The sequence below is a fragment of the Scyliorhinus canicula genome, chromosome 6, assembly GCF_902713615.1.
Source record: "Scyliorhinus canicula chromosome 6, sScyCan1.1, whole genome shotgun sequence".
In the NCBI taxonomy this organism is placed as follows: domain Eukaryota; kingdom Metazoa; phylum Chordata; class Chondrichthyes; order Carcharhiniformes; family Scyliorhinidae; genus Scyliorhinus; species Scyliorhinus canicula.
Genome location: NC_052151.1, coordinates 189776400 through 190012731, shown reverse-complemented (window position 1 = coordinate 190012731; position 236332 = coordinate 189776400). Strand labels below are relative to the sequence as shown.

The 236332-nt window shown below is 43.3% G+C and overlaps 1 protein-coding gene across 9 annotated transcripts; it reads left to right on the top strand.

Moving 5' to 3' along the window:
* Positions 1 to 7812: 7812 nt before the first annotated feature.
* fam135a (family with sequence similarity 135 member A) lies at positions 7813 to 236051 on the top strand. 9 transcript variants are annotated; one of them, XM_038800679.1, is made up of 23 exons: positions 7813 to 7896; positions 19922 to 20017; positions 20101 to 20226; positions 46507 to 46635; positions 84044 to 84123; positions 99731 to 99870; positions 118214 to 118284; positions 128998 to 129171; positions 130396 to 130522; positions 132735 to 132888; positions 150888 to 150965; positions 151229 to 151278; positions 152517 to 152675; positions 153982 to 154055; positions 167815 to 167969; positions 172314 to 174543; positions 183509 to 183669; positions 207516 to 207607; positions 222584 to 222681; positions 224645 to 224796; positions 230887 to 230997; positions 233870 to 233983; positions 234276 to 234481. In XM_038800679.1, the coding sequence occupies exons 4-23, from the start codon at positions 46607 to 46609 to the stop codon at positions 234479 to 234481; spliced, it is 4455 nt and encodes a 1484-aa protein (XP_038656607.1). In that variant the 5' UTR covers positions 7813 to 7896; positions 19922 to 20017; positions 20101 to 20226; positions 46507 to 46606. The 9 variants fall into 9 exon arrangements, 6 of the variants coding, with proteins under 6 accessions (XP_038656607.1, XP_038656605.1, XP_038656606.1 ...); XM_038800677.1 differs by lacking the exon at positions 46507 to 46635; XM_038800678.1 differs by lacking the exons at positions 7813 to 7896; positions 46507 to 46635 and adding an exon at positions 16112 to 16208 and having other exon boundaries at positions 234276 to 236051.
* Positions 236052 to 236332: the final 281 nt, after the last annotated feature.

Here is a 236332-nt window from a genome sequence, read left to right as displayed (position 1 = left end):
GAGACCGAGAACCCCCCTCTTCCCCGAGAACCCCCCCTCTTCCCCGAGAACCCCCCCCCCCCTCCTTGAGAATCCAGACACCCCAGCCCTGATGATTGACTGCCTTGATCACTGACCCCATGTTCCCCGTATCTCTTCACCTGTAGCTGGGTAACAATGTCAGTAAGCCTGGAAAACAGTTTGATTGAAAGAAGTAATGCATATGAATATTAATTAGAAATTGCATTTTTCATATGTCCAAATCACTGTCAACAGACCAACTTTTAATTATAAAAATGTACTAGATTTACAATATCTTTGCTTTTACTGATCATACCATATTTGTACTCATCCGTTTTACCCTGAGAAGGTTTAGCAACTATAGCTCTTCTGATGTCGTTCATCATTACTGTTAGGTGGAGAGTTACAGGACTTTTATACAGGAACTGAGGTTATACGTCAAAGTTAGAATGATTTTGAGGTGATATTGTTCCTACAGTGTTTCTGCTGTCGTCCTTAGAGGCTCGTTGGTCGAGTGGTATGATTCTCGCTTTGGGTGTTTTGGTCTCGGAATTTTTATGGACGGCACGGTAGCACAGTGATTAGCACTATTGTTTTACTGCACCATGAACCCGGGTTTGATTCCAGGCTTGGGTGACTGTCTGTGCAGAGTCTGCACGTTCTCCCACGTCTGCATGGGTTTCCTCCGGGTGCTCCGGTTTCGTACCACAAGTGCCGAAAGGTGAATTGGACATTCTGAATTATCCCTTGGTGGACCTGAACAGGCGCTGGAGTGTGGCATCTAGGGGATTTTCACAATAACTTAATTGCCTACTTGTGACACTAAAAAAGCTTATTATTACTTATTATTAGTGGTAAAGATAATAACATAAGAGCTAGGAGCAGAAGTAGGCCATCTGGCCCTTCGAGCCTGTTCCACCATTCAATGAGATCATGGCTGATCTTTTGTGGACTCTGCTCCACTTTTCCGTCCGAACACCATAACCCTTTATTCTTCAGAAAACTATATTTCTTTATCTTGAAAACATTTAATGAAGGAGCCTTAACTGCTTCACTGGGCAGGGAATTCCATAGATTCACAACACTTTGGGTGAAGAAGTTCCTCCTGAGCTCAGTCCTAAATCTACTTCCCTTATTTTGAAGCTATGCCCCCTAGTTCTGCTTTCACCCGCCAGTGGAAACAACCTGCCCACATCTATCCTATCTATTCCCTTCGTAATTTTCCATGTTTCTATAAGATCCCATCCCCCCCCCCCCCCCCGCCCCCGCATCTTTCTAAATTCCAACGAGTACAGTCTCAGTCAATTCAACCTCTCGTCGTAATCCAACCCCTTCAGCTTTGGGATGTACCTAGTGAATCTCCTCCGCACACCCTCCAGCGCCAGTATGTCCTTTCTCAGGCAAACTGAGAACACACTACTGCAGGTAAACTGAGAAAACTGAACACAATACTCCTGGTGTGGCCTCACTAACACCTTATACAGTTGCAGCATAATCTCCCTAGTCTTAAACTCGATCCCTCTAGCAATGAAGGACAAAACTCCATTCGCCTTCTTAATCACCTCTTGCACCTGTAAACCAACTTTTTGCGACTCGTGCACTAGGACACCTAGGTCCCTCTGCACAGCAGCATGTTTTAATATTTTATCATTTAAATATTAATCCCGTTTGCTGTTATTATCAAAATGGATAACTTCACATTTGTCAACATTGTATTCCATCTGCCAGACCCTAGCCCATTTACTTAACCTATCCAAATCCCTCTGCAGATTTCCAGTATCCTCTGCACTTTTTGCTTTACCACTCATCTTAGTGTCGTCTGCAAACTTGAACACATTACACTTGGTCCCCAACTCCAAATCATTTATGTAAATTGTGAATAATTGTCGGCCCAACACTGATCCCTGAGGGACACCACTAGCTACTGATTGCCAACCAGAGAAACACCCATTAATCCCCAATCTTTGCTTTCTATTAATTAACCAATCCTCCATCCATGCTACTACTTTATCCTTAATGCCATGCATCATTATCTTATGCAGCAACCTTTTGTGTGGCACCTTGTCAGAAGCTTTCTGGAAATCCAGATATACCACATCCATTGGCTCCCCGTTGCCTACCACACTGGTAATGTCCTCAAAAAGGTCCACTAAATTAGTTAGGCACGACCTGCCCTTTCTGAACCCATGCTGCATTTGTCCAATAGGACAATTTCCATCCAGATGCCTCGCTATTTCTTCCTTGATGATAGATTCCAGCATCTACCCTACTAGCGAAGTTAAGCTAACTGACCCACTTTCTGCCTACCTCCTTTTTTAAACAGTGGTGTCACGTTTGCTAATTTCCAATTCGTTGGGACCACCCCAGAGTTGAGTGAATTTTGGCAAATTATCACGAGTGCATTTGCAATTTCCCTAGCCATCTCTTTTTGTTTTAGTACCCTGGATGCATTCCATCAGGACCAGGAGACCTGTCTACCTGATAATAACATCTAAAAGCTTCTGCTTTCAAAGAAAATACTGCTATGATTTTATGTGCTGAATCTGTTACAGAATGCAAATTATTAGTGTCGCTAACTTGAACTTGTATTGTAATTAACGACACAAGTTTTTAAACTGGAAGTGTAGCTTTGTCCTTTGTTTGCCCTCATTACAATGTATTATAATCCAGCATAACTGTTCAATTCTGGTTCCTCATGGCAGGGCCATTTGAATTATTTTTTAAAAAGTATATTTGTTAAGGTTTTGCAGAATTTTTCATAATAAAACAGTAGTAACCATAATAACAAAACAAACTAGAGTGAACATTAACATAGTGCAAAAAGAGAATATACAATAACAATTAAATAGACATTACCCCACACGACCCAGTCTTCCCACACCACCCCAATGAAGCACTCACCCTCACTGATTGCTGCTGCTGCTGACATTTTAATTGTCCCCCAGAAAGTCGACAAACGGCTGCCACCTCCGAGAGAACCCTAGCGTAGACCCCCTCAAGGCAAACTTTATTTTCTTGAGGCTGAGAAAGCCAGCCATGCCGGTAACCCAACTCTGTACACTTGGGGGCTTCGAGTCCCTCCACATTAATAAAATCCATCCCCGGGCTACTAGGAGGCAAAGGCCAAAACGTCAGCCTCTTTCGCCCCTGAACTCCCGGGTCTTCTGATGCTCCAAAGATCGCTATCTCTGGACTCGGCACCACCTGTGTGTTGAGCACCTTGGACATTGCCCTCGTGAACCCTTGCCAGAACTCGCTAAGCTCTGGGCATGCCCATAACATGTGGACATGGTTTGCAGGGCTGCCCTTGCACCTCATACAACTGTCTTCTACCCCAAAAAACTTGCTCATTCTCGCTGCCGTCATGTGTGCCTGGTGGACCACCTTAAATTGAATTAAACAGCCTGGTACATGAGGATTTAACCCTGCCCAGGATCTCTGCCCACAGACCCGCATCCAACTCCTCACCTAGCTCCTCCTCCCACTCGCCCTTGAGCTCCTCCACCGGGGTTTTCTCCGCCTCCTGTAGTTCCTGGTAGATATCCGACACCCTCCCCTCCCCCACCCAGGTGCCGGAGACCACCCTGTCCTGTATCCTCTGTGGCAGCAGCATCAGAAAGGCCACTACCTGTTATTTCAGGAAGGCTCGTACTTGCAGATATTTAAAGACGTTTCTGGCGGCAGATTAAATTTGTCCTCTAGTGCCTTCAAACTGGGGAAGCTTATGAACAGATCTCCCATCCTTCTGATGCCTGCCCTCTGCCAGCTCTGGAACCCACCATCCATCCTACCCGGGACAAACCTGTGATTGTTGCATATCGGGGTCCAGACAGACACTCCCTCCACCCTCTTGTACCTCCTCCACTGTCCCCAGATCCACAGTGTCGCCACCACCATTGGACTTGTGGAGTACGCCCACTTCCTAGTCATAGCTATATTGGCCACCCGGTAGTAGTTGCGAAAGTTCGGCAGTGCCAAACCCCGACCTTACTCGCGGCGTCTTATTCGTCCAAGCAAAGCCTGTAATGATCCTACTCACCCGCTTTTAAAAAGTGTAAGGGTGACGATGGGGAGACACTGAAAGACAAACAAAAATCTGGGGAGGACAGTCATTTTCACAGTCTGCACCCTCCCTGCCAGTGACAGCGGGAGCATGTCCCACCTTTTAAAGTCCCCTTCCATTTGCTCCACCAACCGGGTCAGGTTGAGCCTGTGCAGGCATCCCATTTCCTGGCCACCTGTATACCCAGGTAACGAAAACTTTTCTCTGCCATCCTGAGCGGCAGCTCTTTCAGTCTCTCCTCCTGCCCCTTGGCCTGGATCACAAACAACTCGCTCTTTCCCATGTTCAGTTGTACCCTGAAAACTACCAAAATCCCTCTGGATCCGCAGAACCTCCCCCATCCCCTCCACAGGGTCCGAAATGTACAGGAGCAAATCATCCGCGTACAGCGAGACCCGACGTTCCACCACCCCACCAAACCAGTCCCCGCCAGTTCCCCGAGGCTCTCCGTGCCTTAGCTAGTATTTCTATAGCTAGGGCAAATAGTAATGGGGAGAGGAGAAGCTCAAAGTACCCGACCTCAGCCGGTTTGTACATACACTTGCTACAGGCGCCTGGTACAGCAATTTCATCCAGCCAATAAAGCCCTCACCAAACCCGAACCTTCGCAGCGTTTCCCAGAGGTACTCCCACTCTACCCGGTCAAAGGCTTTCTCTGCATCCATCGCTGTTACCACCTCTGCCTCCCCTCCCTCTGAGGGCATCATAATAATATTCAAAAGTCTCCGAAGATTGGTATTGAGTTGTCTGCCTTTAACAAAACCAGTCTGGTCTTCCTCTATCACCCCTGGGATGCAATCCTCAATTCTTGTGGCCAGAATCTTAGCTAGCAATTTGGCATCCACGTTTAAAAGCGAAATCGGCCTGTATGACCCGCAATGTTCCGGGTCCTTCCCTCGTTTAAGAATGAGTGAGATAAAAGCCTGTGACATTGTTGGGGGGAGGGTTCCTTTCTCTCTAGCCTCATTGAAGTCCTCATCAGGAGTGGGCTCAATATTTCCGAAAACTTCTTATAGAATTTTACCTGGTAACCGTCCGGCCCCAGGGCTTTACCCAATTGCATGCCCTCTATACTCTTGACAACCTCCTCCAATTCAATTGGGACCCCCAGCCCCTCCACCAGGTCCTCTTCCACCGTTGGAAACCTCAGCTGGTCCAAAAATCGCCTCATCTCTTCCACTCCCGTCGGGGGCTCCGACTCGTATAGTTTACTATAGAATTCCTTAAAGACTCTGTTCATTCCCCCCCTGGATCCAAAACCGTGTTACCCTCCTTATTCTTTACTTTCCCGATTTCCTTGGCTGCCTCCCTCTTTTGCAGTTGGTGTGCTAGCATTCTACTCACTTTCTCCCTGTACTCATAGACTGCTCCCCTTGCCTTCTTCAGTTGTGCTACCGCTTTCCCTGTGGTCAGCAGTTCAAACTCCGCCTGCAGACTCCGCCGCTTCCTCAGCAGCCCCGGCTAGGGGGCCTCCGCGTATCTCCTGTCCACTCGGAGTATCTCCTCCACCAGTCTCTCCCTCTCCGCTCTTTCTCTCTTTTCCCTACGGGATCGAATTGAGATGAGTTCCCCTCTGACAACTGCCTTCAGAGCCTCCCAGACCGTTGCCGCTGCTACCTCACCCTTATCGTTTGTTTCCAGGTAATCCTGGATGTTCCTGCTAATCTTCCCGCAAACCTCTTGGTCCGCCAGCAGCCCCACATCCAGTCTCCAGAGTGGGTGCTGCCCTCTCTCCTCACTGAGCCGCAGGTCCACCCATTGTGGGGCATGGTCCGAGACTGTGATTGCTGAGTTTTCTGTCCCCGCCACCTTTGGGATTAATGCCCTGCTCAAGACAAAAAAGTCTCTGCGGGAATAAATCTTATGAACGTGAGAAAAAAAAGAGATCTTGGCCATTTAAATTCTTAATACACGAAACTCAGGTTGGGTTAGATTTCTAGTTCAATGTAAACTTTGTGTTTCAATCTACATAGATCATCATAGAATTTACAGTGCAGAAGGAGGCCAATCGGCCCATCGAGTCTGCACCGGCTCTTGGAAAGAGCACCCTACGCCCTACCCAAGGTCAACACCTCCACCCTATCCCCATAACCCAGTAACCCCACCCAACACTAAGGGCAATTTTGGACACTAAGGGCAATTTATCATGGCCAATCCACCTAACCCGCACATCTTTGGACTGTGGGAGGAAACCGGAGCACCCGGAGGAAACCCACGCACACACGGGGAGGATGTGCAGACTCCGCACAGACAGTGACCCAAGCCGGAATCGAACCTGGGACCCTGGAGCTGTGAAGCGATTGTGCTATCCACAATGCTACCGTGCTGCCCCTTAGCACCCTTACATGGAGCCCTTAACCTATAAAAATAAATTGAAACTTCCAGTTGATAGCTGAAAGGAGTACGCAACAAGGTTTTAAGACTTAGTGCAAGAAACAGACTAAAATTGACCAGACACTATTTTTATACACAACTTATACTTTAAACTACAGAACAGAACTATCTCGTTCTACTTTTAACACAACTGAGAAACCCACTTCATAATATAGTGTACACTGCCCCTTGGAAGCATTGTGACCTGTGAGACGAATAATGTTAAACTTTGAAATGACATAAACAGGTTGTGGAATGGGCAGACAAGTGTCAGATGAAATTTAATGCAGAAAAAGGTGTGATTTGTTTGGGTAGGAAAAATGAGGAGAGGCAATATAAAATAAAAGCTCTAATTTAAAGGGGTGTCTAAATTTTAAAGGCTGCTCTTTCACTGTTGCTGTGTCAAAATCCTACAACTTCCTTCCTGTGGGTGTACCCTACACCATCCAAGAAGATGGCTGGCCTAGCAAGCAACTCTCACATCCCAGGAACAAAAAGCAGATGGACTTGGGGGGTATTTCTGCACAAATCATTGAAAGTGGCCGGACAAGTTGAGAGAGCAGTCTTACAGGTGATTGGCAAAATAAGTGATTATGACATGAGGAAAAACATTTTATGCAGCGAATGGTCAGACCTAGAATGCACTACCCGAGTGTGGTGGAGGCAGATTCAGTCGCAGCTTTCACAATGGAATTGGATCATTATCTGAAAAGGAAAGTCAAATGCAGGACTATCGGGGTGGGGGTGTGGGGGGGGGTTGGGGGGGGGGGGGTGTGGGGGGGGGTATGGGGGGGGGGTGTGGGGGGGAGGGTGTGGGGGGGGGGTGTGGGGGGGGGGTGTGGGGGGGGGGTGTGGGGGGGTGTGGGGGGGTGGGGGGTGGGGGGGGGGGTGTGGGGGGGGGGTGTGGGGGGGGGGGTGTGGGGGGGGGGTGTGGGGGGGGGGTGGGGGGGGGGGGGGGGGAGCAGCAGGTTCCACTTGCACCAGGTTAGGTCTTGCAGAGAGCCAGCACAGACGCGACAGGCAGAATGCCCTCCTTCAGTGCTGAATCCATTTTGTGATTTTGTTAATAATGAGCACCTGTATTTAATGCGTTTTATTTATATGATGTTGGTAGGCAGTGTATTATTGGGTCACAAAAACCTTTGTATAAATGCTTGGCAGAGGAACAAAGAAAAATGGAAATACTTCTATTTAAAATGCAGTTTTACACTAATTTTAATCGTCTCAAAATTCCAGAAGGGATATTGTGGGATTAGCTGGATGCCCTTGCTAAAATGTTTAGTCATTCATTGGTAGGCTGATTCTTTGAGCAGCAAGATTAAGAAATATTCTGTTTCAAGTTGTTTAAATGTAAAAAGACTAATGCATTGGTGTCATAGCTCCCTCTCTGTTCTGATTAGTTTATCAAGCAATTGAGTTCCATCATTCTGTATGATTGTTCTGGTTTCTATTGCATAAAGGTAATACTATTTTAAATTAACTTATTGTTTAAAAGGGAAAGAGGTCTGGGATAGTACTGTTTATTAAAATTTAATGTATCCTTATTTCTAATACTATCCAGAGATCGGGGAACTCCTGTGATTTCCGCTATCGAAGCTGAGGCAGCAGGGTAGCATGGTGGTTAGGGGCAGCAGGGTAGCATGGTGGTTAGCATAAATGCTTCACAGCTCCAGGGTCCCAGGTTCGATTCCCGGCTGGGTCACTGTCTGTGTGGAGTCTGCACGTCCTCCCCCTGTGTGCGTGGGTTTCCTCCGGGTGCTCCGGTTTCCTCCCACAGTCCAAAGATGTGCGGGTTAGGTGGATTGGCCATGCTAAATTGCCCGTAGTGTCCTAATAAAAGTAAGGTTAAGGGGGGGGTTGTTGGGTTACGGGTATAGGGTGGATACGTGGGTTTGAGTAGGGTGATCATGGCTCGGCACAACATTGAGGGCCGAAGGGCCTGTTCTGTGCTGTACTGTTCTATGTTCTATGTTCTATGAATCAAGGAGCGTATCGACTAATTGAATAGGTGCGGGTTGGATTTCTTTCTTTGGAACACAACGGAAGTAAAATCAAATAGTTTGTGTCAGTGGCAATTTTCTTATTTCAAATGATTTGTCTAGGAAGTGTGAGCAAGAGTGAGAAGTGAAATTTCTTATTATAATTTTCATTAGAACATTGGGGACCAATTTAAAATCTTCTCCTTTCTCCGATCCTGTGTGTTCTAGGGTTTTCAGAGTGTGGCTGTTGTTCAACTGTAGTGAACACAACTATTGGTGCAGTTTGTGAACCATTATTCCTTACCAGCATAAATAAATTTTAATAACAGCGCTATGCTTTTGTTTCTTTGGGACTACTTTGGTAGACTTTTAAACCAAATATTTGGGAATTGCAAAATTAGTGCATTGTCTGCAGTGTTCTGAGCAAATGTTTTTAGCTGTTTAATGAAGACTAAAGGAATGCATTTTAGTTAAACTCAGTTATCAGATTATGGTAGCCACTGTTGAAAAGGCGAATTTGTTAGCTCTAATTGTGAGAGCCAAAATAACCTTCTGTTGCAGTCACAAAAATGATGAATATAGTTATTGTTTGATGCAGGTTAAGGATATCTCCTAGAACCTTTATTCAGAAGGCATGGATGCAATAGGAAGCAGGTATAGGATGAGTAATTTAGGCAATTTACATTCATTTTTCAAATTATCTGGTAGATTCTGAATAGAACTCTGATTTCTGACGTGTTTTTCTCTCTATTCTTGAGGCAAGGGAGAGGTCTTTCAGGTTCCCCGTGTGTACGTAGTTTTCCTCCCACAGTCCAAAGATGTGCAGGTTAGGTGGTTTGGCCATGATAAATTGCCCTTAGTGTTGGGTGGGGTTACTGGGTTATGGGGGCAGGGTAGAGGTGTTGACCTCGGTTAGGGTGCTCTTTCCAAGAGCCGGTGCAGACTCGATGGGCTGAATGGCCTCCTTCTGCACTCTAAATTCTATGATAATCTATGAATTTTGGGAAGTGTATCCTATAATTTGCAGAATTGTCTGAAAAGTTCCATGTGAATAATGAGCAACTCTGGATCAGTGAAGAATGCAGGAGAGCATGCCAAGAGCATCACCAGGCATACCTGAAATGGGATGCCAATTGATGCAGCTGCAATACAGGATGTCAGGAACTTGTTAAATCCTTGTGGCTGTTTCATGTTTCTCCTTTTAATCCCTCTCCTGCGCAACATTACAGACTTTTGGATTTGAGCTGAAACTCCCCAACTACAAGCTGCTATGTGACTGATCCGGCAGACCCGTTTGTTTCCGTATGCACTGTAGCATACCCCATAATGCCATTTTGATGGACTTGGCTAGCAACTAATTAGCTCCATTGCAATCCTGGGGCTAAGCAGTTCCTCTACGCGGGTTGACGTTTTTTCCCAAAATGCCCTGCTGGCTGATTCTCTATGTTTGGTCTCAGTTTGCTTTGGAGTTGCAGGGCTAAGCAGAATCCCTTTTGAATCACTCTCCCAGAAGAGGGGAATTCTCTTTCAAATCTCAGCTGGAACACTCTTCAGGTAAACAGAGTTAGTGAGTACACAAAGCCTGAAGACAGCTGGGGAATGGGAATTTTACGGATTTCTCTCCCTTTAAACTTACCCGACCACTCGAAGGCTTTGCGAAAATTACTGCTCTGATATTTTGTTTAACTGAGACAAGCTGTTAGTGAGTCTGCTGAAGACACCCACATATCACAAACTGAGCAGAGCTGAAGTGCTGCTTCCGTGGGTGAGGCTCAGCCCAACACAATTTAAAGTGTGTCCCCAGAGGGGATCCCACAGCCTGAGAATCTGCCCTGAGTAGCCCTGCTTGAAGATCCAAACCAACTGACTGTCCAATACATCACATTCTGAAGACATCATTGCCTACAAAGACCTCAACCCCAGCAACGAAGATCCTCAAATCTCTCGTACCCTATTAATCCCTGTTATTTTTAATCCTTTCTCTATCCCCCTACCATATGTTTATCTTGTGTGTGTGTCTGGGTGGAGGGTAGGATGGGGTTTTGGGAATAGTTAGACTAGTGGACCATTATTCCATTATTTCCATTGTATGTTCATCTTTTACTCTTGCTTGAAATAAACAGTTTGTTAATGTTTTATTTATATATTTGGTGCCTCTAACTCATTGGAGCAGTCAAGGGTTAAAGACGGAAGGAAAATACACAAATTATTGGTTAATTCACTTATGTTGAGACTCCGGTGAATGTGGGGCTGGAACTGACTGCACACTCACCCAGTTTGTCATAGCAAGGACTACATGAATGTTAAATAGTAGAAGCAGCATGCAATAGACAGAGTTAAGCAATCTCTCAACCAACTTTGTTCTGTCTTCACAGAGGAAGACACAAATAACTTCCCAGATATACTTGGGAACCAAGGGTCTAGTGAGAAGGAGGAACTGAAGGAAATTACTTGAAAAATAGTGAGGGAGAAATTAATGGGGCTGAAAGCCGATAAATCCTCAGGGGATCTGCATCCCAGGCCACTAAAGGAGGTGGCCATGGATATAGTGGATGCGTTGGTTGTCATCTTCAAAATTTTTGTAGATTCTGGAACAGTCCTGGCAGATTGGAGGGTGGAAAATATAAAACCCACTATTTAACAAAGGGGGAGGGAGAAAATTGACTTGTCCGGTTAGTGTAGCATCAGTAGAAGGGACAATACTAGAGTGTATTATAAAGGATGTGATAACAGGAGACTTAGAAAATGCCAGTGGGATTCGACAAAATCAACATGGACTTTTGATAGGGAAATTATGTTTGAGTTTATTTTGAGTCTGCAACTAGTAGAATAGATGAGGGTGAACCAGTGGATGTGGTGTCTTTGAATTTTCAGAAAGCTTTTGATAAAATCCCACATAAGAGGTTATTGTGCAAAATTATTAAAGCACATGGGGCTTAGGGTAATATATTAGCACAGATTGAGAGTTGGTTAGCAGCCAGAAAACAGTAGGAATAAATGAGTCTTTTTCAAAGTGGCAGTGACTAGTGGAGTCCAGCTGGATCAGTGTTTGGGACTCAGCTATTCACAATGTACATAAATGATTTGGATGAGGGAACCAAATACAATATTTCCAAGTTTACATTTGACATGAAATATGAGTGGTGAGGAGGATGCACAGAGATTTCAAAGCAATTTAAACAAGTTGTGTAAGATGGAAAATACATGGCAGATGCAGTATAACATAAATAAATGTGAAGTTATTCCCTTTGGATGGAGAAACAGAATGGCAAAATGTTATTTAAATGATGATAGATTGGGAAATGTTGACGCGCAAAGGGACCTGGGTGTCCTTGTATGGCAGTCACTGAATGAAAGCATGCAGGTACAGCAAGTATATAGTTAAGGAAGGCAAATGGTATATTGGTCTTCAGTGCAAGAGGACTTGAGTACAGGAGCATGGATGTCTAGCTGTACAGAACCTTGGTGAGACCACACCTGGGGTAATGTGTGCAGTTTGGTCTCCTTTTCAAAGAAAATATATACTTGCCATAGAGGGTGTGCATTGAATGTAAACCAGACTGATTCCTGAGATGGCAGGATTGTCATCCGAGGAAATATTGGGTTGACTGGGCCAGTATTCACTGGAGTTTAGAAGAATGAGAAGGGGGTCTCATTGAGATGTATAAAGTTATGACAAGGCTGGACAGACTGGATGCAGGGATGTTGTTTCCTGTGGGGTGGGGGGGTCGAGAACTAGGGATTACAGACTCCGGATACAAGGTAGGCCATTTAAAACTGAGGTGAAGACCAACCTCTTCACTTAGAGGGTAGTGAAACTGTGGAATTCTCTACCACAGAAGGTTTTGGAGACCTAGTCCCTAAATATATTTAAGAAGGATAGATTTCTAGACTAAGCAGCTGAGGGTTATGGGAAGAGAGCAGAAGTATGGCATTGAGGTAGAAGATCAACTGTGATCAAGTTGAATGATGGAACAGGCTCAAAGAGCCAAATTGCATGCTCCTATTTTCAATGTTTCAACAGATCAGATCACTGGTGGCGGTAAATGGAAAAGGCTCTACGAGTATTCCCAACCTCTGTGATGGAGCCCAGCATGTCAATACAGAAGACAGGCCATTCACAACCATCTTCAGCCAGAAGTGGATGATCCAGCTCCACCTCCTTCTGAGGTCCCCAACATCGCAAATGCCAATTTGATTCACTCCACATGATATCAAGAAATAGAACATAGAACAGTACAGCACAGAACAGGCCCTTCGGCCCTCAATGTTGTGCCGAGCCATGATCACCCTACTCAAACCCACGTATCCACCCTATACCCGTAACCCAACAACCACCCCCCCCCCCCCCCCCCGCCTTAACCTTACTTTTTAGGACACTACAGGCAATTTAGCATGGCCAATCCACCTAACCCGCACATCTTTGGACTGTGGGAGGAAACCGGAGCACCCGGAGGAAACCCACGCACACACGGGGAGGACGTGCAGACTCCGCACAGACAGTGACCCAGCCGGGAATCGAACCTGGGACCCTGGAGCAGTGAAGCATTTATGCTAACCACCATGCTACCGTGCTGCCCGGAAATGGCTTAAAGCACTAAATACTGCAAAGATTATGGGCCCTTACAACATCTTGGCAATAGTACTGAAGACTTGTGTTCCAGGAGTAGGTGTGCCTGTAGCCAAGCTGTTCCAGTAAGGCTACAACATAGGCATCTACCCAGCAAAGTGGAAAATTGTGCCAGTATGTCTTGTGCACAACAAGCAGATCAAATCCAGTCTGGCTAATTACCACTTGATAAGCCTCTTCTCGTTCTTCAGCAAAGAGATGGAAGGTGTTGTCAACAGTGCTATCAAGTTGCACTATCAAGCACTCAGACAACAATAACGTGCTCATTGATGCTCAGTTCTGCCAGTGTGCTCTGCCCCTGACCTCATTACACTTGGTCCCAACATGCCCAAAGGAGTTGAACTTGAGGTGAGAGTGACTGACCTTGAATGACCTTTCCTGATCAAAAGGTCAGAAGTCTGTGCAATCATCAGCAAGCATCCAATGCTCAGTAGCATTCACAACTCCTTACATGTTAAAGTAGTTCATCCCAATATGAGGAAAGATCTGGACAACATTCAGGCAAGGTCTGATAAGTGGCAAGTAACATTGATACCACATGAGCACCAACCAATGACCACCTCCAACAAGAGAGAATCTAATTATCTCTTCTTGACATTCAGTGGAATTCCCCCTCTACTAACATAATGGTAACTGTTGACCAAGAACTGAACTGGACCAGCTGTATAGATACTGTGACTGCCAGAGCGAGATAAAGGTGGGTAAACCATCTTCTCACTCTCAAGTTCTGTCCACAAGACAGGATACACTCCACTTGCCTGGATGAGTGTTGTTGCAACAAATGCCAGGAAGCTTGAAACCATCCAGGGCAAAGCAACGTCTTGATCACCACATCTACCACCACTGCACAGCAGCAGTGTGTACCATCTACAAGTTGCACTGCAGCAACATATCATGTCTCCTACAACAGCACCTTCCAAACCTGTGACCACCTTAACCTAGAAGGACCATGCCAGCAGATGTAAGGAGACACCACCACCTACAGATTGGCCTCCAAGACACACACCATCCTGATTTGGAACGATATTGTCATTCCTTCACTGTTGCTGGGTCAAAATCCGCACATTCCTTTCGTAACAGCATTGTGGCTGTACCAACACCATATGGACTACAGTAGTTCAAGAAGACAGCTCACCACCACCTTGGGGAATTAGGGAAGGGACAACAAATGATGTCTGGCCAGCAATACGCACACCCTATGAAGTAATTTAAAAGGTCATAACCAAGTTAGCCTCCAAAAGTAATTATATAACATTTATCCAATTTTGCTGTCATTTATCGGAGATCATTCATTGTTTAAGTGTTTGGAATGCTTTACTTTTTACATTGCTTGTCAAAAGTTCCTTGGGTCATGCAGAAGTGAAGAGTGGGAGAAATGGATGGGAGTTGCAAGCCATGTGGTAGTGTCCACTGGGATGCATCCAGCAGTTAGTGAATAGGTGAATGCGCTTATTACAGGAGTACCCTTGTTCAAGACAGTTCTGAAACATGAGGCTTGTTTGCCTCTTTCTGGGCTGGACTCAGCAACCAGAACAGATCCTGAGAGTGTATGAATGTTCCCATTTTCACTTATAGGGATGGTATTGCAGCTGCTGGCTATTGGTAGCCTGGTTTTAGTATGGCAGCTTGATAGCTGTCTCTGGAAATATTCCTTGGTGGCGTCCATGTTGAAAAGCAGTTTCTGTTTCAGGCTGTCTTCCTCATTATGTTAAAGATGATTTTGCACACACAAATGGCTGTCTGAATCTGAAGTCCCCTGATCAACTACCGTGTTCAAAATGGGCCAAGGCTTTCACGCCTTTCAAGGGAAGCCATTGTTTGTTTGAAGTATGTCTGCTTGTAACCCACTTGGAGCCCTCTGGAAACTTGGCAACATTACAGTCGAAGAAAATGTTTGATGATGTTTGGCAGCTATCTTGAAGGATTCTTGTGTCCATTTGAAAAAGGAAGATTTATTTTAAACAAAATCGATAATATCACAACCACGCGTTTACAATTCCTATGTAGGAGCCATTATATGCAAGTTTAGAAGACACAAAAGTTAGAAAAATGAGATCAGCAGGACCACAAGTGCAAGAGGAAATGCTACCTTAGATGTGGGCTGGTTTAGCTCAGTGGGCTAGAGAGCTGGTTTGTAATGCAGAACAAGGCCAGCAGCGTGGGTTCAATTCCCGTACTAACTGAGAATTCTGAATTCTCCCTCTGTGTCCAGGTGCCGGAATGTGGCGACGAGGGGCTTTTCACAGTAACTTCATTGCAGTGTTAATGCAAGTCTACTTGTTACAATAAAAAGATTATCATTATTATATTAAAGAACATGCAGAAAATGATGGCAAAACTCAGGAGGCTTGACAGCACCAGAGGGAAGCAGACTGAATGTTTCAAGTCTGTATGACTTCAGAGATTGATAGAAATTGACTTTTCTAGTCAGCTGTAACCATGAGAGAAGATGATAGAGGTAAAAGGGTTAAATGAGAACTCATTAAGAATAATTAACTATAATCATATTAAGTATTATTTGAGTGCAACAATGGCTGGGAATCCACTTTAATTTCTTTCTTAAACTTAGGTTTCATATCTGCAAGTTGCTCGAGACTGCAAGGTCAGTGACATCAACTAGCTAAAAGGCCCCATTGTATTGTAAGAACTGGTGCTGCTGTCGCAGTATGGATAGTCCCGTTTCTATGGTAACAGTCAGTTTAGGGTGATAATGTCTTAACGAAAACGGTGTTTTTCGAATTAATGTTAGATGCAGATGTGGCTAATTTGGTCAATTGGCAAGCGATGGAATGGGAAATTTGCACCAATACATTTAATACAAATATCTCTGAAATTGATGGACAAACATTTTGGCCGAATTGAGTAAATTATAAATTAGTTAAAGCCAATCAGAGGTAAAAAGAAGGCTAGACCTGAAGATAATAATCTCCTTAAGAATCACTTACTGGGATGGAAAAACTCATCCCAGGATTACCACATCTATATTTCTGAAACCTATTTCCTTTGCTGCTTGCTTTTGCTAATCATCATCTTTCTTTTGTTTAAATTACTTAGTTATTTTATCCTGTGTATTGGGATTTGAAGAATTACTACGATCTGGAATTGAATGAAACTCAACTGCTGTATTCGCGAAAGATAATCAATCTGACTAGCTTGCTGCAGGGTTAGTTGAAAGCTTTTAAATTTTGTATTGAAAATAAGTTTACCAGTGGCACAGCTAACAAATAAAGGACAAGTGGACTTTGCCAAAAGCACAGACTTGGCCTCTGTTATTTGGGAACTGAGAAGGTATAACGGATATCCAGGGTTCTGAATAGAGACAGAAATCCATCCGATATGCAGCAGGCTTCAGTATATAAAGTAGATAAAACTTATGAAAAATACCCATATTACTCTGATCATATAAGATACAGAGGAATATCAGATGCTTTGAGTATAGATAGTGTAATTATATCGTCTTGGGCAGCTGTAGACATTCGAACATGAGGCAGTCCTTTGGAGAATTAAGTGTACATTTAATGTACAAAGCTTCAATTTTTGGTTTTGAGAACGGCAAGGTTCAAAAAGTTTCACTTTTTTTTTTGCCAGAATCAGAGCATTTTTCTCTCTAAATGTTTACAGTGAACCTGGGCTTAGTGGGAGTCACGACATTCTTTGAGAGAAGTGAGCTCCATAACCACAGAGGTGTTGTCCTGGGAACTGGAAAGTGATTCCTGTAATTTTTTCTGCAGGAAAAAGAGGGGTGCATGAATCATAGTTTCTCAACTGGTTGCTAACTAATACAATCTTGAGGAGCGTAGATCTGGAACAAGATCATCTCTCTCACACTCGCGCTCTCTCTCTCTCTCTCTCTCTCTCTCTCTCTCTCTCTCTCTCTCTCTCTCTCTCTCTCTTCCCCCCCCCCCCCCCCCCCCTCCCTAACAGCAGTGTGAGTGGAAGCGGTTCAAGAAGGTGCTTACCACCACCACCTCCAAGGTAATTAGGGATGAGCAATAATTGCTGACCCAGCCAGTGACGCCACATCCTGTAAAATGAGAGGGTTAAACTCAGTAATTTAGAAAATTTTACTGCTGGTTTAATATTTCATGCAATGTGAGAATTCTTCAGTAGAACATAGGCCACTATTGGTTCCCTTTATTTCACAATGGTTCTTCACTGAAATAGTATGCTTGAATTCTTTGAGGTTGGCCAGCCACCTAATGAGCAGAGTTTGGCATTGCAGTTGTTTGATTAGATTATAAATTAGAATCCATCGCGAGTGAAGCTATAAATAAAAATTGTACTCCATTTCCATTACAAGGATGCATTTAGAGGCATTAATGCTCGTGCCCATTGCAAAGTTGGGCGGCACAGTGGTTACTACTGTTGCCTCACAGCTCCAGGGACCTGGATTCAATTCCGGCCTCGGGTGACTGTGTGGAGTTTACACTTTCTTCCCGTGTATGCATGGGATTTCTCCAGATGTGCCGGTTTCCTCCCATAGTCCAAAGATGTGCAGGGATAAAGATTTGCCATGCTAAATTGTACCTTAGTGTCCAAAAGATTAGGTGAGGTTACTGGGTTCTGGGGATAGGTAGAGATGTGGGCTTAAGTAGGATATTCTTTCCAGTGCAGACTCGATGGGCAGAATGGCCTGCATTGTAAATTCTATAAAGTTCCAACACTGTCTTTCAGCATTTCAGCATCTCTCGGTTGACAGCTGGCCTTTGATGTGGGTGGCACTAAACTCCTGTGATCTTGCTCGTATGTTCAATTTTTTTCATATTTCTTCACTCACTCTACGCATACTCTCTTTGCTTGCACAGCCTACAGGCTAGACGCATTTATTCCTCACCGACACTTTAGAGAAATTAAAGGTTGTATCTTATAAACTGGGCAAATTTGAAACACAGGCTGGCTCATCATATCGAGGAATGACTTCTCCTGGAACCTGTTCTGCAAAATGGGGTTTCAAATTGATCTGGATAAATTAAGCAGCTTGGCTAAGAAATGATTGACTGAATAAGTGACTTATTAATGTTTGAAATATGGCTTGTGGAGAACTTAGTACACCATGATTTGTGCTCCTTCAAAGGTGTGCTGCTGCTTATTGTTAGTGTCTCTCTGTTGGTGACTGGTGTGTGGTGTGGTGGCACAAAACCTCTGTGATCGTGCTCATGTGTTCAAGTTTTTTAAATTCCCCCACACTCAGTCACTCTGCACATACCGTTAGGAAATTGGTATTAAATTAAAAGCAAAGAATTGGCTAAAAACAAAACTAATAAGTATTTTAACTGCACTGAGTATTTGAGATGCAGATTAGACTGGTGGCAGGGTGAAACATATACTTTCTTAAGCAAAGTGGTAACTAGTAGTCTAGGGACCAAGATCATAGCCACACTCAATTGCAAAGCAGAATCCTCTCAAAGAATCAAGCTGTTGTGCAGAAGAAAGCAACAGAAGTCTGTCTGTCAGGCACCATAAATTCTACTCTAAACTAGAAGAAAGGTTCCCAAAAGAAAGATACAGGTGCTGTGTGGTAAATTTTGCTTGCTTTGGCTCATAGTGTTAAAACCTAGGGGATGTTATTTTGCAGAAGGTGCATGTTCGGCATTTAGGAAAGTAGATAGATTAAGACTAAGGTGGGGTAATTTAGGGTAACTTAAGCATACTGTATGGGTAATCATTATAAGTTAATTTTAATAAACATTCTGTTATTTGAATAATTTACTGCAAGACTGACCCTTTTCCTCACCAAGTTTCATCTTTTTTCTTCAAATTGCAAAAAGAAATAGTTATGGGTGCATTCCACGTTTCCCCTCAGAATTTGGATGTACTCTTGTTGAACCAACGTCTTTGTTTGATGTGCTTTCACTTGTTCACTGCCTTGCACACATTTTTCCTTTTTGTTCATGCTTCCTGTCTTGCTCAAGGCTGCCCTCATCTTGCCCATTTATACTTGTGCACTTGTATGCAGCACCCTCATTCAAAAAGTCTCTCATTTGTGTCTTCTCTTGATGCCTGCTATTGTGGTACTTTCTGTTGTCGTGCTCAACTTGGATTGCTTTTGGTCTGTTTAGTCTCTGTCCTCGATTTTATGCGGTCAAAAAGCAATGTATTTAAGTTATGGCATCTTCAAATTAATTGATATTCCTCTTTGAATCGTCTTATGCATGAAGAATTGCAGCCTTTTATTTTGTTGCAGAGTACCAAATTTTATGCATCACACAAATCCGACAAATGCCATTTGTTGAGACTTAGAGTAGACAGTTTGCTGATGGAATTCTTTATAAATAACATTTTGCAGTCACTTAGTTTGCTCAGACACTAAGTCAATTTTACAGTCATTTTTCATTTTGGAATATTTCAGATTGAGAATAGCCACAATTAAGCATTTGGTGACCTTTGTATTTCAGTGGCAGTGTTCCATATTGTGATATCCAGGAATTAAGATGATTTATCTCACGATTTCCATGTTAGAAAAATTAAAATTGTTCAATTGGCCGTGGTAGACTTTGATTTCCTTCTTTAGAATGTGCAATCATTGGAAGATAGATAATTCCACTCAACTCCACCGGCCTACTACCAAATATTAATCAAACACATTTTTGTCAATTTAAAAAGTATTAAAATAAGATTCATATCTTTGCATGTATATATTTTATCCATTAACCTCAACTTCTACAGGGAGTGTTATGTTTTTAAGTTTATCACATTTGTTCATCTTTACAGCAAACAATTGAGAATAGAGTAAAAATCCCTCAATATGGAAAGTTTGAGTTCTTTTTACATATTCAAAAGTCAAAGAAATAAGTGAATTCATTTTTCTGATCTCTATAATGAACTAATTGAAAAGCATAAAATAAATCTTGCCATACAATTTTTTATCTTTTCTAGTTGTTTACAATGTGCTTATGACATCTAACACGGAGCAACAGAATGGGAAAAATTATTGATAATTAGCGTGATGCAGTGGAAAATGTCTAAACCGAGGTATGTACCATATTGGGACTGTTTTTCTGATTTTTAGAATTATTTAACTTTTGATCTAACCTAAAATATTTTTGTCTTTGTAGGTAATAATGGTGATGCCCTAAAAGTTTTGCATCTTTCTAAAGTAAGAAGATGACTGAAGTACAAGCAACGGTGGAATTCTCAGTGGAGTTACACAAGTTTTACAATGTGGACCTATTCCAGAGGGGGTAATTGCTCTTTAGACCATTCCTATTACCGGTTTTGTAAGTAATGAGCAGTGCAAACCGTTTGTGCTGTTAAATACTGTTGTGATTTAATTACTGTGGAAAACAAACATGCAATACATAGATGCATAATATAGTTCAGCTTTAGTCCATTGAGAGGATGCCAAGGGCACGAGGTCTCTGCAGAGTGCTGAAATCAAAGTGGAAATCGGAAAATTCGGACTGTAATTTTATTGTGTAAGGTAGGTTTTTTCCCAATAATGCATACTTTTGAACTTTCCTCCGGCCATTATTTTTGTCACTGTTTTACTCCCCTTTTATTATTTATTTATTTATTTAAATTTTAGAGTACCCAATTATTTTTTTCCAATTAAGGGGCAATTTTGCGTGTCCAATCCACCTACCATGCACATCTTTGGGTTGTGGGGGTGAATCCCATGCAGACACGGGGAGAATGTGTAAACTCCACACAGACCGTGACCCTCGGCCGGGATTCAAACCCAGGGCCGTAGGCAACAGTGCTAACCACCGTGCCACCCGACTCCCCTTTTAAATGCTCCATATATACTGCACTTTCCAGTTGGGGAAGATAGGATTGACACTTGAATTTCTTTTTTTTTCATATACCACAGTTAGAAGTTTATTGTTTAGACAGCAGCCTAGAAATCATGATGAAGAAAGCAAAATATGATGGATACTTGAAATTTGAAAGAAAAATAACACGAAGAAAAAATGCTTATAAAATTACTCAACAAATCAAATTACGCCTATAAAAGAGAGAGTCTAACGGGGTGTGATTTAACGGCTGTGTCACGCCTGATCAACAGCACAACGCGGCTGTTAGATCGAATGAGGGGCCAAAATAGAGAACCACGCCAGGTGATCAGTTTGCGATCTAAACGACTTGACCCCGTTGGAGACAATCGAAACCTGCCAGACCCTGGCGAGAAACAAATAATCACAATCACCAATTAAAGCCAATCTCCATACAATTAACAGGAACTACCCCCTAACTAACGGCCTCCCGTAATCAAACCACCTCCAGCAAGAGGCCACTCGGCACCGATTAGCGCATCTCTTTAAAAATGCAACGCTGGCAGAATGGGTGGGGGCCAGCAGATTGTCACCTCTCAGCTGCATGCCAACATCTATGTCGGTGACAGATCTGTCCTCGGCCACCCTCGTGACCTTGCAGAGCTCTGAGGCAAGATCTCTGACGTCCAGCACCCTTCTACCCATCTGGTGCACAGTATGGTGGTGGGAGGGGCCAGTGCCAGCTCACTCGTGTGGCCTGGGGGAGGTTGTTTATCTTCTTACGGCACTGGATGCCGGTCCTCCTGGTAACACCGCCCTGAGCTAACGACCACTGCTACTTCCTCCCAATGGCACTGGCTGCCCTATAACTGAATCTCCAAGACCCTCAGAAGAGGGCATCGTATCTGGACTCCACTGCGTCCAACATTCTGGCCAGTTAGGCATCCCCGAATCGTGGATCTGGTCTGTGCGGTGGCATGTCTATGTGCTGCCTGGGGTTTACTCTGCAGGATCGGTTTAAGTGCTGCTCCCCCTTGTTAGCGACGAGCTAGCGATGGACAATCATTTGCGGTGTGAAGCCCGTGGGGCTTCGTTAAGTGGCCCAATTAACATCGGATACTGATGACGTCCTCGCCGGGTCGACAATGAGGAAACTCACAGCAGTTCCTGCTTGCTACCACACTTAGAATCATTTCCATTTGCACCCAGAGTTAATTTTGACGATCTTTCATCAAAACTGGAAAATGTTAGAGATGATGCACAAGAATAAACATCAAAACATGAAGCATGAATAGTGTGCTAAATTGGAAATACAACTGCTGTCTCTGCTGGAAGGAGCATTAAAGAGGTAAAAGTACCTTCTATGTTTGTATGGAAAGGTGCCATGGAAAAGGCATTAGGAGGGTCATTGAGGCATAAATCATGATGCCATGGAGGGAAAAGTCCCTTTGGAATGGTGAATGGGGAGGGGTAGAATTGTTGGCAGTGGACGATCGGTTGAATGTGAAGGCTGCTGGAATGGAGGAGTAGAACAAGAGGAACCCTTGGTTCTGGAAGGGGTGAGATCAGAAATGTGGTCAACAGACACAGTCAGGGCTCTGCACAAGATTGGATGGGAATCTTTTGTTGAGGGAAAAGGACATCAGAAGCGCCGATATGGAATGTGGCTACACTTGAATTTCTAATCATGCTGTATAACTAACTAGTAGTTGGTGCATTCGATTTAAATGACTGTGCTACTTTTTTTCCTGCATAAGAGAATCGGTGTCTTCCTATTGGCATCTCAAGTAATGGATTACCTGAAACCAAAATTGGGGTATTATGAGTATGAACTTCTTTCACACACCGCCTGAGTAAAGATGTTATTTAGGGCAGTCATATTAATCTTCTGTCAACAAACATGTTCTCAAATATCACTTTTCAGTCAGGCAGGGAAAACTAATATTTTAAATTGTGCCTTAGATTTAGCCCAGTAAGGGGACTTCAGGTGATGGCGAGGGCAGGAGGCAGCCGCACATTGGAGGGCTCCCGTTCGGAAACGGAATTTTCGGGGTTTAACGCCCGGTCCCAGGGGCAACAGAAGCGGCAAAAGCAGGGAGAAGGCACAGTGAAGGGAAATGTTGAAAATAAGTAAAAAACAGCCGTGGAAAAAGGGGCTGAATGTCCGTCAGGGAGTGGAAAGGTCACCGTGGGGATGGCAAAAAAAGTGGAGGCTGGGGCACCAGGGGAGGCCGCATTGCCCACAGCTGAAGAAATGACTACGGTGATGGCCGTGGAACTTGAAAGGCAGTTCACAAAACACATGGAGGCGATGAGTAAGGAGATGGGGGCAGTATTGAAAGTGCTGGTGGAGGAGGCGATTGCCCTGGTGAGGGTGGTGGTATTGAGCGCAGTGGCGGTGCGGGAGCAAGGTGAGGCACTAAAGGAAGTGGAAGAGACATTATTGCAGCACAGTGATCAACTTACCTTGACGGGGAAGGAGATGCGGAAGGTGATAATGATCAACAAGGGTCTGCGAGCCAAAATGGACGACTTGGAAAACAGATCCAGGCGACAGAATCTGAGGATTGTGGGTCTGCCCAAGGAGTGGAAGGCCCGAGGCCGACTGAGTATTTTGCCACGATGTTGCCGAAGCTGTTGGGGGAGGGGGACGATCCCTCCCGATATGAACTGGATCGGGCTCGTCGGTTGTGGAGGCCTGTACCAAAGGAGAGTGAGCCGCCAAGAGTAGTGACTGTTTTTGTAGGTACAGTGTGAAGGAGAAGGTCCTGTGTTGGGCGAAGCAGAAGCGGGTGGTGCAGTGGTCTGGAGCTGGTATACGCATATATCAGGACTATACGGTGGAGCTGCCTTCAGCCGGGTGAAGAAGGCACAGTAAGGTGCGGTGCAGCATGATATACCCAGCTAAGTTGAGGGGGACCTACAAATCCAAGGACTTTTATTTCGGGACGGTGGAAGCAGCGGAGGAGTTTGTGAAGGCAGAAGGACTGTGGCTGAATTGAGAAATGGTCATGTACCGATGTAACCTCGTGTAACTGTATTTTTTCACTGCGTGCTGGGGTATGTGCTAAATGAGCCAACGTTGTATATATTTGGACAAGGAAGAGATAGACTTTCACTTGCAATGATGGTTCTTTGGGGCTTGGGTGTGTATGCGGGGTTTGTGTGCCAAAGGGGATTTTTTGGTTTTCCTGGGACCGGGCAAGGGGGAAAGGGACCCGGGAGGGGGCCTCCACGCTGGCTGGTTTAAGCCGGCCAGTGAGCGTGAGTGAGGTGGGGGGAGAGGCTGCGGCCATCGGAGCCTGGCAGAACAGGGTCCGAGGGGTCTAGCCGGGGTGGAAAGTTGGGGGGAAGGAACAGAGGTTGGGTGGAGGAGTTTTGTAAGAGGAAGTGGAGGGGAGGAGTCGGGGAGGGAGGGGGGGGGGCGTTTACAATTCATGGGTGTCATTTATGGTACTCTTTCGGGGATCGGATGGCATTGAATGTTGGGGGGGGGGGGGGGTAAATTCTATAGGTCAGTGGCGACCATAGACGATTCCTGTTTCTTTTTTTTCCTTTGTTTTTCCCACCATGGGAGGGTTTGTTTTATTTGATGCTTAGGGGCAGCAGGGTAGCATGGTGGTTAGCATAAATGCTTCACAGCTCCAGGGTCCCAGGTTCGATTCCCGGCTGGGTCACTGTCTGTGTGGAGTCTGCACGTCCTCCCCCTGTGTGCGTGGGTTTCCTCCGGGTGCTCCGGTTTCCTCCCACAGTCCAAAGATGTGCGGGTTAGGTGGATTGGCCATGCTAAATTGCCCGTAGCGTCCTAATGAAAGTAAGGTTAAGGGGGGTGTTGTTGGGTTACGGGTATAGGGTGGATACGTGGGTTTGAGTAGGGTGATCATGGCTCGGCACAACATTGAGGGCCGAAGGGCCTGTTCTGTGCTGTACTGTTCTATGTCTATGTTGTCAGGTGGGCCGTTGTTTGGGGTGGTGGGAGGATGGGATCATTGTTGATAAGGGAATTGACTTTGTATTTGTTACTGTTTACTGCTGGTTGGTGGAGTGTAAATTCTGAAGAAAATGTGAAAATGAAGAATAAAAATATTTTACAAAAGCAAGATTTAGCCCAATAAATATTTAATGGGCCGTGGTTTCTGGTCAGCAGTTAAATGGAGGCATAAGGGGTTGGGCATGAGCAGTGTCAAGGATGCAGTGGTGTTTTGACATTATTTCCAATTTAAGGTGATGCACTCCTCAGCAGGCCCTATACATGCTAGGAGTCGCCCTAAATAAATCAGTGCACATATAAGTGCAGATCCGTCAACCCAAGTTGTGGTGCCATTGTGGCTCTCAATAGCAGCATATATCTCACATTCACCACTGTTCGGACTGCAAGATTCAGGCCTATATTAATCAACTATAATTTAGAGTTTGCAAGTTTAGTTATCACGTGCATTTTTTGATCTCGACTAGAAATATTTAAATATATGCAAAACTGAAGTAGTAAACCACAAATTATTTTGGCAAATTGATATATTTCTTGGATCACCGCAGCTTTAAGGTTACCATTGAAAACTTTTATTTTTGGCTTGCAACATTGTATGAGAACTTTATTGCATGGGGGTACAGTGGTAACAAGTCAGTTTTACAATGTGGCTCTTTCAGCCTGGGTTGCACCTCCATAACCAATAAATTACAATATTCAGATGACCATAAGACATAGGAGCGGAAGTAAGGCCATTCGGCCCATCGAGTCCACTCCACCATTCAATCATGGTTGATTTCAACTCCATTTACCCGCTCTCTCCCCATAGCCCTTAATTCCTCGAGAAATCAAGAATTTATCAATTTCTGTCTTAAAGACACTCAATGTCCCGGCCTCCACCGCCCTCTGTGGCAATGAATTCCACAGACCTACCACTCTCTGGCTGAAGAAATTTCTCCTCATCTCTGTTCTAAAGTAACTCCCTTTTATTCTAAGGCTGTGCCCCCGCGTCCTAGTCTCCCCTGCTAATGGAAACAACTTCCCTACGTCCATCCTATCCAAGCCATTCATTATCTTGTACGTTTCTATTAGATCTCCCCTCAACCTCCTAAACTCCAATGAATATAATCCCACGATCCTCAGACGTTCATCGTATGTTAGGCCTACCATTCCTGGGATCATCCGTGTGAATCTCCGCTGGACCCGCTCCAGTGCCAGTATGTCCTTCCTGAGGTATGGGGCCCAAAATTGCTCACAGTATTCTAAATGGGGCCTAACTAGTGCTTTATAAAGCCTCAGAAGTACATCCCTGCTTTTATATTCCAAGCCTCTTGAGATAAATGACAACATTACATTTGCTTTCTTAATTACGGACTCAACCTGCAAGTTTACCTTTAGAGAATCCTGGACTAGGACTCCCAAGTCCCTTTGCACTTTAGCATTATGAATTTTGTCACCGTTTAGAAAATAGTCCATGCCTCTATTCTTTTTTCCAAAGTGCAAGACCTCGCACTTGCCCACGTTGAATTCCATCAGCCACTTTTTGGACCATTCTCCTAAACTGTCTAAATCTTTCTGCAGCCTCCCCACCTCCTCAATACTACCTGCCCCTCCACCTATCTTTGTATCATCGGCAAACTTGGCCAGAATGCCCCCAGTCCCCTCATCTAGATCGTTAATATATAAAGAGAACAGCTGTGGCCCCAACACTGAACCCTGCGGGACACCACTTGTCACCGGTTGCCATTCCGAAAAAGAACCTTTTATCCCAACTCTCTGCCTTCTGTCTGACAGCCAATCGTCAATCCATGTTAGTACCTTGCCTCGAATACCATGGGCCCTTATTTTACTCAGGAGTCTCCCGTGAGGCACCTTGTCAAAGGCCTTTTGGAAGTCAAGATAGATAACATCCATTGGCTCTCCTTGGTCTAACCTATTTGTTATCTCTTCAAAGAACTCTAACAGGTTTGTCAGGCACGACCTCCCCTTACTAAATCCATGCTGACTTGTCCTAATCCGACCCTGCACTTCCAAGAATTTAGAAATCTCATCCTTAACGATGGATTCTAGAATTTTGCCAACAACCGAGGTTAGGCTAATTGGCCTATAATTTTCCATCTTTTTTCTTGTTCCCTTCTTGAACAGGGGGGTTACAACAGCGATTTTCCAATCCTCTGGGACTTTCCCTGATTCCAGTGACTTTTGAAAGATCATAACTAACGCCTCCACTATTTCTTCAGCTATCTCCTTTAGAACTCTAGGATGTAGCCCATCTGGGCCCGGAGATTTATCAATTTTCAGACCTTTTAGTTTCTCTAGCACCTTCTCCTTTGTGATGGCAACCATATTCAACTCTTCCCCCTGACTTTCCTGAATTGTTGGGATATTACTCATGTCTTCTACTGTGAAGACTGACGCAAAGTACTTATTAAGTTCCTCAGCTATTTCCTTGTCTCCCATCACTAGATTACCAGCGTCATTTGGAGCGGCCCAATGTCTACTTTTGCCTCCCGTTTGTTTTTAATGTATTTAAAGAAACTTTTACTATCATTCCTAATGTTACTGGCTAGCCTACCTTCATATTTGATCCTCTCCTTCCTTATTTCTCTCTTTGTTATCCTCTGTTTGTTTTTGTAGCCTTCCCAATCTTCTGACTTCCCACTACTCTTTGCCACATTATAGGCTCTCTCTTTTGCCTTGATGCATTCCCTGACTTCCTTTGTCAGCCATGGCTGCCTAATCCTCCCTCTGATAACCTTTCTTTTCTTTGGGATGAACCTCTGCACTGTGTCCTCAATTACTCCCAGAAACTCCTGCCATTGCTGTTCTACTGTCTTTCCCACTAGGCTCTGCTTCCAGTCGATTTTCGTCAGTTCCTCCCTCATGCGCCTGTAATTACCTTTATTTAACTGTAAAACCTTTACATCTGATTCTACCTTCCTTCTTTCAAATTGCAGACTGAATTCTACCATATTATGATCACTGCTTCCTAAGTGTTCCCTTACTTTAAGATCTTTTATCAATGAGTTGTAGTTTTGGAAATTGCAAGAATGGTAATGTTGGTGCTAAACGTTTTAAGTTAGACCATTATGCACCCTGAACCTCTGTTGCTGAATTTGCACTGTAATTTACTGGGGAAACAAATATGCCACAGAAATCATAAATAGAGCAGAATGGGACTTCGGTGGCGGCCATGGAGTGAGTGGTCGCACATTTGGCAGCTCCTGTTCGAGGTGACCCTTTTAGGTCTTTTTCACTGTTTGCTGGGCGGATGTTTTGGTGAAAAAAGGTGTAGAGGTGACTGAAGAAAGTTAAACTCCGCTGTTGGTGCTGGTGGATGGATCCACGGACCACAACTGGGTTGAGAAGACTGGAGCAGTTGGCGCAAGAGAATCTTCGTGCGCCACAAAGAACAGTACAGCACATGAACAGGCCCTTCGGCCCTCCAAGCCTGTGCCAATCATGATGCCCTAACTAAAAAAAACCTTCTGCCCTAACCCCATATCCCTTTATTTCCTCCTGATTCATGCAGCTGTCCAGATTCCTCTTAAATGTTGCTAACATGCCTGCTTCCACCACATCCTCTGGCAGCACGTTCTGGGCACCCACCACATTCTCTGGAAAAAGTTATCCTGCACATCTCCCTTAAACTTTTCCCCTTCACCTGTAATTTGTACCTGCTTGTAATTTACACTTCCACCCTTTGAAAAAGCCTCTGACTATCCACCTGACTATGCCTCTCATAGACCTCTATCAGGTCTCCCCTCAGATTGTTTTTCCAGTGAAAACAATCCTAATTCATTTAACCTCCCCTCATAGCCAACACTCGAGACCAGGCAACATCCTGGTGAATCCTCTTTCCCAACTCCTGCACTCAAGCCCGAGCTGATGAAGGCAAGCATGCCATATGCCTCCTTAATCACCTGAGCTAATATTTTAATTGTTGAATTCAAACCACCTGTGTTGTCACTTTTAGGGAACTGTGGACCTACACACCCAAATCCCTCTGTATGTTAATGTTCCTAAGTGTTCTGCCATTTACAGTATAATTCACACCTAGATTTGATCAACCAACAAAATACATCACCTTGCATTTGTCCGGATTAAACTCCATCTGCCATTTCTTTTCCGAAGCCTCCAATCTATCTATATCTTGTTGTATCCTCTGACAATGCTCGGCACTATCAGCACTCCACCAATTTTCTTGTCTACCGAAACTTACTAATCAGACCAAGCACATTTTCCTCCAGATCATTTCCATATACTACAAACAACAGAGGTCCCAGCACTCGTACCAGAGGAACACCACTAGCTCCATTCTGAAAAACACCCTTCCACCGCTACCCTCTGTCTTCTATATCCAAGCCAGTTCTGTATTAATCTAGCCAGCCCTCCCCAAATCCCATGTGATTTTAGCTTTTGTATCAATCTGCCATGTGGGACCTTGTCAAATGCTTTACTGAAGTCTGGATAAACTACATCCACAGCCCTTCCCTCATCAATTTTCGTTGTCACCTCTTCAGAAAAAACTTAGGCAAGTTGGTGAGACATGACCGTCCCCGTACAAAACCATCTGCCTGTCACTAACTAGTCCATTTTCCTCCAAATGTGCCGATATCCTGTCCCTCAGTATCTTTTCCAAAAGTTTCCCACCACTGATGTCAGGCTCACCCGCCTATAATTTGCTGGATAATACAATATTTATTATTGTCACAAGTAGGCTTACATTAATACTGCAATGAAGTTACTGTGAAAAGCCCTTAGTCGCCACACTCCCGATGCCTGTTCGGGCACACAGAGGGAGAATTCAGAATGTCCAATTCCCCCAACAAGCATGACTTTCTGAAATTTTGGAGGAAGCCAAAAAACACGGAGGAAACCCACTCAGACATGGGGAGAATGTGCAGACCCCGCACAGACAGTAACCCAAGCAAGAATCGAACCAGTGCTAACCACTGTGCTACGTGCCATCTGCTTCCCTGCTTCCTTTCGTATACCTGCTTCCTTTCTTAAGCAAGGGCATAACAGTGGCGATTCTCCACTCTGGAAGCTTGCATGTGGTCAAAGAGGATGTAATGATGAAAGAAAATGTTGTTGGAATGGGGGGGGCCTCGCCAAACATAATGAATTATTATAGGGCAGCAAACATTACTATGGTGTGGAAGTGGGTAGTGGGAGAGGAGTCAGTGTGGAGGTGGATGGAGATGGCCTCTTTGCAGGGATGCATGTTTAGGGGCCATGTTGACAGCGCCTCTGCCATTCCTCCCGGCCAAGTACTGCATGAGCCCTGTGGTGGTGGCGGACATGCCGGTGTGGGGACAATGGCGACCGTATCTGAGATTGGAAGGTGCCTTGGTGTGGGCACCAATTTGCGACGATTTCAAATTTGTATCTGGGAGTTGGACATTAGGTTTCGGGGGTGGCGACGGGCAGGGATCGAGAGGTTTGGGGGCCTGTTTGTAGGGGACAGGTTTGCGAGTTTAGAGGACTTCGAGGAGGAATACGAGTTGCCCAGTGGGAACGGGTTCAGATATTTACAGGTCCGGCACTTTTTTGAGCGAGCAGGAGCCATTCTTTCCCGGTTTGTTGCCCTCTGGATTGCAGGATAAGGTGCTATTGAGGGAAGGAGTGGGTGAGGGCAAGGTGTTCAAGATTTATAAGGAGCTAATGGATTGGGAGGGAGCCCCGATAGAGGAAGTCAAATGGAATGGGACGGGCAGGGGGATGGGGGCAAGAGAGAAAGAGTGAAATGGAGGGAGGATTGTGGGAGGAGGCTGTGAGGAGGGTGAATGCATCCTTGTCGTGCGTGAGGCACCGCCTTATCCAGTTTAAGGTGGTTCATAAGGCGCACGTGATGGTGACTAAGATGAGCGGGTTCTTTGAAGGGGTAGAGGACAGGTTTGTGTGGTGTGCGGGTAGGCCCGCAAACCATGTTCATATGTTTTAGGCATGTCAGAAACTGAAGAGTTTCTGGCTGGGGTTCGCGGCATAATGTCTGAGGTGTTGAGGGTGAAGGTGGCCTCGAATCCCGAATGGCGATATTTGGAGTGTCGGAAGACCTGGGAATCCAGGGGAGAGAGGGGCCGATGTTCTGGCCTTTGCCTCCCTGGTAGCCTGCAGACGGATTTTGTGGGAGTGGAGGGACTCGGAACCACTGAATTCAGGGGTGTGGGTGAGTGACCTGGCAGAATTCCTAAGGTTGGAAAAAATAGAGTTTGTCTTAAGAGGTTTGCCCGGAAATGGAAGTCGTTCATCGACTTCTTCAAGGAGAATTGAGGTGTCAGTAGGAGGAGGTTGGGTGGGGTAAAGGGCCTAAAATGGGGAAGGCAGGATGAGAATGGCAGGGGGGTTGGGGTGTTGGTTAGTTATTTATTTATTACGAGGTTCCTGTTTGTTCTTGCTCTTGGGTTGGTTTGTATTTACTGTTCATATAAGTGCCTTACTAAAAGTATTAAAAATAATAGGTACAGAATGGTATGCCCAGAGTCTGACGCAGGTCAGTTATTTAATGCTTCCATAATTTGTGGGGAATTCTCTTTTTTATTTTCACTAGTTATTTTGAAAATTTATAATTCTACTTAACCTACAGTTAATATTTCAAGTCAGCAGATTTTTTTTTCATGTGTTCACCTGCTGACTATTAAGGGTTCAATTATTTACATTCTGCAATTCTAACAAGTTGAGTGTTACTTAAAAGTGCACACAAACAGGCCATTCAGCCTAACTGATCTATTATTTATGCTTCATATCGGCCTCCTCCCATCACTCTTCATCTAATCCTATCAGCATACCATTCTAATATTTCCTTTAAATGTATCTGTACGCTGTTCACCCAATCTGTATCATGTGGTAGCAGATTTCACTCTGGATAAAGAAGATTCTTCTGAATTCCTTTTGGGGCAGCACGGTAGCATGGTGGTTTGCATAAATGCTTCACAGCTCCAGGTTCCCAGGTTCGATTCCCGGCTGGGTCACTGTCTGTGTGGAGTCTGCACGTCCTCCCCCTGTGTGCGTGGGTTTCCTCCGCGTGCTCCGGTTTCCTCCCACAGTCCAAAGATGTGCGGGTTAGGTGAATTGGCCATGCTAAATTGCCCGTAGTGTCCTAAAAAGTAAGGTTAAGAAGGGGTTGTTGGGTTACGGGTATAGGGTAGATACGTGGGTTTGAGTAGGGTGATCATTGCTCGGCACAACATCGAGGGCCAAAGGGCCTGTTCTGTGCTGTACTATGTTCTAATTTCCATAGTTATTTCACAGGCTGTAGTAAAATCTCTCAAACCTGAGAATCACTTCAGATATCTTTCTGGTGTCTCAGCCTTCTTGGCTCGTTCTGACTTTACTGAACAGTGCACTGTTATAGTACCTCTTACCTCAGACTACTTGGAAACGTCACTTCATTTCTCTAGTTTCTTTCACCAACTGCCCTTCACTTATTTTCTTAACCATTACTTCATTATATGGTATTTCTTCTAGAAAGATGAGATGTTCCTTTTCTAGCCTCCTAAACCAACTGCTCCTAGCAGAGCTGTCTTCTCTCTCACTATCTATCTTCAAGTGCAATCAAATTAGCTAAACTAAACCTTGAAAGTTCCTATTTTACAAGGTACCAGTTATTAAACAACACCCACATGCTTATGTCTTTTATTTATCATTCACACCGTAACCCTTTCCTTTGTCTTTTTCAAATGTTTGTGAAACCTCCTTACATTAACTCCTTTTGTCTGCGCTGGTTCATGTTCCATCATTCAATTCAACAGTAATTCTCGTCTAGGCGGGTTCTTGCTGACTGGGTGAGAAAAGAGTCCTGGAGATGCTTTTTTAAGAAAATTTCATTCCGTTTGGCAAATTTGTTTATCTTTCCTTTCCTGATAATAAAATGGGCGGGTATAAAATGAGATCCCTTTACTGAGTAATATCAGGAAGACCTTGAGTTTGCTTTCTTGATTTACATTTTTCAACTTAATAAAATTCAGTGACATTTAAAATAATTGGTATGTTGCAAAATAGCAACATTTGAGTATAGCTCTCCCCATCATTTTAGACCCAGGCTCAGGGAGTTTTTATTAAGTTGGAAAAGTATGCTGATTGATTAATTTACTGATTTACTAATTTAACCCCTGCAAACCATCCAATAATGGTCCAAATGGGTGTGATAATGCATGTGACATTAAATTTATAATCAAACCTGTCATTATTTTTATTGAGGGGCAGAACTGTAGAATCACATTTCAGAACATTTGGACCGAGTGTTTCCTGTTACACGTGAAATTGTTTATTTCCTGTGATTCAGATAAACGTATTGTTTTATTTGACCCCAGTTGGTGATGAATCTTTTTGATGAAACCTGCCACAACGTTCAGAACTGACAGGGCTTGCATTTTGTTTTGAAAAGCACACAGTAAACGAGTATTTTGATGCATTGTGCATTTTTGTATCTTTTAAATTCCCAACAAATATGTGATTGCACAAGATCTGTGGAATAGCAGCAACTGATGAGGAGCTGCACTCTGAAAGCTAGTGATTCTAAATAAACCTGTTGGACTTTAACCTGGTGTTGTAAGACTTCTTACATGAATACAAACTTTGTGTTCATTCCTTAATATATTTTAAACATTTTACGGTATAACCACAAGCTGTGCTGGTTATGTTTATGATTGAGAAATAATTAGTAATAGATGTGATCTCAAGCATGTAGCACGTGATCTCAAGACTCAGATTCACAGACGCATGCATTTGTATTTTAACCTCTTGGCGCATTTACTGGTCAGATAAAAATCAGTGTGCAGGTGTTTTACTTGATGCTTATTGGTTATCTGATAAATGATACAAATGGTGAAATACTCCGGACTTTATTGGCATCGCAATACCTACAAAGTTGCATAGAAAGTGGGGCTCAAGCAATTGGAATGCCTCTCCATGCCACCGGAAGGCAAATTTAACTACCGTCTTCAAAACAGGGAGCGCAGAGATGAACCATCAAGTTATGAATTTTTAACTTTACTGCTAGAGTATTATATTGTCCCTCATAACAGTTTCTCCGGCAGTACAAGTAGTTGGGGGGTGTTTTTGGGGACATGTGCTGATCAGGAGCTATCAGCAGGCTTTAGAAGTTGAAAGTCATGCATGTGGAATAGATTTGCTGGATTTATTTGAAGAAAAAAACTGATTTCATAGATGGGGAAGTGATAGGGGAAATATGTGGTGGCTGTTGTCTTCCTGGATTTCTGAATGGCATTTAACACTTTTGCATAATATGCTATGACGTGGAGTTGGGACCTGGAAAACACAGTCTGCAAAAGTATTGAGGCAGAAACACACTCACTGCACTTAAAAAATATGTCGACTTGAAAAGCTGTAACCTGCAAGTCACATCCACACTGTCGACAACTACTTGTCACCTCCTCAAATTCCCAACAAAGTTAGTGAGACCTGACTACCCTTCAACAAATCCATGTTGACATCCCTCAATTCATTTCACGGGGGGTGAGTGCCGGAGCAATAGGTCAGGAGGTGAAAAATTTGAGGGAGAACTAGGAAATAGTGCCACTATGGCTCTGAGGAAGAGCAGACAGGGAGATGTTGCTGAAAACAGCGGGACTGGTGGCCTGGTGCATATGTTTTAATGCAAGTAGTGTAGCAAGTAAGGCAGATGAACTTGGAGCTTGGATTAGTACTTGGAACTATGATGTTGTTGCCATTACAGAGACCTGGTTGAGGGAAGGACCAGATTGACAGCTAAACATTCCAGGATTTAGATGTTTCAGGCAGGTAGAGGGGGATGTAAAAGGGGTGGAGGAGTTGCGCTATTGGTTCGGGAGAATATCACAGCTGGACTTCGGGAGGACACCTCTGAGGGCAGCGACGCTATATGGGTAGAGGTCAGGAATAAGAAGGATGCAGTCACAATGTTGGGGGTTAACTACAGGCCTCCCAACAGCCAGCGGGAGATAGAGGAGCAGATAGGTAGACAGATTTTGGAAAGGAGTAAAAGCAACAGGGGTGTTGTGATTGGAGACTTTAACTTCCCCAATATTGACTGGGACTCTCAGTTCTAGGGGCTTGGATGGGGCAGAGTTTGTAAGGAGCATCCAGGAGGGCTTCTTAAAACAATATGTAGACAGTCCAACTAGGGATGGGGCTGTACTGAACCTGGTATTGGGGAATGAGCCCGGCCAGGTGGTAGAAGTTTCAGAAGGGGAGCATTTCTGGAAAAGTGACCACAATTCAGTAAGTTTTAAAGTGCTCGTGGACAATGATAAGTGCGGTCCCAGGGTGAATGTGCTAAATTGAGGGATGGCTAATTATAACAATATTAGGCGGAACTGAAGAACATAGAGTGGGGGCGGATGTTTGAGGGTAAATCAACATCTGACATGTGGGAGGCTTTCAAATGTCAGTTGAAATGAATTAAGGACCGGCATGTTCCTGTGAGGAAGAAGGATAAATATGGCAAATTTTGGGAACCTTGGATAATGAGAGATATTGTAGGCCTCGGCAAAAAGAAAAAGGAGGCATTTGTCAGGGCTAGGTTTAAGGTGCGAGGGGCAAGGTTTAGAGGAGATGTATGAGGTACGTTTTTTTTACACAAGAGGGTAGTGGGTGCCTGCAACCCGCTGCAGGAGGACGTCGCAGGAATGATAGTGACGTTTAAGGAGCACCTTGACAAACAACATGAATAGGACGGGAATAGAGGGATACGGACCCCGGAGTGTGGAAGATTTTAATTTAGACGGGCAGCATGGTCGGCGCAGGCCTGGAGGGCCGAACGGCCTGTTCCTGTGTTGCACTTTTCTTTGTTCTTGTTAATCTGTGCTGTTGTAAATTAAGCTTTAATCTGGCACTCAGAATTGATTCCTATACTTTGCGCACAATCCAAGTTGAGGTAACTGGCCTACAACTACAAATGCTCAAATTATTCCTTTCATCCTTTCTGAGGTCTGTGAAGGTATTGGTCCTGTTGCTGTTGAGGTGCAATCTATCTGGCCTGTGCACATCCCTCTGCCCCAAAACCAGCCCAATGCGGCAAGAATCTAAAATCCTCCCTCCTGTACCATCTCTTCAGCCTGCATTCATATGCCTTATTCTATTTCTGTACTCGGGTGTAGCATTGGAATTAGCCCAGAGACTGCCACCTCTGAGGTCCTGCTTCTTTCCTAACTCCTTAAAATCTGCCAGCAGGACCTCAGCATTTTATTTTACCTGTGTCGTTGGTACCCTTATGAACCTTGGCCTCTTGACATTTACCTTCCCCTCCAGAACCTTTGCATCGGGTTATTTGTACAGACTAAGAGCAAAAAAAAAGCAAATGCTCATGAGGTTTAAGAAGGTATTAAGTATGTAGAATATATTATTGGCCTAAGTGGTGAAACATGAAACCTTAATGGGTTTCAGGGAGGAATTAAACAAACTCTTACCAACAGGTGGTGTTCAAGGTTATTAGAAATGCATTAAGAAAATATTTTGGGTAGATGGTTAGATGGACAAAGGTCCTCTGTTGTTAGTATGCCCAGCTTTTAAATGCTCCCCACTGTGGGACCTGGATTGGAGAAGGGGGCCAGTCATCCGTCTTGAGTGTAATAAAAACAAAATGTTCTGATTTTTATTCAGATTTCAGCATCCACGGTATTTTCCTTTTATTTAAATCTCTCCGATCATGCAGCCCATCTGCCGTGTCCTGAAAATAACCTGCTATTTTCAGTAGCCAGGAAAGGCCTAGTCCGCAATCTTAATTGAAGGCTTCTCCTATCAGGCTAATATAATGTAAGGGGGTCATAATTCAAAAGATTATTTTTACTTTTAAACCTCCTTGTACATCAACAGAGTTTCACTGGCCTTCACAAGGAGGTTTGGATGCTTCACTTTCTTGATCTCTGTCAAATACGTCTGCTGCCTCATGATCTCAGCCAAAGGCTACCTTCTTGACCAATGTTGCTCAGAGTCTTAGCAACTGTCCCCTGCCAATACCCATCTTGCCAGCTGGTTATGATAGACAATTTGGCTAGGTGTTATGCAGGAAGCTCTTCAGAGATTGATTCAGGTGAGGCCTCTTTTTTAAGGGCCTGTTCCCACCTGTGTCGAGTTTATCGCCTGTCACTGGAGTATCCTGTAGCTTTCCTGCCTCTTCTATTCGCATCTCCTGATAAAGTAAGTATGTGGCTAATGTTTCAGTATATCTTCATGAATCTTGTAGAAATGAAATCAAGGGTATTGTGAGAGACTACAGACCAAAAATGCTTCCCTGGGCTACACTGTTATACAGTTAAATACTGAGCTCACTCCAAAATACCGGATGCACATATTGTTTGCGGTTGTGATGAGCACTGCTAGCCCTGAAAAATTCTTTGTCGGCCCAAAAACAAGAAATATTCTTATAATCATCTCATAACTGTCTTATAAGAATATTTGGGAGTAACTTTTAAATATTTGACACTAGGATACAAAAATGCATGACTATTTAATTTGTGGATTTTGTGGTGAAAAACATGCAACTGTTTTTCAATTCATAGAATAGAATCCCTAAAGTGCAGAAGGAGACCATTCAGCCCATTGTGTCTGCACCGACCCTCTGAAAGAGAACCCCACCGATGCCTAATCCCCCACCCTATCCCCATAACCCCATAATAGTGGCAATTTAGCATGGACAATGCACCTTTGGACTGTGGGAGGAGAACATGGAGAAAACCCACCCAGACACAGCAAGAATGTGCAATCTCCACACTAGCGGCCACCTGAAGTTGGAATCGAACCCAGGTCCCTGGCAGCAGTGCTGCCGTGCCGGCTGTAATTTAGTGGATGTGGCATTTTTAAATTGCCAATTTTGGCCCAGTGCAGACTTCTATTTACTGGCGTGCTATGAATTCATGTATGTAAAATGAGTTCAAATTGCTGTGTACAGTGGGAGAAAATGTGGAAATCTCAGGATTGGGTTTTGAAAATCTTAATAGAGATTAAAATATTGGTTGTGAGATGGTGCTTGCTTTGTTTACAAGTGACCAGAAACAAGAACGACCTGTTGGGTTGGACGTGCATGGATTGCAGACCCATGTATTAGAAGTGTTACTACGGCAGATCTATTAAATTGAACAAATGGACTGTGAGGTTGTACAATGCAGATATTTTAAATGATTGCATGGTATAGGTTGGATAGAAACAACTATTTTTGGAATAGGGCCTTGGAAACAAGATTGTACCTGCAATTTTGAACAGACAACAGAAGAAACTTCTTTACAGAGGAAGTTGTGAAGCTTTCAGAATTAATTTCCAACATTAGTAGTTGAAGTTGAAACTATATAAACACTGAAGATTAGATTAGATCGGTGGATAAAAGAAAATGTTGATGAAGAGAAACTTTAAAAAAAATATTTTTATTGGTGTTTTTCAATTTTGCAGTGATACTTTTAACGGATGATGTGTCTGGTATTTACATGTTATACAGTTTCTTATTTACATACTTATTTCTTAATATACTCAATACCTCTCGCAATGAAAGCCAACATACCATTAGCCGCCTTTATCGCCTGCTGCACCTGCATGCTTACCATCAGCGACTGGTGCAGGACACCCAGGTCCTGCTGCACACTCCGCTCTCCCAATTTACAGCATTCAGGTAGTAATCTGCCTTCCTGTTTTTGCTTCCAAAGTGAATAACCTCACATTTATCCAAATTATACTGCATCTGCCATTGATTTTCCCACTCACCCAACCTGTCCAGATCATGCTGAAGGATCTCTGCATTCTCGTCACAGTTCACCCTCTCACCAAACTTGGTATCATCTGCAAACTTTGAGATGTTACATTTTGTTCCCTCATCCAAATCATTAATATATATTGTGAATAGTTGTGGTCCCAGCACAGAAGTGGTTAGCACTATGGCTTCACAGCACCACGGTCCCAGGTTCGAATCCCGGCTTGGGTCACTGTCTGTGCGGAGTCTGCACGTTCTCCCACTGTCTGCTTGGGTTCCCTCTGGGTGCTCCGGTTTCCTCCCGCAAGTCCAGAAAGATATGCTGTTAGGTAATTTGGACATTCTGAATCCCTCCCTCTGTGTATCCGAACAGGCGCTGGAATGTGATGACTAGGGGCTTTTCACAATAACTTCATTGCAGGGTTAATGTAAGCCTTCTTGTGACAATAAAGATTATTTTTAAAAATCCCTGTGGCACCCCACTAGTTACTGCCTGCCAATTTGAAAAGGACCTGTTAATTCCTGATCTTTGTTTCCTTTCTGCCAACCAGTTTTCTATCCATCTCAATACACTTACCCCATTCCCATGCGCTTTATTCTTGCACGATAATCTCTTATGCAGGACTTTGTCAAACTCTTTCTGAAAGTCCAAATATATAAAGAATTTCCCCCATTACCGACATTAGGCTTCCTGGGCTATAATTCCCTGTTTTCTCTCTACCTCCCTTTTTGAATATTGGAGTGACATTAGCTACTCTTCAATCTTCAGGGACTGCTCCAGAGTCTATCGAATCCATGAAGATGGTCATCAATGCACCCACTATTTCTAGAATCACTTCCTTAAGTACTCTGGGGGTGTAGATTATCAGGCCCAGGGGATTTATCAGCCTTCAATCCCACCAATTTCCCCAGCGCTATTTCTCTACTAATGTTAATCTCTCAATTCTTCCCCCTCTCTAAATCTTGCATTCTCCAACATTTAGGTATCTGATTTGTATGCTCTTGTGAAGACAGAACCAAAGTTCTGTTGCTTAGCTATTTATTTGTCCCTTATGCTTTCCCCATTTCTGTCTGTAGGGGATCTACATTCGTCTTCACCAATCTCTTTCTCTTCATTTACTTATAAAAACTCTTTGTGTCAGTCTTTATGTCCCCTGCAAGCTTACTTTCGTACTGTATTTCCTTGTTCTTAATCAATCCCTTGGCCCTTTTTTGCTAATTCTAATCTGCTCCCAATCCTCACCTCTATTGTTTTTCTTGGCCAATCCGTATGCTTCTTCCTTAGATCGGATACTATCACTAATTTCCTTTCTAAGCCATGGGTTGGCCCTCTTACTCATTTTGCTTTTGTGCCCGACAGGAAAAAACAGTTGTTCCAGTTCCTCCATGCGTTCCTTCAATGTTTGCCAATGCCTATCCACTGTCATCCCTTTAATTAACTCTCCCCAATCTATCAAGGCCAACTCACATCTCAATCTTCATAGTTTCCTTTATTACGATTCAGCACCCTAGTCTCCGAATTAACTACTTCACTCTCCATCTCGATAAATTCTATCATGTTATGGTCGTTCATCCCCAAAGGGTCTCGCACAGCTAGGTTGGTAATGATTCCCTTCTCATTACATAGTTCCCAGTCTAAGATGGCCTGCTCTCTAATTGACTCTTCCACATATTAGTCAAGAAAACCATCCTATACATAATCCAGGAATTCCTCCTGTACGTTACTGTGGCTAATTTGATTTGCCCAATCTTGTGCAGATTAAAATCACCCATGATCACAGATATTTCCTTATCATGCGTCTCTAATTTCCTGTTTAATGCCATTCCCAACATCTCAACTGAAGTTTGGGGGTCTATATATGATGACCATTAGTGATTTTTGCCCCATGGTATTTCTTAACACTACCCATACAGATTCCACGCTGTTGGAGCTAATATCCTTTCTCACTATTGTGTTAATTTCCTCCTTAACCAGCAATGCCACTTCACCACGTTTGCCTGACATTCCTAAATACTGAATACCCTGGGACATGCAGTTGGGTCACCCTGCAGCCATGTCTCTGTAATCCCAATTATATTGTACCCATTTAAATCTATCTGTGTGATTAGTTTATCCACTTTATTGCAAATGCTCCACGCATTATGGTACAATGCCTTTAAGCTTGTCTTTTAAACATTGTTTGTTTTGCTCCCAATATTTTTCCGCGATAGCCCTGTTTGAATTTTGTCCTTAGTTTCTCTGCCTATCACTTTTCTTATTTTCCTTTCCTTTTTGCCCTTGCTCCTGCCTTCTCTGACTCCTTACATAGGTTCCTATCCTCCTGGCATATTAGTTTTCACCAGGTCAAATTCCATTTTACTTTTTCTCTCTCTGCCAACAGTGCCATGGTTGGGGCTGTGGAGTATAGGCAATCCAATTCCAATATGTAGTCGACCAGCTGTTGCATAGCAGCCCTTACCTTCCTGTCTCTAAGAGCCCTGTAAGTAATTATTTCTCCCTGATCACCATTCAATGTCTCCCAGAATGTGGAGGGTGAGACCTCACCATTTTGGTTGCAGTTACATACCATTGATGGCTTGTGACATTTGTTTTCAGAATGTTGGCTTGTGACATGTGTTTTCAGAATGTTTTGTCAAAGTGAAGGGATGTTTCCAGCCTGGGCCTGGTCTGTCTCCAACCTCACATCCATGTAGCATGGAGTTTAGACTGAGATTACTATTGCAGAATATTCCTCCCCTCTGAATTCTTTCTGTGTACCCAAACAGGTGCTGTAGTGTGGCAATTAGGGGATTTTCACAGTAACTTCATTGCAGTGTTAATGTAAGCCTACTTGTGACAATAAAAATTATTATTATTACAATCCCTGGAAGCATTGTCTTGCCCACTATAACAAAGAGTCTATGCGGGAGTAGGATTTGCAGACGTGGAAGAAGAAGGAGAATTTCCGGGTGGTTGAACCTCCATGGCTCTCTTTCCCCCCCCCCCCCCCCCCCCCCCCCCCTTCACAACCAACCCAACCTGCTCCATGAAGGAGGTTAATTCTCTTTCCATTCCTTATTTGGCTTCCATTCTGGGGCAGGATTTGCCTGTTTTTTTTGGTCGTGCCATGATGAGTTGGTGGGAGTCTATTTCTGGGATTTCAGCCATAGTTTATTTAACGAATTAGGCGTTGTCCTGGTTTCGGGCCCATATATTTAAAAACACCATTTTCCAGGATCTCGCTAACCATCCCCCTGCTCGCTCATGCGGTGCTCCACCCCTCTCCCCCAGAAATACTTTTCCTTCTGTTTCCTACCTGTCTGATTTCCCCCCCCCTCCACGTCCACCAATATACTTGCCCTTTTCCCCCTTTGTTCGTGTGGGTCCACCTTGATCTCCCTCACTGCTTCTTTCCGACTCCGTTCTTTTGAACAAACTCATTTGGTGTATTGTTAAATGTGACTGTTAACTCTGTTAACTATTAGCAGGTACTCTTAATCAGTGTGGCTTTGACTCCATTAAATTCTGACCGGCGCTTAGCCAGGTCGGCTCCAATGTCCTGGTATATGCGGATTGTGCGACCTTCCCACTTAGACCATAAGACATAGGAGCAGAATTAGGCAACTCGGCCCATCGAGTCTGCTCCGCCATTCAATCATGGCTGATATTTTTCTCATCTCCATTCTCCTGCCTTCTCTCCATAACCCTTGATCCCCTTATTGAACAAAAACCTATCTGTCTCTGCCTTAAAGACACTCAGTGATTTGGCCTCCACAGCGTTCTGTGGCAAAGGGTTCCACAGATTCACCACTCTCTGGCTGAAGAAATTCCTCCTCATCTCTGTTTTAAAGGATCGTCCCTTTCGTCTGAGATTGTGTTCTCTGCTTCTATTTTTTCCTACAAGTGGAAACACCCTCTCCATGTCCACTCTATCCAGGCCTCGCAGTATCTTGTAAGTTTCAATAAGATCCCCTCTCATCCTTCTAAACTCCAAGTACAGACCCAGAGTCCTCAACCATTCCTCATACGACAAGCTCTTCATTCCAGGGATCATTCTTGTGAACCTCCTCTGGACCCTTTCCAAGGCCAGCACATCCTTCCTTAGACATGGGGCCCAAAACTGCTCTCAATACTCCAAATGGGGTCTGACCAGAGCCTTGTATAGCTTCAGAAGTAATTCCTGGTCTTGTATACTAGCCCTAGCGAAATGAATGCTGACATTGCATTTGCCTTCCTAACTGCCAACTGAACCTACACGTTAACCTTAAGAGAATCGGGAACAAGGACTCCCAAGTCCCTTTGTGCTTCTGATTTCCTAAGCATTTCCCCATTTAGAAAATAGTCTATGTCTCCATTTCTCCTTGCAAAGTGCATAACCTCACAATTTTCCACATTGTATTCCATCTGCCACTTCTTTGCCCTCTGTCCTCGCCTGTCCACGTCCTTCTGCAGCCTGCCTGTGTCCTCAATGCTACCTGTCCCTCTACAGATCTTTGTATCATCTGCAAACTTAGCAACAGTGCCTTCAGTTCCTTCCTCAAGATTATTAATGTATATTGTGAAAAGTTGTGGTCCCAGCACCGACCCCCGAGGTACACCACTAGTCACCGGCTGCCACCCTGAAAAAGACCCCTTTATTCCCACTCTCTTTCTTCTGCCAGTCAACCAATCCTCTATCCATGCCAGGATCTTACCCTTAACACCATGGGCTCTTAACTTATTTTACAGTCTCCTGTGCGGCACCTTGTCAAAGGTCTTCTGGAAATTTAAATCAATAATGTCCACTGGTTCTCCTTGCTTCCTCAAAGAACTCTAACAGATTTGTCACACGTGACCTCCCCTTGACGAAGCCATGCTGACTCAGTCCTATTTTTATCATGCACTTCCAAGTATTCTGCGATCTCATCTTTAATAATGGACTCTAAAATCTTACCAATGACCGAAGTCAGGCTAACCGGCCTATAATTTTCCGTCATCTGCCTTCCTCCCTTCTTAAACAGTGGTGTTACATTAGCCACTTTCCAGTCCTCTGGGACCCTTCCAGCCTCAGTGGGAAATATCATCACCAATGCCTCCACAATCTCCTGAGCTATCTCTTTTAGAACCCTGAGGTGTAGTCCATCAGTCCAGGTGATTTATTCACCTTCAGACCTTTCAGTTTCCCCAGAACCTTCTCCTTAGTGATGGCCACTGCACTCACCTCTGTCTCCTTATTCTCCTGGAGCTCTGGCATCCCACTGGTGTCTTCCACCATTAAGAATCATGCAAAGTAACTATTCAGTTCATCTGCCATTTCTTTGTTTCCTATTATTACTTCTCCGGTGGTCCAATTTCTATTTTTGCTTCTCTCTTGCCTTGTATATATATCGAAAAAGACTCTTCCTATCTTCCTTTATATTACTAGCTAGCATCATCTTCATCTTCAATCTTCATTCACTCGTACTTCATCTTCTTCCCCTTTATTGCTTTTTTAGTTGTCCTCTACTCGCTTTTAAAGGCTTCCCAATCCTATGGCTTCCCACTAATCCTCACTACCGTGTATGATTTTTCTTTAGCTTTTATGCTGTCCTTGACTTCCCTCGTAGCCATGGATGCCTTGTTCTCCCCTTAGCATGTTTCCTCCTTGTTGGGATAAATTTCTGCTGTGCCTCCCTAATGACCCCCAGAAACTCCTGCCATTGCTGTTCCACTGTCTTCCCTGTTAGGCTCCTTTTCCAATGAGCTCTGGCCAGCTCCTCCCTCATGCCTTTGTAGTTACCCTTATTTAATTGCAATACCGTTACATCTGAATGCAACTTCTCTCAATCTGCAGGGTAAATTCTATCATATTGTGGTCACTGCTCCCTAAGGGTTCCTTCACCTTAAGTTCCCTAATCAAGCCTGCCTCATTACACATCACCAAATCCAGTATTGCCTGTTCCCTAGTAGGCTCTGTCACAAGCTGTTCCAAAAAACCATCTCTTCGACATTCCACAAATTCCTTTTCTTGGGATCCACTCCCAACCTGATTTTCCCAGTTCACCTGCATATTGAAGTCGCCGATGATTATTGTGAAATTGCCTTTTTTACATGCCGTTTCGATCTCCTGATTTATTTTCTGCCCCACATCCTGACTACTGTTAGGGGACCTGTACATAACTCCCATCAGTGCCTTTTTACCTTTGCGATTCCTCACCTCTACCCACAGAGATTCTATTCCTTCTGATCCTATATCGCTCTTTGCTATCGATTTAACTTCATTCCTTACTAACAATGCAGCCCCGCCTCCTTTGTCCATCTGCCTGTCCTTTTGATAGGACACATATCCTTGTGTATTTAGATCCCAGCCCTGAACCCCTTGCAGCCAAGTCTCTGTGATGCCCACAACATCGTACCGGCCAATTTCAATGTGCACAACAAGCCCATTTACCTTGTTCCGTATGCTGCGTGCATTTAGGTACAACACTGTCAATGCTGCATTGACCACCTAACTTTTCACACTTGTCACCTTTTTTGCGCTGCCTGAGGGTGATGATATTATTTCATTTTGGTTCTCTATTTCCCCTTCAGTGTTTACACCTTCTAAGCTCACATTGTAGTTCTCACCCCCCTGTCATACTTGTTTCAATCTTCCCGAGTGAATCTAGCAAACCTCCCAGCCAGGATATCGGTACCTTTCCAGTTTAGATACAACCCGTTCTCCTTGTACAGGTCTCACCTGCCCCGGAGGAAATCCCAATGGTCCAAAAATCTGAAACCCTCCCTCCTACACCACCAGTTTAGCCACGTATATAGCTGCACTGTCCTCCTATTTCTAGCCTCACTGGCATGAACAGGTGCTCCTAGCCCAGTTCAGAACCCGTTCCTTAACTTGAAACTTGAAGTATCGCAATTATTGCCTGTGGTGGTTCTCCCGACTTGAGTTTTTGTCAGAGTTATCTGTGGGCCCGGTTTACTTCTGAAGGCTTGGTGAAGCCCTCCTCTCCGACCAGTTTCCCAAGAATCTTTGAGACAAATTCCATCAGGTTTTTTGGTAGTCCAGCGATCCCCATGTTCTGCCAGCGGCACCTGTTTTCTTGGTCGTCCACCTTCCCCTGTAGTGCCTTCTGAGTTGACCCCAACTGTGCCACATCTGCTTTCAGCGAGGTGATCTGCTCTTCTTGGTTGGTGGCTGCCTTCTCTGCCTCCGTTGCCTCTTGGGCCTCCAGTCTCCGCTCTGCTCTGTCCATTGCTCCCTTTATGGGAGCAGGCGCGGTCTCTATTGCTGACTTCATTGCTGAGTTGAGGTCGTCTTTCTCCGCTTCCCTATGTTTTTGTTTTAGTGGTTCAGTCGAAATGAACTCCATCAGCTTCTATGTGGATGATTGGGCTGGAGTTGGCAATCTTGTTGAGTCCTTCATGCTCAGTTCTGGGTCGCCGCGCGGGCCCCCCTCATTGTGCGGTGTAGGTTTTCCTTTCTCTGCTTTTGCTAGCCTTTTGGCTTGGCTACTGGCTCGCCGGTATCTCAGTTAGTTGAATGGTAGGTGGGAGTTAAGTTGGGGGAGACGTTTTGGTGCTTCCGGTGTCTTGACGGGTTAGCAAAGTCTAATAGAAAGTTTCAAGGAGAGAGCCACCTTTCTCGCGACCGCTCAGCTCATGGCCGCCATTGGAGGTCGCTACTCTACATTAATGACATAGATATGGGTGTAATTTATCAAAGTTTGTTAATGATACAAAGTTAGGTGGAAATGTAAGCGAGGAAACCGATGCAAAGAGGCTACAGAGGGATGTAAATAAGTTGAGCAAGTGAACAAGAGCATGGCAGGCGGAATGCAATGTGGAAAAGTATGAAGTTATCCACTTTGGTAGGAAAAGTTAAAGCAATATTTTTTTGAATGGTGAGAGGCTGGGAAATGTTTACTTCACAGGCAAGTGGATTTCTTGTACATGAATCACAAAGTTACCATGCAAGCAGTTAGGAAGGCAAATGGTATGTTTTATTTTGTTATAAAGCTATTGGAGTATGAGTACCTTAAGAATGTGGGCAATTCAAATTGTTTTCAGCTCAGATGTGGCTTTAATATTTAAGTGGTAACTGGGAAAAGAGTGGGAGTAGTGCTTTATTGATCATATAAATCTCAATCCATTTTTTGTGTAATTTAGATGGAAGCGGATGGCTTAAAATGGGTCTCAAATTTAAAAACTGGAGCTAACTTTGGCTTTTACCAATCCTGAGTAACCAGGAGGAAGGAAGAACAAGAATATGAGGCCTGCTTCTGCATTACCAGGCAGGTAAATGAGAATTAGTTTTAATTAAGTCTACAGCACCATTGAAGTAGTAATGGGATCAGGAGCTAAGTGAGATTTCCTGCATCTGTAAACTTTTCAGTAGTTTTGTGTGAAGCGTCAAAGTTATGTTGTTCAAGCTGTGCAATGCTGGTCTTGAGGACTGGTGGCTACACACCAACATACTTGGGGAGGAGCATTGTCTGGAAAACTGATTCCAGAAAACGGTTGCTCACATAGAATGAATTGAAGTGACAGGAGGGATGTGGATGTCTATCTCTAGGGAGAGGAAGTGGAATTAGTTTCAGGAAATTTTGTCAGTCTCGATTTGTCCAATGGCATGTAGTTCTATAATGAAGGCAATGGTGCAGCACAAAAAGAAGTTAACCAAGAGTAATACCACAGCAGCAGAGGGAATGAAACCCCCACCTGTGAGAATTGATGAGTGGTAGTTGTGTTGTGCGTTTGTCTCTACTACTTGGTCTTTTCTGTGGTTCTGTTCCAATTAGGGCAATCAATTTGCCTTCTTTCTATATTGTCAATGTCAGAATGCTTAGAGTTGCCAGGTACCGAATGATACCACCATAAGTTTCAACCGGTTATTGATCAAAGAGCCAATCACCAGTTAGCTAGTTCAAGGTCAAGGGTACTTTATTTACAGACAATCTCTCATGCAACATAAACACTACTAGTTAACTAAACCTATTACTAAGACAACCTGTACTTGACTTCGGGCACCTGGTTTAGGTCAGGAAATAGTGGCCGCTGTTCAATTCTGGATCTCTTGGGTTCGAAGGGGGCTCATCCTTCTGGTAGCGGGCGTTGAACTTGGACTCACTTCTGGTGTTGCTGCAGTTGACAATGGTCGTGACCGGGGTACCAAGGCCAAAAGAGAGAAAACATATGGCGAACTCTTCCTTTATACTTGGGGGGCTTTCGCGCTCTTTTGGACGATCCTTCGATTTGGGCCTTACTAATTGGGTGATCCCTGATCACTCCGTTCGATTCCTTAGCCAATAAGTGGGCGGGGATCTGGATGACTGGGTGTGTCTCAAGCGGTCATTGACCCCGTTGTTTGCGTTTCCCTTGGACAGGGCGTGGCCCCAAAATGTACCCGTTGCTGGAGTACCAGTCCTTTGCGTTGGTGGAGATGGGCCATCACCTGCTAATCGGCCTGATTAACATGCTAATGGGACGGAGTTTCGATACCGTCTGGATTTTGCTGGCAAATATGCATTTCAGGCTCTGTGCCTGCCTGACTCTTGGCTTGTCCATTTTACCCATCAGTCTTTGCGAGTTGCTCTGTACTTAGTTGGAAGTGGCCATCCCAGATGGCTACAGTTGTGGGAAGTCTGTAATTGGGGACATTTTTGTCCAGTATTCCAGGTGTGACTGGTATGTTGCTTTCTAGATGCTAAGGCCAGGAGTGTAACAAAATAGAAGAAGATTCATCCAACAATCATTATATACTTGGGATCCAATGGTAATAAGGTGCAAGACCTTATGCATTGTGATCTTAAAACTCCTTGTGCAATATGTAATTTAGAAAGCAGCAGTTTAAGTATCTCACTGCATTGCTAGAAAGTTGGTGTAGCAAGATGGGTTTACGATTCCTGGAACATTTGGACACGTTTGTAACCAGGCTAACCTGGATAGTACCAGTGCTAATATTCTTGTAAGGGAGGATAAATAAGGCAGAGGAGAGATAGACTTGAAGCAAAGGAAAAAAGGTACAGGAGCTGCAAACCTACAGGAGATGCTACAAAAAAGGGAGCTAGTATATGGCTCCAACAATACTTGCAAAACTTGGCACAAGCCATGACAAAATCGCCGCCTTGACTGGCACCCTATCCAACACCGTAAACATGTATTTCCTTCAACACCAATGCACAGTGTGTACCATCTGCAACTCATCAAGGCTCCTTTGACAGCACCTTCCAAATCTGCAACCTTCTACCACTTTAGAAGGGCAGCAGATTCTTGGGAACAACACCACTTGCCTCAAAGTCACAGACCATCCTGACGTAGCTCTGTCTCTGGGTTGAAATCCTGGAACTCCCTCCCTAACATATCTATGCCACATGGACTGCAGTGGTTCACCACCACACTTTTGTTTTGCAAATATTTTTATTGACAATTTTCATTTCTCACCAACATCAAACAGCCCAGAAAACGAATATTACATAGTACAATATAGGAAAAAAGAAAAATAAACAACCGATCATTTAAATCCCACCCAAAGAAAGACAAAAATAATCTACCCACAAGAATAATAACTGCCCACCCATATTAACAGCTGATGGTGGCTAACTCTTTAAAATAGGAAATGAATGGCTGCCACCTCAGGTGGAACTCCTCCACCGGCTCCCCCTTCTGGTGTACTTGACCAATTCCAGATATAAAAATTCCAGGAGGTCACCATATCAGGCCGAGGCACTGGGCAGAGCGGACAATCTCCATCACAGCAGAAACCACCACTGGGCTACCAACGAGACAAAGGAAAGAACATCTTCACCCCGGTCTGCAGCCTCGGTGAATCTGACAGCCTGAAAACGGGCACCAACTGACGAGGCTCCAGATCAAAGTTTAAAAAAATATTTATTCCAAGCACATTTTTAAAAATCCACATAACACCAACGAAGGATAGTGCATACAGTTTGTCCAATTTTCCCCCTTTTTATCCCCAACAGGGACAGAAACAACCTCCACCGTATGACAAACCACTCCTCCAACTCTTGAGGCAAACTTGATTTTCTCCAACCTGAGGAACTCAAATTAAGTCCCCAAACCCCGCACACCCACTGGTGGCCTAGCCGACCTCCAAATTATCAAAATCCGTCACCAGGCAATCAGAGAGTCGAAGGTCAAAACATCGGTCACTTCCCGTCCTACACACCTGGCACCTCCGACACCCAAATAATCGGCACCATAGAGCCTGGTGCCATCCTAATCCCCACAAGCCCTGACAGAGTCTCGAACAGTACCTCCCAGAAACTGTCTAACTTTGTACACCCCCAGTACATATGAACATGGTTTGCCGGCCCCTTCCCACACCTCTCACACACTATTCCTTGGAAGGTTAATGGGGGGGGGGGTTGTTGGGTTACTGGTATAGGGTGGATACGTTGACTTGAATAGGGTGATCATTGCTCGGCACAACATCGAGGGCCGAAGGGCCTGTTCTGTGCTGTACTGTTCTATGTTCTATGTAATCCACTCATCTGGGCCTGAGTCATATGGCCCCTAAGTTCTACCTTGAATTGTATAAGGCTCAGCCTTGTGCAGGAGGAGGTTGCGTTAACCAGATGCATTATCTCACCAAATTCCCCATCTCCATCCCGAACTCCTCCTTCCACTTGCGGCACAAACCTATGGTCCCCATAGAGTGGGGCCAGTGCCAACATGTGCCCTAATTTAAAGTGCCTTCTCAGCTGATTATCGATTTTAATTGACAGGCGATGCTCATATACTTCCCCGGGGAGAATGGCAACGGAGCCGTTGAATTTGCTGCCAAATAGTAATGCAGCAAATTCCTGTCTCCACCTTTGCAACAGAGTCCTGCTAACCCTCGGCGTCCTGCCTGCTCAGCCAAACTCCAAGATCATTTGTCCACCCTCTGGAATCCGCTTCCACTCCGTGGAAGCCCACCAAGCTATCGTCAAATGCTCAATCGCCAATGTGAACAGCAATGGTGAAAGCAGCCACCTTTGTCTTGTCCCCAAATGCAGGCCAAAATATTCTGAATTCATATTTGTCCTCTCACTTGCCATGGGGGCACATACAATAACTGCACCCACCTCACAAATTTCAGACCAAACACAAAACTCCCTAGAATCTCGAACAGGTATTGCCACTCTACTCGGTTAAAGCCCTTCTCTGCGACCGTTGACACAAACACCTCCGCCTCTTGCCCTTTGAGGCGGTCATCAACCTCCTGATATTTCTGGAGAGCTTCTTCCCCTTCACGAACACAGTCGGATTTTCAGAGACCACTTCTGGCACACGCTCCTCAAACAATCTCGCCAACAGCTCAGCAAAGACTTTAACGTACATATTCAGCATTGAGATGAGACGTCCCATTGGGTCCGTCCTTTTCTTTGGGATCAGCGAAATGGATGCCTGCACCAAAGTAACTGATAACTCCCACCTCTCCACACTTCATTAAACATGCTCAAAAGATGGGGAGCTAACTCTGCCGCAAACTGCTTAGAAAAATCTGATGCCTTCTGGCTGGATTATGCCAATGCAGTCCATTATCTCCTGCAACCCCAATGACTCCTTTAATGCCTACCGCTTCACTTCCTCCCATTCCGGCAACTCCAACTCAGTACCTGATCTATGCTGGCCTCCTCCCCTCCAGGCTGGACCTTTACAGCCCTCGATAGAAGGCCTCAAACAGCTCATGAATTCTCTCCGGATACGACACCACCTCTCTCATTGCCACACTCACCAGCACAATTTCCTTTGAGGCTGCCTGTTGCCGCGAATCCTCTCCAACTCGGGCCAGTGCTCTCACCGTCTTTAGCTGGGTCTGATATCCCATGGACTTTCCAGTCCGAGAGCGAACTAATCACCCTCCATTCTTCTCACAACTTTCCACCAAAGTTACCCAAAAATGGGGTAAAAAGATTTTAAAAAACCAACGCCTCCGGCAGGAGCCACCTTATGTGCGACCGATCACACCATGACCGCCACCAGATCAATGTTAAGAAACCCCTACACGGTGCTAAAAAAGGAGACCCAAATGCACACCATTCTTCGACATGACCAGAGCATGTGGGTGTGGTTAGCCAGCCAATGCAAGCACCGCTCGCATCTGCCCACCATTCCCATGAAGAACCCAATCATCCTAGCCGTAGTTGGGCGGCACAGTAGTACAATGGTTAGCACTGTTGTTTCACAGCTTCAGGATCCCTGGTTCGATTCCCGGTTTGGGTCACTGTCTGTGTAGAATCTGCACGTTCTCCCTGTGACTGCGTGGGTTTCCTCTGGGTGCTCCAGTTTCCTCCTACAAGTCCTGAAAGATGTGTTTTTAGGTGAATTGGACATTCTAAATTTTCCCTCTGTGTACCCGAACAGGCGCCGGAATGTGGCGACTAGGGGATTTTCACAGTAACTTCATTGCAGTGTTAATGTAAGCCTACTTATGACAATAAAGATTATTATATACCACCTTGAGCTGAATTAGGCTGAGTGGTGTGCAGGAGGAAGTGGCGTTCTCCCTACAAAGGGTCTCGCGCCACTTGTCCTCATCCAAAATAGGTCCCAGTTACCCCTCTCACTTTGCTCTCACCTGGTCCAGCGAGACAGCACCATTGACATGATCTGGCTGTAAATATTTGATATGTTCTCGCCCAGAGTCCTCGCCAGCAAAAGGATTTTCACCAGCAGGGAGGTTTCGAGCTAAAGGAAATGTAGGACAAGCCTCCCGGACCAAATTGCGTAACTAGAAGTAGTGGAACAAGTACGCCCCTGAAATTCCATCGAAAGTTCCTCCAAACCTGCAAACCGTCCCTCCATGAACAAAGCATCGTACTTGAGACCCTTTCCTTCCGACAACTTAAACCTTGCATCCAAACCCAATGATACAAACAAAATGGTTGCCAGAGATGGAGCCAACTATGACATGGGCTCAGCTTGTAATGCTGTCTAAACTGCTTCCATATCTTTAAAGTAGCGACCACCACCGGGTTTGAGGATTACCTCGTGGGAGAGAACGGGAGCAAAGCCATTACCAAAGCCCGTAAACTCGAGCCCTAACACAAACTCACCTCCACCTGCCCCCATATGGAATCTGGCTCGCCCAACCACCCCAGCATCTTCTCCGTATTGGCCACCCAATAATAAGCAAGCAAATTGTGGAACGCCAGGCCCCCAACTGTCGTTCCACTGAAGGAATACCTTACGAATTCTTGATAACTTGCCCGCTCAAATAAAAGAGGTGATTACCTTGTTAACATTGGCAAAGAAAGACTTAGCAAGGAAAAACAGGAACACATTGAAACAGAAATAAAAACTTGGGAGAAGTTAATCTTAGCAATCTGGACTCTGCCCGCCAATGACAGTGTAATGTTACCCCACTTCTGTAAATTGGACAATTGCATTTGAACAATCAAGATATGGCCACAAGAGATGACCTTACTTTAAGTAAATACTGTAAAATTGTTTCCACTGATAAGTGAATTGAGGAACAACGGGTTGGAGATTGGGGATTCTCACTATGCTGAGTATAAGTTCCCAAGGGCAGCACGGTAGCGCAAGAGTTTAGCACTGTGGCTTTACAGCGCCAGGGCCCCAGGTTCGATTCCCTGCTGGGTCACTGCCTGTGCGGAGTCTGCACGCTCTCCCTGTGTCTGCGTGGGTTTCCTCCGAGTCCTCCGGTTTCCTCCCATAGTCCAAAGATGTGCAGGTTAGGTGAATGGCCATGATAAATTGCCCTTAGTGACCATGAAAGGTCAGGAGGGGTTACGGGGATAGGGTGGAAGTGAGGGCTTAAGTGGGTCAGTGCAGACTCGCTGGGCCGAATGGCCTCTTACACTGTATGTTCTATGTTCTAATACATGGTGGAGATGCTCCTCTACACTCAACAGAAAAGGAAGTAAGTAAAATAACTTTTGGAATTATTTCTTCAGTGGCTTTCAGTGTTCCTTCTATACTTGTTTTGGGGAACTGTAGGATTGGAGAAATTAGGCTGAGCTTGTACAGCACATACTCCACCTAGCATTTCCACCAAGGATCCCAGAATAATGATGAATCAAGAGTGAAATCAGATCCTGGGTACAAGGGTACATTGTTACATGTAGCAATGTTTCAAGAAACCTGGAGTTGCTTCAACAGATCATGGGGCCCTGGGACCCTTTGACAATAGTGATAATAAGAACATAAGAACTAGGAGCAGGAGTAGGCCATCTGACCCCTCGAGTCTGCTCCGCCATTCAATGAGATCATGGCTGATCTTTTGTGGACTCAGCTCCACTTTCCGGCCCGAACACCATAACCCTTAATCCCTTTATTCTTCAAAAAACTATCTATCTTTACCTTAAAAACATGCAATGAAGGAGCCTCAACTGCTTCACTGGGCAAGGAATTCCATAGATTCACAACACTTTGGGTGAAGTAGTTCCTCCTAAACTCAGTCCTAAATCTACTTCCCCTTATTTTGAGGCTATGCCCACTAGTTCTGCTTTCACCCGCCAGTGGAAACAACCTGCCCGCATCTATCCTATCTATTCCCTTCATAATTTTAAATGTTTCTATAAGATCCCCCCTCATCCTTCTAAATTCCAACGAGTACAGTCCCAGTCTACTAAACCTCTCCTCGTAATCCAACCCCTTCAGCTCTGGGATTAACCTAGTGAATCTCCTCTGCACACCCTCCAGTGCCAGTATGTCCTTTCTCAAGTAAGGAGACCAAAACTGAACACACTACTCCAGGTGTGGCCTCACTAACACCTTATACAATTGCAACATAACCTCCCTAGTCTTAAACTCCATCCCTCTAGCAATGAAGGACAAAATTCCATTTGCATTCTTAATCACCTGTTGCACCTGTAAACCAACTTTCTGTGACTCGTGCACTAGCACACTCAGGTCTCTCTGCACAGCGGCATGCTTTAATATTTTATCGTTTAAATAATAATCCTGTTTGCTGTTATTCCTACCAAAATGGATAACCTCACATTTGTCAACATTGTATTCCATCTGCCAGACCCTAGCCCATTCACTTAACCTATCCAAATCCCTCTGCAGACTTCCAGTATCCTCTGCACTTTTCACTTTACCACTCATCTTAGTGTCATCTGCAAACTTGGACACATTGCCCTTGGCCCCCAACTCCAAATCATCTATATAAATATGACATAATAGTATTTTAAGGATTAATGAAAAAGAAAATGCTAAAACCGTTCAACCTCTTTGAGAAGCATATTTTAGAGAATCATATTTTGATGGGCCAATGAGCTAGACTAGAACAGCAACAACTTATATTTACAAAGTGTCTTTACATCTGTGATGTGTGCTAATTGTAAGGGGAATAATGAACACGGCCAAATAAGGAAATATTAGGAGGTCTGTTTAAAAGATTAGTCATGGTGTTATGCTTTAAGGAAAAAATTAAAATACAGAATTAAAGGCATTTTATCTGAATGTTGATGGCACAAAATGGAAGTAAATAGGTACGATCTAATTGCCACTATGGAAACATGGCTGCAGAGTGCGCAAGGTTGGGAACTGAAAGTTCAAATGTATTTGACATTTAAGGATAGGGAAAGGAGATGAGATTGTGATGTTAATAAGTAATGAGGTCAGTGCACTTCTGAGGAATAGATCTTAGAAAATCAGTTTGGGTGGACCTAAGAAAAGGCAAGAATCAGCGACTGTTGGTAAGAGTTGTTTATAGGCCATCAAACAGTAGTGGTAATGTAGGGTTTGGCGTAAATCAGGAAGTTAGAGACGCATGTTACAAAAGTAATACCGTAATCATGGGGCTTCAGTCCACATATAGACTGGGTAACCTAATTGGCACCAATGCTGTAGAGGAGAAATTCTTGGAATGTATACAATATGGTTTTCTAGTACAGTTGAAGAACTAAATAGAGAATAGGCGATTTTAAGTCTTGTACTGTGCAATGAGAAAGTGCTAATAAATAACCTTGTTGTAAAGCAGTCTCTAAGGAAAAGTGATATATTAGAGAAAATACAAAGGTGTAAAGGGTGAATTGGCTGTGGCCGATTGGGAAATTACATTAAAAAGTAAGATGGTAAACAGGAAATGGCTAGCAATTTTTTTAAAAGTACATAGTTTATAACAAATTTACATTCCTTCGAGACAAATACCCAGCAGAAAAGGTGATCCAATTGTTATTAACAGGAGAAATTAAATATTGTATTAGATCAAAGGAAGAGGCTTGTAAAGTTGTCAAGGAAGCACTAATCCTGAGATTTGACATTTTAAAATTCAGCAAAGGAGAACTAAAAAACTGATAAAGAAAATGTAATAATAACGAGCAATCAAAATGGACTGCAAAATGATCTTTATCAGTGTCACAAGTCGGCTTACATTAACATGCAGTGAAGTTCCTGTGAAAATCCCCTCGTCGCAGCACTACAGCACGTGTTCGGGTACATTGAAGGAGAATTCAGAATGTCCAATTCACCTAACAAGCACGTCTTTCGGGACTTGTGGAAGAAAACCGGAGCATCCGGAAGAAACCCACGCAGAAAAGAGGAGAATGTGCAGGCTCTGCATAGAAAGTGACCCAAGCCGGGAATCGAACCCAGGTCCCTGGCGCTGTGAAGCAACAGTGCTAGCCACTGTGTTACCATGCTGCCCTATAAACACCTATACTTATAGATTTTTTTAAAAAAAGAAAAATATTAGGAAAGACAAATATGAGGCTACTACAGGCAAAGACAGAAGAATTTATAATGTGGACTAAGGCAATGGCAGAGAAACTAAACAAATGCTTTGTAACTGTTATCACGGAGGAAAATACGAAAACTCTCCCAGGAATGCTGAGAGAACCAAGGCATGAGCGGGAATGAAGAAATGCAAGAAATTAGTATTCATGAAAAAGTGCTACTGGAGAAATTAATGGGAACTGAAAGATGATAAACCTCCTGGATTGGATGATCTACATGCCAGAATGTTGAACGAGGTGGCTCTAGCAATAGTGGATGGATTGGTGGTCCTCTTGCAAAATTCTAGAATGGTTCCTGCAAAATGAAAGGTCGCAACTGTAACCCCATTACTTAAGACAGGAGGGAGAGAGAAAACGGGGGAATTACAGATCTGTTAGCGTGACGTCAGTGGTAGAGAAAATACTAGAATCTATTTTCAAGGTGTGATAACTGGACACTTAGAAAATATAGTAGGTTTGGGCAGAATCAACACTGATTTATGAAAGGGAAATCATGTTTGATAAACCTATTGGAATTTTTTTTTGAAGGTTTATCTGGCAGAATAGATGAGGGGAAACCAGTGGATGTGATGTCCTTCGATTTTAAGAAGGCTTTCAGTTCAGGTACACTGAGGGAGAATTCACATTGTCCAATTCACCTAACAAGCACGTCTTTCGGGACTTGAGGTAGTAAACCGGAGCAGACATGGGGAAATCGTGCAGACTCTGCATAGACAGTGATAATAAGAGACCAGTTGGTAAGCAAAATTAGAGCTTATGGGATTGGGGGCAATGTACTGGCATGGATTGAGAATTGGTTAAAGCAGTGTTTGTCAAACATTTTTTCCGGGACCCATTTTTATCAACCAGCCAACCCTCGGGTTCCACGCCGGCCGACATTAAGGACTCACATCAGCCCGCCTTCGTGACCCACGCCAGAGGGCCTTCGCGCCCCATGCTGGCCGACCTTCATGACCCACCATTTCCTGTTACCTTGTTTGCTGCTGCCAAAATGGAGGAATCTCAATCATGCCCAAAGCACGTGACCGTGACGATCGGAGGGCGTGACCTCTCTGCCTCCCTTCACGCAGGGTGATTACATTGCATTTAAAAGAAAATCTTCTCCAGCTTCTCCGATTGCGCAAACCTACATTGGCTAATAAATGGAAAGGTTCCAGGTGCCATCTTAACTACCTTAGCAACCTGTCCTGCTACCTTCAGGGATCTGTGTACATACACTCCAAGGTCCCTCCCTACCTCTACACTTCTCGGTATCTTCCCATTTATTGTGTAATTCTTTGCCTTGTTTGACCACCCCAAATGCATCTCCTCACACTTCCCTAGGTTGTATTCCATTTGCTGCTTTTCTGACCACCTGGCCAGACCAGTAGCTGCTTCATATTTTGAAAGACATGAGGGATAAAGTATTTGCTCCTGTATCAGCTTGCAATTCATTAATTCCGAAGTGTGGGCTGGTTAGCTAGCCAGAATGTTTTTGTTTCTCCACTTGTTTTCTCTTCTGTATGAATAGTGCCCTGTGCTCAATTGTGTTCTGAATGAAGCAAAAATGTGGGCGTAAGCTGGTTGGCCTATTGTGGTGGTATATTCAATATAAGGATATGGGTACTTAGGTGCTGGTAGCTCAGTCGGTTTTGGAATCAGAAATAGAAAAGAAATTCATAACAGAATTAGAAAAAAAGAACCTTCATGTTTTGGGTGAAATCTTGCTTTTAAATGTTAGCTGATCAGTTTTCCTTCTTGGATCTTACAGAACCACGCGGTTCTGCGCCGGCGCACCTGCCTGCATTTTTTTATATGGTCGCGGCCGTCATTTTGAAGGCCGCTCGCAGCCAGCATTGTTAAAAGCCAGATGTTGCGCGCAAATTTGCGCTATCGGGAGCGCCGCGACAGACGGCTCCGCGATCCTCCCACCACCTGCCCACGACCCACCCGCGGGTCACGATCCCGACTTTGAAAATGCCTGGATTAAAGGTTAGAAAACCGCGTAGGAAACAAATAGGCCATTCTCAGGTTGGCAGGTTGTGACTAGTGGGATACCACAAATATTAGTGCTTGGGCCCCAGCCACTCTCAATACCAATGATTTGGATCTTGGGACCAAATGTAATATTTACAAGTTTGACGATGACACAATTAATTTGGAATGAGAGTTGTGGGAAGGGTGCAATGGGGCTTCAAGTTAATGGGCAAGCACATGGCAGATGGAATATAATGTTGGAAAATGTGAAGTTATCCACTTTTGATAGGAACACCGAAATGTAGAATTTTTCTTAAATGGTAGAGACAAGGACGATTTGATGTCCAAAGGGACTTGGCACCCTGGTTTTTAAGTTATTGAACGCTAACATGCATGTGCAACAAGCAATTAGGAACGCAAATTGTATGCTAGCGTTTATTGCAAGAGGATCTGAGTACCAGAGTAAAGATGTCGCTGCAACTGTATTGAGCTGTGTTGTGACCACAGAGTACTGTGTACAATTTTGGTCCCCTTTTCTAAGAAAGGATATACCTACCATAGAGGGCATGCAACAAAGGTTCAGCAGACTGATCACTTGCATAGTGGATTGTTCTATGAGGAGAGGCACGGTATCACAGTGGTTAGCACTGTTGTTTCACAGCACCAGGGACCAGGGTTCATTTTCTGGCTTGGGTCACTCTGGGCGGAGACAGCACGTTCTCCCGTGTCTGTGCTGGTTTGCTCTGGTTTCCACCCACAGTCTGAAGATGTGCGGGATAGGTGGACTGGTCACACTAAATTGCCCTTTTGTGTCCAAAGATTAGGTGGGGTTGCTGGGTTACGGGGATGGACCTTTGGTAGGGTGCTCTTTGAGGGGCTGGTGTCAAGTCGATGGGTCGAATGGCCTCCTTCTGCACTGCAAATTCTATGATTCTACTGAGATCGAGGCGTCTAGGCCTTTATTCTCTAGAGTTTAGAAGAATGAGAGTTGATCTTATTGAAGCATATCCTCTTGAGCCCTGTAGGAATTTTATAAGATACAGGAAGGATGTTTTCCCTGGGGACCTAGAACTGGGATACAGTCTCCGAATAGAGGCAGGCAATTTAGAACTGAGATAGGAAAAATCTCTTCCCTCAGATGGTGGTGAATCTTTGGAATTCTCTGTTCGAGAGTTGTGGAGGCTCATTCATTGAGTATACTCAAAAACAGAGCATGATAGATTTCTAGATATTAAAGATATCAGGGGGAATGGGAGAGTGCGGGAAAATGGTTTTGCGGTAGCAAATGCGATTTTACCTGGTTGAATATTGGAACAGGCCCGAGGAGCTGAATGTTTCCTATATTTATATATCCCCCACGCTACCATTTACCATCAAGCAAGGGGATCAACCCGAGCTCAATGAAGGTCTCGAAGGGCATGCTAGAATCTCCACCAGATATACCTAAAAATGAGAGGACAACTTGCATATCAAACAACCGAAGCAGCACATGAAGGGACAAAACTCAATATCACAACCAATGGTTCAGATCAAAGCTCTTAAAAGCTGCCATACCCAGTTATGAATGGCTGTGGGAAATTTGTGGAATAGGCTCCACAAACACAAGTCTGAAGAATTTTCTAATTTTCAAATCAAGAGGTGAGGTGAGAGTGAAGGATGTTCAGCACCACTTGTGACCCCTCCGTTCCAGGAGCAGTCCATTTCCATATATGGCAAGACTTGGACAACATTCAGGCTTGGGGTGATAAGTGGCAAAGTAAAATTCATGCCACAAAAGTGCCAGGCAATGATCTCCGGCAAGATAGAATTCCCTTGACATTCAGTAACGTGGCCTTCACTGAATACATCCTTGTGGTTGCCATTGAGCAGAAATGCTACAGGATCAGCCATGTAAATGCTGTTTGAACAAAGCAGGTGAGATTGGAAATTCTACAGGAAGTAACTGGCCTCCTGACTTCCCAAAAGTGTCCAGCATCAAAAAGGCACAAGTTAGCAGTATGATGAATTACTTTACTTGCCTGGGTGCAGCTCAAATTGCACTTAAGAAACCTAATACCATCCAGGGTAAAGCATACCACTTACTTGATTGGCAACTTATTCACCACCTTAAACATCCATTCCATCCATCACCGGCGCACAATGGCAGCAGTGTGTTACATCCACAAAATGAACTGCCACAATTCAGCGTTCCTTTGACAGCACCTTCCAAACCTGCAACCTCTGCCACCTAGAAAGCCAGGACTGGAGATATATGAGAAAACCGCACCTGCATGTTTCCCTCCAAGCCCCACATCATCCTGACTTGGAACCAATTCATTGTTCCTTCACCATAACTAGGTCAAAATCCTGGAACTTCTTCCTAACGGCACTGTGACTGTTCCGACAGCTCAGGAACTGCAGTCATTGACTACTTTTTCATGGGCAATGGGATGGGTAACAAGTGCTCGCTTTTCCAACAATGCTTATATAGAATAAAAGATTTTTAAAATCCTTACTCCTGGCCAGGTTTTTGAGTCTGCTATTTGCAGGTGATTTGTAACTTCCGGTGGCCTACTAGATGAACTCCATTGCCATTCTCGAAATTAAAGCTAACAAATTTAGTTTGTGAATAAATATGGTAAATGGACTCTTCTGACAGTACAATTGGGGAAGGTGCTTATTTTATTTATTTGTATATCATTTTGATCTTATACCTAAATGATCAGAATTTTGTTATTGGGTTACGTTGTGTCGAAGTTGTTCAATTTGTAAAACCCAGCAGTATTTTGGAAGGTTTTCGCGGCCAGAGAATGTTGTGCACTGAGCTTTGCAATTAGCCATTTTTGATACTCTGCAAGTAGTTTGCGTGATTCCTTTACTAAATAATTTTCAACTAGTTTCACAGGAATAATTAATCCTTAAACAATATAGTTCAAAGTGCATTTGCTGAAAAGTGACAGACCTGAATTGTTAACTCTGCTCCTGTTCCGCAGATGATTCCTGACCTGAATATTTACAGCATTCGCTGTTCTTATTTCAGATTCCCAGCATCTGCAGTGTTTTGCTTCAGTACCGATGGAAATTGCCCACTCTTTCTCTTTCATTGCTCGTTTGCTCAGCTAATTTTCCTCTATTATAGTCAGGCTGAAGCGTCAGAAACTATACAATTCATGGAAGATGCTGGATTAAATAAAATCATGAGAGAAATTAACCAGAGTTTATATGAAATCAATCCGGTGGGATTGGGAGAAAATCATTTTGGAGTTGGTTGAAGGTTAGGTTGGGAAGACAGTCATAGCTCTTCCACAGTCTAAAATTATTTTTCATTAAGCAAGTATTCTGCTACATACCATTTACTAATATGCCCATCTCATAGACTATTATAACTCAGGCATTGGCTGACTATTATAACTCAGGCATTTGATGACTGCTGAGACAGTTATATTGGGTATTTAAAATTCATTCTCCATATAGCATCTGCAACAATCTAAAGCCAACACTTTTTTCAATTTATAGATAACTTTTTGTTATTTCACTATGTAGTTACCTCCTTTTCATCCTTTGACTTTATCCGAGATGCTTCAATCACCTTTAACATGACTATCTATCACCAAAAGCTCTTCCAACTCAGCATGATTATTCATTTCTACTGTTGTTAGTCCCACTGCTGGTGAAACCATTATCTACACTTGTCTCTTGATTTGACTTCTACAGCTGCACCCATAAACTTGACACTGAATCCAAAATGCTGTTTGTTATCTGTGAACCTTCTTGTTAATCTTCACTGATTCCCTACACTTCAGCATTTAGAATTCATAGATACCTGTAGCTTTATATGACTCTACTTCTGCAATTTTTATTTCAACTCAAACCACTAGATGTATAACTTTACATAGCCATTCTTCAAACTTTAAGAAGGTCAGAATTATTTTGCACTACCCTGGATTTTGTTGGCTGTTATATTTATTGTACGTTTTCTAAAGTGTTTAAAATTTGAAAAATGAAAAAATGAAAATCGCTTATTGTCACGAGTAGGCTTCAATTAAGTTACTGTGAAAAGCCCTTAGTCGCCACATTCCGGCACCTGTTCGGGGAAGCTGGTCCGGGAATTGAACCGTGCTGCTGGCCTGCCTTGGTCTGCTTTCAAAGCCAGTGATTTAGCCCAGTGTGCTAAACCAGCCCTTTGAATACTTGTTTACAGTAATATGGCTTTCTGATATCAGCAAGTTTTTCTTTGGCAATTGGAAAAATTAATTAATTAACTTCCTGCTGTTTTCTTCAGTATGTTCTCCTGGGAAAATAATGAGTTTTATGGGATGATAGTATAATACATGGAAAAATTGACGTGACTGCATATACCATTTTGTAGATGTTTTGCATTTTATCAGTTACTGCTTTGTTAATGCTCCCAGTTACTCTGGGGAAATAAATAGCCTCTGCTCGGCAAATGAGCTATTTAATTTGTGATAGGAGTTCCATCTCGTATGAGAAATTGTGAAAACATGAGAAATTTAAATTGACACATCTAATGTATCTCACCATGAAACATACCAATCAGTGAAATGTAACTGCTAATAATGTATATAAATATACCACTTGTTAACAGTGCAGCTAAAGGAGAGTGTGGGGAAGGCAGTGTGGGAGTAGGCAAGGAAAATGCAAGGGGAAATAAGTAAGCATTTATTTTGATAGTTACTGTTTTGGATTTTTTGCCAGCCTTAAAGAGGATCACACATTTGTAGTCAAGTACACAATGCCTGCCCTTCGGCTTGTACCATTTGCACACATGAGAGATGGTGATATGATTTGTTTTAGATGCATTTTTTTCCTACACTTGCCTCCTATTTTCTCACACACAAATAAGTATATTTTTCAATACTGGGAAGATTTTAGTATGAAGTTTAAAGTTTAAAAATTTGACCTGATATGCTTTATGCTGACTGCCGCACCAATATTCCACACTCAAAACACTTTCAAAGGCAACATAACTGACTCTCACACCTGTCAGGAGTTTGGTTTACCATCAGCATCAGAAAAGCTAATGTCATGGCCCAGGCTGTTGCAATACTGCCATTTATCAACATGGGCAATGTGAAGCTGAACGTTTTTAGCTTCACATAATCTGGTCTCCACATAGAACATTACAGCGCAGTACAGGCCCTTCGGCCCTCGATGTTGCGCCGACATGTGAAACCCCTCTAAAGGCCCTTATCGTCCAAGGCAAACCCCCCCCCCCCCCCCTCCCCTACCTGGGTTGCTGCTGCTGACCTTTTGTTTTTACCGTTCTGCCAGGAGATCTAGGAATGGTTGCCATCTCCTGATAAACCCCTGCACTGACCCCCTTAGGGCAAATTTCACCCTCCAATTTAATAAACGCCGCCATATCGTTGTCCCAGGCTTCCATGCTTGGGGGTCTCACATCCTTCCACTGAAGAAGAATCCTCTGCCGGGCTACTAGGGACGCAAAGGCCAGAACACCGGCCTCTTTCGCCTCCTGCACTCCCTGCTCCACTGCAACCCCAAATATTGCGAGTCTCCAGCCTGGATTGACCCTGGATCCTACCACCCTCGATACCATCCTTCCAAAATTCCCCCAGCGCTGGGCATGCCCAGAACATGTGGACATGTTCCCTGAGCACCGAATACTCAGGTCCTCGGTCCCAAAAAACCGGCTCATCCTTGTCCCAGTCATATGAGCCCTATGCAGTACCTTAAACTGTGTGAGGCTAAGCCTCGCACACGAAGAGGAGGAGTTCACCCTTTCTAGGGCATCTGCCCACGTCCCCTACTCAATCTCCTCACCCAGCTCCTCCTCCCATTTATCTTTCAGCTCCACCGAGGCCTCGTCTACCTCCTGCATCACCTGGTACACTTCCGAGATCCTCCCCTCTCCAACCCATACCCCCGAGAGCACCCTGTCCTGGACCCCACGCGGCAGCAGCAGGGGGAACCCCGCCACCTGTCGCCTGACAAACGCCCTTACTTGCATGTACCTAAAGGTGTTCCCGGGGGGAGCCTGAACTTCCCTTCCAGCTCACCCAGGCTCGCAAACTTCCCATCTATGAACAGGTCCCCCAGCCTTCTGACACCTGCCCTGTGCCAACTCAGGAACCCGCCATCAATTCTCCCCGGAACAAACCAGCGGTTCCCCCGTATCGGGGACCCCATCGAGGCCCCCACCTCCCCCCTGTGCCGCCTCCATTGCCCCCAAATCTTGAGGGTAGCTGCCACCACCGGGCTTGTGGTATACCTCGTCGGAGGGAGCGGCGTCCATATGCCTATTCAATGACCATTTGAATGTGTTTAGTGTTGGCGAGTCCACTACTGTTGCAGGTAAGGCATTCCACGCCCTTACTACTCTAAAGAACCTAACTCAAACATCTGTCCTATATCTATCTCCCCTTAATTTAAAGCTATGTCCCCTCGTGCCGGACATCACCATCCCAGGAAAAAGGTTCTCACTGTCCACCCTATCTAATCCTCTGATCATCTTGTATGCCTCAATTAAGTCACCTCTTAACCTTCGTCTCTCTAAACGAAAACAGCCTCAAGTCCCTCAGCCTTTCCTCATATGATCTTCCCTCCATACCAGGCAACATCCCGGTAAATATTCTCTGCACCCTTTCGAATGCGCCTACATCCTTCCTATAATGCGGTGACCAGAACTGCATGCAATACTCCAAATGCGTCCGCACCAGAGTTATGTACAACTGCAACATGACCTCACAGCTCCGAAACTCAATTACTCTACCAATAAAAGCTAACACACCGTACGCCCTCTTAACAACCCTCTCAACCTGGGTGGCAACTTTCAAGGATCTATGTACATGGACACCGAGATCTCTCTGCTCATCCACACTACCAAGAATCATACCATTAGCCCAGTACTCTGTCTTCCTGTTATTCCTTCCAAAATGAATCACCTCACACTTTTCTGCATTAAATGCCATTTGCCACCTGTCAGCCCAGCTCTGCAGCTTATCTATGTCCCTCTGTAACTTGTAACATCCTTCTGCACTGTCCACAACTCCACCGACTTTAGTATCATCTGCAAATCCTTCTACACCCTCCTCCAGGTCATTTATAAAAATGACAAACAGCAGTGGCCCCAAAACAGATCCTTGTGGTACCACACTAGTAACTGGACACCAGTCTGAACATTTCCCATCAACCAACACCCTTTGTCTTCTTCCAGCTAGCCAATTTCTGATCCAAACTGCTAAATCACCCTGAATCCCATGCCTCCGTATTTTCTGCAATAGCCTACCGTGGAGAACTATCAAACGCTTTACTGAAATCCATATACACCACATCAACTGCTTTACCTTCATCCACCTGTTTGGTCACCTTCTCAAAGAACTCAATAAGGTTTGTGAGGCACGACCTACCCTTCACAAAACCATGTTGACTATCTCTAATCAAATTATTCCTTTCCAGATGATTATACATCTGATCTCTTATAAACCTTTCCAAGACTTTGCCCACAACAGAAGTAAGGGTCACTGGTCTGTAGTTACCGGGGTTATCTCTACTCCCCTTATTGAACAAGGGGACAACATTTGCTATCCTCCAGTCTTCTGGCGCTATTCCTGAAGACAAAGATGACTTAAAGATCAAAGCCAAAGGTTCAGCAATCTCCTCCCTAGCTTCCCAGAGAATCTAGGATAAATCCCATCCGGCCCAGGGGACTTACCTATTTTCACACTTTCCAGAATTGCTAAGACCTCCTCCTTATGTACCTCTAGCCCTTCTAGTCTAGTAGCCTGTATCTCAGTATTCCCCTCGACAACATTGTCTTTTTCCTGTGTGAATACTGACAAAAAATACTCATTTAGCACCTCTTCCATCTCCTCGGACTCCACGCGCAACTTCCCACTACTGTCCTTGACTGGCCCCACTCTTACCCTAGTCATTCTTTTATTCCTGACATATCTATAGACAGCTTTAGGGTTATCCTTCATCCTACCTGCCAAAGACTTCTCATGTTCCCTCCTGGCTCTTCTTGGCTCTTTCTTTAGATCCTTCCTAGCTAACTTGTAACTCTCAAGCGCCCTAACTGAACCATCACGTCTCATCATTACATTCACAATGATCTGTTTCTTGATGCTGAAAGCAACATATATCATAGAAGCTGCAGCAGTTATGTACAAACTGAGTGAGAGAATATGAAATGACTGCAACCTGACTGAGAACTGCAAGTCTACCAAATCTGCATCCTGTGACAGACTATAAACTCCCACAATATTTTTATAATCCTTAGATACCCTCATACATATTTCTGAAAGATTCTTAAAATGGCTGAAACTGGGTCTGTTTGTGACCACAGGGCAAAATAAGCCACTTTGCAGTTTTTCGAAACCTCACACCTTGTTATCTCTGAGGAACTACTAATAGCTGGGGAACACACAGCCCAACTTCAAAAGCCATTTTTATTTGATAACCCAGGCTGGCCGGCAGAGATGGAACGTCGACCAAGTTGATGGCCTCCCACACATTCCTATTAACCCATAATGCCATCTCTGCCGGCCAGCTTGGGTTATCAAATAAAAATGGCTGTAGAAGTTAGGTTGCGCAGTCCCCAGTTATTAGCCCAGAACACAAAGCCAAGTGTCCAAACATTGGATAAACATGAGCAAGACATCTGGCTTGTTGAACAAGTAATATTGCCTTGTTGAGATGAATAGCTCCGTCTGCTATTTTATAACCTGACGAACAACTCCACAGACCAGGAACTCTGTCCCAGGTTGGGCACCTGGCCCCATGTACCCTACTTCTGCTGGGAGTCTGTACCATTGCCAATAAGAATGATTCATCTCTGCCATGCCTATCTCATTGTGTGAAGACAACACTACTGGAAAAGTTAATTATCCAACATCAGTTTTCAACCACTGATCTCCGCGAAGAAATACTTCATTAGACTTTGATTCTGGACTCAGAAACTGATGTGACAGAATATTTATTTTCTCTGTGGTTTCTGTACTGTAAATCTTTTTTCTATCCCTCGTTTTACTATTGAAGGTGCAAGGAACATATTTTGCACTTTTGTGTAAATGTAAATAAACTAACCCTTGAGTTAATCTTCACTTGAGTTTTCTGTGGGCTTATTGATAGAAAATTGAATTAGACCAAAACAAAGGGTTGGGAGGTATATCACCACTAAAAAGAGGGAAACGAATCAAAAACAGCTTTCCGGTTACGGGCAGGACACGAAAGGCGAAATTAGTGCTGTTTAAATTAACACCCTATCCTGTCCGTAACAATGCTCAATGCACTCCTCCACAAAGATGGGACCTGGGCAACATACACTGATAGAAGAAAAGACTGAACTATCTCCACCTTCACTATCTCGAATGTATCCTCGGCATCCTTCAGAAGGGCAAGGTCACCGAATCTGAGATTTCAGAGTGTGCTGATTCTATCAGCATACACTCATTGCTAAGCAAACTGCGTCATCACTGACTCGGCAGCATTTAATGGATTTATGGTCATCATCCATCCAAAGACCTGTGTGATGAATGGCCACTGGGTCACCACCACTTTGCCATTTGTACCTCTGCTACAAGTGAGATTGCGGACATCCACACTAAGAACTGAGAGATGATCACTGACGGACATGACCTTTGGAGGCTGTCCATCAGAAGGGCATTGGAGGAGTTGAATAAAAACAGGAAGCTCAGCTGTCCAAGAAGAGGATCCAGCGAAAACCAAGGCCAGTGAATTGTTCATCATCTCAGCCCAGAGTCGTCCTCTGCAGCAAATGTGACAGAAACTGCCATGTCAGAGTGCGCCCCCTGAACCACATCAGGCGATGCTTAACAGAGTTGACCACCACAGCACAAAACATCAACTTCAGAGAGGGAATGATGCCACTTGACCTGATATGAATGTTGGAATAAAGAACTTTATAATTAATTTACTGTTTGGTAGAATATTTTGATTGATTTTGAAATTTACACATCAAAGCAGTATACTATTTTTAATGATTCCAATTATACTTTATTTTAATCAAAGCTGTATACCAATATGTGACATTTTTAAAATTAACTTCAGTGCAACTAAGATAATACATTTGAGTGCAATTGAAGCAAACATTCTGACAGGAAAATTACATGATCAGAGTGTAGCCAGTAATTCTGAAGGAAAGATAATGGGCGGCATGGTAACAGTGCATTACAGCACCAGAGACCTGGGTTCAATTCTCACCTTGGGTGATTGTGTGGAACATAGAAAAATACAGCACAGAACAGGCCCTTCGGCCCACGATGTTGTGCCGAACCTTTGTCCTAGATTAATCATAGATTATCATAGAATTTACAGTGCAGAAGGAGGCCACTCGGCCCATCGAGTCTGCACCGGCTCTTGGAAAGAGCACCCTACCCAAGGTCAACACCTCCACCCTATCCCCATAACCCAGTAACCCTAGCCAACACTAAGGGCAATTTTGGACACTAAGGGCAATTTATCATGGCCAATCCACCTAACCTGCACATCTTTGGACTGTGGGAGGAAACCGGAGTACCCAGAGGAAACCCACGGGGAGGATGTGCAGACTCCACACAGACTAACCCAAGCTGGAATCGAACCTGGGACCCTGGAGCAGTGAAGCAATTGTGCTATCCACAATGCTACCGTGCTGCCCTTAAGAACAAATTAATCTACACTCCATCATTCTACCGATCCTATGTACCTATCCAATAGCCGCTTGAAGGTCCCTAATGTTTCCGACTCAACTACTTCCACAGGCAATGCATTCCATGCCCCCACTACTCACTGGGTAAAGAACCTACCTCTGACATCCCTCCCGTATATCTTCCACCATTCACCTTAAATTTATGTCCCCTTGTAATAGTTTGTTCCACCCGGGGAAAAAGTCTCTGACTGTCTACTCGATCTATTCCCCTAATCATCTTATAAACCTCTATCACATCGCCCCTCATCGTTCTCCGTTCTAATGAGAAAAGGCCTAGCACCCTCAACCTATCCTTGTAAGACCTATTCTCCATTCCAGGCAACATCCTGGTAAATCTCCTTTGCACCTTTTCCAAAGCTTCCACATCCTTCCTAAAATGAGGCGACCAGAACTGCACACAGTACTCCAAATGTGGCCGTACCAAGGTTTTGTACAGCTGCATCATCACCTCACGGCTCTTAAATTCAATCCCTCTGCTAGCGCACCATAGGCCGCCTTCACAACTCTATCCACTTGAGTGGCAACTTTCAAAGATCTATGAACATAGACCCCAAGATCTCTCTGCTCCTCCACATTGCCAAGAACCCTACCGTTAACCCTGTATTCTGCATTCATATTTGTCCTTCCAAAATGGACAACCTCACGCTTTTCAGGGTTAAACTCCATCTGCCACTTGTCAGCCCAGCTCTGCATCCTATCTATGTCTCTTTGAAGCCGACAACAGCCCTCCTCACTATCCACAACTCCACCAATCTTCGTATCGTCTGCAGATTTACTGACCTACCCTTCAACTCTCTCAACCAAGTCATTAATAAAAATCACAAACAGCAGAGGACCTAGAACTGATCTCTGCGGTGTGCCACTGGTAACTGAGCTCCAGGCTGAATATTGCCATCCACCACCACTCTTTGACTTCTATCGGTTAGCCAGTATGTTACCCAACTGGCCAAATTTCCCACTATCCCATGCCTCCTTACTTTCTGCATAAGCCTACCATGGGGAACCTTGTCAAATGCCTTACTAAAATCCATGCACACTACATCCACTGCTTTACCTTTATCCATGTGCTTGGTCGCCTCAAAAAATTCAATAAGACTTGAGGCAAGACCTATCCTTCACAAATCCGTGCTGACTATCCCTAATCAAGCAGTGTCTTTCCAGATGCTCAGAAAACCTATCTCTCAGTACCCTTTCCATTACTTTGCCTACCACGGAAGTAAGACTAACTGGCCTGTAATTCACAGGGTTATCCCTATTCCCTTTTTTTGAACATGGGCACGACATTCGCCACTCTCCAATCCCCTAGTACCACCCCTGTTGACAGTGAAGACGAAAAGATCATTGCCAACGGCTCTGCAATTTCATCTCTTGCTTCCCATAAAATCCTTGGATATATCCCGTCAGGCCCGGGAGACTTGTCTATCCTCAAGTTTTTCAAAATGACCACCACATCTTCCTTCCTAACAAGTATCTCCTCAGAGCTTACCAGTCTGTTTCACACTGTCCTCTCCAACAATATGGCCCCTCTCATTTGTTTTTTTTTTAAAATAATTTTTATTGAAATTTTTCGATACAAACATTTACCCCTACTACATTTTAAATTATAACACAACAAATCCCCCTGGAAAATCCTCCCCACGCCCTCCCCCGCGCGCACCCCCCCCCCCCCCCCCCCCCGCGCTACCAGTCTAGCAACCAAACCGTTTTTCCCTTTCTGCCGATGGCCTCGGGCAGTCATTGCCCGCGACCCCCCGCTGACGTGCTCCCTTCGTTGCTATCCCCCCCCCCCCCCTTCCTCCCCCCCCCCCCCCCCCCCCCTTTTCTCCCCGGGTTGCTGCTGTTTCGGCCTCCAGTTCCTATCTCTGATCCAGAAAGTCAAGGAAGGGCTGCCACCGCCGGAAGAACCCCTGTACCGACCCCCTCAGGGCGAATTTGATTCTTTCCAATTGGATGAAGCTTGCCATGTCGTTTAACCAGGTGTTAACACTTGGTGGCCTTGTGTCCCTCCACTGAATCAAGATCCTTCTCCGAGCTACCAAGGACGCAAAGGCCAATATTCCGGCCTCCCCTGCCTCCTGTACTCCTGGCTCCACCCCAACCCCAAAAATCGCCAGCCCCCACCCTGGTTTGACCCTGGTTCCCACCACTCTCGATACCGTCCCCGCCACCCCCTCCCAGAACTCTTCCAGTGCCGGGCACATCCAGAACATATGTACATGGTTCGCAGGGCCTCCCGAACACCTAACACACCTGTCCTCACCCCCGAAGAACCGACTCATCCTAGTCCCCGTCATATGGGCTCTGTGCAGCACCTTAAATTGGATGAGGCCCAACCTTGCGCACGACGACGACGAATTGACCCTCTCTAAGGCATCCGCCCATGTCCCATCTTCTATCTGCTCTCCCAGCTCCGCTTCCCACTTGTCTTTCAGCTCCTCTATCGATACCTCCTCCACCTCCTGCATTATTTTGTAGATGTCCGAGACCTTCCCTTCTCCGACCCAGACCCCTGACAGCACCCTATCACTCACCCCTCTATCGGGAAGCAAGGGAAATCCTTCCACCTGTCGTCTGGCAAATGCCTTCACCTGCAGGTATCTAAACGTGTTCCCCGGGGGGAGCTCAAATTTCTCCTCCAGCTCTCCCAGGCTCGCAAACCTCCCCTCTATGAACATGTCCCTCAGTTGCCTGATGCCGGCCCTGTGCCAGCTCTGGAATCCCCCGCCAGTGTTCCCCGGGACAAATCTGTGGTTCCCTCTCAGTGGCGCCGCCATCAGACCCCCCACTTCCCCCCTGTGTCGCCTCCACTGCCCCCAGATTTTAAGGGTGGCCGCCACTACCGGACCCGTGGTATACCTTGTGGGGGGGAGCGGCCATGGTGCCGTTACTAGCGCCCCCAGGCTTGTATTGCCGCAGGACGCCCTCTCCATACGTTTCCAAGCTGCCCCCTCCCCCTCCATCACCCACTTGCGCACCATCGATGCGTTCGCCGCCCAGTAGTATCCGGAAAGATTGGGTAGCGCTAATCCTCCACTGTCCCTACTCCGTTCCAAGAAAATCCTTCTCACTCTAGGGGTGCCATGTGCCCACACATAGCCCATAATGCTGCTAGTTACCTTCTTGAAGAAGGCCCTGGGGAGAAAGATGGGCAAGCACTGGAACAGAAACAAGAACCTCGGGAGGACCGTCATTTTGACTGACTGCACCCTCCCTGCTAGCGACAGCGGTACCATGTCCCACCTCTTGAACTCCTCCTCCATCTGCTCCACCAGCCTTGAAAAGTTCAGCTTGTGGAGGGTCCCCCAGTTCCTTGCCACCTGCACCCCCACTGCTTTCAGGGCCTCCCAGACTACCCCCACCTTCACCTCGACCGTGTCGTTCGTGCCCAGATATCTCTCAATGCCCTTCCGGACCCTTCCGCACACCTCATCGTCCGCCAGCAGCCCCACATCCAGGCGCCACAACGGGCGCTGGTCCCGTGCTTCCCCCAGTTCTACCTCTACCCAGTGTGGTGCATGGTCCGAAATCGCAATGGCCGAGTACTCCGTGTCCTGCACTCTCGAAATCAGCCCCCTGCTCAGAACAAAAAAGTCTATTCTGGAGTACACCCTGTGGACGTGGGAGAAAAAAAGAATACTCCCTCGCCCTTGGCCTGCCAAATCTCCAAGGGTCTACCCCCCCCATCTGCTCCATGAACCCCCTTAGCACCTCTGCCGCTGCCGGCCTCCTATTCGTCCTGGAGCTCGATCTGTCCAGCCCAGGGTCGAGCACTGTATTGAAGTCCCCCCCCATGATCAGGCCCCCTGCCTCCAGACCCGGAATGAGGCCCAACAGGCGCCTCATAAAACCCGCGTCATCCCAATTCGGGGCATACACATTCACCAGCACCACATTCTCTCCCTGCAGCCTACCCTTCACCATCACGTACCTACCCTCCTTATCTGCTACCACCTGCGCCGCCACGAACGACACCCTCTTTCCCACCAAAATCGCCACCCCCCGGTTCTTTGCGTCCAAGCCTGAGTGGAACACCTGTCCCACCCACCCCCTTCTCAGGCGTACCTGGTCTACTACTCTCAAGTGAGTCTCCTGCAACATTGCCACATCCGCCTGCAGTCCCTTTAGGTGTGAAAAAACCCTTGATCTCTTGACCGGCCCATTCAGCCCCCTCACGTTCCAAGTAATCAACCGGGTCGCAGAGCGACCCGTCCCTTTCCCCTGTCTATTAGCCATGTCCTGTCCCCTGTTCGCCCCGGGTCGACCCTCCCCTTCTGACCCGTTCCCCATGGCGATGGCCCCCCCCCCCCTCTCCTCCCGTTCTTCCCTTCCCGTCCTCGGTTTTCCTTGATCCTAGCCGCCAAAGATTTTTCATGCCCTCTCTTAGCTCTTCTAATCCCTTTCTTCAGTTCCCTCCTGGCTATCTTGTATCCCTCCAGCGCCGCGTCTGAAACTTGTTTCCTCAGCGTTACATAAGTCTCCTTCTTCCTCTTAACAAGACATTCAACCTCTCTTGTCAACCATGGTTCCCTCACTCGACCATCTCTTCCCTGCCTGACAGGGACATACATATCAAGGACACGTAGTATCTGTTCCTTGAACAAGTTCCACATTTCAATTGTGTCCTTCCCTGACAGCCTATGTTCACTTATGCACTTCAGTTCTTGTCTGACAGCATCGTATTTGCCCTTCCCCCAATTGTAAACCTTGCACTGTTGCACACACCTATCCCCCTCCATTACTAAAGTGAAAATCACAGAATTGTGGTCACCATCTCCAAAATGCTCCCCCACTAACAAATCTATCACTTGCCCTGGTTCATTACCAAGTACCAAATCCAATATGGCCTCCCCTCCGGTCGGACAATCTACATACGGTGTTAGAAAAGCTTCCTGGACACACTGCACAAACACCACCCCATTCAAACTATTTGATCTAAAGAGTTTCCACTCAATGTTTGGGAAGTTGAAGTCACCCATGACTACCACCCTGTGACTTCTGCACCTTTCCAAAATCTGTTTCCCAATCTGTTCATCCACATCTCTGCTGCTATTGGGGGGCCTATAGAAAACTCCCAACAAGGTGACTGCTCCTTTCCTATTTCTGACTTCAACCCATACTACCACAGTAGGCAGATCCTCCTCGAACTGCCTTTCTGCTGCTGTTATACTACCTCTAACTAACAATGCCAGCACCCGCCTCTTTTACCACCCTCCCTAATCTTATTGTATCATCTATAACCAGGGACCTCCAACAACCATTTCTGCCCCTCTTCTATCCAAGTTTCCATGATGGCCACCACATCGTCGTCCCAAGTACCGATCCATGCCTTAAGTTCACCCACCTTATTCCTGATGCTTCTTGCATTAAAGTATACACACTTCAACCCATCTCCGTGCCTGCAAGTACTCTCCTTTGTCAGTATTCCCTTCCCCACTGCCTCACTACACGCTTTGATGTCCTGAACATCGGCTATCTTAGTTGCTGGACTACAAATCCGGTTCCCATTCCCCTGCCAAATTAGTTTAAAACCCCCCGAAGAGTACTGGAAAACCTCCCTCCCAGGATATTGGTGCCGCTCTGGTTCTGATGCAACCCGTCCTGCTTGTACAGGTCCCACCTTTCCCAGAATGCGCTCCAATTATCTAAATACCTGGAGCCCTCCCTCCTACACCATTTCTGTAGCCACGTGTTCAACAGCGCACTCTCCCTATTCCTAGCTTCGCTATCACGTGGCACCGGCAACAAACCAGTGATGCCAACTCTGTCTGTCCTGGCTTTTAACTTCCAGCCTAACTCCCTGAACTCGTATATTACCTCCACACCCCTTTTCCTACCTATGTCGTTGGTACCAATGTGCACCACGACTTCTGGCTGCTCACCCTCCCCCTTCAGGATCCTGAAGACATGATCCGAGACATCCCTGGCCCTGGCACCCGGGAGGCAACATACCTTCCGGGAGTCTCGCTCGCGACCACAGAATCTCCTATCTAATCCCCTAACCATTGAATCTGGGCCCCAGAGCCAGGCTGTGGAGTTTGCACTTTCTCCCCGTGCCTGCGTGGGTTTCCTCCAGGCGCTCCGGTTTCCTCCCACAGTCCAAAGAAGTGCAAGTTAGGTGGATTGACCATGCTATTGACCAGGCAATTTAGCCCCTTCCTGTCGAAAAATGTGTAGGTTAGGTGAGGTTATGAGGTTGTAGGGATCGGGCAAAGGGGAGCCGGCCTAGGTTGCGTGCTCTTTCAGAAGCTCTGTGCAGACATGATGGGCCAAATGGCCTCCTGCACTGTAGGAATTCTGTGGTTGTGTCATAAAAGACTGACAGTACACAAGATTAGTAGAATTATGGCTGTTTGTTGAGGCTGGTGACCAAGATCATTACAACTGATAGTAGAATTGGCTAGAATTGAGTGTGAATTCTCAACTGTTCCGATTTATTCCCCTTTTGAAGTAGTGTTGTCCTCTTTTTAAAACATTTCTATTCAGTTGTTGAGAATAGAATATGATTAAAGTTCAGTTTGTTTCATAGTTTTACATGGTTGCCTGAAGATCATAAACATGCAAATGTTTCCATAATAAATTTATGGGAATTTATTTTTAAAAATTGAATATGTGACGCTATTCTCTCTCGGGCCCTCTTTGCCTAACTACTGCTGTACTCTCTCTCCTAATCTCCCGCAGTTCTCTCTCGGGCTCCCTCTCCCCATTTTGCACTCCGAGGTTGTTGAAGAATTAAATACAGCTGTTGCCTGTTTGTTTTAATGAATTTGAGTTTTGATTGTCTTGATACCAGCATACAATAATGGGATAATGAAAGTACTCGCATATAAACAAAGTGAAACAGAATCATGCAATAGACTAGATGAGATTGATGCCATGTTGCATTTTAAACCTGAAAATTGTAAGGAGTAGTAGTGCGAAGTATATAAATTTCTACTGCAACTATATGGAGTAAATTTTAAAATGCTTTTCTTTGATTTCAAATCCTTATCTGGCCTATCTCTCTAATGTCCTACAACTTTCTGGGATCTCCAATTCTGGCCTTTTGCACCTACAATTGACCATCGTGATATCAGGTGACTAGCTCTTGAATCCTTCTGTTCAATCTCTCTGCCTCTTCACCTCTTTACCTATCTGTCTGCAATTTAAGACAATCCACCAGCCTATGTAAATTAACACCGATCTCTGACTAGACTTGGTCACGTATCCTAATAAATCCAAGTGACGATCACATTTTGTTTGATATCGCTCCTGTGGAACACCATGAAAAATTTTACTATGTCAAGGGTGCAATACAAACATAGGTTGTTGCTGCATTTAGCCTTGGCAGTCAAATGCAAAACAGTAAGATAGCCAATCTAATTGGGTGGCATTGTAGCACAGTGGTTAGCACTGTTGCTTCACAGCGCCCGGGTCTGATTACCGGCTTGGGTCACTGTCTGTGCGGAGTCTGCAAGTTCTCCCCATGTCTTCTCCGGTTTCCTCCCACAAGTCCCGAAAGACGTGCTTATTAGGTGAATTAGACATTCTGAATTCTCCCTCAGTGTACCTGAACAAGTGCCAGAGTGTGGCGACTAGGGGAGTTTCACAGTAACTTCATTGAAGTGTTAATATAAGCCTACTTGTGACAATAATAAAGATTATTATTACAATATTATCGTGAAACAATTTATGAATGGAACACAAAGGATAAAGCCTTCAAGCAGACTATGGGCCACTGAGATAGGAAGGAGAACTGTTGGAGGAGACTTAGTCTCGACTACCAATTAGTGGTAAAGATGTAGAAGAACAAATTTTTACGGAAATTGGTTTAGCACGGTGGGCTAAACAGCTGACTTGTAATGCAGAAAAGGCAGCAGCACGGGCTCAATTCCCATACCGGTCTCCCCGAACAGGCGCCGGAATGTGGTGACTCGGGGCTTTTCACAGTAACTTCACTGAAGCCTACGTGTGACAATAGTGATTATTATTATTATTATTATTGTTATTATTATTACAGAGAAGTGCAAGAATTATAGTCTTGAGATGCTGTTGAAAAGAGAGACATGTTGCAAAAGCTTTTCATCTTGAACTCATCAGAATACCAATGCCAAATTTCAAATGATCACTACAATTTATATTACAGGCAAATAGACAGCTGATGGCAAACCACCCCTTATTAGCCAAAGCGTTGCTATTACAAAAGCAACAGGAAATTATAGGCTTCCCACACCACTTTGTAATTTAAAAAAGGCACAAGGCTTAATATATTGCTTTTGTTTGCAGAAACCGTATCCAACCAGCCTTTCTTGCAGAACCCAAAGCAAAATGTCTACTCTTGGATGTGTTCTGTGATTTGGCAGCACTGACTGGACAACCCTGAATGTGTTGATAGCTACATGAGCAATAAATTTGGGATAATCAGTTGAGTTTAACTTGCCAGAAGTGACATCCATTCCGGCACAGGGACACGTTCTCTGCAAACAAAAGGAATTTGTTCAAGTTTTTTGAATTACCCGGGAAATTGGGGAGCCTTTAGTTCCCTTTGGTTTCTCCATGACACTGCCTCAGCCAATCAGAATTGACTTGCTAACCAGTCAGCACCCTTTTCTCCTGCAGTATAAATTGTTGTGATTGTTTCAAATCTAGTTTTCTTGTGTTTCTTGATAAGTGCAAGATGCAAAGCTTTGGCATCCCTTCAGCAATATTCACGTTCTGTACAACCAGCTGACGATTCTCGAGTCATTGTAATAAGGGATTTTAATTATCTGGATATAGACTTGGATAATCATAGTGTAAAAAGCAGAGTGTGGCAAGAGTTCCTCGAATGTATTCAGGAAAATTTTCTACAGCAGTGTGTTTCCAGTTCAATGGGACAAAGCAGTGCTGGACTTGGTTCTTTGGAACAAGGTGGGTCAAGCAGGTAGAATATCAGTGGTGGACAGTGCTCAATGTATCTTAAGGTTGAGCTTGGATATGGAAAAAGACCAGGTGCAATCCAGAATAATAATAATTAACTGGAGGAAAGCCAACTTCAGTGGGAGTATGAATGAATTTGGATCTGGCCCAGATATATTGGAATCAAACCTGTAACTGAACAATGGGCTATCTTTAGAAAAGAGCGTTTGGGTACAGTTAAGGTGTATTTCCATGAAGGGGAAAGGTAGAACTAACAAATCCAGTGCTCCCTACTTCACAAAAGAGATGGAGATTAAGATGAAGCAGAAGAGGTCAGATGTCAAGTGGATAGTACAATTTTGAACCAGGCTAAATATATAGAAGGATCAGAGAGAAATTGAAACAGCATATAACAGAATCAAAGAGATTGGCAACTAACCTAAAATGGAATCCAAAAGCCGTTTTTGGGCATGTAAATAATAAAAGGAAGGGGCAACATGGTGACGCAGCAGTGGTTCCCCCCCACACACACACAACCCAATAATGTGCAGGGTAGGTGGATTGGCCATGCTAAATTGCCCCTTAATTGGGAAAATTTAAAAAGTAACATTTTTAAAAAAGGAGTGGGGCTGCTTAGGAGCCAAAAGGGGATTTGTGCATGGAGGCAGGGCATGGCTGAGGTATTAAATTAATAATTTACATTTATCTTTACCAAGGAAGAAGATGCCACTCAGCTCATGGTGAAAGTTTTTTTTCAGAAGGGTTTAAAATGGATAAAAAGGTATTGGGATAGGCTGCCTGTACATAATGTTGATGGGGCACCAGAATCTTCCTTCTGGATCTCGGACTTGCCTAGGGATGCTTTTCTATGCTAAAGGTGCAATGTTAACAGAAAGTGTTTTGCCAGGGCTATTCAGTTCCATACCTCATTACAGTCTTCATCTAAACATGGAAAAACTGAATTCCAGAGGCGAGAGTGACTGCACTTGGCATCTGGGCAGCATTTGACCTAGTGTTTCATCAGGGAGGCAAAGCTGGAATTCTAAGTGGAAACTCTCCACTGGTTGGAACCAATCATCTTGGGCCAGAGCATCACAGCAGAACTTCCTCAGGGTAGTGTCTGAGGCCCGACCATCTTCATCTACTTCATAAATGACCTTTCCTCCATCATAAAGTCAGAAGTGGCAATGTTCACTGAAAAATTGCACATTGTTCATTACCATTCTCACCACAGATAATGTATGCATGTGGCAAGAACTTGATTGAAACATAAGATCCTGAGAGGATTTGAAAGTGTGGATGTGGAGAGGATGTTTCTTATGGGAGAATCTCGAGCTTAAGGTCACTGTTTCAAAATAAGGGGTCGCCTATTCAGGACAGAGATGAGGAAAAACCTTTTCTCCGAGGGTTGTGAGACTTTGGAATTCTCTTCCTCAAAAGGCGTTGAAGCAAATCCGTTGAATATCTTTTAAGGCAAGGTGGCCAGATTCTTAATAAGCAAGGGTGCAAAAGTTTATCAGCAGTAGGCAGGAATGTGAAGTGTAGTTCACAATCAAATCACCATGATCTTACTGAATGGCAGAGCAGGCTTGAAGGGCCAAACAGCTTACTCCTCCTGATTCTTAAGTTCATATGTAGATCTGGACAACATTCAGGCTTGGTTGTTAAGTGGCAACTAACATCCACACCATACAAGTACCACGTAATGACCAACAAGGGAGAATCGAACCATCCCTAAATCACGCGCTATCAACATACTGGGGGCTACTGTTGACTAGAAACAGAACTGGAACAACCATATAAACAATAAGGCTACAAGAGCAGGTCGGAGGCTGATAATTCTGTGGCAAGTAACTCACCTGACTCGATCCACATCTACAAGGCACAAGTCAAGAATGTGATATAATAATCTTCACTTGTCTGCCTGAGTGCAGCTTCAGCATCTCCATTGCTTTTTCCATCTGCAGCTGAGTGTCTGTCTCTTACTGGAGGAGATCAAAAATTGTGCACAGGTTGGCAACATTTTTTTTTAAAAATTCATTTACGGGATGTGGGCTTCGCTGGTTAGGTCAGCATTTATTTTTCCGTCCCTACGTACTCTTCAGAAGGTGGTGGTGTGTTGCCTTGAACCACTAAAGTCTTTGAGATGTAGGTACATCTTGGGGAGGGAGTTCCAGGATGTTGCCCCAGCAACAGCGAAGGAATGCCGATATATTTCCAGGTCAGGGGTGGCGAGTGACTTGGAGGGGAACCTCCAGATAGTGGGGTTCCCAGGTATCTGCTGCTCTTGTCCTAGAAGGTAGTGGTTGTGGGTTTGGAAGGTGTTGTCTAAGGAACCTTGGTGAGTTACTGCAGTGCATCTTGTAGATGGTATACATGGCTGCCACTGTTTATTGATGGTGGAGGGTTTGAATGTTTGTGGAAGGGGGAGCAATCAAGCAGGCTGCTTTATCACCTATTCTATTATATTATTAGCATCTATTCTATAATAGTGGAAACAGGTTTTTTAGATGCACATATTCAGGATATGGATACAGATTTTTCTCACTGTATGCAGGTCCTTTGGTTATAATTTTTTAACTTGCCCTTTCCATTAGTCAGATAGTGAGGACAGTCACAGCAGCCTTGATCAAATGGTACATTTCCGCTGGAAGTCTGGATCCAGTCGTTTTTCTTTTATCCCAGTAACAAAAGGCACCAGAGAAATTCAGTGCAGCAACTAAACCTACCTTTTCCAGATTGTAAATTCTCTTTTACATCACTGGATATGAGTTTGAGCTAGGTGAGCACACTACGTCTGCAAGGTAGTGCTGATTGGAATAATCTTTGGCAGGCGTGTGCATGCAGCTGCTATGTTTGTCGACAAACATTTGGAGCATCATGAAGAGTAAAGATTTTAAGTTTTATTTGTTTTTTATTGACTGAAAAATCTACAGGTTGGTTCTTTATTATAAATCCAAGCGAATGATCCACTCAGCTGGAATTATGAATCTTCTCCGCTTCAGCACTTGTAGCCCAACAGTTTATTGATTGGTCTTACTGAATTTGAAAATGAGATACTTGCAACTTATTGGTGAGGATGGCCAACTGATTATTGTTACATGATGGATAAAGGGAAAACACACATTTTCTGTTTGAAATAGTCAAAGGGTGTATTTGAAATTAAGGAATTATAATGGCTTGCCCACAAGTACCTCTGAAAATTACATTACATAGATATTTAAATGTGTTAAGTTTGATTTCCAAGTTGAGGATGTCATCAGCAACATCGTGCTAACGTTCGGTGCAGAAACTGGACATACTATCTAACCTCGAGCCTAACAACTAAACATGATATTTCAACTCTCAAGCAGTGGTTGAGAAGCCATGTCATTTAATGTTGCCTATATGGTGTCTTTATTTTTGTACCCCACATCTCTCCATATCTGATGGCGTATTTCCAATTCCTTAAAATTGCCAGTTTCTACCCCATCTCAACCCATGAGCTGGGAAAACCCTTCTCCATTCTTTTGTTGTCTCCAACCATAGTTACTCAATGCCGTCCTTATTTACCATCAAAAACCTTCCATACACTTGAGCCAATCGAAACCTGCTTCCAATATCCTAACTTGCGCTGAGTCCCATTCACCCATCACTCCTTTGCTCATTGACTTGCATTATTTATCGATCCAAGGGCCGAGGTTTAAAAATTATAATCCTTTTGCTCAAATTTTTCTGTTCTCAACCTGCTTTATCTCTGAAACTTCTTCCAGTCATCCTAATACCTATGCCCTCCTATGTTCCTGCAGTTCTGGCCTCTTGTGCATCCAAATTTTTTAAGCTATTGCTCTGAGATGCTTTGCCTAAAGGATCTTATAGAGGTCTATAAAATAATGAGAGGCATAGATAAGGTAGATAATCAACATCTTTTCCCAAGGTAGAAGAATCTAAAATAGAGGATATAGGCTTAAGGGGAGAGATGCAAAAGGGTCCAAAGGGGCAATTTTTCACATAGTGTTGAGAGTTGCCAGAGGCAGTAGTAGAGGTGGGTACAATTTTGTCTTTTAAAAAGCATTTAAACAGTTATATGGGTAAGATGGGTATAGAGGGATATGGGTCAAATGTGGGCAATTGGGACTAGCTTAGTGGGAAAAAAGGGACGGCATGGACAAGTTGGGCTGAAGGGCCTGTTTCTATGCTGTAAACTTCTATGACTCTCCACCTCTCTCCCCTTTAGGGCATAGAACATACAATGCAGAAGGAGGCCATTCGGCCCATCGAGCCTGGGACCCTGACACTGTAAAGCCATAGTGCTATCCACTTGTGCCATCCACTTGTTGCACACGTGGAAATCTATGGGATGGCTGGATCACTAGTAACAACACCAAGATGGAGGCCTTGGAAGTCAGACCCAAACAGATTATTATTTCAATAATATATATAATCCCTTGTTAGGGAATATATGAACAGAAGAAGGCTGTTTAACCCCTCAAACCTGTTCCCCAATTCAATTAGAACCCAGCTAATCTGCATTTTGATCCCATAACTCTTAATACTCTTTCCAACAAAAATCTTTCTCTATTATTTTTTGTATATTTGATTGGAGAGAGTCCTAGGTTCTTTTTTAAAATTCATTTTTACGGGATGTGGACTTTGCTAGCAAGGCCCGCTCGGTTGTTAGTGCTACTGAGCTGTTCTTGGTGTTGGACATTGAAGCCCCCTACCCTCGGTGCCTCCTCCAAGTGGTGTTCAACATGGAGGAATACTGACTCATCAGCTGAGGTGCGGAGGGAGGGAATGATATGTGGTAATCCGCAGGAGGTTTCCTTACCCATGTTTGATCTGACTTCTTGGGGTCTAGGATCAATGTTGAGGACAAGATATACACAGCGACGGTGTTAATAATGTCTGGAATGCTATCTGTAAGGTATGATTCCATGAGAATAACTATGTCAGGCTGTTGCTTGACTGGTCTGTGAAACAGCTCTCTCACAAGCCCCCAGATGTTAGTAAGGAGGACTTTGCAGGGTCGACAGGGCTGGGTTTACCATTGTCATTTCTAGTGCCGTCTGGTGGTCCGTCTGGTTTCTTTACTTTTAATTGACATTGTAGCAGTTCGATACAGCTGAGTGGCTTGCTGGGGCATTTAAGAGTCAACCACATTGCTGTGGCTCTGGAGTCAGATGTAGGCGAGACCAGGCAAGGGTGGCAGATTAGTGAACCAGCTGTTATTTTTTTGTTTTGCAACAATCGACAGTGGTTTCATAGTCATCATTAGACTTTTAATTCTAGATAGTTATTGAATTAAATTTCTATCACCTGCCATAGCGGGATTTGAACCTGGGTCCCAAAAATATTGCCCTGGGTCTCTGGATCAATAGTCCAATGACAATATCACTACACCACTGCCTCTCCTAACCTTACTATCCTTGGTTTGAAGAGGTTTTTCCTGACATCACTTTGAACCATCTACCTGTGTGCTTGCCAAATGTTTTCCTAATTTAAACCCATTTTAATGCCTCAGACTTCATGCGCCCCTGGGTTTTAATGCCTCAGGCATCATTGGACCCCTGAGAACAGCGTGGGGGTGTGAGGGTTAGCTTCGGCTTCTGAGAAAGATGTTCAGCATGGTGACAATTTAATTGTAGGGTTTTCAAACTACCACCATTTCACAAGCATTTTTCTTGCAGGAATTGGGCCATGTTCACCAATAGAAAAAAAGCACAAGGATCAATGGGGACCTTGCAGCTATTAGCATTCAGTCTGAGCTCCATGGCAGCCATTGCCGCCGCTGAGCTTGCCATTGCCGCCGCTGAGCTTGCGATCCCAAAATCTGGTTCACAGACCACAGTTTGGGAAGTTTTAATGTACTAGTTTCCCCCAACAGAAGAATCAGTTTCTCCTATATTCTCCACCAAGATACTTTGTCATGTGACTTGTTTCTCATAGTTTAACCTTTTGATTCCTGGAATTTTGAAACAAAAGTATGAGGGAGAAAGGAAAAGGTGCTCCTGCTGATAGCTTTTCATTAAATAGGTTGGGAGAAAGTTTGCACAGCGCATAAACACTGGTACAATCCTTTCGGGATGGATGACCTGTTTCCATTTTGTAAATCCTCTTCATCAAGCTTTTGGTCACCAGCCTTTCATGTTGTCTCCTTTGGCTCGGTTTTGGTCTTTCTGGTCAAATTATGCCTGGGGGGGGGTATGTTGTAATTTAACCCTTTAATTCCTGGCATTTTAAAACAAAGGCACAATATTAATTTAAATTGTTCTGGTTGTAGTAGTACATACTGCAGCATAAAGGTATCTGAAGAATGTCAGTTCGAGTAGTTATTTATGGGAACTGACGATATGTTTCTCCTCTTATTGTTGAGTTGACTGGTGCATAGGTTGAAGCATTTATGGGTAGAATATATTTTTAACATGGTTTAATCATTCTACAATTACAGAATTATTCCTAATTGCAGTGTGTGCTATTATCTTTAACATAATCTCTCCTCACATTTGTCTTGCAGATTTTACCAGCTCCGTGCAACCATGAAACTGCCTCCCAGAGTTCCACACAAGATGGAGGCCAGTCTGCTGAATCCAGCAGGTAGGAATGGAAAGAAGCTTGAATGTTTAATAACTAACACTGACTGGAATTGAGCTGTGATTTATGAAGACTTTTTCCGATTATTATATCCCAGAATAAAACTAAATGTTAGTCTATTTCATGAAGTCCATGTATCTTTGCCATATAAACATTTAAGTTATCTAACTTATCTAACTATAAACTTTAAGCAGCTTAAGAGCAAGTTTCAAACAAAAGTTTAATGCAATCATTTTCATTTCTGTACTGATTGTTTGTAGTGGTAAAGGGAGAGGTTGGGGCCTGACTTTTCTGCCCTTGAGAAATTGGTCATGGAAATGTGCTAAATGTAGTAAATTGTACTGACGCCTTGAGCTGTTAATATCTTTGTATTTATATCATGATGATGAGATTGTCTTATTCAGGCTGTTGTGACAAATAACAAACAGCGAAGCTTGAGTGAGGCAGATGGAAGGTGTATGTTCTAAGCTGGAATTAATAATTAAAACATGGATGCTGAACTGTAGACGCTCGTTACCACTGGAATGCATTAAGGTTAGGGAGTTTGAATGCTGGACCATGTTCCCCAAATTACACAATAACTTAATGCCTTTACCAATGGAAGTAGGAAAGGCACAACATCTAGAATCTGAGCCAGATATCACTAGTCCTAAATATAATGAACTAGAAATTACTGATAATTCAGAACATTAGAATAACTATTTAATGTTTGAACACTGTTATTAATTCATAAAATGTCCTCCAATTTACCATGCACTCCTGTTAGCCTTGCCAAATCTGATAAAAGTTTGTTCTCTCCATGAGACTCCCTGTTGAATTTGATGACCATCATGAAATTCCTGAATTTGAGATTATGATGAATTAGTCCCATTGCAACCATTTAGGACTTGTTAATGTTGTAGAGAACTTCAGCAATCAAGTGCTGCCCATAAAATAGACCAATGAAGTAGTGAAATCTCACTCCAGTAGGTATTAATTGTTCCTGAAGTTTTGTTTAGAGTTGTGTACCGTGGCAATCTTTGGGCAGTTTTGCCATCTGCACCCTTCTTGGTGTCGACAGGTAACAATTGTCAGGATGCAAATTTGTTTTGGCATTCAGAAATTTTATTTAGCTTATTTTCAGAAGCTAATATTTTGGATTACAGTTTATGAGTAATTTGAGACATGATTGGCGAGTGCCATAATTTGGAAGGAAAAAGATGATTAGGACTTGTGGTTATTCAAACTCTAAATAGAGTGTTCCACTGTTGCTGATCATGATGGATAGAAGCTGTTGGTTGTATACCTCATGGATGAAGAATATCCATATTTTCCATGCCTACCCAGCCGTCAACTCATTAAACTCTCAAGGACCAATGTAGCAATTCACAAATATGACGAGGTCACAATGTTGTCATACTTATTAGTATTTCATTTTCTTGTGTGTCTCTAGATCCACCCTCTTTCAGTCCCACGCTTCCTCATTTTCTCTTTGTCATTCAATTTTAATTCACCCTATATTCTGTTTCTTCTTTTCTTCTATTTGTGAAGGTGACAAGCTATTGGGCACAGCATTGAAAAGGTGTCAAACAACATTGGCATTGCTGTATTGTTATCAAATTGTTATTCTGGCAATTTTGCTGTAGTTATAGTGCATTGCCCACAGTGAACATCAACGTCAAATTCATATTTGCTGCCAAAATTGCTGCTGCAGCAGTTTCTGGTTGAAGGTTTTTACATTGTGATTGTCGCATCTAAACAATGGAGCATGGTTCAGAAACGCTGATGAGAAAAAAAAAATCTGACCAGCTGCTCATGTGCTCTGCAGATTATTTTTTTCTCACCAAAAGGACTGGAGCTCCCCATCTACCTGCTTCGGCTCACCCCTCACAACCCTCATGCTCCTTCCCACACTGCATGTGCAGCTCTACCTCTCACGTACCTGGTTACCTTCTGCCTACTGCCCCTGTCTCACACAGTCGACAGTCTATTCCTCCCCAAACAGCCCGCTCACCTCCTCTCCTTTGTCCTAACCCCCCACTTGGCATAATTTAAACTAATTACTGCAGATAAATTTGTGTTTCACTTGTTTACAGAATCTGGTAGCAGATATTCCCTAATAATCCATTTTTACCATCAACTAATGTTTGTGATGCAAAGTATAAATTAGATATTCATGAACTGTTCCACTCTTCCGACCTTTGTTCTCCGCCTATTAGAAATTCACGGAAGAGTTTCTGCACACACTCAGATATATCTGTCCCTGATTTTGAGTTTTTTTATTTTCAAAAGGAAAGAATGATTTAAAAATGCCGCCAGCTAAAGTACTTTGGGCGCGATTCTCCCATATGGGGAGAAATCGTAAGGCTGGCGTCAAATCCGGGCGGGTTTGATGCCAGCCCCCCCCCCCCCCCCCCCCCCCCCTTCCCGACCGGGAACCGATTCTGGTCCCCGGTCGGGGCTAGCATGCCGACGCCGTAAACTCCGGCATCGCGGGCTTAACGAATTTCGTTAAGCCCACTTGCCAGAGTTAGCGCCGGCTGACGCGTCATGTGACGCCAGCCGCGCATGCGCGGATTGGAAGACTCCAACCCGCGCATACGCGGATGACGTCATCGCGTATTTGCGCGAAACCCGCGCATGCGCGGGCCGGGATGCCCCTCAGCCGCCCCGCGAAGTGATACAGCGGGGCGGCGGAGGGACAAAGAGAGCACGGGCATCGGGCCCGCTGCCCGCGATCGGTGCCCACTGGTTTTAAAGATTGAGAGTTTACGGCCGTTTTTCCGAACGGCCAGACCAGGTGTGTTTGCCGTTCGTAAAAACAGCCGTAAAGGGCTGGGAACTCGGCCCATCGAACAGCTGAGAATCGCTGCCGGCCGTAAAAAAACGGCGCCAGCGATTCGTATCGGGAGTCGGGCGTGGGGGGGGGGGGGGGGGGGGGAGAATAGTGGGAGGGTGTCGGAACAGCGTGGCCGTAAAATTTTACGAGCCACGCTATTCTCCGCACCGTCGGGAGTGCGGAGAATTGCGCCCTAGGTTTTTTGTAACTAATTATTGCTTTCAGATATGTAATAGGTGCAGACTTAGGCCATTTGGCTCCTTGAGCCTGCTCTGTCATTCATTAAGATCATGGATCTGTTTGTGTTTCTAATTCCACATTCCCATCTACTCCTGATAATTTTTCATCCCTTGCTGAGCAAGAATCTTATCTACCTCTGTCTTAGAAATATTCAATTGCCTCGCCTCCACCGCCCTCTAAGGCAGAGTTCCAAAGTTGCATAACCCTCAGAGAAAAAACTTTGACCAATCTCTGTCCTAAAAGGATGAGCCCTAATTTTAAAACAGTGCGCCCTAGTTTGGGACTTGCCCAAAGAGGGAGAAACATTTCCCATTTGTCGAGACTATTTAAGACTGCTTCTGTTCAATATTATCTTTGCTACAAGAGTGTAATAGTATTTCCCTTCATTTCTTTAATAGAATCCCTACAATGCAGAAGGAGGCCATTCAGCCCATCAAGTCTGCACCAACCCTCCAAACGAGTGCCCTGCCTAAGCCCACTCCACCACCCTATCCCTTCAGCCCCGTAACTTAACTTGCACATCTTTGGACACGTAGGGGCAATTTATTAGCATGGCCAATCCACCTAACCTGCACATCTTTGGACTGAGAGAGGAAACCAAAGCACCCGGAGGAAACTCACGCAGACACGGGAAGAATGTGCAAACTCCACACAGCCAGTCACCTGAGGTGGGAATTGATCACGGGTACCTGGCATTGAGGCAGCAGTGCTAACCACTGGACCACCATGCTGCCCACCATTCCTGGTGGGTCAGCCAGCATTGATGATAATCTTGTGTACCAACGGATTCTGAAATTGGGTACAGATACACTGCTAAATTGGTAGCCTTTTGGCCATGTTGCCCGAGAAACAAGTGCAACGTGTACTAATTTCTACCCCTGCATTCTTGGATGTCTCACAGTGATGTCTCATACAGAACAAAGCCTAAATTTACTGAATAGCAGCACAAAGATTTTGGTGAAAAACTTTGTGGATGCTGTTTTGTGGAGAGCAGATACACATCAGAAGATAGTGATGTCAGATTCAGAGCATTCATTGATTCCATGATATTTGCTGAATGTTGGAAGTGGCTAGCAGTGGGGTTCTGAGCTGACCTTGGGGTTGGATTTAGGAAGATTGAAATCAGACAGGGCAGTAGGGATGAAAAGAAATTGTTGCATCCATAGGATACAGCAACTTCAGGAGTATTTGGGCAAAGATTATCTCCATACTAACTGGGCACTTTCACTCTCTACAAGGTGGGGGCTTACCTTTGCCATAGCTGAGCACTGGACATTGTGGTGGATGAAATAAAAACAAAGCGTAAATACTGAAAATCAGGAACAATTGCAATTCTTGGCACTATGCAGCAAGTCTTTCAGAGTCAATCAAATGAGGAACAGGTCAATGCTTCAAAGCCAACATTATTTAGATTGAAATAGAGGGGAACATTTGACCTATAGTGAAGCTTGTGGTGGAAGATTTACAGTAAATTATGATTGGTATGTGGCTGACCAACAGGAACTTGGCATTCTGGTTTTCTTCCTCTTCTCTCAATCTTGGCAAAGCCAATTGCTGATAGACTGAATACTGAACCGCACAAGCAGAAGGGGTGCAGAAATTGTGTACTTTAAGAACCATTTTTAGAGGAACTTACTGTAAATTCTTGAGCAATTGGATAAGACTAGATTTGGGTATTGGCCAGAAAACCTGAGACTGGAGTGTTGACTCGTTTGTGCTGATCTTGCAAGTAGAGCACCCAATGTGATGCTGCCTTCTTTTGGAACCTATGCTTAACTAAACTCTCGAGAGGGCTGACAGAAATATGAAGTACATTCTTCCTTTAATTATCGATACCTGTCCTGAAAAAGGCATTCAGGATCCCCTTGAGTAAAGAAGTGAATCACTGTGTGGTGTGACGCGAAGCTCCAGAGAGCAGAAAGGACCCAGATTCAATCTTTGATTTGTAACAATTTAACTGATCTCAAGTGGGGCTTGGTTAATGTTTCAAAATTGCATTGAAGTTTCCTTTGTCATGGGAAATCCACAGGCTGATGTTTTCCTCTTATTCATTTCCCTCTGGAAATGAAAGATTTTGTTTGTTAAACCGTGACACTTAACATAGATGAAAACAAATATATCTGTTAATCTAGGCAGTGATTGATGGAATACTACTACATTAAACTGCTTGCAGTTATTATTTGGATGGCAGTATAATTTCTTTATATTCTAGAGACTTTATTAATTTCTGACTACATCCTATTTTAGTAGGAAAATGTATTTTAAATGATCCAATCTGGTCTTGAAACGGTAGCTGAAGCTAAATGTCTTGTCCGCAAATATATTTTGAAGCGTGTAATCTGTCAGGAAGCAATTGTTGTCTCCTTGTAATCTTTACTTTTTTCTGAAGTATTGCCAATCTTTTTTAAGACTGACTGGGTTTTTGTACTTTATAAAATATATACAAAAGATCTGTCCTACGCAATTTGCAATTAGGTGCCCTATCTGCACTGCTACAAAAAAGCAATGGACACAACAGTTGAAAGTGCACCTGTGGCATCAGGTGTTCTAACATGTAGATGATCAGCAGTCATCCCAGATGTATTAATGAATGGTTTTTTAATTAAACGAGCCACAGGAAGAGCCAAATCACTGTAGAAGCAATTAAAGGCTGAATCTTTCAGTTTGAATGGATGACTCTAACGCACATTTAACCAATGTTTAAACAATATTGAGCGTGTTGCAGTTTTCATTGCACGGAACCAAAACCTCCAGAAACTTGAATTAATTCAAAGCTCTGCTTTCTGTATCCTAACTTACTCTTAAGCCCCTTTCACCCATCAGCCATTAGCTCTCGGTCTAGCGACATCCCAAATTTAAATTCTCATCCATTTCCAAATCCCTCTAAGGTTTTGCCCTTCTCGATAAAATTCTCCAACCATGCCACCCTCAGAATTATTTTCGTTCAAGTTTGAGCTCTTGTGCATCCCCAATCTTCTTTCTGTCACCATTGGCAGTCAGGGGTTCAGCTGTCTCGGCACTAAACTCTGGGATTCCTTCCTTAAATCCCCCCAACCCATCTAAAATACCCTTAAAACCTGTCTCTCGTAAGCCATCCTAATATCTCCTTATGTAGCTTGGTGTCAAGTTTCATTGAAGAATTTCTGAATTGGGTCAAAATGCACCATCAGTGCTTAGTAACAGCACGACCACGTCAAATCATACAGGAAATGTAAAATATAACTAAAGTTCTGGGCTGCATTTCAAGGGTAGTAAACTCAAGTATTTTAATCCAGTGTCCATTATTTATGGGGCTATCACTTGTGTGCAGCTCACAGAGCACCTTATCTAATGACCAGTTTATACTGTGTCTAAAGATGACAGTGACATGAAGCTCAATGCTAAACAGAGAGACGATCAGAACTGTATTTTTTTCCCCTGGGAAAATCAGTAAAATAGTTTTCAACATTGTTGCTGAATAGATCATGTAACTGCAAAGCAAGCTATTCTTTGGACTGTGAACATGTAACAAAAGGAGTTACATGTTGCCATAAACTAGGTTGAAGACTGGAATGCTTTCTCTCGTAGAAATGGGTAAAATAGACTTGCAGATAAAGCAGCTAATGCTATCTCTACCCTTTATTTAGAGGCAACACGCATGAATATTTGGTTAGTTGCTGAATTAAGGCTTGAGAACAGTGTACGAATAGAGATCATTAACTTTTTTGTTAAACATAATGATTCCTGAGTTCTCTGGTTATAAAAAATAACAAAGTAAGGCGACCAGTTAAAGCTGAAACATGCAGGATATAAAGCAGGATCGTGATTCAAGGCTATTCTTTTGTAGGGGAAATAATGGAGAGGAATTTTGTGGAATCTCGAGGAAACCTTTTTTTAGAGTCAAGGATGGAGTAGGTTGTGGAAGACACGAGGCTTAATATTCAAAGTGCTCTTTACTTTTTGTCCTTTATTTGGTTTTCATATCAATTACCCTGACGGCTTCCAGGTCAATGCTAATTTATTTTGCTACAAGCAGATAAATACAATGGGAATTTTGCAACTGGTATTTTAATATAGTAAAGAAAAGTAAAATTGCAGTAAAACAACACAAATTAATTCAACTTCAACTGGATTTTCCATTAAATTGCAAATTATACTCTACATCATTTCATTAAACAGAATGCAGTCGTGACAGAAAATATATCTTGCCATGTTTGCAAAGCAAATCTTGTGTAATGTTTCTTGCACCATTTTTATGCTCACCCAAATTATTGTTAGTTTGCAAGTAAAATTATGAATTTTAAGTTTGGAAGAAACTATTCAACAATTGTCTTTGTTGAACTAGGTTTTTTAGGGAATCAGTGACTAAACAACCAAAATCGACACTCCGTATGAAAAAAAGCTAAAGCCTTAGTCTATAAAGCAGATAGATGTTTGTGATATTTAATGTACAAAACCTCAGTTAATCTGTGTTCCGTCATATTTTGTACCATGCTGTGACCCTGGTATTGCAGCTGAAACTGGAAACATAATGTGGGAAAGCGTGGGTACAAATTTGCATTTTCCCACTCCATTGCAAATCAAGGTTAGTGCTTCAGAGAGCTGTCAGTTAATTAACTGAGCTATTCTTTCTTGCCCAATGATTTGTGTTCGAATTACTGTAAATTTAGATGCAGAACTTGTGACACCAGCATCATTTTTCTGCCTTTCTTGGAGGCGGCTTTTTAATTGAGGGCATCAGTTCGCTTCTTATTTGAAATTAACAGGCAGCTGATATTTTCGTTGCATTTTTATTTACTGAAGGTGTTGTAATCAGTATGCAGTGATGAGCTATAATTAATATCCTATTTTTGCACTCCGTGTTGAGTATTATGGGAGAGTGATTGTATCCCACAGCTTCAACTGAGGTATCTGACACTTAATATTTGCATGACAGGGCATCGTACAAGCTTTAAGTGCAATTCAGTTATGCAGACCAGGAATATCGCTAATTTCTGGCATATCTATGTTAGTTTAGCTTTTTGAAGGCGAGGCAAGTGCACAATTGCTTTCGTCCATGAATAGAAAACAATCAACTGCAGTTTCTACTTGTACTCAAGCACATGATCAATTCAACAGTGTTACTTCCCTGTGATGGATTAGTTCATAAGTGCATTATCGGCTCTTTAGGAGATATTAGAGGGAGACTGCTGCCTACCTAATTGATCACTTAATTGGCCTATCCAAGACTCATTTCAGCCCCTAGAGCTTACTCCTCCATTCAATGAGATCATGACTGATATTGTTGCTCTTTCGGCACCCGAGTCGCCAATTAATGTTGCCAATTAATAATGATGCACTTTAGAGTCGCCAGGTATCAAATGATAACCACCACAATACTTTACCGGATATCAATCAAAGGACCACACAACCAGTTAGTCAGTTCAAGTTCAAAGATGGTTTACTTGCACACAAGAATTACTTTGACATGCAACACAAAACACTACAAGTTAAACTACACCTAACAACTACAATTACCTATACTTAACTTCAGGGCAACCGGCTCTACCAGATGGACAAGACCTTTGTCCAGATCTTGCGTGACTGAGTGGAAGAAGTGGCTCAGTTTCTGCTGGGCTCATCTGTCTGTTAGCGATCGTTGGTCTTGAACTTGACTGGCTGGTCGTTATGCTGCACTTGGGTTGACATAGGCCGGATCCAAGCGAGACCGAACACATGGCTGCGTCTCTTCTTAACCCTCTGGGATTTTGTGCTCTTTGGGGCGGTCCTTAACTTGGACCCAATAATTCAACAGACTTCGATCACTGCCTTCGATTTTGGCCAATAAAGGGGCAGGTGCCTTGATGGCTGGGCATGTCCATAGCGGTCATTGACCGTGGCTGTTTGGGCTCCCTGATTAAAGGGAGTGGCGCCGCTTAGTTTTTATCTGTCTCGGTTACCTGCGTATAGTTCTTTTGTTCTGGGGAAATGGGCCATTAGAATGCAAACGAGCGGGGGTTTCGATCACGTCTAGCTATCTGGGTTGCAATATGTGACTTAGTCAGGATGCCCCATATCCCTTCCCTGTGGATGACAATTTATTAATCACAGATTTACAATTAACAATTGATCTGGCATTAATTGCCATTTGCAGAAGACTTGTAAACTTCTACCACCTTTCGTGTAACTTCACTCCTCATGCCTGGATCTAACCGTTGGACTATGGACCTTGAACCTATCATCTCCAGCCAGTGGAAAATTTTCTCTGTCTCACCTATCTGTTCCGCTGAATATCTTGCAATTTTTATCAAATCACACCATAAATAACCATCTAGGCTCCAGGGAATACAACACTAGTTTGAATACTTTATCCTAATATGTTAACCCTTTGAGTCCAGGTATGGTATAACCAGAGTTTTAGTATTGCTGTGAAGCATGGTATTTTCATTCTGTTCCTCGAGATATAGAGGCCAGCATTCTATTAGCTTTCAGATTATTTTCTGTACCTCTTCCATGACATTTTAATAATCTATGTACCTGGACCCAAGACTCTTTGGACCTCCACTGCTGTTTGCAATTTAATATTTAGGAAGTTTCCTGTTCTGTACTTATTGGTCCAAAATGGATGATGTCACACTTTCCTACATTGAAATCCATTTTTCACGGTCTTGCCTATTAATTTCATCTTGTAAAATCACTTTCTAATGTTACATTTTCATCCATGTAGCTTACAGTGCCACCTATCTTTGTGTCATTGGCAAGTTTGGTTGTGTGGCTTCCTAAGCTGTCAGTAAAAGTGATGAATAGTTGAGGCTCCAACACCGATCCCTTGTGGAACATGACAAGTTACATCTTTTGTTTTAGAGCATCTAGCATTATCCCTATTCCCCGCCTTCAACAATTTCTTAACCAGGTAATAAATAGCTTCATAAATAGAGGTATTGAGTACAGAATCAGAAAATTTATATTTGAAAATATATATTTATATATAAGGCTCTGGTTGGACCACAACTAGAGAATGAAATCAGTTCTGTGCACTACACTTTCGGAGGATGTAAAGGTTCTTGAGAGGGTGCAGAGGAAATTTACCGGAATTTGTTCTAAGGGTGAGGGATAATCAGTTGGTGAAGCTTGTTCTTCCATGTGCATTTCATTTGATCATTATACAAGATTATGACTTGAATAAGCTATTCCCAAGGGCTGGGTTTTTCTCAAGGACAGGCAGTGATTGGTCAGAGTTTTTGCTTTTACTTTAGTTTTGGTCAGAAGCTGGAGGGGTGCAGTCCTGATCTCTCTGATTTCTGAAGATCCAAAGTAAAGACCTTTCTCTCTCCACAGACAGATGGAGTTGCAAGGTACTAGCTTGAAGCAGGATCAGTTGTTTAAAACCCCTTAAAAAACAAATCACATATGGGGAACTCTGTTCTTACCTCAGAGAGGCTATTGGTCATTCTGCTGGAATTGGAAGCAAGTAATAATTTAACAGGCCTGAGGTGAATCTCCTGAATGAAGGCCTGGGCAAATAAAAGATATAATGATTACCCAGAGGGAATCCTACAGCCTGGGAATTCTGACTGAATGCTCCTTCCTGCCAGAGGATCTCCACTAGTGGCTTCAATCCCAAAGTATCCTGGGAGGACCGTCTGCTGCAACAACCTCAACATTAGAAGCAAGGACACTATTCTTTAATTTCATATTTTAATTCCTTCATTTTTACCCCTCTCCCTCCCTCTGTGTGTTTCTAACCTGTGTGTATTTGAGTAGAGAGAGGGACGGTAAAAGGGGGGTGGGGGGAGTGGTAGATTAGCTGGCCGTTATTCTGTTATAATTGTTGCACGTTTCAACTCTTATTTCTGTTATAAGTAAACAGTTGTTGTGTTTAACTTCCAACTCTCGTCCCTATAAGTCAATGGAGTAGTCAAGGGCCAAACATCTCAGACATTTTATACAAAGTATTGGTTAATTCACTTGTGTTAGGACTCCAGTGCCTGTGGGGCTGGAATTGACCATGCAGTTGCCCAGCTGCAAGTTCACCTCCGAGGCATGCACCATCCTCACTTGGTTCTGTATTAGTATTCGTTCACTGTCACTGAATCAAAATTCTGGAGCGCCCTCCCTAACATTGCTATGGATGTATCTACACCATACGGACTGCAGCAGTTCAAGAAAGCAACTCATCATCACCTTCTCGAGGGTAATTAGGGATGGGCAATATATGCCAGTGCAGCCAATGATACCCATGTCCTGTGAGCAAGTTTTGAAACAAAGGAAGATAAAATAGCATGAAAGAGCAATGAATCCCCAGGACAGACGTTTTCCATTCCAGTGTTTGAGGAAGCAGATGAGAACATTAGGGCATCCATGACGTGTTCTCAATTTAGGAGCCATTCCTTTAGATCAGAGAGAACCAGTATGAATTTGTAAAGGGTATGTCATACCTAATGAACCAGACTTGATTTCTTGAAAAGGTGACATTGCAATGGGTAGTGGAATGTCCATTGATGTTAATAATCAAATGCCTTCGAGAAGTCCATAAAGTTCTTACTTAAAAAAAACTGTCAGCTCAAGTTGAATGCCAAGGATTTGAAGGCAAGTCATTTACCTAATAATAAGGGGATCAGGGTTATGGGGAAAAGACAGGAGAATGGGGATGAGAAACTATCAGCCACGATGGAATGGCGCAGCAGCCTTGATGGGCCAAGTGGCCTAATTCAGCTCCTATATGGATAGCACAGTGGTTAGCAATGTTGCTTCACGGCTCCAAGGCCCCAGGTTCAATGCCCAGCTTGGGTCACTGTGTGGAATCTGCACGTTCTCCCTGTGTCTGCGTGAGTTTCCTCCGGGTGCTCCAGTTTCCTCCCACAAGTCCCGAAAGATGTGCTGTGAGGTGATTTGGATATTTTGAATTCTTCCTCTGTGTATGTGAACAGGTGACTCGGGGATTTTCACAGTAACGTCATTGCCTACTTGTGACAATAACGATTATTATTATATCTTATGGTCTAATGCTAGTCATTAAGACCGAGATTATTATTCAATCCTGTGTTGGCAATCTAAAGAGCAGTCCAGTCCGTCTCATCTGCCTGCTCTGTCCCCACAGCGCTGCAGAAAGTTTATTTTCCTCAAGTCGTTATCTAATTTCCATTAAAATCATTTATTGTCTCTGTTTCCATCACCCACATAGGCAGCGAGTTTCACATTTACCACTCACTGCGCAAAATTCTTCCTCACACACCACCACCCCTCCATATATCTTGCCCCAAATTTTAAAACTGTGTCCTCTAGTCCTTGTACCATCATCAAGTAGGAACAGTTCTTATTTACCATATCTAAACTTGTCAAGCCAATCAATCCGGGTCATCACTGATGTCAGACCAAACAGCACATCCTGCTGGAGTTTCCTGTTTTTAAATTAAAGGTCAGCTGCTTGCTCTTAAAAGCATTAACCGTCCATGGACAAAAATGGCAATAGCAAGCCGGTTCAAGGAAATTAAAAGGGGGAAAGGGATTAAACCGGAGAATCCTTATAATGTTTACTTGCATCTGCTGCCCTTGTCCTTCCAGGTGGTAGATATCCTGCGTTTGGAAGATCCTGCCAAAGTAGTTTTGGTGAGCTACTGCAGTGCATCTTGTATATCGTGCACACTGCTGCCACTGTGCAATGGTGGTGGAGTGAGTAAATATTGATGATGGATGGAGATGCCAATCAAGCAGACTGCTTTGCCTTAGATAGTGTCAAGCTTCTTGAGTGTTTTTGGAGCTGCACTAATCTAGGAAAGTGGAAAGTATTTCATGAAACTCCTGACCTGTGCCTTGTAGATGGTAGATGGGCTTTGGGGAGTCTGGAGGTGAGTCATTCACTTAATTCCCAGCCTCTGAACTACCCTTGTAGCCACAGTATTCATATAGCTGGCCTAGTTCAGTTTCTGGTCAGTGGTAACTTCCAGGATGATGGTGAGAGATTCAGAGGTGGTAATGCCACTGAATATCAAGGAGTGATGGTTAGATTGTCTCTTGTTGGAGATGGTCATTGCACTTGTGTGGTGTGAATGTCACTTGTCACTTATCAACCCAAGCCTGAATAATGGCGTAGTCATGTGTATGGATGTGGTCTGCTTCAGTATACAAAGACTCGTATAATGATACTGAACATTATGCAATCTTCCCCACTTCTGACCCTGTGATGGAGGAGAGGTCATTGAAACAGCTTAAGATGGTTGGCCTAATACATTACCCTACGGGACTCCTGCAGCGACACCCCTGGGTTGAATGATTGACTTCCAACAACCACAACTGTTTTCCTCTGTGTTATGACTCCAACCAATGGAGATTTTTCCCCCTGATACCCATCACCTTCGCTTTTGCTAGGGATCCTTAACTCCACACCTGGTCAAATGAGGCCTTAATGTCACGAGCAGTCTCTTTCACCTCATCTCTTGGGTTTAGCTCTTCTATCCATGTTTGGACCAAGGCCGTAATGAGGTCAGGGTGAGTGACCTCAGCTCTTGTTACTTTTGGTGAATACCTGCCTATGGTTCAATTTTAGTTTCCGCGGGATTTCCAGAATGCCAAACTCATTCTCTTCTGGAAACACTAGAAAAAATAATTATTAAGCATGTCCATTATTTCCTTATTATTCATGATGTGATTGTTAGTTTTCAAGAGGCTCAGATTGTTATAGCCGCTTTGTTTTTCTGGTTAGCACTGTTGTTTCACAGCGCCAAGGTCCCAGGTTTGATTCCTGCTCGAGTCACTGTCTGTGCGGAGTCTGCACATTCTCCCCGTGGGTTTTCTCCGGGAGCTCCGGTTTCCTCCCATAAGTCCCGAAAGACGTGCTTGTTGGGTGATTTGGACATTCTGAATTCTCCCTCCGTGTACTCGAATAGACGCTGGAATGTGGTGACTAGGGGATTTTGACAGTAACATCATTGCAGTGTTAATGTAAGCCTACTTCAGACACAAAAGATTATTATATAATTGTAAAGCTTTTTTGTGTTGACTTTCATATCATTCAGTTGAGTGGAGAGGGGGGAAGAAAGAATATTGCATGGGCAGTATTCTGAGCTATTTGAATGATTGAGTTTACCCCATTGTACCAAAGTGATATTCTCATCACCCCTCCCCCCTCTAAAGTTTGCTGTTTCGAAGGCCGTTAAATGATTTACAGAATAAGGAATATAAACTATTGGTATTTAGGTCTTCAAATAGCTAAGTGTAGTCCAGTGAGGGTTATGTTTCTTGAAGATTAGTGCAGTCTGCATATCATTCATGATTCTGTGCAGGAGGGAAAAATAATGGGCCAAATTAACTAGTCTCCAGACCACTGAAACCTGTGAAAAATCATGACATCAGACATGTTCAGTAGAGTACAGTTAAAGCATTACTTTCCTATTGTGCACACCTTTGATTTGAAACTTGAACTTAATGTTCCATCAAGTCTACGTTGATTTAGCTATTTTTCTCAGTTCAAGTTTTCAAGCTGTTCATCTTGTTTATGTATTTGCAAAAAAATACATTTCCATAAATAATTTTAACTATCAGATATTAAACCATTTACGTGTCCCTATGTGCCTCATGTTGAAATGGATATCAAAGATTCAGAGGATGAGGAAGCACAAGAGGAAGATTTATTTCTGATGCCCTGAATTTCAGTCTTGCCTAAGTAATTCACCCCCCAAAAGAAACACAAATTGTCATAGAGTAATACTCAAAATGACACAGAAGGAGGCCATTCAGCCCACTGAATTAATGTTCTCTGAAGAATAATCAGTCAATCATGTTCCTCTGCTGTATTCCCTTAGTCCTGTAAATGTTCCCTGAAGTACTTTTTAAATTTTCTTTTGAAATCACTGATTGATTGTACCCACCTCCACCACCTTTAATTTTCTCCTTCGTTATTGTTCCCAAAACCTTAACATAGATGTTAAACTGACCAACCTGCGATTGTTAGAAATGCCCTCAACCTTTCTTGACGAATGGTGTCACATTTGCCAGATTTCTATTCTCTGGCCCCTGCACCAATTGAAGCCTGTGGCAAACATTTCTGCTATCTCCTATCCCAGGCTGCTTCCCTTTAGCATCCTGGGAGGCAAGCCATCTGGAACTGGTGACTTAACCACCTAAGTACAGCCCGTCGTTCCCATACATCCTGCCTATTAATTTTCACCCCATTATTGCCTCTATATCTATATCTATTTCTACCTATATTTTGCTAGTGTCCTCTTTCTAGTAAAAACAATGCCAAAGGTGCCTCTCCTCTTTGTCCCATCCCAGCTATTACTAACTGCTCACTATTTATATGCTGGTTCATGATTGTCTGGTCATCCACCTCACGACCGCTGAGGGAGATTATTAAGTCCCAAAATGGCTGCTTTGTTTATCCATATTGAAAGCAATACAGCCTTCCAAAGAAATTCATTGCACCATTGCATGTGAGCACAGATGTTTAAGCGATTGTGGCATATTATGCTGTTTCAAAATAGCAAAATTAACTTGAGATTTCTGTTAAATAAATAATAAATACCAATGTTTATTTCATGTGATACTAAGAATTGTTATATTTATTCTGTGCTACTTTTTATTTTCCTTTATTAGGTTCTGAACTCGCCTTTCCCCCTGCTGCCCATGATTGTACAGTCTGCAGTAAAACCTTTCAGATTCTTTATAAAAATGAAGAGATCATGGTTAATGACGTGTTACTCCTCAAAGTTAAAATGTTGCTTGATAGCAAGAAGGTAAAAAAGAATTTAACTTCAGATTCTACTTTAACATTTTTGTTAAATTTAAATTAACTAACATTGGATAAAGTAAAGTATTTTAAGCTTGATTCATGTTGTTATCCAAAAACAACAACAACTTTATTAATAAAGTCCTTTAATGTAGAAAATCATCCGATGGAGTTACATGCAAGAAACCGACACGATGAAGGTGATGGAAACCTTGCTCATAGAGTGGGTTTTAAGTAGGGTATGAAGTTAAAGGAGGATATGCCTGAGAAAATGCCAAAATGGCTAAGATCTAGGGGCTAAATAAAGGGGAGAGGAGGGAGAAAATCAGATGACTAGAGGCTAGTTAATCTAACATGTATTTGTTCGTGGGATGTGAGCACATTGGCATGGCCAGCTGCAGACAATGGCTATGGATAAATAAATTATCACCTGGAAAAATCTTGGTTAATAAGGGTAGATTTGTTCAAATCATGTTTTGGCTTCCTGATTGAATTAATTGATAAACAGAGAAGTTGCAGAAAGTAGTGCAGCGGATGATATATAAGTGGACTTTAAAATACATTAAATAAAGTACCATACCAAATTTATTTCATTTATCAATTTGTGGCACTATTTTGCTTCAATAAATGACTGCATCATAAAGAATACCACTTGAAACATGCTTGGACTATAAACTCACTGAAGCAGAGGTGGCTTGGCAGTGCAATTAATGATGCTGCCAAATGCATAATAAATCTCTCTGAAGGAGAGAAATTTGTTTTCGCACGTATCTTCAATTTTGATGTACATTTATCCCACATCAAACGGGAAGAGATATTTTCTGAGTTTAAGCTCCTCTATTCTTGGCTATCCTGCCACAAACCAGCGTCCACTGAAAATGCTGAATCCTTGAAAGCCTGTCTAGCTGACCTAGTGCATACATATTGCAGGATACTCATTGACTTGGCCGATTTTTACATGCAGCAAAAATATCTGGTAACGTTGCCAGACCTCAAGGCCAATCCATCTATAATCTTGACAAAGGGACTGGAATAATCCTCATGAACAAGCGTGACTACATTGATAAATTGCACACTGTTTATAATGATGGGTCCAAATTCATATCTATTGGACACGTCGCTAGGCATGACTGCTCAGCCCTGCTCAAAAGCAAGTTACAAAAATGCCTGTTGGACTTGCATAAGCAGAACAAGATGCCGGGTTGTGTATATGCTGGAATTTGTCCTGAAGGCTCGTTGTATTCACAGAAGCATGAACTGCTCAAGACGGACAAAAATGGTGTCCCTCTATGCCCTGTCGTATCTATGCTGGTTTTGCACAACATGAATTGGCCAAATGATTGAGCACGTTTCTATAATCAGTCAATCAGTTCTAAGCAGGTTTTCCACATAGCAGTGAAGGAATTTCCACATTTGTGAAGCCCATGTAGGACGTGCACATCGATAGCAATGCCATGTACATGGGCTCATTTGACTTTGCTAGCCAATTACCTAATGTTCCACTGGGTCACAATATCATGGTGGTCTAGACCGCCCCCCCCCCCCCCCCCCACACACACACGCACACACGCACAAAAGCACACACGCACACACACACACACACACACACACACACACACACACACACCTTGTGTGACCTGTATTATGAACTCAGCAACTTGCTCAGTTGAGTTCAGTTTAAGGACCCACCATGTATGCCCAAATAGATAACATTTCCATGGCATCCATTCTAAGTCCAGCTCGCATTAACATCTCCATCGGTTTCCACATGAAACACACCTTTGATGGAATGACTCCGAATTAACCCTTGCATATTTCTGTTATGTACATATGTTTACTATATTTGAATCTGCAGCTGCATGTACAAATGTTCCACAATATAATGGGCTCCATCCTGTGCTGAAATTCTCCTTTGAAATGGAGCAATCAAACATGCTATTCTGCAGGGTGATGGCTATCATGATCAGATTGTTGCTCGTTGTATATCATGCAAACTGATGAATGGGTCAAGGGCCACCACATTTGGTCCTGTTAAGTGCCCAGCTTACCCTGGATGGGTAAAGTGTCCCAAAAGTGAGGACAGCCATTCCACACTGCTACTATACAGTAGCAGCACGAGTGGTATTCTCCACCATCCAGGTGCTGCCGTCAAACCATGAAGACATTCTGCCTAGTACAGAAATTATTAATGAGGTTATATGAATTTCAGTGCTGGTGTGATGCCGAGTGTAGAGACCGTATGTCCAAATCACTGGTGGATCGTATTAAACAACATGTTACTTCATCTGTTCTCAACAGGCAAATTACTATGTTCAACTAGCCTGTGCTTGCAAAACTCAAAGCATAATGTCCAGCATTAGATGTGATTCCGTGATTGGGAACACTTATTAAACAATCCCGATTGTTTTAAGAATTACGCTAACAACCACTTTAAAATAATCAGTCAGGCTCGCAGTGTGGTTTACTTGCATGTGCGTGAAGCTATGGACATTTGCAAACAAAAAGAACATGTCCACACATTGCATGTTTTAAACAAAGGCTTGGGGATAGTCATTCTCTGCTTCATTCCTCACGGCAAATCCATTACCAATCAGGTGACTTGCTTGATTTGAATTTAAGCAAAAGCTTGGTGTGGTAGGCTATATTAGGGTTATCGCGGTACCTAGGTGGGATGTACCTTATACTGTAGTATGAGTGGTAGAACCCGCCTGCTGGTTCCGCCCAGCAGGCGGAGCGTAAGAGTCTGTGTTTCACCCACAGCAGTCATTCTGTACCGGAGCTGCTGGGGTAACTACTTGTTCATTAAAGCCTTCGACTGGACTACAATCTCGCTTCAGTAGTGATTGATCGCTTGGCAACTGCTGTTCCCTGTTAATTGTTCCATGCTGCATTCTCATGGCAATGCCTCTACCAATTGAAGGTCATTTGACCAACCAGCACCCTCCTCTCGTGCAGTATAATTGTTCTCTGAGATTTGAGAGGAGTGTGAGATTTGAGATGAGTGTAAGATAAAAAGATCTCTTTTTTCCAACAGTAACAAAGTCATTTGGAAAATAGAAGCAGGCGGGATTTAAGGGACAATGGTAACTTAGGTATACAGTTGGCTAAGTGACAGGAGGCAGAGGGTGGTGCTCAAACTGCTTTTGACTGGAGAGACATATCCAGCACAGTGTCCTAGTGCAGGATTTTTCAAAGTGAACATCGTGGGTTGCGGACGGGTGTTGGGAGGGTCACGGAGCAACAGTCACACCGTTCCCGCGATGGACTTGATCGCAGGAGAAACGCCCAACAGCCGTTACAGGCTTTTACATCGAGAACGGTGGCCGTTGCCACCTTTTAAATGGAAATAAATGAGGCTGTGTGGAGTCTTCTGCCCTGAACCAGCCAGAGAGCAGGTCAAGTTTTTATCCAGGTACATGCTTTTGGCACCAAATCATGGAGCAGTGTTGCTTCCATTTTCCCAGCTGCTGGCTTGCAAGGCAAGTCAACTGTGAAGATGAATGGTTTTCTTGAAAGTAAGAGATGGTCAGAGCCACAAATAGGCAGTTTACCGATTGGACAGGATCTCAACAGAATCTGCTGAAGATAGCTGCCATGGAGAGTCTAAGGCAGGACAAAGCAGTGCGAGTGTTAACTCTGTATGGAGCTCAGGGCCTCTAATTAATAGCCTAGAAAGAAGAAACTTAACTCTGAAATAAATCACTATAAGATGATTTGATGTATGGTTTTGTCAATTGTGCCATTGCAAATAAGGATGCAAGGCCCATGCGTGTTATACACAGGGAAGTACTGAAAACTGAGAGAAGTTTCAGATTTTGAAAGAGTAGTGATGGGTAAAAAATTCCTTTTGAGGTTAAGACCCAAAAGTCAGTTATTAACTTAGAGCTGACTCCAAATTAAAAGACTATGCTGCGGTAGCTGACCTGTAGCACCACATTAAAAACATGCCAAAAGCCCATGAGGCTGTCATCATTCTGGTCCAGCATCTCCCAGTAGTATCCAGTGCTGAGTAAAACGTGCATTTTGTTGCAATTGCCCTTCATGTGAGGTTGGATTTTTCGGTTTCATAAAGATGAAGGTTGGCGGGTGTGGGTCTCGAAGGTTGGGAGGTGTGGGTTGTGAATGTTGACCAGTTGGCAAAAGTAGTTCCCAGAAAAAAGTTTGAAGAACTGTCCTAGGGACAGGTAGTGGCCATGTTGCTTTTGTGCAGTGATGGTTTGGGGAGTACAGTTTAAAAGTATGCGGATGATCCAAAACTTGGCAACATATTAAATAGTAACAAACATATTAAATAGTAACAAGTATAGTATCAGATTTAAGGAGGACGTAGACTGATAAGATGGGGCAACAACATGGTAGATGCAATTTAATATGATTTAATGTAAAGTAATGCACTTTAAGAGGGACAATATGGGAGCGTAGTATAATCTAAACCTGGGAGGTGCATGTTCAAAATTCCTGGGTGGCAGGGCAAATTGAAAAGATGGTTAAGAAAGCATGTGGGATTCTTGAGTTTTTAAAATACAAAATGAACTAAGTCTACTAAGCCGTTCCAAATTACTGGTTAGGTCTCAGCTTGAGAAAGATGTCCAATCCTGGGCATCACACTTTTGGAAGGATGTCAAAACCATGAAGAGGGTGCAAACGGGATTTACTAGAATGGTACCAAAATGGTATCTGGAGAGATGGTTGATTTCATTAGAACAAAGAAAGCTCAAGGAAGATTTAATAGAGGTGTTCAAAATGATAAGGGCTTTGATAGATTAGACATTGGCAGGAGGATCAATAACCAAGGAATGGATGTTAAATGAGGAGAACAGCTTTACACAGGGTAATTAATATCTGAAATGCAATATCAGAAAGGCCAGTGGAAGCAGATTGGAATGTCTTAAGATCTTAAGAAATAGGAGTAGGCCAGTCCACCTATTGAGCTTGCACCGCCGTTCAATGAGATCATGGACCTGATATGCCATTTACTCTGCATTTCAGCCTGCCCCCCCGATCTTTGACCCTCTTCTCGATCAAAAATCTGTCTAACTTAGCCTTGGTAAGAATCTTTCCTGTTTATTTCCTTTGCTCCTGATTTATTTTATTATTTTTTATCCATTGACCCATAAACAGAATGTGTTTTTAATTAGAAGACTTAAGCTGAAGTAGCCTGCTTGTCAGGACATTGTGTTTTGGAGAGGAAAAACAGACTTGTTGGTGCTGAGTGAATCTTAGGAACCGGTTTTTGGAGGACGTAGATTCAATTGGCTAACTGGCAGTTGGTGGGTTGGCCAGGGACAATGTTAGAACCATGGAACTCCTACAGTGCAGAAGGAAGCACTAGAACTAGGGGGCATAGCCTTAAATTAAGGGGGAGAAGATTTAGGACTGAGTTGAGGAGGAACTTTGTGTCCAGTGAAGCAGGTGAGGCTACCTCGTTAAATGTCTTTAAGGCAAAGATAGATAGATTTTTGAACAGTAAAGGAATTAAGGGGTATGGTGAGCGGGTGGGCAAGCGGAGCTGAGTTCACAAAAAGTTCAGCCAGGAAAAGGGGTAGGGCCAATTAGTCACCAAAAAGGGAACTTGCACTTGGAGGCAGGGGGCCTGGCTGAGGTTTTAAATAAATACTTTGCACCTGCCTTTACTAAGGAGGTAGATGCTACCCAGGCTATGGAGACCGATGAGAAAACTTTGTCTCCAGAAGAGTTCATAATTAATAAAAAGAAAGTGTTAAATAGACTGTTCGTGCTTAAGGTTGTTACAACAAAGATTTATTTGAATTAAGATTTTTGAGTTGACTTGTTTGCGATAACACCCCAATTGTACAGTAAGAAGTCTTACCACACCAGGTTAAAGTCCAACAGGTTTGTTTCAAATCACTAGCTTTCCGAGCACTGCTTCTTCCTCAGGTGAATTCCGGGAAGCACCTGCTCATTCGGGTTCTAGTCAGGTGGGCTCTGTGCACTACTTTAAACTGCATAAGTCTAAGCCTAGCAGAGGAGGTGGTGGAGTGAGCCCTGCCTAGTGCTTCGCTCCAGAGTCCCCAACCCACTTCTGTCCCCAGTTCATCCTCCCATTTCTGTCTAGTTTTGTCCTGTGATAGTCTTGCCCTATCCAGTAACCGTCCGTATATGTTCCCACAGTTCCTCCCCTCCTTATTGTCTGTGTTGATTAGCTCCTACAGGATAGTGTCTTTCGGGGCCCTGAGGTACCTTCTCCTTACAGAGAAAGTGTTTAATTTGGAGGTGCCTCAACTCCTGTCTTGTCGGTTGGTCCAGGCGCTCTGTCAGTTTGTTTAAGGTCGCAGGTCTGTCCCCTATGTAGAGGTCCCTAACCGCTAACATCCTCCTGTCCTGTCTCCACTTTTTAAAGGTGGCGTTGAGCATGGCCAGTGGGAATTTGGGGTTGCCACAAATAGGGGACATGAAGGACATCTCAGTTTGGCCAAAATGTTGCCCCATTTGATTCCACATCTTCAATGTGGCTACCACCACTGGGCAGGATGTGTGTGCTTTGGGGGGGATCGGAGCGCTGCCGTGGCGAGTGCTCGGAGGGTCATTCCCTTGCAGAAGGACCCCAGCCTCACCCATTCCATGCTTGGTTCTCGTATCCATCCCCTCACCCCCTCGGCTGTGGCCGCCCAGTGGTAGTACTGTAGGTTCGGTAAGGCTAGATCGGCCATGTTTTTTTTCCCTTGCAGTATTGACATAGGGATCCTCTGGTTCTTACCCCCCATTCCGCTCTCCCCTCCCCCACATGCACAAACACCATAATAATTTTGTCTACTTTGTGGAAATAGGCCTTGGGGATGAAGATCGGTATGGATCTCACCAGAAAGAGAAACCTTGGTAGTGTGTTCATTTTGAATGTCTGCACTCTCCCCGCCAGTGTTAGCGGGAATGTATTCCAGCTCTGTAGGTCCTTTTTTACTTCCTCCACCTGAATGGTCAGGTTCCACTTGTGGATCCATGTCCTGTCATGGGTTATCTGTATCCCCAGGTAGCGGAATTTGTTTTGGGCTAGTTTGAATAGTAGACCCTCCAGCTCTGTACCTCCACTGTTCAGGTTCACCGGGAATGCCTCGCTCTTGTCCAGGTTGACTTTGTAGTCCAAGAAGGCTCCGATCTCTCTCAGAAGCTGCATGATTGTTTTCAGGCCGTTCTGTGAGATGTAAAGGAGAAGGTCAAGGACATCCTGACTGGTGACCTTGTAGTAGCCTGACCAGGCTTACTCTCATCTCTGCCTCCTCTTTGTATATCCTTCCAACTTTTTGCATCTCGCAGAGCAATCGCCAGTGGGCATCCCTGCCTTGTGCCTCTGTGCAATTGGAAGTATTCTGAGCTGGTGGTTTTGGCCCGAACGCTAGCCATGGGGGCCTTGTACAGGAGTTTCACCCATGAGGTGAATCCTGTCTCTAGCCCAAACCTCTCCAGTGCCTTAATGAGGTACTTCTATTCGACTCGATCGAAAGCCTTTTCTGCGTCCACTGCAAAGAAGTCTATTTTCGAGAATTCCTTCTCGAGGGTTGTAGCAACTGCACTCATCTGAGTCCGCTGCCCTCATCTGCTCCATGAATGTTGTCAGCTCACTGGCCATGCCCATCCTTTTCCCCAATCTGGGGCTCGATCGGTCTGTCAATGGGTGATCAGTCGGTGCGTGTCATTGTCGTGGATTCTCGCCATAGTCTTTTTTATGAAGCCTGTGTCGTCCCAGTTGGGTGCGTACATGTTAACCAGTACTAATGGTGCCCCGTCTAGGACACCACTGACCATGACGTACTGTACCCCCTTGGTCTGTGACTGTCCTTGTTGCCTTGAACCTTGTCCTCTTACTAATCAATATGGCTTTGACAAAGGGTCATTTGGACTCGACACGTTAGCTCTTTTCTCTCCCTACAAATGCTGCCAGACCTTTTCCAGCATTTTCTCTTTGGTTTCAGATTCCAGGATCCGCAGTAATTTGCTTTTAATCAATATGGCTACTCCCTTAGCCCTTGTCCCGTAATACCAGTGATACGTCTCTTCCACCTAGCCCTTTCTTACCCGCAGTCGGTCCTTCCCCCTTTGGTGTGTTTCCTGTAGGAAGACTATGTCAGCTTTCAGACTTCTCAGATGGGCGAAGACTCTGGATCTTTTCACTCGGGCATTAAGTCCCCTAATGTTCCAGGCGACAATCCCGGTGGAGGGAGTTCCGCCCCCCCTGCGGGATCAACCATGCCTTCCTTGTGGATGCGCCCTTGCACTTCGGGGTTTCCCTTTGTTGGGGGCCTTTCCTAAATGGCTATCGTTGCCGTTGTCACCATGTGGTCGGGCCCCTGCACTCCAGGGTTTACCTTTGGCCAGGCGTCACCTGATACGTTAAGCAGGTTGGTTCGATGTGGACTGCACTCGATGCAGGGAAGTTAGAAACAGACGTCTAACACTGGAGAAGATCCAACACTGTTTTATTCAACTACAGAACTGCTATACATATTCAGCTGTGGGTCGACACTATACTGATCTGACTGGTGACCTTGTAGTAGCCTGACCAGACTTACTAGCTACCGCATGGTGTTTGCACTTGCTAGCTAGTGGACTCTGACTGTCTCAGTAGCTGGGTCCCGAGGGAGCGGCAAACCTAGTGCCCTCTGGCTTTATAGTGGTAGTGTCCGGTCTGGTGATTGGCTGTACTGTGTTGTATGCTTACTGGTCATCCTATGTGTCAATCACTGCCTGTCTGCATCTCATTTTATATATATATATATATATATATATATATATGAGTGGATATTATGATAGCACCCAACATGGCTGCCAACAATGTGTACGCCACGTGGGTACGCCTCTGCCCTCCGGGGTTTCCCTTTGTCCAAGGATCCTCCAAAGTGGCTCCTTGTTTCCTCAGCTTGTTCCTTCCCTGCCAAGGCCTGTACGATATTCAGCTCATTTTCCGTTCTCCGTTCCCTTTTGTGTCCGTTTTTCTCCTATTCCACCTCCTTCCCCCTTCTGTCCCTGTTTTCATTGCGGTTCCTGTCCCTTGCCCAGGCTATTGATTCTGATGAACTCATTCGCTAGCTCTGGACAGTTGAAGTCATGCTCCTCCTTTTGATATGTGACCCAGAGCTTGGCCGGGAACAGCAAACCGAAATGTACCCATTTATTGTACAAGGTCAATTTTCCCGGATTGGTTCTGCTCCAATGTGCTGGTAAATTCTGATTGTATATCCTTTCCAGATGCTTGCTTTTGTTTGCTGTGCCCACGGCAAGATCCTTTCACGGTCCTGGTATCGATGGAGCTTTGTGATAATTGTACTCGGCTGCTCCCCGGCCTTGGGTTTCAGTCTCAGAGACCTGTGCGTTCTGTCGATCTCTGGGGGTTGGGGGAAGTTGTCGCTCACTACTAAGTTGCCCAGCAATTGGGCGACGTAGTCCATCGGGTCTTTGCCCTCAATGCCTTTGGGCAGGTCATGATCCTGATGTTTTGTCTTCGGGACCTGTTCTTCTGGTCCTCGACTTTTCCTCTTATGTTCTACTGGGCCACCAATAACCTTTTTACCTCCGCCTCCAGGGCGACGATTCTGTCGCTCTGGTCGCTCTGGTCTGTCAAAACCTTTTCCAGGTTGAGGATCGTCCTCTCCTGGGTTGCCACTTTTTTCCCCAGCCCATCGATTCCCTTCTACATGCTGGCCATTGCCTCCACTACTGACACCTGGATTTTTATCTTGGTCGTCTCCTTCATGTTGGTCGGCTCCTTCATCAAGAAACTCTTCCATCCGTCTCCAGGTGGAGGCTGATGCTCGAGTTATTGCCCTCTCTCCTGGGTTGTCGGAGCCCCTTCGTCTCCTGTGTCTGCTACCTCGTCTGCCTGGTGTTCATGGCACGGTCCGCTGCTTCTGCCTTCTCCTCGGCCCCTCGAGCTTCCTCGGCTACCCTCCATAAATTGTTAAGGGATTATTCCCCTGAAAATTTAGGCAAAATTCAACCAAAAGTGCTTTTTATTGTCTGGGTTCGGAGGAGAGCCACCTGATGTGCTTCCCCTCAGCACATCACGCCACCGGAAGTGCCAGCATGGACTTCTAAAGTGGAAATCGTGTTCAACTAATTTTTTATTCAGGAGATAACCGTAAGGATCAATGAGGGTAATGCTGTTGCCGTGATGAGCATGGGCTTTTAAAAGACATTTGATACAGCGCCACACTACTGACTTGTGAAAAAGCTATAGGTCGTGGAATAAAAGGGACAGGCTATAGGTCATGGAATAAAAGGGACAGTAGAAACATGGATACAAAATTGGCTGAATAATAATCAATGGATATTTTTCAGTTGGAGGACGTGCAGCGGTGTGCCCAGCATCGATATTGGGACTTTTGCTTTTCCTGATATATATTTCTGATCTAGATCTAGATCTTTGTGTGCAGGGGGACATTTTCAAAGTTTGAAGATGATACAGAACTTGGATGGTTGGAACTGTACTCCTTGGAGAGAAGAAGGCCAAGAGGAGATTTGATCGAGATGTTCCAAATGATGAGAAGGGTGGATGGAGAGAAACTTCATTCTCATAGAAGGATCAATAACGAAAGGTCACAGATTGAAAGTGATTTGCAAAAGAAGCAAATGTGATCAGGGGGCGGGGGAATTGTTCACAATGAGTGGTTCGGGTCTGGAATGCACTATCTACAGGTATAGTGGAGGCATTCAAGAGGGCAAAAGCAATGTGCAGGATTACATGGAAAAGGAGAGGCAAAGGAATGGCACTAAGTCACAATGTTCATTCAAAGAGCCAGTGCAGGCTCAATGGGCTGAATGGCCTCTTTCTGTGACGTTACAGTTCTGTGAGAATAGTATATGTTTAAGAGATCTATCATTTTCCTAAACTCCAATGAGTTTGGGCCCAATCTTTTGAACTTTCTTCATAAAACAATCTCTTTTTTTCAGCAATCAGCCTGGTGAACCTTCTCTGAACTACTTAGTTAAGTAAAGAGACCAAAACTGCACACACTACTCCATATGCGGTCTCACCAATGCGCTGTACAGTTGTAGCAAGACTTCCCTTTTGTATTCCACCCCTTGCAATAAAGGCCAACATTCCATTTGCCTTCCTAATGACTTGGTGTACATGCATGCTAGCTTCTAATGATTCACGTACAGGACATCCAGGCCCATCAGTACAGGAGTTTCTTTTCATTTAAATCACATTCTGCTTTTATGTTTTTTCTGCTAAACTGCATAACCTCACATTTTCTCACGTTATACTCCATCTGCCAATTTTTTGCCCACTCAGCCGATCTTTATTTCTTCGTAAACCTTTATATTCTCCTCATAACTTCCATTCGTACCTGTAGGAGCATTTCCAAGGACTGGGTATTGAGCTAGCTTTTACATGGGGTTCCTCCCTCTTAGTTACAGCTCAGCTGAACACACAGACTTGTAGACACATCCACTCCGGTTACGGCAGCTTTATTTTGGTCCACATACTTGGGAGAGTGATCTGAATAAATGCCAAAATTACTCTGCTTGACACAAGTATAGACACCCCAATTATACAGTTATCCAAAAATCAATAGCCCACTCCAGTTGGACGAGCCAATCCTTGGAGCTGTCAATTTTGTATTGACCAGTGAAATTTACTCTAAGCAGCCGGATGACTGTGATCAGCTCATGATTTAACCCCATTCTGCCACCTGTTGTTTACCAGGACACTGTATCCATTTTGAAGTTGTTTTTCTGCCACTTACATGTTATTTATCACAGTCAGTTCCTGCCCACCTCATTGTTCATTTAGGGGCAGGATACTAAAGTTGGTTCTCCATTACATGGATTGTCTGAGACAAGATATTGGGGACACTGATGAGAACTGTTTACTGAGCTGACTGTTACTGCTGACCATACTATTTCTGTCTAATCCTCTTTGTCTCAAAAACATGGACAAGTTAGCTATCTTAAATCCCATCTTGCATTGTGGCCACTGCTTTTAGCAAGAGTTTGAATGCTTATTATTGCTATGTCCTAAAAGTACATGTTTAATGGATAATAATGATTACTGGGCAAACTTTCTATGATTAGTCTGAATCCTGAATAAGCGAACTTACGTAGAACATACAGTTCAGAAGGAGGCCATTCAGCCCATCGGGTCTGCACCGAGCCACTTGAGCCCTCACTTCCACTCTATCCCCGTAGCCCAATAACTCCTCCTCACCTTTTTGGTCACCAAGGGCAATTTATCATGGCCAATCCACCTAATCTGCACATCTTTGGACTGTGGGAGGAAACCGGATCACCCGGAGGAAACCCACGCAGACACAGGGAGAATGTGCAGAATCCGCACAGACACTGACCCAGTGGGAAATCGAACCTGGGACCCTTGTGCTGTGAAGCCACAGTGCTATCCACTTGCGCTACCATGCTAATTATTGTAGAGCCTTTCTCCAACCTTGGGGCAACTGGGGCTGCTTTAGCACAGGGCTAAAGAGCCGGCTTTTAAAGCAGACAAAGGCAGGCCAGCAGCACAGTTCCATTCTCGTACCAGCCTCCCCAAACAGATGCTGGAATGTGGTGACTAGGGGCTTTTCACAGTAACATCAGTTGAAGCCTACTTGTGACGATAAGCGATTTTCATTTCATTTTCATTTAATTTCTCAATGGAATATACTGTTGTTGAAAGTTATGAATTGTATAAAGTGTTAGTGAGACCACACCTGGAGTATTGTGTTCAGTTTTGGTCTCCTTCCCTGAGAAAGGATGTACTGGTGCTGGAGGGTGTGCAGAGCTGAAGGGGTTGGATTACGAGGAGAGGTTTAGTAGACTGGGACTGTACTCGTTGGAATTTAGAAGGATGGGGCGGGATCTTATAGAAACATATCAAATTATGAAGGGAATCGATAGGATAGATGCGGGCAGGTTGTTTCCACTGGCGGGTGAAAGCAGAACTAGGGGGCATAGCCTCAAAATAAGGGGAAGTAGATTTAGGACTGAGTTTAGGAGGAACTTCTTCACCCAAAGGGTTGTGAATCTATGGAATTCCTTGCCCAGTGAAGCAGTTGAGGCTCCTTCATTAAATGTTTTTAAGATGGAGATAGATAGTTTTTTGAAGAATAAAGGGATTAAGGGTTATGGTGTTCGGGCCGGAAAGTGGATCTGAGTCCATAAAAGATCAGCCATGATCTCATTGAATGGCAGAGCAGGCTCGAGGGGCCAGATGGCCTACCCCTGCTCCTAGTTCTTATGTTCTTATATTCTTATCTCCTCAATGTTTGCCACTACTTCTCCATTGTCTTGCTCTTTTTCCTGTTGGTCCCATTTCACTTCAGCCAACTCTGTTTTCATGCCCTTTTCTTCACTGTTGTTTAATTTTAAGACGCTAGTTTCAGATTCCTATTTCTCTCACTCAATTTGAATGTAAAAGGTCATATGCTATGGTCACTCTTACCCAGAGGATCCTTTACTGCAAGGTCAACAATTGATCCTGTCTGATTACACATATTAGGTCTAAAATAACCTGTTCCCTAGTTGGTTCCAGAACATACTGTTCTTAGAAACTGTCCAAAATGCTCTCTTTGAACTCATTCCTCAGGCTACCTTTGTCAATTTATTAGTCCAATCTGTGTGAAAAATAAAATCTCCCATGATTATTGCAGTACCTGTTCAGAAGCCTCTGTTGTTTCTTGATTTACATCCCATAATATAGCTTCTGTGAATGGACCAATAAACCACTTCCAACAGTGAATTATTTACGTTGCTATTTCTTATCTGCATCCAAACTGTACGTTTTGATCCTCTGAACCAAGATCATTTCTCATTATTTCATCCTTCATTAACAGAATGCCCAGCGCCTATACCTTCCTAACGTTGTGAAGTGTCAAAGGCCCTTGAATTTTCAGTTCCCAAACTTGGTTATCTTGCAATCATGGCTCTCTAATGACTATTATATCAGACTCCTTTATTTCTATTTGTGCTATCAACTTATCCGTCTTGATACAAATGCATGCATTGTTAAAGACCCTTTAATTCTTTTTACCATTTTTCTCCACTTTTGCCTTATTTGCTGCTGCAATCTTCTGTTTGTATGCTGTCCTTTCCTGTCATACTACCTGCATTGCTACTCTGCACTATTGCCATGTCCTTTCTCTATAGCTTTCCAAATCTCCTGTCACATGAGCCCCTGCTCCCAATTTAGTTAGGTTTATAGGAACTTCCAACGGAAATTCGACATTTCCTTGAATAAGACAAGTTTGCAGGGTTGTGAACAAAGCTGGAAATTGGGACTAAATTGAGTACTTATTTTAAAGAAGATAGCCCTAATATTTTTTTTGCTGTGCTATAAGATTCTATAAATGGATGTCAGACGTATAGTCAAACAGAATAGAGACCGCTAGAGTTAACATGAATGATGGCGGAGAGATGGCGCTAAATGCAGACATTGTACATGTAGTACTTGACCCAATATCTGTGGATGATATCGCCAAGGATTAGTATGGGCATGAGGTAGAGGTAGGGGAAACGATTAATACTATGGGTTCCAGAGGCAACATATCTATACCAGATAGAGAATGGTTGTTCCAGATGCTCTGGCAGATCCAAACGGGCCGAATGTTAACCCATCAGTCTCCTTTCGATCATCTATAAATGATGGAAGGGGTTATTAACAATATTGTCAAGTGGCACTTACTCAAATAACCTGTTCACTGATGCTTAATTTGGGTTCTTGGAGGGCCACTCAGCTCCTGACCTCATTGCAGCCTTAGATCAAACAAAAACATAAGAGCTGAATGCCAGAGGTGAGGCGAGAGTGACTGCCCTTGATATCAAGGCAGAATTTCACTTGAATATGGCATCACAGAGTCTTAACAAAATTGGAGTCAATGGCAATCAGGCGGAAAGTTCTCCAGTAGATGGAGTCATACCTAGCACAAAGGAAGATACTTGAGGCTGTTGAGGGTCGCTGTGCATCACTGCAGGAGTTCCTGAGGTCCGAGGCACAACCAACTTTATCTGCTTTATCAGTTACCTTCCTTCTACCATTAAGTCAGAAGTGTGGATGTTCACTGATGATTTCACAGTGTTCAGCACTGTTCATGACTCCTCGATACTGAAGCAGTCTGTGCTCATATGCAACAAGACCTGCACAACATTCAGGCTTGAACTGATAAATGGAAAGTAACATTGATCCACTGAAGTGCCAGGCAATGACCATCTCAAACAAGAGAGAATCCAACAATCTTGCTTCGACATTCAATAGTATTACCATCGCTGAATCCCACCCCCCACCACCCTCGATCAACATCCTTTTAACATTGACCAGAAACTGAACTGGACCAGCCATTTAAATACTGTGTCGACAAGAACAGGTTACAGGCTAAGAATTCTGCACTGAGTTACTCACCTCCTGATTCCTCTAAGTCTGTCCACAATCTCGAAGGAATCAAGTCAGGAGAGTGATGGAATACTCTCCACAATCCTGATGGGTGCAGCTCCATCAAGAAGCTCAATATTACCCAGGACAAAGCAGCCTGCTCGATTGATACTCCATCCACCATCTTGAACATTCACACCTTCCACCCCTGACCCACACAGTGGCAGCAGTGTGTGCTATCTATAAGATGCACTGCAGCAACTCAGCAAGACTTCTTCAGCAGCACCTTCCAAAGCCACAAGTGTGTACTATCTATAAGATGCACTGCAGCAACTCAGCAAGACTCCTTCAGCAGCACCTGCCAAAGCCACAACATATACCACCCAGAAGGAGAGACGGGGGCAGCAGATACCTCGGAACACCATCACCTGTAAATTCCTTCCCAAACCCCACACATCCTGACTTGGAACTGTATCGCCATTCCTTCACTGTTCCTTTGTCAAAATCTTGGAATTCTCTTCCTTTGTTTTTTGTTTTGAAAGTCTTTTTTATTGGCTTTTCTCATATTTATAAACCGTTGTTACTTATGTACATTAAATTTTTCTTGCACGCGCTAATTTGCTTTATTTTACAGAGAGGTTTGTTTTCTCCTTCATTTGACTAACTGTACATACATTTTGCTTCCCTCTGGATCAGTCTATGATATCCCCTCCCCTTCACCCTCCCCTTCCTCATCCCGGGTTGTGCAGTCCTTTGGTTCTTTTTTTTTCTTTTTCCCTGGCTTACTCTTCAATGCTGGCCCGAGCAGGTTTTGGCACAGGTTGACGAACTGCCCCCAAGTATCCAGGAAGCCTTCCTCTGACCCTTGAATGGCGTACTTAATCTTCCCCAGGTGGAGAAATACCGAGAGGTCAGCAAGCCAGTCTGCAGCTTTGGGTGGTGCTGCCGATCGCCAGCCGAGCAGGTTTCTCCGGCGTGCGATTAGGGAAGCGAAAGTAAGGACGTTGGCCCCCCCCTTCCCCGTGTGTAGCTCTAGCTGCTCCAAGGAATTCTCTTCCTAACGGCACTGTGGGAGTACCTACACCACAGGTTGCAGTGGTTCAATAAGGTAGCTCACCACCACTTTTCTCGAGGGCAATTAGGGATGCGCAATAAAAATGCTAGCCTAGTGAACAATGCTGACATCAGTTAAAAATCCATCTCTGGACAACATGAGAGTCATTGGCTGCATTAACTGTGGCATAGGCTGGAGTGAAGACGAGAAGAACAGCACTACAGCACATTACAAAGATGCCATTTATAATTCTGGTGAGAACCATGTCAATGATGCGGCAAGCTTTGGAGGGATTGATTCATGGAGTTGTGTGAATGAACGATGTGGATTTGGAAAAGAAAGTGAAGTTGATGGGTAATAGTTTGCACGGACAAAGGTTGACTGTTTAGAAGTGGGTAATGATGGGGGTTCTTAAAGTTGGAAACTAATAACTGAGGAAAGAAAGCTACGTCAGCTAGCAAAAGCATCAGTAGGGAGGTTAGTGGTCAACGGTTTAGTAGAAATGGGGACAAGAGAATGCAGGAGATGAATTTATAGAAAAGAAGCACTGGGAGAGGATGCGACACGAGAGAGACAAAGACAAATGCAGAGGACTATCTTGGGGGATATTTTTGGTAGGTAGGGGAGTGAGCAGAAGCATTTCAATGGACAGTGCCAAATTTAGTGACAAAAATGTCCTTGACCTTATTTCACTTGGGGATTTTCACAGTAGCCTCATTGCAGTATTAATGTAAGCCTACTTGTGACAATAATAAAGATTATTATTATTATTACATGTGGAAAGTGAGGACGGAGTTAGCAGGGGCAAGGTATTTAAGGAGATCATTGGTACCAGATAAAATAATCTGGGGTCTGTCTTTGCTGGGGTTTGACATAAGATCAAGTCCCAATTTTGCTGGATAAAAGGCTAAACCTTTTATGTGCCAGATATGTCAAAGTGCTGGATTTGAGAGTGAAGGTGGAAGCATGCGGAACAATAGAGTGGAAGAGAGCGTGGGATTTTCTGGAGGTAAATAGATAGCTGCTGAAGTATCGTGGTAAAGGACGGACCAAAGGCTTCTTGGCTGAGTGCTTGAAAATACAATTTTGAACAGCTCAACAATATATTCCAAGGTCAAATGAAGAAAGAAGTCTGGTTGAAAGGGATAACAAGATATAGTTGGCGATGGTGTTGTCTGGCTTAGTTAATGGGATTAGTAATGCAGTAAAATCGAGCTGGACTGCAGAATATGGGGCAGAATTTAAATGGAGAAAAAAACTTAAGTAAGGAATGGCAGTGAAATTGGAATGGCAGGATTAGTTCAGATGGAGATTGAAATTGCCAGAAATGAAGTCACATAGTGCTGAGGTTGTAGACAAAAGGAGGAATGTTATCACAGCAAGAAACTTAGCGTGGGTATTAGGCAGGGAAAAAGAATTTAGAGGGAGAAGTGAGAGTTAAAACAAGATGTGGTGTTTAAAGGGGGAAAGAAGTACTGGTAAAGATGAGCACAGGCCAACATGGTGATTTGATCTTAACACTCGAGTGGATTGAGGCAGATAGTGACAAATATAGCCTTGTGGGAAGAATTCAGTAAGTGAAAGTGTTACCGCCCGTGAACTACGTTTCAGTAAAACCCATGATATCTATGGTTCCCAATGATGAGTTACAGGTGGTATTTAATCTGACTTCATTAACTTCAATATATACTCAGAATTTCATAGCCCTAGATAAGTATGAACACATCAGTTTGGAAAAATCTTTCATTGATGCTTTGTTTACCACTTCTTTTATTCTGTTTGTAATATGTTTAATTTTTCAGTAATTATATATTTTTACAAGAAATAAAATTAATAAAAAGATTCAATTTCTGTCTATTAAAACTTTGAGTTACAAAAATTAACAATCTTACTATTTGTCATGTTGGAACTGGTTTGAAGTAAAAAATTATAAATTGGTTGAGCAAGTAAAAATAATAGTAACTTTATTTATCTGTCCAGATTGAAGAATCCCTGAATGAGATGGATTTCCAGTTGTCTTTAGACCTCAATTTCACTGACAAAGATTTTATGTGAGTATTCAGCAAAAGATTAACATTATTTTGTTTTATTATTTTTAAATAATGGTACTAAGTCATGTGGAGATTTTAGTTTGCAACCAAACTTTATGGAGATTATAAGTAGCTTTTCACTTTATTTTTGGAATCTGGGTGACAATGGCAATCCCAAGTTTCTCAGCAAGGTGATGGTGTGCTTTCTCCTTTAACTATGGTGTTGAGAATACAGGTCTTCTGATTTGATTGATTTGATTTGATTTGTTGTCACAGGTACCGAAGTACAGTGAAAAGTATTTTTCTGCAGCCAAGGGAATGTGCACAGTACGTACATGGTTGACAAAAACAGAATAAGTGACAGAGTACATTGACAAATGGTACATCGACAGTGATTGGTTACAGTACAGAACAAGGGGCCAAACAAAGCAAATACATGAGCAAGAGCAGCATAGGACATTGTGAATAGTGTGTTCTCAGGGAACAGATCAGTCCGAGGGAGAGTCATTGAGGAATCGAGTGGCTGTAGGGAAGAAGCTATTCCTATGTCTGGATGTGCGGGTCTTCAGACTTCTGTATCTTCTGCCTGATAGAAGGGTCTAGAAGAAGGTTAAGCCTTAGTGGGAGGGGTCTCTGATAATGCTGTCTGCCTTCCTGACATTCTGCCAATGTCCACTCCATGTTCTGTGGTGTAGGTTTGCTCCCCAAGCAATCTGATTACCTTATGTACCAAGCCAACAGTGGCTTACTCACTACAGCACAGACTCGCCATATTCCCCTACATTCCTGTGTTTGCGGTCCTGTGCCTGTGCAGAACTGTGTGTGCAAATGTAAGACGACACCAGTGGATCTACTTACATGATGGCTTTCAGGACACCAAGGTGACTGCCCATCCCCAGGTAATCATTACTACATCACACTGCCACATTCTTCTTTTCAGCCAGTGGCTCGTAGTACTCCTCTGCTTTTCTGTTCACAGTTTTAAATACATGATAAGTATAGTCATTCTTCTTTCCTCTTTGCGGAGGTTCACCAGGATGTTGCCTGGTATGGAGAGTGCTAGCTATGAAGAAAGGTTGAGTAGATTAGGATTGTTTTCGTTGGAAAGACGGAGGTTGAGGGGGGACCTGATTGAGGTATACAAAATTATGAGATGTATGGACAGGGTGGATAGCAACAAGCTTTTTCCAAGAGTGGGGGTGTCAGTTACAATGGGTCACGATTTCAAGGTGAGAGTGAATGGGATTTGTTTAAGGGAGATGTGCGTTTTTTACGCAGAGGGTGGTGGGTGCCTGGAACGCTTTACCAGCGGAGGTAGTAGAGGCGGGCACGATAGCATCATTTAAGAGGCATCTAGACAGGTATATGAACGGGCGGCAACAGAGGGAAGTAGACCTTGGAAAATAGGAGACAGGTTTAGATAAAGGATCTGGATCGGCACAGGCTGGGAGGGCCGAAGGGCCTGTTCCTGTGGTGTAATTTTCTTTGTTCTTTGTTCTTTGCAATCTTCTGGGTGAGGAATTCATCGTAATCAAAAATGGGAAGCTCTACCAACAAGAAATGGGAAGCGTTTGTTGTCAAAAGATAATCAACCAAGCAATGAGGCAAATTAATTGGCAATCAACCGATCTAACCAAGCAAACTACTGACGAGCATCCAAATTGAGCAATGAAGTAAACCGAATTGGCCAATGAACCATAATATCCAGCCAACTAACTAAACTCTTAAAGCAGCTAACAACCAAACCATCTACAGTAACTACAATGAAGTAATCAGACAGCTGAGTTAACAAGCAAACCGCATAACCTGCGACCCAACCTAACTAACCACAAAGTAATGCAATCAAATTAACCACACAATCAAACTAACCTTGCAACCAAAATAAAAGCAAAATACTGGATGCAGGAAATCTGAAATAAACACAGAAAATGCTGGGTAAACCGTTCCAAATCTTCATTCAACTTAAGAAAACCTGTCTGACTTTACAAACTGACCTAATCTTGTCTGATTTTACAAACTGACCTAATCTTTACAAACTGAACACTCAATTAGTGGGATTGGCAAGGCACATCAGCTCCAAAACCATGTTACAGTCAGACCTGGAGTGGGGAAAATAAGAGAGTAATTTCACACATCCTCACATTGTCATAACAATTGAGTGTGACATAACCCATAAAATTCACGAGCTCAACACGTACGCTTGGTCATTTGTTCTGGAGGAGGTGGGTAACAGCCAACATGTCATTGCTAACTGAAGACAGACTATCTTGGAGCATCTGAACCAGTCCAGACGGCCAGCCAGAAATGGCTAAGCTCTTGACAGACTGTGAAAATAACAGTTAAATTGCACAACATAATAGCTGACAACAATGCTCCCGACAGATGCTGCTGGACTTGCTTAGATTTTTCAGCATTTTCCCTTTCGTGTCAGATTCCAGCATCCGCAGTAATTTGCTTTTATCCAGCTGACAACAATGAATCCTTTCATCCCAACTGAACCACCAGCTCTCCATACTCACATCCGCCTGTATTCATTCCAGCATTCTTACACTCTCAGATGGTTTTATCTTCATATTTCCTCAATTGTTGCTCAGTCGTTAGTACCTTTGAATTAGCAGGTTGTAGTTTCAAGCACACTTCAAAAGACAAGATGCTCAGTTTCAACTGTTCCTAGTGAAGTAGAATAGAAAAATGATAAGTAAATGTTCACCATAATCTATGCCAACACTTCTAAATGCAACTGTCGTCACAGTCCCAAAGAACCAGACTCTGCTGTCTCCTTTGAGAGCTGACTAGTGGTGCTTTAACCTGAAGGTCATCACACCTCAGGCGAGGGGCAAGTTTTAGAAGGTCTTCAGCTGGTAACCTCAGCTGGTACAGAAATTGAACCAACTGTCCAGCCAACTGAGCTAACTGATCCTCTTGACAGAAGTCTACAAGATTATGAGGGGCAGAGTGGGTAGTCGGAAGCTTTTCTCAGGGTGGAAGAGTCAATTACTAGGGGGCATAGGTTTAAGGTGCGAGGGGCAAGGTTTAAAGGGGATGCACGAGGCAAATCTTTTACACAGCGGGTAGTGGGAGCCTGGAACTTGCTGCTGGGGAGGTAGTGGAAGCAGATAGGAGAGTGACATTTAAGGTGCGTATAGACAAATACATGAAAGGATGGGAATAGAGGGATATGGTCCCCAGAAGGGTAGGGGGTTCTAGTTCAGAAAGGCAGCATGGTCGACGCAGGCTTGGAGGGTTGAAGAACCTGTTCCTGTGCTGTAGGTTTCTTTGTTCTATATGTACAAAAAAAGGCTCACTTTTAAAAGCTTATGTACAAAATAAAGAATCCACACTCTAGCACATCTTGACATGGACTTGAATTTATCTTTCTGTTTGTCCTTCCAGCAGTGTGTGGCTATTTCTTCCTGACAACCTCCTTGTTGCCGTTATTCTGTCCCAGCTTTTCTGTTACTTTTCTCTTTGTGCAGCCTTTCTATTCTTTGCTTATTGACTTCTGGTCTCTAGCTTTACATCAAAGAGATTGTTTAGATGTCCACGTGAATTGCCATACATTAGGATCATCTGCTTACTGTTTAAATGTCAGTAGAAGATTTTTGAGTTCCTTTTTAACTTAACTGCCTTTCTGTCCTCATATTCTCTCTTTGCCAGTCTGAGGTTTCTCTTTATCTCTCCTCTCAACCTAATTGTATTTGACCTGATTCTCACGTGAATAATTCACCTGCATGCATCACACACCTTATTCTTATGTTTCATCATATTTTCCATCTCCCTCATTTATACAAGGAACCCCTGACTTTGGTTCCCTGGCTTTTCCATCGTGTTGGAATGTGCCTGCCTGTACCTGAAACATTTCTTCCTTAAGGATCACCCAAAATGGTGGTAAATGAGGACTGGTTTGGGGCATTGTTTGAGAAAGAAGGGGATATAGTGAGGTATAGAACTGCACATCAGTAACTTATGTATACCAGTTTGGGATAAGTATCTCAGCATCTCTACAGCAAGCCATATTATTAAATCCTTCTGTCCTCTGTCCTCATCAACAACAAATGTGATCAGTTGATTGGTTTCCAACATTGAGATAATCTAATCAGTTGTCTATTCCATTTCGCAACTGTTTCCAAACCCACCAGCTGAATGAATAAAAAGGCAACATCAAGCATTTGGCCTTTCGGCAGTCATTAGGCCCTTATGGACTTATTTGGGCATGCATGCAGACATGTATTTGGATATATACACATTCTAGCCTCTCTGAGGCCTTGGGTGGCACTACCGATCTCCATCAGAGCAGGAGTCGTCACCGGGCTATCAGGGAGGTGAAGGCCCCCCCCCCCTCTCAAAGAAATCTGGCTGCTCTGAAACACTGAAGACTGCCACTAGTGCGAATGGCTCCACCATAGCCCCCTTGGACATGGCCTCGAAGAAGGTGGTCCCGAGTCTGATCAGTCTTGGGCAGGACCAGAACATGTGGATGTGGTTAGCCGGGCCCCCCTGACATCGCTCACTTTTGTCTTCCACCTCCACTCGTGTATCCTGGTCAAGTGTGCCCTGTGCACCATCTTTACCTGTGTCAGGCTCAGCCGCGAATGAGGTGATGTTCATCCTGTGTAGTACCTCGCTCCAGAGTCCCCTTCCCCTAGCCAGCACTTCCTCCCACCTTTCTCTCGTTTCGTCCAGTGAAGCCCTTATGGCCTCTAGCAGTCTTCCGTATATGTCTGCACTTGAAAATTGAAAATCACTTATGGTCGCAAGTAGGCTTCAAATGAAGTTACTGTCAAAAGCCCCTAGTCGCCACATACAAGCCCCTGTTCGGGGAGGCTGGTACGGGAATTGAACCGTTCTGCTGGCCTGCCTTGGTCTGCTTTCAAAGTCAGCGATTTAGCCCTGTGCTAAGCCAGCCCCTCAATTTGTCCTGCATAACAGTCTGTCCAGCAGTGTGTGTCTGGGTAGATGGGGGAACGATGGGGACTCCTTGTAGAGGAAGGCCCTCTTCCGCATTTGAAGATATCAGAGCTCTTTCCTTTTTGGGAGCTGGGGCTTGTCCGTTAGTTCCCCCAGGGTTGCTACTCTACCAATGACGTGGAAGTTTCTGACCCTCAACACCCCTTCCTCCCTTCTCCAGTTTTTGTACGTGCCATCCAGTTTGACCGGGATGAACCTATGGTTGTTGCATGTGGACATGTCGTTAAGTTTTAAGTGATGTCTGAACTTGTTCCAGGTTCTTACTGTGGCTGCCATCCGGCTTGTTGAGTACCTGGCTGGGGGGAAATGGGAACGGGACAGTGGCCAATGCCCACAAGGACGTCCCAATGCAGGAGGTCTCTTCCATCTGTACCCATTCCTCCCCGGCCAATCCAACACCCTTTATATGTTCGCTGCCCAGTGGTAAAACAAGAGGCGTGGCAATGCTAAGCCACCAGAGAGCCACTCTCTCTGAAGGACGGTTTTGCGGATCCTGTTTTTTTTCCCACCCCATGCGAAGGCTGAGATTTGTTTGTCCACCTTGGTGAAGAGGGATTTGGGGATGAAGATCGGGAGTGATCTAAATATGAAGAGAAAACTTGGTGGTGTTAATTTTTATTGTTTGCATTCTCCCCGCCAAGGAGAGCAGGAGTAAGTCCCATCTCTGCAAGTCCCTTTTCACCTCCTCCTCCACCAGCCTAGACAGGTTCCATTTGTGGGCTATCTGTATCCCCAGGTATCAGAACTTAGTTTGGGCCAGTTTGAACAGCAGTGTGACGGGGGCGGAGCAGATTGCTGGTCACACGTGGAGATGGGTGGAAGAGGAACGTGGTGATGGCCATCTTGGGCGATTCAGGAACAAAGACAAACCTGGGCATTCAGCGGCACGTCCACGGGGCAAACATGGTTGACCTCATAGAGCAGATGGCTCTCGTTTTTATAATACCTTGGTACAATCAGTTCGACTAGGTTTTTTTGCTCCTGCTGAGGAAAATGCAAGTGGGCTACCACTGTGTAACTAAAGAAGTAACTTAGAAGGAGGAGGGAGGGCAGCACGGTGGAGCAGTGGTTAGCACTGTTGCCTCACGGCGCCAAGGGCCCGGGTTTGATCCGAGCCCTGGGTCACTGTCCATGTGGAGTTTGCATATTCTCCCCGTGTCTGCGTGTGTCTCACCCCCACAACCCAACAATATGCTGGATAGGTGAATTGGCCACGCTAAATTGCCCCTTAATTGGAAAAAAAATTAAAAATAGAAAGACGATGGAGATGAAATGAACTGTGTCAAAATCTGAAAGTAAAATGGTAGAGTAGACTGATAGAGTGAGGAAGGATCTCAGATTGGTTCCTGAAAGAGAAGGGAAGGGAGCATACTTCAGTGATGGAGTACCACAGTGAGCTCAAAGTGGCAGAAGTTAATGTGGCAGTGGATGCTCAGAACATACAGAGAAACATGCATAGAAAATAGAAGCATGATGAGGCCATTTGGTCCTTCGAGTCTGCTCCGCCATTCATTATGATCGTGGCTGATCATCGAGTTCAATACTCTGATCCTGCCTTCCACCCCATATTTCTTGATCTCTTTAGCCCCAAGAGCTATATCTACTTCCTTCTTGAAATTAAACAATGTTTTCACCTCAACTACTTTTCGTGGTGGTAAATTCCACAGATTCACCACTCTGATGAATAAATTTCTCCTCACCTCAGTCCTAAAAGGTTTTCCCCTTATCCCCAAACTATGACCCCTAGTTCTGGGCTCCCCCACCATCAGGAACATTCGTTTCTGAATCTACCTTGTCTAATCCGGTTAGAATTTTATAAGTTTCTATGAGATTGCCCTCTTCTAAACTCCAATGAATATAATCCTAACCGACTTAGTGTCTCGTCATAAGACAGTCCCGCCATCCCAGGAATCAGCCTGCTAAACCTTTGCTGCACTCGCACCATAGCAAGAACTTTCTTCCTCAGATAAGGACACCAAAACTTCGCACAATACTCCAGGTGTGGCCTCACCAATGCCTTATACAATTGCAGTAAAACATTTTTATTCCTATACTCAAATCCTCTTGTTATGAAGGCCAACATACCATTTGCCTTCTTAACTGCTTGTTGTATCTACGAGTTTACTTTCAGTGACTGATGCGCGAGGACACCGAGGTCTCACTGAGTATCCAACTCTCAATTTACACCCATTCAAATAATAATCTTCCTTCCTATTTTTGCTACTGAGGCAGATAACCTCACATTTATCCACACTATAATGCATCTGCCATGCATATGACCACTCGGTCAGCCTTTCCAAATCCCACTGAAGCATCTCTGCATCCTCCTCACAGTTGACCCTCCCTCCCAACTTTGTATCCTCTGTAAATTTGTCGATAATACATTAAATTCCCTTGTCTAAATCATTAATATATAATGCAAACAGTCGGGGTCCCAGCACAAATCCCTGCGGTACCCCACTAATCACTGCCTGTCAGAAATTCCAACTTTTTGCTTCCTGCTTGGTAACCAGCTTTCTATCTATTTTAAGACACTATCTGTAATCCCATGAGCTTTAACTTTACATAGTAATCTGCTCTGTGAGACATTATCGAAGACCTTCTGAAAGTCTAAATAAACCACATCCACTTGTTCTCCCTGGTCAACTCTACCTGCTACATCTTCAAAGAATTCTAGAAGATTTGTCAAGCATGATTTTCCTTTCGTAAAACAATGCTGACTTTGTCTGATTACACCACAGTTTTCCGAATGATGTGCTATGAAACCGTTGATAATGGACTCTCATAACTTCTCTACTACTGACGTTAGGCTCACTGGTCTATAGTTACGTTTTCTCTCCACCTACTTTTTTAAATAGTGGGGTGCTGCCCTCCAATCTGTAGGAACCATTCCAGAATTGAAAGAATTTTGGAAAGTGACCACCAATGGATCGACTATTTCTCGGGTCACTTCCTTAAGTATTCTGGGATGAAGATTATCAGGTCCTGGAGATTTGTCTGCCTTCAATCCCATTAATTTCAGGAAAACTATTTCCTTCAGCTCTACACTAAAACTTGTGTTTCTCAGAGCTTCCTTCATGAAGACAGAAGCAAAGTATGAATTTAATTCCTCAGCCATTTCTTTGTTCCCTGTTATGAATTCAACTTGTTTCTGACTGTAAGGGGCCTGCATTAGTTTTTATGAATCTTTTTCTCTTTGCATACCTATAGAAACGTTTACAGTTAGCTTTTATGTTCCCAGTAAGCTTACTTTCAAATTGTATTTTCCCCTTATTAATCAATTCCTTGGTCCGCCTGTGCTAAATTTTAAACTATTCCCAATCCTCAGGACTATTTGTTGCTAATTTGTCTGCATCTTCTTTGAATCTAATACTACCTTTAATTTCCCTTGTAAGCCATGGTTTGGCATCAGATCCTTTCTACTTTCATGCCAAATGGGAATAAACAACTTCTGGAGTTCACCTTGAATGTCTGCCACTGCCTGTCCACTGTCCTTCCTTTCTGTAATGTTTCCCAGTCAAGGGCGGCACAGTGGTTAGCACTGCTGTCTCATGGCACCAAGGACTCGAGTTCAATCCCAGCCCAGGTCCCTGTCCGTGTGGAGTTTGCGCATTCTACAAGTGTCTGCATGGGTCTCACCCCGACAACTCAAAGATGGGCATGGTAGGTGGATTGGCCAAGCTAAATTGCCCCTTAATTGGAAAAAAGAGAAAAACAAAATAATGTTTCCCTGTCTATACTCACCAGCCTCATACCATCATAGTTACCTTTATTGAGGTTCCAGACCCTGGTCTCGGAGTCAACTAACTCACTATCCATCTTGATAAAGAATTCTGTCATATTATGGCCGCTCATCCCAAAGGGTTCTCTCACAACTAGATGGCCAACTAATCCTTTCTCATTGCAAAACATCCAGTCCAAGATGCCCTGATCCCTTGTTAGTTCCTCAACATGTTGGTCCAGAAAACCATCCTGTATACACACCACAAATTCCTCCTCTATTGTACTGTGACTAATTTGGCTCACCCAATCAATATGCAGATTAAAGTCACCCAGGAAAGAAAAAATCACTTAGCAAGGGAGAAAAGGAGGCACATGAAAAATCTCAGGATGATTGTCCGTTTCTGTCGTGCTTAATTGATATTTTAGCTATTTTTAGCTGATTAGAGATTACAAAAAGCATACCAGAAGCAATGAAAGTCATGTGTGCATAAAAATAATTCATTGGTAATTTTTTTCCCTCGGTCCCATTTTCCTATTGTGGCTTTTCCTACCTGTTTTCATTTGCTATGGCTAACTTAAACAATGAGCCAATTAGGTACATGGATGACATTTTGGAAGTCTGATTGTTAAAGCTTAAATGGATGACACTTTAAAGTCTGACTGCAATTTTCAAATGGAAGACATTTACATAGCCATTCTGAAAGCCAAATGTCGCTTTTGGACATGTCCCTGTGGAGCTGTTGGGTACAATTGTGGCTGACAATAGCTGGATTAATGCAGAAAGATTTTATCAAAGTTTTCAAAAGCACCTCCACATCGGAGTGTCCAGTTCATCTGGTTCTGGAAGGTCGAGGTCCACTAAAGGTACAGCTTTGTGAGTAGATATAATTCACTGTCAATTTCTGGTGGCAACCAGATTTTCAAAAGATGCTCGTGCTGTTTTTGGAACAAAACTAAAAGGCAGTGCTGTCAATTGCATGGATGGGAAGAAATGCAGAAAACCGATGACCCTGTACTTCTGTAACTATTTTCCAGCATTGAGTTAACTGTTCATTTTTTAACTGAATAAAAAGTAACTGATAGTAATCTCCATTTTTAATGGCGCTTGCCAAGATCTTCCTATCCATTTGAATATTGTGAAGTACCAAGTGCAGAGGTTTTCTTATATGAAGGAATTGGATGTGCATTTGAACAGTTATTTTCTGGCAATTTACAGACGATTGTAGCCTTGTATTTCTCAGGAATCACTTTGTCAGAAGCTGAACTATATTGTACTATTCTAGAACGGACACGATAACTTGCAAATTGCTCAGACAATTTGCAGCTTTAACATATCCACACAGTAGACCCAGTTTGTATGGCCAAGTAGGTAGCATACAATTAACTTTTTTACTCTTTGCCAGTATTGTGTATGGACCTTTAATCAGGACTGCAGTTTATTTCATCTTGCAGTTCTTTGATCTGTCTGATACTTTCTGGGCATAATGGCTGTACCAATATTTCTGGGGGCATGCATATACCTGAGGTCTTTTTATGCACATAGTGAAAAATTTAGCCTGGTTATCACTTAAGTGTGCAGTATTTCATACTGTTTCTTCTGCATTTGTAGATTTATTTGATTCAATCCCTTGAGTTAGCTACAATTGCTGTGCACTCAGCATCTGTGAAATAATCTAAAGGACCAGAATCTTGTTTATTCCTGCAGTACCTCTCTAAAATTGGACGAGGGACCCAGGAATTGGGCTTCTTCTTATGCATGACTGAACAAACTCTTTAATTTGCTATGACCTAAATTACAGGATTTTACCCAGATATAAACAGAAACCTGCAATGCTGGTTCTCCATGCAAGGAAAAGCATGGTGCTAAATTGAAGTAAGCATTCTTCTTTATTGCAGGTGGGAGCTGTATTTTTATATAGAAAGTACCGTTCCCCAACCCAGAAGAAAAGTCAGGCCTTCCTTTTCCTTAATTGGTGTTGACATTAAATAAGTAAATACCTAGTATTTATTTTAAAGTGGATTTTTTTTTAATTGTCTTTCTAGATTTGATGACCCAAATTCTCTACAATTGATTAGTAGTCGGACATTGAAGCTGCACTTCAGTTTACATCGAGGACTCCATCACCATGTCAATGTTATGTTTGATTACTTCCATCTCTCTGTTGTGTCAATTACTATTCATGCCTCCTTGGTTGCACTTCACCAGCCTCTAATAAGGTGGGTCTTTAGAAATAAACTGTCATTGAGGAAGCAATGCAACGTCAATCACATTGCGCAAAATTGTATTAACTGTTACTATGTTTGTACTAAATGGTCACAGTAGGTTTTTATTTATCAATGTATGTTTCTAGATAATTTCTCATAAACCCAAAAGCACCCAGCAGGAAGTTGTAGGTTTTATGTATCCAGTATGCTCTGCAACACTGGGTTAGCAGTACTAGTGAAAGTTTTGGACTCTGCCTCTCAGGCTCATGCACTACCTGCCTCATGCATTCACAATTCCTTAGGGTTCAGATCTAAAGGGTGCAGTGTTGTAACTCTGAGCCATATACCTGTAAGGCAAAAATTATAATTGGCTCAAAAAACTTTGACCTTTCAATTAACCATGTTGATTGACTCAAACATTTCATTGGCTAAATGTGAATTTCAGAAAGCAATTCCGATTCATTGTACAGCTGTGAATATTTTCTTTTAGACTTAAATGGAAATAAAAATGTTAGCTGGAAAAATTAATGAAGAAATTAATTATGCAGATTGAATCATTTGAGCTAGATTGAAGGTTTAAAAAAAAAGAAATACAAATGATTTTGCAGCTGGGCGTATAACTGAACCCTACCATCCACTAACGAGTTCTATGACCAAAGTTTATTTAGGACACTGCAGAGGGGAAATTAATTGAAGAACAAAACGTTCTCAATTTTGGGCCTCAAAGGCTGTTCCTAACCACCATCACTGCATTGTGGCATTGTTTGCTCTGTCTGGTAGCAATACAACGTGTAATGGGTGCTGAAAATATTTAATTGTGACGGTTGTTTGAAGCAATGCCTTTTTTGTCTGCAGTCTATTCTGTTTTTATCCTACACTGTTATAGTTTGTATCTCTTCTGTCTTTGTTTTAAAAGTCATTGATAACATTAATTTATCCAGTTTCATTCAGGGTACAGCATAAAACTGGGTATAACTTGGCACCTAACTAATAGTCTGAATCAGGAAAGTCAAGGATATGTGGTGTGGGAAACTGAAATGTCATAAGGAATTGGACCACTGTGTGAGCCTGACAGTAGTTTTAACTCTGTCAGAGCTGTTCTGGGAATGTTTGATTTTTGGCATTGATTCCCGTACTAAAAATAAAATCTATTCCTTCATATTGATTTACCTTTTACACCTTGGTTGATGTTTGGACCATTTGCTGATAGCAAATTTGATTTTGTTTCCTATTTAGCTTTCCTCGTCCAATGAAGAACACTTGGCTAAATAGGAATGCCCCAGCTCAGAGCAAGGATTATGGCATTCCTTCCCTTGAGAGTGTGGTTTTTGGCAGTAGCTATACAAAACAGCTGTCACCTGATGTAAGACAACTTAATCCAACTCATTTTTGACTGCTCAGATAATGGGTGAACAGAATTATTTGTAATTGGGCTTTGGGAAAATATTTCCCACAATCTAGTTTTGGCGAGTATTTTATCGTCACTTAGTCATGTTTCTGAAAGCAGGATACTGGAGATGCTGCAAATCTGAAATACAGTCAGAAAATGTTGGAAATACTCAGCAGCCGATGGCAGCATTTGAAATGAAAAATGAAAATTGCTTATTGTCACGATTAGGCTTCAATGAAGTTACTGTGAAAAACCCCTAGTCGCCACATTCTGGCGCCTGTCCGGGGAGGCTGGTACGGGAATTGAACCGTGCTGCTGGCCTGCCTTGGTCTGCTTTAAAAGCCAGCGATTTAGCCGAGTGAGCGAAACAGAGTTAGTGTTTCACGTATGAACTGGGAAATGTTCGAAATATCATTTTTGAGCAAGGGGTGAGTGGGACAAAGATATTAGGATTGTCTCTGATAAGGTGAAAGACAGAAGACATTGAATGGCAGAAGAGTTGGCCTTCCAAGGCTAAAGGGAATGGTGATGGGGCAAGAAAATAAATAAAAGATGTGCCGAGAGTGGGTGTGGCACTGTAAACAATAAAAAATGATAGAAAAACTAAAACAAGCAAAGGAAAGGGAAAAAAATGGGCGACAGAGTTTGCGGTCTGATATTGCTGAACTTCGGAAGCCGGTCAAGTGCCCAATTGAAAGATAAGTTGCTTTTTCTTAAGCTTACATTGAGCTGTACTGCAATAGTGCTGTCAGCCAAGGACAAAAATTTCAGCATCAAAGTAAAGTGGAGAATTAAAATATTGGGCTACTGGAAGCTCAGGGTCATGCTTACGGACTGAATGGAGATATTTTGCATCAGTCTCACCGAGTCACTCCAATGTAGAGGAGCACCACATTGCAAGCAATGACTAGATTCAAAGAAATGCACACATTACTCTGCTTCACCTGGAAGACGTTTTGAGGCCTTGGATGGAGAGGAGGTAAAAGGACAAGTGTTACACCTCCTATTTGCAAGAAAAGGGGATGGAGTGTTGTCATGTTTCTAGCTGGTTTCCAACATACACGATAGAAAAACCATTATAGTTAAAATTAAACATTTTCTTATTCAAAGGAGACATTCTAATATATACCTCATGCTTGAATTAGATGATAGCTTTTGCAGTACCATGTATTATATTTATGTATAAGACTAGAAATAACACCTCATTTTGAAATTAAAGATTGGATGAGGGATTTCTGAATAGCTCTTTCCAGTTTTTCATTTTTGGATTGTTCTCAAGTTGATTGGTTTCCTTTATATATTTAGAATCTGCGGCACTCGAATAGCGATTTGGTCCAACTTGTCTATGCCAGTTTTTATATTCTGAACCAAATACCAGTACATTTCTACCCATTGTTGCAGTGAGATATTCCTCCAAACTTGATGTATTTGACAACTTTTCTCCAAGTTCCTATTGTTGATTTAAAATTGGAGATAATTTAACATATGTAAAGTGAGTGGATTTCAAATTAGGAGCTTGTGCTGAAAACAAAACAGAAAATGGTAGAATAACACCTAGATCAGGTAATTCTTCATCTTTGGAAAGAACATAGAAAGATAAGAGCAAGAATATGGCCATGAGTTGGTATGATGGGTATAAGGGGCCACCATGAGTTGAATGGAGGGTATGGAGATGGAGTGTTTGCACAGGGGGTGGGGGAAGGGGGTGTGAGGGCTAGAGGGCCTCACAACTTTTAATATAATTGGAGCAAAGTCTCAGAGAATTGAGGCAGGCCTTGACACCTGGCCGCCACAATGGCCTATGCTCTGCTTCCAGGGTTGACAAACCCAATTCAACCCCCCACCAGACCCCATTAGAGCAAAGATCACAACATCCGAAGGCATTTCAACCAAGACGTGTCTGGCAAGCCATGAAATTTTAAAGTTAGAATTTGCAGTACCCTGCGTGAATAAGGAATAAAGAAAATGTATTTGCAGGTGCTGGCTATCACCAAGAAGTTGTGCAGGTGGAAGTTTTTCATTGTAGGCCTTCAGGTAGATATTTTATAGGGAATGTTTTAAGGTTGGGAGTCAACTTGTACATTGAGCTCACATTGTTAACTATTTTGCAATCTTGCATATAGACCATGCGTTCTTTATCTCTCACTTGCACAGTTAATTCCTTCCAAACTTGATTTTATTTCAGGGAAACAGTTATGTGGTGCCAGAAAGCTGCATGCAACATGCTTATAGTTTCCATTACAATCTCTGTTCAAACTTGCTGCTGGCTTACAAAGGCCTCTTTAACTACTTCACCATGGTTACAAAAGAATTACCTACATCTCGCAGGATGGAGCTAGGTAAGTTGTTGTAGATTTGTTTAAATGCAAATTTTCTTTTGTAACTTATTAAACTATCAGATTTTCAAATTATGCTTATCAATAAATAAAAAAATCTTGTGACCAAGCATATTTTCTCATTTGTAAGTATCTATTCACATCTATAATGAAAACTGCCGAAGTAAATGTGCTACTTAATAGTTTCCCCCACCCCACCATTTCCCCCATCCCTCACCTTGGTGAAAGTGCTGGGGACTGAATTACATCTGTGTGCCCTAGTTTAGGTATTCTTCACTATATCTCTCTGCTTCACCTCAAGGCTACGCTTGGTCTTGACTTCCTGGTGAAGGTTTTGATTTCATCATCGACTAAAAAAAACTCTGCCACACCAGGCGAGATGAGAGATTGAAGAGTCACTTTCAAATTTGAGATACTCTGATGATTATTCAGCTACTGAGTATTTTGTGTCCAACTCGTCCAATTCCGAATTTAGGTATTTTATTCAATTCTTGGGGACAAGTGAATTTTTTTTGTTACCTTGCAGATTCATGCAATATTAATTACTTATTTCACAATTATGTTTGATTATTCACAAATCGTATCTCTTGACGTCTCACTGAAAGCTATCCAGTCCCATCCAAATCTTTTCTCGTAATTCTGCAAATGTTTCCACTTGGAGTTTTAACCAATTCACGTTTCAAAATTATTATCAAGTATACTTCCAACATTTATATAATTTACATTTGTCAAAGTCCTTCAATCTAGTTAGACACAAAGCCACTGAAGAGGATATTGGGACAAATGATCAACAATTTAGTTCGCAGTAGACTTTTAAGAAAAGGTTTAAAGAAGAAGAGAGAAAAGTGGAGAGGCTTAGTGAGGGAATTCTAAAGTCTAAAATCCAGGTAACATAGAAAATAAGAGTATTCTGCCCTTTCAGCCTGCTCCACCATTCAATGTGATCATGCTGATCCTCTCTCTCTCAATGCCATACTCCTGCACTCTCCCCATCCTCCTTGACATGAAATCTTATCTTATTTCCTGAAGTATATAATGTTTTAAGGAATGATCCCCTCTCATTCTTTAAACTTCAATGAATACAGACTGTTGACCCAAGTTCTCCTCATACGCCAACCCTGCCATCCCAAAAATCAATCTGGTGATCCTTTGGTGCAATCCCTCTATGGAAAGTATATTCTTTCATAGATAAGGAGACCACAACTCCATGTGTGGTCTCACCAAGGTACTGTGCAGATGCAGTAAAGCATCCTTTCTCCTGTATTCAAGTCCTCTTGCAATGAAGGTCAACATACCATTTGCCTTCTCAACTGCTTGCTGTACTTGCATGCTTGCTTTCAGTGACTGGTGTACTTGCACACCCAGGATCCTTTGTACCTCAACATTTCCCAACTGTTGCCATTTAAATAACACTCAGCCATTCTGTTTCTCCGTCCATAGTGAATAATGTTACATTTATCCACATTATACTGCATCTGCCATGTATCTGCCCACTCACTCAAATTTGTTTAAATCGCCTTGAAGCCTCTTAATAATCTCCTCAGCACTTACTTCCCACCAGACTTTGTGTCATCAGCAAACTTAGAAATATTACATTTGGTTCCCTCCTTGATATGTATATTGTGAATAGTTGGAACCCAAGCACTGATCCCTGCGGGACACCACTAGTCACACCTGCCACTTAGAAAAAGACCCATTTATTCCTACTTTGTTTCCTGTCTGCTAACCAATTCTCAATCCATGCCAATATGTTACCCCCAATCCCATGTGCTTTAATTTTGCACAATAACCTCTTAGGTGGGACTTTGTTAAAAGCTTTCTGAAAATTGTGTTGTTGCCATGGTGGAGTGGTAGAAAGTGGGGATGCCCAAGAACCCAGAATTGGAAGAGTGCAGTGGCCTCAGAAGGACAGGAGGATGTCACAGACATGGGGAGAGGTAAAGGCTATGGAGGGATTTGAAACAACACGGCATACTTCCTTCGGGTCTGTTCACTGTTATTCTCTGATTTCTCTTCCTTGTCCAATTTTGTATCGAATCAGCCACTACCCTTTAATTTCACTGTAATTTTGCTAACAATCTTGTATAATGCTTTATCAGGTCCATATGTAGAATGGCAACCTCTATACCATCAGCGCTCCTTGCTCCATCAAATAACATGGTTGTTATCAAAATGGGGAGTTCCTTTTCAGGCACAAAACATGTGCGTTGCAGCTATTTTGTGCTGTAAGGAATGGAATGTCACCTTGATGTCTTCTGAAAAATCTTTCCTTTTGTTCATATCAAGCAAATTTTTATGTGATTCTTCAACATTTAGCACAAAACTCCAATCCATTCTAAGACTTTGGAGTATGAGTCGGCCATTTGGTCCTTTGAGCCTGTGCCTCCCTGTTATTCATGGTTGACCTGGTTGTGGTCTCAATTCTACTTTCCTCTCTCTCTCTCCCTTCCTGTCCCCCCCCCCCCCCCCCCCCACCCCCCTCTCCCTCTTAACCTTTGACTCTTTTGTCTATCATAAATATGTCTAACCGCCTTGAATGAATTCAATGACCCAGCCTCCACTGGTCTCTGGGACAGACAAGTTCTGAATTGAATGGAAATATAAGTATCCTGTACCTTTGCTGTGTTTTGTCACTTGGTGCAAAGTTGAGGAACTGAATTGGGAAATTTAAATCTTTCCAGATGCCCCTCACACAAACATGTATTTGAAAGTGAAGCTCAACATTGAACTGATGTTGAATACTGATAGGTGTCCATTGGCAAGGAACTGGAACGCGTTTGCCTAACATTAAAATGTATTACCCTTAGACCATTAATTTTCTTGTTCATTAGTGCATATTTCATTGGAATTAGTATATTTCAAATATTTTCACTTATTTTCACTTCTCATTTGGTGACAGTTTGAGTTTGTAGAATAGTGTTGTGTGTAACGGGATTTGGTTTTGGGTGAAATTTATCTTTCGTTGACTGTATTTATGTAAGAGAAGCTGTTTAATTATTTTTCCCACTTCAATTTTATGCCTGGTAAGAAAACACTGCATTACCCCTGGTTTATTTTTCCTCCAGTGAGGGAATTGATTTCGAAATTCCTTTCGACATATTTAAATGTGGAAGAATCGTGTTCTTGTTTTGTAACTTATTTTTTTAAAGAAATATTTGTTTGAATTTGTTGTCTTTACATTTGTTTAATTCTGTGAAATGTTGCCTGCTCTTTTTAGCTTTGTTCAATTCCTAATATTGAAGAAACAGTTTTCCATATCCTCATTTATATGTTTCTGTTAGTCTAAATTGTCAATTGATTAACATGCTTGGGCTTCGTCCCTTGAAGGACAGCAATAGCATTGCTGTGTTGATCTTATTCAACTTCAAGGATGATTTTATACTTCTCAATGCCACATGTAAATTGCTTTTAATTGTTTCAGAACTGAGACTGCCTGCTCATTTTGCTTGAGACTGTTAATAGATCCTAGAAAGCAATAGGCCTCAGGTCATCTATCAGAATAAAATTAAAATCCAGCCACCAAAGAGAATGCTGGAAAGCCCATTCTGTTCCTAAAGACCTGTAAGTTTTTTGTTAATGTCTTCGTTATTTCCCTCTGTGGCACAATTTTGAAATTTTTCTATTGGGAATAATCTATTTTTTAAAAGTAGTTATCACAGATCCACGCCACATATTCTAAGTTGCTAGACGCTGCATTACTCTCAGTTTTGTCATGGAGATCAAGGTTTTTGCCAGAGCTCTTGTTTGGAAACCGATTTTAATTCAAAGAACAAAGAAAAGTACAGTACAGGAACAGGCCCTTCGGCCCTCCAAGCCCGCGCCGACCATGCTGCCCGTCTAATTTAAAATCTTCTACACTTCCGGGGTCCGTATCCCTCTATTCCCATCCTATTCATGTATTTGTCAAGATGCCCCTTAAATGTCACTATCGTCCCTGCTTTCCCCACCTCCTCCGGCAGCGAGTTCAGGCACCCACTACCCTCTGTGTAAAAAAAACTTACCTCGTACATCTCCTCTAAACCTTGCCCCTCACACCTTAAACCTATGCCCCCTAGTAATTCGTAAGATTCATGGTTAAAAGGTGTGGATTTGAATCCTGTGGAAGTCGTCTTAATGACCAGTCAAAATTTAATTCCACTGAAGTGGGATCAAGTCAGCAGTTCTAAGAATGATGAATGTTACTCACCCATCTATTTTAAATGGAACATTCACACGTATGTTGTGTATAAAACAACACTAAACACGTCGATAAACCTAATATGCAGGAATATCCAAAGAACCTTGGTTCTGGTTGTCACTGTAAACTTTGGTATTCTATTCTGGCTGAATTTATTAATTTGTTAAACCTTTCAACATTTTATTTCCACATTTTTCTCACTTGAAAAAGGGCAGATGAGCAAATTTCAGAAAAATAAAAGTGGCATAGCATTAAACATGACTTTTTTTAAAAAACTGAGGTGTGAAAAAAACAACTCGCTGAGTAAAATAAAAAAGGATAATAAATAAAGATTCATATTGGGGTGATGTGGAGATATATTGGGGTGTAAAAGGGTGAGTGTGTGTGCTTCCGCCTCATTCACAGGCTCAGGGCGCTGACTGAGTCACACTCTTCCCCATGTTAGAGTGGGTGATGAGGTGTGTGGGTGATAGTCAGAGAGAACCTTGATGCTGGGAACGACCCAGACTTGAGAACGCGTTCTGCCCTGGCACATTCTCCATCCCCACCCCAATACACTCCAGACCCTGGGACCCTTCTCCCTGCCATCACAACGCCCTGGACCCCTTGCTCCTCCCTCGTGCACGCGCCCTCGCGCATGCGTGCCCCATCTTTCCCCTCGCGCATGCGTGCCCCATCTTTCCCCTCGCGCACGCTGCTCACGCGTTCCCCCTCCCCTCATGCGTTCCCCCTCCCCTCACGCGTTCCCCCTCCCCTCACGCGTTTCCCCCTCTCATGCGTTCCCCCTCCCCTCATGCGTTCCCCCTCCCCTCATGCGTTCCCCTCCCCTCGTGCGTTCCCCCTCCCCTCGTGCGTTCCCCCTCCCCTCGTGCGTTCCCCCTCCCCTCGTGCGTTCCCCTCCCCTCGTGCGTTCCCCCTCCCCTCGTGCGTTCCCCCTCCCCTCGTGCGTTCCCCCTCCCCTCGTGCGTTCCCCCTCCCCTCACGCGCGCCCCTTCTCTCCCCTCACGCGCGCCCCTTCTCTCCCCTCACGCGCGCCCCTTCTCTCCCCTCACGCGCGCCCCTTCTCTCCCCTCACGCGCGCCCCTTCTCTCCCCTCACGCGCGCCCCTTCTCTCCCCTCACGCGCGCCCCTTCTCTCCCCTCACGCGCGCCCCTTCTCTCCCCTCACGCGCGCCCCTTCTCTCCCCTCACGCGCGCCCCTTCTCTCCCCTCACGCGCGCCCCTTCTCTCCCCTCACGCGCGCCCCTTCTCTCCCCTCACGCGCGCCCCTTCTCCTCCCCTCACGCGCGCCCCTTCTCTCCCCTCACGCGCGCCCCTTCTCTCCCCTCACAGCGCGCCCCTTCTCTCCCCTCACGCGCGCCCCTTCTCTCCCCTCACGCGCGCCCCTTCTCTCCCCTCACCGCGCCCCTTCTCTCCCCTCACGCGCGCCCCTTCTCTCCCCTCACGCGCGCCCCTTCTCTCCCCTCACGCGCGCCCCTTCTCTCCCCTCACGCGCGCCCCTTCTCTCCCCTCACGCGCGCCCCTTCTCTCCCCTCACGCGCGCCCCTTCTCTCCCCTCACGCGCGCCCCTTCTCTCCCCTCACGCGCGCCCCTTCTCTCCCCTCACGCGCGCCCCTTCTCTCCCCTCACGCGCGCCCCTTCTCTCCCCTCACGCGCGCCCCTTCTCTCCCCTCACGCGCGCCCCTTCTCTCCCCTCACGCGCGCCCCTTCTCTCCCCTCACGCGCGCCCCCTCTCTCCCCTCACGCGCGCCCCCTTTCTCTCCCCTCACGCGCGCCCCCTTTCTCTCCCCTCACGCGCGCCCCCTTTCTCTCCCCCCCCCCCCCACGCACGCCCTTCTCTCCCCTCCTGTCACGTGCTCCTCACCCCTCACGCGCGCCCCCTCTCTCTCCCCTCGTGCGCGTGCGCCCGAAAAGTCAACATAGAATGCTAATGGCAGAGTTTCAAAGACTGCTTCTCATTCTGTGGCACTCAATTCAACCAAGTTATTGCTTGGTGCAGAATTTTTGTGTGCAGAATTAACAATTTGTGTTTAAGTCAGAGTTCCAGTACACACACTTGCCTAGTGGAAATGTGTTGCTTATTGATATAATTGTGTTCTAGGGGACAAACCATGAGACAGCTATCCTCCGTCATTTCCTCCTCGAATTCATCTTTCTTTTGACACTTTTTAAAAACTAAAAAAATAAGCTAATTTAAAACATGAAGTAGAATTGTAATTATAATGTAATTTCGAGATTGACTCGGTAAACACCAAATAATTCAATACAAAATTGGATGAATAAAAAATGATAGATTTTGCTTGAGTAACCCAAACAAACACAGATATGACTGTTATCCATTTGTGCTGTTAGCTCCCATGTGTTGTATTTGAGAGTAGGGTCTTTTATATATTTGAGTATTTGATTAAGAGGCAAATTATATTTAGAAAATAATTCATTTTTTGGGCTAAATTACCTTGGGACAAACGGCTGGATAGCAACTTTTATAATAACTGAATTTGTGTTAAATACATTGTTAAAGTTCTGCTACTGGACAATCTACTTTAAGTAAAGATTGTCTCGGAATGGAAATGGAAACAGTAAACCTTTGCTCCATTGTTAATTTGTAAATTTGAAATCAAATATTATTTTCTCCCATTGCAAGTGTCGTCTTGCACTTCAATCTCAATTCCTTGATTTTTTTTTAAATGATGGATCCATGTATCTTCAATGAAAATAGGACACTAATCTAAATGGAGCAAGCAATACTTTGGTATTCAGAATTCATTTTAGCTTCATCTGTTTCATTAAGCATTTTATATTTAATATGTTCCTTTATTTGTTTGCCATTTTTGTTGCATATTCTTTTGTGATAGAACAGCTGCTGAGCCATGTTTTAACTAACTGATTTACAGCTTTTGGTAGTCACTTCTATTCACAGCAAAATAAACGAATGCTGATACCTCATTTTGCACTAACTCCATGCACCATTCTTGAAATATTTTAAAATATTTATGTCAATGCTTTTGAAAAGTCTGCACACATCATTTTTTAAAATTGCAATATTAATAATGAATTACAGCATAGACCCAACATGAGCTGGTTTGCAAATAGAATTGCAACATAGAAAAAGGTTTCAGAACATACTAACAATTAAAAGCCATTTAGTCCTTCCTACTCAACCTATTTATGTTTATTTTCATACCCCAGGCCTCGTTCACACCACAAATATTTGTATTATCTTTTATTGCAAAGCCTTGATGGAGGAACATAGTGCAGATTTTTAGAGGAAAGTAATGCTGTATATGATTGCCATTACGGCAGGTACTTTCCCATAGCGTTTCTTTGGGAATGAAATAATTTTTTGCTCATTAATGAGATGATTAATTGCATGCAGAATAATATCTGCTGTTTCCCAACAGTTTTGCCAGGTACCTACAGTTAACTTTGTGCATTCCCAGGTTCTAGGTGCCTTGATGCAGAATTAGCATGAGAAATAACCACATAGTCTTGGTTGCTTTTTATAATATAAAGTGTCGTCTGTTGCTTGTATGAATGAAAGAATAACTTTTCTGTATAGTACTTTACAACTCTGAGATATCTCAAGGACATCTTAAACCATGAGTGGCTTTGAAGTAGAGGAAAGAAAAAAATAATTTGTGTTTATACTGCACCTTTCATGGGCTCAGGACATCCCCAAGTGCTTTACTGCCAATCGGTTATAATTGGAGCATAGTTACTGTTGTAATGTCGACAAACGTGGCAAGTAATCAAACAGCAATAAGCTGAGTGACGAAAAATGTTTGTGGAGCTGAGTTGACTTGACACCCTGCTCACTTCAAATAAACATGGGGTCTGAGAGTTCATGTCTTGCATAAATTATAGCATCTCAAATATTTCTTTAGTTTGGAATGGGACATTAACCTGCAGCCTTCTAACTCAGATAAGAATGTTCCAACCAAGAAAGCACCAGCAATGTGTAGAGACTGTTGATGTAGAAACTGAGTGATTAAAATGTGTTTTGTTGTAAAATTAGTTGAAAACATAATCTTCTTGTATATTAATAGTAGTCACTAATTTAAGCTTCTATGATGTTTTATCAATTTGATAGCATCACCAGCTGATGTGGATACTATGTTTTTCATTCAAAACTTTCAGCATAATATCCTGTAACCATGGTCCAGGGTAAGAAATAACAACATAAATAGAACTATGAATGAGATTCTGCGGATGGCATTTGAGAAACTGGATTCTAAATTAGTAAACAAACTAAAAGATAATCTCTGCATTACTACCCGAAATACCCAGTTTGCAAGTTGCTAAAATGTCAAGCAGATCAGAGAATTAAATTAGTGGCTCAAAGACTCTTGTTGGAAGAAGTAGTTTTGATTCTTCAGATGCTGGCACCAGAACTGAAGAAAGATGGAACTCTTCCATTGGATGGGCTCCAGTTAAATTTGGTAGGAACATCCTGATGAATTACATAAATAGATCTGTTGATAGGGTTTTAAACTAGACTGGCAGAAGGGATCAAGTTAATGGAAATTTGGAAATCTGAAGGCAAACATTGCGGCAGCATAGTGGTGTAGTGAGTTTGGTAAAGCCAAGCAGAGTGGGATGGGAGGAATAGGGAGTCTAATGGAAAAAACGTATCAGTAAATAAGTTCCATGCAAAGAATAGTGTTTTTTTTTAAAAATCAAAGGCTCTTTATCTGAATGCTTATGAATCATTTGTAACATGATAGATAAAATAGTGCCACAAATAAAGATCATTTTTTATCTAATTGACACTTTGGAGAAGTGGTTACAAGGTGAGCAAAGTTGGGAAATAAATGTTGCAGATTTCAGAAAGACAGGTAGAAAAGGAGAGGTAGCATTCTTAGTAAAGGATGACATAATGATAGTAGTAAGAAAATTCTAGGTTCAGAATATCACATAGTAGATTCAATATGGGTGAAGATTAGGAGTAACAAAGGTTGGAAAACGCTGGTAGAAGCAGTGGATCGGCCCCCTAACAGTAGTTTTGGAATAGGAGTACTAAGCGAGAAATAATTGGAGCCTGTAACAAAGGTAATGTGATTATCATGGGTGACTTCAATCCTAATATAGACTGGATCGATCAAATTATCCAAAGCTGCCTGGAAAATGATGCTTTAATGGCAGTTTCCTGGAACAATACTTTGTGGAACTAACTGGGGATAAAGGTACTTTAAACACATTATTGGGTGATGAAGCTTGGTTAATTAGTAAGTCAGTTGTAAAAGATTCTCTGGAATAAAGTGGTCATAAGGTTGAGAATGACATACTTGAGTCCAAAACAAGAATCTTAAAAGACAATTAGGTAGGTATGAGAGAACAGCTCACTAAATTTGAATGGGTAAATGGAGTTAAATGGTATGGAAGTAAATAAGTAATGAGAAACGTTTAAAGAAACAATTCAAAATGTTCAGCAAAAATACATTCCAGTGGAGAACATAAACTCAGTGAGAAAGATCCACATTTGACTTAATAGTGCAGTTAAGGATGATAGATTAAAAGAAGAGACTTGTAACATTGCAAATTATAATAGTACGCCTGAGGTTTGGGAGAGTTTTAGAAATCAGAAAAGGGTAAGGCAGCACGGTGGTGCAGTGGTTAGCACTGCTGCCTCGTGGTGCGAAAGCCCAGGTTCGATTCCGGCTCTGGGTCTCTGTCCGTGTGGAGTTTGCACATTCTTCCTGTGTTTGCGTGGGTTTCGCCCCCACAACCAAAAAATCTGCAGGCTAGGTGGATTGGCCAGGCTAAATTGTCCCTTAATTGGAAAAAATTAATTGGGCACTCTAAATTTATTTATTTTTTTAACAAATCAGCAAAGGGCAGCCAAAAGGTTGATAAGGTAAAAAATATAATAAGGATAAGTAGCCAGGAATATAAAAGAAACAATTTAAGGAGCTATTAAAAGTATATAAAAAGAAGCAGAGTAGCTAAAATAGACATTGGCCCCTTCAAAGCAGAGACAGGAAGAATGATCATGGGGGATGAATAAATGGCAGATGTTGAACAACTATTTTGCATCTGTCTTCACAGTAGACAAAACAAATTACATACCAGATATAGAAGGTAACCAAAGAGCTATTAACGGTGATGGACTTCAAGTAATTAATATCAGGATCTGGTCGCCAACATCCGAGGGTGCAGAGATGGTGAATACATTTTTCTCAAAATTCGACTAATGCGAGAACAGTCGTAGAAGACTGCTTGTCAAGAAAGGAGGGAGAGAGAAAACATGCTAGTTAGCCTGACATCAATTATTGAGAAAATGCTTAATCAGGAAGTCTTAACAACGGAGACATTGGAGCGGTGGTGGCGCTGTGGCATTGTCGCTAGACCAGTAATCCAGACAATGGCAAACCAATCCCTGTTGACCCTTCAAAGTTCTCCTTACTAACATCTGGGGGCTCATGCCATAATTGGGAGAGCTATCTCACAGACTAGTCGAGCAACACCCTGTCATCATTCTCATGGAATCATATCAGATACTGTCCCCGATATCACCAACCCCATTTCTGCAGATGTCCCAGAGGTGGTGGTACAGTGGAATACAGTTGGGAGGGAGTTGCCCTGGGAGTCCTCAGCATCGTCTCTGGATGCCATGAAGCCTCGGCACCAGGTCAAACATGGGTAAGGAAACCTCCTGATTATCACGCACTGCCCCCACCAGCTGATGAATCCGTACTCCTCCATGTTGAACACCACTTGGAGGAGGGAGGGTGGCAAGAGCACAGAATATGCTCTGGTTGGGGACTTCAATGTCCATCATAGTACCACCACAGACTGAACTGGCAGGGTTCTGAACAACATAGCTGCTAGACTGGGGCTGCAACAAGTGGTGAGGGAATCAACAAGAGGGAAAAGCATACTTAAGCTTATCGCGCCAACCTGCCTGCTGCAGATGCAGCTGTCGATCACCGTATTGCTCGGAGTGACCACTACACAGTTCTTGTAGATGCAAAGTCCTGCCTTCACATTGAGGAATACCCTCCATTGTGTTGTGTGGCACTATGTTAAGTGGGATAGACTTCAAACAGATCTAGTACTCGAGTGGGCATCCATGAGGCGCTGTAGGGCCATCAGAAGCAGCAAAATTGTACTCAACCACAATCTGTATCCTAATGGCCCGACATATCCCTACTGTACCGTTACCACCAAGCTAGGGGATCAATCCTGGTTCAATGAAGAGTGCTGTAGGGCATTCCAGGAGCAGCACCTGGTATACCAAAAAAGTGAGGTGTCAAACCTGATGAAGCTACAATACAGGACTGCTTGCGGGCCACCCAACATAAGCAGCAAGTAACAGACAGTGCTAGGTAATTACACAACCAACAGATCAGATCTAAGTTCTGCAGCATCCAGCCATGAATGTTGTTGGACAATCAAGTAACTCACTGGAAGAAAAGACTCCATAATTATTCCCATCCTCAATGATGGATGAGTCCAGCACACCAATGCAAAAGATAAGGCTGAAGAATTCCAAACAATCTTCAGTCAGAAGTGCCAAATGGATGATCCATCTCGGTTTCCTCCATCACAGATGTTAGTCTTCAGCCAAATCCCAATTTTCCCCATTTGATATCAAGAAACAGCTGAAGACATTGGATACTGCAAAGACTGTGGGCCCTGCAAATCTTCTGGAAATAGTATTGAAGACTTGTGCTTCAGAACTTGTTGCGTCCTTAGCCAAGCTGTTTCAGGACAGCAGCAACACAAACGTCTACCCGGCAATGTGGAAAATTGCCTGGCTATGTCCTGTACACACGAAACAGGACAAATCCAACCTGACCAATTACCGCCCCATTAGTCTACTCTTAATCATCAGTAAAGTGACGGAAGGGGTCATCAACAGCGCTATCAAGCGGCACTTACTCAGCAATAACCAGTTTAATGACTCTGTTTGGTTTCCGCCAGGGCCACTCAGCTTCTGACCTCAACACAACTTGGCTCAAACACAGACAGAAGAGCTGAATGCCAGAGGTGAGATGAGTGTGACTGCTCTTGACATCAAGGCAGCATTTGACCTACTGTGGTATCAAGGAGACTGAGCAAAACTGAGGTCATTGGATATCAAGGTGGTTGGAGTCAGACCTGGCAGAAAGGAAGATGGGTGTAGTGGGTGTAGGTCAATCATCTCAGCTCCAGGACACCCGTACAGGAGTTCTTCAGGGTAGAGTCGCAGTCCCAACCATCTTCTGCTGCTTCACCAATGACTTTCCTTCCATCATAAGGTCAGATGTTTGGATGTTTGCTGATGATTGCACAATGTTCAGCACCAATCACAATACTTGAGATACTGAAGTAGTCCATGTCCAAATGCGAGATTCTTGCTTTGTCTGAGAAATGGCAAGTAACGTTCACGCCACACAAATGTCAGGCAATGACCAACTCCAACAAGAGAAGAACTAACCATCGTCCTTTGACATTCAATGGCATTACTATCGCTGGATCCCACTATTAATATCCAGGGGGTTATCATTGACCAGAAATTGAACTGGATTAGCCAAATGAATACTGTAGCCACGAATAGGAACTCAGCAGCATTCCTCACAATGCATCTTACAAACCCACTACCATCTGGAAGAACAAGAGCAGCAGATACTTGGTAACACCATCACCTGGAGATTCCCTTCCAAGTCACTAACTATCCTGACTTGGGAATATATCGCTGTTCCTTCACTGTCACTGGGTCAAAATCCTGGAATTCCTTCCCTGACAGCACTCTGGATGTACCTACACCGCTGATTGCAGCAGTTCAAGAAGGCAAACTGGGATGGGCAATAAATGCTAGCCTAGCCAGTGCCGTTGACATTAAGTGAAATGTAAAAAGAAAAATAATATGGTTTTACGGAATGGCCTCTTTGTTCCATGAAAATGTGATATAACGATTGAACTGATTATAACTGTACTTGGTGTGAAAGAAATGTATGACATATTTATTCGTTTTTTGAGGATGTGACTTGTCAAATAGATAAAAGGGAGCCACTAGTTGGTGGATATAGGTGTTGTATATATCCTGACAGCATTTGATAAGATGCCATGCAAAAGGTCAATACACAAGATTAGGGCTCGTAAGAGTCAATATTAATACGAATAGAGGATTCGTCCGCAGGCAGGAAACCGAGAGCATTGATGAACAGGACATTTTCAAGTTGGCAAGCTGTAATTGGTGTAATCAGTGCTGGAGCATCAAGTGTTTACAATCTATATTTTTAGAAATATTTTTATTGGCATTTTGCATTTAAACACAGAACTTTGCAGAATAAAATACAGGAATAACAATAGTAAAAATCAACACAATAGTAACGGGAACACATGAGCCCCAAGCTGTCAGCGTGTCTGTGACACTGTGGCAGGGGTTACATGTTCTATCCTACACTACTTACATTAGGATTTGTGCGTGTTGTACAATTTGTTGAACGGTACCTACTGGGACTCTTACTACTTAGTGGCAAGAGTTACACTAGCTTTACCCACATATTTGCATTAATTGCCAGGACCCTTCAACTCACTTGCCGACTGTCTTTACTTTTGAAAGAGTGCTGTTCCCTCCTTGAGTTCTCGGGGGTAGGGGTTCAAGCCAGGTCCGTCTTCCCAGTTTGGCCTGTGTGGAAGAGGCTTGTGTCCTGTCCTGCGATTGGCCACTCTTCCCCATTCTTTCTCTGCCATTAGCAAGTTCCCTTTAACTCGGGCAGCGTTCACAGGAAATAAATAGTTGATCCTAATGAGAAGGTTGTTAATATGCCAAATGGATGTTTTAAAGACCAGCTGTTTGTTAACGTATCTGCATAAAAAGAGATGGAAACACAGGCATGTTTGCTGAAAGTACTGTCAGACTAAACGGTGCTGCAAAATATATAAGCTGGCTGGTAGTTAGAAATGTTGGAGGATCAGCTCAGAGATTTTGTTTCAGTCATGTGTTTACTTTAGATGCAAACGTGACATATTGTTTATTTTGTTCCATGAAAATGTGATATAACGATTGAACTGATTATAACTGTACTTGGTGTGAAAGAAAAGAGATAGAAGATTTAATTCAACCTCAACTTCAAGTATTTTCTTACACTACCTTCAGAGAACATAGAACATACAGTGCAGAAGGAGGCCATTCGGCCCATTGAGTCTGCACCGACCCACTTAAGCCCTCACTTCCACCCTATCCCCATAACCCAATAACCCCTCCTTACCTTTTTGAACACTAAGGGCACTTTATCATGGCCAATCCACGTAACCTGCATATCTTTGGACTGTGGGAGGAAACCGGAGCACCCGGAAGAAACCCACGCAGCCACAGGAAGAACGTGCAGACTCTGAACAGACAGTGACCCAGCAGGGAATCGAACCTGGGACCCTGGTGCTGTGAAGTCACAGTGCTAGCCACCTATGCTACCATGCCGCCCTATTCTAGAAATTCAGGAGGGCAGTTTTGTTGCAGCCTCAAGTCATGCTATTGCAGAAGCAAATATAGGGAAATGCAAGTCCATGCTAGCAAAGTAAGAATCCAAATGCTTTTGGCAGCAACTTAATCTGCAGTAGTTCCATCATTTTTAAAGTTGAAAAATTCAAATGAAGGCAAGTTTGAATAGAAATTACTCTTCATACCAAATGAACACTAAACACGCCCACATTAAATTAGCTCTTTGTTCTAACTGGCATATTTACCCCATTTATCTTAAATAGGTTCGACTCCTTTTAAGTCGTAGATAATTTTTTATGGTAGATCAAGCCACATCAATGAATTTTGTATGGTGGATATTAAGCATTTGTACCACATCATTTGTGGTACAAGTTATTTTTACACTTCGTTATTTTGTTTACCCGGCATATCTTGTTCATTTGGATGGCATAAACAGAAAATGCTGGATATACTCAGCAGGCCAGGCAGCATCTGTATTTATGATATCAATAGCTGGCACTCGCTCATCTGGCAAATTGAAAAGTCAGCAGAATATTTGGTTAAATAATTGACATTTTTGATAATTTGATAATTTTCCTTGAATGTTTGTGTCGTGGAGGGTGTCGTGGAAATTATAATAAAGACAAATTCCTCGGGGTTCAATTTAAGGAAATTTATTTAAACATAAATGCTTCTTGGCTGCTTGATTGGCAGCCTCTTTCCCTCTATTTGCTAACCAGTGTTCGAGGGACACGTTTCCTTCATTCAAACGATTATTATTGGGCACCCAGCCCCCATTTATGCCGGGTGGGATTGCAATCCCATAATTCAAGGCTGGCCAAGATGCACCATAAGAGTATTTTAGAAGCAGCAAAACATTCCCTGTGAGGGGACTATAAATACCACACATTTAAGTCAATTTCTAATGATTGATTTTATTTATTTATTTATAAATTTTAAAAATAAATTTAGAGTACCCAATTATTTTATCCAATTAAGGGGCAATTTAGCATGGCCAATCCACCTAGCCTGCACATCTTTTGGGTTGTGGGGGTGAAACCCACGCAGACACGGGGAGAATGTGCAAACTCCATACAGACAGTGACCCAGAGCCGGGATTCGAACCCGGGTCCTCAGCGCCGTAGGCAGCAATGCTAACCACTGTGCCACCGTGCTGCCCCATGATTGATTTTATAAGCATTAGCTATTTTTAGAAAGGTATATTTTTCTTTGTCAATTCAGAAAAGGTCAACTGTCTGCTGAAATGGTTAATGTTTCCTGCAGAATCTAAGGGGGCAGAGAATTTGGAATGATGCCATTTACGTCTTTTCACGTAATCTTAAAAACGTATTCAATTACTTTTATTCGTAAAGGCACTTTCTTTTAAACTGATTTTAATTTCCAATGTTGCAGTGCATTAGAGAAATCTCAACACAATTCACTTAAGTTATAATCTCGGACTCAATGACAGATGATAAAAAATACAACCCACTTAGCACTTCATGCTTTGACTAAAATTAATTGGTTAAGCAAAACACACAGATTCTCACAGCTCACAAATATCACAGTTAACCGTTAGCCTTATCTCATGGCTACAGAAAATCTGAATTCCCTTTTAGACAGGAACTCATCTGTTACGCTTTTACCTTGATCTTCTATTTACTTTTACTCCCCTGTTTTTTTTTCCGAGAAGCTGACCAGCTTCTTTAGATTCCTATGGGGGATATGTAGGTTTTCCTACCTCATTCTGTTTCTTTACGATTGTTTCTTTTCATTTTCTTACTCATTTTGACTCTCTTATCTGTCTTCTTCAAGGAGTTCACCTTCTTTCTCACTCAGGATGTCTTTACCGAGGCTTCAGGACGACCTATGAGGGGGCGTTGGGTTTATTGCTCATTGTTCCTTCTGCAAAATACTTTAGAACATATATATAAAACAATAACAATGACCGCGGAAATCATTTACAAATACTACAGAGAGTGCACACCGGTGTTTATCCTTTCACAAACCGCGAAGTCTATTTTTTAATTTTAGTCTCTGAGGCACCTTTTTTCTTCCCATGCCGCTATCATTAATTTATTAATTAAGATAACTCATCTTAGCATGAGCCACCGGCTAGTAACTAAGGCTGCCGAGCGCCACTGGGGTCGCGCTATGGCTCTCTCCCTTTCAGCTGAGAGAGTCCTATTTATAAGAGTTCTTTTGGGGTTCACACCCCCTTTAAATTAGGGAAACTGCAACGACTATGCCAATTTGTCGTGGAAATTATAATAAAGACAAATTCCTCGAGGTTCGATTTAAGGAAATTTATTTACACAAATATATTTGCGGAGAGAGTGTGTTCCGGCTGCATAGCCAGGGCACCGCACTCTGAGATTCAATTGAAGAAAGCATATTTTTATAGTCTGAAATAACAGCTTGAAGTAAACAGCCATGTTTATATTAAATAGACCTTGGAAAGTACGTAAGATGAAATACGGAGTACGTATGCTCTTGCCCTTGGCTAAAAACAACTCGAGTACACATTTTGTTATCTTTCGGAGGACAATGTGTTTTCATAATCAGGCCGAGACCAAAATATTAAGCAGTATTTCATTTATGTTACCTGACCTTATTTTCTTTCAAAAGCAGTGTTGAACTATAGTCCAGCATTTCCCAGCATGCTTCTAAATTGGCAACTCATTAATTTCCCTTCCACAGAGGGACCTTAAAGGCAGAAATTTTCTTTTTGTCACATTTGCTTTTCTTTCCACTCTTATGTGACCATCAATTTTAGCACAAGAGAGAGAACTCTTTTTGTGTAAGCTGAACAATGGGATAAGATTTCTCAATTAAAATGTAAAATGATCTCCTTTGATACATGAACAATGAGATGTAAAGCTAGTGGAAACATGCAACATTGAAACTTGTTTGAAAATGCAGTTTACTTAGTGACTATATAACCATGAATACATGTGGTCTCATTTTTTATGGCTAGTTTTGCCATTTTTTGATGGTCCTCTTAATTAAAGCTATAAAAATACCTATCAATTCTAGTAACCATTCAAAGGGATATTTTGCACTCTAATTTCTAATATTTTATGCATGGTTTATTACTGCAGGCTTATAAGGCACCCATATAAATTGCTCTCTTTATATATGTTCTTCAGGAATATGCGTTAAGAAAATTTGCTGGTGTGTGCTATAACCAGGTGTCTAACAAAAGATATGGCCTAATAAGCATCATCTTTGCTTTTATCTTTTGATCTTTGTGCTTCGCTATGATATTAAAAGCATGGTAGCTAATGCTCACAATTTCTAAAAGCTTTGCTCAGGTATTCAGAGAGTTTCAATTTAGCAGCTAACCTTTAGAAAAGTTGATAGGGTATAGGTTTGAAAAGAGGATACAATAACAAGCACGTGTGTACAATCCTATGACTAGCCATGACCAACATGCAGGTCCTTTATGAACGACTCCTCAGAAGAAAATATCCAAGAACACAGAGGGACATCTTGATAGGTATGTCTACATGACTTCTAACAGTAAACCTATATAGTTCCTGTAGAAGATTTTGTTCAGAATAGTTAATATAATTTCAAACAATAGATTTCAATGCTGACAGTGAGCAAATCGAAAGCAATTTGTGTGAATCTTAAAGTAGTCTACAAATTTAGTCTGAAAAATTCAAGTGATCACAAACCTTAACATGTTGTTCTTTTACTGCTGCTGATATTTGTTTTTCTAATAGTTGTTCGTATTTTAATATAAACTTTATTTTTCAGAGGAGATTGATGTTGATGGCAGACTGTCAGAACTTTGTGAACAGATAAAGGTATGCATGTTACTACAAATAGTTTTGACTTTGCAGAGATCATAACTGTTTCCAAACTGGAGCTCCTATTAAATACCACCTTTTGTGCCTATTAACATTTGATTTACTCCAAGAATGTGGTGTACAAATTCTATAGCAGTCTAGTCTGAGAGATATCTCTTGTGCTGGCTTCAGTTGAACTTCTTGTGCTAGTTTGCATTGCCCTCTTGTAAAGCTTGCATACATTTTTAATGTAATTCTTTTAACCAGTAACTGCAGTAAGATAATTATTTAGTACTGATAGCAAAGTCACAAGACTTCAAGTCCAGCTATTGCTAAGTTTGTGAATGTCCGGAAAGATTATGGATCTGTGCTCCTCCAGTATGTCTTGTATCTGTCTTGCTAATTGCATGGCAGTGGTAAGGGTTATATTCTGGCTGTGAATTGACGCTTGGCAGATACAAGGTTTAAATCCTCCTCCAAGTCTGGCAATGGAGAACTCTTTGCTTTTCAATAAACAGAATACGAGGACCCACCAGAACCTTCATTTATGGCACTATGTATCCCCTTCAATGTATTTGTATTCTTTGTGATATGTAAACATACATGACGTCCACACAAATACAAAATCCATAGTGTCAATGTCAATGTAGCAGTGAATCCTGGAAGCCAAAATAAATCATAATATCATGCATAGTAAATGTACAATGCAGAAAGCTCAGGAAATTTTCATAAGTTTATTTTTTTGGTCTGGAAATAACTTGGTGTCAATTCATTCCAATTTTAGAGTTTTAAATCTAAGCTCTAAATTCCTTTTGAGTATTTAAGGGGTCTAACTGATTTCTCAATCTGTCCTTATGTCAGTAGATCGTTCATTTTACTTGGAGTTTGTGTGTCCCGTTATTCATTTACGCAATGCCTTGTGTATTCTAATCTTTACATTCATAGTTCGTACTATCAGATTATGGGTGAGGTAAATTTAGTTTCCCCCATCTTCCTCCTCTGGTTTTATGTAAATGTATTTTTAGCTATGAATTTCAATACTGTTTGTTTGGGGATGTGGTGGAAAACTGATGTCTCCCAAAAATGGTAAAGGATTCATCATCACTATAACATTTTCTTCAATGCTCAAAAATGTAAGGGGGGGGGGGGGCTCTTTCTTTTGGATAGCATTGCAGATAAGTGAACCCAATGTGTATATTGGGGGGGGGGGGGTGTAAAACTTAAAGGAGGCTTACAGTTTATGTCTTCCATTCTAGCTGAAAATGGAAAATCCTGATGATCTTCCAGAACTGGTAAACATGGATCTTGCACAGCTTTGCTCTTTGCTGATGGCTCTTTGGGCACAGTTTATAGAGATTGTGTCACTACAAGGAGAAGTCGCAGCTTTATTGGCAAAAGAACACCATGTACTTCGTGTAAGTACTATATTATTAATTTACATGTGAAAACCTTTAATTGCAAATTAGACAAGTCATTGATTAGTCATTGATGTCAAATTATATGAGATGGCAACATGGGAACACAGACGAGTTAGTGTAGTCCACATTGAATACAAGTCTTAATCTTGCCTGCCCTGTTCCTATGTCCCTAATTTCCCTTTCATCAACCACCATCATCAATATATTCTCAGTTGTCGACATGATCTCTACTTCAGTCACCAACTCTAATCTTATATAAGAAATGGGAACAGGAATAGGCCATTTGGCCGACTGAGCTTGTTCTGCCAATCAGTAAAATGATGCCCGATGTGATTGTGACATTAAATCCACTTCTGCCCGTGCTGTCGCCCCCCCCCCCCCCCCAGCAATACCATGTGATCCTCGACTCCCTTATAGATCAAAAATCTGTTGAGATTAGCCTTCAATATATTCAATGATCCAGTCTTCTCTACACTCTCTCGAGTAGAGAATCCAAAAGGTTAATGACGCTCTTGAGATACAAAAAAAAATTGCCTCTTTATCTTAAATGGGACAGCCCATGTTTTGAAATATACCCTTATAATTCCTCTGTGTGAAAATGTTTCTCCAGCTCCCTATCCTAAAACTTTTGGATCTTCATCTACGAGCTGGAATCTAATGTCTTAAAACATTTTGTAAACTCTATTTATTGGCAGTGTGTTTCTCTGCTCATTTAACTCATTTCCTTGTTGCAGGTGAATCCAGAGTGAATGCATTTACAGTTTTACCATCACCCTGGTTTTCCATCCTGATTGTATACTGCACTATTCTTCTTTTTAACCCTGACTACTCCTTTAATTCCTTGCTATTTTGTATTAGTTCACATTGAACTGCATCCTGCACGTAGGTCGATTTACCTGAAGATGTGTATCTGACAGAATCTTTTATCTATTGTTTACTGATATTTACTCTTGGCTAACATCTGCATATTTGAGTATTTTGCTCCAATCATTGTCTGTGATATAGTGCAGTTAAGACCAACCTTCGGTACCCTGTTGGTAATGTTTTTCTCTTCTGAAAATAATTACATTCATGGCTATTGTTCTTTGATACAAGTATCTCTCCAATACTATATTCACCCCCTAATCCATGAGTCCTTGCCAGTGTATTAATCTGGGATATGGTACTTGGCCTAAAGTATTTTGTTATCTATGTCATGTTTCTAAACTATGTAAAATTTAGACTAGGGTTTTTGGCATCTACTTTACAAAGTTTACTGAAATTGTGGCTGTATTTGTTCCCTTCTTCCCCCACAATTGGATAGGTAAGAAGATTTTCAGAAGCCTTTTTCTGCATTGAACACCCTAGACAAGCAGCGTTAGCATATCAGGAATTACAGTAAGTAATGTAGAAACTGAAAAATAAGACAAACAAACAATAGCCAGGTTCCGTTTTTTTGCTGGGAAATAACATTTTCACTTTTCAGTGAAAGGTTTCTTGCTACATTTTCTGGTGTGTGTCATAGTTGTAAATGTGAATACTAATTTTCAGTAACAAGTCGCTCTATGAGATTAGTTTAATTTTTAAAATATAAATGTAATGCAAGATTTTGGAAGTGTAGTCACTTGAGAACAGAATTGGTACTTTCGATATCCACATGTGTATCTTTACATATTCAGGGCATGATTCTAAATTTGCCCCAATCACTCTGGTTAACCTATTTAGTTGAGAATGAATATTTTGCATGGCTAAGATCTCCAGAACTCTACAATATATTTATATGTTTAAAGCAGCTATTCAATCAGCATCAATAATTTCCAGTCAGATTTACTGTTCTGATTCTAGATTCTCCTAACTTGCAGAGGAGCTGCAGTCCTAACCTCCATTTCATTCCAATATATTTGTGTTTGCACTTATAAGAGACTTTAAGCCTAAAGAACTTAAAATATTGATTTGTACTGAATTCTAGAGATATAAAGCATCATAGAGATTGCTCATGTCATTGTTCTGTCTCGGGATTGAATTATGTGGATTGGCAAAGGTAAACATATGACACAGAAGCATTTTTGCCAAAGAAAAGCAATCTTAGTGATTCTCAAGCAATGTGACCTTCTGTTGTTTTGTACACTCTGTCCTGCTGCTTCCTTGTATTATACAACCCGTAAATTAACCCATTGGCTTTAGCCTGTGCACAATTGTACGACAGCCAGGTATTTCATGCCTTTCAAACCTGAACAAAGAACATGGTGGGCATTCTACATGATCTCCAGTTCAGGTAGGAGATAATCATAGAATTATCCAATTCCCTTTTGAAAGATTCAATTGAATCAGTCTTCGCCACACTCTCAGGCAGTGCATTGCAGATCCTAATCACTCTTGTGTAAAGAAGTTTTTTCATCTATCACCATTGCTTTTTTTGCCAATCATCTTAAACCCGTGTCTTCTGATCATGGGACTGACCTCCAGCAGGAACAACATTTTCACTGACTACTCTTTCCAGACCCCTCATGAATTTGGAAACAATTGTGCACATCTCCTGCAAAGAGTGTAATGGCCTTGGTTTCAACTTAAGCAATTTGATTTACTATAGTGCCTGCCATTATTGTTATGAGCACAAAGACAAAGAATTGGGAGAAAGTGTGAACTATAAGATGGAGCACGCATATCAAAATGTAAAACTTTGGATCATGAGGAAATTAGGGGCTGAGGTGAAGGGCCTGGAACACCAAACATTTTGGCTGCAAGGTTTCATCACAAGGATATCTTTGAAAGTTTATTTTTTTATACTTGACAGCAAGACTAGCTATTTGTCCAGCATTCTACCCTCCCTGAAAAGTGCTACATTATTTTTTTAAATGATATTTTATTGAAGGTTTTATATTTAACAAACAAGAACTGAACTATAACACACCAACTGCAAAAATTGTTCAAATATCGTACAACTGTCGCATTAACAACACGAGATATCAGAGATATAGAAAAATACACAACAAAAACTACATCCAAATCCCCCCAACAGCCAATGATAATTAACTATTTGAAGTCTGAAATAAATGGCTGCCACCTCGGATAGAATCCCTCTACCGACCCCCTGACACGATGTACTTGGCCTTTTGCCAGGTGTAAAATGTCCATAAGGTCACCCAACCAGGAATGAGGCACTAGGTGGAGCTCCCCTTCCGCTCTTCTTCAGGTTATTAGTAAGGCAAAGGCGAGTCCATCAGCCCTCATCCCGGTCCGCGACCCCAGCAAGTCCAACACCCCGAAAATGGCCACCTACGGACAAGACTCCAGATCAATGTTAAGAACCGCTGGTGTTAATGGAGACCCAAAAGCTCACCATCTTTGGACAAGATCTAAACATATGGGTATTATTGGCAGGCCCACGAGCATACTGCTCATATCTGTCCTCCACTCCATCAAATAACCTACTCATCCTACTTTTGGTTAGATGAGCTCTGTGAACCACCTTGAATTGGATGAGGCTGAGCCACATGCAGTATGATACATTCGATACATCCTCATCGAAGATGGGTCCCAATTCCTCCTCCCGTTTTGCCTTCACTCAATCAAGCAGCAAAGATTCCAGTGAGATGGTCCGCTCATAGATGTTCGAGATCCTGACCCCCCCTCCCCCAAGTCCTTGCCAACCGTAAGATTTTCTCCCATCAGGGATGGCTGTGGTGCTAAGGAAAATGAAGGGCGAACCCCGCAGACTAAGCCACGCAATTGAAAATATCAAAATAGGTGTGACCCTGATGGTTGGAATTTCGTTGAGAACTCCTCCCAGTTGGCGAACCGTCCATCTATAAACAGATCTCTAAAGCACTCTAGCCCTTTCCCTTCCCACGCCTTGAAAGTCAAATCCAAACCCGATGGTGGAAACAAACTGGACCCATTTATAGGGTCCAGTAATGACATGACACTCGGCTTGTAATGTTGTCTGAGCTGCCTCCATATCTTCAAGGTGTAGATCATCACTGGATTTGAGGTATATCTTGTTGGAGAGAGTTGGAGTGGTGCTGTTACCAGGGCCCAGAAGCTCAACTCTTTACACAAACGTGCCTCCACCCTCCCACACATGATGTCCAATTCTCTGAACCACCCCAACACCTTCTCCACATTGGCCACCCAGTAACACATGAGGAAATTAGGTAGTGCCAAGCCCCCAAACTGCTGGCTCCTCTGGAAGTCCACCCTGCGACGTACTCTCGGCGCCCTACCTGCCCATACAAAGGAATTCACTAACTTGTTCACTCTAGCAAAGAACGATTTAGCGAGAAAAATAGGAAGGTATGGGAACAAAAATAGAAACCACGACAGAATGTTCATTTTGGTGATTTGAACTCTGCCCGCCAGGGACAACGGGAGGCTACTCCATCTCTGTAAATTGAATCTCACCTTATCTAACAAACTTATAAAGTTTAATTTATTAAGCACATGCCAATCATATGTCACCTGAATGCCAGATACCAGAAGCTATCTCTGACCCGGTGGAAGGGTAATACCCCCATATTGGCTCCCCTCCCTGGGGGATTAACCAGAAAATACTCACGTTTCCCCAGATTTAATTTATAGCCCGTAAAGGAGCCAAAGCTACTCAGCAGTCTCACAATCTCGTCTATAGAGGAGACCAGATCTATGACATCCAGGAGCAGGTCATCTGCATAAAGCAACACCCTATATTCCTCCTCCTCCATCCCCCAGAAGCCCTCAGCACCATCGCCAGAGTGAAAGGGAACGGCGGCAATCGGCAGCGCTGTACCACTGCTCAGAGGAAAGTGTCCCAATCTTGTTGCATTGGTACGAACGCTAATCATGGATTTGTGGACAGCAGCTGCACCCATGAAATATATTTCTGCCTGAGCTAAAACCTCCCAGGTACTTTCACTCCACTCTTTTGAATGCTTTCTCTGCATCCATAGCTAGAATCACATCTGGCTTGGGGACCGAAGAAGGCAAGGTGACAGCCATTCCTGCCCCAGAAAAACACAAAGAATGTTCTAAAATAACCATCAGCCAGCTAACCCCCCCCCCCCCCCCCCCCCCCCCCCCCCTAAATCCTTGAACTGGAACCAGGCCCACAGTTTGAAACCTCCACCCCAACCCCAACCTAGAAACTTGGCACACCAAACCAGCTAGTACTGGTTTTACAGCTGAAGCTCCTCCTCCCACCTCACTCCCGTTCACCATCATTGTACACTGCTAGCAAGGTAGGTCACAGGACAATGACAGGGACAAGATCATTGCCCAATATGAGAATAAACTATTTCTAGGAAGACAAAAGATAAAGATCCAACAACCATACAACGTTTAAGTTCAACTAGCAAGATAAAAAAAATTCAAAAACTGATCGCCAAGAACTATGTGCAGTAAAACCCACCACTCCCTTCAACCCATAACATTTACAAGAATCTGCAAATAAAGAGATCCCCACAAAGTGGTTGTAATGCTGCCTCACAGCGCTGAGGACCCGGATTCGATCCTGGCCCCAGGTCACTATCCATGTGGTGTTTGCACATTCTCCCTGTGTCTGCGTGGGTCCACTCCACAACCCAAAATTATGTGCAAGTGGGTGGATTGGCTATGCTAAATTGCCCCTTAATTGGAAAAAAAAATTGGGTATATATAAATTTATATATTTTTTAAATCCTCACATAACACCTCTCATTTAACTGGTCCTCAGTCTATGTTTGTTGATGAAGTCCTCCACCTCTTCAGGTGTCTCAAAAAAAAAGTCCGTGACCTGCACCCTCGCTGGGTACACCACTCCGAAACAAATGTCCTTCTTGTAGAGAACTGTCTTTGTGTTGGGGAATGCGAGACCACTTTTGCCCAATATCTTCCCGATCATCCATCATAAATACTCAATGGGGTCCGGGCCCTCCATTCCCTCTGGCAATCCCACAACTCTGAGGTTCTGACTCCCTGACCGATTTTCCAGATTGTCAACCTTGGCTGTCAACCTTTTATTTTCATCAGCCCCATTGCAATCTCGGCCTCGAGTGACCAAGCTAGTTGCTTGCGTCCCGTAAGCCCTCCTTGACATCTTTCAGCGTCTCGCCATGTTTTTTTACCTTTTTCAATGGCTTTGTCGAGCTTCATTTGGACCAATCCCAGTGCTACTATTGATTTATATTTTGCCGGAGATTAGCTTCCACTGCTTCTTGAAGTTTAAGTTAATTTGTTTACTGAATTCTTTGGCCAACCTATCTAATGTGATCAGGCTGCTACTGACTGCAGCGATGCCGTCGCCATCGCCACCTTAGGTGCCTAGGCGTTCCATGAGGTTCCCAAGTCAGTCGAGATCGAGATCAGGTCAATTTCAGGCTTCCTGCACTCTCTTCCTTTGCGCTTAGCCATGGAATCAACAAGGGAGGAATCTATTCTGCTGGTATCTGCAATTCCATGGTGAGTGATCTCTAAAAAAAGAGCAAAATTTCTTTTAAAAATCAGGCTCTAATTGGAGCTCCCAAAAGCGCGCCCTCCCACCTACATATTGCGCCGGAAGTCGCTACATTATCTTAAGGAGCAAATGCCAGATGAAGAATGCAGCTCAATAATGGAAAATTGTGAATTTTCAACTTCAGTAATAAGGTCAGCTTGGATGTATGTTGGCATTCCATATTTTGCCTAATATTTGATGCACTATTGTGTGTGAAAAGTCATGGATCTGAACCTGGTATAGGTTGGGTTCAGATTTCCTGGTGGGAGGGACATTGATCATTTTCCATTCTATGTCTCTCATGTAATCTTGCACTTCATTTTAGATAGGTTTGTTTTAGATAGGCCTTTACGGTGCTGGTTTAGCACAGTGGGCTAAACAGTTGACTTGTAATGCAAAACAAAAACAATTCAATTCCCGTACCAGCCTCCTCGAACAGGTGCCGGAATGTGGCAACTCGGGGCTTTTCACAGTAACTTAATTGAAGCCTACTTGTGACAGTAAGCGATTATTATTAAAATTGAGTGGATAAACGCAGAAGACTGAGCCAGTTGTCTGAAAGGGACCATTGTTGGCATGTTCAATCCTTTTCAGACTGGTAGGCCATTTTGAGATGTTTGGTCATTTTTGATGACATTAGATGCCAATATCCCGAACCTAGGGTGAACACACAGGTTATTATCAACTTCTCTCACAAAGATTGTGGGCGTGCAGCTCAACGCCGCTATGAGGAATTTGTCAGGAATGCTTCAGTGTAATCCAGTTGATTGGTTTTGGTGCTGTCTCTTTGCCCTACCTGCCATTCACTGCAATGTCATCATGCTCCATGAAATAAGAAAAGTCATGAGCAACACTGACCTTCCCATTCACAAAGACTTGAAAGGCCCACAGAGAAAGTGCTTAAAATCTCATCGGCCGCTCTGGGGAACAGCAGCTAAAATTCAGTCAGCTGGTATCAGCCACTGGCCAGATGGATGGAATTGTGGGATGCATGCAGCACTGAGAACCAACATCGCATCACTGATCCAACAACAGGTCCCTGGCTTCAACCTACCTCAATTAAAATCCTCAACCAAATCTACTCTAGAACTGGACGATGCAGCCACCTGCACTGTAAGCAGAAAATGAGGGATGACACAAAGTGTGAATGTGGCCATGAGTTTCCAATCCATGGAATGCTGCACATCAAGCAGCTCACTAAAACCTGGGGCAGGAAGTACCTCAGCGTCAGGAGCCATTGAATGCATAGCCAAACCAAACATCACATTGGTCCATATGGACTGGTCCATATTTAAGAACTCAGCGACCAACTTAAATGAGTATGCCACCACCGTCACAGACTTCATCAGCAAATGTGTGGACGACTGCGTGCCAAAGAAAGCGGTACGTATGTTCCCCAACCGGAAACCATGGCTCAATCGCGGGATTGACTCCCTACTAAAGGACAGGTCCGAGGCGTTCAAGTCAAGAAATCCAGGTACGATCTACGCAAATCAATCTGAGATGCCAAGAGAGAATATCAAACCACCATCACAGCTTTGAAGTCAGATCGGCTTTCCTGAAAGTGAACCCTCAGAAGGCGACGGGCCCGGCCGGGATCCCTGGTCGTGCAATCGGAGACTGCGCGGACCAGCTGGCAAAGGTGTTCGCAGTCATCTTTAACCTGTCCCTACTCCACTCCGAGGTCCCAACCTGCTTCAAGAAGATCACCATCATACTGGTGCCAAAGAAGAACCAGGCAACGTGCCTCAACGATTACCGTCCGGTGGCCCTGACTTCAGTCGTAATGAAGTGCTTCGAGAGGTTGATCATGAAGCGCATCACCTCCATACTCCCAGAACGCATTTCCCTGGCCCTACACTCATCCCTAGAGCATCTCGACAGCAAGGACTCCACATCAGAGTCCTATTTATTGACTATAGCTCCGCCTTCAATACCATAATCCCAGCCAAGCTCATATCAAACTCCCAAACCTTGGACTTGGCTCCCCACTCTGCAACTGGATCCTCAACTTTCTGACCCACAGACCACAATCAGTAAGAATGAACAACAACACCTCCTCCACAATAGTGCTCAATACCTGGGCCCTGCAAGGCTGCATCCTTAGCCCCCTACTCTACTCACTGTACACACGCAACTCCGTGGCAGAATTTGGAACCAATCCATCCACAAGTTTGCTGACTATACGACCATAGTGGGCCGGATCTCGAATAACGATGAGTTAGAATACAGGAGGGAGATAGAGAACCTAGTGGAGTGGTGCAGCGACAACAAACTCTCCCTCAGTGTCAGCATAACTAAAGAGCTGGTCATTGACTTCCGGAAGCAAAGTACTGTACACACCCCTGTCAGCATCAACAGGGTGGAGGTGGAGATGGTTAGCAGTTTCAAATTCCGGGGTGCACATCTCCAAAAATCTGTCCTGGTCCACCCATGTCGACGCTACCACCAAGAAAGCGCAACAGCACCTATACTTCCTCAGGAAACTAAGGAAATTTGGCATGTCCACATTAACTCTTACCAACGTTTACAGATGCACCATAGAAAGCATCCTATCTGGCTGCATCACAGTCTGGTATGGCAACTGCTCAGTCCAGGACCGCAAGAAACTTCAGTGAGTCGTGAACACAGCCCAGTCCATCACACGAACCTGCCTCCAGCCATTGACTCCATCTACACCTCCTGCTGCCTGGGGAAAGACCCTTCCCACCTGGCTTACTCACTCTTCCAACTTCTTCCATCGGGCAGGAGATACAGAAGTCTGAGAACATGCACAAACAGACTCAAAACAGCTTCTTCCCTACTATAACCAGGCTCCTTAATGACCCTCTTATGGACTGACCTCATTAACACTACACCCTGTATGCTTCATCCGATGCCGGTGATTATGTAGTTACATTGTATATCTTGCATTGTGTTTTTTCTTTTATTCCCTTTTCTTCCCATGTACTTAATGATCTCTTGAGCTACTCGCAGAAAAATACTTTTCACTGTACCTCGGTACACGTGACAATAAATCAATCCAATCCAATCCATATTGTAGGTGTTTTCTGTAAGATGACATGAATGTGTTGTCGCAGAAACACAAAATCTTAGCACTATATGAGCCTGTTTGGCCCATCTATCTGTGTTTGCTCTTTGAAAGAGCTGTCCAATTAGTTTCACCCTGTTAGGGTGAAGAAGAAGGTTAAGAGGCGACTTAATAGAGGCATACAAAATGATCAGAGGGTTAGATAGGGTGGACAGCGAGAGCCTTCTCCCGCGGATGGAGGTGGCTAGCACGAGGGGACATAGCCTTAAATTGAGGGGTAATAGATATAGGACAGAGGTCAGAGGTGGGTTTTTTACGCAAAGAGTGGTGAGGCCGTGGAATGCCCTACCTGCAACAGTAGTGAACTCGGCAACATTGAGGGCATTTAAAAATTTATTGGATAAGCATATGGATGATAAGGGCATAGTGTAGGTTAGATGGCCTTTAGTTTTTTTTCCATGTCGGTGCAACATCGAGGGCCGAAGGGCCTGTACTGCGCTGTATCGTTCTATGTTATTCCTCCATAGTCCTTTCCAAATATATCAATTCTTTTTTGAAAGCTACTATTTGAAGCTGCTTCCACCATCCTTTCAGACAGTGCATTGCAGATCACCATAACTGTCTATTTACACAAAGAAACCGCCTCATCTCTGCTTTGGTCCTTTTGTAAATAAACTCAGATCTGTTTCCTTCTGTTATTTACACTCTTGCCAGTGGAAACAGCTTCTCACTATTTATCAAAGCCCCTCCTAATTTTGAACACTCTTGTTAAGTCTCTCCCCTTAAGCTTCTTTGATCTAAAATGAATAATTCCAGCTTGTCTAGTCTCCACAAATCTGATTTCTCTCATTCCTGGTATCACTTCAGTAATTTTCTCCTGCAAGACTTTGATATCCTTCCTCAAGTGTGCTCTGTGCACATATGAACACATATCTAATTGATGCCTAACCAACAATTTATAAAGATTTAGCATAACTTTCAAGCTTTTGTATTAAATGCTTAATTTTATAAAGTCAAAGCAAAGCTTCACCAGTTTATCTACCCACCCTCAGAAAACTATATATGTAACCCAGGCCTCCGTTTCTGCACTCCTTTTACATTAGTGCCATTTAGGTTATTTTGCCTCTCCATTCTTCTAACCAAAATGAATCTCATTGCACTTCGCAGTGGGAAATTTCATCTCTCATGTATCTTCCCATCTCACCTGTCTATTGCTGCCGCCCTGAAGTGTGTTATCTTCCTCTCTGACAGACATCAGGAAATGTATTTATTGTAGGCAGAAAATTATGCACATTAATACCCAATATCTTGCTAGCTTTCATTCTGCGACAGTCCCTTATGCCAGCTGCATTTGAACCATCAAAACAAAGCCAAAGCTGACAGTTGAACTACAAGACGATTAACTGACTTTGTACGCAATCTATGCTCATATGTGCAGCACACTATGAAAGATATATTGTCATATTTAAATGGGTTAGAGCAAACCATTGGGACACAAACAATACTTTCACTGTCTGGATTGCTCTGGAGGAACCATTCAGTACTTGACAGTGTGTTATTAAAGTGCTCACCCAAGTGCAGTACCAGTAACTACTAGCCCAGTCCCCATTAACCAACAGTTCACACTTATCGTTCACTGTCACTGATATTGCACCATCCATTTGGCCACGGTGCAAAAATGAAAACCAAAACAAATATTCCAAGCTAAATTTTTTAATGAACCTTCCATATTGTTTATAAAAGTCAACAAATCAACCTTGATCCTTTGTGCCCTCCATATGTTTTTGCCTGTCCTAGTGCTCGTACAAAATGTTACTCCACTGGTTGCAACGTGGCTGGTGGTAGGATGGTGCCTTTCAATGGAGGGTAGAATCTTGGAAACAAGGCGTGCGTTCAGTCAAGTTTTGAGGCAATAAAGGGAGCAGCACGGTGGCGCAATGGAGAACATTTCTGCCTCATTGCGCCGAGAACCCGGGTTCAATCCAAGCTCTAAGTCGCTGTCCATCTGGAGTTTGCACTTTCGCCCTGTGTCTGCGTGGATCTCACCCCCATAACCCAAAAAGATATGCAGGGTAGGTGAATTGGCCATGCTAAATTGCCCTTTAATTGGAAAAAAAAGAATTGGGTACTCCAAATTTTTGTTTTTTAATTTTGAGGCAATAATAAGTTCCAGCATCAGGTAAACTCAGGAAGGGGTGAATTCAGCCATACTACCGAGATGGAGATAATGTTCTGCACTGTGGAAGAAGCTGCATACTGAAACGGTGCTGCTGTTAGCAGACTCCAGGTAGACTATGAAGCCTTGGGAGCTGAGAAGGTGACGGAAGGTTGCTGGTTCCATGCTGGAGGAGTTGGCAGTCAGAAGAATCCCCAGGTGCTATTTATAGATTGGTGTAGCTGAGAGATTGGTGTTTGGAGAGCCCCAGGAGAGTGCCAGTTTATTGAAGCTAGTTGTCTATGAAAGTGTGCCAATAATTAGAGACAAGAGTGCAACTTTGTGAATCCCATGGAACACAGTCTCAAAAAAAGTGAGCAGTTATTGAAGCATCCCAAGTCAAAGTGGCATTTGAGGAAATTCAGAGGCTAAATCTTCAAGAATTGAGAGTTGAAATCTTTCATGAGAGAGACCGAGTTTTAACAAGATTTTGTGACTTTCAGTAATCACTGACATCTGATGGCATGCTGAGAAATTCATGGGATTCTCTTGCTCGCACCTTTATTAAAAGTGGGGTGTTCAACCACAGTTGTTAATTCACATTTACTTCACATTAATTCTGAATGTTAGAGTATTAGATATTGTAGATTATTTTACTTTTCTGACTTCATGTAGTAAAGTTTGTTTGTTTAATAAAGTGGTCTTGGTGCTTTAGTCTCCTCGTGGGTAAATGGGATTTCAAATTTTGTCTACTTTAAACAAAATGTTCCTGGTCCCTGACTGGATAGTAACATTTAATTGTCCACTACCATTCACTTTGATCTAGCAAATCTGCAGAGCTTTGATCTGATTTGTTTGTTGTGGGATCAGTTATCTCTGTTTATCACATGCTGCTTCCATTGTTTGGGTATGATATATTGTACCATCGCCAGGTTGACCCTATATTTTTATATATGCCTTGTGTTGCAAGTGGTATGCCCTCCTGCACTCTTCATTAGACTAGAGTTTATCCTTTGGCTTAATGGTGAAGTGACCGATATGCCGAGCCATGAGATGCCAACTTGTGGCTGACCACAATTACGCTGTTGGTGACACACAATGCTTCATGGATATCCAGTTTTGAGCCACTAGATCTGTTCAGAATCTGTCCTGTTTATCATAGTGGTAATGCTACACAACACAATGGAGTTTGTGTGAAGATGAGCCTTTGCCTTCACAAAGACTGTGCGGTCATCGCTCCCACCCATACTGTCATGGGCAGATACATCTGTGGCAGGTAGATTGATGAGGAGGAGGTTGGTTCAGTCTGGCCAACAATGGTACTATCAAATCACTTTTGATAATGGTCATTGAAGTCCTATGCCCAGAGTGCTTCTTTTTCCAAGTGATGTTCAACATGGAGGAGTACTGATTCATCGGCTGAGAAGGTAATTTGCGAGAGGTTTCCTTGCGCATGTTTGACCTGCTGGAGTGAAACTTCATAGGGTCCAGTATCAATATTGAGGACTTTTCAGTTTTATTTATTTTCTGTGGCAGTTCTGTGCATTTCAGAGGGCAGTTAAGTGTCAGCCACATTGCTGTGGGTCTTGAGCACATGTAAACGAGATAAGGATGGCAGATTTTCTTCCCTAAAGGACATTAGTAAACCACGTGGATTTTGGCAGAAATCAGTGATAGTTCCACCATTAGTTTTCAATTTCAGATTTATTAATTAATTTGATTTAAATTGCACCAAACGTTGTGATGGTGTTTGAATCTGTATCAACAGGGCATTATCCTGGGCCTTTGGATTACCAGTCTAGTGAATTACCACTATTCCACCGTCCCATGCTGATGTGGATTAAGTGTACTCTATCTCTCTTTTACCACCTTATTCAAAACGTACTCTGAGTTATTTATGCAGGTGTCGATGCTACTTGTTGGCAGACATGTATTTACCTCCTCCATTCTTTTTCCCAAATGCTAGGCATAGATCAGGAAACATTTGTTTGCATAAAAAAGGTTGAGCCAATTTTCAGGCATATGACATGTAAATTATTTCTCCCTCTGCCATTTACTCGTATCTTATTACTATTGGGTCATGATCGGTTCTCAAGACAGTATGTATGCTCTAAATCCAGGAGGTAGCTCTGTCCTGTCAATTTTGTGCTTGAGCTGTCTAATCCCCTGAGCGTTGAATAGCAAGATCTGTAAATTGTATCCTTTTTTAGATAGTATACTAGTTTTCTAGGTATCTTTTTCTTTCAAGGTCTTTATAAACCTCTGGTTAAGCAACAACAAGAATAATGCATCCAATTCTGGTCACTAGGAAGGATCTGTGAATTCTTGAGAACGTGCAGAAGAGATTTACCTGAATAGTACCAGGGATGAGAGATTTTAGCTACAAGGTTAGACCAGGGAAGCTGGGATTGTTCTCCTTGGAGCAAAGGAGATTGAGGGTCAAGATGTAGACGATTATGACCGGTTTTGATATGGTATATAAAACTTTTCTCATTAGCTAATGGTAGAAGGATCAACGTGGACACATTTAAGATTTTGGGCAAGAAATAAGAAGGGAATAAGATAAAGAGCCTTCTTTACACAGCAAGTGTAACTCCGTGTCCTTGAGGGTAATGGATCAATATTTTCACAAGTAAATGGGATGGACACTTTCAGGGCTGTAAGAATAGGGTAAGGGAATGAGACTTACTTGAATTCTCTACAGATAGCCAACATGTACTAGCTGGACCATTAGGCCTCCTGTGTGGTATGACTGATTTCTGTAATGTTGGACAGTTCATGGCACAAAACCACACAACACAGAAGACCATTAGGCTGATTGTGCCTGTGATGGCTCTTTAAAGGAGTTTAAAGGAGTTAGAGTACCTAGTTTGTGACATTCCCCTAGTCTTTCCCATAGCCCTGTTATACTATTTGAAAATGACTATTTAATCTACTTCTGCCACCCTTTCAGACAGTGCATTTTAGATCGTAACACTGAGTGAGTTTTTTCATCCTCGTCTCCTGCCTAGTTCTTCTGCTAATTACATTTAAACTTGTATATTTTCAATAGGGCAATCTATTCAGTAGTTCCACAAGCTTTCTTCCATGATCTTTTTTTTTTCTGGAGGTGTCTGTGTGTGTCCTTACCAATCATACAAAATGCTCATTAAAAACTATTTGAAGTTATGTATTAGGAATATTATGTGACATTAAAGCTTATTGATATGTGCATCCTTAGAATTTAAGTAAGAGTAGTGAAGATGCTGTATAATTTATTTTTCTGCATAAATTCCATTTAAATTAAAGGGTTATTTATAGGTGAAAGCTTTAGTTTAACCAGTTCATTTCTAAACTCTAGAGATATGTGACATCATTGTAAGAACACAAAGCCCATATAGCCCAGCACCCTATTTCACAAAAAGATTTGCAAATTAAATTTGCAAAATGCCTGGAGTTTGGTAAACCGAAAAAAATTGCATTCTTAAGTGATCTGAAAATATGTTTTTTTTCCACCTTAACATATAAATTTATTGGTAATTTTCAGCGCACAAAGTCACGGACAGATGGCTGCAGCTGTAAAGAATTCAACCTATTTCAGTTCCCTTCCATCTCTCCCTGTGGAATGTATAGAACTAGATGGAGACTTCAACTCACTGCCCATTATCTTTGAGGATCGATATCTGGATTCTGTCCCAGAAGGTGAAAAATATTTAAATTCCAGTTTCATAGCTATTATTTTCCAGCATTTCTGTGCATTGGTTTTGATCTCATTCTTATCTATAGAATCATAGCCAAAGATTCACTTGCAAAGACCTTGCTTCCCACTCACGTGTGTGTATTCCAATGATCTATCCCAGTTCTCATTTGCACGCTGCCACTCGGCTGCACCATCCAAAAACAGTGTTAATGTTCATGTGTACATCAATGACATCCAATTCCTCAATACCATCACCTTTCACTTCCTCCACTGCTACCAAATTATCAAACTTATCATCTAACATCCAATGCTGGATAAACAGAAATGTCTTCCAATTAAATACTGGAAAGACTGGAACCAATGTTGTCATTCTTGCAACTAATTCTGGCTACCATCTCCTGGCAACTGTTTGAATCAGACTTCACAATCTTGGCATCATATGTGACCCTAAGATGTGCTTCTGAGCACATATCTATGCTGAAACGGAAGACAGCCCATTTGTACCTCCGTAACATAATCTAGTCTGACCTTGTCTCAGCCCAACAGCAGCTGAAACCTTTATTGCATCTAGATTTGACTATTTCTGTGAACTGGCTATCTTCTCGTGTTCTACCACCTGAAACATGAGATCACCCGAAATTCTGCCTGAGTATATACTCCCACCCAGTCCCATTCACTCTTGTGCTTGCTGACCTATATTAGCTCCTGGTCAAGCAGCACTACAATTCAAGATTCTCATCTTTGTTTTTAAACTCTTTCATAACCTCGCCCTCCCAATCTCTATGGTCTTCTCTAACCACAGAACCCTTCAAGAAACACGCCTCCAGTTTTGATCTCTTGTGCATCCGTGATTATCACTCCACCATTGGTGGTTGTGCCTTCAGCTGCTTGGGTCGTTAGTTCTGTCATTCCCTCCCTTAGCTGAAAATAGAAAGTAAAATCCCATGAGTCAGATCCCAGGGGATTCACCCACAAATCTGTGTTAAGTGAAGCTTTATGGTAGTCGAGAAGGCCCCATTCCCCCATGAATGCATTTGTGTAATCCGATACGTCTATAAATGCAGTCTATGTCAAAAACAATAGATTCAAATGCCAAATGAAACTCAGTAAAGCAGTTAATGTGTGAATAAGTCTTTGTTCAATTTGTTCACACCGTACAATGGCCAGAGATTTGCATTGAAAAATGGCCAGTGCTCCATGATTTTTCATATTGTGTGGTCTAACTCTGCTCTGCTTGGCAAAGTCATATGACAAGTGTGCAAATAGTTGTTTGGGAGTGCAGAAGGTTAATATTGCTAGAAAAAGAGACATACTGTCACATTTTTTGTCTTGCACTCACCAGGACCGTTCAACTGTTCGCAACAGGCAATGTACAGACTTGCAAAACTCAAAACATAGTGTCCAACATTAGATATGATTCCATGATTGGGCAATACTTCAAAACAATCCTGTTGTGCAAAAAATAACACTGAAAACCAATTTAAGATTATCAGCCAAACTCAGTGTTGCTCACTTATGCCAGGAGCTACATATATTCACACACGCAGCCTTTCCTTTGCAGACAGAAGGAGCATGCCTTTTCAACTAAACAAAAGCTTGGGGAAATGCCACTCCTGGGTTCATGCCCCAGGACAATGCCTTGACCAATCAGAGTCAATCTTCCCACTGTCTCTTTTGAGCACCTTTCCCGTTTTGACTTTCGCGCTCTCCTTTCCTGCTCTCTTTCGTTTCCCACCGTCTCTTTTGCTCTCTCTTTTCCCACCGTCTCTTTCACACTCTCGGTTCCCACCAATGTGGAATTTCTGCTTATCATGCGCATCATTCTATGAGATTGGGTATTCTGACGTTGGGAATGGTGATGACTTCAACAGTGAGTCTTCACTATGAGTAGTTTTATTCCTGAAGATCACCGCTTTTAAGTGAAACAACCTTATGTTAATTCTGGGTTCCCAGAGGAATCAATGTTGAAGCTGGAGTTAGGTTCCTTTGCCCAGAAAAAGCAATGTACAAATTGAAATGCTGTACTGTATATGTGTGGTACTGTGCATCCTTAGCTGGAATAACTTGTAAAATGAATCACTGAATATAACAAGTGCTGTATAAATTCAAATTAGACAGCAATAAATCACCCAAAAAAGTCCTGATTGGCACAGCTTGTGTCTCACTTCTAGTATTCATGAAACTCAGCTCAACGTTTTTGCTTGCTTTCTTTTCCCATTCAGTGTCTCTCTCTCTCTCCCCTGTGTGTGTCTGTCTGAGACACTTTTTTCCCACTGTCCGTTGTACTTTCTCCTTTCCAGCTGTCTCTTGCGCTTTCTTTTTCCCTGCAAGCTCTTGCGCTTTCTCTTTCCTGTTGTCTCTTGCGCTTTCTCTTTCCTGTTGTCTCTTGCGCTTTCTCTTTCCTGTTGTCTCTTGCGCTTTCTCTTTCCTGCTGCCTCTTGCGCTTTCTCTTTCCTGCTGCCTCTTGCGCTTTCTCTTTCCTGCTGCCTCTTGCGCTTTCTCTTTCCTGCTGCCTCTTGCGCTTTCTCTTTCCTGCTGCCTCTTGCGCTTTCTCTTTCCTGCTGCCTCTTGCGCTTTCTCTTTCCTGCTGCCTCTTGCGCTTTCTCTTTCCTGCTGCCTCTTGCGCTTTCTCTTTCCTGCTGCCTCTTGCGCGTTCTCTTTCCTGCTGCCTCTTGCGCGTTCTCTTTTCCCACTGTCTCTTGTGTTTTCTCCCTTCCCACTGTCTCTTTTGAGCATCTTTCCCATTGTCTCTTTCGCGCCCCTTTCCGGCTGTCTCTTTTGTGCACTTCTTTCCCACTGTCTCTTTCGCTCTCCGTTCCACCGTCTCTTTAACGGTCTCGATTCCCTCTGTCTCTTTGAGCTCTCCCCGATCCGGCTGTTTCTTTGCGCTCTCCGTTCCCGCTGTCTCTTTGCGCTCTCCGTTCCCGCTGTCTCTTTGCGCTCTCCGTTCCCGCTGCCTCTTTGCGCTCTCCGTTCCCGCTGTCTCTTTGCGCTCTCCGTTCCCTCTGTCTCTTTGAGCTCTCCGTCCCTGCTGTCACTTTGTCCTCATGAAAACGAAACTGATGACGTTAATCAAAAAAAGTCTACAGTGAACACTATTATAGCGAAATGGTTTATTGTGAAGACTTACTGTAACAAGAACTTGGTCTCCTCGGAGTTTGACTCATTGCGATTTCACTATAAATGTTGCGAGCAGTCGGGTTTCTGGTAAATAAAGCATTTGTTGGGCTTTGGCAACTACATGGCCGCAACCATGAAAGGTCCAGTATTATGCAATTTAACATTCAGTAATGTCTTTCAGTTTTCCAGTGTTTGCAGTATATTGCCTTTTACTTCAACATTCTTTTATTATTGAAATGGGCAGGACATTCATCAGTCTCTTGAAGCATAACTTCTGGATTCTGAAAATGGAGCTTAAAAAGCTGTGATAATGGAAAGCTGAAATTAAGAAAAAAAACTCATTCAAGTTTCGTGACTAAAGTTAGATTTTGAAAGCTAATCTCAGCATTAGAAAATATGCTCCATGGCATGAATATTGGAACTAATTCTTTAATTTTATTCCTTGCCATGAGTATAGATTGTAAAATTAACAATATAGAAGTACTTTGTTTCGTTTTGAGAATTTATCCATTTCCACTCAACAAGCAAATCATTGCATATGCTGCTGATGGCCATCCTTTTTTTAAAAATAAATTTAGAGTACCCAATTCATTTTTTCCAATTAAGGGGCAATTTAGTACGCCCAATCCACCTACCCTGCACATGGGATGGCCATCCTAAAGGGGATCTTGCTAATGGGATACACAGAATGTGCCTCTACCATTTTCCTAGTTGATATCAACTGACTCAGGATTGATTGAGAATCAAAGCTGGAACTTCTCCAGTCTGTACAACCAAGATGCACCTCAGCATATAGAGCTGTGCTGTCAGATCCCGTCAGTTAGGGGTCATGATGAGAGACGGAACTGAAGAACCCAGGAACCGTGCTTGATTGAATCTCTACTATATGCAATACAAAACAAAAGGAGAAAGGAAAAGGAGTATAAACCGGCTGAATGAAGAAAGATCAAAATGGCACACAAAGCAGTTACCAGGTAGCATCTGCATACCAATAAAAAAAACTTGTACAAAGAGTGTAACTAAATGAGATGAAGAATTACTGATGGTGACTAAATTCCTTCTGACAGCACACCGAATGCGGGAGCGATGTGACTCAGTGTAAATGTTCAATTGCATTTATTCTAACTTTAAATTTAACTCATTTTTCATAATTGCTCTGAAATATTTTTGTTATCATAAATGCTCTGCCTGTTTACCAAGTATCTAATATTTTGTTTCTTCAAAAGACTTGGATCTTCCCTGGAGTGGGATTCAGAATGTAAGAAGATCATCACTTTCTGCCAAACTGGAAAAATCTGACTCAAAAGAATGTAACACTTCAGGTTTCTCTAGTCCTGATTTTAAAGCAAAACCAGCAAGCATCCACAACATTAGACATAACGAAAATGAAAAGCCACAGACAAAACAGCACAAGACAAAAGCCGAGGAGCACAGCAAATCAAAAGTAAAAGCAACAAAACTTAAGAAGACCATTAAGTCTGAGAACAACAAAAAGTTGGTGAAGCAGAATTCTAAGGACTCAGTGATACTGGTTGGTTACAAGTGCTTAAAGAGTTCAAACTTGGGAGAGATCAGTAAATCTGAAGGCGGACTTCCAATTTGTCCCAAAGGTGTGCAGGTTCCTTTGAGCACAGAACCTGACAATGGTGCAAAGGCTGATTCTAAGTTGCTGTGTCAACATAAAGAGCTGATGCCTCTCCTGTCCAGTATGGAAAAAAATGTAGAGACTCCAAAAAGTAAAAATCTCGATGGATTTGGTTACAGCATTAATCGTCACGATATGGAACCCTGCAAACTTGCATCATCAGGCTTATTCCAGGCAGGTCCTGGGATGCCGGCTGAGTGTGTAGACTCTACTGAATGCTCATTTGATAGTTTGAATAGCCAGCAAATTATACCTACAGCAGGAGTTAAACATATTGAAGTCAAACCAAGAAGTAAATGCGCTTATGAAGGGGAAAAAGTAACAGTCATTATGGCCCCCAAGCTCCCTGTCAAAGATGACCAAGGGCTTTGTCGATCTCCTGAACCACAACTTCTGGATTCTAAAAAAAATTATTTACTGTTAGAAAAAGATGCAGTGCACTCTGCTTTTTCTGAGAGTGCACTGTCGAAATTAGGTACAAAGGGGTTTAATTTGGTTGTAAGTGGAGATGCTGTTAAACTGCCAGATGTTTACGTCACCTGCTCATCATCCAGAGTTTCAGATTCTGGCATTGAAAGTGAGCCCAGCTCTTTTGCTTTCCAGTCTGATCCAGACTTGGCTACTGAGCCAGTATTGGAGAAGACTTCTCTTCTCAGTGAAAACCCTTGCATACAGGGACTTCTTAAACCAGAATTAAGTTCGAAGAATGTGGTTCAAGGTCGGTGCACAGAGAGTACAAGTGCCGTAAGTGAAATACAATCATCTTTAACTTCTATAAACTCTCTGCCTTCAGATGATGATGAAGAACAGCAAGTTGGTGAAAGCTCGAAAGTTGCTGCCGTTCTTGTACAACAAACTGCCGATGAACAACCCAAGCAAGAATCAACTCTAGTACCAGAAAACTTGAAATTTGAAATGGGAAAACCCACTGTTGTCGTACAAGAAGAAAATGTTGTGTTCACTGAAGATTCTGGGACTGCAAGTCAAGCTCCTCATTCTTCTATTTTTGCTGACCAAGAATTTCATAACTGTATAGTTAGTCAAGAAATTAACAGCGATAGTCCACAGCAAAATATTGTTAGTACAAATGATTGTAGAGAGCTTCAGAACTGTAATAAAGAGTTAAGTTCAGAAAAAGCAACCACAAAACATATAATTAAATTGAACTCTGAAGTGATTCATCTCGATGAGCCAAGCTGCCATTCTTCAAATGTGGTAGAAATTGGCCAGTGTGTGGATCCAGAATTTCATTCAGAAGAAGTTGTAGATATAATTCAAGTGTTTGAAATTCCCACTTTTCAGGAAACAAATGACAGATTGCACACAAACCTTTCGGCTGCCAGCAGCACTGACATTGTGAAGCAAGGATTAGTGGAAAATTACTTTGGATCTAGAAGCAGTACAGACCTTTCTGATATTAGTCCTGGTGGCGGTGGCAGCTGTCCCTCAAGCCCTCAAAAAGAGAATGTTGGCCTTGTTACTCTTGCACAAACAGAAGAGGATGAAGAACAAGAAATGATAGAAAATGGTTACTATGAAGCTGACGATGATGCTGTGTATGATAGAAATGATGCTGTCCGATCTGAGCTAATTAATGCTGATCGTACCACAGAAGGAGCAAGCATGCCAGGTGCATGCACTCCTACTTGTTTATCATTTTCATCAGTTGTCAGAGACTCCCCATCTATTAGTGGATTGTCTTCAAGAAGCAAACTTGATGCAATTACAAAACAACCTAGAAGTGCTGTCTTCAGCTCCACTGTGTCAGCCTCCTGGTATGACGATGCTGCCATGAAAGGACAAATGCAGATGTAAGTAGATTTGACACATCAATTTTTATTTAAAGAGAAAGCATCTATCTTTTAAAAATCAGAAAATCTGTATTCTACTCATACAACTGATTTAGAGTATGTAAGAACGTTCAGAAGATGTATTAAACTGAAACCATACTGCTCTCTTGCGGATGCAAAAGACCTTGTGCTTCTATCCAAAATGGAGGAACTTCAATGTCCTGATCGATATTTATTCCCCAACCACAAAGGTATCACAAAAGTAGATCATTCAATTATTGTTTGTGGAAGCATTCTGTGCACAAATTGGCAACCAGGTTTCCCAACATGATAACAGCGACGGTACTTCAAATATACTTAAGTGGCTTCGAAGTGCTTTAGAATATTATGGGGTCATGGGAGTGCTTTATAAATGTTCTTCGGCTCATTCACTCTTTTTCTCTCATGCCCTTTGTCTCTTGCTCATTCTCCACTTTTTTAACATGAGTTGCCAAATTTCCATTGAGTTTCCGAGCCATAATTGGCGTTGTAAGATTAATTAGATTTTTGCTTAAAAGTTTTAATCAGAAAAATCAAGTATAAGAAAATCACAATTGAATTCTTCCCTCTGGAGTTCATCTGAAGTCTAAAGGGAGGTGTCAGGGATTAATATGAAATTAGAATTCTAGATTTGACACTTTCCTTTGCCACTCTCCAAAGTCATTGCAACAGCCTTGGAATCAAAGGGTTTTGTGCAAGGTAAGAAGCCAAGGGATGTGGGAGGCGGGCAAAAAAGTGGGGTTACTCCAAAATCCTATCAGCAATTTTCTTATTGAATGGCTGAGCAGGTGCGAAGGGCCAAATGGCCTACTTTTTCTTATAATCATCTTCGCACCTATCAAGAAAAAGGACTTTCACAGCAGGAACAGGAACTTAAATTTAGACATCTTCACAAACATCGGTAGAGAAATAGGGGATGGGGACGGCATAGTGGCACAATGGTTATCACTGCTGCCTCACAGCTCCGGGGCCCCAGGTTTAATTCCGGCCTCGGGTGACTGTGGAGTTACACTTTCTTCTCATGTCTGTGTGGGCAGGTTAGGTGGATTGGCCACGCTAAATTGCCCCTTAGTGTCCAAAAAGGTTGGTTGGGGTTACGGGGATAGGATGGAGTTGTGGGCTTAAGTGGGCTGCTCTTTCCAAGGGCCAGTGCAGACTTGGTGGATCGAATGGCCTCCTGCACTCTAGATAGGGGCTGGTTTAGCTCACTCCGCTAAATCGCTGGCTTTTAAAGCAGACCAAGCAGGCAAGCAGCACGGTTCGATTCCTGTACCAGCCTCCCCGGACAGGCGCCGGAATGTGGCGACTAGGGGCTTTTCACAGTGACTTCATTGAAGCCTACTTGTGACAATAAGCGATTTTCATTTTTCATTTGGTAGTACTTCGCAAGTTATTTTCCAATGTGACACCATTTTGACACTTGAAGATTAAAGTGACCCCAGAGCCAAGAACAATAAAACAGCAATAAAGTAACCTAGTAGCACTCCATAAATAATTAAAGTTTGCATATATCAATATATAACACATATTTTGCAAAAATGTTATTTTATGTACTCACCAGTCCATTACTTTAACTGAGCTGCTCCAGATCGAACCCGGATCTTCAGCACCGCAACAGTGCTAAGCACAGTGCCACCGTGCCGCCCCACATGCACATAAACACAGTTACTCGCTTGCACATGCACACTGATGTATGCACAAAATGTGAATGCACACATACTCGCACCATGCGCGCACGTGCATGTACACTTAGGCATGCACTCATACACCTTGGGCGGGACTCTCCGATTCTCCCCCCCCCCCCCCCTCCGCTGGGTCGGATAATCCCGGGGAGGCGGTGCGAATCTTCCGATGCCGGCAGCCGTGTTCTCCGGTTTTCGGGTGGGGTTTACGCCGCACCGGTTGCCGGTCGGGGGCTGTTGGCAGCGGCCCCCAGGCAATTCTCCGGGTCCCGATGGGATGAGCCAGTCCCGTCGGCGTAAAATGGACATGGTCCATCACCGCCGGATCTGGCTTGTAGGCTGGCTAGGTGAGTCCTCAGGGGTGCGGGAGGATCCGGCCCCAGGGGGGTGGGGGGTTTCATGGTGGCCTGGCCCGCAATCGGGGCCCACCGATGTGCGGGCGGGCCTGTGCCGTGGGGGCACTCTTTCCTTCCGCGCCGGCACGGAGAAGAACCCCCCCTGCGCATGCGCAGGAAACATGCCGGCTGGTCAGTGCATGTGCAGAACCACACCACCGGTTCTGCGCATGCACTAACTTGCTCCAGCGCCGGCCTAGCCCCCAGAAGTGCGGAGGATTCCGCACCTTCCGGTCGGCCCGACGCCGGAGTGGTCGTGCCGCTCTTGGCGCTGGCATCGGGCCATCCGGCCAGTTGCAGAATACTGCTCCATGGTTTTGCACACATACCCGTGCACATGTACACACTCCCATGTATTCGCACACATGGATTCATCGATGCACATGCATACACAAACTCACACATTTGTCATACGCACATGTGTATATAAACCGACCTATCTATGTACATATGCTCATGCAAACACGCATCTCCACTGTGTACATATAAGCCCACTGATGCAAACGCGCATCTCCACATACAAGCAGTGTATGTACACATGGTGATCACTGCTGCCTCAATACCAGGGGTAGATAGATAGAGAAATACAGCACAGAACAGGCCCTTCGGCCCACGATGTTGCGCCGAACTTTTGTCCTAGGTTAATCATAGAATTTTGGACAATTTGTCATGGCCAATCCACCCAACCTGCGCATCTTTGGACTGTGGGAGGAAACCGAAGTACCCGGAGGAAACCCACGCAGTCACGGGGAGGATGTGCAGACTCCACACAGACAGCGACCCAAGTCGAAATCGAACTTGGGACCCTGGAGCTGTGAAGCAATTGTGCTATCCACAATGCTACCGTGCTTCCCTTAAGAAGTTAACCTACACTCCATTATTCTACCCTAATCCATGTACCTATCCAATAGCCGTTTGAAGGTCCCTAACGTTTCCGACTCAACTACTTCCACAGGCAGTGCATTCCATGCCCCCACTACTCTCTGGGTAAAGAACCTACCTCTGACATCCCCTCTATATCTTCCACCATTTATCTTAAATTTATGTCCCCTTGTTATGGTGTGTTCCACCCGGGGAAAAAGTCTATGACTCTACTCTATCTATTCCCCTAATCATCTTATAAACCTCAATCAAGTCGCCCCTCATCCTTCTCCGTTCTAATGAGAAAAGGCCTAGCACCCTCACCCTTTCCTTGTATGACCTACTCTCCATTCCAGGCAACATCCTGGTAAATCTCCTTTGCACCTTTTCCAAAGCTTCCACATCCTTCCTAAAATGAGGTGACCAGAACTGCACACAGTATTCTAAATGTGGCCTGACCAAGGTTTTGTACAGCTGCATCATCACCTCACGGCTCTTAAATTCAATCCCTCTGCTAATGAACGCTAGCACACCATAGGACTTCTTCACAGCTCTATCCACTTGAGTGGCAACTTTCAAAGATCTATGAACATAGACCCCAAGATCTCTCTGCTCCTCCACATTGCCAAGAACCCTACCGTTAACCCTGTATTCCGCATTCATATTTGTCCTTCCAAAATGGACAACCTCACACTTGTCAGGGTTAAACTCCATCTGCCACTTCTGAAGCCGACAACAGCACTCCTCACTATCCACAACTCCACCAATCTTCGTATCATCTGCAAATTTACTGACCCACCCTTCAACTCCCTCATCCAAATCGTTAATGAAAATTACAAACAGCAGAGGACCCAGAACTGATCCCTGCGGTACGCCACTGATAACTGGGCTCCAGGCTGAATATTTGCCATCCACCACCACTCTCTGTCTTCTATCGGTTAGCCAGTTTGTTATCCAACTGGCCAAATTTCCCACTATCCCATGCCTCCTTACTTTCTGCACAAGCCTACAATGGGGAACCTTATCAAATGCCTTACTAAAATCCATGTATACTACATCCACTGCTTTACCTTCATCCACATGCTTGGTCACCTTCTCAAAGAAGTCAATAAGACTTGTAAAGCAAGACCTACCCCCCTCAAATCCGTGCTGACTATCCCTAATCAAGCAGTGCCTTTCCAGATGTTCAAAACTCCTATCCCTCAGCACCCTTTCCATTACTTTGCCTATCACCGAAGTAAGACTAACTGGCCTGTAATTCCCAGGGTTATCCCTATTCCCTTTTTTGAACAGGGGCACGACATTTGCCACTCTCCAATCCTCTGGTACCATCCCTGTTGACAGCGAAGACGAAAAGATCATTGCCAACGGCTCTGCAATTTCATTTCTTGCTTCCCATAGAAACCTTGGATATAGCCCGTCAGGCCCGGGGGACTTGTCTATCCTCAAGTTTTTCAAAACGCGCAACGCATCTTCCTTCCTGACAAGTATCTCCTCGAGCTTATCAGTCTGCTTCACACTGTCCTCTCCAACAATATGGCCCCTCTCGTTTGTAAATACTGAAGAAAAATACTTGTTCAAGACCTCTCCTATCTCTTCAGACTCAATACACAATCTCCCGCTACTGTCCTTGATCGGACCTACCCTCGCTCTAGTCATTCTCATATTGGGGTTTTCCTTGATCCTACCTGCCAAAGATTTTTCATGCCCTCTCTTAGCTCTTTCTTCAGTTCCCTCCTGGCTATCTTGTATCCCTCCAGCGCCCTGTCTGAACCTTGTTTCTTCAGCCTTACATAAGTCTCCTTCCTCTTAACAAGACATTCAACCTCTCTTGTCAACCATGGTTCCCTCACTCGACCATCTCTTCCCTGCCTGACAGGGACATACATATCAAAGACACGCAGTACCTGTTCCTTGAACAAGTTCCACATTTCACTTGTGTCCTTCCCTGACAGCCTATGTTCCCAACTTCTGCACTTCAATTCTTGTCTGACAGCATTGTATTTACCCTTCCCCCAATTATAAACCTTGCCCTGTTGCACGCACCTATCCCTCTCCATAACTAAAGTGAAAGTCACAGAATGGTGGTCACTACCTCCAAAATGCTCCCCCACTAACAAATCTATCACCTGCCCTGGTTCATTACCAAGTACTAAATCCAATATGGCCTCCCCTCTGGTCGGACAATCTACATACTGTGTTAGAAAAGCTTCCTGGACACACTGCACAAACACTACCCCATCCAAACTATTGGGAAGTTGAAGTCACCCATGACTACTACCCTGTGACTTCTGCACCTTTCCAAAATCTGTTTCCCAATCTGTTCCTCCACATCTCTGCTGCTATTGGGGGGCCTATAGAAAAGTCCCAACAAGGTGACTGCTCCTTTCCTATTTCTGACTTCAACCCATATTACCTCAGTAGGCAGATCCCCCTCGAACTGCCCTTTTGCAGCTGTTATACTATCTCTAATTAACAATGCCACCCCCCCACCTCTTTTACCATCCTCCCTAACCTTGTTGAAACATCTATAACCAGGGACCTCCAACAAGCATTTCTGCCCCTCTTCTATCCAAGTTTCTGTGATGGCCACCACATCGTAGTCCCAAGTACCGATCCATGCCTTAAGTTCACCCACCTTATTCCTGATGCTTCTTGCATTAAAGTATACACACTTCAACCCATCTCCTTGCTTGCAAGTACTCTCCTTTGTCAGTGTTACCTTCCCCACTGCATCACTACGTGCTTTGGCGTCCTGAATATCGGCTTCCTTAGTTGCTGGACTACAGATCCGGTTCCCATTCCCCTGCCAAATTAGTTTAAACAGGATCCAGGTTCAATTCCAGCCTTAGGTGACTGACTGTGTGGGGTATGCACATGGAGTGGCCAACATTACCATTACAGTTTCGTCACCTCTAAGCAACTCTCATCTATCTTTGCTGTCCCTTGCCATTTCTTTGCTCCCTACAGGCTGATTCTACATACTTCAATCTAAAATCCTCTCTCACTGATGTACTAATCTTGCCCCTTATTAACAGCGCTGCCCTGCTTTTCCTTTTTGCCTATCTTTCCAAAATGGTGAATAATCTTGAATATTCAGTTCCCAGTCTTGGTTACTTTGTAACCACGTTTCCATAATGGCAATTAAATCTTACCCATTTACCTCTCTTTGTGCCTTCATATCGTCTCTTGTTGCTTGCAGTCTGATAGGGTGGACATAACTTTGTCTTTTTAACATTATTGTGCATTCAGATACTATTTCATGTCTGCTTTGGCTTCGTCTGTCTTCTAATTTCTTCTTTTTGTTTGCAATTTTGCTTCCGATTATTCTGAGCTCCCTCTCTGGTTCCCATCCCCCTGCCAATAGCTCAGTTTAAACCCTACCCAAAAGTACTAGCAAATCTCTCTGCAAGGCTGTTAGTCCCAGTCCTGCACAGGTGAAACCCACCCATCTCATACCCACCCCAGACTCTGTCCTAATGCCTCAGAAATCTGATGCCCTCCCTGCTACACCAATTCTCCAGCTACGAATTTTCTCAATCCTCCCATTCCTGTGCAGTGGGAGTAATCCTGAGATTACAGCAATTTTTTTTTTTGCCTGCCTGCCTGCCTTTGAGGTCCTGCTCTTTGAATTAGTTCCTAATTCCTTAAAATCTGATTTCAGGACCTCATCCCTGTTCCTGTCTATGTTGTTGGTACCAATGTGAAGCACAACTTATGGCTGTTCACCCTCTTCTAGAAGAATGTCCTGCAGACACTCTGTGATATTCTTAATCCTGGCACCAGGTTGGCAACATATCATCATGGAATCATGTCTATGATCACAGAAACGCCTGTCGTTGCTCTCCAGCATCCAAAATGAAAAAACAGTTAGGAAGCAAGATTAATTCAACCTCTTCCCTGATTCCCCAGGCAGCCTGGACAGTCCCCATTCTCTCTCTCTCTGCCTACATGCTCCTAACCTGCGGTGTGGCCAACTTCTTAAACATGCTAACCACTATCTACCTCGCGTTGACTCCAGCTGCAACTCTTGAGTTCTGAAACCTGGAGCTCAGGTTTCCGCAGTCAATGACTTCCTGCGGATATGTTTGTCCAAGACGCATGTTGCATCTTTGATTTTCCACATTCCACGGTTTTCACATTCCACTCAGCCAAGCTGCCCTGCCATACCTTAACTTTTACAAACTCTTTATTGTAAGTAGAATAACCTTACCAGTTGCCCAGCAATCCGCTTCTTCACCTGTATTGTTGTTAGATCCAAACACTGGAGGTTTAAAAAGGTAGAACTCAATGCTAATAGTGGCCTCCAGGTCTTCTTTTTGCTGCTCTTCTAGGTGCTGCTGACTGCCTCCACCTCCATCTTCTCTATTTGTCTGGTCTTCTAGGTGCTCCAGGCTGCCTCTGGGTCCTCTTTTTTTTGCTGCAGACTGCCTCCAGATCCTCCTATCACCTAGTCTAGATACTACTGATTGCCTCCAGCTCCTCCTTTCACCCACTTCTGGGTCCCTCCGGGTACTCTTTCCACCTGCTTCTCCAGGTGCTGCTGACTGCCTCCATGACATCCTTTCATCTGCTCTTCTAGATCTTGATACCTGCTTCAGGGTCACCTTTTCTTCTAGGTCCTACTGACTGGCTTCAGCTCATCTGCTCAGATGAGTTGATGGCAGTGGCTTAAATGCCTTCAGTCTTCCATGCGTTTAATTAGAGGAAATTTAACCCCTATTAATGGTTGGACAGTGGACAAGTGATCTGACAACATTGAGACAGTGAGGCGGTCGTAATATATGATTGAGATGTAAAACTTAATGTCTTTTGCACACTCCGAGCAATTTCTGTCTAGACATGTTTTGAAGGCAAATGGTATATTGGCTTTCATAGTGAGAGGATTAGAGTACAGAAGCAGAAGAATCTTGCTGCAGTCATCCAGGGTCTTGGTGAGGCCACACCCGGAATATTATGTTTAGTTTTGGTCTCCTTATCTGAGGAAAGATGTTCTTGCTATGGAGGGAGTGCAGTAAAAGGTTTACCAGATTAATGGAGTTTAGAAGAATGGGAGGATGGGCGGATCTCATAGAAACTTCTAAAAGGACTAGACAGGGTAGATGCATGCAGGATGTTTCCGAGTATAGGGAGTCCAGAACCAAGGGTCACAGTGTGAAAACTTAGAGTAAACTATTTAGGACCGAGGTGAGGAGAAATATCTTCACCCAGAGAGTGGTGAGCCTGTGCAATTCTCTACCTCAGAAAGCAGTAGAGGCAAAACGTTGTATGAATTCAAGGAGTTAAATTTAGTTCTTGGGGCTCAAGGGATCAAATATGGGGAGAAAGCGGGAACTTTACTGAGTTGGATGATCAGCATAATGTTAATGAATGATGGAGCAGGCTCAAAGGCCAAATGGGCTACTCCTCCTATTTTCTATGTTTCTACATAGCTTCCAAAAATACAGAGACCTTGTTAGCTTGAACGTTTCATTTGGAAGAGAAAGCTCAAATGTCACCCTGCTGCAGATTGTCCACTGTAGCTGCCAACATAAATCATCCATTCTCTCAAATGGTAAGTACACGGTTCGACATTCACAAGATGTAGCAACAAATGTGCCTTCATTTTGGTTTGATGTCAGCATGTCTTTGTTGTAGTGACTGTCACTCATTGGCAGCACACTCCCAATAGAGGCATGAGACTGTTAACAAAATGAATGAAATAATTTAATCACTCTGGGCGGTTACAGTTTATGTTAGAAATACCAGTGCATTCAATGAGCAAAACCTCACTAATGTGGTAATGAAGTTTTACATCTTGTGGCACCTACTGGAAGTGTATGATCCTCCAGATTACATTGAAATATATTTCACTGTCCATTGTGATATGCATGTAATGCCATTCCAGAATATTTGAAAGTAGCCAGCTTGCACTTATTGTACCCCGCGTTTCTGACTTGATCTGATTAATCTGAAGTATAAACATAAATGCCTGAATTAATAAAACAAATAAATCTGTTCTAACTTCAGTTTCCTCCAGGCAAAAGAAGAGTTGAAGCTGCTGAAGTTTCCAGGTTTTATGTACAGTGATGTTCCTGATTTGGCTTCCAAAATCCCATACTTCAGTTTGGAGGAGGAAGAGAACGTGGAAGATGGCATTCATCTGATAGTATGCGTCCATGGATTAGATGGTATGTTTTTTTTTTTTTTTTTTATAAATTTAGATTAGCCAATTATTTTTTCCAATTAAGGGGCAATTTTGCGTGGCCAATCCACCTACTCTGCACATTTTTGGGTTGTGGGGGCGAAACCCACGCAAACACGGGGAGAATGTGCAAACTCCACACGGACAGTGACCCAGAGCCGGAATCGAACCTGGGACCTCAGCGCCGTGAGGCGGTTGTGCTAACCACTAGGCCACCGTGCTGCCCTGATTAGATGGTATGTTAACAAAATAAACTGTTGGGGTATCATTGAACTTGATTAAACCTGTGCTACCCAACATTGCAAATTGTGTTTTTTGCATTGTTATCTATCCTATTTTTCCTTGAGAATCAAAAATGAATTACTTCACTTTCTGCCAAAATGACACATCGAAAATTTACAGAAGTGCAGACTGTTTTGATTTTTATTTCCTCCTCATAAGCCTGAAAGTTGTAGCACAAATCTAGACTTTTAAATTTGTAGTCCATACAGTTCTATGGATGCTAGTCAATTCAAATGTTTCATGATGTAGTTCAATGTCGTCGTGGAGTTGTGAATTGTATAAACAGAAAATCAGTTCTCCATGCTGGTTGGAGCAGTGAGTTAGAATGCTGGCTTTTAGCCTTTGGACAAATTTAAATATAGTTCAAACAAATTGGATGACTATATAATTTTCCTTCTGATTTATTTACACCCTCCTTAAGCATGACTTATGCTTGGGTGAAGGCAATGACAAATCACCACTGACAAAAACTGCCAAGAAAATGGCTTGGATGAGCTTTACAGGCAGTGAGCCATGGACCGAGCACACATACTATACCATACAGTTTTATTATTGACAGTTACAGCCAAGTGATCCCACAACCAACGGATCAGTTCTGAGTTCTGCAGCCCTGCCATATTCATTTGTGAATGGTGGTGGACAATTAAACAGCTGACTAAAGGAGGTGACTCCGCAAATATCCTCATACCCAATGAGGGGAGAGCCCAACAATCAGTACAAAAGACAAGGCTGAAGCACTTGCAACCACCTTCAGCCAGTACTGCTGAGTGGGTGATCCATCTCTGCCTCCTCTTGAGGTCTCCAACATTACAGATGTCAGTCTTCAGCCAATTCCATTCGCTCGGCGGATGTCAAGAAACAGCTGAAGGCACTGGATGCTGCATTGGCTACGGATCCTGACAACATTCTGGCAATAGTACTGAAGAATTATACTCCTGAACTGGATATACCCTTAGTCAAACTGTTCCACTGCAGCTGCAACCCTGCCGTTTACCTGGAAATGTGGAAAATGGTCCAGTTATATCCTGTCCACAAAAAGTAGGACAAATCCAGCTTGACCATCCTATCAGTCTACTCTTGATCATCAGCAAAGTGGTGGAATGTGGCATCGATGGTGCTATCAAGCAGGAGTTACTCAGCAATAACCTGCTCACTGATGCTCAGTTTGGGTTCCGCCAAGGCTGCTCAGCTCCTGACCTCATTACAACCTTGATCCAAACATGGATAAACATGCTGAGCTAAAGAGGTGAGAGTGTCTGTCCTTGACATTAGGGCAGCCTTTGTCTGTATGACATCAAGGATGTGATGCAGGCGTTGGACAGGGGTGAGCACAGTAAAAGTCTTACAACACCAGGTTAAAGTCCAACATGTTTGTTTCAAACATTAGCTTTTGGAGCACTGCTCCTTCCTCGGGTGAATGAATCTGAGGAATTCATTCATTCACCTGAGGAAGGAGCAGTGCTCCGAAAGCTAGTGTTTGAAACAAACATGTTGGACTTTAACCTGGTGCTGTAAGACTTCTTACTGACATCAAGGAGCCCAAGCAGAATTGGAATCAATGGAAAACCAGGGGGGAAACTCTTCACTGGTTGGAGTTATACCGAGCACAAAGGAAGGTGGTTGTGGTTGTTGGAAGTCAATCATTTCCGCCCTGGCATATCACTGCTGGAGTTCACAAGGGAGTGTCCTAGGCCAGTGTTCTTCAAACTTTTTTCCCGGGACCCATTTTTACCAACCGGCCGACCTTCGCGACCCACGCCGGCCGACCTGCGCGACCCACCATTTTCTCTTACCTTGTTTGCTGCTGACAAAAATGGAGGAAATGGTTTTGGGTCCCTTTGGCCCTCATACACGCTCCTCCAATGGAACCTGTTGGACGAAGATGAAGCCTTCCGCTGTCGGAAAGTATGGAGCGGACAACGGCTCCCGACCTACCCACGGGTCGCGCCCCTGACTTTGAAGAACACTGTCCTAGGCCCGACCATCATCGGCTGCATCATTAATTATCTGCCCTTCCTCATAAAATCTGAAGTGGGGATGATCGCTGATCTTCAGCACCATTCTCAACTTCTCAGGTATTGAAGCAGTCCATGTCCATATGCAGCCAGACCTGGATAATGTCCTGGCTTGGTGATGGATCTGTATTTTGTTAATATATTTATTTGCCGCCGCTCTTTATATCAATCTTACAGAACTCGAGACTGAGCTTCTTGGGTGAAGTCAACTATATCTTTATTTATGTCAGTTTCAAAGTCTATTGATCAAGTCAAATTTTATACGAATGCAGAATCTAAAAAGTTGTTTGTCCGACGCAAATACAGATGGTTGAGTTAAATTCAAGATACAATTCAGTTCGGGGTAATTTCTTCAGATCGAAATGCACAATACAAAAATGAAACAAAAGTAAATAGCTCAAGAAACTTGACACTATCCAGCACAAAGCACACTTGATTGGCACCCCATCCACATACATTTACTCCCTCTACCACTGACACAAAGTGGCAGCAGTATGTACCATCAACAGGATGCACTGCAGCAAACTCACCAAAGTTCCATTGACAGCACCTTCCAAACCTGTGACTTCTGTCACCTAAAAAGACGAGAACAGCAAAAGATGGGAACATCGCCATCTGTAAGTGCCCCTCCAATTCTCTCTCAATCTTGATTTGAAGCTACTATTTCCGTTCCCTCACTGGAGCTGGGTCAAAATCCTGAAACTCCCTCCCTACCAGCACTGTGGGTGTACCTACACCACATGGATTGCAGTAGTTCAAGAAAGTGGCACAGGACCACCTTCTCAACATCAATTAGAGATCGCCTAGTCAGCAACATCCATACCCTGTGAAAGAATAAAAATAAAGTTAGACCTTTGGTAGCTTGTTCAAATTACTATTCTTCATAAGTCAGCCAACACATTGAGTGTTGGAGCACTTTTTATCCAGGTGTCCACATGTGTATATTTTCCCCATCTATTATAGGATCATCCTGATATATTTTTCTCTTACAAAGGAATTTTGAAGTCAAACTTGATGCACTGCACCCAAATCCTTTGCTCCTCTGTTACTAAACTGATTTCTAACTAATTTATAGATTATCTGGGGGAACAGACTGTATGCCGTGGATGTAAAACTTAGGTATTTCAGTACAATCAACATCACAACAGCAGATTATCTGATCAATATCATATTGTTGGTTGTTGGACCTTGCTGTTTGCAAAATGGATGTCACATTCCTACATTTCAACACTAACTAAACTTCAAAAGTACTTCATTGGCTGTTAAGGTGCTTTGGGATGTCCTGAGGTGAAAGGTTTTGTATAAATGTAAATATAATCTTTTTTCTCAGTATTTCTTTAGGCAAGTGCTAATTGAGGTTTACTGACCTTATTTACTGAGGGAAAACTTATCAATGCAAAGGCACATGCCTTCAGTACTTAACGTTTTCACAGGACACTTGTGCATAGCTGCGACAGATTTCTGTATGCTTTTATCTGTCCATATTTGATCTTGACACAGGGCCCCAATACATGAAGGCTACCATTAAAACCATGTGGTAATGCTTAATTTATAAGGGTTGAGATTTATTGGCTGTTTGACAAGTGGCTGTTTCCACCAAACCAAAGCTAATGTTCTGAGTTCTGTTGCTCTGATTAGATTCATTTTGGATGAAGGCCCTACAGCCGGTTTGATTTCATTTTTGCAAAATACTCTGTTCACTTCCTATTACAAATGGATGTTTTTAACAAATGTGCAGTGTTCTGACTGTAACTACTCTTCCTGCCAATTTACACCAGCATCTGACCATCATCTGTAAAGAAACAGTGTGTCCTAAATCTACTCTTAACTCCTGAATCTGTATCCTCTTTCTCTCCTGCCTTAGTGTAACTGAATTAGAGCTTATTAGCTATCTCCATAAGGTAGTCGGAGATGCATCTTTTTGATGCTGACAGCCTCTACCTTATCAAGTCATTTCTCATGGACAGTAGAGATCAACCTCATTATTCTCCCCTTTGCTAACCCATTTGTAGATCTTAAAATTTGTGTACATTTTTCCCCCGGATGCCTCCATTGCCTCACCCCTCTGTAACCTTCTACAGCACTCCTCCAATTCGTGCTTATCCACAATTTTTATTGCTGTCTTCAACTACCTATGCCCCAAGCTCTGGCAAACTTTTGTTTGTTAGATTATTTTCATAGAGGTGTTCTTTCATTTCATTTTCATTTCTCATTATTGATTCTGTTAATTTTTAAATGATTGAGGTCCGACTAATAGGTCATTAATTAGACATATGTTTGCCATTCCTTTTCGACTGCATTTGACTATACAGTCTGACACAATTCTCCCCACTCATCAACTTCCTTAAAATGTGAGTGTTTTCCAAAACCCTTGGGTATAATTCTTCTGCTCCAGAGAATTTATTTATTTTTAGTGTCTTTAGCCCTTCTACATTGCAGTCTACAGTGTATGTTTGTTGTTGGATGTATGTCCTGCCTAGTTAAAAGCAGACAGGAAATTGTAATTCATGAACACACAAACAAAGAGCTGGAGTAGGTGGTTCAGACCCTCGAGCCTGCTCTGTCATTTAATTAGATCCAAGCTTTTCATCTTGCACTCATTGCGGCATTCGTAAGAATATAATGTAAGGGAAACCAACAAATTAAAACTGTATGAGAAGAGAGTGCTGATTGGTTTGCAAATGGACTCTGGTAGTGGTGTTGCCATGGAGAATACACCAGTTGATAGTGACTGGCAGTTAACTGTCAAATATTGTTTGAAATTTAAACCAGGCAGCTTGATTACCTGAGGAATGAACAAGCAAATGGCTGTCACTTATTTTGTTTGGCTGAAACAGACACAATGTACGTGCATGTTTTTCATGTCTTCAAAAAAGAGGGCCCTGGCTATTAATGTATGAAGCTTCCAGTATTCGCGAATGCGCCATACTGCAAGCCTGACTGACCATCTTAAATTGGTTGTTGGTATAATTCTTAGCAGACAGAGGATTATTTAGCAAATGTCCAATCGTGGGATACCATATCTAATAGTGGAGACTTTTGACTTTTGTAAGAACAAGCTGTTTGGGTACAGTCTGTACCTTGTCCATTGCAAACAGCGGAAGTAACATGCTCTTTGATACGATCCGCCAGTCTTTGGGACATACGGCCTGTCAGTGGGGCTCATAATGTGATGCATTTGCATATACTGGAAACTACATGTATTATGGGAAAAGATCCTCTTAGCATCCTGCCAAACCTTTGAGGAATCTTATGCTTCAGTCAGAGCACTTCACTGTTTAAACTCCAATGGTAACTGCCCAGACTACTTCATCTTTCTTCACACGACAACCCCTTCATCCCAGCAATCAGCCTAGTGAACCTTCCCTGAACTTTCTCCAATACAAGTATATCCATCCTTCAAAAAATAAGGAGACCAAAACTGTACATGGTACTCTAGTTGTGGTCTTATCATTACCATGAACAGTGATTGCAAGACTTTCATACTCCATCCCCTTCCAATAAAAGGAAGCAATCTATTGGCTTGCCCAATAACTAACTGTACCTGCATGCTAATATTTTGTAATCTATGTACAAGGACACCCAGATCCCCCTCTACAGCATCACTCAAACCTGAAATGACCCATTTATGATTTGGAAATTAGATTCTAGTAGTGGGCAGTTTAAGATGTTAGGTCAGATCATCATCAGTGATTATGGTGGCACAGTGGTTCGCACTGTTGCTTCATAGCGCCAGGGTCCCAGGTTCGATTCTCTGCTTGGGTCACTGTCTGTGCGGAGTCTGAACGTCTGCTTGGGTTTCTTCCGGGTGCTCCGGTTTCCTCCCACAAGTCCCGAAAGACATGCTGTTAGGTAATTTGGACGTTCTGAATTCTCCCTCTGTGTACCCAAGCCGGCGCTGGAATGTGGCAACTAGGGGCTTTTCACAGTAACTTCATTGCAGTGTTAATGTAAGCCTACTTGTGACAATAAAGATTATTATTATTAGATCACTGCAGCCTTTTCCATTCCCAATATCTGATTTCCTTTGTGACTACTTTAGCTGAATCCACCAAGCTATTTTTTTAACCCCACCCTCTTCAGCCAGAAATGATCAGCTGAATCTTAATTCTGGAGATCATGTTCTTAACAGAAAAATGATGTACAACTGGGTAGACGGACTAGTCTATCTCTGAATTACTGCAGCTCTTGAAAATATTCTAAATTGATTGCAGATGAATTCTACTTTTTACCAGCAAATTTGGAGGATTGTATTTGACTAAGTTCTCCTCTCTTCCTTTCCTCATTTTGTTGATCGATCTCAGGCAATCTTTTTCAGCTCCCCCAGGTCACAAATGCTGGCTGTTGGCTGCAGCCCTTACCAGCAAGTGGGGCAAGACAAGTGTTTGATAGGCTTGCTATGCCAGCATTTATTGCTCATCTTTAATTGCCTTTAAGAAGTTAGTGGTGAGCTGCTACCTTGAACTGCTATCATTGTGGTGTGGGTACACCTACATAACCTTGACATCAAGGCAGCATTTGACAAAGTATGACATCAAAAAAGCCATAGCAAAACTGGAGTCAATGGGAAAAGAGATTTTTTTTCTCTGAGGGTTGTGTGACTTTGGAGCTCTCTGCCATAGAAGGCAGTGGAGGTAGGGGCCAGTGACTATTTTTAATGTGGTGGTAGATTCCCTTGCCTCAGGTTATCAGGGGTAGATCAGAATGTGGAATTCAAAACAGGAGCAGATCAGCCAAGATTTTATCAAAACACAAACAGATATCGAATTTTTATCGAATTGCAGAGCAGACTTGAATGGCAAATGGCCTACTTCTGTTTAGTATGTTTGTACATTTCTGTAATCTCTAACAAGCAAAAATCTAACTATTTCTTCTACCTCTTGAGTTCAACATTTTTGTCCATGTTTGGATGAGGTCAAGACCTGAGTGCTCCTGGCGGACAGCACAAACTGAACGTCAGTGATCAGGTCATTGTTGAGTAAGTGACACATGATAGCACTGTCAATGTCCCCTTCCATCACATTACTGATGATAGCAAATAGACTGATTGAGCGGTAATTGGCCGAGTTGGATGAGGAAAATTAAAGTTCATGGTGTAGAGGGGGTTGCATATTGGCATGGATAGAATATTGCCTGGCTAACCGGAAACAAAGTTGGCATAAAAGGGTCTTTTTCTGTTTGGCAAAATGAAACAAGTGGTATGAAACAAGTGGTATGCAACAAGGATCAGCGCTGGGGACTCAACCTTTTACAATTTAAATAAATTTAAGTAAAGGACAGCACGGTACCACAAGTGGATAGCACTGTGGCTTCACAGCGGCAGGGTCCCAGGTTCGATTCCCCGCTGGGTCAGTGTCTTTGCGGAGTCTGCACGTTCGCCCCGTGTCTGCGTGGGTTTCTTCCAGGTGCTCCGGTTTCCTCCCACAGTTCAAAGACGTGCAGGTTAGGTGGATTGGCCAAGATAAATTGCCCCTGGTGACCAAAAAGGTTAAATGGGGTTATTGGGTTACTGGGTTGGGTGGAAGTGAGGGCTTAAGTGGGTTGGTGCAGACTCGGTGGGACGAATAGCCTCCTTCTGCACTGTATGTTCTAAATGACTTGGATGAAGGGATTGAAGGTATGGTTGCTAAATTTGTTGAGGATACAAAGATAGGGAGGAAAGTAAATTGTGAAGAGGACATAAGGAGGTTACAAAGGGACATAGATTGGGAAAGCGAATGGCAAAAATCTGGCAAATGGAGTACAATGTGGGCAATTGTAAAATGGTCCATTCTGGCAGGAATAATAAAAAAGCAACGTATCTATATGGTGAGAGATTGAAGAGCTTTGAGATTCAGAGCAACCTGGGCGTCCTGGTGCATGAATCACAAAAAGCCACTATGCAGGTACAGCAAGTAAGAACTCTTAATAGAATGTTACTGTTTATCGTGAGGGGAATTAATTACAAAAGGATGGAGATTATGCTTCAGTTGTCTGGAATATTGTTATAGTATTGGATACCTTATTTAGGAAAAGGCAGAAGTGCGCTGGAAGCAGTTCAGAGAAGGTTAACTAGACTAATCGCAGGAATGGGAAGGTTGTCGTGAGGAAAGGTTGGACATGTTTCGCTTGAATTCTCAGTCCAGCTCTGCATCTTGTCAATTTGTAACCTGCAACAACCCTCAACACTATCTACTACTCCCTCAACCTTCATGTCGTCATCAAACTTACTAACCCACCCTTCCACTTCCTCATCCAAGTCATTTATAAAAACCACAAAGAGCAGAGGTCCCAGAACTGCCGGACTCCACTGGTCACCGACCTCCAGGTGGAATACTTTCCATCCACTACCATTCGCTGTCTTCTTTCGTCCAGCCAACTCTGTATCCAGACAGCCAAATTTCCCTGTATCCCATGCCCCCTAATTTTCTGAATGAGCCTACCATGGGGAACCTTATCAAATGCCTCACTGAAATCCATATACGCCACATCCACTGCCCGACCTTCGAGGCTCACAAAGCATTTCTGACTATCTTTAATCAGACTCTGGTTTTCTAAATAATTATAAATCCTATCGCTCAGAATCCTTTCCAATATTTTGCTCACCACAGACGTAAGACTGATGGGTCTGTAATTCCCAAGGCTTTCCCTATTCCCTTTCTTGAACAGAGGAACAACCTTGCGCCTCCCTTCAATCATCCGATACTACTCCAGTGGAGAGTGAGGACGCAAAGATCATCGCCAACGACGCAGCAATCTCCTCACTCGCTTCCTGTAGTAACCTTGGGTATATCCTGTCAGGTCCAGGGGACTTATTTATCCTGATGCTTTTCAAAATTTCCAGCACATCCTCCTTCTTAATATCAGCCTTTTCGAGTCTATTAACCTGGTTCACACTGTTCTCATGAGCAACAAGGTGCCTCTCTCTAGTGAATGAATAGGATCTTTGTTGACCAGCCTGGACATGATGGGCAAAATGGCCTCCTGTGCTGTAAATGTCTATGAATCTCTATACATTCTTTGTTAACAAGCGGGTAGAAGGTTATTGAGGGTTGGCAGGAATTGAAATGGGATCAACCGTGATCTTATTGAATGGCGGAGCAGGCTCCAAGAGCCGAGTGGCATATTCCTAATTCTGATGATACAACACTCCATAAATTCTGCATTGATGTGTTGGCCTTTCTTGAATTTTGTAGCTGTTATTTTGTAGCTCTATCCAATAGGACTGATAAAATATTAAAGCATGCCGCTGTTCAGAGAGACTTGGGTGTGCTAGTGCATGAGTCACAGAAGGTTGGTTTACAAGTGCAACAGGTGATTAAGAAGGCAAATGGAATTTTGTCCTTCATTGCTAGAGGGATGGAGTTTAAGACTAGGGAGGTTATGTTGCAATTGTATAAGGTGTTAGTGCGGCCACACCTGGAGTATTGTGTTCAGTTTTGGTCTCCTTACTTGAGAAAGGACGTACTGGCGCTGGAGGGTGTGCAGAGGAGATTCACTAGGTTAATCCCAGAGCTGAAGGGGTTGGATTATGAGGAGAGGTTGAGTAGACTGGGACTGTACTCGTTGGAATTTAGAAGGATGAGGGGGGATCTTATAGAAACATTTAAAATTATGAAGGGAATAGATAGGATAGATGCGGGCAGGTTGTTTCCACTGGCGGGTGACAGCAGAACTAGGGGGCATAGCCTCAAAATAAGGGGAAGTAGATTTAGAACTGAGTTTAGGAGGAACTTCTTCACCCAAAGGGTTGTGAATCTATGGAATTCCTTGCCCAGTGAAGCAGTTGAGGCTCCTTCATTACATGTTTTTAAGGTAAAGATAGATAGTTTTTTGAAGAATAAAGGGATTAAGGGTTATGGTGTTCGGGCCGGAAAGTGGAGCTGAGTCCACAAAAGATCAGCCATGATCTCATTGAATGGCGGAGCAGGCTGGAGGGGCCAGATGGCCTACTCCTGCTCCTATTTCTTATGTTCTTATGTTCTTATGAGGACTCTTGGTCTCCCTCGGTATGACAGTCAACTCTGGCACCAAAGCAATACTGTCGATGCTGGAAATCTGAAATAAAAAGAGAAAATGCTGGAAATAGCCAGCAGGTCAGGCAACACCTGTGGAGAGAGAAACAGTTAACATTTCAGGCCCATAATGTTTCATTAGAACTGGGTTAACACTCTGGTTTTCCAATTATGGATATGTACAGTACATCTCAAGGAATTTATTGTTCTAAGTTGTCCTCGGGCATCTCGCTCATTGTTGATGTTGCTGATTCTCCTTGGCATTATCTCAGATAATGCAAACCTTACTTAGGAGTGCCTTCAGTGAATAAATATTTTAAGGAGTTAATGGTTGAGTAAATCAATTTTTATGTTCTTATAGTGGAACAATTTCTTTGCAATGTTCATGGAATGATTATTTTTCTTTTGGTTTGACTTGGAGTTTTCTTGTTGATCTACTTAAGATCATTGTTTTTAGCAGTTCCTAATTCAAAGTTTGTACTTTTACTCAGTCAGCAGCAGTAGTTTTAAAGGTATCTAATTTCTGAAATGTTATTCAACAATACTCTGACCATATTCAAGTTGTTTGAGCTATTCTCCTGAAAACTCATTGTAAAAAAAAAACATATTGATCTGGGGATTGGTCCTCAACTGCATTAGATCTTAGATGCTATGGTTGATGACTTCCATTCCCAGCATGCTTGCTGACTCATTTAAGATAACAAACTACATGAGACCATCTGTCTGGCTTTCCTAGCATGCTGGTTCAGGATTTGTCACACATTAATTTACCAGTTTCGACTCCAAATCATGAGCACTCACATTTAAGATTGATTACCTACCTGGTTGGTATTCTTCATTAATATAATCTTCCTGTTTCACAAGCCCTTCTCATCATTTAGTGATTAATCCTATTCTGATCAAGCAGTTTGTTGCATTTCCTTTGCTGCTTTTTAATTGAAGTATCCAGTGGAGGAGTTCATTCATTCGTTAACTCGCAGACACACAATCTTATTTAACCTTCATTTCCAGATGTAAGTTCTTTCAAATAGAAAAGATGTTCAGGAGGTTCTAGCTTATTTTGAACTAAAGACCTTCATATCCGTTTGGGAGACAATTTTCATCAATTTAAGAAATACCACACATTAATCAATTTATTCTTGCCATCTTTGCTCAGTAAACCAACAGAAACATGCCCTAGTGTCTGTTCACATGCTTATCAGTATAATGCTACTAGCTGTAATTCAGGATACTTCTAGTGTATGCACTTCCACTGTTCTAGGATAATCCTGGAGATCAAATAACATGTTCCACATGTTCCACAAAACGCCCTTTCCCCTACTTCCTCTACACTCACAACTAAGAGTGCAAGAAGCTTGTGGACCTTTTGGTCACCAGGACAGATATCAACTGTTCAGCCATTGCTGCTTTCTCCCACTACCAATACCTCTCCTACCATTGTTTGAGCTATATTATCTTTAGTTTCTCTTTGTTTCCTTCTCATGCATTATTGTGGCTCATCTCATCCGCAAAACCCACTTACTGTTCCTTTGACTCCATTGCTATTAAACTACTGACCAGCCAACATCCAAACCTAGCCCCATGCTAGCTGAAATTATAAATTGTTTATTCCTTGCTGCACTGTCTTTCCTCCGCTTTCAATCCCTTCAGCCAACATTCTGCCCTGCCCAAAGCACTGTAATGGACCAACTAACTTGGAGTGACATTTTCTGCCTGGGTCTTATCTTCTTGGTACTCTGCGACCTTCAACTTGGTGCAGCATATTATTCTCTTCCTTTCTCTTCCCCATTCCCCCTATAGTGTATCTGCTCTATTATTCAGTTCAGTTCAGTGGGGCTCCTCTTGCATGGTTCTATTATCTAGTTATAGTCTGAGCATCTTCTGCAATTGCTTCACTTCCCACTCTTCACAGTCACTGCAAGATCTTTACTTGGCCTAATCCTCTTCCTTATCTCCCTTCTTATCACTTTTCAACATCACAAGAAGAAAGGGGATCAGTTCCGTATACCTGTTGACAACACCCAGTTATATTGCTCCACAGGCTGTCAATCCCTCCATGTTGAGATCTGTGGATGCTAAAGAGGCAAATAGTTATATGAAAGGTATATAATCCCACAGGGGTGCATTAAATCAATATGGATATGGACACAGTACGCTTGAGTTTTTAAGTTTGTTTAGACTTTTTATGAGCTCTTGGCATTTGTATTCTATGCCTTTGTTGATAAAACTTAGAATTCCATTTTTTAAATTTTCTTATCCATATAAATGTGGTGTAGGAGATAAGATGTCACTTTTATGTGCCAACCGTTTCCTGATGCCTCTCAGCAGGTTAATAGTTTAGTTTAGTTATTTTGGACTCCTGTACTCCAATCTTTCTTCATTCTTCAACCTGAATTATTTATAAAGCAATGTAAATTAGTGTCCGCTACACTGGATACCCTATTGATGTTCTGTCTTATTTCCGTGTCTTGATTTTTGAATGGAAAATAACCTCCATCAGAGTGTACATGTTTGTGGTTGTTCAATCACTCATTTCTAGGAAACATATTCTTCCAGTGAAGCCATCAGTAACTCTTGTTTCTGCTAAACTGTCCTCAATAGACTTGCACACCTTCCCTTAAATTTTACCAAATACTTAATTTATTGGTCCTTTATCAGCACCATCACTGAAGGGGGTATTTATTTGAGATGGGGTACCTGTCTTGTGCAGAGGTATCTTGCATTGATTTTTCAATCTTCTGATCAGTTGTGCAGGCGTAGATCAAAACCCACAGTGCGCCTGTGTGGAAGACCCTCCAGAGAAACAGGAGTTACTATGGTAAGTCATGTTTCCTTCATAGGTGATTGTGTGTCAAGATGGAAATCCATCAATTACTGTTGTTGGATTGTGGATGGGTGATTGAGTAATGTGATGAGCTGTGAAGGATAAACTTGAGACATGAGAGATACATCTCATCACTGTCAGCATCAAGTTTCACTGCTCTGCCCTCTCAAATGGAAGTCAAGTACCTATGGGGCAGGACAGTGGATGTGAAGAGCCATTAATGCTGGCCATGGCCTTCATGCTATCGTATAGCATTGCCCAAAGTGCTTGTATTTCAGAACTGGACCAGATGGTTTGTGAAAGTCAGCAGAGCAGTCAGGTATCCTCCAGCATTCATACAAGGAAATCTGCTGATCTTAGTGGGTTTATTACTTCAGTTTGCAAGTTGCCTGTGTTGATTGTGATGGTTTGTTTACAAATTCTGCTCCATTTTTTGATTTTGTGACCTAGGTGTTACTCCCTCACCCCATTTCAGAGAATCAATAAATTGTTATAGTACAGAAGGAGGTGATTTGGCCCATCATGTCCCATAGGGCAGCACGTTGGCGCAGTGGGTTAGTCCTGCAGCCTCACGGTGCCGAGGTCCCAGGTTTGATCCCGGCTCTGGGTCACTGTCCGTGTGGAGTTTGCACATTCTCCCCGTGTCTGTGTGGCTCTAGAAGTGTCACTCCTCGCATTAACTGAAAGCAGACTACTGTGGAAGGTTTTCCAGAACAAATTCTGGGAACTCTTTGGAGAGTGCAGGAGGGGGAAACTGAGCCAGGCAGTCAGCACAAAAGAAACACAAGTTAATTGGTTGGTGAGAAACTGCTGTTAGGGAGGGTCATCAGTAGTTGAGAATTGGGAAAACACATTCTTTTTAAAAGAAGGGGCTACTTACATTTTAAATAAGAAACACAAACAAGACTTCCGGTGGCGGCAATGTTCGAGTGAGCCGCACATTCGGCGGGCTCTCACTCCAGCGAAGCTTTAGGGGCTGATTCCCCGCGATAGGGGCAGCAGGGTAGCATGGTGGTTAGCATAAATGCTTCACAGCTCCAGGGTCCCAGGTTCGATTCCCGGCTGGGTCACTGTCTGTGTGGAGTCTGCACGTCCTCCCCCTGTGTGCGTGGGTTTCCTCCGGGTGCTCCGGTTTCCTCCCACAGTCCAAAGATGTGCAGGTTAGGTGGATTGGCCATGCTAAATTGCCCGTAGTGTCCTAATAAAAGTAAGGTTAAGGGGGGGTTGTTGGGTTACGGGTATAGGGTGGATACGTGGGTTTGAGTAGGGTGATCATTGCTCGGCACAAAATCGAGGGCCGAAGGGCCTGTTCTGTGCTGTACTGTTCTATGTTCTATGTACAAAATGAAGCATCAAATGCAGCCATATGGGTTGAACTGAAATAATAAAGGGGCAGCTGCGCTGCTAGGACTATACCATAGACCTCCATATAGTGGAAGAGAATTAAAGAGCAAATATATGGACAGATTTCTGAGTGCAAAATCAATAGGGCAGTAATCGTTGGGGACTTCAACAACCCTAATATCAATTGGGATACAAACCGTGTGAAGGGCACAAAGGGTGAAAACTTCTTGAATTGCATTCAAGTAAATTTATTTTGGCAAGCACATAACAGACCCAATCATAGGGGCCGCAATTGTAGACTTAGTCTGAGGAAATAAAGCTGAGCATGTGGGTGAAGTAGCAGGAGGGCACCATTTTGGAGATAGTGGCTATAATTGATTACCGGCTTGGGTCACTGTCTGTGCGGGGTTTCCTCTGGATGCTCCAGTTTCCTCCCACAGTCCAGAGATGTGCAGGTTAGGTGGATGGGCCATGATAAATTGCCCTTAGTGTCCAATGGGGTTATGTGGAGTTACTGGGTTACGGGGATAGGGTGAGTGCTCTTTCCAAGAGCCGGTGCAAACTCGATGGGCTGAATGGTCTCCTTCAGCACTGTAAATTCTATGATTCTATAACATAGTTAGATGTGACATAATTATGGAAAAGGGCCGGGCTGTACGGTAGCCTAGTGGATAGCACAGCTGCCTCACGGCGCTGAGGACCCAGGTTTGATCCCGGCTCTGGGTCACTATCTGTGTGGAGTTTGCACATTCTCCCCATGTCTGCATGGGTTTCGCCCCACAACCTAAAAATGTGCAGAGTAGGTGGATTGGCCACGCTAAATTGCCCCTTAATTGGAAAAAATAATTGGGTAATCTAAATTTATTTTTTTTTAATTATGGAAAAGGGCAAAGATAGAACAAGAGTAAAAGTTCTAAATTAGGGGTAGACAAATTTTACAAAGCTGAGAGACGAGCTGGCAAGAGTGAATTGGATACAGCTATTGGAAGCAAAAACTGTTAAATCAGTGGGAGCCATTGAAAGGTGAAATTAACCAGGCACAATATAGATATTTCCCTCCAAAGAAAAAGGGTGGTACTGCCAAATCTAGAGCCTTCTGGTTATCTAGATGAATAGAAGCCAAGATCAAGCAGAAAAAGAGAGCTTATAATAGTCACAAAATAGTTAATACTGTAGAAAGCCTAGTGTGTTGAATGTACAGGGGTGACGTAAAAATGGAAGTTAGGAAAGCAAAGCGATGATATGAAAAATATTGGTGCGTAAAATCAAAGAAAATTAACCAACACAAGGGCAAGAGAATAACTCTGGAAAAGGTAACACCTATCAGAGATGTCCATGGCAACTTGTGGGTTGATTAAGGTGGCGTGGGCAGCGTTCTCAATGAGTATTTGTCTCTGTCTTCACGAAGGAAAGCGATTTTACAAATATTCTCGTTAAAGAGGAGAGTGAAATATTAGATGCAAAAGCATGGTGAGAGAGGAACTACTGGAGTGATTGACATCTTTCTAGATGGATATATCACCAGGCCGGATGGATTGTATCCCAGGCTGTTGAAGGAAGCTAGTGAGCAAATAGCAGATTCTCTGAGGATCATTTTCCACTCCACACTAGATACAGAGGATTGCACCATTATTTAAAACCGGTGTTTTAGGCCAGAATAGGAATAGGCCAGAAAACTATAGGCTGGTCAGTCTGACTTCATGGTGGGCAAATTATCCCAAACAGTTCTGTGAGGCAGGATATTCTGCTTGATCAGGGAATCGCCAGTATGGTTTTGTGAGGGGAAAAGAGTGTCTGGGATTTTCCGGCCCTTCCCACTGGCAGGATCGTCTGGTCCTACCGAAGGTGCCCCTCACAGTGGTTTCCACAGTAGCACAGCATGTGAACAATGCAAATGGCAATTGGCTTCAGCGGGACCAGAAATCAGCTGCTGTCTTACTAATTTAACAGAATATTTTGAGGAAGTAACAAGGATGATTGATGAGGATAGTGTAGTGGGTGCAGTTTGTGTGGATTTCAGTAAGGCACGCAAGGTCCCACAAGGCTGACTAGTCAGAAAATTGAAATCTTCCAGGAAACTGGGAAGGTGGCAAGTTGGATCCAAATTGGCTCAGTGACAGGAAACAAAGGGTAATGCTCAATGGATGTTTATGTGAATATAAAACAGTTTCCACTGGTGTTCCACAGGGCTCAGTCTTGGTGCCGTTGCTGTTAGTTGTATATATTAATAATTTATACTTATTGTGGGAGGCATAATTAGGAAATTTGCAAGTGACTACCTGATGGTCACCCATTCCCTTTCTCCCTGGGTACTCTTAAAGTGGCTGAGTGACCATATCTATAGACGTATTAACCATGAAGTTTTCAACCTCGGGTGCACCACATTGACATCAGCTGCTCCTCAAATTCGGAAACCTAGAGCTCAAGCTGCTGCTACTGACGGCACTTCCGGACGAATGGTTCCCACATAACACAGGATGTGCACTCTAGAGGTTGGAGCAGCCCTGCCTTTCCTCTTATGTGTTAGTTGATAAACTTATTACTGCTAATAAACCTTTAATACTAATAAACTGTACCAATATGAATAAAACTTCCTAATAATGATGGACCCTATTGATGTTTAATACACATTACATGTAGTAATAAACATACTTTTAAAAAGGGACATATGACTCTCAGTTTTATTCACTAGTTTCAATAGGAAATAATCACTTGTGATGCTACACCTTGACTTTTCTTTCTGAATGCTGTCAAAGTGAAGAAACGCTATCTCTGCTGTGCTCTTTTATGCCACACTCTGTTCTTGCTCCTTTCTGCTACTCTATCATCGAATCTAAAATTGACATCCACTCTTTCTTGAGCTCCCTTATGCTTTACTCCACTATCGCCCCATCCCGCCACACTCCTTTGGATTTGATAAGGAGAGAGATGGTGTATAAGGCAGAGATATGTTTCTGTGCACCTTTATTGTTGAAGGATTTAGCTTTGGGATTATGCTATAGTGGCGCAGTGGTAGTGTTCCTAACTCTGGGCCAGTAGCTCTGTGTTCAAGTCCCACGTCAGGACTTGCTGACCATGGAAGGTGTATTCATAGCGTGACCGAGCAGGTTGATTATCAGGCTGTAAATCCTTCCAGTAGCCTGATGGTAGGCATTAAGAACGGGAGAGTTTCCTGTCAGCTATATTCCAAAAGGCAACAGCAAATCACTGCAGTGCTTTCCCAACCATAATAATGCACCAATCCAATGGAGGTCCATGGTCGCCAGTGTCCCCTTAGGGTATGCTACCTGAAGGACTACCTACAGGGTCTTGGAAGAACTGCATGATTTTATTTGTGGCTACAAAAGTAAACTGTGCAAACTACCCATTTAGTTTGAAATTTAGTTACTTGAATTACAGAATCGTGCTCTTATATTCGTCAATTTTAGTAATGCTCTTTCATTTGAATCCTTGAATCTATTTATTGTAAGCAGACATTCTTCAATGTACCAAATTAGTGCAACGGTTAAAGAGACCTTGTGGGATCTGCAGAAACAGAACTTTTGAAAGATCTGCCAAGCATCCATTTTAACTGCAATAATAATGTATTTGTCCCATAACATTACTATGGAAATCTTACATGAATTATGAAGATACATTGTCTGCTAAGTGTTAATGAAATATACGACTGTAAACCAGTTAACATTTTTCTTAAAAAGTCAAACAGATACAATAAAAAATTGTACAAGAACACAAGGTTATTTAACATCTGATGAACAGATGATTTAATATTTCAGGTTATGGACCTTCACAACTCAAAAAAGATAGACATTTTAATAGAACAAAGAGAAGGGAATGTTAATAAACAGAGGAATGGCCGATAACCTATTTTGAAAAAAATCAAGATGAATAGGTGTTCTTTACATCAAAATGCGAAAAGAATGTTACAGAAAAGACTATTGTAAAGATTACTTTTTTATATATTATCCTAGCTCTTTAAAAATCTCCAGGAAATTTTTTGTTTTGCCAGTGAAAACAATTTTAGTTCAGAAAGCCTTCATGACAATGGAGCCTTAATAATAATAACACTGGTGGCGCAGTGGTTAGCACGGCCACCTACGGCATGAGGACCTGGGTTCGATGTGGAGTTTGCACATTCTCCGTGTCTACGTGGGATGCGCCCCCACAACCCAAAGATGTGCAGGTTAGGTGGATTGGCCACGCTAAATTGCCCCTTAATTAGAAAAATAATTGAGTACTCTAAATTTATAATTTAAAAAAATAATCTTTATTAGTGTCACAAGTAGGCTTCCATTAATACTACAATGAAGTACTGATAAAATCCCCCAGTAGCCACACTCCGGCACCTGTCTGGGTACACAGAGAAGGAAGGAAGGAAGGAAACCCGCAGACACGGGGAGAACGTGCAGACTCTGCACAGACAGTGACCGGTCAAACCTGGTCCCTGGCGCTGTGAAACAAAAGTGCTAACCACTGTGCTACCATGCATTCAGAATGCATTGATTTTTGTTTTTGCACATGTATTTTCCAGAATTAAAAACACTGTTTTAATTGTAGCAGCAAGAATGATTGAATCATTTGTTCGACTATCATTGAAATGCATCCCATGTCTTGTTAGTAGCTTTGTATTGACAAGAATCTTTCGGTTTGTGAATAATTATTTTCTACTTACCATTGCCTAAATCAGCAGGGGCATGGGAACCTGGATTGTAGTTTTGGGGTACGGGAGATTGAGAGTATAGAGGTCAGGAGCACAGATTTGACTTTGCAGGAGGGTGCCAGTGTTCAGGTAGGTGGTTTGAAGTGTGTCTACTTCAATGCCAGGAGTATACGAAATAAGGTAGGGGAACTGGCAGCATGGGTTGGTACCTGGGACTTCGATGTTGTGGCCATTTCAGAGACATGGATAGAGCAGGGACAGGAATGGTTGTTGCAGGTTCCGGGGTTTAGGTGTTTTAGTAAGCTCAGAGAAGGGGGCAAAAGAGGGGGAGGTGTGGCGCTGCTAGTCAAGGACAGTATTACGGTGGTAGAAAGGATGCAAGGTGGGGACTCTTCTTCCGAGGTAGTATGGGCTGAGGTTAGAAACAGGAAAGGAGAGGTCACCCTGCTGGGAGTTTTCTATAGGCCACCTAATAGTTCTAGGGATGTAGAGGAAAGGATGGCGAAGATGATTCTGGAAAAGATGAACACCAATGCAGGGCTAAAACATTGATTTTGGATAAACGGCTCACGGGTTGCACATACAGCCCTGCAATAGAAAAGAAAATCCAAAATTGTGTTTACTAATTGTGATGAGTGCAGGATTTTAGATATAACGGATTATAAACATTTGGCACTTTACGGTTAAAAGCCTGGGCTCGAGTGTGTTTGATTGCAATAGTAATATTTTTCATAAGAATCTTGTTTTTCAAGGCCAGAAAGTTTTTTGGAGCCAGCGGTGAAATTGACCGGTGTTTGTTGGTCTTCTATTTGCATCAGTAATATTTTCTGGTCATTATTATTATTTTCCCTGTAATGCTTTCAGTTGACGTAACACCATAATTGAACTCTGCTAAACATAGGCTTGGTCATGTAATCGGCAGTCCCCTCCTCAAAGATGCATTGTTTGTTCAGACAGGGAAGGCAGATAATCTACAGCCTTGGTTCAAATTTTTTCCTCATGGGTATAATCTCTTGGGTGTATGTTGAGGCAAATTTACTTTTGCCACATTTTGGGGTTTTTTTGATTAACCAAATTCAGACATTTATGGTATACATGCTGATTTGGATGCTTCATTACAAATCTCCGCAAAAGGCTGTAATGGACTTTTAATGGTCATCATAATACGGTCTGAAACTTGTAAAAAAATTTCCAGTCTGCTAAGGTCGTAGGTGGATGGGTTCCTGAAAAGGATGTCATCTGGTAACCCGGTCACTTCGATCGCATCAGGATTATCTCGAATTAATTTGTATGGCACCTAACAGGTCTATTCAGGGTTTTAATGGCTAAACAAAATATATTTTCTTCACTTATTGTTCATAATTTTTGATTTTGCATTGTCGTAAAAAGAACCGGATGATTGCTAAGCATTTAAATGTGTTTGTGCAGCTGCAGATCCACATCAATGCAATAATGCCCCCTGTCACTGTGTGTGTAGGATTATGCAAGTAAATTACCAAAGTCAAGACATGATAGTTTTCAGTTGTGCCATGTTGCCTGGAGTTCCAGCTTTGCATACAATCGGCGATCTGCTGCAAATTACTTCTAAAGTTGTGCTAGTTTTGTTAAACCTTTCCTCAATTTGCACTTGTTTATTTACATATGACCAAAATGTAAAATCTACCATGAACCAGCACAAACCGACAACCTTTTAGAACATAACTTTATAAATCTTGCTTTCAGAATATTTTGCAGCCTCCTGAACTGCCACCACTGCGGTTGCCTGAATTGCCACTGTTGCTGTGGCCTCCTGAACTGTGGCCTCCTAAACTGCCCTTGCTGCAGCCACTGCTGCGGCCGAATGAACTGCTGCCGGTGCAATCACCGGAACTGCCGTCCGTGCGGCCACCTGAACTGCCACCGCCGGTGGGGCATCCTGTGCGGCGGCCAGTGGGGCAGCCTATTCTGCTTCGTGCCAACTTCTGGTCTCCTGCTCCTGCCAGCTCGCCATCGATCTTGGCCGTTGGCCTGGGCAACAGTAAGATCAAAAGAATAAAATGGACCAATCAAATCAAGGCCTCTCAGAGCACTGAATTCTCAGCCCATCAGCATCCGGTGCTACAAGAGGTTTTGCTCTTATGGCCTATTTGTTTTCCCTGCTTATTTTAAAACCTGGGTCGTTGTAACTGCCGTTTGCCAATCGTGTGGCAGCCGCCAACATCCCAGACCCATCATGGGCCACCAACTCATGTTTGGGAACCCCTTACCTAATGTCTTGTCTACTCTCTACCTCTTTAAATAATTAATTGAGGTTGGTCAGGCAAGAATTTACCTTCAGATATACATTTTGGCTTCTAGATATTGGACGCGATTCAGCGACCCAGTTGCACCCGGAATGGAGCGAGATCCAGAACTGCATATTTAATTGAGCCTAATGTCTCATTTAAATACATCGATGCCGGATTCACCTGGTGCCCGGGGCTCAACGACTATGCCTGGGAAACCTCACCAGGGCTCCGTTTATTATTGGTCCACACAAATGTGGACCAGGAGTTACGGCACCTTAGTGGGGTAGGGGGTCTCGCAGGTAATTGGAGACCTCCAGGTGGTTGGGACAGGGCAGTGTGGCATCCTGGAAGTCGAGAGGTTGGCACTGACAGTGGTACTGCCGGGGTGGCATTGCCAGGGTGCCATGTTTGAACTGCCAGGGGTCGGATCTGGGTTTGGAGGGTGGGGTTGGGCCTTGTAAATTTGATGGGGTGTCCCAGGAGTGTCAAAAAGGTTGGTGGGAGGGGGGGTGGAGAATATTGGTGTTGCCAATCAAAATAGCACCCCAATTTGTGAACAGTTGTTCCAGCTGGTGAGATCAGCTTGACAGCAAGAAATCACTCTATGTGCAGTGTCAGTGGAGAGAAACTTCCCCGAGGCCCAAAAAATGGCGAAGTGCCATTGAATAGCAGTGCTGAGAACCACCCTGTCAAATATGCCCAAAAGCGGGCTTCATTTTAAGTCCACTGAATCAAGCCCATTATATTTCTATTTTTTCCCTTTAGTGGGTATTCCATTATTTTTCCTACTATAGTTAAACTAACTGATCTCTTAACTCTACTGTGGTTTGTTTCCTCTAATATATGTACAATATTGGCTATCCACTTGTTCTCTGGAACCATGTCCTTTTACACCAAATTCTGAAATACGTTTAACGGTGCCTCTGATCTCTACCCTGGTTTTTTTAGAATGCATGGATTTAAACTGTCTGAACAAGTGATTTAATTTGATCCACTTTGATTATTTGTGCCTTTCACAGTCACAGAGCATCCCAAAGTGCTTTACTTATTAAGGACTTTTGAAGTCACTATTGTAATATTAATGTGCAGCCAATTTCTGCACATCAAAGTCCCATAAACAACAAAATTATGTCAAGTGGTCTTTTTTAATGTTGCGGGTTCGGGTATGAGTAGTGACTCGGCGCTGAGGGTCAGCTCTGCTCCTTTTCAAAATAGTGTCATGGTATCTTTTATATCCACCTCAGAGAACAGAGATGGCAGTCCTCATTCTAATCTCTCAAATGGTAATATTTTTAACATCACAACACAGGAGCTAAAAGTAAAACAGGTAAGTAGGGTGCTGAGAATTTCCCTGAATCTGTTGGGAAACTGAGGGTTAAAAGTTCACGTTCAAGGACTTCTGATGAATATTTCATATATACATTAACTGACCTTGAAAACCAATGATAATTGATTAAACTCTGTCAACATAAACATTAGAGTTTTGAAGCTAACATTTTTCTCTCCCAAGTAATGAGTATATACTGTTGCCTTTTTATGAATAAATTAATCTAAATGATCAAGACAAAATGCGGCATCCTGGTTTAAAATAGTTACAGAAGCTTTTGCATTGTGGAACTTTATTTAAACCCTTTATAAATATATAGCTCTGCTTTTATACAAAAGCTCAAAGCTGCACATTTTGTTGTTGCATAATAATATGCTCTTTTGTAACCTACTCATTCTTTACCATTTAGCTATTGTGATAGTTAATCTATTAACCAGTAGCATAGTAACTTGCACTAAATTGCTTCTGGCAGAGGAGTTGCCCATTTCTTACATACAATTATTGAAATAAAAATAATAAAAGTATTTTACGAATAGACTATTTTCTAATAACCATTTCTTCCCCTGTAACTTAATCTTTTCTTGCCTAAGGCTTAAGGCTTTCCCAGATACCAAACTGGAAAATGACTATCCGATACATTAAAGCCCCGGCCAGTTCCACTGTAGAGCTTGTAGTAGTAGCCAAGATTCAGAATTCATAAAGAATTTTTTGAGAAGCTGGTGTCTGTGGAGCAACACGTTGTAATACTTGCCTACCTTCAAATGTGCCTGCAAGCAAAAAATGGCACTGAATATTAGGGACCCTAATGAGAGTCAATATATAGAACAATGCACAATGAAGAAAATGGAAAAGCTTCAAGTGCTTGATTTGGCTAATCTTCTACCTTCCGACAAGAACTTGTTTTTAATTAGTACAGAAAGCAGTAGAACACCATATGGATTCCTTGTCACTGAAGGAAAATGTCCAGTTAATATAGTTTGACTTAACTCGGTAAATCTGCAGATTTCCTAAAGTCATTGTGGCAACGTTCACTTGTAGCAAGCTTAATATTAAGTCTGCTTTTTTAAAAAATTGTCAGTTTAAAACAAAAATGTTCATGTTTTACTCACCTGTTTTTAGGGAACAGTGCAGATCTACGTTTGGTGAAAACCTATATTGAACTCGGATTGCCAGGAACCCAAATAGAATTCCTTATGTCCGAGAGGAATCAGGTAAACAGACTTATTTTTTCCCGAACCAAACACTAGTTGATATCCCATGGCGATTCATTTTGTTAAAATTTTGAAATTCGTTAGATCAAGGAACTTGCAACTTGGCTTGCTCATAAGAAAGTCAAAGTTTAAATGTCTAGCTCTTTCAACTCAGCTCAATTTTCACTTACAACTTTCAAAGAACTTGAGTTGTTTCAGTTTACTTAACTTTCGATATTTCAAAAAAAATTATTACAAAAAAAGCACAGGATTCTGGTACGTGTGTGTATCTGCAACTCAAATCGAGGTATCCAAAAACCAGACATTGCGTGCATCAGTTTTAATTGTCGTTAAATGAGTTAAAAAAGTTAACAGGACAAGTTGACTAGGTGCTGCATTGGCGCAGTAGTGCACCCACCAGGCTAGTTATTGGATCCGCATGCCAGTTTTTTCCCACGCTGAGTGGTCCAATCGACTCTTGGCCTGATCAAGGCTTGGCCTGATTTGTCCAACTTGATCTGACTTGAGCCACCCAAAATGTTCTGCACTCAATGGCATTACCATCACTGAATCCCCGCTTATCAACATCTTGGAGGTTACCATTGGCCAGAAACTGGTGGACTAGCCATATAAATACTGTGGCAACAACAGCAGGTCAGAGGTGAGGATTATTGTGGCAAGTAACCCAACTCCTGACTCCTCAAAGCCTGTCCACCACCTACAGGGCACAAGTCAGGAGTGTAATGGAATACTCCCCACTTGCCTGGACGCGTGCAGCTCCAACAACACTCAAGAAGCTCAACACCATCAAGGACAAAACCCCATCACCTGGAAGTTCCACTCCAGGTCACGTACCATCCTGACTTGGAAATATATCGCTGTTCCTCCCCATCACCGGATCAAAATCCTGGAACACCCTCCCTAATAGCAATGTGTGTATACCTACACTACATGGATTAGTGGTTCAAGAAGGTAGCTCAGAAAATTGCCAGAGGGCAATTTGGGATGGGCAACAAATGCTGACCTAGCCAGTGACATCCACATCCAACAAAAATGAATGTTTAAAAAATGCCGTCTCCTTCTGTGGTCAGAAATGGGCACAATTCAGAGCACTGTACGTATTGATCACAATTTGCAATCTTTTTTTTCAGTGGACCTTTCTATGCGCTTTATTAATTGCTACTGTGCATTGATAAAGTAATTTTTGTGTTGAGATCATTAAACTCTTAAGTTTTTCTCAACTGTATCCTTATCCATTAAAAATCCATTAATGGAGTTTGTGTGTTGCCTGTCTTGCCATCTTGCTTGTGAAATCAATTTTTGTATTAAGTTGGGTGGCACGGTTGCACAGTGGTTAGCACTGTTGCTTCATTGTGGCAGGGTCCCGGGTTCGATACCCACTTGGGTCACTGTCTGTATGGAGTGTGCACGTTTTCCCCGTGTCTGCGTGGGTTTCCTTCGCGCACTCTGGTTTCCTCCCACAAGTCCCGAAAGACGTCCTTGTTAGGAGAATTCGACATTCTAAATTTTCCCTCTGTACCCAAACAAACGCCGGAGTGTGGCGATGAGGGGATTTTCACAATAACTTCATTGCAGTGTTAATATAAGCCTACTTGTGACACTAATAGAGGTTATTATTATTACATCATTCTGCCCACTTACATTTTTTATCAACTCATTCTGTTGCATCCTGTCTGTCTTCTCTGATTCAACAGATTGTCTTAATTTACATATTGTTTATTTAGGAAAGTTGTAAATGGATTTGAGGGGGTTCGGAGGTGGTTTACTTGATTGCTGCCCGGAATGAGCGGGTTGTCTTATGAGGAACGTTTGGATAGACTGGGCTTGGTTGCACTGGGGTTTAGAGTATGAGGAGCGACTTGATTAAAGTAAATAAGAATCGGAACAATTTTGATAAGGTGGACATGGAAAGGGTGTTTCCTCTTCTGGGAGTCCAGAACTAGGGGGCACTGTTTCAAAAATTAGGCGTCGCACTTGTAGGACAGAGATGAGGAGAAATGTTTTCTCAGAGGGTTGTGTGACTTTGGAACTGTCTGCTTCAGAAGGCAATGGAGTTGGAGTAATTGAACACTTTTAAAATGGAAGTAGACAGATTCTTGTTAGGCAAAGGAATCAACAGTTATCAGGGTTCGATGGAAATGTTGAATTTGAAACATACAGATCAGGTTTTGGGTCTCAATGACCCACTTATTTTGTCTGTTCGTTGTGAGTTTCTGAGTGTAAGTCATTGAGCATAAATTAGAAACATAAATTTGTAACTGACACTGATTCATAAGGAACTTATTTAGTAAGTTTCCAACCTGATATGACTACTTATAATAAGTCTTTCTCGGCACTTCGTCACAGACAGAAAATTTTAGGAAGTTTGTGATCAATGGTTGCAGATCCCCTAGTGTCTCGTCAGGCCTAACCATGACCAGCAGACTCTTTCTTGGCAGGTGTAAGTGAAGGTGCACTCGCTATTCTATCTTTCCTAATCCTCTTCTCTTCCGTGCTGTTTTTCTGCTTCGTCTCAAAGGTGTCTGTAGCACTCTCGATGCAGTGTCTCAATGCATCTCAATCTAGGACCTCTGTTCCCACTAATGATGGTTGATGAGACACACAGAGAGGGACTTCTACAGGGAGCCCTTGAAACGTTTTTGTGGGGCCACTCTGCTCTGTCTACCAATGGTCAGCTCTCCATACAATGTGATCATTGGCAAGCGACTCATCCATCTGGGCAACTTGACATAGCAGAAGGATGACCTCAATGCTGGGGCTATTAACTGTTTCCAGGACTGAGTATTTGAAACGCAGTCCTGCCAGTAAAATGTGATAGTGCTGCAGAGGAGGCCCTCCAGAAGTCATATATGGCAGCGATATAGGACCACCCGGTACCGCAAAGGAAAGTTTTGAGGGCTACAGCTTTGAGTTTAGTCTGTGATTGCTCCACAATCATTTGTAGGGTTTCCCAAATGCGCTGTTTTGATGTTGAAAGCCTCTTGCCCACTTCAGTGATGGGCAGCCTGGGCTAATTGAGTGAGCCGCATGAGTAGCCCGCCATCATATCAATGGGCCGCAAGATTGAAATTGAGCATATTCACTAACTCCTCCTTCGGCGATAACTCGCTAATGAGTACGATTGTCCACATAAAAACTGGTCATCGGTTCTATGCGTTCTTGCACGGCTGATGAGCCCTATCCCAGAGCCGCATCTTTTTCCGCAGACTTCGCAGGTGTTGCTGGGAAGTGGCATCCTTGAACTCTAGATCGCAGGTATTCCTATCTCTGCCTCCTTTTCTAGGCCTCCTCCTGCTGTCGGGTGTTCTTGAAGAATTATGTCCCTTCAATCAGGAGGTTCTTCCAAGTAGATCTCTTCTGAGCAAGGGCTTCCCAGGTGTTGTCGTCTATGTTGCAATTCTTGAGATACCTTCAGGGTGTCTTTGAAGCGTTTTCTTTGTCCTCCTCTTGTTCAGGAACTTTCCTTGAGCTGGGTGAAGAAGATTTGCTTTGGCAGTCGTGATTTTGACATCCTAAGCACATCGCCGGCCCAGTACAGTTGATTTTGGATGATCATGATGCTGGTGCTCTTGGTTCCTTCAAGGACACTGATGTTAATGCACCTGTCCTCCCAGCTAATACAGAGAATCCGCCTCAGACAGTGTTGATCCACACAGTGGTGCATGGAACGGAGAACCCCAAGGGACCGTAATGGAAGAAACAGAAAGATAAGCAAGGGCTAGGTAAGTTAACATGGCCGAGGTTCAGACCCCTGCTGCGTCGGCCCAGCCATCGATGGAGGAGCTGATGCAGGTCATTCAAGAGGGCTTCGCAAGACAAAAACGAGATTGTCTCGATGCAATAAAGGAGTCGATTGATGGGATGGAACGGAGGCTGGATGCCCATGATCGGACGATCCAGAAGTTGGAGAAAGCGCTGGCGGACCAGGAGGAGCACCAAACAGTGGTCAAGCTGGAGGTGCGGATGCTGAAGGGTCAGCAGAAGACGCTGTTAGAAAAGGTGGAAGAGCTGGAGAACAATGCGCGCTGACAGAATTTGAGAATTGTGGGTCTCCCTGAGGGGGCTGATGCAGGCGCTTTTGTGGTAAATATGTTCCACAAGCTTCTGGGGGGGGGAGCTCTTCCCCAGCCGCTGGAAGTGGACAGGGCGATGGCGAGAAAGCCATGGCTGGTGGACCCCCCAAGGGCGATGTTGCGGTTCCACAGATTTCTGGACAAAGAGTGTCCTCCACTGGGCCAAACGTACCAGGAGCTGCAAGTGGGACAATAGTATACTCCGTGTCCATCAGGACCTGAGTGTGGAGGTGGCCAGAAGGAGGGCAGGCTTCAGACAGGTAAAGGAGATCCTGTTTAAGAGAAAAGTGAAATTTAGGCTCCTCTACCCGGCGCGCCTCTGGATCACCCACGAGGACCCGCACCACTACTTTGAATCACCCGAAGAGGCGATGGACTTTGCCAAGAAGAAGCGTCTGGCACAGAACTGAGGACTTTTTCGGACTTAAGCGGCAGCGTCTTTCTCTTTTTTTCTTTTTTGAACGATGTCTGTATGCTTTGATTGCTGTCCTTTTTTTTTTGTCTTTGAAGTTTGGGTGAAGACGGGGGAGTAAAAGATATTCGGTCATTGTTGGGTTTTTATGGTGTTTTGATGGAGGTGGTTGGTGGGGGCTTTCTGTGTTTTATTTCGTATTGTTTTAATTTGTACTATTGAGGGGTGTGCTGTGGGGGTCTCTGTCTGACTTGGGCTGTCTCCTATGGTAAATAGGAGATTGTTCAGTCATGGTTTGATGAGGGAAGTGGTTTCGATGGGCGGGGAGGGAGGGGAGTAGGGAACAATAGGTGGGAGACTTTGTGGCGCCACCAGGCTAGCTAAGTGAGCTAGTTCACGGAAGTACGGTGAGGGGTGTATACGTTCAATACAGGGCAGAGGTTGGGCTATAGAGTGATGTTCCTGGGGGGGGGGGGGGGGGGGGGGAGAGCTATTCTGTTGACGAGTGGAGGGGCTTGGGTCAGGGGATGGAGAGGAGGTCGGGGGTGGGAGCTGCCTGGAGGCGGGCAGTTGGCGGCGCATGGGCGGGCGGCGGGCCCAGAAAGGGGGATTGCTGATTGGCGCCGGGGGGGGGGGGGGGTTGCGGTGCCCCCAACCAGGCTGATCACCTGGAATGTTAGAGGGCTGAATGGGCCTGTCAAAGGGCCCATGTGTTCGCGCATCTGAGGGCTCTGAAGGCGGATGTCGTGATGCTGCAAGAGACGCACCTGAAAGTGGCGGATTAAGTTAGGCTGAGGAAGGGTTGGGTCAGTCAGGTCTTCCATTCGGGGCTGGATACTGAGACGAGAGGGGTGGCGATTTTAATTAATAAGCGTACAATTCCAGGCGGGCAGTATTGTTTCGGACGGCGGGGGGGAGGTGGTGTTATGTCATGGTGAGTGGTATTGGTCAACGTCTATGCGCCAAACTAAGACGATGTTGATTTCATTAGGAGGGTACTGGGAAAGATACCGGATTTGGACTCGCACAAGCTGGTGATGGGAGGGGATTTTAATACAGTTATTTACCCCGGCCTGGACCGGTCGTGCTCTAGAATGGGGAAGGTGCCAGCGATGGCAAAGGAGTTGATAGGGTTCATGGACCAGATTGGGGGGGGGGGGCGGGCATCGACCCATGGAGGTTTAGACAGCAGACGACTATGGAGTTTTCTTTCTACTCGCATGTACACCGAGCGTATTCCCGGATCGACTTTTTCATTTTGAGTAGGGATCTGCTGGCAGAGGTGGTGGACACGGGGTACTCAGCCATCACTATCTTGGACCATACCCCAAATTGGGTGGAACTGCAGGTCAGTGAGTAGAGCTTCCAGCACCCGCCGTGACGAATGGACATGGGCCTGTTGGCCGATGAGGCGGTGTGTGAGAGCGTAAGAAAGTGTGTGCTGGACTACCTGCAGGTCAATGACATAGAACATAGAACAGTACAGCACAGAACAGGCCCTTCGGCCCTCGATGTTGTGCCGAGCCATGATCACCCTACTCAAACCCACGTATCCACCCTATACCCGTAACCCAATAACCCCCCCCTTAACCTTACTTTTTAGGACACTACGGGCAATTTAGCATGGCCAATCCACCTAACCCGCACATCTTTGGACTGATGACACGAGGGAAGTCTCAGCAGCGGTGGTCTGGGAGGCGCTGAAGGCAGTGGTGAGAGGGAAGTTGATTTCAACCAAGCACATAGAGACAGGAGGATAGGGCAGAGACGGACTGACTGATCAAGGAGATCTTACGGGTAGATAGGAGGTATGCGGTGACCCCAAAGATGGAACTGTTAAGGGAGCGTCGGAGGCTGCAGGCAGAGTTTGGGGTACGGTCCACGGGCAAGGCAGTGGAGCAGCTTAGAAAGGCGAGGGGGACATTCTATGAATATGGAGAGAAGGCCAGCAGAATGCTGGCTCAGCAGTTGAGGAAGAGGGAGATGGCCAGGGGATTCGATAAGGTGGTCGACGGGGATGGGTACGTGGTAGGGGATTCGGCTGGGCTAAATAGGGTGTTCAGGGATTTTTATAGCAGGCTTTACCACTCTGAGCCCCCTCGGGGATGAAATGCTTTTTGGACGGGCTAACTTTCCCAAAGGTGGGCAGGGTGCAGGTGAGTGATTTGGGGGCTCTAATTAGGGCCGAAGAAATTTCTGAGAGCCTGAAGGCAATGCAGTCGGGCAAAGCTCCAGGGCCGGATGGGTTCCCGGTAGTATTTTACAAGAAATTTTCGGGGATATTAGGGCCATTGCTGGTTAAAGTTTTTAACGAGGCGAGGGATAGAGGGGTGCTTCCCCCGACGATGTCACAGGCCACCATCTCGTTAATATTGAATCGGGACAAAAACACGGAGCTGTGGGTCCTACAGGCCGATCTCGTTGCTCAATATGGACGCTAAGCTACTGGCCAAAGTATTAGCCCCAAGGATTGAAGATTGTGTGCCGGAGGTGATTATGGAGGACCAAACCGGATTTGTCAAGGGTAGGCAGTTGGTGGTCAATATTAGAAGGTTGCTTAACGTGATTATGATGCCCTCCGGAGGGTAGGGAGGTAGTTGTAGCCATGGATGCAGAGAAGGTTTTTTGACCGGGTAGAGTGGGACTATTTATGGGAGGCGTTGGGACGCTTTGAGTTTGGTAAGGGCTTTATCGACTGGGTCAGGCTGCTGTACCAGGCTCCGGAAGCTAGTCTAAGGACAAAGAAGACGACCTCAGACTATTTTAGGCTGTACCGGGAGACAAGACGGGGATGTTCCCTCTCCCTGCTGCTGTTTTCGCTAGCCATAGAGCCGCTGGCAATTGCTCTGAGAGCTTCTAGGGGCTGGAAAGGGCTGGGGAGGGGAGGGGTGGAGCATAGGGTATCGTTGTATGCTGATGATTTACTCCTATATGTGGCGGACCTAGGGGCAGTGATGAGGGAGATTATGATGATCCAGGGGGAATTTGGCCGGTTTTCAGGATACAAAGTGAATATGACTATGAGTGAGATGTATGTAGTCCAGGCAAGAGGCCAGGAGGGTCAGCTAGGGGAGCTACCGTTTAGGTTAGTGAGGAACAACTTTAGGTATCCGGGGATACAAGTGGCGCGCGACTGGGGCCGGTTACACAAGTTGAACTTGTCCCAGCTGGTTGAGCAGATGAGGGGCGAGGTTCGGAGATGGGATGTGCTCCCACTATCACTGGCGGGGAGGGTGCAGACGGTTAAGATGATGATATTGCCGAGATTTTTATTTGTGTTCCAATGCCTCCCGACTTTCATACCGCGGTCTTTTTTTAAGAGGATCAACAAAATCATTTTGGGCTTTGTTTGGGCGGGTAAGTCCCCACGCGTGAAAAAGGGGATGCACAAGAAAAATCGGGAGGAGGGGGGAGCTTGCTCTGCCAAATTTTAGTAATTATTACTAGGCGGCCAATATTGCGATGATAAGGAAGTGGGTGGAGGGGGCGGGGTGTCGTGGGAGTGGATGGAGGCGGCCTCATGCTGGGGGACCAGCTTAGGGGCGCTGATAACAGCACCATTGCCGTTCCCGTCGGCGAGATATTCCACCAGCCCCGTGGTGGTGGTGATCCTGAGGATCTGGGGTCAATGGAGGAGATCTGTTGGTGCAGTGAGGGCGTCGGTTTGGTCCCCAAAATGTAACATTCATCGGTTCACTCCGGGGAGCCTAGATGGGGGATTTCGGGTATGGCATAGGGCGGGGATTGAGACGATGGGGGACCTGTTTCTGGAAGGGAGCTTTCCTCGCTTAAGAGCACTGAAGGAAATGAAATGAAATGAAAATCGCTTATTGTCACGAGTAGGCTTCAATGAAGTTACTGTGAAAAGCCCCTAGTCGCCACATTCCGGCGTATGTCCGGGGAGGCTGGTACGGGAATCGAACCGTGCTGCTGGCCTGCTTGGTCTGCTTTAAAAGCCAGCGATTTAGCCAAGTGAGCTAAACCAGCTAAACCAGAGAAGTTCGGGCTGACAGCAGGGAATGATTTCAGATATCTGCAGGTGCAGGGCTTTCTGCGCAGGCAGGTACCATCCTTCCTACTCCTGCCATGAAGAGGGATTCAAGATAGGGGAGTGTCTACGGATGTGTGGGGGAGGGGATCATCTCGGACATCTACAAAGAATTAATGGGGGCGGAGGAGACGCATACAGAGGAGCTGAAGCGTAAGTGGGAGGAGGAACTGGTGGGTGGGATGGAGGACGGCCTATGGGTGGAGGCGCTGATCAGGATCAACGCGACAGCTACATGAGCAAGGCTCAGCTTGATCCAGTTTAAGGTGATGCACCGGAGACATGACAGCGACCTGGATGAGTAAATTTCTTGGGGTGGAAGGCAAGTGTGTCAGGTGTGCAGGTGGACCAGCGAACCATGTCCATACGTTCTGGGCATACCCAAAAGTTAGGGGTTATTGGCAGGGGTTCACGGATGTCATGTCCAGGGTATTGAAGACAAGGGTGGATATGAGTCCAGGGGTAGCGATCTTTGGGGTGTTGGAGGACCCGGGTGTTCAGGAGGAGGGAGAGGCAGATGTTCTGGCCTTTTCCTCCTTGGTAGCCTGGCGACGGATATTACTGGCTTGGAGGGAGTCTAGGCCTCCAAAGTCAGAGGCCTGGTTAACCGACATGGCGAGCTTTCTCGGCCTGGAAAAGATCAAGTTCGCCTTGAGAAGATCGGTGTCAGGGTTCGCCCGGAGATGGCAACCATTCATTGACTTCTTCGCGGGTAATTAATTGCCGGAGGGGGCGGGGTTGCTAGGGTAGTATAGAGTAGGGGGTTATATAGGCAGGCCTTGGAGGGATGGATGTCGGCGGCTGTTTTTTGATTACTGTTCTTTGTACTCGATTGTTTTTGTACTGTGATTGTTTGTTTTGCCAATAATACCTCATCAAAAATTGTTTGTTTTAAAAAAAAATGTTGTGAGCAGTCTGCACATGCCTCGCTTCGCTGTCCTTGCTTTACGTGCATATCACTTCAGTTATACTGGTAGGAAAAAAGTTAGGCAAATGGAAACCAATGGAATGTGGCAACCCTGCACGTGGGTAGGGGTCAACAAAATGACTCGTGGATCCCGTTCAGAACCCGATAGACTGCATGTGGCCCACCACTGGTTCACCTCTTTGTCTATGGTGGCATCAAACAAGATGATGCTCCTCAAATTGGGAAATTGCTTTACAGTATTCAGCTCAGTTCCTATGATGATAATGCTTGGTGCTCTATAATCTTGGGTTGCAGGTTGATGCAGGACTTCAATTTTCTTTAAAGTGACTTTTAATCTGAAGAGTTGTGCTGCCTCGGCAAAATGTGTAGTTATACGTTACAGGTCTGACTGACTGAGGGCCAGGAGGGCACAGTCATCAGCGACAAGAAGTTCACGAATGAGCTTTCTTTGTGTCTTTGTATGAACCTGAAGATGCCTACGATTGATGCAGACCATTCTGCAATGTTCAGCAGAGCTAGGAAGGTAAATAATCCAGCAGCCATTCAATGCCTTGGCTGTAGCTCTCTCCAGGAAAACGGATCCAGCCAGCTTTTCCTCTCTATCCAGGCTGAGAGGGTTTAATTCCTGATGACCGAGCTGGAGGGAACTCTTTGGGTTTCATTCCCTGACATGTTAACGGACCTCTCTAAAATCTCATGGATGAAGCTGCTTCCCTAATGTCCAGTTTTTGGTCAGTAAAGCCCTTAATATCTCAAAAGGGTAGGTGGGGTTCCTGGGTTATGGGATAGGTGGAGATGTGGATTAAGTAGGGTGCTTTTTCCAAGGACATTCTGGTGAGTCTGTAATTGTTAAGTTTAAACCACAGGCTGAAGCTGAGGAGAAGGTGATACCAAGAGTCTTGACAATCAAACTAGCCTGAGGCTGTTCCTTTGAGTGAAGGCCCAGAGTAATAAAAGAGGAAACCCTACAGCCTGGGAGTTCTCACTGAATGCTCTTACTGTAAGATCCGCGTTAGCAATCCAATCGGTGGTTTCAATCACACTGCCTCCTGGGAGGCTAGCACTGTTGTTTCACAGCTGCAGGGTCCCAGGTTTGGCTTGGTCATTATGCGGAGTCTGAACGTTCTCCCCCCTGTCTGCGTGGGTTTCCTCTGGGTGCTCCCGTTTACTCACACAGTCCAAAGATGTGCAGGTTAAGTGAATTGGTCATGCTAAATTGTCCTTAGTGTCCCAAAAGGTTAGGTGGGGTTACGGGGATAGGGTGGAGATGTGGGCTCAGATAGGGTGGTCTTTCCAAGGGCCGGTGCAAACTCGATGGACCGAATGGCCGCCTCCACTCTAAATTCTGTGATGCTATGAGGACAGCCTGCTGCAACTACTTCAATATCTGAAGCAAGAATATTCATCTCCCTCTTTTCATCTTAATCCCTATTATTTTACCCCTTTCCGTCCCTGTGTGTGTTGGTAAAAGGGAGAGCAAAAGATTAGCTGGCCATTATTGTGTTACAATCATTACATGTTTCTACTCTATTTCTGTTATAAACAGTTGTGGTTTTTAACTTTAAAAATCTGGTTCCTGTAAGTCATTGGAGCAGTCAAGGGCCAAAGATCTCAGAATTTTTGTACAAAATATTAGTTAATTCACATGTGTTGGGACCCGGGGCCTGTGGGGCTGGAATTGACCGTACACTCGCCCTGAGTGTCATAACACTGTTGCCAGTGTCAGCGTACAATTGAATATTTTCTGCTTGTAACAAGTACCTCTTACTTTACCCATCCTCTCCAATTTCTTAGACACATCCAACTTTAACCTGAATTATCACACCTTTTAGCTTTTCCTGCGTAACCTTGTTAAGTGCCCTTTGGAAATCAAAATGCAATACATCGCATTCCTTAACACAATCCATTTGGAAAGTCACTTCCTCAAAGTCAAAGCTATTTGTTTATACATGTTGACTACTGTTAATTAGGTTCTTGTTATATTGATAATCAGGTTCCCCTTGATTATTTTGTTGATGGGCATGGTATCCTATCTCATTTGTTGTTTTGCAAGTTTGACCACGCCATGTTGTGAGCTAAGTCAGTAAAATCTGCATAATCTATGCATCCCAGCAACGTATCAGCTTGATTCTGAATGAAAAAAGTTCACCTACTTTGTTATTGTTTCGAGCCCAAGTGTCACACTGCTATTCATTGATTATTGCTGAACTTTTAATGTTATATTTTGAATTCCGTTGTAACTTGAAATTTAGCGTATGAAAGTGGTGGGTGGGGGGGATGCGCACTGTATTCCAAATACAACCTCAGTAAAGAACTTAGGAAAGTGTTAATAACTTGATTTGACATAAGATCAAATGCTTCAAGATGTATCTGTTTTGTTTAATTTGGACAAAACATGCATTTAAGAACAGGCTATGTCTGTGAAATAACCTGTGCTACAGAAAAATCACCTAACTACGGTGCATCCTTGCTTAGCGTTGCCTCACATGGCATTGTTTTGCTTCAACATCATTAATAAAGTAGAAATAAAAACAGAACATGCTGAATAAACTCCGGTCTAGTCGTATCTGTGGAGAGAAACAGTTAACGTTTCAGATCTAAATGATCCTTCTACAGTAGTGTCAATATCTCGATTTAACATTTCCACTTTCACTTTTATCTCATTTGCCAAAGACTTCCTGTTCCGTGGCCTGTCTTCTCACAAGACCTTACCCTCAGCTCTCCTGCTTTCGCCCCTAGTGCCTCTTACCACCCACCCCTGTCGTCCTTACTCCCCGGCCTCCCATCCTTCTCTTCAGGTGTCACCTCCAGCTACCCCAACTCAGGCTTACCTCTCACTCTGTTCTTGCCTTCGGCCCCAGGTTCTGCTATTCTTCTCCTGGCTGCTAGCTCTTCTCCCACTAGGTCCTCGCTCCATCAAGTGGCCAAAGTTGGTTAGTGCAGGTAGTTCTGGGACTTCTGACAACTGCACTGACCAATGTCCGCCACTAGGTGGACCATGGTCAATCTAAAAAGGTGGTTCCCAAACTGGTTCACGAGTTCCTTCAAGAGGTTCTCAGGAAAAATTCCCAAATGATGGAACCAAAAGTGTGCCAAAATTCCAAATTTCCACAGACATTGCAGACACATAAGTAAATATAAATGTTAATTGGGGGAATGCACGCCTAATTAAGCCACACCAGCACAACTAAGAGCTTTATAATCTTTATTCTTTATTATTATAACAAGTAGGCTTACATTAGCACTGCAATGAAGTTACTGTGGAAATCCTCTAGTCGCCACATCCCGGGGCCTGTTCGGGTACACAGTTAGAATTCAGAATGTTCAATTCACCTAATAAGCACGTCTTTCGGGACTTGTGGGAGGAAACCGGAGCACCCGGAGGAAATCCACGCAGACACGGGGAAAACGTGCAGACTCCGCACAGACAGTGACCCAGCGGGGAATCGAACCTGGGACCCAGGCCCTGTGAAGCATCAGTGCTAACCACTGTTTTTATTCACATTTGGGCGGCACTGCTGCCTCTTGCAGCTGAGGAGCCGTGTTCGATGCTAATTCCAGTCACTGTCCATGTGGAGTTTGCACATTCTCCCGTGTTTGCGTGGGTCTTACCCCCAACAATCAAAAGATGTGCAAGGTAGGTGAATTGGCCCTGCTAAATTGTCCCTTAATTGGTTGGATACTCTAAATTTATTTTTTGTTAGTTTTTTTTTACATTATTCAGAAATAACTGTTAGTTTGGCCCCCAGTAACTGAACAAATACACTCAGTAATAGAAAACTAGGGGCAGCACGGTGGCACAGTGGGTTAGCCCTGTTGCCTCACGGCACCGAGGTCCCAGGTTCAATCCCGGCTCTGGGTCACTCTGTGGAGTTTGCACATTCTCCCCGTGTTTGTATGGGTTTCACCCTCACAACCCAAAGATGTGCAGGCTAGGTGGATTGGCCACGCTAAATTGCCCCTTAATTGGAAAAAATGAATTGGGTACTCTAAATTTTAAAAAAAGTAATAGAAAATTATTTTGGTGCCTTAAGAATTGTACCGCAGGTCATTGTAGCCAATATATGCACAGCGCCACAACTTCGACCATTGGTACAGCAAGGAGGCAGGACCCAAATCCACCCCAGCCAGAACAGGGATTGAATCCCATGCTGTTAGCACCAATCTGATCCACAACAGACAACTGAGACGACCATGGTCTCTGAGTTGCTGTGGCAACATGCACTTTTACTTGCCTGTTGTAGCCTGGAGCTGTGGATAGTGATGTAGAGGATCCAATTTTCTTTCTATCACATGGCTGACCAGATATCTCTCCCACTCTTGTCTGCTATTGGCATATGTTGGAAGATTTACAAGTTGATTGTCATTATGAACTCACCTTTCTTGGCCATCAAGTCCTGGAGTGGAACTTGAACCCTGTTTCAGTCAGGGATGACTGCACCACGATCTCCTGTGATTGGCTTACAAACTGGCAAATATAATAATCTTTATTATTATTGTCACAAATAGGCTTACATTAACACTGCAATGAGGTTGCTGTGAAAATCCCCTAGTCGCCACACTCCGGCCCCTGTTCGGGTACAGTGAGGGAGAATTTTGGATGTCCAATTTATCTAACAAGCACATTATTCGGGACCTGTGGGAGGACACTGGAGCGCCCAGAGGAAACCCACGCAGACACGAGGAGAACGTGCAGACTCCGCAGACAGTGACCCAAGCTGGGAATCAAACCTGGGCTCCTGGCGCTGTGAACCATCGTGCTACCGTGCCGCCCAATAGACATCAACTGTGAGAACCATAATCTGCTGGGTGGAAGGGAAGATGATACTCTGCAGTCAAATATTTTGCTCCAGACAGTGGAAAAAAGGGTTTGCTTCCTGTGCCACTAGGGGACTTCCACTAACTGGCCTCTTAAAGCAAAGAAATTTTGTCTAATAAGTTTCAAATATCCAAGTACAGTTATGAATATCAAGTACATTTAGTAAGTTACGAAGATACAAGTTAGCAACAAAATAATTATTTATTTCTCTCATCGTTTTATTCCCTCCTCTTGGCTGTTCTCTCCTTTGTGTGTAGGGGTTTATTTTATCTGAGATGAGCAAGGAATAAATTCATTTTTCCAACTACTGTAGATAAGGAAAATACTTCATGGGGAACTAATCCAAAAGGATTACAAAATAATTTATTTGTCTTTACTTTAACAGTCTTTAATAATTGTTACCTGATGACTAGGCTATTTATTCTCACTGGGGTTTCACGTCTCCTCACACCAAAACAAAACAGCATTCTACACCCCCACGAATCGGAGTTCCCAGTTTGGAAACCCTCATTTCGTAACAACTGTTCGAGCATTCTGACTTTGCCATCAGCCAATTTGTATCAAAAGATCATTGTGATTATAGTATCCTTTGCTTTTTCGTTAACACTGACAGGAAGTTTCATTAAAGTTCTCTGCCATGTCTGAAAATCAGGTTTATATGTTTCCATGACTGAATATTTATCTTCCTTGGCCTAGAATGACACATTTGCAGACTTTGATTCCATGACTGATCGACTTCTGGATGAGATAATACAATATATTCAAATTTACAATCTTACTATTTCCAAAATCAGGTAAGCTGGCAACTTGTGGACCCGTTTATCATTACTTTCAAGAGAAATGCATTTTTTATAAAAACATATCAGTTTTCCTTGGCCTGTAAAATTTGGAAATCTTTTAGCTACAGCATTAAGAACCATCGACATCGTGAAAATTCAGGCCTTGGTGACGACCTATTTCTTGTCTTATATCTGCTCTATATACATTCTGGCTTGTTCTCCCTGAATCAAGGTAGTGGAGGCTCAGGAAATGTTTGGAAAGCTTGTAATTCGAGTCCACTTGCCAACCAAGCAGCACTCTCTTTTCCTGCAGTATAAATTGCGATCCTGATTAGTACAAGATGAAAAGCTTTGATTGCACAGCTCTTAGCAGCAATACCAAAGCAGGAAAGTTATGACAAACCTTTAGAAAACACTGGTTCAGTTTCAACTATAGAATTGTAACCCATTTTGGGAAGAGCACTTTAGGAAGCATGTGGACCTTTTAGATGATGCATAAATGTTTACCAGAGTAGTTCCAGGAACGAAAGACGTTAGTTAGAGAAGCTGGTTCTGTTCCCTCTTTAAGAGGGGAGGTTGAGGAGAGATTTGGTAGAGGTGTGAGAATCGTGAGGGGTCCAGACCAAGTAGGTAGAGAGAAATCATTGGCATTGATGGAAAGGGCAAGAATTAAAAGACAAATTTAAGGTGATTGACAAAATAATCAACGGCAACATGAGGATTTTTTATGCATTGAGTCATGAGCACCTGGAATCACTGGCATAGAGTGTGGTGGAGGCAGATGATAATAATCGCTTATTGTCACAAGTAAACTTCAATGAAGTTACTGTGAAAAGCCCCTAGTCGCCACATTCCAGAGCCTGTTTGGGGAGGCTGGTACGGGAATTGAACCCGCGCTGCTGGCATTACAAGCATTACAAGCCAGCTGTTTAGCCCATTGTGCTAAACCAGCATGATGTGGCTTGCAAAAAAGAATTAGATGAACATCTGAGGAGAAACAATTTCCAGGCCTATGGGGCAAGGTGGAAAATTGACATTAGCTTACTTGTTCTTGCAGAGAGCTGATGTGAACAGAATGGGCTGAATGGCGTCTGTGCTGTACCTATTCTGTGAATTCTAAGAACAAACTTTCAAAAAGGCTTTGATAAAGTGTCATCCAGTTTCGAAACGTTAGCTCCCTTCTCTCACCACAGATGTTGTCAGACCTGCTGAGATTGTCCAGTATTTTCTGTTTTGTTTCAAAACTAAATACTCTTTCAATTTGAAATGTATGTCATGACTGCTGTTATAAAGAGACTTTCACTTCCAAAATCATGCCACACTTTTCAATAAGAACTTTTAAATCAGCCGTGCCAGTATTTGTACAAAGCATGAAAGTAAAATGATGTTTCAGTGATCAATATTGTAAGTACCATAAGGGCACTCTTTAATCTCAGGTGCTGCCTTGGGATCAATGGGAATCAGCAGATCCATATCACGCTCTGTTCAGGCAAAACTGGCCTTCACTTTTATGATCATTTTGTACCAGTGTGAAGCAATAATTGCTTTGCTTCAACACAAGATTTTCAGGTTCCTGTCCACTCCCTCAAATATCCTCTTCCCACCTCACAATGCAGCTTTTTGTATGATTTTGTGTGATTCTTCCCTGTGTGCCTGTGTAACCACTTGAAAACGGGGAATGTCATTTATCATTTTAACCATTCTAGGTATTACATTTAGCAGTGTATTTGGGAGTTTACACAGCTCTGATGTCCAGGATCATTTTGCACAATGGAAAATGTAAACCAGAAATTAATTTTAACTTCATGAAACGTGTTGATGATCCATTGTTGCTGATATCATGAAAGAAGATGCTTAATTCTTTATATTTTTTTGATAGCATTATGTTTTGAAATATTTTGTTCAACTCCCCAGTAGCATTCTTCTAATCACATCTAATGCTCTTGTTCTCTCTCCCTCCCTCTTTCACTCTTTACAGTTTCATAGGACACTCTTTAGGTAACTTAATCATTCGATCCGTTCTTACAAGACAAAGATTTAAGTTTTACTTGAACAAACTGCACACGTTTCTTTCTTTGTCTGGGCCTCACTTGGGGACACTGTACAACAGCAGTGCACTCGTCAATACAGGTAAGCAAAGAATCTGTGCTGCGTAGCACCTAGAGAACAACCCAAAGTCCTTAAACTCAATAAATCCACTTGCCTGGATGACTGCAGCTCCATTAACACTGAAGAATGTGAACATCATCCAGGGGAAAGCAGCCCACTTGTTTGCTCCCCCTTCCACAAACATTCAAACCCTCCACTACCACCAAACAGTGGCAGCCATGATGCACTTCAGTAACTCGCCAAGGTTCCTTCGACAGCCCACAACTACTACCATCTAATAGGACAAGAATAGCAGATACCTGGGAACGCAACCACCTGGAAGTTCCCCTCCAAGTCACTCACCACTTTGACTTGAAAATATATTGCCATCCCTTCACTGTCGCTGGGGCAAAATCCTGGAACTCCCTCCTTAACAACACTTCAGGAACGGCAGCGGTTCAAAAAGGCAGCTCGTCACCACCTTCTGAAGGGCAACTATTTTTGGGCAATAAATGCTGGCCTAACCAGCGATGCCCACATCCCATAAATGAATTAAAAAAGTAAAAAAAAACTCTGAATTCATCTTCCATGCTATCTTTACTAATCTGATTCCATCCAATCTGTGGATATTGCAATACCATCCCTAATTATTTCTTCCTCTATACTCGATACCACTGCATAGCCACTGTTAAGGACCCTGTAAAGTACTCCCACAACTGACTTCTCTTTACTGTTTCTTATCTCAACCCAAACTGATTCTACATCTTAGTCTTCTGAACTAAGGTCATTTCTTGCTGTGGAATCATGTTCGCCTGAATTAAGAGAGCTGCCTCAACCCCTTTCCCGAGATTCATGTTCTTCCAAAATGTCAAATATCAAAGCTGGGTCCCAAGAACTCAATCACATCTCTGTAATGGCTATTAGTTCATACATATTTATTTCTATTTGAACTACCAATTGACCTTATCTGCTGTTCCCTCCGTTCCTGTCACATTCTGATCATCATTGTCTCTATCTCTGCCCTGCTCTCTCCTCATGTGATATGGGGCTGGTTTAGCACAGTGGGCTAAACAGCTGGCTTGTAATGCAGAACAAGGCCAGCAGCACGGGTTCAATTTCCGTACTGGCCTCCCCGAACAGGTGCCGAAATGTGGCGACTAGGGGCTTTTCACAGTAACTTCATTGAAGCCTACTTGTGACAATAAGCAATTATTATTATCGCTTCCACCCATTATTTAGCCTAAAGCCCTCTCTACTGCCCTATTTCACAGTAACTTAATTGAAGCCTACTCGTGACAATAAGAGATTTTCATTTTTCATTTTCATTTATACAATTCACCAGAACACTGGCCCCAGTTCAGGATCAGGAGCGGTACAGCCCCCACTTTTCCCAGTATTGGTACCAGTGCTGCAGGAATCAAAACCCATTTCTCCGACATAAATCTTTGAACCATGCATTTAATTCTCTAGTCTTATTTACCCAAACCAGTTCATTCATGGCTCAAGTGCTAATCCTTTGTGGTTCTGTTTTTTTTTTAAGCCCTTGGCTGCTCATAGTCACTGAACTGAACCTCTTCAAAGAGGAATAGGAAAGAAGCTAGAGAAAGCTGCAAGGTCAAGACAGACACAGGCTGGCTGGGCAGATGGGCCTTTTTCCATGTTGTGATTTCTATGTAGTTCTACTATGTTATCATTACATTACCAGCATCCTGTAAATTTAAAAAAGGCTATCATCATCCCTCCTTATCTCCCCCTCATTTGGTGCGACGATGAGTTGCAACTCTGCTAGTTAATGTAACTTTGGAATATTTCAAAGAGTATCTAGGATGAAGCTGGCTATTTTTTTTTTTGTCAAGCAAATCCTATTCGTCACTATCAGGACAGCTCTGATTAAATAAGGGCCTCACCATTTATAGTCAAATATGCAATATTTCAAAAGCAGCCACCACACAGAATGAATCCAAGCCGTATTTCGCTTCAGTTAGAACAGTATTCAAGTGTACATTTCAAATATCCCCAAGAGTAAAATTCGAGGCGGTTATTGGGTCTAGTTAAATATCTTTCTTACTAATAGGCAACTCCAGCACGGTAGCATTGTGGATAGCACAATCGCTTCACAGCTCCAGGGTCCCAGGTTCAATTCCGGCTTGGGTCACTGTCTGTGCGGAGTCTGCACATCCTCCCTGTGTGTGCGTGGGTTTCCTCCGGGTGCTCCGGTTTCCTCCCACAGTCACAAAGATGTGCAGGTTAAGTGGATTGGCCATGATAAATTGCCCTTAGTGTCGAAAATTGCCCCTAGTGTTGGGTGGGGTTACTGGGTTATGGGGATAGGGTGGAGGCATTGACCTTGGGTAGGGTGCTCTTTACAAGAACTGGTACACACTCGATGGGCCGAATGGCCTCCTTCTGCACTGTTAATTCTATGAAAAAACTCAAGTTGGTATTTTAAAGTGGCTGAAATCGGCAGATCTTTTTCCATTTAAAAAAAAAAAAAAAATTGTATTGGAATTTTGCGTTTAATATTAAAACTTTGCAGAACAACAGAAAAGCAATAATAGTAACAAAAATAATAACAACACCAACACAGGTATCACACACTGCCACTGCATCTGTGACAGTTGACCAAGTTGTACCATTTCCCGCACTCTTTCCCTGCTGCCCCCCCCCCCACCCTTTGAGTTCCTGTGGGAGGTTAGGATGGTCTACCTCCCAGGTTTGACATTTTTATGGAAGGATTGTGTGTCCCCCTCCTGCAAGTGGCCTTCCCCCGGTTACCCCTCTCCTATATGCTAGTTCCCTTTCATCCATGCAGTGCTCTTTTCCCACCTCCTTCCTATCCTCCCTTCCTGCCCCCCTTCTTATCTGCTCCCACCCACCCCCTCCAGTTAGTTGCTGGTTGTGAATCTTCCATCGAGAGGTCTCCTTTATCGAGAATTTCATTTTTTTCCAGTTTCTGGGTGGCGCTGCCAACTTCCAGTGTAGTAGAACTGTCCGCTTGGTGATCAGTGAGGCGAAGGCCAGGACGTCCGCCCCCTTCCATGTCCAGAGCTCTTAACACCCCAAAGATCGCCACAGATGGGCATGGCTCCATCTTGACCCCCACAACTCAGGACATGGCCTCGAAAAAGGCTGACCAGAACTCCGAGTCTGGTGCAGGACCAGAACATGTGGGTGTGTTGCTCCCCCCCCACCCGTCAACACCGAACCCACTCATGTGGGTCTTGATAATGTGCGCCACTCTGTGCACCACCTTGAGCTGCTTTAGCCTTAACCTGGCGCTGGAAGAGATGGAGTTGATCCATATAACGCTTCAATCCAGAGTGCTCTCCTTATCTCCATGCACAGCTTCTCCTATTTCCATCTGGTCTCATCCTGAGCTCTCCTGACTATTTCTATGAGTCATCTGTAGAGGTCACCACATTTGTCGTCCCCTAACCAGTCCAGCCCTACTATTGTCTCCAGAAGTGTGTCGGGTCTCTGGGGATCGATTTTTGTCTCCTTGTGGAGAAAGTTGCACAGCTGAACGTACCCAAGGTCGTTCGTTTTCGGGAGTTGGAGCCGAGAGAGAGAGAGTTCCTCCAGGGTTGCCAGTCTATCGTCCATGTACATGTTCTTCATTTTGTGTTCCTCTGTCCTCCCTCCATGACCCAGATGTGGTGTCTATCATCATCGGCGTGAACCTATGGTTGTAGCAAGTGAGGGCCTCTGTGGACATCTCGGCAAGCTTCAAATGGCATCTGAACTGTTTTCCATATCCTTAGTGTGGCCTAGTATGTGTGTGTATATAGGTGTGTAGAATTTGGGGATGCCGATCGGGAGTGATCTAAATTCTAAGAGGAACCTAGGCAGCACATTCATTTTGACCTTCTGTTCTCTTCCTGCTAGCGAGAGAGGGAATGAGTTCAATCTTTGCAAGTCCCTGTTCACCTCCTCCAGGTGTGGACCACCTGGAACCCCAGGTACCTTGGTTTGGGTCGCTTTAAATGGTAGTTATTTCAGCTCCGCTCCTCACTTCCAGGGGTTCACCGGTACGATTTCGCTCTTTCCCAGGTTGAGTTTGTAACCCGAGACGGCAATCAGGAATCCGGTTATCCTTCCCATGCTGGCTAGGGGATTAGACATGTAGAGGAGCAGGTCATCTGCATAGACAGAGACTCTATGCTCTCTGCCCCTTCTCTGAATGGCCTTACACCAACCCACTCATCTAAGGGCTATGGCCAGCGGTTTGACTGCCAGTGCAAACAGGAACGGGGATAACGGGCACCCCTGCCTTATTCCCCTGAGCAGCCAAAAATATTCAAAGCTGATGCCATCTGTTCATACGCTCGCTGTAGGAGTGGCGTACAAGAGCTTCACCCACGTAGTAAACCCTGCTCCAAGGGCTGAAAGCACCGCTCAAGCTGGCAAAATTATGGAATGCACTAATTCCATGCAGTCAGTGAAAGCAATAGGACTGGATGTGTTTTGGTAGACTTTCACAAAACATCTGCAGCAGCGCTGGCCCTGCACTTGCGGGTGATGTTCAACAACTCACTATCAAAGGGGGCCCTGCGCCCACGCTGACCCAGGTCAGAATCTCATTGATCCCCAAAAAGGACGAAGCCCTGAGAGTATGGAGCACACAGACCCACTTCTCTCTTAAACACTGATGCAGAAGTACGAGCGAAAGGACTGGCAAGGCGCCTGGAGAGCTGCCTGCCAGAAGTGATCATGGAAGACCAGACCGGGTTTGTCAAGGGCAGAGAGCTAACAGTGAGCATCAGACGCCTGTACAGAGTTAAAGAGCTCTCCCATGATAACTCGGTGGGTGTGTAGGTCTGGGATTCCAGACAATGTTTTTTTGACAAATTCAGCATCGTCCTAGTTTGCGGTGTATATATTAACAAGATTACTGGGGCCCCTTCTAAGATCCTGCTGACCATAATGTATTTCCCCCCTCGGTCTGTCACTGTGCTCGTCATCATGAATAAAACTCCTGTAGATTAGTGTGGACAGTCCCTCCCTTGTCCTGGTGTCAAAACAGGAATGAAATGTTTGTCCCACCCAGCCCTTCCTTAGCCGCAGTTGGTCCCTTGCTCTTAGTTGTGTCTCTTGTAGGAAGGCTACGTCCACCCTCAGACTCTTGAAATTGACAAGGACTCTGGATGTCTGACCAGGCCGTTGAGGCTCCTCACGTTCTGTGTTATCTGGCAGTGGGAGCCCCCTCCTCTCCCCGTGGGCTTAACCATACTCCCCCTGTGGGCCTGGCCCTGTTCGACTGGGTCTGCCCTTGCTCACAGACCATTCAAGATGGCCACTGACTAATTTCTCATTTTCTCCATCACCACGTGTTGTTTGCTGCAACCAGCGCTCTACCCCCTCTGTTTCTCCTCCCCGTGCCCCCCCCTCCTAGTTCCACCCCATCCTTGGCTTAATCCCCTTCTCTACCTTTCCCCCTCCCCCTTTTTTTTCCCTGAAGTTCCCCTTAAATTTCCCTGTTTTTTATTTCCATCATTCCTGGTAAATGACTGGGACTCGATTTTTCCCAATGGAGCTTGTAAAGCTGAAACTATTTGGCAAACCATTTTATTTTAAATATTCAGCTTGACCAGTGTGACTAGATTAACGTCTATGAGTTTGAACTTGAGTGAACAAGCTTCAACAGTCCCAGTAGTAGAGTACTTCACCTTGGGCCAATAAGGAATAAGTTCCACACAATGGGAATATATCTGTCAGTTATCATGGAAGGAGGTGGACATATGATATGGAGAAAAAACAAAAATCTGTCTTAATTTAGAATGAGATGGAGAATCACCCAATATTTTAGTGTGCATTGAGGAATGTAAGAATTGCTAAGAGGTCACGGTCCAGCTGATTCGTCTTCTACCATCCTAGTAATTACATGTTGCAACAATAATGGAGCTGTTGACTGTTCCTATCAATCAATCTCTATTAAGTAAAAGCAGCCCCAAAAATGACACAAAAAAGTAGTGGAGCGCTTTGGGAACCATAGTCATCTATTTCTCTAAAGCGTACTTTTAAAAATAAAATCTTCAAACTGAAGTTGAGTTTGTATACGTCAATAACTTTGACTTCTCTTGTTCTAATTCTCTTATTGAATTTTATATCTTGTTGCACTACTTTCATGAACAGGACTCTGGTTTATGCAGAAATGGAAGAAGTCAGGATCCCTACTGCAGCTAACATGTCGAGATCACTCTGATCCTCGGCAAACCTTTCTGTACAAACTCAGTAAAAAAACAGGTAAGTGGCACAGAAATGTTTAAAAGTAGCAGAAATGTGTTTGTTGTTATGCCTTCACTTAGTGTTTTTTTCTGTAATGTGTCAGGAAAACAAAGATAGTTTTAAGGCCAGAGGAGTTAAACAAATATTTTGCATCGGTCTTTACGGAGGAAGATACTTCGAACATCCCATTATCACGAAAGAATACAGGAGAAGCGTTAAATACCATTACCATCACTGGGGAAATCATATTAGACAAACTAATGGGGCTAAAGACAAATAGGACCCGGCCCTGATGGCTTGCATCCTAGGATCCTAAAAGTAGCGACAGAGATAGCGGATGCATTGGTTGTCATTTTCCAAAAATCCTTGGATTCTGAAGAAGTACCAAAGGTTTAAAAAGCTGCCAATGTGACACCCCTATTCAAAAAGAGAGATGGCAGAAAGTGGGTAACTATCGGCTGATTAGCCTAACATCTATTGTTGGAAAAATGTTGGAATCTATTATTAAGTTGTCCTAGCAGCACATTTGGAAAATTATAATCTAGTCAAGTAGAGTCAGCAAGGTTTCATGAAAGGGAAATAATGTGTGACTAATTTATTAAAAGTTTTTAGAGGAATTCTCAACCAGATTCTTGATCAGTAAGGAAATGAAAGGTGACGTGAAAGGACAGGAAAGTAGATGTGAGAAATGTTGGATCAGCCATGATCCTATTGAATGGCGGGGCAGACTCAAGGGGTCAAATGGCCTACTTCTATTTCATAGAATTTACAGTGCAGAAGGAGGCCATTCGGCCCATCGAGTCTGCACTGGCTCTTGGAAAGAGCACCCTACCCAAGGTCAACACCACCCTATCCCCATAACCCAGTAACCCCACCCAACACTAAGGACAATTTTGGACACTTAGGGCAATTTATCATGGCCAATCCACCTAACCTGCACATCTTTGGACTGTGGGAGGAAACCGGAGCACCCGGAGGAAACCCACGAACACACGGGGAGAACATGCATACTCCGCACAGACAGTGACCCAAGCCGGGAATCGAACCTGGGACCCTGGAGCTGTGAAGCAATTGTGATATCCACAATGCTACCGTGCTGGTCTTATGATTTGTATTGGTAAACATTAGGAATGAAGCATAATTTTAAGTGGGTTTAATTTAATGTTTCTGCACCTGGAAGGGTAAAACCTATAGTTAGATTATTCTGGACAAAGGCGTTTCATGGGGGTTGGTTAGGTTCATGCTGGACAAAGGCGTGTGGGGGTTGGTTAAGATCGATTGTGCTTGTAGAGAGTTGCAGCAGAAAGAGTAAATATAAGCCCAGAGAAGGATAAGTTATTGCTTAGTAACTGAGACCTTGTAAATTAGAGAAGCTTTTATGTTTTAGTTCAGCTAAGTTGATTGCAGTTGTAGATAGATAGTGATTGGTAGATAGATAGAGAGTGATGGCAGCTCTCACAGCTCTGCTAAAACAGTTGGTTTAGAAGGCTGGAGAGGGAACATCTGTCAGCTTTACTAGAAGAGATGACATATCATGGAGTAATGGTTAAGAAAACAAAAGAAGAGCAGCTGGTGAAAGAAACAAGAGAAATGAGCAGCTTCCAAGTAATCTGAGTTTAAAGGTACTATAACAGTGCACTGCTCAGTAAAATCAGACCAAGCTGAGAAGAAGGCTGAGATGCCAGAAAGATATCTGAAATCATTTTCAGGTTTGTGAGATTTTACAACAGCCTGTGAAATGTGAATTGAAATATCTATGGAAATCAGTGGGTGGATCCACAAATTTGTGTAAAAACAGTTAAGACAGAAATTGCAGAATACAAGGTTGATAACTCCGTTATAGAACAAATAGGTGTCTTAGCTTCTTTGTTAGATTAAAAATATAAATATGTTGGTGTCTAGAAGTTTTGAAACTCCGATCTGTTCATGTGCCATTTCTGGATTTTATTTTCTCTCTCTATTTGGATGGAATTTAATGATTGGCTGGAAAACCGATAGGAACCCCATATCACGCACTAACAGCTTCACAAACAGCTTCTTTCCTGCTGTTACCAGACTCCTGAATTACCCTCTTATGGTCTGAACTGATCACTTCTCACACCTTCTCTACTGAGTAGTACTACATTCCGCATGCTTCACCTGATGCCTGTGTCTATGTATTTACATTGTGTATTCATGTATGTCCTATATTTTTTCATGCATGGAATGATCTGTCTGGTCTGTACAAACAACAATACTTTTCACTGTACTTCGGTACATGTGACAGATCAAATCCAAATCGATCATTTCCGGGAGACCAGACAGAATTTTAGAATAATCAGCATTCATGGGCAGCCTCAGACCTGACTTGAACCCAGTACAGAGAGGACATTCTGGCCAATAAGAGGCCAGCTGCTCTCCAGTACCAGACTGGCGCCTTCACTGGACATTGACACTGTGGGCATGATGTAGGGTGTTACAGAGAGGAGAGTGCTGGTGATGGCGAGAAGAGGAGTCAATAGAAACGTCAGGGATTGGCTTCCCGTGGAATGTCCCCTAAACAATCCCAATGTCAATCGGATACAGCAGAGTGGGTTGAAAGGGAGGGGGCACGTGGGGACGCGCAGGGTGCCCTTGCTTCCATTAGAAATCAACAGAAATGTCAACTGCAGCAGGAAATTGACAGTGATCAGATTTTATATGTGCTTTTACTTTACCATAATGTGACTTGTATTTCTACATGACTTCTGTCTTAATTGGGCTTGATTTGGACCAACATCTGAGGCCTTTCCTATCCTACACATTTTTGTCAAACCAAAGATTTACTTTACTGATACCATTTTCAGATAAATAAAACTACGCAAGTAATATGGAAGCAATTATTCTAGTTTCATCTTAACTTGTATTCAAGGTCTCCATTACTTCAAAAATGTGGTGTTAGTTGGCTCACTACAAGATCGTTATGTCCCCTATCATTCTGCTCGAATTGAGATATGCAAAACAGCTTTAAAGGATAAACAATCAGGTAAGATTAAATACCTGGTCGCAGTTATTGTTTAAATGATTTTACCAATGACAGTTTAACTAATGATGAGAATTCCTAGCCTCTGCATTCTTTTGTGCTGCTTTTTAAAAAATGGCATCCTTTTCTGCATATGTATGGCATATATGGCAGTGTAATTTTGCATGTCACACAATATACAAGAGACTTGCAGTGAATTCCACATTCAGACCTAATAAAGCTTTTTTAAATGGTTCTATTTTTTAATAAATTATTTATGGAGCAAGGAAATTCACTTGTCTGATCTATTTTACAGGACCAGTGTATGCTGAGATGATCCAAAATCTTCTAATGCCAGTGCTCGAAAATAAGGAATGTAATTTGGTTCGATATGATGTTATCCATGCATTGCCCAACACAGCTAATTCATTAATAGGACGAGCAGCTCATATTGCAGTTCTCGATTCTGAAATATTTTTGGAGAAGTTTTTTTTGGTTGTGGGCCTTAAATACTTTCAGTGAGAATGAGTGCCATAAACTCTTACCTCTATTCAAAGAAACACATTTGATCCTTGAACATTGTCTCTGCCTGAAAAAAATTAAGACTGTTTATACATTTTTGTATTGGAAACAATTCTATATTGAATCTTCAGAGATAGTTAAAAGGTCTGGATGTTAATGCCTGTTGGTTTGTGCTGTGCAATACCAATTTTATATTTTTATCTGTCTTGTGTATCTATTTCTTTCAGTTCAGTTTTTCTGTAATTTTCAGAAATTTTATTTTGCCTTTTTAAATATCAGTTAATAGTTGAAATGATCAGGGTGCACTGATATAATTTTACTTTCTAAATTTCTAAAGTTAATATTCAATTAGTAAATTAGAGATGAAATATTAATTTAATTCATGACTTCCAAAGAATACATTTTCACAATCTGATTGGGAGCCTGTTGTATGTAACATTTTTAGTGTGGACTTTGGCAACTGGAAACCCTTTAAGACGCTGCTATATATTTATACATTTTTAACATTGCTCAACTATAGGAAATATACAGATTTGTTTTTCATTTCATGCAATCTTTCTGAGAAGACCAAATACTGTCTTACATACCTTGTGTCACTGTCAATTTTTAAACTAGTTCACAAATATCTGCAATACATTTTTATACAGAAAACATCCTTTTAACCATGCCTGTGGAACATTGCTACTGCTGAGATGGAAAGATTTTTGCTATGGAACTTTTAGAACTGAAGTAACTATTTTCAAACCTTCTCGTACTCTATATGTAGTTTAAAACTTGATTGACATGCCAGTCTGATGACCTTGATTTGCAATGATTTTTACTGCACCATGGTATGAACTCCTAAACAATGAGCCCAGCATAAACAAGGCATTTAAGTCAATACTTTTACATTCTGAGTAGTGGTGAAGAGCCAATATTTTCAAAATCCTGCAGTTTAATGAACTGTCAATTGATCTGACTGCCAAGATTCTTGTATGTCAATGTATTTGTATATGACATTCACTAAAATGTAGTTATCTCTTGTCATAGTTCATTTTGAAAACCATATGAAAAGTGTGCTACAGTGAGGGGCCATTTTATATGGCTTCTCTGAATGGGGAGCTGGAAGCACTGCATGTGATATCACAGGCTGTGGTGCATCAGTGTTGTACTGGGTTTTACAATACTATAATAGACAGGAAAATATTGTATATTTTTTTTATCTAAAAATGTTTGAGATAATTAGGCATTTTACTCTCATTTCTAAGCTCTTAAATAGAGGAAACATTTCCAATTTAATTTATTTATTTTAGGTGGCCTGATTTAACAATGGGCATATAGCAAGGTTTATGGGTTACTAGTGCATATCTGACTTTTAACAAAAAGACGAGGAAAAGACGCACATTGCAGTCACATATGCATTTAACAAATTTCTAATGAGTTTATTTTATGTTGAAACACAATCAAACTACATTCTTCCAAATGGTGCATGTGTCATCTGTTCGTAGCCTTTGAAAACACCTACTGCACATAAGGTCGTCATCATTGTACCAGTAACAGTTAAATAATAAAAAATGTTGTATACTATACTGTGCAAGTTAATGTATCTGTTTATTTTTCTTTTACATTTCTTCGATAAGCTAACATTGCATTAATCTCAGGACACCAGTTACTATTGCAGAGTCCCAATTTAAATGTACTTTGACCATTTATTGGTTACATTTAAGGACATTTTTTTCTCAGTTGTGAAGTTAATCATGAGGCATCTTCTATTTAAAATCTTTTTTTAATATGTTAAGAGTTTTTGCATAATCAACACAAACCAGAACAAAATAATGCAAAGAAAAATCACAGTAAGAAAGTTTAAAGAAA

Coding starts and splice junctions, on each gene's coding strand:
- fam135a (XM_038800678.1), top strand. CDS start 20,150: ATGACTGAAGTACAAGCAACGGTGGAATTCTCAGTGGAGTTACACAAG. Junction 222,682..224,644: donor CTTACTATTTCCAAAATCAG/GTAAGCTGGCAA, acceptor CACTCTTTACAG/TTTCATAGGACACTCTTTAG. Junction 224,797..230,886: donor CAGTGCACTCGTCAATACAG/GTAAGCAAAGAA, acceptor TTTCATGAACAG/GACTCTGGTTTATGCAGAAA.